Source organism: Triturus cristatus, chromosome 9, assembly GCF_964204655.1.
Source record: "Triturus cristatus chromosome 9, aTriCri1.1, whole genome shotgun sequence".
Taxonomy (NCBI): Eukaryota; Metazoa; Chordata; class Amphibia; order Caudata; family Salamandridae; genus Triturus; species Triturus cristatus.
The window spans coordinates 1,030,528,481-1,030,816,838 of NC_140592.1; the positions used below are offsets into that span (position 1 = coordinate 1,030,528,481).

A 288,358-nucleotide genomic window follows, 5' to 3' on the forward strand; every position below is an offset into this window, starting at 1 on the left:
TTTGGGACAAAAAATCCCAGACATGCTGTGAAATGTAATGTCAGGCCCAAATAACAGACACCACAAGAAAGAGAATTTTTGAATTCGCTCTTTTTGATCTAACCCTGTTAACCTGAGTGTGCCTCGAGCCCTGTTAACCTCAGAGTGTGATTTTTAACCTGTTAATCAATGCGTGTCTTGAGCCCTGTTAACCCAAGTGTGCCTTGAGCTCTGTTAACCTCTGAGTGTGCCTTGAGCCCTATTAACCCGAGTGTACTTCGAGCCCCGTTAACCTAAGAGTGTGCCTCGGGCCCTGTTAACCTTATTGTGTGCCTCGGGCCCTCTTAACCTAAGAGTGTGCCTCAGGCCCTCTTAACCTAAGACTGTGTCTCAGGCCCTGTTAACCTAAGAGTGTGCCGAGAGCCCTGTCAACCTCAGTGTTCCAAGAGCCCTGTTAACCTCAATGTGCCAAGAGCCCTGTTAACCTCAGAGTGTGCCTCAAGCCCTGTTAACCTCAGAATGTGCCTCTGGCCTTCTTAATCTCAGAGTGTGCCTCTGCCCTGTTAACCTCAGAGTGTGCCTCGAGCCCTGTTAACCTAAGAGTGTGCCACGTACCATGTTAACCTAAGAGTGTGCCTCGGGCCCTGTTAACCTCAGAATGTGCCTCTGGCCTTCTTAATCTCAGAGTGTGCCTCTGCCCTGTTAACCTCAGAGTGTGCCTCGAGCCCTGTTAACCTAAGAGTGTGCCACGGACCATGTTAACCTAAGATTGTGCCTCGGGCACTGTTAACATCATTGTGTGTCTCTGGCCCTATTAACCTAAGAGTCTGCCTCAGACCCTGTTAACCTAAGACTGTGTCGGGCCGTGTTAAATTAAGAGTGTGCCAAGAGCCCTGTTAACCTCAGTGTGCCAAGAACCCTTTTAACCTCAGTGTGCCAAGAGCCCTGTTAACCTCAGAGTGTGCCTCGAGCCCTGTTAACCTCAGAATGTGCCTCTGGCCTGCTTAATCTCAGAGTGTGCCTCTACCCTGTGTAACCTTAGAGTATGCCTTGAGCCCTGCTAACCTCAGAGTGTGCCTCGAGCCCTGCTAACCTCAGAATGTGCCTCTAGCCCTGCTAACCCAAGTGTGCCTCTAGCCCTGTTAACCTCAGACTGTGTCTTGAGCCCTGTTAACCTCAGAGTGTGCTTCGAGGCCTGTTAACCTCTGAGTGTGCCTCAAGCCCTGTTAACCTCCGAGTGTGCCTATAGTCGTGTTAACCTCCCTACCCTCTAGGCCTGCTAACCCGAGTGTGCCTCAAGCCCTGTTAACCTCAGAGTGTGTCCCTAGTCATGTTAACTTCAGTACCCTTTAGCCCTGCTCACCCGAGTGTGCCTCTAGCCCTGTTAACCTCAGTGTGCCTCAAGCCCTGTTAGCCTCAGAGTGTGTCCCTAGTCATGTTAACTTCAGTGCCCTTTAGCCCTGCTCACCCGAGTGTGCCTCTAGCTCTGTTAACCTCAGTGTGCCTCAAGCCCTGTTAACCTCAGAGTGTGTCCCTAGTCATGTTAACTTCAGTGCCCTTTAGCCCTGCTCACCCGAGTGTGCCTCTAGCCCTGTTAACCTCAGTGTGCCTCAAGCCCTGTTAGCCTCAGAGTGTGTCCCTAGTCATGTTAACTTCAGTACCCTTTAGCCCTGCTCACCCGAGTGTGCCTCTAGCCCTGTTAACCTCAGTGTGCCTCAAGCCGTGTTAACCTCAGGGTGCTTCTACCCTGCTTAACCTCAGAGTGTGCCTCGAGCCCTATTAACCTCAGAGTGTGCCTCGATGCCCTGCTAACCTCGGAGTGTGCCTCGAGCCCTATTATCCTCAGAGAGTGTTTCAAGCTCTGTTAACCTCGGTGTGCCTCAAGTTCTGTTAATCCAAGTGTGCTTCTAACCCTGTTAACCTGAGTGTACCTGTAGCTCTGTTAAACCCGGAGTGTGACTGTAGCCCCATAACCTGAGCGTACCTAGAGGCCTGCTGACCTCAGGATGCGCTTATAGACTCACTTATACCTGGAGTGTGTCTCTACTTCCCCTTCAGAGTTTAGCTCTATGTGAATAAACCCAGAATGTGCATCCAGTCTTGCTCACTCCTGGGTGTGCCTTGAACCCTACTGGTCCTAGAGTATCATTAGACATGGTGACCTCAGAGTGTGCATCCATAATGTCTACTTTCATCCAATGTGCATCTAGCTCTACTGACGCCTGAGTGCCTTGAACCCTGCTGGTCCTAGAGTATCTTTAGTCATGATGACCTCAGAGTGTGCATCCATCATGTCTACTTTCATCCAATGTGCATCTAGCTCTACTGACGCATGAGTGCCTTGAACCCTACTGGTCCTAGAGTATCTTTAGGCATGATGACCTCAGAGTGTGCGTCTATCATGTCATCACTCCTCCAATGTGCATCTAGCTCTACTGACGCCTGAGTGCCTTGAACCCTACTGGTCCTAGAGTATCTTTAGGCATGATGACCTCAGAGTGTGCGCCCATCACGTCTACCGTCATACAATGTGCATCTAGACTTGCTCAGTCCGAGTGTGCCGTGAACCCTACTGGTCCTCAGTATCTTTAGGCATGATGACCTCAGAGTGTGCGCCCATCACGTCTACCGTCATACAATGTGCATCTAGACTTGCTCAGTCCGAGTGTGCCGTGAACCCTACTGGTCCTCAGTATCTTTAGACATGATGACCTCAGAGTGTGCGCCCATCACGTCTAGCCTCTTCCAATGTGCATCTAGCTTTGCTCAGTCATAAAGGACTTGATCACCAATCAAACGCAAATTATATTTTAGAAGCACACTCTCAATTGGGCCAAAATGGGGTTACGCTGGGTGTGGAAATCGCAGTTGATGGCTACTACGAATTGCAGCAGGTAAAACCTTGTGTAAACTGCAGGAGCTAACAACTATTATTAGCTGTTTCCATATGCTGGAATGGGGAATGACAATTTGTGTGCTCTTCATTTCTGTGTAACTGGGTGCAAATTGCACACCAGCTAAGCAACCTTCGGCAGTTGGAAATTTGCAGGGGTGTCCAATTTGCACTGGGTTTTTGGCTGGCGATCGTGATTGGGTCCAAAGTGTTCTTTCAGACCTGCTAACCCCACAAAGTGGGCCTTGAGCCCCTTGTGCCCCAGAATGGCCCTCTAGGCACGGTCTTCCTCTTTCGGTACACTCCCCCGGCCCTAGCTCAAACTCAGGGCCGGCCTTTAACATGGGCGAGCTGGGCCCAGGATGAACTTATCTAAGGGGCTGATGGAACTCTGTGCATTAAGGTTATGCCAACAACAGTGCCCTTCTCATCATGCTCCAGCCTTTGTCCGTGTCCCTGCCTATTCGTTTCTGTCTGATTCACCAGTTTATAGTTTATTGTTGTCAACAGCGCTAAAGCCCTTGGTGTCATTGTTGAAAAGGCTCAATCTACACTCCCACACCAAATCTATTGTAAAGAATACACGTTACCAACTGCGCCTTCTCTGGGGGATTCAACATTTCTTTCCGGAGCAAGACCTAAAAAACCTTGGTCCAATCTCTGGTTCTCTCTAGATTGGACTATTGCAATGCTCTGCTTGCTGGCCTCCCCAAATCTCACCTTTCCCCTCTCAAATCCGTACTTGATTCAGCAGCTTGTTTTGTCTTTGGGGCCAAAAGAAGTAACCACACCACGCCCATACTTTTTTCTCTTTGATGGCTTCCTATCGAAGCAAGATCAATCTACAAGACGTCATGTAACACCCACAAAGCCTTGCACACTTCCTCCCCTCGATACCTGGCTAATAAACTTAAAATCTCTGGAAGCTCTAGACCTTTACGTAATGCAGAAAAATTACTGCTTGCGCCCGACCACCTTCAAAAGGGAAGGATCGATGGCTCAATTCTTCTAAGGCAATGTGGTCAGAATCTGGAACTCACTTCCTCTACTACTTCGTACCACCACATCTACCCGGACTTTAAAAACTGACCTCAAATCTCTTCTCTTCCAAAGACACTTCCAGAATGAATACATCACTTTTCATGTTCCTCAAGGAAGTTCATACAATGTTGGAAATATGTCATCTATGCCTGTACGATAATCCTATTGTGTTTTTGATTTTAGTGTGACTGCCATCTTTTTTTTTTTTTTTTACTTCTTCATCTATCTTGTTTGTATTTGTAACGTGTAAGTATGTAAATTTGCTCATGTAACGTACCTGGTTTTATTGTGAAGCGCTCTGACACCTTTGCGTAAAGTCTGCGCTATATAAAATTGCATTAAATACAATAAATAAAATAAATAGTGTTTTTACTCCTTCATTGTCATTCGGCGTGCGATGTTTTTAACACCTCTTCAGCCCTCTTCCTTGCCCTCCCTTCACCCTCTGACCCTGCTGGCACACATCAACAAAAGCATCATTTGTGTGAGGCAGCTGAGCTATCCGTGATTTAGGTGCGTTGGGTTAGGTCCGGGGATGTTTTTGTTCAGGGGCCAGTCCCTGCTCATCGAGGTACTGACAGTGAACCAAAAGAGTCCCCCTGCTGCCTCATTTAATCCACTACCATCAGCAAGGGCGGCAAATTTCTCTCCACCCACCCCCAGGGCGCTTTCTAAGCAAAGGCGGCTCTGCTCATACTTCCACTATTCCTGGAGCTTGGCTGGTGATATATATTATTGGTCTGTGCAGCTACAGTTTTCCGCTCGTACTGAGATATTTCACGTGGCAGGGCCATCGTATAAAGACTTCAACATTTATTTTTACAGCATGATCCAAATGGGTATATTTATAGCTCTTGGCAGCAACACCGTGAAAACAGACCAGCCATCTCCAAAGAAGCTATATAAATGCTGACCTCTGGTGGATATCTGTGGTACTACGGGAACTCACTATAAGCACTTGCTACATAGTGGCAGCCGAGGCCAGCACTTGGGTAATGTTTCATTTGCTTACTGATAATTCAATTCAATTACTCTGAGTCCTTTCTTCCTTGATCTAGTCATTACTGCCTACTTACACACTGTGCCACTGGATTCAAGCTATCCTGGCTGAAGAGGGGTGAAACCCCGAAACCGGTCCTAGGATGCTTGTTTCCGGTCCAGGGAGGACCTGGCTTGGCAGTTCGGGCTGGACTGTTCCCATGAGGCACAGGGTCAAGACTGATTTGCATATGGCCAGGTCTAAACTGGGGTGGCATGGTGAGCAAAAGAATGATGGATTTAACCCAGATCTCTTGACTGGGGGAGAATGTTTTCATTTGTTCTGCATTCCGTCCATCAATTGTGTGTCTTTTACTTACACAGGCACGTTCCCTAATCCAATTTCTATTCCTGAAAACAAACTCTTCCTCCATCCATCCTCTCTTAGATAAGCTGAATAAATGAAAACGTCACTCACGCAGAAGACATCCTGACCACCCTAAGCCCCTCCTGTGAACTTGGCTTAGCTAACCAACCTTTCCTAATTACTGGAGAGTGGGAGAAAGGATTTGGAGTAATGGAATTACCAGCGAGTAATAAAACCACTTCCTTGCGCCAGTCATTAACACTATGATGAATGCCAAAGCCAATGGCTAACACAAGACGACAAGCAGCACATTTTCTGCAGCAAATTAAATCAACTGTATTACAAAATATCACACCACCCATGTGGAAAACTATATATCAAACCATAGTAGTATTGGAAGAGGATATGGCCTTACGGCTAGAGGTTCGACCCCGAAGCTGGGGAACTGGTTCGAGTCTCGGCAACAACACTCAACATCCTGTGATTCTGGGCAAATCACTTAATCTCCCCCTGCCTAACAAAAAAAATAATTAATGTGTCCATCTGTAACGAAACTGGTGCTCATGTAAAGCGCTCTGATACCCGATATCTTCGGGTCGAGTTTGCGGTTTATAAAACTCTAAAGAAAAAAATAGTATCCCCCCCAAAAACATTTCACAGTCGAGTACACCACTGAAAGAAATCCCTGAGCCTGTCAGTTCAGAGAAGAGGTAAAAATGGATAAAATGAGAGGGAGCTGCCCTTGACGTAGACTAACACCTATAGAAGAATTCAGGCCCCACAGCTATCGCCCAGGCTGCCACCAATTGTGGACTGTGGCTGGAGAACGTCTATCCTACAAGCTTCCTTTTTACTAGAAACAAAACAGAGGAGTCCTAGAATTCCCTTGATCTCAAAGAAAAGATATATCCTTGGAGTTCAAAATGTCCCACCAAGTTATCTGAACACCTCCTGGATGTGACCCTAGATCCGGGAATGTGGATCAACAGGCCACTTCTGATCTGCCATCAGCTTGTGTGTCTTCCTGATACGAGGAGCTCTTAGGGAAACCAGATGCTGCTTGGCCCATGAGAAGCTCTTGGCTGCAAGCTTGGGCTAACAGCTGATGGTTGGAGAGACATTGCCATGACTTCAGATGGACTGCATCGTTGGAAGAACTGGAAGGTGGAAGAAAGCAGCATTTTGACAATTTTCTTTTCTGAGGTAAAGCTTCTGAAGTTCATATTTAGAGGATGGTAAAAATATATTCTTAAAGTTGGAAACGTGCTCTTTTGTTTATTTTTAGGGACGGTTCGTTTTCTGTCACTTAACAAATCTTCTCAGAAAACACTTCATAGCAGTGAGCATTCCAGAGGGAAAAAACCCTGAACCTGTCATTCCATAGAAGAGGCAAAAATGGATCAAGAATGTGCTGCCCATAATGCAGACCTACCCCTATCTAAGTAAGAAGTAACTGAAGCTACCCTATGCTCCTGATAGGACCACCCTGCACCGCTTCTAAATTAGGAGCGTGCGCAGCACAGAAGAACTGATGAAAATGACAGAACGAACCCCTCGGCCATAAATCTGTTTGTTTTTTTTACGAAAAATAATAGTGCCCCCCCCCCCCCCTGCAGAATGTGATAATGCACCCCATGCCTCCAATATTTAGCAAATATTCAATAATTTGGGTTGAATAGAGCCCCCTGAAAGGTTGGGGGTCCGCTGAGTGGTTGGGGGCCCCCTGCTCCCCAAAAGCTGCAGGGGCCTGTGTTACACCTCTGGAAAGGATTCAAGCCTTTCCCAGTAGGACCAAAAATCCAAAACAAGTTGTTTGGGTTCCAGTCTGGTCCCCGGCCTTCCCCGCAATGCTCACAGTGCAGGAACACAGACAGACGCCGCAGGCCTTCTGACAATGAAACTAAAAGAAACGACAGACCACACCACCCTCCTTTGTGAGCCTCTCTGGCTGTAAACCTGCAACAGTTGACAGAAATTCACAGAGAACTTCCAAAAATGGCTCTCACTAAGCTGGCAACGCTAAAAAGAAAGAAAAAACGAAATAAAGCTAAAGGACAATAGTAATAGCAATAGCTCTGGCCCCCAGGGCTAAGCATGCCCACCCCACAAAACAGGCTATAAAACGGGGCCCAGATTTACCAAGCCTTTGCGCTGTGCCTGTGTAGCGCCAGGCGACACAAGGCAATTAAAAGGCTCAAGTAAGATTTACAAAGCCACGCAAGGGGAAATATGCGCCGCCATGTGTGACTTTATAAAGACATGTAACGCGATGCAGCAGCTTGCGCTGTGTTTTACATTTCGTAGTGGTAGGCGTTCCGGGGTGGGGCAAGGGCGTTCCCATGCATCCTCCAATTGAATTTGATGCAATCCTAGATTAAGTGAAATCAGTAAACCTCAGATTTTGCAAAAATGGTAGATCAAACATGGCTTAAAGAGAAGAAATGTGGTTATTTGTCCTCGTTGCTTCCTATTTCTATGCATTATGCATCCTGCATCACACATAGAAAGAGGAAATTGTGTCCTATAATTGTTTTTGTGTAGGAAGGTATTCCTCCTCCGACTTGCTGGAATTGGCCTTCAGGCTATTCCGCTGGAACCAGTCGAAGACCATTCCCAAGCACCCCCGAATACTCTCTCCATCAAATGCCTGATCTTTTCCGCAGGTGAAGAGGAGTTGCGTGTCATCTGCGTATGACACGATCTGAGCCCCATAAGCCTCCACCAAGGGCGCCAGAGGGGACATGAAGATGTTAAACAACGTCGGGCTCAACACAGAACCCTGTGGAACTCCGACTCCCAATGGCGGCATCTCAGCGGAGCTCTGGGAAACCCAGATCGTCTGGCGGCGGCCCTCAAGAAAAGATGTAAACCATTTGAGCACCGTCCCCCTAAGACCGATGTCATGGAGCCTGGCGAGGAGCGCCACATGGGGGACGGTGTCAAAGGCCGCCGACAGATCTAACATGACAAGCATGGCCTTGCCTCCAACATCCAAAGTCTCGCGAATGACCTCCGAGACCTCCAGCAGAGCCGTTTCCGTACTTAAATTAGGACGGAATCCGGATTGGGATGGATGAAGTAGATTGTTTGTTTCTAAGAAACCAGACAAGATGCCATGCACATGTTTCTCTGTGATCTTCGCCAGAGCCGGAAGAAGAGAAATTGGCCTGTAGTTGGCCAGAACCTCGGCATCCAAACCGGGCTTTTTCAGGAGGGGGATCACCATCGCCCTTTTCCAGGTGCGTGGGACACTCCCCTCCCTCAAGGAGGCATTGAGAAGGGGTTGACCAGTGGGTTCACTATCGCCGCCATCCTGGCCAAAAATTTGGCAGGGCAGGGGTCTAGCGGCGAGCCTGATTTAAGGCTGGCCAGCAGCAACAGGGACGCATCGCTAGAAACAGATGGAAAGTCCGACAGCACAGCAACAGGCGTGGATGATGGAACGCGTCCCGCCCCGGAGCCGCAACACCCCTCCTCCGACCTCTCCAAGAAGGAGGCCTGAATCGCCTTGATCTTATCTGTAAAGAAGCTGGCAAGATCACACGCCCACGAGTCAGGTGAAACTGGAAGGGGCAAGTTGGAGCTGGGGGTCGTAAACTCCTTCACCACAGTGAAGATCTCCTTACAGGAGTTCACCGACGCCTCGATCCTCCTAGCAAGATATTCCTTCTTTGCACACAGGATGTCCCGGTGATAAGCCTTCACAGCCGACCTATAGGCGAGTTTGGCCTTCCCGTCATACTGAAGGCGCCAGGCCCGCTCAGCAACCTTACATTGGCTGCGAGCCACGCGCAGCGCCTCCGTAAACCACGGCGCAGATCGCCGTATTGCGTGGACCGGGGGGCCGCCCTTGGGGCAAGATCATTCAACCTTTCAGTCAGCCACAGCTGCAGAGCCTCAGTGTCCCGTTCCAAATCGCCCGAGAAGGGGCATGGATGATCCACAAGCGCCTGCTCCAGCATATCGGGCGTCACTCTAGGCAACGCTCTCACAGCTGGTCTGGGCAGTATGGGGGCGCTGCTGTTCGTTCGCCCGTTCTCCAACACGGAGAACCTAATCAGCCTGTGATCCGTCCAGAGCACGGGCAGGGTTTCAATATCAACAATCGGGACCGACGAAAACACTTGGTCCAGGGTATGCCCTTTCTCATGTGTAGGACCCATCACAAAAGGTACAAGGCCCAGCGGGGATGTAATATCCAGCAATTTAGTTGAGTCCGAATCGTCCGCCACGTCCAGATGGAAATTGAAGTCGCCCGCCACCACACAATGCTGTGTGGACAGCGCCAGTTCGGAAATGGCCATCTGCAGGTCATCCAAAAAGGAACCCACAGGGCCAGGCGGCCTGTATACCAGCAGCCCCTTCAGAGCCTGGCACGGGGACAGTCTGAGCGTAAAGGCAAGGGACTAGGAACCCCCGATGGAATTCAGGGGGAGAACTGAGCAGGACACGCTCTTCTTCACCACCAAAGCAACCCCGCCACCCCTTCCCTTCGCTCTGTCCTGCCGGAAGATATTATACGCCGGAGGAATGGCTGAGAAAATGTCCGGATTGGACGCCTCGCCCAACCAGGTTTCAGTCAGTAGAAGACATAATGGATTTTCCCTGACAAGGAGATCATAAATGTACAGGGCATGGCTACCTACTGACCTCGTATTGAGCAGCAGGCACAGATGTTTAACACGAGCCACTGCTGGTCGGTGGAAGGTGACAGGAGTCCACACAGGCGACCAGCCACAGCCCGGGCAACGCCGTTTACCCTTGACACGGCCCGGGAAAACAGAGCGACAAGAACAAGAAACAGTCTGCAGGGCGCGCAGCGTCGCTGAGGTGTAACAGATCATCCTCGTCCGAGGCTTACCGGGCCGCAGTCCACCGCCGCCCCGGCGCCTCCGGGCGCAGACAGGCAGGACTCCGGCATGACTCAGGCTAAGCGAAGGCGTCCACTTGCGCGTCCCGCTGAGCGGGAACAAGCCACTTTAAATAGGCGCTCCAATAAGCCCTTAGCGCGCGAGTCCGCTCCAAGATGGCGGCCGCCGCCAACATAGAGAATATAAGATGGAAGACAGACCTCAAAAGGAACTTTACGTTAAAAAGCCAGGTTGTAAGGTTCTTTCTGAAGGAAGACAAGGTGGACTAGTCTTTAAATGGAGAGGTAAAGCATTCCAACGTTTATTCGTTCCATGAATAAAACTTCTTCCACCCCAGCAGACTCGTTTAAATTTGGGAACCGTGAGATTGAAGGCTGATGTAAACATGCCCCAGGGTGTCTTCAGGGTGAATCACACTTTTATCCCTCTATGAGAGACTGGATGATAGGTTTGCTTTTAGAAGTAGAAGCAGGGCCAGAGAGGGTGACTGTCAGGGGAAGAGGTACTGCCTCATGGCATGTAATCAAGCGCTGGAGCAGGGACGTAGACAAATAGGCAATTGCCCTTGTTATATAGCAGAAATTAGCTGAATAAGCATTGACAATGCAGTGGTTCAGATATTTTTTTAGTAGTGAAATTATTTTTTAACCGTACTTCACAGGCTGCACAGGCACAGCAGACAAGCTACAAAGAACAGGTACAAGGCATGTGCCAGCAGTGCAAGGTACCCTCACGCATATGCAACAGATACAGCATGTGCAGCAGGAGAGTAAGCGACATACATAGAACAGGCAATAGCAAAGCATGCTTCCTCCTGGTCTTTTTCTCTCACACAGACACACAGAGAAAATGCAGCAGTGTAAACGATTACTACATACACAGAAATGCAGAAGCAATGTATGCTTCCTCTCTTTATATTTCTCTCTCCTTTTCTCTGTCTGAGAGACACACATACACAAACACACACACACACACACACACACACAGAACAGGGGCGGCCTTTGCAGCAAACGTGCAAGCTACATTCGCATACACACACCAGGTGCAGCATGGGGGCGCCTGACATAAGTAGACCACTAATGTCAGAGGCAAGAACACTGCATAGTGAACAGGGGCGCCATGTGCAGTAGCAGTGTAAACTACCCTCACATACACACAACAGTAGAAACACAAGCAGAAGCAATGTATGGTGTCTCGCACACACGATACAGCTTGGGGCATCTGACATACGTAGACCACTAATGCCGCAGGCAATAATAATGCAAGCTTACTCATACACACAGGCATACAAATACACACGCTGACAAATACACACCCTGACGGGGGCTGCATTTGCAGCGGCAGTCCACTTTCAACCACAAACAAAGCAGAAATAGTCCCCAGAGTAGAGAGTGATGCCAGGCCACTGTCTACAGAAGGCTTCTCTTGCACATCAGCTTTGCAGCTTCCTCCACCGATTCAGCTGGTGGAGGTACAGCTCCCAGGCCCAGGCCCAGTCAGCTTCAACCAGCACCCTACCCTGAGATCAGAAATATTACCTTTGTTCATTGACTGTCAAGGTGACATTTAGGCACTACAAAGGACATTGGCCAGAGGAGGAGGACGAAGGTGCTGGGATGGAGGCTCATGGGAGGTGGAGCACGAAACAAAGCGGCTCTACGTCCCAGTCGCAGTCCAGAAATATGCAGCATCACTACCGAAGAGTTTACTGACCCATCTAGCACTCATATCAGACACTGGAGCCACTATTGTCTCCAGTTGACCTGCCAGCCGTTGCATCCCTTCAGGCAGCACAATAATGGAGGGACTATCTTGCAACAGGAGGATGGGTTTCACAGGAGACAGGAAGTGGACGAGAAAGGATACAGTGATTCAGCTCGTTTCTGTTCCCAAAGCCCATCCTAACCTCGCTGCAACTTCTTGCACTATCTAGTAGCGCCGCCAATACACATGAAAAACATGCTTTTCCAGTTTGTGAAAAAACATTGGCACTCCCCTGGCCACATTAAGTGAGCCCTTGCATCCTTTAGATCCCAGGGCTTCTCACAATTCTGACACTTCTAGTCAATAAAAAGTGAGGAGGAACTTGTGTATCACGAGGGCCACTAATTTAGCACACTGAGTCCTTGACATCACCACAAATAAATCCTTATATCTACCAGTAATATAAATAGCTTTCGGACCGCATAACCTTAAACACAAATCATTGGGCACTAGCTAACTCTAATAATATATTTAAAATGCCATGCCCAAGAATCCCTCAGCATATCTGAACCACACACTTTGAAAAACACCTCAGTACTCCCCCTTCTCTAAAAACCTCAGCAGGTCCGGAGGTGCTAGCCAACTAAGGGCCTACCTTCCTGCTACCCTATCTGGAAAAACAGATGGACAAGATGATAAACAAGTGCCTAGCCACCTACCTCAACAACCACCACCTCCTCAACACCACTCAATCTGGATTTAGGCCCAACCACAGTACAGAGAATGCCCTCATCGCTGCCACAGACGACATCTGGATGATTATGGACAGAGGTGACATTGTGGCCCTCATCTCACTGGACCTTTCTACAGCCTTCAACACCGTCTCTCACCTCATCCTAATCCAACACCTGCATGAAGACTGCATCAAAGGACCTGCACTTCGCTGGATTTGTTCCTTCTTGACAAGCCTCACCCAGTTGGTCAGCCTGGCCCCCTTCACCTCGGATGCTGTCAACTTCATCTGCGTAGTACCACAGTCCCCTCTACTTAGCTGTCCACACTGCTCTCTGCACTATGTTTTGAGCACTCCTCTGTCTGTCCCATCACACACATAAATCACCTCCCAAATCCACACTAAGCAGCTACTAGTGTTCACAGCACTAAATCATACTCCCTTCCAAACACATATCACAGCATTACCTTCGCAAGCATCTGCCATGCTATTAGGCAATATTCATTCTACAGTTGAACTGGAGCACCTTTGCAGTAACTAAAAACATGCTCCTTCTGCATAGAAGGCCACACCAAGCAACACCCTTCTCATTCACTCATTCGTGCCCTTTCTTGCCTCCGAGGATGAGATGAGTGCTATGGGGACACAATTGTGGCAGCAAGGTGCAATTAAGTGACAATGACGTTCCTTTAAATCGTCCTCAATGTTTAAGCTAATTCCTGTTGAGCTTTTTCAGGACCAGAAAAAGCCCCAGAATAGGAGCCAGGAAGCCAAAGACCTCGATGGGATGCAGTATGTTATAAGCATCATTTCCAGTTTTGCAGATCCAGAAGTATCCATAAACTTGCAAAGAAGTAAACATGCCCCCAAGTCCGTCACACCTTCTTTAGCCCCATCAGGGATCTCACAGACCAGCATGACTAATCTCCCTGCCCTTCTGATCTCAGACTTGAAATACAGGAGGCAGGATGAACACTCCTCATGCAACTAGCGACATCCATTTCTGTAATGAATGTCATTTAGTCAGATAAAGGTGCTTCTTGGACTGCTTTGGGGCTACTAAGGTGCTGCCTCGCCTGGCTGTTAACGCTCTGAAAAGTCAATTTGGGCAGGAATGTGAACTAGCAATCTGCTCTTAACAGGCCTGTGGGACAGGTGTGGTTGCTTCATCGTGTACAGAGATGCTTTTTTTCCCTGGTCTACGCAGGTCTAAGGAAGTTCATGCCCTCTGGTGTCATTCTAACTGTAGTCATTGGAGCCTGGAACTGTCTAAGACAGCTCCATGGGCAGCCTAGAATCAAGGAGCAGCCTGGGACGTTCAAGCTTCACCTTAACTGTACATGGACAGGAAACAGCTTCCTATTGAAGCTTGGACCATATACATGCCTGCTTGTATCACATATAGAGGTATTGCCACTTCCACCCCTCACTACCTAGCAAACAAACTCAAGATATCAAGTGGGTCTAGACCTTCATGAAATGCTGAAAATCCACTGCTCGGACCTCCAACTTTCAAAAGGCAAAGACTTATGGAGCAATCGTTCTCAGCCAATTCAACTAGAATTTGGAACTCGCTACCTCCAAACCTTTGCACAACCACTTCTTTCCGGATCTTCAAAACGGACCTTGAAACGCTTCTCTTCCAAAGACATTTTTCTCAATAACACTCCTTGTCAGGCTCTCTACCAGGCATACGCCTTCACGTTTAATAACGTGACCCTGACTGTTACATGAAACTCTTGAGAGTTATAACGACCTTTCCACATTAACTCTGTAAATATGTAATATGTATTTGTGTCAGCGGCATTCAATAGCGTCTCACACTCCAGCTTGATTCAACAACTCTACAAGATAGGTATCCAGGGAATAGTCCTAAACTGGTAAAGACTTTCTGAACAACAGGACCCAAATGGTCTCTTTTGGCACCTTTCATTCAAAGAACCTTCCTCTAAGCAAGGGGGCCCCCCAAGGATTTTCCTTGAGCCTCACTCTTTTTAACATCTATGTGGCACCCCTTGCTCAATAGTCAAGTTCTGTGGTTTTCAAATACGTTCCTATGCAGATGATACCCAACTAGTCATCTCTATTAGGCATGACATAGAAAATGTCAAACATAGATTCTTCGTCTGTATGAGAAAAATTGCCACATGAATGACCTATAATTCTCTTCAGTTAAATTGAGACAAAACAGAGATCCTGCTGTTTGGAAAAACTCAGACATATTGGTCAGATGACTGGTGGCCTTCTGAGCTAGGTCCTGTGTCATCTCTCAGCATGAAGGCAAGAACTATAGGTGTCCTTCTTGATGAAAAATTGTCTATGAAGGATCAAGTTATGTCCACATGCAGTACCTGCTTTGGTACCATGCTCCTACTCAGGAAAGTATTTCAGTGGCTCCCATTAAGATCTAGGAGACCTCTTACTCGGGCTTTAATAATTATTTACCTTGACTATGGAAATGCCTTACTAATAGCGGCCAATGAGTCCCTTCTTTATAAAATACAGGTCGTTCAAAACATTGCTAGAACATTAGATTTACTAACGTTTGTGTAGAGGCTTGTGACGCGTAACCCAATTTGCAATGTGCTCATGATCCTTTATAAACAGTAGTAAAAAGGTGCTCTTTGCATTGCAGTATGCGAGTTCTGGCAAAAATCTTTAGTAAATGCACCCCTTTGCACAATTAGGTGAGCTTACAATGAATTCTACAACATGTGCACAGTCTGTACTTTCTCCCTTTGTGTCTTTACCTTGATTTCCCTCTGGGTTCCATCCAGTTTCTTGGAAAAGAAGTGCAGGATGAGCTGGAAAGAGAGGACGGGAAGAGAGGCAGGAAGAAAGCTTGCAGGAGAGTGGATGGCCCTAAACAGAGGGTGCAGGAGAAAGAAAGGGGTGCACTATGGTAACACCACGTGTAGGGCAGACATACACCTCTTCTTTGTCTTTATTTAGCATGGTTGAGATATTTGTACAGATAGTGCACAGAAATCACAGGTCACTACAAGTCATGACAGATACAGGCTTTAGCAATGTCTTTCCTGACGTCATTTATTTACAATGTGTACAAAAATTACCCTTTTTAAACAGTCCACAACGATAACACCACAATAGACCTCCACAGCCTTACAAAAAGTACAGGGAGAGTGCTTCCAGCGGTTGCAAACGAAGAGCTGTGCAAACCATGGCTCTTCAGTAAAATAGCCCCAGCGTGGTCAGGCCGAGCTAGGAGATGGCCGGAGTAATAGTGAGAACTGCAAATGTAGACAATGAGGAGCCGGGTCCACAGACAGCATGAACAGGCATGGGTGATCATCCCATTATTCAGACTGAGAAATACAAACTGAAGGAACCACCTTTGTAAGGGAGGGAATATCTGGGCATACAAATAGACATTTGTGTGTCACCGGAGCCCTGTGAAGAGTTGTGTGTGTGAATCTTTAAAACATTGTGGGGATCGGACCTGTCCTCAAAGTGGTAATAAACCCTGACACAATCAATCAATCAGGTGTCTTGTAAAGCACGACTACTCACCCAAAATGGCCTAAAGTTTCACATCCCCACAAACAACATCGCTGTGTGGACCACAAACAACATCGCTGTGTGGAACATCACGCTTCAGGGACTGGTGCCTGTAGTGTGTTTAGGTACTTTCGAGTCCATCAAACATCTTAAAGTGCAGTTATATTTGCCTTTGTCCACTGTATAACCACACCAGTATCAAGACACGTGTGGAGTTAGAACAGTAAACACATACCCCGTTAGAGTCTATGGCTGGTTCTCATATATTTAGGTATGTCATGTGTGTATGATGTGTGTGTGCATGCGTATGTGGCTTCAGTATTTGTTTGAGTGAGGCATCTGTATTGTTGAGGAACCATCTTGGTATGGGAGGGAACATCTGTATGCAGAAACAGACATTTGTGTGTCGTGTGTGTATATGCGTCTAGGTCAATCTTTAAATCTGTGAGTAGGAGGTGTGACTGTTCATGTCCATTTGTTGGAGTGATACATCTAGATTTTGGAGGATCTATCTGGGTATGGAAGGGGACATATGAGTTGGGGGCAGTAGTATATAGGATGAGGTGTTTGACAATCTGTGGTAGTCCATCCCTGTGTCTAATAGCCCATCAGTGTGTAGACGGAGCCGTCTGTGTTTGTGAAGGGCAGTGAGAAGAAGATGTGTATGTATCTAAAAGGCCAATTCATTGTTTTCTATGTTGTGATGTAATGAATACCTGTAAAGCATGAAGTATGTTGTGTGGCTTTGGTTTTCCATAAGCAGACTGGCTGTAAGACTGACTATTTACAGGCTGCTGCAACAATATTGGTTAATGTCTTTCTGTACAAACTGTGAAGACACGTCATGTTTACGTAGCCTGTAGAAAATGTAAAGCCATTGTTAATAAGTGCTATTTATGAGGATATATCAGTTTACGTTAGTGTGTGATTCTTCACAAACGGTAAGAAGTTCGCTTTGATAGTCGCAACCTTTCATACTGTAGAGATGTATAATCTATCGTCATGTGTTGACATGTGACTGTACGCTGATTACAGAGGCATGGATGGAGAACAGCATGAACTAAATGCCTACTAAAAGGTATTTAGTAACATCGTGTCACTGCACAGTTGGCACTCAGTATATACAGATATCCGTGAATGGCTACATCTTTTCCAGATATGGTCACCGGAAATGGAAGCCATAAAAGGGAAGATATTGGCATGGACAAGCGCTGGGGGCCTTGGAAGTCTGCATGTGGTGTAAAGAAGTGTTTCGCCTGCCCCAGGTCACAGCTGATGTACATGCCTACTGTATTCCAGAGAGCTTACCACGGCCATTCTGCCACAAAAACACCAGATCCTACTTTTCTGCAATTCGTGAACGGGCAAGGCTGGTGTTGCATCGTCTGTTATTTAACAGAAATGAAATCTCTTCCAACCTTGAGGAGAGCCTGGCTTGTAAACATCATACAGATTATAAACGCTTGGAGTGCTTTGGGCTGTCTAATGTCAGCTACAGGATGTTGCCCTGGTGCTCACTGTCTTCATGAACATGACCTGATAAGGAGGTTTGGGAGTGTCTGAAATCTCAGCCATGGAAAGTGATTGACTGGAAGCTGCTGCCTGCCCTGTAAAGCGGATGAGGCCTGCCGGTCTGCCTTTTGGGGAAGTGCTTTGCCAAATAGGGCTGCAGGCTTTCTCTGTTAATACTTGTCTCTGCCCTGAAGGTCTTTGTAGATGAAAAGTAAGAGAACCCGCTCAAAGGGGACAGTAGGGGAGAGGCGCTCTCGCCCTTGGAGGGCTGCACGGAAGTTCTGTCTCCCACTGTAGTCTCACCCAGGGTGGGGCACAGATGTGGAGAGTGGTCTCTCACTGTAGAGGTGTGGTGGATGCAGCGCACTCTCCTTTGAGAGGGGTTGGAATCCCCTGAGTTACTCATGTCCTATCACCCTACAGGAGGTAGCGCCTCAGACAGTTTCAGGGAAGGCGCTTCCCCTCGACTATGACCATGAGTCTGGGTTCTTCCTTCTACATCATCGCTTCCTCCTCCATTGATGAGTGCGAGCTCTCAGGCGGCCTCTCTGCCTTCTCCTCTTCGTCCTTTTCCACCATCCTGCTGGGCAGGTCACTGGGCACCGTCCCCAGCACTTTGGCGCTGTGCTCCTGGGCCTTGGCCCGCAGGGCGGCGATGCTGTGCTCCCTCATCTCCTCCTTGGAGATGGGAGCTGTGGTGTTGGACGTCCTCTCCTCCTGCTCGTCTTTGTTGGGTTTGGTGAGGGAAGGGTGCTCTGTCTCGGGTTTTCTTCCCGTCTCCACTGCCGCCTCCAGAGACTTTTTGTGCATCCCTGAAAAGAATTGTTGGTATTCTGGTTTAGAAAAGCGCCTGGTCATTGGAAAGCCATCCTGAACTGAAAATAGCAAAGATAAAGAGAGGCCGGCATTAAGGGAGAGCAGAAACACTCACACAGCAGTCAGAGCGAGAGGAGAGCTGGATAGTATGGATTCAGAGAAGGATCAAAACAGAGAAAGGACACTGAGAGAAGAGGCAGTTCAAGCTTAGGCTGAACTTTACACACAACATGGTGTCAGAGAAGGAGCGAAACATAGAGAGGACAATAAAAGAGAGGAGGCAGTTAAAATCCAGGCTGAACTTTACGCACACGATGGAGTCAGAGAAGGCACGAAAGAGAGAAGGGACACTGAGAGAAGAGGCAGTTCAAGACTAAGTTAAACTCTGCACACAGCATGGAGCTAGAGAAGGCGCGAAACAGAGAAGGGACATTGATAGAGGAGGCAGATGAAGCCTAAGCTAAACTTCACACACAACATGGAGTCAGAGAAAGAGCACGACAGAGAAAGGACACTGAGAGAAGAGGAAGTTGAAACCTAGGATAAACTTTACACACAACATGGAGTCGAAGAAGGTGCGAAATACAGAAAGGGCAATGAGAAAATAGGTTATTTAAAGCTAGCATAAACTTTGCACACAGCATGGTAGCAGAGAAGGTACGAAAAAGAGAAAGGACACTGAGAAAAGAGACAATTCAAACCTATGCTAAACTTTACACACAGCATGGGGTCAGAGAATGCGCAACACAGAGTAAGGGCACACAAAGGCATGTCAAAATCAAATCTTGGCAAATCAGCACATACAGCATGGAGTCAGAGAATGCACAAAACAGAGAAAGGACATTGAGATAAGAGGAACTTCAAACCTAGGTTAAACATTACACACAGCGTGGAGTGGAAAGGGATTAGAGTGCAGACATAATATACAGAACAGAGCAACATAAAGGGGAGGGAGAACTAAGGGGTGGGAACAAGAAAAGAAATATGGAAAGAAGAGATGAAATGGCAGATAAATAAGAGTTCAGAGAAAAATAAAAGGAGACAAATACAGTAAGGGAAGGGGCAATGTAAATGCAGAGATAGTTGGCAAACCGTGGGAAAGAGCACACATATAAAGGGAAAAGGGAAAATTGGGAAACGGGGAGAGCAGGAAAATTGTGAGAGAAAGAAATCTAGGTGGGTCATTTGGAGAGGTAGTGTGGTTTATAGAGCCGGAGCATGTGGATAGGTGGGGTAGTCTGGAAAGATGGTGAGATTTGGAGAGGTAGCAATGTTTGGAAAGGCAGGGCATGGGAGAAATCGATTATTTGAGAACTAGGACATTTAGGGATGTAGGCTATTTTGAGAGGTAGATTAACTGGAGAAGTGAGATATTTGGAGCAGTGAGGTATTCAGTGAGAAGTGACATTTGTTGAGGCAGAGCTTTGAAGAAGTGGGGTGGTTTGGAATGGTAGCTATGTTTAGGGAGCTGAGGCATTTGTATGAGGTAGGCTATCAGAGAGGAGCATTTAGAGACATGAAGCATTTGAAGATGTTGCTATTTAGGGAGGTGGGGCAATTACAGAATTAGGGTATTTGTAAAGGAGTTGTTGCTTAGGCAGATGAGGCATTTGTATGAGGTAGGATGTTTGTTAGGTGGACCTCTGGAGGCAAGGGCTATTTGGAGTGCTGGGGTAATTGGAAAGGTGGATCTAAAGGGGGGGTCACTTGGTGAGATAGGATATCTGGAGATATAGGATGTTTTGAGATGTGGGCATTTAGAGAACATAAGTATTTGAAGAAGTTAGAGTATCTAGAATGGTGAGTTATTAAGAGGGTGAAATATTTGAATAGATGGGATATTTAAAGAAGTGTGAATGTGGAGAGCTGGGTATTTTTGAGACGTGAAAAGGTGAGAGGTCTAGAGGAGAACGTGAAACATAAATTAGTGAAGAAAAATACAGAAATGAGAGAATCTACAGACAATGGAAGGAAAAAGAATAGAAAAACATCCTAGATTGCAATATAGTGGGAGATGTTTGGGGAAGATCAAGAGAGAACTGAGAGCTAAAGAATGGTACAGATTTAGTAGGGCTTCACAGGATGGGAAATGGTAGATAGGTGAAAACAAAGGCTAAGATAGGCAAATGGGTTGAGCAAACACCACATAGATCTTTATGTAACCTGCAGGTCACATGTTTGAATCCCCATAGCTTTGTTTCAGCCTATTTTGCTTCTTTGACCAAAGAATAAGCACCATTACAGTTGGGTAATTGTAACACACATTAGTACAGAGTCAAGACAAGTCAGTGTGTGGAGTGTACAACTAAGCAAAAGATGAATCTCTTTAACACTACAGATTATGCATGTATGAATATGGCATTTTGCAGAGTGCTGTACATCATCAAAGACACACATGAAGTCAACAAGAAAGAGAAGAGAAAGTTGGGTTGTGGATGGTTAATGCAATGTGATGCAGTGATCTTTAAAGAGGTGAGCTTTCATCTCTTTCTTAAATTGAAGCAGCAGCTGGTGCGATCCTGAAAGATACTGGGATGTTGTACCAGATCCTAGGTGCATGGATGGAAAAGGCCTGCCCTTTGTTTCTTCTTTTTTACACTTCTTAGTCTGCAGTTTGGTGTTGTTCTGGCTGCAGGTGAACCATTATCGACAGAGAAGGTAAGCTTGTCTGCAATGATAAGTTGGAGTGCTGGTCATGACAGCTTTGTAAATGATGCAGCTGTTTTTGAAGATGGTGCGGGCCGGAAAGGGGAGTCCATGGAGTTCTATCAAGATGGGGGTGATGTAATCACATTTCTTCAGGCCCTGGATAAGACAAGCTGTCGTGTGTAAGATGCCCCTTAAGGGTGCCAGTGTGTGGTCTGGAGGTCATGGAATAGATCATTACCACCCTCCAGATGTGAGAATGAAGGGCTTGAACAGCAGTTCCGAAGTCGCTTTCTGGAAGAAATCATCTGACTTTCTTTAGAAGAGAAAGCTGGTACGAGGCAATCTTTGATTTTTTGGCAATGTGTTGCTTTATGGTGAGGTTTGTGTCTAGGGTGAATCAAAGTGACTTGGCATTCAGTGAAAGGTAGAGTTTGAAGGCATCAAGATATATATCATTGAGTCAGGTTTGTACAGTATATTGTTTATAGTTCTTAGCAAATAATTGGGATTCTGTCTTGGTTGTGTTGAGCTTCAGGTTGGTGCTGGACATCCAAGTATGGATTATATGCAAGCAGTGTGTGAGGCACGGAGTGTCTCAATCAATCAATCAATCCATTAATCAGTCATTTATAGTGTGCAGAAAATCACCCATGAGGTTCTCGAGGCGCTGGATCTGTTCGCTGCAGCGAGGAAGTTGTTTATTCAAACAGCCAGGTCTTTAGATCTCTTCTGAATTGTTGAAGTGACGGTGCTGTCCTGAGGTGCAGGGGGGGATTGTTCCAAGCCTTGGCTGCCAGGTGCGAGAAGGAGTTTCCTCCGCTGTTGGCTCACCGGGTCCGTGGGGTGTTTGCAATCGAGAGGGAGGCTGAACGGAGACGTCTGACGGTTAGTGGAAGGTTTGTTGATGTCAGCTGATCCTTCATTTTGCAGAGCCTTGTAGGCATGGGTCGGCATCTTGAACTGGCATCTCTTCTGTATCATGAGCCAGTTTAGTGTATTGGGAGCCAGTGTCTGAAGTAGAGGAGACCTTAAAGTAAAGTTGTGTATCATCTACATATTTGTGAGTCTTGACGCTATCTGTGAGTAGAGCACCAAGCGGCTCCATGTATAGGTTAAAGATGAGAGGAGACAGTATGGACCCATGGGGGACTCCATAAGTGATAGGGATCTTTGTGACCTTGAGGTGCCCATGCGAACAAACTGGTGTCGGTTGGAAAAGTAGAAGGAGAATCCTTGAAGGACACAGATTGGGGAACACAAAGAATAGGGTGATGAGAGAAATATATAGAGACCTGCGTGTGAGTTCAGTATGCAGAACCTATTGAAAAGGAATGCAACAACACTGCCAAATGGGATCGCATGCTGGACCAAGGTCCAGAGGGTACCAGGTCTAGGGATGGAAAGGAGGCGAAAAGTGTCACTGGATAAAGCAAATGATGAGCAAACATCCGAAGTACTCTGGGCTTTGCTGAAGATGTCCTCTTACTGCCCCTGTTCTATGAGATATAGTTATGCAACTAAGGGAATAGACAAAATCAACAGAAAGCACCCAGATAAAGCATACAGCTACCCTTGAGTAATCAAAATAAACACATGGCAACAAAACAAGAACCAGTAATAACAACAGGGTAAGGGGAAAACGAACCAGTCAACACCCAGAAATAAGAGGCACTAACACCAGCAAACACCTCAAGGGAAGATACAAAGCCACCAGTTACTACTAATGAAAACACCAACACCATCATGTATCACTGGATAACAAGAACAAGTAAGAACTGCCAGGAAAGAGACTAAAACACAGTAAGCACTGACATTGTAGCGCTGCAAGCACCATGTAATGCCGCCAGGGAAAAATAACCTCCAGCAAGCACCTCCATAGAAGAAAGAGAAGCAACTACAACATCACAGGAAATAACGGAGGCAGTACCAAACAGCCACGAGGCAGAGACACAAGGACCACTGAGGTATCCCAGGAAACTTATACAAGTTTTAGTAAGCATCTCTAAGTTAGAAAAATAACCATGAGCAGGTACCATCAGTGAATATCATAAACAACCCTAGGTAACAAGATAAATTCAGGCAACCTCTTACAGAGTAGAAAAGCATCAACAATCATTAACAGAGAGGCACAATAATTACAGCACACAAGCTCAGAGAAGAAACTCAAGCACTCTCTATAATGCCAGGCAAAGCCCACAGGACCATCCAACAACAACAGGTAAGAGCCGGAAAACCAGCAAGCACTCCCAGGGAACATTATATACTCTAATAGGCATCCCAAGTGAAGAATGCAAGCACCGTCTTTAGCAAACATTCCCAGGAGAAAACTCAAGCTCCAGCCACCACTGTAAGGGAAAAAACACAAGATCCGGCAATGTAACTAGTTTGGAGACACAGTCCCTAACCTGCATCACCAGGAAAGAGCATTAGCTCTATCAACAGTTTAGGGATAAAAAGCATGCTTCATCATGCTTCCACAGGCAAAAGGTGCAAGTTTCAGTATGCACCAAAAGCTCTAACAAATGTCCCCAGGCCAAAAAAGCAAGCTCCCAGATACAGAACGGAAGTTCCAACACACAATAACAATGAAAACAAACACTGCAACAAATATTATCACAGAAAAATACGTGCTACAGCAACACTAAAAGCGGTGAAGAGCTTCCTCCCTCCCCGCGAGCACCATATGGAAGAATACAAACTCCATAAAAAACAACCCCAGTGAAAAGACCACAAGCTTCAGAAAACATTACACAAGTAAGAGACACAGGTCTCGGAAATGACCGATTCTAGCCAACAACCACAGTGAAGAACACAAGCTGCAGCTGGCACTTATAAGGGGGAACAGAATTTAATAAACACCTGTTGGGAAAACAGAAGCTCAGCAAGTACCCCAGTGAAAAAGTACAACTCCGAGAAAACACAAGCGGCAGTAGCCACTTCCCCCACAATACTGCAATCAGACACAAAAAACAGAACTCGGTCTGCAGAAAAATCCCTTGAGATAAACCTGTGAGCTCCAGCTCACATCTTTATTAAAAAAAAATCAAGCTCCAGCATAAAAACACAGAGGAAACCACAAGCCACATCACGTACCCACAGACGAGGACACAAGCCCCAGCAAAAATCATCACTGGAAAAAAGGTTCAACAAGCGAAATCTCCACAAAAGAGCACAATCTCCTGAGACTACTGAGGGAAGAGAAACACACCCCAGCAAGCACCTCCATTGAAAAATACTATCTCTAGCGAGCACCCCAGCAAAAAAAAACAATTCTGAAAATAAGATCACCGGTGAAAGGCAATTAACAGTTACTAATCTCAGATTTAAAAAAAAAAAACAAGATCAAGCAAGAACCCACAGGGATGAACATACAGATCTACAAACAACCCCTGGGGAAAACATAATCTCTATCAAGCACTCCAGCAAAGAGCCAAAAGACCAGCAAAGCCTCAATGAATGAACACTGCACTCTTTGCACACTCCCTGGGTGACTAGAAATCCATTTAAACAAATGCCCCACAGAGGAGTATGAGTGTCAGCAAGCTAATCCTTGCATCCAGGAGAAGGGTAAGTCCGGTATTAGGCTGAGAGAATTATGACTAAGAAAGGAAGACCCAACACCAACGACCACTGAGCAGTGCTTGTTACTGTTAATGTGGAGCGAATGCTTCGGCCATTTCCGCTACAGCGTGCACGATGGGCCACTAATGCCTTTGCCCTTGTGTGGCTGTGAATGAATTAAAAAACATAAAGGAGAAAGAAAGACCCTAAGTGGTGTCTTGTCAGGCGAGAAAGGAAGACCGAGAGTGCAGAGTGAGTGGTAGGAGTGGGGATCTTCCGGTGGATCCCCACCGAGACCAGGAAGACGGTCACCCAGGCCCTCGTCACCAGCCGTCTGGACTACGGCAACTCCCTCTACGCCGGAACCACCGCCAAACTCCAGAAAAGACTTCAGCGGATCCAGAACGCCTCAGCACGACTCATCCTGGACATCCCCCGTCGCAGCCACATCTCCGGACACCTGAGAGACCTGCACTGGCTCCCGGTCACCAAGAGAATCACCTTCCGCCTCCTCACCCACGCACACAAAGCCCTACACAACCAAGGCCCAGGATACCTCAACAGCCGCCTCAACTTCTACGCTCCCAAATGCCAGCTTCGATCGACCGGCCACGCCCTCGCCACCGTCCCCCGCATCCGAAGAGCCACCACAGGGGGACGGTCCTTCTCCTTCCTCACCGCCAGGACGTGGAACTCCCTCCCGACCCACCTCCGCCTGACCCAGGACCACCTCGCCTTCAGGAAGCAACTCAAGACCTGGCTGTTCGAGCAGTAGCGGACCCCTCTCCCCTAGCGCCTTGAGACCCTCTGGGTGAGTAGTGCGCTATATAAATGCTTTGATTGATTGATTGATTAGGAGGTAGTGGGAGGGGGAGTAAGCAAAAAGAAAAAGACTGGAAGGAACAAAGGAAGATAAACTGAGGTGGGAAACAGAAGAAGGCAGATCTGAAGGTGAGGTGTGAAAGACAATATGTTGGTTAAAGAGCCACAGAGAGGCAGACTAAAGGGGCAGGAATGAGAGAAAATGTAGGCAATACGGAGACAGTATCAAAGGGATGTATGTGATGATGGGGCATGTAATTATGTGGAAATGATGCTGAATGTTATTTTTATTGTTTGCACAAAGATATAACTTTTATCATTCTGTTTTTCTTAATATTTGCAGTTTACTATAAAACATTTGTGGTTTTTGCCGGCGTTTGTATCAAAGGGGACCAATTAAATGAATGGCTGAAAGGACGATGATAAAAGCACCAGCAAACACTCCAGGCAAGAGAACAAGCTCAAGCAAGAAACTCTAGAGAAGAACACAAGTGGCAGCAAACAACCCGGAGAAAACATGAGCTCAAGCATGCTCCCCCAGAGAAGAACACAAACTGCAGCAAACATACATGGGAAAACTATTATCTCCAGCACACACCCCTAGAGAAGAACACAAGCTGCAGCAAATATACCTGGGTAAAATGTTAGCTCCAGCACACGTCCCCAGAGAAGAACACAAGCTGCAGCAAACAAACCTGGGAGAAACATTAGCTCCAGCATACACCCCCAGAGAAGAACACAAACTGCAGCAAACATACCTGGGAGAAACATTATCTCCAGTACACACCCCTAGAGAAGAACACAAGCTGCAGCAAACATACCTGGGAAAAACATTAGCTCCAGCATACACCCACAGAGAAGAACACAAGTTGCAGGAAACAAACCTGGGGAAAACATTAGCTCCAGCATAAACACCCAGAGAAGAACACTAGCTGCAGCAGACATACCTGGGGAAAAACTTTAGCTCCAGCATACACCCCAGAAAAAAACATAAGCTGCAGCAAACATACCTGGGAGAAACATTAGCTCCAGTATACACACCCATAGAAGAGCACAAGCTACAGCAAACATACCTGAGAGAAACATTAGCTCCAGCATACACCCCAGAAAATAGCAAAAGCTGCAGCAAACACGTGGGAGAAACATTAGCTCCAGCATACACCCCAGAAAACAGCACAAGCTGCAGCAAACATACCTGAGAGAAACATTAGCTCCAGCACACACTCCCGGAGAAATGCAAAGGCTGCAGCAAACCTACCTGGGAGAAGCATTAGCTCCAGCATACACCTCCAGAGAAGAACCCAAGCTGCAGCAAACATACCTGGGAGAAACATTATCTCCACCATACATCAACAGAGAAGAGCACAAGCTGCAGCAAACATGCCTGGGAGAAACATTAGATCAAAAATACACTCCCAGAGAAGAACACAAGCTGAAGCAAACATACCTGAGAGAAACATTTGCTCCGACATACACCCCCAGAGAAGAATACAAGCTGAAGAACATATACCTGGGAGAAACATTAGCCTCATTCTACAACCCCAGAGAAGAATTCAAGCTATAGCCCCTATCTCTATACCCCACCACCATTCCTTGGAAAAATCGTAAGCTCCTGAAAACATTCTGGGGAAAACATAAGCTATAGCTAAGACACCCAAAGAAGAACAGAGAATCCACCAGATTTACCCTACGAAAAATAAATGATCAACATATCCATGGAGAAAAACATACGCTCCAGCAAGCATTCTCAGAAAAGAACACAAGCAGGGCTAGGCTGGAAATCCAAATAAGCCCCAGAAAAAATGGTCTAACCAGTACCACACTGTGGGAGGCCACATTTCGAAAGGGGGCATGCATGTGTCATGGCAATCTATCCAGCAGCCCCTATCATACAATGTGCCGGTGTTGCAAATAGTCAGCCCAAGCCCTGAAAACAAACTTCAGAATACATCCCAGGGAAAACACAAGCTCCAGCAAATATCCCTAGGAAAAAAACATAAGTTCCAGCAAACATCAATGGGAAAAATAGAACCATAACCACGAAAACAAACTCCAGAAAACATCCCCAAAGAAAAGCACATATTTAAGGAAACACCACAGGGAAACCCACCTACTCCAGGAAACAAGAAATATAAGCTCCAGCTAACATCTAATGGCAAGAATAGAATACACATTAGGAACACCACAGGGTGAACTCAAGCTCAAAAAATCACCGCTGGAGAAGAACACTAAGTGTTGCAAGCTCCCACAGTGATGAGAAAAATGTCCATCAAACACCCTGGGGAAATAACACAAGCTTTAGCAAACACCCCATAGAGAAACACGGGATCGGGCAACCTCAGCCAGGGAAGAATACATGATTTAGCGGGAACCTCTAGTTCTAAGAATCAGAAAAGCTCCAACATGCACGAAAGAATACAGCCTCTAGCAAGAATTTCCGTGGAAGATATAGGCTACAAGAATCACCCCAGGAAAGTTAAAACCTTCACAAAAAGACACACCCAGAAAAGAGACGAATAAGCTTCCAGGGAAGAGGAAACACTGCTGACAGAACCAGTCAGAAAACATGTAAAATCAGGTAAGAATACATGCTCCAGGTAACTCCACGTAGTGGAAAAGTTCAAACAAACAACCTCAAGAAAGATCAGACATGCCAACTCCAGAAATCACTCATGTGACGACATACACAAAAAAAATTCAAGGAAGAATGAAAAATTCCAGCAATCGCTGTGATGAATCCCAGAAATATGGGCTAGAAGGACAACTATCCGGCTTTTAGGGAAATTAGCTGAGAAAAGAAATTGGTTCCTACAGTGTTCGTTTGACTCACCATCGCGTTCGTCTTTCGCTTTACCTGTGTAAGGCACCTCACAGCTGCCTTAAATTAAAGAAGCGCTCACCTTTTCTTTTTAAGCGACACGCTGTATGGTTGTAAATTCGATGTATAAGTACATAAGTGCAACGCAACTCTTAATTTGGCCTCTAGGTGGCACTCATGTTCCGCCATTAGAATTTAGAAGAACGAATGGCAAGTTGTTCGAGTGACCACCTATGGTGAGAAGAGGGACGCAGAGCCCTAGTTAATCCTGCCCGGGGCTGACGCTCCAAACCTATTTCTCCCTGGTGGTGGGCCCGGCTTTATGGCTGCAACTGTAAGAGCCGCATTGCGGAGTTAACGAGGGAGCGTCCAGTCTTCGAGGTCCATCGAGGCCTATCGCCACAGCAGACACGAAAAGCGCCATATCCTGAAAAGAAACGGTCAGCGAAGACTCTTACCGAGTAGCCAGGGGGCGCAGGACTCCATGATGCCGTCCTTGGCGGACTTGAGGATGGATTCCGGCAGCGGGATGGAGTGGCGCACCATCGCCCCGTACAGGCCGTACTCCGCCATGACGCTACTCCGGCCCCAGCACTTTTCCCGCTTCCTCCACTTGGCACGGCGGTTCTGGAACCAGACCTGTAGGAACAGCAAAAGAGGCGCGGGGTTACACTAGGGGGGAATAGGGGTGTCCGAGCGCGAGGCAGGGAGATCCGAAGGGATGAAAAGGAGACACGGTGACGATAGGAGTCTGAAAGACGCAGAGAGCGAAGAGGGCTGGGGGAGGCAGGGAGCTGTGAGGTCCTTACAGAGATATGAAGAAGAGACGAAATGGCGCAGAGGTAGAGAGAGAAGAGGCCCAGATTGGAGGTACCCTGGACAGAAGAGGAAGCGTTTGGAGAGAGAAGGGAGAGATGAGGGATTTTGGGAAGGATGATGACATGCATGCGGCACCAGAATGGGTGTGTAAATGAGTACTCGAATGTCATAGTCCTTGTGTGATCCCGAGTAACACGGGGAGACACAATGTCAAGTGCTTACTAAGGTTCTGTAGAGGGACAGCACCTCTCCTCTTCCAAGAACCTGCAAGGGTGAGATTCCACCTCTCGGGTAGAGCACCCTTCTCAAACGTGGAAGGTTTTTTAGGGTGCAAGCAGGGAGACACCTAAGGTTACCCCCATTTACTCTCTTGTAGAGAAAGACTTGCTTTTCATCCCCTCTAGGCATCCGTAATCCGTCTTCGCAGCTGGTGTAGGTGTTACGCCACCCAGCCCAGAACACTGATCATTGGACCCTGACTACCCATAATATTTAATGTCAAAATGTGGGGCAGAGTGAGGACGCTGAACAGGAAGGAGGTGAAGGAGGAAGTTCTAAAGGCACTGATGTCACCCCTGGCGCCATAGCCACGTTTCTATCATATGTAACAAGAGGCCAATCAGATAGGCAGGAACTAGACCCTTCCCAACTACAGTAACGACAAGCCGCCACTAGTTCATGTTCATTTATGAGTTGGAGCACCCCAACAGGACTCTGACAGGCCTTCTGGCCCTGAAAAATTAGCCTGTCAGACATTATTGTGCATTACATCTAGAACTCCAACTGACAGCCCAAGGCATCATTTCTGAGCTTTTTCAACCGCTGTTAGTGTCCGCCGGCCATATCCATGAAGCCCATCCCCATCCACGTGCCTTCTTTACGGCCGACGCAAGTAGGACCACTCGAACACTTGACCCCATCTCAAGAATCTTCACTGGATCCCTATTCTGGCGCACAATAGTCTCAAATAAGTTTTATTATTTACAAGACGAGCCCTTCCTGCAAAACACACTTCCTAGCTGAATACGGTCTCACTATCTGGCCAACCACCGCGCTGCACCACATGCAGCACAAACTTACTGAACATGGAGATACTGAGAACAAAGTAAGAATAAAATGAGAAAATACGCTTCCATCTACTTTATCCCTGAAATATGGAACCACCTGTCTCTGTACCTGAAAATGGTCTCCATGCTTCTGTCCATAAGGGAAGATATAGAAACCTCCCGCTTCTCCCAGTACCTCTACTAACCTGCAGTGCTTCCTCCAAGTTCCAGCCATCCTTTTGCTTCTTCTGGCTCTAGTTTCCTGTGTGAAGATGTGAGCACCTTCTCCCTGTATACTTGTCCACGGGGGTTATTTACTTAGCATTTCATTTGGAGGAGTTAAACGCAGTACCCCTGCCATCAAACTGATGGAGCATCTGCAGGGCCGAGATATAGCGCTGGTGGTGCCTGGTGTGACAGTCTATTTTGGCGCCACTCCTCCCATGAACACCTCCTCGGATTCCCTCACTACCACCCGGCAAAAGTGCTACTCATCTCTTCATAGCCCCTCTCTTAAATACATTTCATTATTTTTAAAGCGCTGGTAAAGGCTAGCTTTACTAATCCACACAGCTATCCACATAAAATACAGATCTGTTCTTTGCAGCAGGCATATTAATCTTCTGGGCTACTTTATGGTGAGTCGAAAAACACGGCCTCTTGAAAAAACTCTAGCACTAACATTAATCATAAGAGTTATCTTGACATTTTTATTGCTGCCTGAAAGCTGGTCCCACAAGTAACTGCAGCAGGTGCTTTCAAAGCCTGGCAGTCCTGAACAGAACACATTTTTTTTAATTTTAAATGACCCACAAGCACCCGGAGAGAACACTTTCAGGGTGTCAGGGTTATCAATTTTTTGCTTTTCAAAACAAACACCCACTTTGATACTAGGTTTATGATTTACAAGCTCAAATATTAATTTGTCACCTATTTCTCCACTTTGTCTGTCTCTTCTCAGTTTGTAGACTCCTGCATGGCGTTCACGTTATCTCTGGCTTATTTACAACGCTGCCTTAGGACATTTCACATGCCATCCAGATGTTACATACTAATACCAGGTTAGATCAGGATACCTCCTCTGCTATGTTGTACTCATTTTAACTCATCTCATTTAGCAGGTGTTACCCTCTTAGTAATTATAATTGCTCTCTTTAATCTCATTAAAATCTTTGATTCCATCATACTTCAGAATTAGAAAAAAAGACTTCATTAGTGGTTTCCTAATTTCTGATATATTCTAAAACACATGTACAGTTAATTTACAGGTATTTCAATGTTGTTATTTTATGAAAAATTACACTCTACAGCCTTTCCTTTCACACTCCATGTAACTAACCAAGATTGTCACATCAGGCCTCAAAAAATCATTAAAATGTGACTAGACCTGCAGGTCTAGTAACTTGAATAATCTACTCGACCTAACTGTAATATACTTGACCCATAAACTGGTGTCAGATGTCATCCTAGGCAAGTATTTTATTTTGCCGAGCCACCTTTTTCTTCATTAGCACATATTAAAGCACCTTCCTATATGTGAGTTCAACATTCCTGCAGTATAAAAACCCTACTTGGGTGGATTTAATGGACTGCATGCATAATAAGAATCTAGCCCACATATAAGGAACCCATGACCCCTGACTTGCCTCTCAGTTCAATAATAGCATTGCCTTCTTGGCAGGGGCAGGAATGTTTTTCAGTTCATCTTTAAAAACTCACTTTTAATAAATATATTACTAAAGCATGAGGTGGTAGTGCACTGTCATTTACAGACAGCACATTTTCCATTGAAATGGCCAAAATGTTCCCACTGACATGCAGTTTTACTTATAAAACTATAGAGTAAAAACAATAATCTGTGGAAATTGGGCTGAGCAAACATATTTTAATTTGCTCATCACCAAGTAAAGTGTTCCGATTTATTTTCATCCTATTAAAAATTATTTTTTCATCACAAAACAAGGGCTTTCATAACTACTGAAATGTATTTTGAAATGTTTGTACAGTTTACGTTTTAGCTATTTAAATGTGTGTTAGAATAAAACATGACAGCCTTTCATTTTACACTTTTTGTATAGCACGTTTGTCAGACAGCTCAATTTACAAAATCCTCGAACTTTGCAGGAAGAGAAAGAAAAGTAACTGTAGATGTAAACTGACTTTTGACATCTGTCTCTGAACACAGAATAAACGTGATAAAAACAAGATGTTAACCTATTTTTAATGCTCTTTCACTTTGTGAGTTAACAGAACACCAGTTGGTTTTCAGCTCTCCAGAAAGGGTGAGTAGGTTCTAAATATAGCTCGCCCTGAAAAAAAGCTGACTCGCCATAGCGAGTGGTAGATTTCTCCAGGCCTGCACATAGTTCACTTTGAAAACTTCACTCACTTTGCTGTCAGAGAATGAAGCGTAAACATCAATCCTCATGTTATGAAAAAAATGCAGTAATTTATCAGAAGACACAGCCTGTCATTAGACCTCTGTCTTTTAAGCACAGCAAATGTGACAAGATAAATGCAAAATGTGAAGGCACCTTTATTGCGCTTTCTTGACCCACCACAAATCTGCTGGGGGCCCACCAGTGGATCGTGACCCACAGTTTGGGAAACACTGAGCTGGGAGAAATTTTTTTTGGGTGTAAATTCAGCAAATTATGCATCAGGTTATGGAACATGTGTCAAATGTGTCAAATCCATAATTATGCGGCAAATGCCATGGCAGCAAAAAAACATCATTCTAGTGGCCCTGTCATAAAATAACAGTTTGCAATTTGCAGTAGACATAGCACATTATCGAATCACACAGCCAATAACTGCACCTTACGAGTAGGCGGAGCCATTGTCCTGGCGATAAGGAAGTGTGGCTCTAGGAGTGTAATAGTTTGCATGATTTGGCATTTGGGGGCTAAGTAACTACACTGAAAATATTTCTTGTATACATTTTGGGGGAAACCTTATGAACAGTTTGCCCAATATGAAATGTATACTCTGTTGCTTACTGTATCTCTACCGAAAGTAGGTAAAATCGCTACACGAACACGTATACAAATTGATAAATGACTGCAGTATCGGCTCTTGTATCCATAGGGAAAAGAGTGAGGCGGGCTCCACGCTTTTCAGTTACCTTCACATTGACTCCGTTTAAGAATTGATTGCTATCTGATAATTCCTGCATCTTTTGTCATAGTGGCCTACATGTGTGGTGCCAAAGACAAACACCAGGTGACATTCTTACAAAAGAAATAATAAACAGTACGGTAGGCAGCAGTGACACACACATTCCTTTTTGTCTGTTAAAGGAACTTGTTCAGAGATCAGTTACTCTACCTCTGACAGAGATAGGTACATACTGTGCAGAGTAGTGCAGCCACATATATAGTCGGGGGTCAAAGTGAAGGGTTGAGAGCACACACCAAACGAGAGAGCACGAAGTACAGAACAAGAGAAACGAGATGGGCAGGGGTCGAGCTTGAGGACTGTAGTACATAGTTCTGTAGTACCAGAGACTGAGCAGTCACGCAGGGTGGACAGTCTACAGTGCAGGAGAGAGGAGGTCTGCAGTAAAGCAGGAACGAGATAAATAGTACAGATGAGAGGTCAGCACAAGAGGGAGAGATCACAAAGTACAGCAGAGAAGGGGTGCATAGTACAGGCAAGATAGTGCCTATAGATCTATAGCACAGGAGGGAGCAGGTTGTACAATATTAGGTGAGGGTATCTCTAAGCAGAGGCAACAGAGAAAGGGAGTCTGGCATAGGAATTAAGAAACCTTAAGTACAGTTCCTATGGAATCTACTAAGTTAGCTATAGCATAGGACAGAGAGGCGACTATGTTACAGGGAAGAGAAGATTTATGGTACAGGAGGGAGACTTCAACAACACAAGGGAGGTTATAACAATAATATAGGAGAGAATATACTGTAAATGAGCGGTCTGGGCTATGGCACCTGAGATAGAGGGCTACAGAATAAGGATGCCGGCAGCTCGAGACGCAGAGGGTTCACAGTACAGGCCAGAGGGGCAGACACAGCAGAAATTATTACAGTGTCTAGCAGAGAGGGAATTGATTCTATTGCAGCGGTGAGATGGGTATGCGGTACAAGAGAGTAGAGGTTACGTAGCGCAGGAGAGAAACCTCTATCGTACAGGATGGTGGAGGGGATAGCAGCGTTTAAGTGAGAAAAGTCTAAGGTACATGATAAATATGGTCTACTGTGCAGGAGAAGGGGACCGTCAGTACAGGAGAGGAGCTTTAGTACAGACTAATGGCCACAGTTCATGAGAAAGGGTATATCCGAGTAGGTCTGCAGCACGGGCGAGACTGGTTTAGAGCCTGTGGGGGGTGTAGTGCCCAAAAGAGTACTGCCTATACTACTGGACAGAGGAGTGTGTAGCACTGACAGTAGAAGGTGTTTAATAAGAAATGAGTGGGATCTGTAGTTCAGAAGAGAGAGGGGAGTGTATGGTAGTCTGTAGTACAGGAGCGGGGCCATGTATGTAACAAGAGAGAGTGGGGTTATCAATGGTGCAAGGGGATGTATAGTAAGGGAGAGAGGAGTGCACACTTTAGACGAGATGGAGTTGAGTACACGAGGAAGAGTTTTAGTAGCGGCACTGTACAGTATAGGACAGGGATCTTCCATAGCACACGAGAGAGGAGTCTGTAGCACAGAAAGATGGGCAATATACAGAGGGAGCGATGCGACATATAGAATAGAGAGACTAGGGGACAGGGGTCCAGCAAAGAAAAGGGATGTTTATTGTATGAACAAAGGAGACAGAGTACACTACTTGGGAGGATGTATGTTATAGTAGAGGGAGGGGATAAGATACACGCGAAAGGTAGTAATGGTACAGGAAATGTGGTTGTTTAATGTACAGTAGGCAGATGTCTATAGTATAAAAGGGGTTCTATAGCACATATAAAGATGTGTATAATAGAAAAGTATAGTGTAGGAAAGAGGATGTTTTACAGGAGAAAGGTTATAATACAGTAGAGATTGGGTCTACATTTCAAGAATGATGTATTATATTGCAGGACATCATTTCTTTACAGTACAAAAGGTTGTTCTTTAGTATGGAAGGATAGTGTGTGTTACAGTTGCGTAAGGAGGATTATAGTTAAGGCTTCCAGTTTTTCATTTTTACAGATAAATACAGACAGAAAACAATATGTTTTCTATGTGTTTTTATTTTTAAAAGTGGAAAAACACATAAAATTTGGCCTTTTGTGAGTGACTCTCCATGCTGTCCTTCATGGATTTTAGGCCAACAGCTGAGCAGATAGAAAACATGGAGAGTTCAAAAACAGGATGAGATTTCCTTAGATACCGGCATTAGTTAACAAATATTTTAATATACTGCTTTATATACACATGTGGGTGTAGTGTTGTGTTATATTAGGCTGCTTAATTTGATAAAACTTGACAGGCAGCAAAGTATGAGTGCATGTTTATCAGTTAAATAATGTGGAAATATATAGTTTTACAACTCTGTTTAGTCTCAAAACACAAAATATGGATGAATACCATTAAGATTGCCAGAAAATAAATATGGATGAATACAGATGGCAATGTTAATAAACACCATAAAACCAGGAACCATAATTATAGTACATAGGGATTGGTATGGTACAAAGGAGTGGGTGGTAGTACAAGAGAGGTGGTTGACGGTGTAGGCAGAAAAAAAGAGGTTATAGTCCAACAGAAAAAGGCTATATTACACTAGAGAATGGGTCGAAGGTATAGTAGTTAGTAAATGCCAGAGAGAGCGGGCATGGTAGGAAAGAGTGAAGGTATAAAAGAGAGGGGTACTGTTCAGGAGAGTTGGTGTTTGTACAGCAGTGAGGCTCTTACTACAGGAGAGAGGAGACTTAGTACAACAGAGAAAGTGTTAGTGTAGGAGAGAGGGGGTTAGCACAGGAGAGAGGGTGTACTGTATTACAAGACTGAATGTGTTCATAGTATAGGAGAAAAGTATACCACACCAAAAAGAAGGCACAGTAGAACACTTGGGAGGTATAATAGTGGGGGGATGGATATAAGTACAGGGAAAGCAGAGAGGAGGTACAGTACAAAAGAGAGATGTTTAACACAGGAGATAGATTGTTTACGAGATATGGTGTTAGTACAGGAGAGGGAAGGGACACTGCAGGAGAGATATGGTATCAGTACATGAGAAACAGTGTTGTATGGACATATTATATTAGCACCAGAAATTGTGTTAGCAGGAGAGAGTAGGTACACTATAGGAGAGATGGGGGTATTAGTACAGGAGAGAGGGTATTGTTATAAAATATATGGTGTTCATACAAGAGTGAGTGTTAGCAAGTGTAAGAGGGGAGGTACAGTACAGTAGAGATGGAGGGTATTGATACAGAAGAGAGGGTGTTAGTGTAGAAGAGATGGTGTTAGTACAGGAGATGCTGTTAGTACAGAAGAGGAAGTTAGTACAGGAGAGGGAGTTAGTACAGGAGAGGGAGTTTGCATGGAGAGAAGAGGTAGGTACAGTACAGTAGAGATGGAGGGTACTGATACAGAAGAGATGGTGTTAGTGTAGAAGAGATGGTGTTTGTACCAGAGAGGGTGTAAGGACAGGAGAGGGAGTTAGTACAGGAGAGGGAGTTAGTACAGGAGAGGGTGTTCGCACGGAGAGAGGAGGTAGGTACGGTACAGTAGAGATGGAGGGTGATGGTACAGAAGAGAGGGTGTTAGTGCAGAAGAGATGGTGTTAGTAAAGGAAAGGGTATTAGTACAGGGGAGGGTGTTTGCATGAAAAGAGGAGGTTGGTACAGTACAGTAGAGATGGAGGGTGCTGGTGCAGAAAAGAGTGTTAGTACAGGAAAGGGTGTTAATGCGGGAAGAGGAGGTAGGTTCAGTACAGTAGAGATGGAGAATGCCGGTAGAGAAGAGAGGGTGTTAGTGTAGAAGAGATGGTGTTAGTACAGGAGAGGGTGTAGGCACGGAGTGAGGAGGTAGGTACAGTACAGTAAAGATGGAGGAGGCTGGTACAGAAGAGAGGGTGCTAGTGTAGAAGCAATGGTGTTAGTACAGGGGAGGGTGTAGGCACGGAGTGAGGAGGTAGTTACAGTACAGTAGAGATGGAGGAGGCTGGTACAGAAGAGAGGGTGTTAGTGTAGAAAAGATGGTGTTAGTACAGGAGAGGGTGTTAGTGCAGGGGAGGGTGTTAGTACAGGATAGGGTGTTAGCATGGAGAGACAAGGTAGGTACGGTACAGTAGAGATGGAGGGTATTGATACAGAAGAGAGGGTGTTAGTGCAGAAGAGATGGTGTTAGTACAGGAAAGGGTGTTAGTACAGGGGAGGGTGTTAGCATGGAGAGACAAGGTAGGTACAGTACAGTAGTGTAATGTTAATGCCTTGCTGATCACTTTCTCATCCGTCCCAGTGATTACCCCTTGACCCTTTGAGAGATCCTGACATCTCCTTGGCAAGTGCCAATCTGATGACCCGAACCCCCACTCAGCTTAGCAGCTCTCGTGCCCCCTGTCGGTGCGGGGTAGATTGCAAAAACAATCACTGACAGCCTCTTTCCTCAAAGGAACCCACTTCTGTTACACCAAAATTACCCTGACACGTTCTTCCTTTTGCTCTCCCCCCGTTGCTTTTCCCATAAAGATCTACTCCACTCCCCCCAACTGTTCTCCCCTTTCACTCTTCTCCTTTGTGCTCTTCATCGCCTTATGTTGCTGTCCCCTGTTGCTCTCCTGTTGTTGCTCTAGCCTTGTTGTCATCCTCTTGCAGCTTTTTCCTGATTGTTCTAACCTGTTTCTCATCCATCGAGCTCTCCCACATGAATCCTCCCCCCTTTCGCTCCTGTCACTACTTATTTTGTAAACAAATAAGTGACGGGCCCCAAGGTTTGCCTAGAAGTCTGTGGCCGGCACATCTTTCTCGTCCTCCTTTCTTCCCCCTGTGTTTCTCTTGTTTGCATTGGATCAAGATATGAGGAAAAATAAGTGCAGATCCCCAGAAAGGAAAATGAGTGAGGGTGGGCCCCACCTGCAACCACTGGCTCAAATTAAGTAATGTCCCCGGTACCCTCTCCCGCTTTCTTTTAATATGTTGCTTTCCTCTGTTGCTCTTGTCTTGATGCTTTCCTCTTAGGTTCTCCCTTTGTTACTTTCCTCCTCTTGCTCTTCCGTTATTGATTTCCTCTGTTGCGCACCCCTTGTTAATCAATCAATCAATCAGGGGTTTATACAGTGCGCTACACACCCGTGAGGGACTCAAGGCGCTGGGGGGTGGGGGAGGGGGCGGGGTGCGGCTCCGGACCAGTTGAAGAGCCAGGTCTTGAGGTCCTTCCTGAACGTGTGTAGGGCCAGGGAGCGTCTGATGTTCATAGGGAGCTCGTTCCAGGTTTTGGCTGCGATGTAGGAGAAAGCTCTCCCGCCGGTTCTGTTTCTGCGGATGCGGGGGACCTCTGCCAGGGCGAGGTCGGCGGAGCGGAGGTTCCTCCTGGGTACGTGGAAGGATACTCTCTCGTTGAGGTATTTGGGTCTGATGTTGTGGAGGGATTTGTAGGCGTGGGTGAGGAGCTTGAAGGTGACCCTCTTCTCGACGGGGAGCCAGTAGAGGCCTCTTAGGTGTTGGGTCATGTGTTCAAGGCGTGGTGTTCCAAGGATGAGTCTGGCTGCGGCGTTCTGGATGGTCTGGAGTCTGTGCAGAAGAGGTTTGTTGATTCCGGCGTAGAGGGCGTTGCTGTGGTCCAGTCTGCTGGTAATGAGTGCGTGGGTGACGGTCCTTCTGCAGGTGGGGGGATCCACTTGAAAGTCTTACCGAGGATGCAAAGGCAGTTGAAACTAGTGGAGGCGACGGCGTTGATCTGGCGGTTCTTGGAGAGGGAGGAGTCAAGGATGATGCAGAGGTTCTGAGCGTGGTCTGTAGGGGTGGGTGGGGTCCCGAGGGCGGAGGGCCACCAGGTGTTGTCCCAGGCGGAGGTGCAGGGACCCAGGATGAGGACCTCGGTCTTCTCTGATTTTAGCTTTGGCAGCAGTCCTTCATCCAGGCTGCCACGTTCTTCATACCTTCCTGGAAACAGAGTTTGGTGTCTTCTGGATTCTTCATGAGCGAGAGGATGAGCTGGGTGTCGTCGGCGTAGGATACGATGCTGAGCCCATGCTGTCTGACGATGGCGGCGAGGGGGGCCTTGTAGATGTTGAAAAGCGTGGGGATGAGTGATGATCCCTGGGGTACTCCACAGTTGATCTCTGTGGGTTTGGAGAGGAAGGGAGTTGGATCCTCTGGGTTCTGCCAGAGAGGAAGGATTGGATCCAGCCGAGGGTGGCTCCTTGTATTCCCGCATCGTGCTGTCTGGCTGCGAGAGTGTGATGTGAAGCGGTGTCGAAGGCTGCGGAGGGGTCTAGAAGGATAGGGGCTGCGGTGTGTCCCTGGTCAAGTAGCATGCAGATGTCGTCAGTGGAGGCGAGGAGGGCGGTCTCGGTGCAGTGGTTGCTGCGGAATCCAGACTGGGAGGTGTCCAGGATGGAGTTCTCTTCTATGAAGGCGATCAGCTAGGCGTTCATGAGCCTCTCTGTGACTTTGGCCGCGATAGGGAGGAGAGAGAGGGGCCGCTAGTTTTTCAGGTCCATTGGGTCGGCAAATGGTTTCTTGAGGAGGGGTTTTACCTGCTCCCGTTACCAGTCGTCTGGGCAGATGCCTGATCTGAGGGAGGCGTTGATGGTGTGTCCTAGTTTGGGTGCGGTGGCGGCCCTGTGGAAGATGTGCAGGGGTCCGCTGGGGCTCCTGAGTGGGTTTTCTTCATGGTCGCTGTGATGAGTTTGACGGTAGCGGGATCCCATGATGTGATGGTCAGCTTATCAAGGCGGTGGGTAGGGTGGTGGTGCTCGAAGTTGGTTCGCATAAGTTGTCATAGAGGGCCTTGATCTTCAGATGGAAGTAGGAGCTGAGCTTGTAGCAGAGTTCCTGGGAAGGTGTGACGTTCGTGGCTTCGCAGGTGGGTTTTGCAACCTGCTGTATGACGTTGAACAGTTCCTTGGCGTTGGTCGCGTTGCTCTGGACTTTGTCTCTTATGAAGGTCCGTTTGGTGTCTCTTATGCGCTGGTGGTATTCCTTCAGGGCGCTCGTGGTCGTTCCGTGCTTCCGTGGTTTTCAGGTTTCGCCAGGTTTTCTCTAGGCGTCTGCAGGATCGTCTGGCTTCTTGAAGTTCTGTGGTGAACCAGGCGGCTTTCAGCTGGCGTTGTTTGGCAGGGGGCGGAGGGGTGCGAGTTTGTCGGTGCAGCGGGAGACCCAGCGGTGAAATTCCCTGGCTGCGGCATTGGTGTTGATTGCGGCGATGGGGGGCTATTGCCAGAGGGTGGTGTTTAGGTGCTCCTCTGTGTCATTGCTCCAGTTCCATTGTGGCGGGCATAGAGCGGGTTTGGGAGCGGTGGTGGTGTTGAAGGTGAAGTGGACGCAGTGTTGGTCAGTCCAGAGGGGCTGGGTGGTGTGGCAGAAGCAGATGTTTTTTCCTCCCGCGAAGATGGGGTCGAGGGTGTTACCCGCTCTGTGGGTTGGCTTGGTGACGAGCTGCTTCAACCCTAGGTTGGCGAGGTTGGCGAGGAGAGTGGTGAAGTCGGGGTCGCTGCCATTGTCGAGATGGAAGTTCAGGTCACCGAGTAGAATGTAGTCTGTGGAGGTGATGGCGTGGGGTGCAGCGAGCTCGGCGATGGTAGTTGCGTGGTGGGTGCGAGGTCCTTGTGGTCTGAAGATGAGGGTGCTGCGTAGCGTGGTCTTGGGGCTTGTCTGGATCTGGAAGTGGAGGTGTTCTGTGTTGGAGTGGGGGTCACTCGTGCTGGATGTGGAGAGGTGGGTCTTGTGTGTGATGGCGAGTCCTCCTCCTGGGCAGTGTGGACGGTCCTTTCTCTGGATCTTGTAGCCATCAGGGATGGCGGTGGCGAGGTCAGGACCGGAGGTGGCGTTGGTCCAGGTTTCCGTGAAGAAGGCGACGTCGGGCGAGAGGGTGTCGAGCAGGTCCCAGATCTCAATGGCGTGTCGGTGCAGGGAGCGCACGTTGAGCAGGATGAAAGTCAGGGTTTCGGTGGTGTGAGCGTCGGGCGTTCCTTCGGTGCTCGCGGGGGCTCTGTCGATGGTGAAGGATTTGCGGCACGGTCTGCACGAGAACTGCCCTTGGGTGGTGTTCGGCGAGGATCTTGCACAGTCGGCATGTGTTCCGGGGTTGAGTGCATGGAGGGTGGTTGAGTCGTAACGGTGAGGCCTCTGAGAAGGTCGGGTCGCAGCCAGGCGCAGACGGGCTTGCGTTAGGCACGCCAGCGGCACCCCCACGTGCGCGACCGCGCAACGGCCACCATTATGTAGGGGAGAGGGCAGGGACGTGAAGCTGGGAGGCGGGAGCGGGGTGGTCAGGGGGAGGGGTCACGAGAGAAAGCGGTGGCGGGAATGGGGGAAACGGCAGGAAAATGAGTGGGAGAAAAAAACGGGACACCAGTGAGGCACAATATCACAGATTAACAGCAGTCAGGCACAAAACGTAAGGAGAACAGTGAGGCACAATACAAGTATAACAGCAGTCAGGCACAAAGTAGTAGAATTAGGGCACAGAGCGGAAAAAAACAAGTTTAACAGCAGTGAGGCACAATTAAGAGGCACAGTGCGGGAAAAGAAAAACCAGACCAGAATCAGGGTAGATTCGAACCCTGCAACGGCGGGCTGGCAGGCGACGCAAAGCACAGCGGAGAGTGCAATCCTGGGACCGACGTCGGAGGTCTCACCTTGCTTCCTCCTTTGATGCTCTCCTCCTGTTGCTCTCGCCTTGTTGCCACCATTTATTACTCTACCTCCATTCTCTGTTGCACCGTCATTCTCTTGTTGCTCTCCATTTTGCTCTCCCCTATTGTTCTAAACTTATCATGTTTCCCCGCTGTTCTCTTATTTCCCAATAGTTTGCTACACTACGACTCTCTCTTTGCAGCAGTTCTCTTCCCTTTTTGACCTTGCTCATGGAACCTCCCTTGTTGCTACCCTTGATTCTCTCCCCGTAGGTGGGTCTCTAACTCTCTGTCTGCTCTTCTACCCTCCCACAGCCTCGGACTCCTAGTTGACTCCGGTCCCCTCTTTCGGAGAAGCCCTTTCTCCTGTTCTTCCCCTTGTTACTCCTCGTTTCTCTCGCCTTGTTGCTCCTCTGGTTTCTCCCCCTTGTGTGTCTGTCTCGGCTTTTAAATCCACCCATAAGCCACTGACTTGGTTCCCACCTCCTATCTCGGAGAAGCCCTTTCTCGAGCTCCTCTTGTTGCTCCTCCGGGTTCTCTCCCCTTTTGTGCGTGCTGTTTCTCTCTCTACTCTCCTCACCCAATGGTTTTAAGTAAAATTATGGCGCATGTGTTGAGGGGCCTCTGAGGTAAGTCCTGAGGCTGACTGAGCCCGGGAGGGCCCTCCCCCCTGCAGTGCAGGGGCTGGGTTACGTTACGCTTCTGCCCAACACCCCCAGTTGACGTCCCGCCCCCCTCCCGCGGAGAAGCCTTTGCTTTGATGAGAGATTGCCTGGCCTGCTCGCTGCAGCCGCCAAAGGAAGCGCGTCCCCCGGGGGCCTCCGGAGCCTGATTGAAAAATAAGTTAATTTTCGGCTGAATCGATGAGGTTGAGGCACTTGAAATATCTCGGGAAATTAAAGCAGCCACTCCCGGGGGGGCGCCACCATTGACCTGCGCTAATTAATACCGCGCCGCTGTCCACGGGCTCGCGACACCCCCTCCCCGGGGACCCTGAAAACGCTTCACATTTAACTAATTATGGGCAGTGCTGGAAGGGAGGGGTGCGTGCACCCGCAGGTGGCGTGCTTTCACGCCCCTCCGCCGCGTGCCGTGTGGGCGGGGGTGCGGGCTCCGTGCCCGACAGATGCATCCCGGGGTCACTGTGCAATCTTCTCAGGCGCCATCGCCTGATTAGGTCGTTAGCACATTAAAAAAAAATAAAAAATTGCTTTTGGTCTGGCGCGAGTGTGATGAGTGCGGCGAGGCCCCGGTGTCGGCCATCCATCTCTTTTACACGGCAGAGGGTCGTATTTCAATCTGAGCATCACTGGTTGAGGCGCCCTCGACACCTGCCGGCGTCGCGGCGCTGCAGGTTAACCCCTGGGCTGCGGGCACGGAATATACACATTTACAATTCATCTGGGTCCATCACTCCTCGATTATTGGTTTTTAGCACTATTCCACACCATGCACTAAAGGACCTACCTACCCACAGAGCGAAGCAAGAAGCGCATCTGCACACGTGAGTCATAATTCCCCGCTTTTTTATTTTTATCACTATTTTACACCACCCACTCAAAGGACCGACCCGTGGCTAAATGCAAAACAAATGGGGCGAAAGAAAACAGAAAACAGGAAAAATGCCACCAGAGAGGAATAATAATAAAACATATGGTCAAAAAACGTAAATTTTTTCAGACGACTGCAAAATGTCAGGATTGTTTTTAATCATTTGATCGCATAGTAATTATACACATATATATAATTACTAAGTCATCCAATTACGATTTTATATATATATATATATATATATATATATATATATATATATATATATATATATATATATATATATATATATATATAGCCTACATATCCTATAAGATCTATAAAGCTTTTTTCAGAGAAATTTTTATCTTCGGAACAAGAATACAATCCACAGCACTGTCATAAAAACGTACACACTTTGCCCACATTTCCGGTTTCATTCAGTTCTCGCAACATGCTCTCGACCAACCCTTTTGTAAAATAAAAGAGAATGATTTTTGTCAAAAACGAATGAACTTGAAACAAAAAACTAACCGACATGTCACAAAAACAAATCGAAATTTCACAAAATAAATCAATTCCGGCCAAAAACTAACTAGAGTGATGAAAACTGACACAAACTAACCAACAAGACACAATTAACCACTTCGTGACAAAAATAAACCGACATAAAAGAAAAATGAACCTCTCAATACCCAAAACAAACCAATCAACTGAAAACGAACCAAATTCGTGGAAAACACTAACCAGCATATTGGTAAAATAAGGCAATATTTTTTTAAAAACGACCGATATTTGCCAACCTCGAATACGTGGTCAAATGACTGACTGATTTGTGCAAGAAACGACATGGAGTAGGTTGGTGTCATCGACATGTAATATAAACAAGGGGCCTCTGTGTTATACAAGGAATCGATAAGTGATAAAACCGAATCTTTAGTTCAAGAATAAAACCGTGCTGATATGTGAGTGAAATAACTCGGTTTGTACAATGGACCGTCTCTAAAAAACACACCCTGGTGCGAGCACACCAGCGCCTCTGTGGGCCGCGGCTCTGATTCGCAGGGTGCTCTGCCAATCAACTCATAACTCTGCCCTGGGTTCGGGCCAAGCAAGCCGGTGATCGCACAACGCATCAGTGTGACTTGTGTGACGAGGCGCTTTCGTCCGCACCCTCAGACACGGTGGATTCACTCGTTTGTTTTCTGAACGGGGAAGTCAGAGGCAGTGATTAAGGCAAAGTTTTGACCGCGCTTTGCATTCCACAGTTCTAGCGATGCACAAATGCAACACAAAAACGTAGCGGCCTGGGGTGGCATAAGGGAGCCCAGCGCTCTCGAGTTTCCTAAATTCATGCGTGAGTAATTCCGCCACTCCAGGTTTTACTTAGCATTCTGGGACTTGTAGTACAGATTGTATAATGGGTCCACAAAAACTACAAACCTCAGATGGCAAAGAAAAAAAAATTGCTGTGCATGAGTTACTCACACATAGCACTGGGACTGTTCACAGCTCACAGTTTAGCCTACCACTTAGCAAGTGGACTTTGCTGCTGGTGTCAAACGTAGTAAGACATGGGCGCTGGAAGTAGGAATGTGGGGGTGCTGCAGCCCCCCAAAAATAACAATGTTGGAGTTCGGAAGGTGAATGAGCAATGAAGATGCCTTTAAAAATGTTGGTTTTATCCTGTCACATCTGTCGTGTGTTCAGCAACAGAGTTCAAATGTCAGACCGTCTTCTGACAATTTTGTTGCATATTGTTTTAGCATGGGAATTGGTGTTTTCTTTCTCTAACTGCAGAGTGAGAGGATTTTGTCAAATGAACTTCGTAAGGCTGAAGAATGCCATTCCAACACATAGCAAAATGTAAACACCTGCAAATGAACTGTGCATATATTTCAAAATATATATCAGCAATTAGGAAAACACAAAGGAAGTACTTTTCGATATTCTTGAAGTGTGATGTAAACAAACATGTAATAGGATCAAATCAAATATTTGCTGAAACAGGATTTCCACAAACGATTCCTTTGCGCTATATAGTTTTATCCTTGAAACTGTATGCCTTTGTACATTTAGTGGCATTCCAAGGGAGAACATGCTGTCTGTAAATGACAGCGCACTACCCTGCCATGCTTTAGTAACAGGGAAGGGGATGTGGCATTACGGCCAGAGCCTGCCGACTTAGGGATTGGAGAATCAGGGTCGAATCTCGGCGTTAACTCAACATCCTGTTATTTCGGGGTAATCACTGATCTACAGTGACTACTAAAGAAAAAAATATGAATACGAGCTTGTGTAATGTATCTGGTGCTCGTGTAAAGCACTCCAATACTTTTGGGTCAAGTTTGCGCTATATAACAATGCAAAAAATACAATTAAAAAATAAATATATTTGCAATTGTGTGCTCCAAAATGCACCGCCAGTTATACACTACACCCATACAACTATTGTTCTGAATGTGTGTGGATTATTTGCTACACTTGTTCTTTGTGCAGGGGCGGCTCCTCCGTAATGGCGGAGGAGCGTCGTCCCACTGGTCAGAGTTAGGCAGCGATAAATAAAATGATATTAAAAAAATATTATAATGTTATTTTCCTCTGACCGACTGAGCCAAAGAGTCTTGGGCCGGGCCGGGCCATGGCAGGGAGGAGGAGAGATGGGCGCTGCAAAGTGCACATCATGGTTTGGCCGGCCAAACAGATACGCGCACTTAGGTTTCTCCAACCCAGCTGTGTTGACAGCCGGGCTCCCTGTGCCTGAGCGAGCATCAGACCAGCCCGCTCAGGCCAATTCCCATGAGAGCAGTGCCTGGATTGGGTGGGGAGCCTGTGCTTTGTGCCCCAGAGTCTGCCAGAAGAAGAGAAGCACCGAGGCACGTCGGCAGCAGGACAGGTACTTTTTAAAAATTATTATTCCCCTAATCCCCCGTCCCCCTCTCCACTTTAGTTTTGCGACAGCCACCACTGTTTTTGTGTGACATGGATTCTTCACAATCTCTATGAATTCAGTAATGTAACACTGATGTCCGCAACCCCACTCTGAAAATTGTTCCAGCACTATTGTGGGAAATTGGAGAGCAACAGAATGTGGGCGTCTCTTCATATGCAGAAAGGCATCAGTGAGCTTTGACGCCCCCTACAGGCTTGGGATGTAACTGCAGCATTATAACCTGCTGCCTTACGAGAGAGACACAAGATTCCCCCGGCAGGAGGCGCTGCAGAGAATAACGCAACCGCGCTGTGCGAGGCAGAGATCACTACGGATGTGTTCCATCTCTTTGACATCTGGGGCACCTGTGCAATTCCTGCACTGTGTAAACTATTCTCTCTCCAGAAAAGGGCGCTTTAGGAACTGGCAAAGTAGCACTGCCAAAGAAGAGCACTCCCCTGCAACAGCTGTCAACAGTCGAGAACTCCAGCTGAAGATCAAGTGAAATGCCAGATCTGTCCAGCAGGAAGTGCTACAGAGACGGGGGCAGAGGGTATTTTTATATTATGTGCAGAGGTGCTGCTCGCATGAGCATTACATGTGTCGGGGGCGCCGGCCTGCGGGGTTCGGCCCTGGCCTGGCTCTCTTTCTTAACCGGCCGCACTCAGGCTGTTCGCCTGGAGGGTTTTCTTGCTCCCACTAACCCAGTCATCTGCGGAGTACCCCAGGGCTCTTCACTATCTCCCCTTTTGTTTAATCTCTACATTCACCCCCTTATTGTTGCTTTACAGAATATGGAGGTCACGGCGTTTAACTACGCCGATGACCTCCAGCTCATTTTCAATCTCTCTCCCTCCCCTGATTCTATCTTTAAGGTACACTCCACTCTTACGTTCATCTTCAATTGGATGAACTTCAACCAATTGAAATTGAACCCCGATAAGACCGAGTTGGTCCTCTTTGGAGGTCTCTCCAACCCCTGGTCTTCTGCGTTCTGGCCCCCCATCCTTGGCTCTCCCCCATCACCCTCAGTTGCTGTGAAAACCCTGGGCATTAAAGTTAGTCAAGACCTCTCCTTGCGTCCTCAGATTAGTTCTGTAGTCTCCTCGTGTTTCAGGGCCCTTAGAACTATTCGCAAAATCTCACGTTTTTTCTCTGTCGAAGCTCTTAAACTCATCATTTTAGCACTCATCTTGTCCCGTTTGGATTATGGCAATGCCATTTACGTCGGCATTCCCGCATATGAATGTCGTCGTCTGCAGCTTATCCAGAACCAAGCGGCCCGCCTTATCTACAGGCTTCCTAAAACTAGTCACATTACTCCTGTACTACAGACTCTACACTGGCTTCCCATCAGGGAACGCTCACTCTTCAAGATAGGCTGCCTGACTTTCATGTCCCTTACTGGTACTGCCCCTGCTTTTGTTAGATCTAAAATAACTCCATATGTTCCTCTCAGAGACCTTCGTTCTTCCACCCAGTCTCTTCTTGAGGTTCCCCGTTTTCGCAAGAAGAGATCTGGCAGCACCAGATTTTCTATTCTTGCCCCTCTCTTTTGGAACTCACTCCCTCTTGTGATCCGATCCACCCCCTCTTACTTGGACTTTCGAGCCAAACTCAAAACTCACTTGTTCTCTTTAGCCTATCCCTCTTAAATTTTCTCCTCTCTCAGGTTTCAGTTTCCTGTCTACAGCGCCAAGAAACCGTTCGGTGATAGAGCGCTAAATAAATTCCTTTCAACTTCAACTTCAACAGAACCTTCATCCGCTTTTGTTTCATGAAACTGAGGCGCAGCCCAGAGGGCTTTAACAGCTCACCCTTCCCAGACACATGGCATGGTTGATATCCCACTGGGCAATATCTCTCTTATTAGTAGCTGGTATCTGCATGACAATGACTGATAAAGGCCTTTGGATACAAACATCAGATTGTATGTGCTTGTGTGGTGTATTTTTAGAAAAGCATTTTATAAGCCCTGGTATGTGTCCAGACTAATATCAACTGTTAAAAGAGCAGTCATGACATCACAACTGTGTGCTGATCACAGGCAAGGCCTCGATTCACAAAGAACAAAGTCATTGTAAGGGACTGGAAATACATCTGCTCCGATCATAGACTTACAACCTTTTGGGTATTTACAGAAGAAAACAAGCATTGGCAAAGTCGACAGGTTAGGGTTAGTGTGCTAATGCTTGAAGCGTTAGAACATTAGAGCACCTGACAGAAGGCAGTCAGCAGCAGCAGGCAGAGAGAACTATTGCTGTGATGTAGTCATTCATATATTTTAATGCAAGCGCTCAAGTGGTGGCAGAGGGATACACCTGGACCGCCAATAGTAGTAGGTGAGAGAGGAATACTTTATGGGGCTGAGCCAAGACATCACCAATGAAGTCTCAAATCAATAGGTGAAAGAGGCTGCTCAAAGAAAGTCAGCAGCTGAGATAGGAATATGGGAAGCCATATCTCGGTGTATTGTTAGTAGTGGGTATTTTTGAGAGCAGTGCTGTCAAACCCTAGATCTGGACAGTTCTGAAAAATAGAATTTTAGTGATTTGCACCAGATAGGAAGATTCTCAACACCTAACACCTGGCGGTTTGTCCTGTGGTACACATCCCACAAAGTTTAGGGTCTTTCCAAAAGTGTGTTTTACAAATGTTTCCCATTTGGTTTAGTCATAAGTTAAATATGTTCCCTTCTGTAAGCCCCTTCCCTATATCCTCAAAAAGTCTGAGTGTTCCCTTATCTCTTCCCAAGTGTAAACACATTTGCATTAGTATTTTGCTAGTATACATACAGGTGTTTGCAGAGTGCATTTCGTAAGAAAGTTTAATGAAATCCCACCAGGTTCTAACTAGGGCTACAAAGTGACAATCTGTCACAAGCCAGCACTTTATAAACAAATAACATAAATAAATACATTTTGTGCGGTTGTTTGATGGCTCATAACTCAGTGCTTAATTTGCAATAAATAAATACATTAATACAATAAATTAAATGTTGTGGCCCAAAGTTTTTCTTAGGAGAATAGTGTCAGCGCTGCCAAAATCCAGAGTTGACAAACACCAAGGCTTCCTAATGGTAACCCTACCTCATGTTATGTTTTGTGTGTTTGTGTAGTGCACTATCACCCAGAAGGTTATCCGGGCACTGCCGTAGGTGCAAGTCTATCCTCTTTCTTCTACCACCCTACACTTATTGCCTCTTTAGCTCACTCTTGCAGGAGCTTTTTCACCCCTGCCTGCTACTTTAGTCACATTTTTCTCATCTTTCTCTTCCATCTTCTTTTTTCTTCCTTTCTCTCTTGCTTTGGGACAAACCCCGATGATGAAAAATAAGTCTCGGTCCCCAAAAGTGAGTACCGGTGCCAAACACCTACAACCACCGATACAAACTAAGTGTTACCTCACATACAATTACCTACCCTCAAGCCTTTTTTAAGACTGGGCAAAATCATGTAATTTTTTCCTGCTAAATTTAGCTAAATTCCTGGAACAAAATAGTGAAATTAAGCTTTTAGCTTAAAATATAATTAAAGGTTCCTCGCATAACTTTTTTTCACACAAGTGCAAGCTTTGGGTAAAAAAGTATCACAAGATAGGAGCAGGAGACTGGTTTGGGCAAAAAATGTCTCTTAGCAAGATACTTTTCTGTGCTAGCAAGTCTCTTGAATGAAAAAAATGATGCAAAATTGCTCAAGGGAAAACACCAAGTAACTTTAGGAATTTTACTTATTGGAAAATTTGACAGTCACACAAATTTCTCCAGCATAATGAAAACATTTCCCAAATGTTTTTTCAAGAGATAGGACTCCACACTTGTTAAGATACTACTCGTAAATCCCTTTGTGAATAGTAAACTATCGTAAACTTACACAAAGATGTAAGTTTACCTTTGTGAATCCGGTCCACAGTGATGAGATGGGACACTAAATGGCTTTTCTGCTGATTTTTCAGATTCATTTCTTTCCAGAAGATTTCAACATTTTCCTAATTTCCTCTAGATTTTAAATATTCTGGAAATTTCCAGCAGATTTTCCTATCTCTGCCTCAGGCAGATAGTGTGCAGAACTATCAGAAAGAAATAACTGGGGCAAATGAACGGGGCAGCTATAGCCGGCAGCAATGCAAGCTTCCAACAAGATTGGCACTAACTGAGGTCATGATTCATTTTAGTGGCAGGTCAGCTGAGTTGCAGGTGGGGCTGAGTGGTGGACCCCTGCACAGTGAGTTCAGTTTGATTCACTCAGTGGCCCAGTGGAGGCTTTCATCTACCCACTATAACCGAATCTGAGACTGCATGTGTGCTCTTAGAGGCACAAATACACAGCATGGGGCAGAGACGTACTGTGTAAGGCAACACAGAACATGCCGTCAGCTCACCGAGAAGTTACTGAGATTCGTTTGTGAGTGATTGGTAGGAAATGTGGGAGGAAGAAGAGGGAATGGTCTGGAAAATGGGGATTACTTAGTTCTAAATGGGAAGGGCTTAGGGAAATTTAAGGTGGGTTTGGGAAGGACATGCTAATACATAACACACAAGCACAAAAGAGTAAGACAATAAATTAGTACTAAATGGGAGGGGCTCAAGGAAATTTAACGAGGGGTTTGGAGGGACATGTCAATACCACAAAAGAGTAAGACCATTGCAATTCGCAAAATACACTTCTAAGTTTACCAATGCCCTAAAGGAATCAAAACAGAAGTAAATATACTCCAGTCCAAGAGCAGAGTACTCCAAGCACCACACATGGCCAAACACTGGTACTGCAACACGCTCCCACAGAAATCAGTGAGGCAGGGAATTAAAATAACACACCACAGTAACTAATAGTACATTATTTAAGTTAGTTCCACATTTAAATTAATGTATTTTTTAATTGATTACAAATAATAAAATATCTTCTTTATATTTTTTATTTACTAATAAGCTTAATATACAAACTACATTAAACGTTAAAAATAAATAAATATATCTATATAACATTTTGCCAAGTTACAGACTCTTAAATCAAAATGTTAGTGAGGGTGGGTATTTTTTAATACACATTTATTTTGATGAGTTAATGTGTTGTAACATTATTTTTTATTAGTTCCAGGTTAGGAATAAATATTCCAAATGAATTTACATTTATATTATACAACTGGAGATCTCCACCTAGGTGGAGGAGGTCTCCATCTCCATGGTGGTGATCTACAACATGGATATGTGGCGGATATGTCTGCCCACTAAGCGGAACGTAAGGTATAGTTGTTAAGTTATTTACCGTAACTTTACCTTCATACATAGATTTTTATGAGGTTCCATCTCCTCACTAAATCTGGTGGAGACATGCAGTCCTACACTGAGCAGTAAACCTCCACTCAGAAATGGAGAATAGCAAAAAAGTGAAGTTTGCAACAATTCAGCCGATTGTAAAGAGTACAAAACGTGTTAAGTCACAGGATATGAAGGGAGTCCTTGGTGGTTACCTATTGGGTTTTGCAGGATTTTAATGTTGCTCATATATGGTGCTTACATTGAGCTGGTGTTTGCCAGGACTCAGCACTGGAACTCATTTTGGAGCATTGGCACTTAACTGAGGTGCTTGCATTCATGACTCCATTGATTATGCAAGGTCAGAATCACTGCTGCTGGCAGCATTTTTATACATTAAGAGGCATGAACACATTTTTATTTTACAGATTTTCATTGCTACCATGGCAAATGGGAAGTAGTTCCAGTAGCACACACAGCCTCTCCCAGGCATTTTCACGCCCCAAACAGAAAGAGACACAGGTTTGCTCACCATTGGTTGATTCAAGTTAGTCTGGACTAGGCCAGAGCTCCCAGTGAGCATCTCAAAGAACCATTCAGTCTCATGGGACTGCCTAGCTGGTCTGGCATCGGTGTGACGGATACAGTAGCCCCGGATTGGAAACCGAAAGCAGCCCTAGCAAAAATGTTCAAACCTGCCCTACTCTCTTCCTCCCCTCTTTCTCATCCCACCCAAACATTTTCTATCTCTCTCGTTTTCCCCTCTCTCTTTCTCCTCTTATGACAGCTGCTGTGCCTGCTGCAATAAACTAGGAACTGCTGAGGCTTTTTAAGGGCCCTAAAAATCAGCCCTCAGTGGCTCCAGCCCCCTGGGGGAGAGCCAGTTACGTTAAGTGGCCAGTCCAGCCCTAGAGTTCAGATTTAGAACCAACCAAAACAAGTAGGAGCTCTAGAGCTGACCTATGAGTCCCTAAGGAAAAGTAAAAGTGCATGTAAAAATTTAGGACGCCGATGGAGGAAGAGTTTTGATCCTACAAATAAACTTACATACAAAATGGCCTTGAAAGCCCATTATGTAAAAGTTCGAGCTGAAAAGAAAAAGTTTTATGGCTGAAAAAATTGAACAAGCGGACAACTGCGCTAAAGAATTGTTCAAGAATGTTAAGGATTTCACCACTCCTAGGGCCTCATGTAGGAAGCCAAATACCGGTCGGTAACGGCCGAAATTCGGTAAATATCCCGTTACCGACCGGTATTTAGGCATTTGCTATGTAGGGGGCTGATTTCTGGATTCGGTATTTACCGAATCGGAAATTAAGAAATCGGTAAAATACCGATTCGGTAAATACCGAATCCTGAAATCAGATGTAGGGAGCACTTGAAAGAGTGACAATTAGTAATAGAAATTCGTTATTTACCACCAAATACAGGTTGGTGATAAATAACGAATACCTTGCAAAAAGCAATATTTTGCTGATTTAAGAGTGCCATGTAGCAGACATACATGCCCTTAGGGCATGTATGTGCGCCACATGTGCACACATGCAAGATTCAGGGGTGCAACAGGGTGTCAATGTGACACCCTGCCACCCTTGTATATGCTCCCCCCATTACCGAATCGGTATTTACCGAATCGGTAATGAGGCATACCTTCCCATTGATTCCTATGGGCCTCCAGGCCCATAGGAATCAATGAGAAGGTATGCCTCATTACCGAATCGGTAAATACCGATTCATAATTTCCGAATTTTTCCGATTCGGTAAACTTTACCGAATCATTACCTACATCACATTTACCGATTCATAAATACCGAATCGGTAAAATTCGGTATTTATGAATCGGTAAATGTGAGGCTACCTACATATGGCCCCTAATGCTTCCAAAAACTCTTTTCCCCCTACTGATGCATGGACAAATGAAATTGCACAATACTTTTATAGGAAAATCCAAACCATACAGGACTCTTTCAGTAGCCCCTGCCAGGACGAGGTTAGTGGTACGGTCAGGCTTCTCCCCACAGGCCCCTCTACAGAGAATACCCTTCTGGAGTTCTTGACTATGCCCATGGCCACCTCACTTAAAATCATGAAGGCACTAAAATCCGTATCCCCTTCCGACCCTTGCCCAGCAAAAACGTTGGTATCAATTGCCGAAGCTAATAATCCAGCGGTAAATCGGACATTGAATCTCTCTCTGTCCGAAGGAAGGATGCCAATAAATTGAAAGCATGGGAAAATTCTTCCACTTTTAAAAAAAACCCACTAGCAGATCCCTTGGTAGCTAGCAATTACCGACCCATATCACTTCTACCTTTTTTCCCCAAGGTTTTGGAGAAATATGTGAATACTATCATCACTGATTTTATTGAGGTCAACCAGGTACTTCACCCAAGTCAGTCTGGTTTTAGAGCAAACTACAGTACAGAAACTGCTCTATTAGAAATTTCAGAGAGGGTCAAAATCACCCTAGACAGAGGAGAAAAGGCGGTGCTGATATTATTAGATCTGTCGGAGGCCTTTGACACTGTGCCACATGAACGCCTCCTTCATAGATTGAGGGAGAACGGCATTGGGGGCACGGTGCTCAGATGGTTTACTCCCTTTTTGGACAACCGCCAGCAAACAGTTTGGGCTCCTCCTTTCTCAAGCCCCATTCAACCACTGGATGTAGGGGTCCCACATGGTTCAGTTTTAAGTCCGACCCTGTTTAATATATATATGGCCCCTCTTGCTCCTTTAGCTGAACAATACGGGGCAAAAATGATATCATACGCAGACGATACACAATTACTATTCACCTGTGAGAAGGATGAGGTGTTTAATGGTAATGAAGTTAATGTCTGCCTAACTAAGGTGTTTGACTGGTTTAGGCAAAATCAGTTGCTCTGCCACTCCAACAAGTCGTAAATTATCTTTTTTGGTCATACTCCTGATGACGAGTGGTGCCAATGGTGGCCTAAAAATGTATCTCCACCAGAGAAACCAGTCTCCACCGCAAAAAATCTAGGAGTAAAGATGGACTCCAACATGACCATGAAGTCCCAGGTTCAATCGACTAATGGCACCTGTTTCGGGCTTTTAAAAATGATGAGGAATTTCCTCCCTCTGATCCCTATTCTGTACAGGAAAATCGTGGTCCAGGCCCTGATTATATCAAGATTGGACTACGTAAATGTGTTGTACTACCTACTGAACCGCTTGCAGGTAGTACAAAATGCGGCAGCAAGGTCCGTGCTTTTGGTCGGACCCAGGTCACACACGTCTCCTCATCTCAGAATCTTGCACTGGTTACCAGTAAAACAAAGGATCTGTTTTAAATCTTTGGTCCTAACTTTTAAGGCCCTCAACAACATTGGAGCCCCGTATATTAGGAATAAAATTCATCCCTACAAACCACCCAGAACACTGCGATCATCGTCTCAGCAGTTGACAATTGTGCCTAAATTGTGCCGCTCTTACAAAGGAGGAGTAGCAGCAACGTTATGGAATAGTCTCCCTTTTTCCCTCGGATAAGAATGTGAGCTCCTCAGCTTTAGGCGAAGCTTAAAGACCTGGCTTTTCCAGCAGTAGTGCAGTCTTGTTGGCTGTTAACAGGCTGGTCTTCATCTTTTCTGTCTGGGGTCTGGATAGCGCCGGGACACTCCATGGAGTAGCCGCACGCTTAACAAATACGCCTAAAACATAACATAACATAACATGTAACTGATCTGGTATTCGGCTGGTGAGAATGCTCGGTGCTGTCTGAGATTCAGGAAAGATGAGGAAGAATGGTTGATATAAGTGATTTGGATAGGCAGATAGTTGTCGGAGATGTTCCAGGAGCAAACTACCCTTTCCTGGGTGACTGTGGATCCTGTATTTTATAGCTTGGAGACCTTCCTTCTGCTGCTTGCACTGAAGGTGTGATATTACTTTGCATGACAGAAAGCAGCAGTTATAAGGGGCGGGGTGGTGGGATAGGGGATCACAATAAAAAAAGAAACACTTACCTCCTGGCCGGCCATCTGGCCAGCTGCACCTGCACTCTCCTGCGTCCTCTTCCTGGCTTCTTGTAAGAAACAGAGAGCACCAGGGCTCCCACACTCCCTGCAGTTTATTACAACACTGCTATGCAGCGTTGTGATTGGTCTGAGCGCCGTGACAGGGTGCACAGCTAGGGGCTCTAGGGGTGGGCATGTTCTCCATGCAGGATGTAATGCGGCCTGCATGGAGAAGGGGGAAGTGCACATGACTGTTTTGGGCAGCCCGAGAGGGTTGACCAAACAGTCATTGCGCACTTTGCTCTTCAGCCCCGCCCCCTAACGCAAGCTGCCGCTGCAGGATGGCAAAATACAATGATAATAACATTAGTTATTATCATTTTATTTTTTCCTTTCTTTTGCTGCTCCGAGGCAGTGGGGTGGTGCTCCTTCATTTTAGCGGAGGAGCCACCACTGTTTGGAGGAACCATAAGAGACGACTGATTACATACTTCAACGGCTTTTTTGATGAATGCTGCACAAGTATGGCTCAGTCGCAGTGTGGTAGCACTGCACCAAGATCTTTGAAAACTTAGCCTGTGTGCCATCATCGATAGAAAAAGTGCATGATGGACTGTTCCCATCCATCCAGAATCAAACTGGCTACCATTTTAGCAGTGACATAGTGGCACAGTTCAATCTTGTCACCGACATAGACATGAACTGCTAGGCGCACCAGTTGGTCATCGAAGGTTATAAATGACATTTCAATGAGACTGTGCTGACTGTGGGCGGCACACTGCTACAGATGGGGCAATTTGGCAGCCATTCTAGACGCGGAAGAACACCTCCAGAACAAGTGCAACATCCAGACCAGAGGTATTCCCTCTGAGAAGCCAGCGGCGGATTACTTCCTGTGACCTCTGTAGGGTGTCTTCTGCTCTTACCGCCTTTCCTTTCCCAATCAGCAGGAAGAGTGTCAAAAATACCCCACACTCCTTCCGTGCCGAGCTTGCAGTCCCGTCCTCCGATTCACCACACACTTGGCTGCCCAGAACTCACTTTTTTGGTTTAAAAAAAAAAAATAGTTTTTTCCCCAACTGGAGGGAGTGTATGCACTTCAAACATTAGCCATTCACAACAGGATTGCCTGTAATTTGGGTCCCCAACTGCCACGAACTGTTTTAACTGTAGACTTTTCAACCCCAAACTTAGTTGGGGGACGTGGGGCGGAGAAAGCAGCCACAGCCGATGCCCGCCCTGCCCTCTCCACCCTTAGAAGAACCCTCATATTATCCAAGCATAATATGGACTGCAAGAATGAACAACTGATTCCGTGGGGTCTGTGCAGCAATAGATTTGAGATGGAACCTATGCTAAAGAAAGGAACAGAACTATAGGGGCGGCACCAGCAGGTAGTGCCAGGAGTGGGCAGCAGCTGGTACAGAAAATGTTTGGGCCCAGGAACTTTTTTCGCAAACTGAGCAATGATTATGCCATCATTGCAACAGATTAAAATGCCAAGTTTGTCCCAGTCGTGGACCGGGAGAGCGGTATTACCCTTGGGGAGAAAATCGCTGATCTGCAGGCCTGAAAGAGTGGGAAATGCTAAGAGTCTGTTCTGAGGGCGTGGGTTTACCTTTGCACATGTTCCCACAGTCAGGCAAGTTGGAGGCAGTGGCTGGCTGATAATGCTGTAGCGCAATTCATGTTGCGAAATGCTGTCAGTAAGAATGTACAGTTATACTATGAGCTTTGAGATGGTGGACAAGTCAACAATAACTCCATTCTCTATTCCAACAAACATTATATTTATTACATTTTGTAATAAGTTGAGAACTTGAACCACAAATAACTTTGAATTTGTTCTTGTGTTAGGGAGAGAGGGAATGCACGCAGCATCCTGGCCTACACTCATCTTTATCCTTATAGCCCCAAGAGCATTGTTCTGGCCAGTATGTTCATCATAACAGCCCATCTCAGGATTCTACAGTCTGCACTGTGACCAGAGAAGTGATGATTAAGAAGGTGGTCGTGGCGATTGCCTTCTATGGTGGTGAGTGCGGTGGTGAAGGAGGAAGTAGTGACCATGATGGCTCTAAGTGCTGGTGTGACTATGACCATGCCAGCCATGGTTGTTGTGGTGGTGACTGTGATGGTGAGAATGGTGAGTCTCACAGTTATGGTAACAATGACAGTGAGGACTATGACCACAGTGGTTGTTTTGGGGACTAAGAAGGTGAAGACCCAAGTTTGTTGTGGCGGTTGAGGTGGTGAAGACTGTGAAAGCATGCATGTTGTTTTGGTGGCCGTGAAGATGGTAAGGTTGTTGTGGCGACTGAAATAGTGAGGATGGTGGCTGCCATGGCTGTTGTGTTGATGACTGTGACGGGGAGGACGATGACAACAAGGCTATTGTTGTGGTATCTATGAGAATGATGTAACCCATGGTTGCAGTGGTTGCTGTGACAGTGAGAATGGTGACAACATGACTTTTCTGTAGATGCCTTTGATCCAAGGCTGATCATAAAGAAGATGGTTACCCTAATGGTTGTTTAATCAGGGACTATGATGTTGAGGACCATAAGAGTAATGGTTAATGTGGTAATAGTGATGGTGAGGATGGTGGCTGCCATGCATAATGTGTTGGTGACTGTGAAGGTGAGGTATTGTGGTGGGTATTCGGATGTTGAAGGCAGTTGTTGTGGTATGGGTGATGGTGAAGATGGTGACAGCAATAGTTATTGAAGTGGCGACATTGAGGACAGTGGCAGTTATGGTTGCTATGTAGGCGAGGACGATGATGAGGACAGTGTGACCGATGGTTGTTGTGCTGGGATCGTGAGGACAGTGACCAATGGTTGCAGTATTGGTGGCTGCAATGGATAATACAGTGAAGCCCATGGTGATTGTGAAGACTATAAAGATGAGGATGCTGAGACCCATGTTTGTTGAGGTGACTGTGAAAATGGTTACAGTATTAGTCAATGTAGCAGCAAAATGGAGGATGGTGACACTCAGAGTTGTGTTGATGACTAGGATGAGGACAGTGTGATCGCTAGTTGATGTGCTGCGATAGCGAGGACGGTAACCACAATGGTTATTGTGTTGGTAGTTGTCATGGAGAGTATGGTGAAGCCCATAGTGATTGTGTTGACTATGAAGGTGAGGACGTTGAGATCCATGGCGGTTACAATGACTGTGAGGATGGTAACAGCGGCAGTCGTGGTAGAGGTGACATTGAGGATGCTAACAATCATCATCGTTGCTATATGGGTGAACGTGTTGCAGATGAATGGGACAACAACAGTTGTGGTGATGATAAGAGATGATGAGAAAGGTGACGGAAACAACGGCAATGGTGGTAAAGGTGGGATAATTAATGACCTCCTACCTGTATCCTGTCCTCCGGAAGCTCAGTTTTCATGGCTAGCATCTCCCTAGCGTACACATCAGGGTAATGCGCATCGTTGAAGGCCTTCTCCAGCTCCTCCAGTTGGTACGAGGTGAAGATGGTTCTGAGGACACCAAAATTAATTACTGTAAACATAAGCCTTTTGGAAACACAAAGAGATCCTCTAACAAGGAGTACACACAAGACTTCAAAGAACCCCTAGAGGAAGCAAATACCGCCTGTAGGGCCCACGTTTAATCACAGACAAGAACCTGATGAGGGGGCACAAGACAAGGAGGTGTTAAATACACACTCAAGGGAGCACAGCAGGGAGACGGGAGATTGTACTGGGAAAGGAAATCCCGCAACCCCAGCAGTTATTGAGCAAAATAGGGTGAATAGGTAGTTACTGCAAACGTAATCTGCTCTTGGTCACTCCCCCTCTCTACGATTGTCGATTTAGGTGGATTCCAACTCTCCCTCTGAGGCGTTCTCTCTTTTCTGCCCTTTTTCTCTCTCGCTCTTTGTCTCTCTTTTTCTTGTCCCTCTTTTTGTCTCCCACTGTCTTCCTCACACTCGTTCTCTCTGTCTCTTTGCCTGCCACTTCACTTCCTTTCTTACTTTCTCTCTCACTTCCTATTGTTCTCTCTTTCTTTGCCTCACACTTTACTAATCTTCCTCTCTTACTGTCTCCCTCACTTCCTATTTCTCTTTATATCTCGATTCTGTCTCAAATACCTTTCTTCTAATCTTTCCTTTTCTATCTTCCTGCTGGACGCTGACACACACACGGGTACAGTAGGGCCACAAAAAGAGTACCACAGGGTATTCTGACGACGAGGCCAACAAGCTAGGTACAATTGTGTACACTGACTGAGTGCTAGTTAGCTGGCACATCAGGATACACTACACGAGAATGCCAAGGAAACGGGTACAATAGGTCATGCAGCTACAGGATGCCAAAGTAAAGATAACAAGCACTTTCAAAGCCATTAGTTCATGCTTTGTGGCCTTCTGGATTTGCCAATGGTTTTTAGGCACATCCCTGATGCTGTGCAACGTGTCTAAAGTTATTTTTTTTTAAAGCCTTTGATGTGGGTGCTTTTTTTAACATTGTAATTATTGATCCGATTTGGATTAGTAACAAAAAGAAAATGAATTGTGCAACAGCCTTTTTAAAGTGAGGCACGGGGTGGGGAGTGTTGGGGGGAGGAAGAACATGGGTGACAACGAGGGAAGACAGCAGCAACATGGGGAGGAAGCGCAATATGGTGGGAGGGAGGTACAAGCGACAAGGGGGGGGGGGGCAGGTGGATGGTGAAAGCAACCGAAAGCAACATGGAAGACATGGGGGGAACAGCTATGAAAGGGTGACGCAGGTGGGGAAGGAACATGGAGGACATGTGGAGGCAATGGGGAGAAGCAATCGAGGGAGCACAAAAGGGAGGAGCACTCAGGCGACAGAGAGCCACATGAACGCCGGGGGTGAGAAGTGCATGAGGGAGACAGCTCGTATACACATGTACTCTCATTGAGTGCTTTACACAAAAGAACAAAGTAGTGCTTGAAAAGCAAGCAGAGTTGCTTTCCAAAGCAATGATAAGGAGGCAGTGCTCCATACTGAGACAACACGTAACACCACAGCCCAACAGTATCTCCAACGTCGGTGGTAGAATCCCCGTAGCTCATGATGACACACGATGAAGCAGTTTCCTTAGTCCCCAAAGAACAAAGCAGACAAACTAGATCCCCCGACCGAACCCCCTAAGTTTTAACCCCCAGTTAGGCACCTGTGCCGGTTGATTCTTTCCTTTAACAAACCGGCCTTCCATCTCACGATGTAGCATACTGACAGGCAGGCACTGCAATTTAACAGGACCTACACCATGCCGCAAAACACGCACGATACAATTGTAATGTCCCCTTGGTTTTACTTGTGCCCCAGGGCCTTATCGGACTAATGTGCCGTATCGCATAGCTGTCAAATTTTGCTTACTTGTCGTATTTGTATGCCTAACAACTGTGATACAATGAAATGGAAATTAAAATTGTTTAAAAAATAATATTAATAAAAAAGGAGGCAGTGCTCCATGGGAGGGACAAACAAGATTGATACACTGGGACACGAATAAGAAGCAGGCAAATGAGAGTGACAGGAAACTAAACCAATGGTAAGCAATGGGCAGGTTCTTAGCCCCACTATGTTCTTGGTAAGCCACACAATGCCTCCATTGTCTAGTAGGCTCAACCTAAAAACAGGACACACTAATGGACTGTATCAACAAGTAGATAACAATAAGGCATGCTGATGAAATATGTTCATGTGCTAAATTCATTAGGTTACTTCGAATGGATCAATGACAAATGCAACAACAGTGAACAGTGACAGAGTATGCAATGACCAGATAATAATAGGGTACACTGGTGGAGTAAGCCAATGAGCAACTACAGATGGACCCACAAAGGGAATATGTCAATGAATAGAATCTAATGAGATCTCTGCCATGGCAGGCCAAAGAAAAGAATGAAATAGGGCACACAAATGAAGTATGCCAGTGTCTGTGTCTGAGAAGGGTGTAATAGGACACAGTGACAACGTATGTCAATGCCAGGGCTCACTGATGGAGCTTGCCTTCGAGTAAACTACAGATCACAGTGGTGGAGTAATACAGTAAATAGATCTCTGCCAGATTATGCCGTGAGTAGAGTACAACAAAAGTTCACCAGTGACTGCCTATGTCAGGTGTAATAGGACACACAATAGTTTGGTCTTTTATGAACTCTAAGCATAAATTAGAGTGGAAGAACGTGGTCAAAATAACACTTTGTCTTTGACGTTTATACATCTTGGTTATTTTCTTTTGGGATGAGCTGAGAAGTCGGTTCATATAAAGAAGAAAAAGTGCACAAATTGTTGCATTTTTTTGTGGATTAACAATGGACGAGGTAGGTTTTTGTTTGAGGGTTCTAATTGAAAGGAAGTCATCAAAGATGAGTATATAGTGGATCCGTAAATGTGTCAGTGTCTGTTAAATAATGTACAGTTGCCCCTGAAAACACAGGATATTTGGTTTTCTTTTTATATGTATGCACAACAGTGAGAGATTATTCTACCTACACACATAGCATGGGTGTGTGAAGAAGTTGGTTGATCATCCATAGAAGGGATGTGTGTAGATGCTGGATGGCCGTCCATAGCAGGGGCTTGTGAAGATGCTGGCTGGTCGTCTATAGTAGGGGTGGGCGAAGAGGAAGGCTGGTCGTCCATACCAGGGGTTTGTGAAGAGGCTGGCTGGTCATCTGTAGCACGGGTAGGTGTAGAGGCAGGCTGGTCAACCATAGAATGGATATGTGAAGAGGGTGGCTGGTCATCCGAAGCATGGGTGTGTGAAGACGCTGGCTAGTCGTACATAGCAGGGTTGTGTAAAGAGGCTGGCTGGTCAGCAATAGCTGGGGTATGTGAAGAGGCTAGCTGGTCGTCCATTGAAGGGGTTGTGAAGTCGCTGACTGGTAGGTCTTAGCTGGGGTATGTGAAGAGGCTGGCTGGTCATCCGAATCAGGGTGTGTGAAGAGGCTGGCTTGTTGTACATAGCTGGGGTGTGTGAAGAGGCTTGTTGGTTATCTGTACCAGGGGTGTATGAAGACGATGGCTGGTCTACCATATCAGGGGTGTGTGAAGAGGCTGGCTGGTTGGCAGTAGCTGGGGTATGTAAAGCATCTGGCTGGCCTTCTATAGCAGGAGTATGTGAAGAGGTTGGCTGGTTGCCCATAGCATGGGTCAAATGTGTGGTCGTCCATGGTGGTGGAGTGTGACACGGCTACCTGGTCCCTAATGTACAACATCAGAACATCAACGTTAGGGAATGTCTTTCTTGTTTCTAGCGAATTAACTCAGTGCTGCACCTGAATTCATTTATTTTACTCTTAGATAATCGACTGAAAGCCCCAGCCTTACAAGTGCCTTTTCCCTTCTTTCTCTGAAACAAAATAACTCATGAACCAGAATTGTGGGATTTCAGGTGGACTCTGAGGTACATGGTTTAAATTACAGGAGCACTGAAAAGTGAAGACTAGAGACTTGAAAGGGGTTGGGTGGAGAGGCCAACCTATGGAGGAGTGTAGACCTTGTGTGTGAAACGGGAGAGATTCTTCGGCAGAGCAGTGGAGACCTGCAGATGAAGTGGATGAGACGTGTGCCTAAAGTCTGCAGAGGTAGTAAGAAACTGGTGGCAAGAGAGGAACATACATCTGGATAGGACCGACTTGTGGAGAGGTTGTGGAGACTTGTGGATAGAGCAGCAGAGGCTTACAGGTAGAGATTCAAATACTTCTGAATAGAGCAAGGCAGACTTGTGAGCTTATCACTCAGATTTGTGTATAAACCAGTGAGAGTCGCAGGTCTATCATAGAGACTCGGGGGTAAACCAGGGAGGTTGTGGGTTGAGCCGATAGATGTGTGGGTCGATATTGGAGACTTGTGGACCGAACATGGACCAACAATGGAAATAATGCAAGTAGAGCAGGGAGAGACTATGGATAAAACATGTTAATGAAAATTGGAGGCTAGTGGGTAGAATGATAGACCTTGTGTGATCTGAGGGTACAGCAGGAGCCTTGGAGCTAAGGGGGAGCTTATAGGTAGAAAAAGGGAACTTCTGGATAGAGCAAGTCATTTCGGGCAAGAGATGGGAGATTACAGAGTCTGTCTATAGTGTGTAGCACCACAATATCCACCAATCTAACTATGAATGTTTGAGTTTCTAAGACTAATATACTGTTGTAGAGCATAGCACACTTATATTCCTGCTGAGAAGGAACAGTGTGTGGATCAGCATTCCCATTTCGTGATGAATTCTTTTGTGTTAAGGCGATTTAAGACATTAATCCTTCAAACCTATACTGATAACAGTAAGTATGTCAAAAACAGATAATATTTATTTACAGTAGAAGAGAGGAAAAAACAGTGCTGCATTCTGTAAGGTTTTGAAGTTCACATCTCCACGTTTGTTAGTTCAAGTCTGTGATCTCTCCAGCAAACTAACAGTGTTGCAAAGTACAGCTGCAGCTTTAATGAGCCTAGAGAAAACATCTCCAGACTTGCCAACACACAAGGTCCCCAAGTGTCACATGACAGTGGTTCTGCTCAAACAGTCCCCCAGCAAGAAGCAGATGTCACACAGTGGTAGATACCATGAGCTGGAAACTAGGTGTGGGCGGAATGTTTCATTTCGTCCATGGAATTGGCAGAATTTTGGTCACTCCTCATTACTCTTTAACGCGGAGTCCCTGACAAATTCTGCCAATCGCAGTGTGGTGGAATTTTTCTCCTGTGAGGCTGCACAAAATTCGAGCAAGATTTGATGTCCCCCAGCGTGATTTTCTAACACGAGTGGTCACAGTCGGAGGGCTGCCACTCGAGTACATTTGCTGATGCTCAAGTATATTTTATGTCCGAGTGGCAGCAAACTCAACTAAAAAAGGCAGAAAAATCTTGCGCAACTCATAGTGCTGATTGCACAGATTTTTCAGCGCTGTTCGAGCTACCGGTGCTAAATTTCTGCGAAAGCTGCATATTTTCCGCCCATTTGCAAAACTCGGATTCTCGCAGAGTTTTTATTTATCTCCGTGAAATTCTGTGGAGTGAAACTCAGCAAGTTCTGCTCAACCCTACTAGAAACCCCTGTGCAGTGTGCATTTTCAGGTCATGGTTGAAGGTGGGCACTTCTGATGCTCATGGGGGGTTTGCAAGCCCCCCAGGATATTTTTAGATGCCTCTTTAGCTTCTGTTTTGGGGAGGGGATGAGGAGTAAGTTGCCAGCACCAAGACCCGTCCCACGCCTCGTAAATTCAATGGAAATACGACCACGCCCTCCCCTTATGCCCCACCTCTTTAAGCTCCCCCACCTACTCACACATGGTGAACGTTATTTGAAAGCTGGCAAGCCTACATTGATTTATTTATGCATTTTTATATAGCGTGGACAATACCCAAAGGTGCTTTAGAAATAGATCTTTACATAAGGTACAAATTAACATAATCCAAACATGTTGATACATTACGGTATATAAGCAGATCATTACATAAGGCACAAATTACATTATCCGAAGACGCAGCAGACACACAATTGCATAATTCCAATGGCCCTGAGTATAGTGCATGTTGCAACAGTCATAAAATGTGCGTAACAGAATGCTGACTGTTGCCACGTTCAAGATGGAGTCTAATGAAATGGAGGTAGGGCTGTAAATCCCAACGCACCAATCAGTGTGGAGACTACCAGAGAGGTCATACTGGGGAGGAGAGGTAAGCTAAAATGTCTTTGAAGGAGAAGGGCTTTCACCTCTGATTTAAAGATAACCTTCAAAGTGGTGTGCATAAGTTCGGAGATGAGGAGTTCTATATTATGGTCAACTTCTTGATCAGGATTAAACCATAAGTCATTCCCCTTTAAAGGACATGGATTCTAGCAGCAGTGTTTCAGCATTTTGCAATGGTTTAGTGCCCCCAGTGCAAGCTTGTCAGTCAGGTAACATGGATCAGATGCGTGTAGAGCCTTATGAGAGATACAAGCCATTGTGTATAAGACCTGGGCTTCAATGGGCAGCAAGAAGAGTGTAACCAGCATCTGTGAAATTTGGTCGCTCCTTTCGGCCCCACAGACAAAACATTCTGCTGAACGCGGGACTGATTTAAGAGAAGTGAGAGGAGATTTGAAAGGACCAGCAAGAGAGAGTTACAGTAGTAGATTCTAGAAAACAGCAGTGAGTGAACAAGAGTTTTCAGATCTTGCTCTTGAATGTAGCAGTGAATTCGAAAGAGAAGACAACACTTATATTGTGCAATTCTGGCAATGGCGTTGATTTGCGATTAAGTTGCAAGTTGAGCCTTTTATCTAGGATGACTCCTGATTTGGCACTGTTCACATTAGTAGGTTTGCTGTTAAGGATGCTGAGTATGTCCATACAGGATTGGACAGGAAGCGGTGATTTCGATGAGGCTATGAGGAGCAATTCAGTTTTGGGTGGGATCAGTTTTACATGATGTGAAGTCATCAAGTCTTGAACTGTGTTGAGGTTGATGGCATTGAGAGGAGACCTTTAAGCATATAATTGGGTATCATCCACATATTGATAAAACAAGAAATGCGATTTTCTTAGTAAGACTCCAAGAGGTTCGGTATAAAGGTTGAATAAGGTCGGAGTGAGGACAGAATCCAGAGGGACCCCTTGATCTAAGGCCATCAGTCTTGACAAACATTCATCAGTTCCTTTCCTTTGCAACCTGCCCATGAAGAATGATTCAAACCATCTGAGAACCACACCATCACTACGCATTCGATTTTTAAGTGTGTCAAGGAGTGCACAGAGGTTTACTGATTAATAAGCTATTCAAAGGTCAAGTGTGTGTTAAGGGCTTTGGCAATGTTACCCAGGATAGGGTCCAAAAATTGGTTTGAGCTTCATGACGGTGTTAAGTAACTCTTCCTTCCTAATTATGTCAAATAGTAGTCAGATTAGGATGATCATCTCGACACAAAAACTATTTTACTTTGCAGTCAAACAACTATGCAAATACATCTGCTTTCAAGGATGGTAATCAGATATGGAAGGGCTGTTAACAGTTTTGACCGAATCAAAGAGTTGCTAAGTCAGTTTTGAATGAGCCAAGAAGGGATCTAAAGTGAATTGATTTCTCATAGAAAAGATTTTCATTTGCATAGTGATCGTGCATTTTGGAGAGATGTGAGGGTAGTGGTGGAGAGGAATTGCCTCTCTTTCTTCTCCAGAATTATTAGGGCTCTTCTTTCCCCATATGCTGCTTTTCTGAACTAGGGAGCTGCTGGTTTAGGACTTTTCTTTTTGCTCTGGAGTGGAGCTAGCTCATCCAGCTGATCTGAAAGATATCAAAACAATTGGCAGTCGAGTTATTGATATCTGTGACGTAGCTGATGGGCAGTAGAACCTTCTGTTGCTAAGTATGTTGATGATAATGTTCATGGTGTCAGGAAACCAGGCTACCGCTCTTTTAGGTTGGCACAGGGTCATGGAATGCGAAACCCACAGAGAAAAGGGAATACAAAAATGATTGGATCAGTCTTCTGGAATGTGTTCATCCACTGAGAGCAGGTCTTCTTTGGAAGGCATTCAGCAAAGTATGGATGGCCTTTTGTGTACTGGTCTACGGTTATGTTGGATCAGATAATTTCCAGAAAGACAAGAAGCAGAATGGTTGACTGCTGAGTCTTCTGTGGTGCTCCAATAAATATTGAAGTCTCCTAGAAAGATCACTTTGTATTGATTGCTAATTTGCACGATCCATGTATTCCCCGATAAAAGCTGTATTATTACCCAGTTGGTCATAAATGGCATTCATTCTGAATGGGCAAATGTGCTGTACGTTTAGATACAGTTAGGCATTGAAATGTCAAAAATAGGAAATTGGGTATTGCTCTGCATTATAAGGAGATTGAAGATAGCTGCGTTGCCTCCTCCGACTCTCCCCACACAGTTTTTTCTGATGATGGAGTAGTGTGGAAGAAGTAGAAGGTCCATTATGTTATGGGATATAGCATTAAACCAGATTTCTGTAAGGACTAATAAGCCACGGTTATATTGTACGACATTGTCCGCAATGTCCATACGGCAGTTTGGGGGTAGCATAGGTTGAGATGACGACGTCAAATGCTTGACAAATGCCAAATGAAAATTCTATAATATCCTATGGAACTTGTAATACAGCGGACAGGATATCCTTCAAATTTGTAATGGAGTATCCCATCAGCCAAGATCGTAATCAGGTCAACTGTCTCAATTTATCTGCATATAATGCATGTGCAATATAGATAAGAAGTCTTTTACTCTGACGAAGACATTTTGATCAATTTACTGCACTAAGTGTAGGTCGAAACATGTTGGTATTATTTAGTGGTCAGGTGAACCATTACATTCTACATTTTGACAACTTCGATTTTAACCTATATCAGGGGTACCCTAAAATAAAGGAACATTCTGTGCGTATACCCCTAGTTATTTTTCATCTTGAATCTGGACCGACGAATTTGTCCTGTAAGGTAATATCTAAGAACTCCCAATTGTATTTGGTTAAGTAAGCTGAAGTGGCATCGTCCTACTCCAGAGGGAGAGGTTGCCTATGATGAAGCATGCCATGATAAGTTATGGGTGACACAACCTCTCAAATATCTCTTTGTGACCCAGTAGGCTATTACTTTCACATACAAGACAAGAGTGACTTGCTGCATATTATACTCAAGTACCTTAGGTATGATAATTGGAGTGAGGGGGGTCAAGAGGTTTAGTCACGCTAGGAATAATGTTCCTGTTGCTCCGTGTCTGCTTTGAGTGCAACACATATTCAGACCTCATCAATCAAATAGTCAGTGTTTAGTATTGATTTGGATTGAGTTAAGAGAGTAGAGGAGCCTGAGGAGATAGTGTCAAATTGTAAATAAGTTGACAATATCAGCCTGGGAGAGACTGGGTAGGAATCTTTTGGAATGTGGTAGATAACTGCTTCTTGGAACTGAGCACCAGGAATGCTGGGACTTTAGATGGGAGAGTGGAGAGCCTAAGATAGCAGAGCATGTCCCTGGGCATGCCAAAACAAGTTAAAGGAGTCTGTGTGTAATCCTGTGAATGGTGGTTTGTCCCGCTCCTCCTACAGGCGGCTGCCCGCTTCCTTAAAGGAATCTCGGGTTAGTCCTTCTGTGGCACCATCTAAAGTGGTGTCATAAACCATTTCCATATTATGCCACTCCGTTCTGACCAGGTCATACCTAGAAACAAGTACTAAACATAGAGACAGATGCCTGCTTACACACACACCTCTACAACAAATTACTCCAAAACATCTGAAGATCCATGCCCTCTGGAGCTCCAAGGCAAGAATACAACCCACGTGTTCTTGCTCTATCTCGGATAGGGACGTGGGATACATCTAGCTAATTACCTCCAACCCATACCCAACTTTAAAACTCTGAGGCCATCATTATGAGTCGGGCAGAGCAGTACCTTGGGGGTGGATCTTGAGGAGGAGAGGGGACAATACCCTTCCCGAATCCGAGATTTATTTGGTGTGAAATGCAACTGTTAAAAACAGTGTTTTTACCATTTTCCACCTACCTACTGACAATGGTCTGATGTATGCTGTAGTCAGGAAAATGCATTCAAAAAAAGGCCTAGTATTTCCAGGGGCTGCTTGCTTTCCTTAATTCTGGACCCAGACACTAATAACAGCAAGTAACTGAGTGGCATTATCAGTTACAAGGGTAATGGATGCCCTTGCACCCATGCTGCATGAAAATGGCATGGAACAGGTGTGCAAAGCTTACACATGGTGCTCTATGATCGCTGCCATGCAATGGAAACATTAAAGAGACCGGAAGTGTAGGCCAGTGGAAGAAAGAAGCATGCAATGGAATCAAATCTAGACAACCTTGGTATTCAGAAACACTTTGGCCATCTGCGCTTCATTTCTTCCACAATTTAAGCAGTGGGCTACGTTCTACACAGCGTGCTACACAAATTATATAAACATACAGTGCCAGTAATTGATTTTGCATGTTTGACTAATAATATTTAAAGCTTCTGTCAACCAAAGGAGTGAAGGGGAAATGAACACCTAAAGAGAGGGGGACCTATAGCTATTTCTCACCACTCATAATTGTGCACAATTTACTGAGGTCACAAAATGGGCCACTGCTCCATATTATAGGCATTAGGAGGGGCTTGTATGCATGGGTACCTAATGTTACCAAATAGCTCATTCATCATGTACCATCTTCTTGGCTTTCTTTTAACAACCTAATGCACTGTGGGAGTGCTAGTCTCTGCTTGTGTACAGATCAGGGAGTTTATGGGCAAAATAAGGAGTTTGTAGGTAGAGTCAGGGTGCTGGTGAGTGTGGCTGGGGAATTTGCGGGCAAAGCAAGGAGTTTTAGGTAGACCTGGGTGCTGGTGGGTGGTACAGGGAATTTTTGGTGGGGGTGCTTGTGGGTAAAGCAGTGAGCTTGTCAGAAGAGTAGGGATATTGTTTGGTGGAGCAGGGAGTTCCTAGGTTTAGTGGGGTTGCTTGTGATCACATCAAGGATTTTGGGGGTACAGTGAGGGAGCTGCTGTGTAGAACAAGGAGTGTATGGATACAGTGGGGTGCTCCTGGGTACAGCATGGACTTTGCAAAATAGAGTGAGGGTTCCTGTGGGAAGAACAGGGAGCAACTTGTAGGGTTGTCAAGATTTGTGAGGAGAGCGCAGAGGATTTGCTGGCAGAGCAGGGAAACCATTCTGGCCAGGGCACAAGTCAAGGGTACACGCGGGCAGACAGAATCCACCAACCTGATAATAAGTTGGGACCCACTAAAATATGCTGAATGTGTCCAGGTGTAGGTTTCAGACTACGGGACTCTTTCAGCAGTGCCTGCACATTGTCTGTTTTTATTCAGAGCAGCAGGAGGGGGCTTTCTTCTTTTAAATTCCAGCAGGCCCAAAACAGAGGTCGAAGTTAAGAGGCCACCAGGCCTCCTTTTGTTTGCGTATCCTGATTAGGAGCCTCACACCTAAATGAAATGAATGTGAAACAAAGGCGCACAGTTTATCACTTCACAGGTACCTAAGAGAGGCATGCTTTTGACTTTGTCCTTTCCCTATATGTAAGAGGTATGCATGCACTGTAAGAATGTCAGATGTGTTGGTCTGTCCCAGTATTTACTCAAATAATTTTAATACCACTATTTTGTTTTATTTCTTTTATAAGGCTACTCGTCCCAATGTAGGGTGTCAGAGCACTTTGCATCACATGTAAACATTATACACTGACAATAAATCATACGTGTGTAAATCAATGTACAGGATGTTTACATAAGGCAGTGAGGGTTACAGGGTGTAGGAGTCATGTCCTTCATAGCTCACTGTGCTATATTAGAAGGACTGCAATTTATGAACTGGAAGTAACAAAATGATATTTGTGTTTAAAGCAGTAACTCACTTACCCATCTACATAAAATAAAAATCTATAATCTGCATGTTATATGATGTTCTTTGCAGGAGACACAATAACCCACTGTGCTAATTTGATTAAAAACTGGAGCTAGGTAAAACATAGATCTCTCCACAAAATGCGTTAACCTCCAGAGATATCTTCCTATTATTATTATTCTCTGAGATTTCCTGGGCGCACAAAGATCTCGTAGCAGGTCCCTTTACCCCATAAGCTATTTCAAAACGTACCCTTAACCAATTAAGCAGAACTGATTTACTTCCACATTTCTCTTTGCTGCCGAAGTCTTTTTGGTAGAGTTAAAAAAAAATGTATAAATTGAGGATCAGATTTTGTGTTGAGGTTGCGTCACTTTTTTGGGCACAACTGAAACGCAAAATCTCACTTGTTAAACATTGTAATGCGCTCAAATGTACTCATGATGGAACTGCTAAACATATGCCTGAGATTTTAAGATCTGATGTCACTTCCTGTGATGTCACTTCCTGTGAGGTCACAGGTTGGAATGCCACTTCCTGTGATGACACGCCCCAATGTCATTTGCATGGTGCCTAACTTTGTTAGTCCCCCCCACTTTTTTTATCGGACTTGTGCTGGCCTTGGATCTGACTTTCAGGGTCACACACAGCCTCTGCCCCGGTTTCTCGCCCACAGATTACTCAGTGATTTGATTCTGGAGAGAGTATAATTCCTGCCTTTGAAATAGCACAAAAAGGATTTGGATAAAGGCATTACAGAAAAATCTCTGTAGACAAATACTCTGCAAAGAAGCTACAGAAAAATGGAATTGTAAATCCTTGGGGGATTTAAAATACACGTAAATGCAGTTAGTAGCGGAACCGCCGCGGACATTAATCCCCGCGTCTTTCACGCAATGAACGTGCAGGCACCAAGACTAACGGGCTGGGTCCCGGGGGAGAGGCTCGAAGCCACCCGGGAGTCAAAGGGAGAGGCTCACAGTGGTCCGGGCTCATTGTTGAGGCTCTCAGCTACTACAGGCCGCAGGATAAAGGCTCATCATTGCCCTCCCGGGCACCGGGGAGGTACTCTGCCTCTACGGGGCTCGGACGGAGCTGCTTCTCCACGCCATCAGGGCTCAGAGGGAGAGGCTCATGTCCCTCCTACACTAATGGGGAAAGGCTCACACCCTTTCAGGGCTCAATGGGAAGAGGCTCCTTGCCCCCAGTGAGGCTCAGTGGGATAGGCTACCGTCCCTCCTACACTAATGGGGAAAGGCTCACCCCCTTTCAGGGCTCAATGGGAAGAGGCTCCTTGCCCCCAGTGAGGCTCAGTGGGATAGGCTACCGTCCCTCCTACACTAATGGGGAAAGGCTCACCCCCTTTCAGGGCTCAATGGGAAGAGGCTCCTTGCCCCCAATGAGGCTCAGAGGGAGAGGCTCACGTCCCTCCTACACTAATGGGGAAAGGCTCACACCCTTTCAGGGCTCAATGGGAAGAGGCTCCTTGCCCACAATGAGGCTCAGTGGGAGAGGCTCACGTCCCTCCTACACTAATGGGGAAAGGCTCACACCCTTTCAGGGCTCAATGGGAAGAGGCTCGTTGCCCCCAATGAGGCTCAGTGGGAGAGGCTCCCCTCCCTCCTACACTAATGGGGAAAGGCACACCCCCCTTCAGGGCTCAATGGGAAGAGGCTCATTGCCCCCAATGAGGCTCAGAGGGAGAGGCTCACCTCGCTCCTGCACTAATGGGGAAAGGCTCATACCCTTTCATGGCTCAATGGGAAGAGGCACCTTGCCCCCAATGTGGCAAACAAGAGGGCTTCAACTCTGAGTCACCACATTCTCTATTTTTCTGTGACACAACTTCCAGCAAGATAATCCTATAAATCCATCAACAATCTCTTACTTCTTTCAACACTCTATTGGAAAAGGAATTCTGTGGCCTTTTCAAAGCAAGCAAACCCTTAGTTTCTGGCCCTACCAAAAATCTCCAAAAACATTCCTTCTGGAAACTTGTGTCGGATCGGGATCCAGCAACAACCTGAACAAATCCCTGGATCAGCAGTGCTTCCCATTAGAGCTGAAGACCTCATACATCAAATCGCCACCCCAAAAACTAAAGAGTCATTTTAAATGGCTTATTCCTGGATGAGCTGAATGTGAGAGGGCTCTCTGTCAAACTGACTGACTTCATTGAGGAAAATATCCTCATCTCAGGTCAACAAATGGGTTTCTCTCCTGACAGAGGCAAAGAATCGGTCCGATTTCTATCTGGGACGAACTATAACTTACTGTGCACTAAACAGCATAGACGTTCACCTGCTTCTGGACTTACTAGCAGCCTTCAACACAGACCACCATCAATCAATACTACTCATACTGGAAAGTCTTGGCATTTTTGGAAATGTCCTAAAATGATTTCTCTCCTATCTCAAAGACAGACAAAACTGGGTGCCATAAGCTGTTCACATCTTTTCCCCACAGCCAGCCACACTGTAGGATCCCACAGGGATCAATCATCTTCTCTTCCATATAATGTTCCCCTGAAGCTTTTACCGACCCAATCACATCCTTCCATCTTATAAGCAGCAGTTATACTGAGCTGCACAAATCATTCTAAAAAATAACAATTACAAGGACCTTACCTTCCTGAGATTTGGTAACTGCCTCCATGCCGCCGTCTTCTTTCTGGATGAGAACTAAGTAACTTTAACTCAAAAGCACTAAAACTGAGATCATGACCGGCAAACAACCTCCAGCCTACAGCTATGTGGTCAAACTTACCAAGTCCACAAGCGACATCAGGGGAAGAGAGGAACCTCAACATGACAATAAATTCAAACTCCTCGTTAATCCCACATGCCACTGGAATCACGAAGAGCACCTTCTACAAAATGAGACCGCAGAGGCCTATCCTCCCCTTCCTCGAATACCATCAGAAGTTACAAGCCATTCTCACCCTTGTTATTTTTAAGATCAACCAAGCCATTAATCCATACCTTGGTGCCCCATGCTTCCCAATAAGAAAACTACAATGGATTCAGACCACTGCTGCAAGACTGTGAATTCACCTACATCCAAGGGAGAATATGAAAACAGCCTTGCAAGCTCTCCACTGGCTACCCATAGCTAGATGATCAATGTTCTGAATCATTCGCTTCACAGAGCTTCCCATGTAAAAACACACTTTTACTACAATAACAGTTTAGCACCATCGCAAATACATTGATGTACATGCACTCAACAACTCATTTTACAAGAATGTATCATAACTCAGCATAATACCGAGCTCATTAAGCATGAGTTGTGGCATTGCATGCTTCACTCAAACACTGCTAGTACAGCATGCGTAGCACAACGGAGGCTCAACCTATAGACAAAGCTCAAGAGAACTGTGCATAGCAGGAGCAACAGAGCAGGCTTCCCTCACAAGCAATGCACAAGTGCAGTTTGGCACAGGCAGGTGCAGTGTACGTTTCTATCATGGATACATTAGGCATACTGCAGACAGAAAGGGGACAAGTTCTCATCACACACACAGCAAAACTAGGTTAAGGCAATGCACTATGCTGGCATGAAGTCAAAAATTCGAAAGTAGGATTTAACAAAACAGCTTTGATCGCCAGATCTGTAAATCCATGTGGAGGTAACTCAGCACAGTGTATAACAGTCCACAAAGTCCAAATCACACACACACTTGTATTCAGTCCCATCAACAAATGGAAGGCTGGAGTTTTTTAGCTGACAAAAAGACGTCTATATAATTACTGCTGTTAAAATAAAAACTACCAATAGGATCAGGCTTACATGTGTTTACAGGCTTAAACATTGTAAAGGTATATGTTGCTGTCTAAAAGTTGCTATTGCCTGTATAGATGGTCAGTATACTGAATTAAAGACCAGTAGGCTGGGCCTGTGTGTTGAGATAAGTGAAACACCATTCCCGCACTCCACACATCTGTCCCAATGAAAAAACCCTCCCCATCAGAATACTACAACAGATATCTACCCTATATAGCATCCTGAATTCGAGGTCATTGAACAGGAACACCAAAGACATCAACAGTGCAAGCTTTCTTCACGAACACCCACAGGAAATGTTGCATCAGTGAAAAATGTCTTTAGGCAGAAAACCGGCACAACACTAATGTCAGCAATGCACATTTCACGTTGAAACATAGAATGAGTATTACATGAGCAGACATGCAGAAACGGGTAATGTCTCTCTCACACACACACTTACTCTCACACACCAACCTAATGCACTGAACGATTAGTTTGATCCTTTTTTTGGCTCAGCCTTTCCCTTGCCGCTGTTCGCCTTCTTTACCTGCATAGCTTTGGTAATGCCACCTGGCTTTGTGCACTAGGTGAGCCCCTCTGTCCTACTGGTCCTGCCTACCTCCTAACCTTAACTGACATCTATAACTCCAATTAATCTCTCCTTTCAGACCATCCAGGTAACAGGTGGAGAGGTTAATGGTGTATTCCTGTAGCATCATTCCTATTAGTGGCTGCAGGGGCATAGGATGGGAAGAGCCTTAGCCCAAACCCCCTGCCTTACTCCATATTGCCACCATGCCTCACCTTCGCCCCCTTAAATCTAAGCACCATTTCCTTCCGCAGCACTACTTCCACACACTCCTGGTTCCAGTACTGTGGTGCATGTGGCACTCATTTGGAATCAGCCTCTGCCACCTCTGGGTGGACCTACAGTCCCTCTTCTGAGGTATCTCCAATGTGCCTTGGGTTGCACCATTACAACTCCTGGATTTCCCCATAGATCCACTACTGTGCTGCCTCTAGTCATCCATGTGATGTTTGGCCTGGAGACCCACTTCTGTGGTGTCTGTTGTCATATTTGGATTGCACTGCTGCACCTTTGCCTTCCTCTTCCCCTCCCCTCCTCACTAGCTTCTCTGAGCCTCCAATGGGACGGGCGAGGCCACATGTTTAGCCTCTTTTTGAAGCGTATCTGTGTCTCACATGTTGGGACGTTCCTGGCCGGACTGTATTTAGTAATCCTGGTGTGGTTTAACAGTGTCTCTCCGCTGGTTAGGAGTTTTGATGCAACTGATTGGACTCCATGTACCCAAAGACGCCAACACTATTAGTAAATGACAAGTTCCCTACTTTGATACTGTTCATACTAAAGTTGGCAAGCCCCTGCATGCCTGGTGGTATTTATTTTCACACTTTCTGCTACACCCCAGGGATTATACACAGTAAAATTAGGCTCCTCATGATCCCACCACATTGTTCAAACCAGACACATCTAACCTAACACGCTCTATACTGGCTAAAGTATAAACAACACCCCTCCAACCACTCCAAAGGAACTCCAGGAACTTGATCCAAATCAGGACACTTCATGACCTTGCCCAAGGTATGAAGTGCTACATAAATAGTGTACCCAAAATGTGCTTCAGGCCTTTAAGGAGTATGGGAAGTGCTATTCAAATCTGAATATAATACACGCAGAAGTGAATCAGGCTTAATTCACAAACAGAAGAGGTACTGCAGTGTCAGAGGAAGTTTACTTAACACACAGGAACACTCACAGTACAGGAAGGAGCAATGTAAGTTTTCCCTCACACCCAGGTACCGCCACATCAGCAGTGCGAGATTTCCTTTGACCCATAGAACAGTTGTTACATAGGCAATAACAGCGCTTGGTTCTGTCATTCACACACATACTGGAATAGCTTTCCAAGATTCCCTCTTCCACATAGGGAAATCCCAGAACAGCAGGTTAGGCTAGAGAACTTCACATCAAAACTTGCACTGGGTTAACTGTGGTAGCCCCAAGGGCTCTGCATGATTGTATACCACAGCATCAAATACCATAAGGTCACCCTGCAGGAAAATCAACTGATTAATGCCGCCTACTAATATATTGTCAAGGTAAGTTAACATAGGTAAGTATAGATTTACTTTTCTTATTTTTATTTCTAAACATTGCACATGTATCAGAAGTCCAACCTTGGGTGCAGCAGAAATCAATAAGCTAAAAACACACTAATGTATTTTACACCCACACTGGGCACGAGTGACGGGAGGGTGCATAATTTGGTAGCCCTCCATCGCATGCACAATATGTATGCATGTACCACGTAAGAGCAAGGGTGACATTTGTCCTGTTTAGAGGGCAGCAAATTAACTAGTCATTCCAGTGACCCCCCCACCGCCCCCCACCCCCGACCTTCCCTTATTAACTGAGGCTCTCATGATGCCCTTCAGCCTCTGCAACGAGGACCTGGGAATGGCAGTCAGGACTTTCTCCGAATATTCCTTCCTCCTCTCATCTTAGCATTCATCTGCTGTCTTGTCTTCATGTCCAAGAACCAGGCCTGGCCAGGTCACATGTGCTAATCTAAGCCTCCGGGTTGCTGTAGGAGAGTTGCATCTGTCAGCTTTCCTCCTCCAGCATCTAGTAATACCGTACAGTGCTGCCCCATGTACCCTAGCCCCACTTACCTGCCTCCTATCCTGGCATGGGTGACATATGGGGAGAAAAGGGCACATTGTGCATGACACGAGGATATTAGGGGCACAGTGTGGCATGGTGATGTGATGTCACTGATGAAGTTACTTATGATGTCATCTGCCAGGTCATGAGGAGGGCTTCCAGTTGGGGAGCTATGGATGCGTAGCTCACTCTAACAGAGAAATTTCAAAAGGTTTTCGGTAGCAACCAAAATGTTCCCTTAACTGAGGGATTTCACAGTAATTTTGGTATTCCGTTTTATAATGTTAGTAATCTTTCTGCATACCCATTAGTTCCTTAGGAGAAAGTTGTTAGTGAATTTTATGGGTTTCTTAATGCTATACATAGTCATATAACTGGAATTTACCTGTATCTTACTGAGCACGGCTTCCAGCCATATCCAGCCAATACCGAGACCATTGCCCGGTCTTTGGTGACACCCTTTACCGAGTACCCTTACGCAATATCCACTGGCCCTAGTCTGCACTCATGCTGACGTGTGCAGTGCATGATGTGCAGCAATGTCTATCCGGCACAGGGCATAGCCTTCAGTCATACTCTGCAATCACCAACCCTACCATTAATTCCATGGGTGCTGCATTACAAACATGCCATGGCCAATGGGAATGAGTGCTTCCAATGATCTGGGGTCCACTCATCGATGTTTGGAGTATGCCTTCCATTTGCTCTAGTAATGGTGGAATCCAAGAATCTACTTTGGGGGATGGAGAAGGCACACAATGGCAGTAGTAGAAAAATTATTAGTTACAAACTGAAAATCTGATCAAAAGTTCAAATAAAAAAATTGAAATCTTGGGGACGTTTCAAGCCCACAGAACTACACATTAAAAGCTGTCAGGACTCGTTGGACTCTGCATGCATGCCAAATATATTGGCATTAGATTATTTTTGTGTCTATAATCACAATTACAACTTCTCAAAGAGAATTAATATTGTAAATGTATGTTTTGCGACCCAAATAACTACTTCCAACAATTTTAAAAGGTAGAACTAAATTTGATAGCTTTTTATATGAAGAGCTTTGTGCAGGTTTCCCACAAAGGAAGGCTATAGCTAGCACTAAAAAAAATCCTAAACGAAACCCGAGATGATCACATATGCGATATTGTGAGCTCTGGTATATTATAGAGTTGGCAATATCACTTTTGTGGTTATGGCTGTGAATATCAGTACATTCGAAAATGACCTTTTCAAGCACCAATAATTTTGGCCCATGTTTGAAGGACCTGAACGAAATTTGGCAGGTGAGTACATGAGTGTAACTTTGACCTTGCACGGTTGTGTGCAGCTTTATAATGGGGACACAATATAGTGGGACACTCAAAACTTGTGTTTGCCATTCAAACTCACATACAACAGATGTGACAACTGAAACTCACAAAATAGTTGACGAACTGCCACTAACTTTATCATGCAGAGGGCACTGTTTTTTGGAGGGTTTGTGATTGTGTTTCAATCTGTCAAGCAGCTTCAAGCAGCTTTTAAAATATGGCCAATAGAATATTACAACCCGGTGGTTTTCTTACTTGATAGTTGGGTTTATGACTGAGTTCAAAAGTCACTTTTTTAAAATCTTAACTCATTAAGACATTGCTGTGAAAAATGTTTTGATGGTGTGGTCGAAGGACTCAAGCCCACCGGACTCTGGTAGCACAGAGAAATGTAAAAGGCACAACAAAGTCCATACCCTATGCCCAGAACTTGCTACGCATAGTATTTGGCTATGTTTTCCTGGATGTTAAGGCCGTATGAGTGGGTACATGGCACTGCCGAAGGTCACGACCTTTGTCCAGATCCCAGTGGACATGACCAATGGCAGTGCCCAGCGTACTCTGGAGACAGAATAAAGAGCCACAGACCATGGTCTAAAGCCATGACCTGAGCTTACTGAGCACAGCGAAAGGCTATGCCCAGTGGGCTCTTACGTTGGCAAGAGTGAGTACCGTCTGTGCATGCCACAGTATATAATTATGTCCCTTTAATGACTTAAAGGGACGTTAGGCTGGCTACTGTGATCAGAAAGTAACGTAAATGATAAAATAAAAAAGATTTCCCCAAAACTCTCTATAATTCCCAGTTATGGTTGGCTATCTAATCCCAACATCACCCCAATGTTGTAAATTAAAGCAGAATGTGATTAAGCATTTACTGAAAACATTAATATTTCCCTTTTATCGTGTTTTCCTCCTTATGTTGGCCGAAGTCCGGACTCCATTTTGTATTGGCATGCTGCCACGTGTTCACCACGAGGAGAGTCCGACCTCTGTGTTAGTTGCTCTTGTAATCTGCCTAGCAACAGTCTATAAATAGCTCTCTTTTGTCCGTCTGGCGCATGCCCAGACTTGACCACATCTGTTGTAATTAGCTTTGCTTGACCATGTGTTTTCGCGGGCCCAAGGAGTGTGTTAGCTCCGCCCATGTATTGATTCGGTATCGAGAATGACCCTAAATGGTAATGTTCTTCAACTCTGTGGTATCCACCCACTCATGAGCCCCTTTACTGTGTATAAAAGGGGACTGTGTATGCAAGTTCTTTGTGCTACTCCTTGCAATACTGAAGAGTGTTGTGTGGATTGTAGGACCACCCTTAAGGGTTAATAAACGTTGTTTTTGTACTTTGCAGTTTCCGTGCCAACTTCCTTATAGATTTTCGTTACAGAAGAGCGAACCCTTGTCTCTTGCGGGCCTAGCTGGGGCTTGTATTCATCAATTGGCGCCCGTCACGTGGGGCTCATCGGCGACTCGGATGCTCGAAGGACTGGTCGCGACGAAGGTGAGGAGTTTGGCCGGGGACGTGATCACTGCCAGCGGCGTCTTAGCCCTGGCATCCCGAGGTTTTTCTTCCTTCCCTTCCGAGCTGACCGTCTGGGTGGCGCCGGTCATCGACTGAGATCTCTTCTGTCGGTCCTGCCGTGAGAGCCGTTTGGGCGATTGTGGAGCTTGGCAGTTGGAACCTGGACTCTTGATTGGTAAGAACCGTTGTACGGTACTTGCTCCGAGTTTTGAAGCCTGGTCTGGCTATTTGAGTTTGATTGATGGTGACTAGTCATATTGTGAATTTGTCTTTGTGAAAATATATGCGTTGCAACACATATAGGCAGGTAATGTGGAGAAATTTCTCCGGAGCTGTGTAGACTTTGAACGGCGCAACGATTAAGTGCCATTTTTCTTGATAATACTGCATATTTTGCATTATTCCTAGCATGCCTGCTTTTAGCGCACTCCGTAAGTGGTGCTGCTGTTTTGGACACCGGTTGAACCTCGAGGAATCTGCTCCAGCTCCCCCAGAGGGGACTCCTAATAGGGATATGTACGTGAAGCATGGTCTTTCTTCCATAATGTACAGCACGTTATGGAGGAAATATACGAGGAAGGATCCTGAGTTGCGATGGCCTTTGTATGGATCGTTTGATATACGTAAGATTGAGTATGTGGAACAGTGTATGTGTAAGCGACGTGCTCGTCAGGATATGTTTGAGTGTGTGCGATTATGGGTGAAGGAAGTGCGTGAGCGAGAGAAACGTGAGAAAGCGCTGTTTGATAAGGAGCAACGAAAGAATGATCATATGCGAGCGCAGGAAGCGAAGCGTCGAGAGGACAAAGAGCAAACGGACAGACAAGAGAAAGAGCGAAGGCTACAAGTTTCGGGTCAATATGTTGTTCGTCAGCCACTTTATCCTGTCCTTAATAATCCTGATGACGATTTTTATTTACTAGATCGCTCTCCGCCCCCTTATGTTGGCGCATCTGCTCCGCGGCCGCAAGATTCTGGCCCGGCTCCGGGTAAGGTCGACACACGGTCCATGTTATCGGCCGAGCATATGGCTGAGCTTCGGAAACTTTCCCTCCGTGCACTTAAGGGCAAGATGTCTAAGGATGAGTTGTTCCATACTTGGGGGTCGTGGCAAGATAGAGAGAGGGTGTATTTTCTGTCTCATTTTTCAGAAGAAGTAATTGCTGCTTTCCGAAAATATTCTAGTGTCCTTGAGCCTGACGAAGTGTCTTTGGATGCCGGAGCATTACGTAATGGTGTTTTTTCTCCCCCTAAGGCTTCTGAGGCGGCTCGGCGGCTGTTCGCTTTGCGGGACGAGGTGCTGGCCCTTAGAGAGAAAGCACGTCAACAAACGGAGGAGGAGAAGCAGTCGGATTCGTCTGCAGCAGGGGGCCACCCATCCGCCTCCCAGTCAGATAAGGATGACATAGTGCATGTTAAACCAATGCGAGAGGCGGCGCCTTTGTATGTTCCTCCCAAGGGAGCAGGGACTAGCTCGGATATTAACTCCGCCGATGCAAGGGGATATTTTGTATATAATTGGGTTTACACTCCATGGCATAGGGCCGATGTTATGGCATTAAAGAATGCGCTGCCTGACCCCCGCAAGAATCCAGCGGCCTTCTATGAAGAAGTCGAGGGGGCCTTGAATTCTTGCATTATGACCTTAGCGGATATAGACTTGTTCTTTGGCCTTATCCTACCGCCGGATACGTGGCGCTCTGTCCGAAAGGTAGATGATGCGGTTGCCTTTAAGGCTCGGTGGTCTGACCTTGAGGATGAGGATAGGGAACGGAAGCCCGCACAGAAACCACCCCAGAATATTTTAGATCTCCCTGCGGCTATTGTGGCTAAGTTGAAGACGATTATCCCCCCTAAAAAGATTGACTGGAATATGTTAGCTGCATGTAAGCAGAAAGTTGACGAGTCAGTCGCGGACTTCTTTACGCGTTTTGAGGAGACGTTTCATGATTTTAGTGGCCAGTCGCTTACTGACGACACGGGTCGCCACCTTTTCGCGGACAAATATGTGGCTAATCTGCTGCCGGCAGTTGCGGCCCGGTTAAAAGCGAGTGAGAGTTCTTGTTCCTCCGCGACACCGACGGCCCTTCTGACCATCGCTCAGTATTATGAGCGTCAGGAGCACGAGGCGAAGGGCCAGGAGGAGAAGAAATCGAAAGATCTCAAAACTAAAGTGATGTTAGCACAAGTATATGGCCCGCCCCGCCGGGGTAATAATAATAGAGGAAGGGGCGGATCTTATGGTCCCCCTTCGGGCCGATCTGATTTGAATAGGAACCAGTGTGCGTATTGCAAGCAGTTGGGCCATTGGGCCAGGGATTGCCCAGCGTTGCGTGCTTCGCGTCAGGGGCACACTCCGGGTGGCCCGAGAGGTAGAGGGGGTTTCTCGAACTTTAGAGGGAATTCCAACGATAATGCCCGTTTCGATACTGCCGGACAGCACCGAGATAGCTCAAATGTTTTCGATCGCCATCACCAGTATCATGTATCGGACATCGATCGATCGGGATATCATGATTCTCAGCATGCATAGGAATGCGTTGGATGGGGGTCTGAATCAGTTGAGGTGCCGGTCGATCAGACGGGTCCTTATGTATCGGCTGAGGTTTTAGGTTCTACCGATCAGTTCCTAGTGGATACAGGAGCGACACGTAGTGCATTGTCTAGGTACTTGGTTCCGGGGGCTCCCCCATCCGGCTCAATAGTTACATCGGTAGGGTTTGACGGTACACTCTCCCGAAGCCCTCTTTCACAGCCCCTTGCATTTAAAGTTGATTGCTTTTCTGCGCCTTGTCCGTTTCTGCTTGCTCCGTACACACCGGATAACATTATGGGCCTTGATATGTTAAAGTACTTTAGGGCTACAATTCGTTGTTCCCCTGAGGGTGTGAGGGTGATTTTAAATGACAACTACCCCCGATCTGGGCGGATGTGTACGATATCAGAGGATGCGCTGTTAGCTACCCTCCCCCGAGCTTTATGGGCGACTTCGGACACAGATGTCGGACAAATGGTGATTCCTCCGGTCCACATTAGTGTCCAGGAGGGGGCGGTACTACCACGCCTCCCACAGTATCGTATTTCCCAGGAGGGCGAGGAGGCTCTCATACAGATTGTGCAAGACCTGATCGCAGTAGGAGTAGTGGAAGAAGTTCCCTATAATATCTGTAACAGTCCGATTCTCCCTATTCTGAAAAAGGACACGGATGCAAAGGTCTATCGGTTCATAATTGATTTGAGGGAGGTAAACAAGATCGTGATACCTCAGTACCCGGTGGTTTCTGATATCACGACGTTGCTTACCTTGGTCCCGCCTACGGCGACCGTGTTCTCAGTGATTGATTTGAAAAATGCCTTCTTTTCTATTCCCATTCACCCGGATAGCCGATTTCTTTTTGGGTTCACATTAAACAATAGATCTTATCGTTTTTGTAGAATTCCCCAGGGCTATACAGAAAGCCCTAGTATTTATAGTCAGGCTTTGAAACGACAGTTGGATTCCTTTGCCTTACTCAAGGGGGTCGCCCTCATTCAATATGTCGATGACATCTTGTTGGCGGCTGACACCCTGGAGTTGTGCGAGAAAAGTACGATAGCCTTACTTTCCTTTTTAGCATCCCACAATCACAAGGTCTCTAGGAAGAAATTGCAATTCTGTAGACCAAAGGTGACTTATTTGGGTCACCTTTTGTCTAAGGAGGGGCGTGCACTCACACCAGATCGTATCCAAGTAATTTTGGACACACCAAGGCCATCCACGCAGAAGGATGTACGTGCATTTTTGGGTCTTGTTTCTTTTTGTAGACAGTGGATATTGGGGTTTTCACACATAGCTAAGCCATTACTAGCTCTCCTGACAAAAGACACGCCCATCCCGATCCCCTGGTCAGATGAGTTTGACGCTGCTTTTCAGCAATTGAGACAGGCCCTTTGTTCAGCACCAGTGTTAGGGACCCCTGATTATGCAAAACCCTTTTCGTTGTATGTGCATGAGAAAGATGGATGTGCATTATCAGTTTTAGTGCAGATGCACGGCGATAAGCAGCGCCCTTGTGCATACTTTTCGGCTGTACTTGATCCTGTCGCCCGAGCATTGCCAGGGTGTTTTCGCTCGGTTGCGGCGACAGCTGTGTCAATACGGCAGAGCGAAGGAATTGTATTGTCCCATAAACTGTTGGTGTTAGTTCCCCATGCTGTTGATGCCCTGCTTAATCAAACAAAGACGCAGCATTTGACCAGTGCCCGTTTAACGGGATATGAGTTGACGCTTTTAGCTCCTCATATTACGTTGAAAAGGTGCGTGACATTAAACCCGGCCACATTGTTGCCATATCCCGAGACCCAGCCTGAGGCACAGAAAGCGCATGATTGTATTCTTGTGACTGAGGAACAAACAAAGGGTCGTATTGATCTCCAGGATACGCCCTTTTCAGAGGTAGATGGAGAATTGTGGGTAGATGGATCTTGCCTGAAGCTACCAGATGGTACGGCTTCAGCAGCGTATGCAATTACCACGTTACAGACGATAGTGGAGACAGCACGCATACCACAGAAATCAGCTCAAGCAGCGGAACTGATAGCGTTAACACGAGCGTGTGAGCTCAGTACAGGATTGTGTGTGAATGTTTACACAGACAGCCGCTATGCCTTCGGAGTAGCGCACGATTTCGGCCTACTCTGGAAGGAGAGAGGGTTTCTAACGTCACATGGGGTGCAGATAATGCATGGGGAGTTAGTCCACAACCTTTTAACTGCATTGACATACCCAAAGAAAATCGCCATTGTTAAGTGTAGCGCCCATAGGAAAGTGGTTGATAAGGTTGGAGAAGGGAATGCGTTAGCGGATCGAGTAGCACGGGAGACTGCGATGCAGCCCGGTACTACTGCCATGTATGTAGTGAAGTCACAGGTGGAGAGATGGCATGATGCGAAGGAGGAAGTGCGAGAAATACAAAAGACCGCTTCTGACAAAGAGCGGGAACAATGGGCTAGCGAAGGAGAACTGGATGACGAGGGTTGCTGGAGAAATAAGCAGATGGATAGATGGAAATTACCCACGGCCTTTGTACAACCTATGGTTCAGATGGCACATGGGCTAGCACATGTTGGAGCTTCCGCAATTGTGAAATTGCTTACCCAAGTCTGGGAGCATCCAGAGATTGCTAGCACGGCAAAGAGGGTGGTGCAGACCTGTATGATCTGTCTGAAGTATAACCCAGGGAAAGGCACGCGAACTCCAGCAGGAGGATTTGCGACGCCCACTGCACCCTTTGAGGTTCTGCAGATGGATTACATTCAGCTTGAGCGCTGTAACAATTTGAAGTATGTTCTAGTAGTGGTTTGCGCCTTCAGTAAATGGGTTGAGGCGTACCCTGCGAAAGACAATACTGCAATGACTACAGCGAAGCTATTGCTGAAAGAGTTTTTCCCCCGATACGGCGTCTGTAGACTTCTGTGGAGTGATAATGGCCCTCACTTTGTAGCGGATGTTATAAAGTATGTCTTGAAGGGCCTAGGCATCACCCAGAAGTTCCACGCCGTATTCCACCCCCAGTCTGCAGGACTAGTCGAGAAGTATAATGGTACGCTGAAGCTTAAGATCGCTAAAATTCAAGCTTCAACATCTTTGACTTGGCCAGACGCCTTGCCACTGGCGTTATTGTCAATTAGGTCGGTGCCACACTCTCGAACCGGCCTTACACCCTATGAGATTGTATTTGGACGCCCAATGAATATCTGGGGTCCACCAAGGCCTAAGGCTGTGTATGATGTACCTTGTGTGATGATGAGTGATTATCTGGCACAGTTAACGGATAACTTGGTTTCTATTCATCAACAGGTCCGAGAGGCGCTCCCTGATCGGTCTACTGGCGAAGGACATGGTCTCCGGCCTGGAGATCATGTGATGATAAAGGTTTTCGACAGATCGAACAGTTTGGAGCCGAGATGGGTCGGACCTGAGCAAGTCCTTCTTGCAACGAGGACGGCTGTGCGAGTCTCGAACAGGAAGAATTGGATCCATTCCTTGCACTGTCGAAAGGTACCGCCCGGATTGGTGGAGTCTGCTGTGCTGACCGATCAACGAGACATCCTAGCAGCAGAGACAGGCCGTGCTGCAGAGCCAAACGACACTGAGGAGCTCTTTTCGGACCACACGACTTCTGGAGGAAGGCGATATCATCTGCGACCAAGGAAGTGAGATTTCCAGTACCGGGACATACTGTCAGAACGGCCCTTGGGTTAGTGAAACGGAGAGCCGATGAGGCAAGGGGGGGGGATCAGCCCTGCATTAGTGTAGCGACACCCGTCTTGGCCCGCTGGTGAAGAAATCAACCGCTGCCCAAGGGGAAGAGTTCTGACAGACTTTGTAGTTACAGGAAGATATCAGGGTATTGTTTCCTTTGACATGGAGAAGAAGAAAATTCTTTGTGCGTTGGGGTTCATGCTAACAGTAGCCATCGTTGGTATAACCACATGGTTTGTGGAGGAGGCAACTCCTGCTCGAGAGACGCTTGTGTTGACGACTCCAGTGCCTGCGGAGCACTACTTTTATACATTGCCATATCAAGAGTTGAAGCATCGACAATCCTATTTGAATAACACTTTCATTCAGATGCTGCATCACACCCACGTTGCTACAAACGCTACGAACTGTTGGATATGTGGGATGATGCCAGCCCATCAGAAGAAAGGAGGAACGCCATTCATACCACTTCCTTTCTCTCACAATGGCTCTTGTAGAGCATGGTACACTTTGTTGTTTGCCACTCGGAAACCGACAGTGGGACGATTGCTTTTCAGACTTAATAAAGAATGCCATCAGGACAAGAATGGATATCCACAAGCGAATGGGACAATTTGGGAGTGGGAAGAGTACCGACCAGACAATGAATCCATTCCCTACATCTTCACGAACACCAGAGACACTGTGGGGAAGGACAAATTCGTAATCCAAGTAGCACAAGCCCAAGCGGACCTGTGTGTCCAGAGTGTGGGTTTTATTCCTGTGGGTGTCAGTGATTGTATAACCGTACTAAACATCGATGGGTTAAACAACAGCACCTTCTTAGCGTCCCATAATACCTACTTTGTATGTGGAAATAAAGGTTATTACCGTTTGCCGGCTGGGTGGTCTGGGGTATGCTATGTATCATTCCTATTACCTCCTGTATTCTTAGCACCTGCGTCATATCATAAGGATTTAAAACTGTTGAATAATGTGACTGTAAATAGATATAAACGTACTCTATCAATTGATGAGGTGGATCAAACAGATACCAGCTTGCAACAGTATATTGATTTTAACTTAGGACTGTTTTTCTTTGTTGGAGCCGCTTTGAATAGTAGGAAGATCCGAAGATTAACAAGAGTGGTAGAAGCTGTGACTAATCAGACTGCTGCTGCTCTTGGGAATCTTACAGAAGAATTACAGATTACCAGATTTGTTGCATTGCAGAACCGTATGGTATTGGATGTAATGCTAGCTGATAGAGGAGGATCCTGTAAAATTATTGGAAGTAGCTGCTGTGTGTTCATTCCTGATCATACGCCATCCGTTTATAACGCCATTAACAAGCTGCATAAAATAGCAGCTGAAATCCACACAGAAACCGGCACTTGGTCCTTTTCTGGATGGTTTTGGGCGTTGGTTACTGCCTGGGGATGGAAGGTCTTAACTGGTCTCTGCATTATTATAGCAATTCTGTTCTTTCTCTGTATGTGTATTCAATGTGGACCATTGTGCTGTTCCGTATGCATTTCATTCTGCATTCCAGATAAGAAAGCTATTGCCGATGTTGCCCGCCAGAAGGGTCTAGCTAAAGAGGTTAAAGGAATGATGATAATTGACATATACGATGATTGTTCTTGGAAACCAGATGTCTTCAGTAAATGCTGAAAGGGTCGTCTGTTGTAAATTAAAGCAGAATGTGATTAAGCATTTACTGAAAACATTAATATTTCCCTTTTATCGTGTTTTCCTCCTTATGTTGGCCGAAGTCCGGACTCCATTTTGTATTGGCATGCTGCCACGTGTTCACCACGAGGAGAGTCCGACCTCTGTGTTAGTTGCTCTTGTAATCTGCCTAGCAACAGTCTATAAATAGCTCTCTTTTGTCCGTCTGGCGCATGCCCAGACTTGACCACATCTGTTGTAATTAGCTTTGCTTGACCATGTGTTTTCGCGGGCCCAAGGAGTGTGTTAGCTCCGCCCATGTATTGATTCGGTATCGAGAATGACCCTAAATGGTAATGTTCTTCAACTCTGTGGTATCCACCCACTCATGAGCCCCTTTACTGTGTATAAAAGGGGACTGTGTATGCAAGTTCTTTGTGCTACTCCTTGCAATACTGAAGAGTGTTGTGTGGATTGTAGGACCACCCTTAAGGGTTAATAAACGTTGTTTTTGTACTTTGCAGTTTCCGTGCCAACTTCCTTATAGATTTTCGTTACAGAAGAGCGAACCCTTGTCTCTTGCGGGCCTAGCTGGGGCTTGTATTCATCACCAATGTACTTATAATGACCACTCACATGACAATAAATGGCATCATCAAGCATGCAACTCGAGTACCAACACGTCTCACATTACATGGCGCTAAAGTCTCCTGCAGCTTCACTCACAAGTAATACTCTGATATATGTTAAAGGCAGCAGTAACATTGCAGTCAACGTTTAGATGTTCTTGCTGATGATCTATATAACATAACATGTGTATGTCTAAAGCACACATGCACCCAAGGGTATTGTGGCGCTGAATAACAGATGTTTATTGTTACCCAACTCAATAGTACTCATTTTATTGACCTCAAAAGGATGAAAGGCTGAGTGGACCCACCGGGATTAGAACCTGTGACCATGAGGTCGAACACAGGCCCTACAGTGAATACATTAGTCCACTAAGCCACCAGACCCTGGCCTAATATAGAGGAGAAAGGAAGCTGCAACTGCGGTCGCAATTCATTGGTATCCGTAGAGACATCAAAGTAATTGTTAGGCTGCACGATCCTGATCAACAAGTAGATATCCTCACTCTAAGCACCTGGATATGAAATACTCCTGTACTTACAATTCAAAGCAATACTGATTTGTTACATATTAAATGCATTGATAAGGCTGTAGTACCACTGTCAACCTCCAGATGTCCTCACAAAGGATGTATTAAGAAGAGAAAGGCAGCTACAGTTCCACTCAACTTTCACAATACCATTCTCATTATCTCGATGTCCCGGTTAATAAAGAGTTGTGCAGGTCCACTCACTCGCTATAACATAATATATTTAATCACTTGCAATGCTTTTGTAAGGTTATTTACTTATACAACTCAATATTTGCCTGTGACCATCTTAGAGCTAAAGGAAGAACTGAGTAGGGCTGCAGTTACACCAAACAATGGCTTTCTTTAATCATAATAAATGCACTTTTAAGGCTCTGTATATATTGTAGAGTGTAACAGTGTTCTACATTTACGTTTACAACCTAACTCCCCAGAGGAGGTGACGCTTCTGATGGCCTGTAGTGTTAGCCCCTCTAACCACTGAACAAGCCTGCACTAAACATTCCCAAAAAACTGGTTTTAGCCACTTTTTCTAGTAAGGTTTTATGAATATGGTGAAGACGATCTTTTTTGTGGATGAGAAACTTTAAAATTGGTGAACAAAAGTTCACCAGATTTGGAAGGTACAACATATCTATCTCCATTCGGTGCCTTTAAAATACTTTGCAATGTGAGATTTAGCAATTAAAAAACATTTGACATAAATGACACTATACAGCACCTATACAAACAGCAAATATCTTGATGCATTGTTAAGTGTAAATGAAACAACTAAGGAAATTTGATGTTGATCATTACGAAAACCTACTTGAAAACGCTGACTGATGAGCATTAGAGCAGCACAAGGCACACAAATTACCAGCTAAGCAAACATATACCCTCCTCCCCATATTTGGCTATCCCACACCCTTCTGACGTCAGCAGCAACCCTCCATTCATCCGCTCGCTATGCTCTTCATGTTGCATGGGCAAGTTTGAGATAAACTCAGCTTGTGTGGTGCAGAGACCTTGAGAAGGGCAAATGCAATGAGTAGGACTGTGTAATTTCTGGAGAGGCTTGTTAATTCATTATGATCTAAAAAAGCGTAGCATATATTCTTTGAGCTCAAGAAAAGAGCAGAGGATTTAAAACAAATTATGAAATTTAGGACTAACTGGAAATCATTTAGCTATGGGCGAGCTTTGGACGAAAGAGGAGAGCTTGCGATAGGATGTATAAATCTGGGGCAAATCAGAAAAGTGTACTATAAACTGTACATTTTGGGTAGGACAGGTGTATCTGGGATGGCATAAACTAATCTGGGATAAGATGAGTTAGGACAGGTGAAGTTTGAAATGATCAGTGAGTATAAAATATGTAAGGTTAGGTTGGAATAAGATGGATGGATGTTTAGCAGGATGGGTGATTTTACGACTCACTGGCTGAGTAGAGGTGTGAGAGGCACCGAAAGCTCGAGACTGGCTCTGGGTCAGCTCGAGGTCCTGCTGGAACCCCGAGCCCATAATGAACCAAGCTTTCATGTGGCTTCTGTCTGCATCCCTCACTCTACCCATGATGTGGCGTTACAGTCAGAGCTCCCGACTGTGGAACCAGGTTCGATTCTTGGCATCAGCTCAAAATCCTTTGATTCTGGGCAAATCACTTAATCGCCTTGTGCTTATGAACAATGCCTGTGACCTTGTATAATGTACCTGGTGCTCATGTAAAATGCTAGAATACCTTAAGTTCAGTGAGCGCTATGTTTTGAAAAATGGAGGTGTAAACAAAAGCTTTGAATAAGGAAAGACAAATAGATACCCATTTACTGGCTCGCATTAAGCACTGACCATTTAGTGACTGACTTGTACTAAGTGAAACCAGAGAACCTGGGTAAATTGCAGCTTTCTCACTTAAATTGTGTGATATTAGGCAAACATTTTATTTCACCAAAACTCTTTTTTTCTTCATTATCGTGCATGAAAGCACTTACAATTATGTGAGTTCAGAATTTCAGATGTACAAAACTATTAATTTAAAAAAGTACTTCAGTGCTATTGGGTGCCCTATTAATGTTAAAGCATCCACATGTTAAAAAAAATACACTTTTGTGAACTTTGAAGTGACTTCATCATATTTTACGTGATGTTTGTTTTAAGATTTACATAGCAAATATGTTCAGGGCATGGCTCATGTATGGGCACTAAGATCCGATTCAGACCCTTGGCTCGACTCTGGCTTGACTCTCCTTGTTAATTGCTTGGCTTACCCAACTCTGTGGCTGAGTTTGGTTTAGTGTGGGTAGGTTTAGCATAATCAGTGAATGGAATTGGATGGGTGGGTTTGTGGTAAGGAGGGCTGGTTTGAAATACAGGTGGTGTTTTAAATTACAGGGAGTGTGGGATAAAATGGCTCAAGTCTGGATTGGGTGTGTGTGAGCTTCAACAAGGTTAAGGGAGTTTGGACTAAAATGGCTGCGTTTCAAACACCTTGGACGAATCTGAGGTAGGATGGGAGAGTTTGGAATTGGTTGGGTGTGTTTTGGATGATTAAGGTGGGGATGAAATGATACATTAACTGCTTGGTGTAGGTGCATAGTAAAAGTTGGAGGATTTTGGAATAAAATGATTTTGTTTTGGATATCATTGTGATGTAGGTTAGGAAGGGCGAGTGGTTTGGTATAGTGTGGCTGTATTTGGGATTGAGAAAGTAATTTTGGGATTAGAAAGGTGAGTTGGAGCACGGTGAATGAGTTTGATGACGGATGCGTGTGTTTAGGGTTAGACAGGTGGTTTTAGGATAGAATGTGTTAGTTTGATAGAGGATGGGCAAGTCTGGAACGGAATGGGAGGTATGGGAATAAACAGGTGAGCAGGTTTGGTGAATTCGAGAGACATTGAGAATAGGGCGGGTGGGATGAGTAATGAGGGTTGGAGACGTTACTTTAGGAAAGGATGGGTCCTTTGAATAGTGGCTGATCGAGCTGTGGTTGGGTTTCAAGGGATGGGGACCTTACCTGTGACGCCTCTTTTTCCGTTTCTTGCTTTGATTTAAGGAGGATTTTGACATTTTTCTGTCGCTGGAAGAAACATCCTCTGAATCTGGAGGGATTAGAAGAGGCAGATATTGTTTGTGAAACTGAAGATCTATTACATGAGACATTTAGCATTACTCACTCCTTTACTCAAACTCTCCCAGAGAATGACTCCTGCCACCCTAACACCACCAACCCGCCTTTCGCCAGTGTAGAGGGCAAGGTGGCACTAAATAAAGAAGCCGCAACAAACTCAGTGGCCAAGACCACATGAAGCGCAAGTGCATCTACGGCCCTCCTTTATTAACCCCCTGATGCTGCGTTCAGAGGCAGGATGCGTGGATGCGTGTGCTACATGTGTCATATGACACAACACACCACACAACTAAAAATGAGCTTTTGCAGCTTCTAATTTTTGCAGACTTTTTGATGGATTGTAATTGAAGTTGTTTTCAAAGCCGGCATTGTGGTTTACAATGTGCAGTAACATACAGATGTATTCATGCACAGTTCTAATAAATTCCAGCAGTGCAATAAATAAAGTGCCATTAATCACTCCAGAATAGTCAATGACTCTTCAGAAGTAGGAGTTACTGTTCTTCCTCTTGTTTGAGTGGCAGGTGTTGCTTAATGAGCTGCTTGGCTCTCACAGAGACACAGTGATGTCATAACTCAGCTGTAATAACTGATTACACATCATCAGTGATGTCACTTCATGCAGGTGACTAGTGACGCCATATCTAGGCTAATAATGAGATATGAGACATCGTTTTATAGAAGGGCTGCAGGCTGTGTGTTCCCCAATAACGCTATCCACGTGTGAGAGGTGGGAGCCTTACGCCCTAGTAACTGCGGTTATGTCAAAAGTATTTGTCAATGCCATCTATTGTTGCCTGAATGAATGTCTGGTGTTACTGTCAGCCTTTCTTATCAGTGGATGCCTGTTGTTCTTCTACATCTTTACTGAGTTTCCCATTACTATAACAACAGTGGTACATTAAACAATACATAGTCAAATTGCCACACAGGGCGAGGAACTCAACAAGATAGAATGCAAACCCATAATCCATCTGTAGACCAGGCCTCCATGGAGGACCCACATATAATGAGCAGAAATATCAAGAACAGCTGAATATAAATCTCCAAGAACATACATAGGAAATGGGCAAGTAGGCAATAAATACTATTTAACAGCTTACACAGAGGGAAAAGAACAACACAATCAATAAGAAGGGAAAGGAAAAAGAAACATGATGGTAAAACATAGGAAACACGCTCCCGCAATGAGGGGAAAGAGGGGAGGGGAACACCTACACAGGAGGAAATAAAATAAGATGGCCTACTGCCCCAATGAACTGTCCCTACAGGATGAAAATCAAGGAACGCCCATTAACAATAACAATAGGGATCAAAGTCTGGGGAACCTCAGAAGGTAGGTGCCTGGGAATGGAACATAGGAGTTTGCATGGAACATGAAGCAGGACAAGGTATACAGTAGACACCTTAAGTGTATGGGTGTGTTTGGCTCTCAAATTTTAAGAAATGTGCCCCAAACCTCCTAAAAATATCTGCAATTTGTCATTTAACTTATAAATAAGGTGCCCAAACATGCCAGGACGTACAAGTTATCCAAACAGGTCTGTAATGTGGGAAATAAAGTTGATATCTAGAGTTGCAGAATTGCTAATTTAGCCACAACTAGAGCAGTGGCGAGTCATATATTAACATGTTAAGTCACAAAAGGAAAGTCAGAAAAATCATGCAGGAGCGCTAGCCGGGCAGTCAAAGGCCTGTCTACACCAAGATCTTTCCTCATGTGGTCCCAAACGTATGACCAGAAGGCTCTCAGCCGGTCACATTCACATAAAATATGGATTATATATCGCAGTCTGTTAAGCCACATCTCCAAAACAGTGAATCCACACTAATACGGGCATTATGTAATGTTGCTGGTGACCAGTGCCAACAGTGTAAGATCTTAAAAAAACTATTCTTAAGGCTCTCTTCCCGCAATCCTTTATCAAACTCTGCCAGTAGAGTAACCCAATTATTGTCAAAGAATTGATTGTAGCTCCATAGTTGGGAGGATGGAATCGCTAATTCCCGTCTTAAATCGGGGAATGATTTGCGTGAGTCGTTAGAGACACGGTCTTCAACGTGGTGAATACCATAAGTGGACCAGTGAACTTCCTCCCCACTGACCGCGACGGCCGCACTGCGCTGAAGTGGGGCTTTAGGAGGAATACAACTTAGTGCATGCACCAGCCTATGAGCCTTATGCCACAAGAACTGGGAAGTATGAATAATAAGGTTCAGGAGAGGAGTAATCAAAGGCCTTGAAGTGTGGTAAATGGTGCTGTCCCCAGACATCTGCAATATGTTACGCTCCAGCAACACCCATAAGGGTATAGACCTTTGAGAGACGGTTTGAGAGACGTAAGCCGCCTTTCTCTGATACGGAGGAGTGGAGCTTATCAACCTTGATTCTCAGTCTATCCGAACCCCAAATTAATCGGGAGATGGAGCACTGGATGCTCTGCAGACGGTGGACCAATATAATGAGGACCACCATTTCAAAGATGTAGTTCCATTTGTGAAGGACATTCATCTTGATGATCTGAACCCTACTCCACAGGAACAGGTTCAGGGCAGACCACCTGTTAAAATAGTGCTCCATCCAATCCACAATGGGTTGCACATTGTCTAGAACCATGCTTCCGGACCCCGATTAATATGCACCTTTGGGACTGAAGCCACTTGAATGGTAGAGGTTCTCATGGTGGATGGCTTTAAAGGCATGGCCTCACATTTCGACCAGTTTATCTTATAGCCAGAAAACTGGGAAATATAGTCCAGTTGAGAAATCAGAGCAGCTGCTGAGGCCGAGGGGTTTGATAATGTCAAGAGAATGACATCTGTGTAGTAAAAGGCCTTAACCTCACCTGCTATCGTGTGAATACCCTAATGTTTTCAGTAGATAAAATTGCAATCACCAGAGGCTCCAGAGCCAACAGGAACAACGGAGACAAGGGACACCACTGTCTGATGCTGCGCTGGATGTCAAAATATGGGGAGGAGAGACCCCCACATGTGACAGTTGCAGTGGGATCACAGTACATGCCCCTGGTTAGTGTGAGAAAGTCGTGACCTATGCTCATCCTCTCCATAGTCCCAAAGAGGTTACCCCAATCGACATGGTTGAAAGCCTTTTCAGCATCTAAGGAGAAGAGGACCTTCTCTTCCACCTCGTTCATCACCTGCCAAATAGTATGCAAGAGAGTACGCCAATGATTGGTCAAGGTCCGTCTGGGGACACAGCCTACCTGACAGGATCGAATAAGAGTCATGATAACGTTATTCCAATGTGTTGCCAAAATCTTCACCAAAATCGTAACACCTGCATTTATCAAAGAAATTGGGCGACAGCTTGAGCATTCAAGGGGGTGCTTTTTCGGTTTCGAAGCACCAATATTCGTGCCCTGAGGAACTCAGCAGAGAGGTGCCCAGCCTAAGATGGGGATGGTCTGGGCTTTGGTAGCTTTATAAGATTCAGTTGGAAGGTCTTCCTCACCAGGAGGCATGACATCAATTTCTTCCGCCATCACTGCTCTCTCCAGATGAGCAGATTGGGTGGGTGTTCAAAAAAGGGGATTTTATGTCTGGGGCCTTGGGCATTCAAGCCGTGTATAGACATACAACTAATTATGATTGCATCGAGTGATTGTTACTAATACGGATAGGAGCACTAGAGGAACTGCATTTAGACAACGCATTCTACGCCTAAGTCCCCTTTCAGCCGTGCACCTGCTTCTGCGCATGCTCCTTCCCTTTCTCTGTCCATGCAAAGCTCGTCAGGGATTCTCTTCTTGCAGGGTCCCTGTTCCTGCAAACTGAAAGTGCTCCAAAGCAAGTCAGTCTATCTGTGTCCAAGTAGTGCCAGTAACAGGCTCCACATTCCTGGAGCATTCCTGTTCCTGGAGATTGCCTGTGCTCCTGCAGAGCCAGTCTATCTCTGTCCATGCAGTGTCAGTCATAGGCTCCGTCTTCCTGCAGCGTTTCTGTTCCTGCATGTAACACAAGCTGCAGAGAGGCCTGGGCAGACACATGGCAGCAGCACAGAACCACACAGTGCACAGAAGTACTCGGTAGGGTAAAGACCTCAAGCGGCCATTACCTCTTTATTTAGATCCTCGGGCCACGCTCGGCTAGAGGGTGAGGTGAGGTACACCCAGGCAGGCGGGCGTCGGGGTATGGTGTCCGGGTGGCTCAATACATCATTACCCATTTTACTCTGAGTTCCAGGACTGGATCCTGCACACAAAGTCATTAAGTCTCTGGCTAGGTTGAAGATTTGGGTGTAGATTGTAATGCTGGCTCTTGGAACTATTAGCCGGTTCATCTTGGTGCGCTTCGCCTTGGGGGCCTGTTGTTAAACTCTCACACCTGTCTTCTTCCAGAGACTGGTCTTCCCCAATTGCTGGTTGTGGGGCCTATCCTTTATGGATATGTCGCCTTCCTTTGGTCCGCTCCTGCATTCTCCTTATTTCTCTCTGGGGAATCTACCTTCTTAAATTAGGATATGTTCTGAATCACTGTCTCCACACTGCAGCAGGCGGTTACATCGTGCCTGCCGCAATTATCGCCCATGGTCCGGGTTTGTAAGGTGTGCGGAACTTCCACCCTAGTCATTACATGATTTCCAGGTCCCAGACAGTGGTGGGTCACTCTCCTCTTAAAGCTTGCCCTTGTGTCGTTCTGCACCTGCCTGTTTTGGGTACCGTCTGAATCATACTGAGACGGAGACCACACAGGGTTTACTGGTATCATGTTCCACCTGTACCCTTTCAGTATGAGTTATCAGAGAGGACAGCAGGTTGTGTAATGAGGGGTGCCTCGGTATTTGGGTATGAACCACTGTAGGGATGTTCACATTAAGCACTCGATATCGCCGTTGGCCTGCGGCCACTGCGGTATGCTCCTTTGAAGTTGTATGCCCAGGTGTTGGAGGAAAGCCTAGAATTCGAGCCCATGAAATGGTGGGCCATTATCTGTCCTGATGTCTTCCAGGAGGCCGAACATGGCCAAGACTTACTCCAGTGCAGGGGAGATGTTGGAGAATGCAGTCGATTCAATGAGTTCCACTATGGGATATTTAGAATGGCTGTCAACTTGTAGCATGGTGGTTCTCCCATCTGTGGAGCTGCCAAAATCAAGTCTGACCTTCTTCCACGGGGTGTCGCATGGCTCTTCCATGATTATCGGAGCTGGGGTCTCCAGACTGCCGGTGACTTACCATGCTACACACTATCGCACAAGAACATCAACTACGGCTTCCAACCCAGGGAACAACAGTTTCCCTTGTAGCCAGTTCTTCGTCTTGTAGGTCCCCTGGTGACATCCATGAGCAACCTCTGCCACCCGCCTTGTCAGACTTGCGGGAATGACTATACGGTGCCCTCTTAGTACAAGATTGTCCAGGATAGAACTCAGCTCATGCCTGACTTTTCCAAAGTTTGATCAGAAGTTCTTTGTCAGGGTCACTCTACTGGTTGGTGTTCTTCAGGAACATATTCTAGGACCCCTATTGTAATATCACTATGACCTTCATAAGCACAGTATCCTCAGCAGTCACCTGTCCGACCTCTGTAAGGCTCAAAGCCCTCGGGCATGCTCCCCGGCTCACAAAGCATATGTATTCCTCCATCCAGCCTGCATCGTGCTCTGGTCTGCAGTCTGCCTGGAGGGGTGTCGGGATAAAAAGATGGCTGGGTTCCCGGAGACTTGTCAGTATATCACCTCGAACTGGAGTGCTCAATCCTGGGAGGAGGATGGGGTGCTGTGCCCTTGAAGAGTGGGCCCAGCGGCTGATGTTCAGTGATTACACAGAAGGGCCGCCCACACAAATGAAGGTGGAAATGTCCACAGGTCCACTTGATGGAAAGAGCTTCAACCTTAATTTGATGTATCTGGTTTCCGTCTGGAAGAGAGCTATGCTTGCAAAGGCCAGAGGTTCCCATCATCCTGGATTGACCTATTGCGACAGCACCGCCCCAAGCCCCAACGGGCTGGTATCCATAATGAGTTCTGTCCTTTTCTTGGAGTCAAAATAGGACATTGTTGCTTTGCTGAGGAGCGCCAACTTAACACACAGGAACACGTCCACTTCCTGGGGGCCCCAGGTCGACCTGGCATCGCCCTTTGTCAGTGCCCTGAGTGATTCTATGATAGCCACCTGGTTGGGGATAAACCAGCCGCAATAGGTGGCCATCCCCAAAAAGATGAGAACTTCTGTGGCAATACATGGCGCTGGGGCCTGTTGGATTGCTTGCGACTTCTTTGAGTCAACCTAGATGCCGTGCTAGGTGAAAATGTATCTGAAGAACTTGATGCTTATCTCAAAGAAGGAGCACTTCTTGCGGTGGAGAGTGAGGCCGTGATCACATAGTCACTCCAGAGTGGCTCTTAGCTGTTGATGAAGTTTTTTAGCTGTAGTGGAGTATTTCAGAATATCATCGCTGACGTTCATTACCCCTTGCAGGCTGGAAAGCAGCTCCCTGATGGCATTTTTGGCACACCTCAGCTGCCGATGATATCCCAAAGCTCAGGCGCTTGTACCTCCGCAGGCCTAGGTGTGTGGAGAATGCTGATGTACCTGCTGCTTTGATCTAGCTGTAGGTACCAAGCATGGAAATTAAGCTTTGAAAACCACTGGGCCTTGCTGAGGTCCGCGATTATATCGTCCATCTTGGGCGTGAAGTGTCTCTCCCGTCTAATGGCTTTGTTCCAAAGGCGGATATAAATGCACAGGCGTATTTGGCCTGGCTGCTTGTTTTTTTTCTGCAATGAACAACAGAACATCCATGGCGTGGCCCTGGAGACCTTCTCAATTACACCCAATTTCTACAACTTGACTTGTTCCTGCTTGACCAGTGGCTGTAGGTGAAAGGGGACGCTGGTTTGACTGTTTTGTCTATGTAGAGCTTGATCCGAGGGGCTTGGAGGCACCCTAGCCCCTGGAAGAGGCTGGGAAACTGGTTTAACAGTTCATCAATCTGGAAAGCCTCAACTTTCCTAGCAAAGGATACCAGGCCCAGGTCCTCCGCCGTATGTCACCAACTGAGAGTTTCAACTTATTTTTGAAGAGGTGGAACATAGCTCGAGTCTCCTGGGTATTGGACTGTACCCATATGCTAATTTTCCCTTTCAACGATCAGGAAAACTGCCCTCCATAGGTATAGATCTTGGTCGTTGATGGTGAGAGAATTGGCAGAGGGCAGAGTCGTTGATATTGGTGAAAGCTCATCATGTTGACGGATGCCCCTGTGTTAATGAGTGCCTTGATGGTTGTGCCAGCCACCTCGACCACACATGTGGGTTGGGGTTTTCCTGTGTTGTTTGAGGTGCTCAGTGAATGAGATGAGGAATACATCTTCGTCTTCGGAGGGTGTATCGAGTGTCACACAGCGACGTGCTCTGGCTTTCTGGGTCTGCTAGCGAGAGTTGATGAATGGCCTCTCCTGTCGGCCTTCTAGCACATGCCCCACAGCCCTCCTCTGCATACTTTGTCAAGGGGGACTTACCACAGTCGGAGCACATCTTTCCTTGGGCTCGGCAGTTTTCTAGGGGATGTTCCTCTCCCCGCAGTTCCTGCAGTGTGCAACAGCCAGCCTGGGTGAGGGCAACTTGGGGCGGATGCCTTTCATTCTGGTGGATACTGCATCTATTGTTTCCACTTTAACCACAGGCGACTTGCAGCTGCTGGTATCATGTGTCAGGGTTATGTCCATCTCTGCGGCCCACATCGCTGATCAGTCGTGGGCCCATGCCAGGATGGGCATGTCACCGACACTGATGTTAGGCTGTCTCAAGATCAGACCCCAGAGGGACTTTGACTGGCAACCTCAGGTGATCTTTGCTTGAATCTCCTTTGGCTGGTCGTCAGCAGTACAGGTGCTAGCCAATTTGGGGAGGCGGGCTTAAAAGTTGCCAAACAACTCCCCTTTGCCTTGGCATGCTTGGCGTAGCTTGAAGTGCGCAAAGTCCACGTTCAGTTAGGGGTTTGAAATGAGCGTTGAGGGCCTGCACAGTGGCATCGTAGTCATCATCCACACCCGGGTTAAGGAGGTATTCAAACTGTTTGTAGACCTCCTCCCCTGAGTAATGAAGTAGAAGGAAGTGCTGGGGCCCAAAGGGTGGAGTCATAGAGAGATGCAGTGAAAATGAGGCAGAGTTGATGCAGCTGCAGGCGTCGGGTGAGTCCTCGTCTCCAATGTAGCAAAGCACGCAGAAAAGCCTGGATGAAGATGTAGCAGCTGCACAGAACTACACAGCACACGCAAGTAATCAGCCGTGGTCAAAGACCTCAAGCAGTCTTTGCCCTTTATTTATATCTTACAAGCGCACCTGGCTAGACAGTAAGGTGCAGTACATCTGGTTCAGTGGGGGTCGGAGTATAGTGGCCGCTTCCTCTAGTCAATCTCCCTCTTCCTGCAGTCTGCCCCTCTTCCTTTGGTCTGTCTTCCTCTCTTCTTCCATCTGTCTTCCTCCAGTCTGTCTACTTCTTTCTCATCCTGTCTTCTTCCAGCCTTTTTTGTCCGTCCCTGCAGTCACGTCTGTCCATGCAGTCCTCTCCTCCGACACATACCTGCGCCTTTGCTCCCTGCGATCTAGTTTTGGGATCTCAGGCATGCGAAGATGTACCATTCCTAGGGCAATCTGTGCCACGGCTGTTTCTACTTTCGGGGTCAGTGAGGGGTGTCTTGTACTATGGTTTCCACCACGGCCAGGCTTCAGGCTAAGCCCCGGTCAGTCGCTCCTCCTGCCCGGTCACCTTGGTGCTCCTAGCAGGATGCCACAACATAGGGTTTAGAAGTGAGCACACTGCAGACATGTTTGAAGCGCTCACACATCCATACTTGTGCTTTGTTCCAATGGTAAAATTTCTGCTATGAAACGAACGAGCAAACCCACCCTTTAAGGCAAGCTGTATAATTATAAACCCTCTGTTTACTTCCATCTACTAGTAAACACTCTTGTGCAGGTGTAGCATTTGATTCGACTACATCATGTATTTTAATACTGTTTTTTATTTGCGTCCCGTTTTCGTAAGCCTATTACACGTTTCATGTTAATGCCTTGCATTGATAGAGCATATATATATCTCAAATAAAGCAATGTGCCTCTATTATAAATGTATTTGTGACCTTCGGGGACCTTGGAGCTACTCAAAATAGATTCACACACGGTGACGAACACGTACAGACCTTAATTTAAGTGTCAATTCACCGGCTAAACAAAATATGCACTGCTCCCTGACCAGCACCTGCCCTGGTCACTGACTCCAGAGCATCGACTGCGGAGGGCAGAAACTGTTGCATGCTGGGTATTGTCATAGCACTTTCTCATCGACCACCAGTTTTACCAGCCTCAATCTCAGTACTGTTCAATGTCCACATTGTTTGTGACCACTATCACCTGCAACCACCAAACATTCTCAACGCCATTCCACGTCCCTGGTTCTGACCACCAACCATTCTCAAACCCATGCTATGTCCCTGTATCTGACCACCCACAATTCTCAACACATTCTATGTCCCCGGCTCAGAACTCCAACCATTCTCAACACCATTCTATGTTCCTGTTCTATATAACTGGCTCCGACCACCAACTATTTCAAACACCATTATATGTCCCTGGCTCAGAACATCAACCATTCTCAACACCATTGTATGTCCCCAGTTTGGAACGCCAACCATTTGCAGCCAAATACTATTTCCCCGTGTCAGACCACCAACCATTCTACGTTCCCCAACTCACCACCGACCATTTCAAACACCATTCTGTGTCCCCAGCTCAGACAACCAACCATTCTCAGCACCACTCCATTTCTCCAGCTCAGACAACCAACCATTCTCAACACCTTCCTATATCCCATTCACTGCCTTTGACCATGTCATCCTTATCATCTTAATGTTGCCCCGTTCACCAGCTCTCACATATTTAATTTGAAATTAATTCAACATCTCCAAATCATCACCTCTGCCCATCATTTTCACCATGAAATAGCCACATATCCCACCTCTAACCATCAATATTTTGACCATGATTCTAGTTCCATACCACTCACTCTGACCATCTGTCATTTTTACCACCACCTTATGTCTCCATGTCCGATCTCTGAAGATAAATCATCCTCACAGCACTTTATGTGGCTGTCCGATGAAAAGTAAACCACAAAAATATCATAGTACAAAAATATTGTAATAAAAACATCAACAACAAAAATATCAACTTAACATACTAATATTGTAAAGTACAAAAATATTTTGGTCAAAAATACTGCACTCCATAATAACAACAATATGATTATAAGTATATGTATTTAATTGCATTTAACATTATTTTATTTTAAAATAAAAGTTAAATTATGGTTCTTAAATTAATCTAAGGGTATATAATGAAAAATAATAAATATTACTTTATTAACTTTTTCAAATAGTTATAAGTGTATAAGACATTTATGATTAAAAAATAAATATTAATATTGACCTATAAATTACAGTAAATGTATTAAACACTTAAACGAATTATTAAATTAAAATATGTATCTGTAATTCAGACTAAATAATAAAACATCACATACATGTTTAATTATGAATCAATAGTCAAACAATATTAACATATATTTTAAACGCATTCAACCATTAAAAATAATATTTCAACAAAAATAACAAAATGAAGATTTAGAAAATGAAATGTTTAAAAAAAAGCATTTTTAATAAATATGCATAAATATATCAAACAAAATAACCAGGACAACGTAATATGCAGCAAACTAACTATAATCAAAAATAATTAAAATTAAAAAACAAATCCAAATAAACCAAAATAACTAAAAACCTATACCAATAGAAGGAAATGCACCAGGGGTTGAAATCTACAATTCTAACTTCAAGTTAACAAACATTGGGGAAAGTGCATTCAGAGGGGATATTGTTGGACAGATTTACAATTCTAACGCCAGTCTAACAAACACTGGGATAATTTCATAAATTGAAAGATCAGGTTCAAACGCAAATCCAACCAACATGGAAAGTTCATACAGTGGGAGGGTCAGATTTATTAATCCAACTCCATTCTAACAAACACTGGGGAAAATGCATTTATTTGCGATTCAGGTTCACTATTGTACCTCCAGTCTAACAAACACTGGAGAAAGTAAATACACAGGGGTGTTGATTTCTTTTTCTAACTCCACTCTACCAAACATTGGGCAGAGTACATATATTAGGTGTTCAAATGCAACACAAACGAATAAAATACATCAAGATTAATCACGATTTCATAAATGTAAACAATTGTAAAATCTTTAATCTAGTAAAGATTAAATAAAATAGAAAATAAAGCAGAATTCCATATTATTTTCTGTCATATATAAATAATAATTAAAATAATATTCCTCAACCAACCATCCCCAACTTGACATACAAACCTAACAAGAAAAGTAACAAAATCGTTTATGATAAAAAATATTATAGGTTTTTTAATTTATACTTTAAGTATTTTTTTGACAAAAAGTCTTTTTTCTCCTTTCCCCATATACGCCACATATAAAAATATAAAACAATAAAAATATTTTTAAAATTAAACATGAAAATGTGGAAATATTAAAAATGTAACCATAATGCATCTACCTTTAAAAATAACAACACCCATCCAATGCACCATAGATAAAATGCCTAAAATTAGAGTTTACGAAAAAATATACAAACATTTTTATAAATTAGACAGTTAAACATATAGATAAAGAAATTGCATTACCAATATATTAAACTATTTTATGAATTGAAATATATTTTAATTAAGCACTACCCACCTATTCCCCCAATAAACCCCACATCCAGAAGTTTGAATTGATTAAATAATATAAAACATTATTAAACATGTAAGCAAATAAATGATTAAAATAATAATTAACATTAATACTGTGTTTTAAATAACACTAGTCAACCAAACTCCCAAAACCGACAATCTGACATTAAAATTGAATAATTCAAAAATGTATTAAACATGTAAACAAATTAATAGCAAATAAGAAAATTTCAAATCAATCAATTAAAAATAATATATATATATAATTGTTTAAAAACTACTCATCTATATTAGTTAAAATAATTAAAGATAAATGTCATAAGAAATAATGAAATAAAAGCATAACAGTAGAATAAAACAACATAGTAATAAACAATATTATGTTAAACTATATTTTAAACGTCAATATTTTTTTAAATAAGTAAATAAAAATGAACTTATCTTCAATATTTCTGGCCACAATATTTTGTAGCCATGATAGTTGGTCTCAGTGCTTAATTTGACCTGGTGGTTTCCAGGGCTCGGCACTGGCACTTTATTGTCAACATGGGCTATGGGGTGCTGTTTGTCTTATTGGTTTGATGAGCTGATGTTTAATAATTAAATATACATTAAGATTACTAATACCTGACACCCAGAGCTATAAGAATAGCAGGTGGCAGGTATTAGTCATTTTAATGTATATTTAAATTCTAAATTGTCACCCTTGTGCAACTATAACGGCTTGTAGTGACTGTACTGTCATTGGCTGTGCTAATGGGAGCATTGGGTGGTGCAGGCTGCAGTGGCCTCCAGACACATGCCCTGGCACGTCTTTCTTTTCAAATTAAGCACTAGTTGGTCTACAATATTGTGGTCAAACAATATTTTTGAATCGATAAATGGGGGGAAACCCTTTACATCATCATACCCCAACTCCAAGCAGCAATCATTTTCTTCAACTTTATATGTGCCCATACCCCTGTTACCATCAATAACTGTCACCACCATTTTTGACCCCATTTTAATACCTATGACCAAAGTTTTCACCACCACTCTATGTCCCCCAAACACCCCCTCTGACCATGAATATTTCCACCATCATTCTATGTCACCATATAACTGCTTCTGACCATCAGTTATTCTCCTCATCTTTATGTTCCCATACAATACCTCTATCCATCAAGTACATCACTAATCTATGTCCTAAACTCCTCCTCTGACTATCAATATTTCCACCACCATTCTGTCTCCTATTAACTTCCTACTCTGTCTATCAAATTCACTACCATTATGTCACACTGCCCAGCAATGATCCTCACCAGTAGTATGCGTCCCCATAGCCCTCCTCCAACCATCAATCATGCTTGCCACGATTCTGTGGCCCATATCACACCTCTGATGCTCAATTATTCTCACCACCATTCTATGTCCCCATGTTATCTCCTCTGCCCATCATTCTCATCACTTTCTTTGTCCTCACACTCCACTTCTAACCTCATTCATTCTCACCACCATTCTATGTCACCATATTATCTCTTCTGACCATCAATCATTCTCATCACTTTCTTCGTCCTCCTTCTCCACCTCTGACCATCATTCATTCTCTCCACCAACCTATGTTCTCATAATGCACATATGACCATGAATTCTCATCCGCTCAGTCCCCGTCCCCTACCTCTGACCATTAATCACTGCCATTGCCTTTATATGTTCTCATTCCACATCTCTGACAATCGATTTTCACCAACATTCTATGTCCTCATTTCACTGAATCTGGACATCAGTTTCACCACTGTTATATGTCCCCATACCCCCTCATCTGACCATTTCTATTTTTCATACCCCACTGTTGACCATCAATCATGTTCGCCGCCATTCTGTGCCCCATTCCAATGCCTCATTCCACTGTTCTCACCAGTCATCATATGTCCACAAATCAGGCTCCTCTACCAATCATTCTCATCACTTTCTCTGCCTTCATTGCCCACCTTGAACCATCTACCATTTTAATCACTTTCTATATCTTCATACCTCCACCTCTCAGCAGCTATCATTCTCACCACCAGGTCGTTTTCATCAACTTTCTACATCTCAGTGGTGCACCTCTGACCATCAATCATTCCCACCACCATTCTTTTGCCCTCATTCCATCTCTATCAGCAATTTCCACCACGACTCTGTGGCCTCAAACTCCTACATTGACTCGTAAATTTTTGAATAATCCCTTAAATAGAAGTGAGAAAGTGTCTGGTGACAAACTTCTAAGTATTAATATGTTTTATCCTTATCTTCCCCTCCCCGAAAGGAGTTGCTGGACCGGCGCGCGTCACTGGGACACAAACCCTGTCTCATAACCAAAGACTGACCATCGACCAGAGGAACTATCACCCATGGAAGAGGAGAAAATAAAATAATGCCTGTGGTAACGTGCATAGATTCAGTTCTTAGAAAAGACGAGGAGAACAAGCAGGACGTAGAGAGACTAAAAGAGAACGAAACAGAGAGACATAGAGGAACTTCACTAATCAAAAAAAATCAAATGTAAGGGGGAAGAGGAAATGACTAAACAGAAAAAAGCAAAGAAGAAAGACAAACGAGCAGGAGGAAGTAAAAAAGAATGTTAAACATGGGAAGTCAAAAACAGAATATAGAGAAAAAAAGAAAAGCGAAAGCGAACAGTGTAAGCTGTCAATATGAAGGGAAGAAAAAATAAATAAAGGAAGAGAGACAGAGAGAAATGGAGGGAGGGAATCACAAAAGACATGCAGAAATTAACTGAAAAATAAACCTAAAATAAAGCTGAGTAATTGCAAAATAGAAAGGAGACAAAAAGTGAGAAATATACAAATCGAAAAAGGAGAAGGGAAATAATTATGAAAGAGAGTGGGCAAGATAGCAATTAAAAAATAAGTGGAACAAAGACCAACTGAAAGAAATGGACTACAACTGAGTAAATATAAAAGGTAGAAAGAAATACAGAACCACGGAAAGAAATTAAGAAACATCTGGAAAAATACATGGGTAAAAAAAGATTTAAGTATAGAGCAGAAGAGGAAAGGAAAGAAAGAACATCTCTAAGATACTAATTGAAAAACAGAAAGAGGGAAATAAAATAAGAAAGAAAGAAATCTATAAACAAACTAACAAAGAACTAAAGGGAAGAAGAAATTAAGGAAAAAGAAAGAACAAAGGAATATTCGAAAGAAAACGAAATGAAGAAAAACACAAATGAAAGAAGCGGGTTAATGTACAAAAGAATATCAATGAGACAAATAAAAAGAAAAAATAAATAAGATGAGCAAAGATGGAGAAGACAGACAAAATATGTTGCGACAAATGGGAAAAATTGAACGACAAAGAGTTACGTACAGTAAATTAAAAGAACGAATGAATTTTAAAAAAAATGTCATATGGGGAAAATCACAATGGGAGGAGGATCAAACAGGGCATGCCGATGGTGTGTTGAGGGAATAATCTTATCTGGGATGAAGTCGTCCGAAAATGACTCAGAAAAGGGGATTAGTGAAAATTACGTGCGTCTTTTATCACCCTACAAAATAGAAATCCTCATTCTCTCCAAAAGGCAGCCAGTTACGGAAAGGAAAAGCTGTCACCCGGTCTGTGGTTACCGTGTCACTTTGAGGCTGTGATCAAGAACTCGGACAGGTGCCTAAGAGAGGTCGGATTCTGTCAAAATATACTGTCCGGGTCCTGTGTGCGTACAGATGAGGGGTGCGAGTGTTCCCGAGTGCCTCGTGCGTCATGCCTCTTGTGAGCAAGAAACACAGGGCTCCCTAAAGAGACAGGCTGTGGCCTGGGAGAAACAAGGAAGGGGCGGAGCTCGCGGGACTGAAAGGCGGGTTTAGAGACAGGAAACACACACCTTGTTTCTGTTTCCCTGGTGTGTACGCGTTGAACTCTTCCTCCCGCCCGGAGGAGCGGCGGGTCGGGGCAGAGCATGAGCAGGGTGGGAAGCGAAGGAATCATAGGGATGAAGGGGACGAGTTCTGCCACGGAGAGTACAGGAGAAAAGGACAACGCTGGAGGCCAGGAGGGTTGGGCGACCATGGATAGAGAATTGGTGGTGACGAGGGTGGAGGCTGCCTCTAGCGATAGAGAGGAGAGTGGTTGAAGTGGAAATTAGATCGTGTTTAGAGAGGGGTAGAGGCTGCTAGGGAAATTTATTTATTTATTTATTTAATGCGTTTTTATATAGCGCGGAGTTTACCCGAAGGTATCAGAGCGCTTCACAATAGGAGCAGTAATGATACATAAGGAGAACAATTACAAGTGAGCATGTTACAAAATCAAACGGTACGTTACATGAGGCAATAGTGACAATTGTGCAAGTATCAAGAGCAAACAAAATACAAGAGGTAGCAAACGATACGTTACAAAAGGAAAACGTGACGTGTGCAGGTTAAAAGAGCATACAAAGTACACGTAGAGGTAAAAAAAAAAGAAAAATTGCAATAAATGGCAGACACTCAAAACACTAAAACAAAGGTTACGTTACATGAGGCAGTGGTGGCCGTTGTGCATGTATCAAAAGCACACAAAATACAAGCAAACGATACGTTACAAAATGAAAGGGACGTGGGGTGGAGGCTGGATAGAGAGAGAGAAAGGGGTTGAAGAGGGAGGTGAGGGTGAAGAAGGGTACAGGCTGCTAGAGACAGAAAAAGAGAGAGGAGAGGAGTCCACGCAGGGACACAAGAGTGCACATCAGCATATGGTGTCCTCGCAGGGACACAAGTATAAACATAACAGAGAGGTGGAAGGGGGATCCGGCTGAGAGAGGTGTGAGGGTGGAAGACAGACCATAGTGCAATATATATTTCGAGGGTGAGGCAGAAAACCAGAGGTCAAGAGTTACGACCACCTTTACAAGAGAAAAATACCGGCCATTTGTTGTCGTTTTAGGAGTCTGCAAAAGCATGATACAATAGGACTTTAAACAAAATCTTATCTATTCGTTTTCAACATGACGGTTCTGCCTTTCTTTACTCTACTTATTGGTCAGCGGTACTTGACACACACAGCTCTAGCACCGTGTAAACGCGCTTGTTATTTACATTTGCTGTTTGAAGTATGTACAAATGAGGGCTACAAAAAGCGGCGTTAGGTGATTCGTCCAGGGGGCAACCCTAGTCAGAGGGGATACAGGCAGGCGGCAGTGGAGAGGAAAAGAGGGGCAGGTGCCAGGAGATAAATGCAAGGATGGGTGGGTGGACGATGTCTGGGGATACAGAGGGGTGAGGGCGGAGAGACCTGGGAAGAGACAGAGGATGCTGAAAGGAGCGACAGAGAGAGGTGAGGCTGGAAAGGAGAGGGGGCAATCCACGCTAGAGAGAGTGTTAAAGAGGAAGATACAGTGTGGGGAGTAAATAAGCATATAAAACAGAGGGAGAGATACATGGTGGCCTGTGGGGAGAGAGTGGGAGTGGAAACGTACAGAGGAGGGCGGGGAGCGAAGAGAGAGTTGGGAATGAGGTAGAAAGACTAAAGTTAGGAGGACAGCCGGAAAATGAAACAGGGTGACTAGATAGATAGATATCCTCCTTTTATGGTCTCCCTTTTCTACCGAAGCCTCCGAGCTCCAATCTCCGGGGTCTGCAGATCCGACCCTGACAGCCCGCCTTGAAAACGAGCATTCATTCGTTGAAAGCAGTCACTGGCGTTTTATATTCACATACATCGAAAGGATACTTCGAATGTTCCCCGTTCATCGAAAAATCCCTCCTTTACTCATTACTTAACGAATGATTGTCCGTAAATAATTATTCGATTTACCTGGAATGGCAAATAATTGTTTTTTTCTCCACAGTTAACGCAATGTAGAAAAGACGCATCTTTTCGGAAAGGGCCGCGCTTCCCTTCCCCTCCCCTCCAACTCCATTTCCCTAACCCCTCTCCCCCACAAGTTCGGCTCTCTTTGACAAAGAAAAGGCAGAAACGAATAAAAACGGAAAGTTCGTTGGCAAAAGACTTTCTTTTGGATTCGAAAGATTTAAAAATGGAAGCGACGGACACGCGTACCCGGACCACTAAAGCTCATAAGAGAGCAGGGGACGCCGGGTCTCTGTCGGGCCGTCTCGCAGACAGGAGGCCTGGGCGACGGGCGCACCTCACAGCATGCAGAGCGGGTGGGAATCCGAGCTTCAGGCGAAAAATACGAGCCGTCCTTTCCCTCAGCATCGGGATCCTGCCTGTGGTGGGACGGGCCCCCGGGGGCTGCAGGGCCAGCCTGTGAGGACAAGCCAAACTAGAATGGAGTCCATATCCGTCTTCCAAGGTGCATCGGTGTACTATTATCATGATCGTCGTCACTAATAATGATAACCACTATTATGAATAGAATTGTATTACTATTTTTCATCATGCCGCCTTTCCATATTATTATTTTTAATACACGCGTCGTCATATCATTTGTATCATACAAATACTATCCTATTTGTCATTACTATCGTTTTATTCACGCACAACCCTCTACCATCTCTTTACTTCATACGTCTAGCCAGAATCTCAGCCCTACTCTGCCTTTCACAATAGGACAGGGTCCCCCGTGATAATAATAGTGAGCCGCCCTTCACAATAGAGCAGGCTCCCTTAATGCCTTTCACAATATGACAGGGTCCCTCAGTAATAATAATAGTGAGCTGCCTTTCACAATATGACAAGCTGCTTCAGTGATAATAATAGTGAGCTGCCTTTCACAATACGACAAGCTGCTTCAGTGATAATAATAGTGAGCTGCCTTTCACAATAGGACAAGCTGCTTCAGTGATAATAATAGTGAGCTGCCTTTCACAATAGAGCAGGCTCCCTCAATGCCTTTCACAATATGACAGGGTCCCTCAGTAATAATAATAGTGAGCTGCCTTTCACAATATGACAAGCTGCTTCAGTGATAATAATAGTGAGCTGCCTTTCACAATACGACAAGCTGCTTCAGTGATAATAATAGTGAGCTGCCTTTCACAATATGACAAGTTGCTTCAGTGATAATAATAGTGAGCTGCCTTTCACAATATGACAAGTTGCTTCAGTGATAATAATAGTGAGCTGCCTTTCACAATATGACAAGTTGCTTCAGTGATAATAATAGTGAGCTGCCTTTCACAATAGGACAAGCTGCTTCAGTGATAATAATAGTGAGCTGCCTTTCACAATAGAGCAGGCTCCCTCAATGCCTTTCACAATATGACAGGGTCCCTCAGTAATAATAAAAGTGAGCTGCCTTTCACAATATGACAAGCTGCTTCAGTGATAATAATAGTGAGCTGCCTTTCACAATATGACAAGCTGCTTCAGTGATAATATTAGTGAGCTGCCTTTCACAATATGACAGGGTCCCTCAGTAATAATAATAGTGAGCTGCCTTTCACAATATGACAAGCTGCTTCAGTGATAATAATAGTGAGCTGCCTTTCACAATACGACAAGCTGCTTCAGTGATAATAATAGTGAGCTGCCTTTCACAATATGACAAGTTGCTTCAGTGATAATAATAGTGAGCTGCCTTTCACAATATGACAAGTTGCTTCAGTGATAATAATAGTGAGCTGCCTTTCACAATATGACAAGTTGCTTCAGTGATAATAATAGTGAGCTGCCTTTCACAATAGGACAAGCTGCTTCAGTGATAATAATAGTGAGCTGCCTTTCACAATAGAGCAGGCTCCCTCAATGCCTTTCACAATATGACAGGGTCCCTCAGTAATAATAATAGTGAGCTGCCTTTCACAATATGACAAGCTGCTTCAGTGATAATAATAGTGAGCTGCCTTTCACAATATGACAAGCTGCTTCAGTGATAATATTAGTGAGCTGCCTTTCACAATATGACAGGGTCCCTCAGTAATAATAATAGTGAGCTGCCTTTCACAATATGACAAGCTGCTTCAGTGATAATAATAGTGAGCTGCCTTTCACAATACGACAAGCTGCTTCAGTGATAATAATAGTGAGCTGCCTTTCACAATATGACAAGTTGCTTCAGTGATAATAATAGTGAGCTGCCTTTCACAATATGACAAGTTGCTTCAGTGATAATAATAGTGAGCTGCCTTTCACAATATGACAAGTTGCTTCAGTGATAATAATAGTGAGCTGCCTTTCACAATAGGACAAGCTGCTTCAGTGATAATAATAGTGAGCTGCCTTTCACAATAGAGCAGGCTCCCTCAATGCCTTTCACAATATGACAGGGTCCCTCAGTAATAATAATAGTGAGCTGCCTTTCACAATATGACAAGCTGCTTCAGTGATAATAATAGTGAGCTGCCTTTCACAATATGACAAGCTGCTTCAGTGATAATATTAGTGAGCTGCCTTTCACAATATGACAGGGTCCCTCAGTAATAATAATAGGGAGCTGCCTTTCACAACATGACAAGCTGCTTCAGTGATAATAATAGGGAGCTGCCTTTCACAATATGACAAGCTGCTTCAGTGATAATATTAGTGAGCCACCTTTCACAATAGAGCAGGCTCCCTCAATGCCTTTCACAATATGACAGGGTCCCTGAGTAATATTCATTGTGAGTTGTCTTTCACGATGACAGGCACTCTCAGCAACAATTGTGATCTGCCTTCTACATCATGACAGGCTCCCTCAATAAAAATAATAGTGTTCTGCCATTCACAATGTGAGAGACTCCCTCAACATTACTCCTTCAATAGTAATAGTGCTTTATCTTTCACAACATTACAGACCATGCCAATAGTGCTCTGCCTTTCAGTGTGCCAGAACCCTCCATAACGAGTGTTTTGAATTAACAATATGGTACACTCCCTCAAAAACAGTGCGTATTATAGTGATCCCACTATTACTAATTAGGGTTGGTGTGTTATAAAAGCCGAGCACTATAGCTGTGTGTGTGGCCAGTGCACTGTACATTCTGGGGTTCTTGTTGCGAGTGTTGTTGGGGCCTGCGTGCATTTGCGGAGTGCAGGAGAGGTGCAATATGGATTCTGAGGACTTGCTATATTTGTGAGGGGTTTGTACTACATATTCTGAGCGTGTGGCCACGTGTTATTGGCACAGATGGGGTTCTATAGATTCAGGGGAGGGGAGTTGTATGTGCGGGTGCCAGAGCTGTGCGCCAATTTCTGGGAGTGCGGCTTCGTGTCGTTTGCACGAAGCATGTTCTATACATTCGAGGAGAGGGGGTTACTGGATGTGTGGGGTGCACTGTAAATTCTGCTGGGAGTGTGGCCGCATATGTTATTTGCACGGAGGTGCTTGAAATGGAAATACGGAGGTGCTTGAAATGGAAATACGAAGGTGTAGTTACTTATTATACCAGAGTACCTGTTTGCTGCTGAGAAACCCTATTACTCCCCCATTAGTCTTGCACCCGTGGTAAGGGGTGGAGGCATTCTCCCTTTCGATTTAAAGAAGTGTAGATACTGGGTACCTGCCCATTTAAAGAACTGTGTGTACTGTACATTCTGTGAGTGTGTTGTTAACAGGAAAGGTGGTCTATAAATTCGGGGGGACGAGTTACTGTATAAGAGGGGTTCGAGGGGGTGTACTGTAAATTCTGGGCGTGGGGTCTCGTGTGGTTTGCACTGAGGGTGTGCTATAGATTCGTGGGGAGGAGTGACTTAATGCGGGCGCAAGGGGGCTGTGTACATTCTATGAGTGTGGCCTCGTGTAGTCTGCACGGAGGGTGTGTCATACATTTGGGGGGGAGAGGAGTATATGCGGAGTGCAAGGGGGCGCACTGTGCGGCCGCATGCGTCGTTTGCACGGGAGGGCGTTCTATAAATTCGAGAGGGTGGTGACTTTATATGAAGGGTGTGCACTCTAAATTCTTCGCGTGTCCTCGTGTGGTTTGCACGCAGGGGTTCTTCTATACATTTCGGCAGAGAGGAGTTCCGGTATATGCGGGCGTTTTATAGATTTCTGGGGCCACCACATGATTGCCCCCCACCACTCTTTCAGTCTGACGTTACCTGAGCTGGCAGTCTCCCTGCTGTCTCTCTGTCCAGGGCCTCTCCCCAGGGTGGGCAGGTGAACACTCTGGGGGTCCTGCAGCACCTCCAAGAAGCCGGGCTGGCTGTAGAAAGCAGGGATGCCCCCGGGCCCCAGCAGTCCCATGCCCATCCCGGCCGGGCTCAGCACGCTGCGGGCCGCCAGCAGGTGCGCCCCAGGGGTCAGGGCGTCTAGGCCGGGCCTGGGCGGCGCGGGGGGGTCCTTGTTCAAGCCCAGGATTTCCTGGATGCCGAAGCTTGTGCAGCGGGGCGGGTGGGGCACGGCTGGGGGCGTCCGGGCCTTGGTCAGGGGCTCCGGCAGCAGCTGCCCCTCTTTGCCCGTCATTCTACAGTTGGGTGCGTCCTGTGCCACCTGCGCCTCTCGCTCCACCCGGGTCCTGGCCTCCTCTTTCTGCTGTGCCGCCTGCCCCTCCTGAAGTATGTCCCAGGTGTCCCCTCAGCATCAATGCTCAAGAGCCCCCAACAAACCCCCCTTTTATCCAGAGAAGCCACCCGAACGGGGTCAGAGCTGGCAGCCAATCAGCAGCCCCCGAGCGATTAGGGATGCCAAAAAGCATGAATCCATCAGTGCAGTCATCGGAGGGATGGCATCCAGGCGGGGAGGAGCGGAGGGCGGGAGCAGGGACGTCGAGGAGGGACATCATAGGGAGGAGAAAGGGAGAGGTGGAAGCGTAGAGAGTGGAGGAGGGAGGGACGGGGGACAGGGAAAGAGAGGGACCGGACTAGGAAGGGGCGCGCATCAGCCACACACCAGAGCTCAGCCAACAGCACCACCACAGCTCCCTGCTGGTCTCCCACAGGTGGGCACTGGCAGGGAAACAAGGCAGCTGGTGCAGCACCAACGGCGGAATCTGCACCCTGGAGGTGGCTGTAAATAGCGCCTGGGTACCAGGGTGGAACTACAGCGCTGCGAACGTCCACCGCTCTCCTCCTCGGGTCCCCTCACACTGGGATACCTACAGGAGCCCTGTGCTGACACTTAGCAGCTGATACTGACCAGGTGACGCACTCATGCAATAGGAGAGGCGCCCAGAAGCACCAAAGCTCCCTGCCAATGTGACACGTGTACGAGCAGGATCGGAGGCAATCAGGCCGTGCCCGGTGGGCTGGCCTGACAGAGCAGTGAGTGGGCCGTATTTTAGAGGCATGTGGGCCTGTTCGATGGTCAGGTGGGCTGTTTTGTGGCTGTTGTTTTTTTTAATTACCACAGACAATGCCTGCATTAAACCAAAGTAAGTCCATACAGTCTCCCGTACCTTGCACCATATCCATACCGCGCGTCTTTACAAGTTCTAATCTGCCGTGATTTGTAAATGTGGGCTGCTTTTATTTTGATGCCCTGGCCTATTTTTTTGTTCCAGCCTGACCCCGTCTACAAGGGCACGAGAAGACCTACGTAGCGCTCACCTACGAACTGCATCGTCACTATGCGCTTCCCGGCAGAGAAAGTGCTGGTACCAAGACTACAAGAACGTGCCTTTTCATTTTTCGAAAAGTCTGGCTATTTGCCTGGCGCATGGGGAGGCGGTTTAAGTGTAGTATATACTGCCGAGCGTCAGCGTACTTTCCCTTCAGGCTGGTACCACGTTCAGGGGTCGCATGGCTGATGCACTGACACAGGGCGATATAGTTTGATGTTAATCCCGATCTCTACATTTCATTTAATCAAATAGAAGTACAACCCCCAGCGATTGAATCGGGCTTTCATAAATTCTGGTACTTGGTGCAAACCCCGGATGGCTAACGCCCCCCCCCCACCCCCCCCACACCCTGTACATTTCAGCAGGTCAAACGTATCGACATTTACCAGACAAATAAGCCACGTCAATCAGGAACATGCACATTTTAATGACGTAAACACCCAAATCGGCATGGTGTGTTTACCATGTTCACAGGGAAGTTTACAGTCGAGTTATTCATCGCATCGCATAAACAGCGGTCGCCGCAGTGGCATCATCTATGGGGTTCGACATGTAACGCACCCACACGAGGACGCTCGTAATCCAGGCCGAAGTACTTCTTTAGTATTCCCACAGAGTTTAAAAAAATATATATTATTGGGAGTTTTATGTAGCGCGAACTCGACCCGAATGTATCAGAGCACTTACATGAGCACCAGTTGCGTCGCAGACTGATACATTCAATACAAAATAACTTTATTCCGTCCAAATAAAAAAGACCATAAAAGTACATATAAATATTGCACGTAGACACAATCACACACGAAGATTTAAAAAAAATCTTGCATTAAAAACTGTAAAAAAGGAAACCAGTGCATACACAACTTTAAAAGTTTCTCAAAACATCAAACAACCATGTTTAGGATGAGCAAAGAGGTGCGAGTCAAAGTCACATTTCTGTGCTCCATTACACTCGTACAGGGTGTGGTTGAGGTTTAAAAAACAAGGGAATGGAGAGAGAAAAAAGACCTCAAATACGGTCCGCTATGCGCTCCCCCTATCCCCTAAAATTGAACCAAATCATTTCACCAAACTCCGTATGCTAAACCACGCTGCACATATAATTCTAACGAGTTAATACAACATGGTTCGTCTAGCCCTAATAGCTGCTTTCAAAAAGGCGCAGGTGCTAAAAATAGTTTCGGGTGAACTCAGGGATTGTAGATGAAGGAGAGCTGGGCTACAACGTGGAAACCTAGCTTCCGCAACAAAGGAATCAAAAAGTGCTTTAGTGCTGGGCTGTACAACTTGCCAAAAACGAAGTGCAGTAATGATCGTGGGGATTGATCGTCACAGGGGCAGGTGGAAAATTTGTTCTCCTCTGGATCAAAAAAATGTTTAAAAAATAGGGACTAATGGATTGACCCTGCTCTGAAGCGAAAGAGAATTGCCTGGTCCCATCTTGAAAAAATCCAGAGATAAATATAAAGAAACTTCATAAATATATGAAAGACTATAATTAAGCGGCGCCAAAGGTTTGGATGGCTCTTTTTCCAGCCTAGTATTTACACAGTAGTTCTTAAATGGTGTGTTCACCTTCATCTTGGCATTTTTGGGAATCCAGCTGGGTTCGGTAAACTAACAGGATATGCCAAGGGATCCAAAAGAAACTCCTATATAATTCAACCAGGATATGAACTAAGCCTTGTCTAGCATCAGTACATACGGAGAATGGTCCCAGTGTATGAATTACTGTGCTTTAAAGAACCAAAAAGTCATACACAGTTATACACAGAATCATAGTATTCTTAATGAACAGTGTTGTTTAATCCCACTGAGCAACCTGTATTTTATAACATTTGTTAACACAATATTCAAAGCAGTGCCCCAGGAGGGAAGGGTGAGGGTGTAGTGAATGAAGTGAGGATAAGGTAGTGAATGGAACAGTGTACAATTCACAAACTCAGTTATTTCTCAGGAAGGGGCTCATACAAGAGCCAGGTAAATCACATTACATCCAGATGTTTAAATAGCCATAGCTCTAGATAAAGCCACAGTGATGAATCGCTGTTGATCAGACTGGCTAGTGTGGTAGATGTCGACGTTTCGACCCCTGGAAAGTGGTAGGTAAGTATGTCCCTTACGATGGGGTCTTCCTCAGGGCAGAAGTGTGGGGAGGGGAGACTGGGGGCGAGTTACCATCAGTAGCCCAAACGATGGGCCTGAGGAGAAAACAGGGCACGTAGGCTCCAAATCGGTGTGAGCGAGCAAAACACTCTATTGGTGCTGATTAAGGAAGGAAGGATCCAGTCAGGATTAATCTGCTGGGCCTGGGAAGTGAATTAAAACATTCGCATCATCGGACAAAATGGCTGGGTATTCAGATATTTCGTAGGTAAAGGAAACGTCTCAGTCCGTGTAGGTTTACCCTTCTAGGTAACTATCCTTATCTAGCATCAGGCAATCAGATATAATGTCAAAGAAACAATTCCCCTTTTGGAACAGCAAAATTCGTCAACACATTCACACCTATATACAATCAATCACCAGGACAAGACACCAAAAATCATCCCCAAAACAAACTACATGTGAGAAATTCAATATATTTTTTTTATTGTTAAAAATAATTAATCATATAGGATTACACAAAAATTCATGATATACACAATAAAAACAGTAAAAAGTTTTTTGTTTAAAAACAATACACAATGTTGTACCTGTACATAGACCACACTACACATACATTAATGCAAAACAAAGGGAGACTCGGTAAGAAACATTTTTTGTTCTCTTATCAACAGGAGTAAGGAGACATATGATCATGATCTGCTATTTTTCTAGTTGATTGTGTCAACATTCAAGTAATTCGGAAACAAGGAGTCACAACAATCTATACTCTCCCTCCTATGATTGCGTCAACGCGTTTCGGTGGAATCTGAAGACCACCTTCTTCAGGACAAGTAATAATATTCTCCCATGTCGTCAGAAAACAGTCTAAATCAAATCACAGAATATACATATTAAAACACTTCTTGCAATAATCAATTAAAACAGAACAGTAAATTTGAGACTTAAACTATATCCGGGTACTCAATCCTATAAACATCCCCTTCTAGATATATAGAGTATATGCACATGACATTCTGTCAAACAAAGGGATGGATCAAGCCAATACTGGCGGAGTGTTATTCTCCTGGTGATCATCCATACGGTTATTCATGCACACAATACACAAAAATAGTTTCACACTCAACCTAGTTATAGTAGAGTCCCATCGAACTTCATATTTGTACCTTATAGACACGAGATGTTTAAACGACGGCTATTGAAGGGATCCTAACCTCTTCCTTGTGCCTCATCCAGATTGCTTAATGGAGTCGAATAACGATCAATAGGCCCAATAGTCTGAAAAATGATCATTTCAGGCATTAGGATTGCCTCAACGCTAGAGTTTATTCTCTAATCTAACTTTTAAGACAGCACAAAAGGTTACCTGATATCATCTTTCGTAACAGTATTCTTTCGATGCAAGTATAGGCAATTGATCTAAAGAAAAAACAAAGATTCTACCTCATATTATTCTATTATAAAATAAATTCATTCTAAATGTTTCTCAGGAGGAATCTGACTCAATAGTATATAGGAATTACCTTAGAAGATTTGATGAATCAAAAACCTCAAAATGATTTCAGTTAAGACGAAATGGATGGGAGTTTCTATTCTTCCCTCACAGATTAAAACACGGTGGATACACTCCTATGGCCTACGAACAAAACAAATATATTATATATATATCAGCTAACTCATCATGTTTGGTCAAACACAATTTTAAAGTCCATAAATAAGCCTAATAGAACAAAACACTTAGGTTAACATTCTATGGTCTGAAGACAAAATAGTTTACATATTAGCCGACCCCTTGTTTATGGTCAACCTCAATATTAGGGACCAGATTATCCGCAAAAAGTGTGACAATCTTATACTATCACGAAACTGTTCAGGTACGTTGTGGCCACTTACGTAGAACCCTATAAAAAATCATTGTCTATCCTGTAGCTATCCAAACCCTAAAAGAGACCCAGACCTCAGGATTCTAAATCCAGACCCAGTACACATTTTTTAGAGTACAATAATAGAGTACCTATATCCTCTCAACATGTTTACAAACGAACGTGATTGAAAACGAACGAACGATCCTCGTCTGCCTCACCGTGAATAAGCGCGTACGCGTCATGAAATTTTCTCCAGGTCCTACCAGCTCGACTTCATGGAACCGAATGGCTCATCATTTATACTCGGTATACACGAGTTGATTAAAATCAGCTGTAGTCAGGTTTAGCTAAGGAAGCCTAGACCGCTCAAAATATGGCGGCCATGATAGATGCCCATAAGCATTCGACAAAGGAACTAACATGCTGGTATTAAGCACCATATATTTACGAGTAAAGACGGCCAACAAGGCGGCCATCTTAGACTGCTGGTCCATTCATGTGCGTAGTAACTGAATAACTTAGTAAGTAGATACAAGTCAACATGTACTACTGTAAGAGTTCGTATTTGGTTTCTGTGCACGTACTAGGACAAGGAAAAAGAAAAACTCGTCCCCAGAAAAAACATTTTTTGTATATTAAATATTCCACCTCGCATCAAAAACAGCCTGTTCCATATACAGTTGAAAAACGTGCAGATTTGGGAGCGAAACGATAACTTCTCATACACAAGATTGATGAGATTGGAACCATTCTGTCCCACATCCACATGAAGAAAATATACAATACACATAATCAGATAACTGCCAGAAATTGCTCATCTGTTTACTCCCTAGTTAAATAGCAAAACATCCTATGGTTTCGTATCCTACAGATTGGTGCTGTATAGAATATGCCTTTTTTTAATACTCTAGTAACCAAAAAGGGTGCTAAATAAAGTATATCATTAGGATATCCTGATATTACAACAATCACGGGTTTGTTAGTTAATAAGACGCTCCCATTCCTCCTTCGAATTGAGGCCATTACGCACTGTATTGAACAAGGAAATGTACCACTGTTCTCTTGCCTTCCTTTTTTGTTCCATATTGCCACCACGGCGACCCATCCAGATTTTCTCTAAAATAAACCACTGTATATCAGAGTCACTGTGGCCCGCTTCAATGTAATGAGCAACTAAGGGGGCATTCAATTTTCTCGTACGGATCGCTGAGCGATGCTCCTGTAGTCTGATCCGTAACTCTCTCCCCGTTTCACCAACGTATCCTTTCCCACAAGGACACCTAAGGAAGTACACAATATTCTTGCTCCTACAGTTATTTAGAGATCTAGAGGAGACCTTACGACCATTATGTTCCAGGGCATGGGTACTCACAAACTTTCTCTCGGGGGCCAAATTTACAGTGTGGTTTCTGGCTGAGGGCCGCACCGGTGGGGGCGGGGCCAGTGGGGGAGGGGGCGGGGCTAGAGCAAAAAAAAAACTATGACCATGAGGTTGAACACAGGCCACTGCAGCAGACGCCTTCATCTACTGAGCCACCAGACCCGGTATGCACACCTATCTATCTATCTATCTATCTATCTATCTATCTATCTATCTATCTATCTATCTATCTATCTATCTATCTCTCTGTCTCCCGCCCTATCTATCTATCTATCTATCTCTCTGTCTCCCGCCCTATCTATCTATCACTCTGTCTCCCGCTCTATCTATCTATCTATCTATCTATCTATCTATCACTCTGTCTCCCGCTCTATCTATCTATCTATCTATCTATCTATCACTCTGTCTCCCGCTCTATCTATCTATCTATCTATCCATCACTCTGTCTCCCGCCCTATCTATCTATCTATCTATCTATCTATCTATCTATCTATCTATCTATCACTTTGTCTCCCGCCCTCTCTATCTATCTATCTATCTATCTATCTATCTATCTATCTATCTATCTCTCTCACTCTGTCTCCCGCCTTATCTATCTATCTATCTATCTATCTATCTATCTATCTATCTATCTATCTATCTATCTATCTATCTCTCACTCTGTCTCCCGCCTCTCTATCTATCTATCTATCTATCTATCTATCTATCTATCTATCTATCTATCTCTCACTCTGTCTCCCTCCCTCCCTCCTCCGTTCTCCCTCCGTCTCCCTCCTTCTCCCTCCCCCTCCCTCTGTCTCCCTCTCTGTCTCCCTGTCTTCCCCCTCTCCCTGTCTTCCTCCTCTCCCTGTCTTCCTCCTCTCCCTCCCTCTCTCTCCCTCCCTCTTCCTCCCTCTGTTGCACTCTGTCTTCCTCCCGCTGTCACCTCCCCCCCTGCTCTCACTCCCTGCTGCCCTCCATCACCTCACCCTGCTGTCCTCTGTCACCTCACCCCGCGCTGAGACGGCTTCCAGGGAACGCACACGGCCGCCGCACCCAAGTACTTCACAGGTCTTTTAAAGACCATTCACTTGTTAATGAGACTTTGTTGTATTTCACCTCTTCTTAGCGCCCCTGCATCTCCACTCAATGAGAGGGGAGATGCAGGGGTGCTAAGAAGAGGTGAAATACAACAAAGCCTCATTAACAAGTAAATGGTCTTTAAAAGAATCGCCCGGCCTCACAGCTCCGCGCTGCTGTAACCCGCGGTGTTCGCTGACAAGCACAGGGCACAGGCACTGTCTGCAAGGTCCGCGGGCCGCCAAGGAAGGCTTGCCGGGCCGCCAACGGCCCGCGGGCCGTACTATGAGTACCCGTGTTCCAGGGCGTTAGATTCCAAGGATAATGGGCAAACGTTGCAGGAACCACATCTCACATTCCTGAGAGCATGAGTTCCCTCCAGCGTGCACTGAACTTTACCCTGATTCTCTCTATACGTATGGACTAACTCATTCCTAAGGTTCCTATTTCTGTTAAATGCAAAAATGGGTTTATCCAACTTCTTGTCCTCATCATTATTGATGATGTGCCAATTACTGTTGATCACATTTTTGATTCGATTGCTTATGTGTGAGAACAGGCTCACAAACACAAGCTTCTCAAATTCTTTTTTATCTTTCTTTGTCTTTGTCAGCATAGCTTCTCTATTGTAGAATCTTGCTCGCTTGAGTGAGTGAGTTATCAATTTCCTGGGATATCCTCTCTCTTGGAATCTCTTTTTCAGTGTCTCAGCATGTTTGTAGAAATCATCCAAATCTGAACAATTTCTCCGCAACCGGAGAAACTGACTAAAAGGTATATTATCTCGTTGTGATTTAGGGTGAAAGCTTGAGTAATGCAGTAGGGTATTTTTTGCAGTTGGCTTAGTGAAAAGTTCCACTGCCAAACACCCCTCTACATCTTTAATAACAATGTCAAGAAACTCAATCTTGTTCCTACTCCAGTGAGATGTAAACTTAAGGTTGGGATCTCCAAGATTGAGTCAAATTAAAAATTCCTCTAGAGCTTGAAGTGCACCGTCCCAAATAAAAAAGATATCATCTATATAACGATACCAACCCACCACGTTCTCAAAAAAGGGGGCTAGTTCGTTAAAGATGTGTTTCCTTTCAAATTCACCAACATAGAGGCAAGCCAAGCTCGGCGCACAGGTAGCCCCCATGCTGGTGCCTTTCTTTTGTTTGTACAATTGATCCTTAAATAGAAAGATGTTATTCATTAAAACCATCCTGGCGCATTCAACAATGAAGTTCATTTCAGCCCCTTCCAAATCAGTATTATCAATGGCTCTACGTACCACCTCAACCGTTTCACTCTGGGGGATATTCGTGTAGAGAGACTCAATGTCAAGGGTAACAAGACACTGAGTCTCCCCACAGAATGGTTTACCCTCAAGTAGAGATATCATGTGAGCCGAATCCCTAATATAGGACTTCAGACCCATGACAACAGGACGAAGAAAGTGATCAACATATTTACTAAGTGGCTCTGTGAGAGAATTGATGCTACTTACTATAGGTCTCATCGGAGGGTTAACTTGGTCCTTATGAATTTTAGGGAGACCATACAGCGCGGGAATCCTAGGTTCTTCGTTATTTAAAAAATTATATTCTTCATCACAAATCCATTCATTGGCTTTTGCTTCATTTAAAAGAGAACTGCAGTCTTTAGTCAGATTAGCTAGTTGATTTCTCGATACAGGCTCATAGTGTTCTCTATTGGCTAGCATGTTTAGCATTTTCTGGTCATAGTCAGAGGTATTGAACACCACTACCCCTCCTCCCTTATCGGCAGGTTTTATAGTCAAAGTGACATCATCCTTGAGGATTTTTAGTGCATCTCTTTCACCTTTACTAAAGTTACTATCAAATTGCTTGGGGTTCTCTTGCAGAATGTGTTGTATTCCACTTTCTACTGATTTTTCAAAAATCTCATGATTTTTATTTACCATCGCCAAGGTAGGAGTAAATTTGGATTTGGGTTTAAGACCAGAGACATTAATATAATCCCTAGCCGGGCGATCTTGAAAGAATCTTTTCAATCTAATCTTTCTAAAGAAGGCACGTAGGTCCTTTTCCAGTTGGAATTTATTAATATTAGAGGATGGAATAAAACTAAGCCCTTTGCTAAGCACCCTGATTTCTGTCTCCGTCAAATTTCTGTCGGATAAATTAATTACCGGTGTTCCGACTGACGCCAGTACCGTTGGTTCCTCGTTCTCAGATATTCCTGTTGTGGAGGAGGAGGGCCCCGAAATTGTTGTCCCCTCCCCTGATTCGAATTGAATCTTTGGCCCCTCCTTGATCTTTGTCCTAAAAAAGCAGGAGGACCCGAGTCACTAAAATTGCCTCTACTGTTCTCATCCTCTTTACGGACATTCTCATCCTCGCTGCTGGAGCCAGACGTATCTGAGAAAGTAACCTGTTTTCTACCCCCTCTTTTGTAGATCGGTCTATTGTAGGGTCTTTCCCACCCCTGTTCCTGTTTCTGTTGATACTATTTTTCATTCAGGTATGGATAGGCCAATTCTGCACCAAATCTTTCAATGTCTTTTTTCAATTTATTTGTCTTTTTATTGAACAAATAATCACTATACCCTTCAATATCTTTATTGATCTCATCTAATTTTTTCTTGGCATCTTCGACCCCTGTACTTTCTTTAAGCTCTCTCTCTAGCTTCTCAATGGATTCTTTTTCAATAATGATCAATTCCTGCGCTGTCTCAATGATAAGAAGCATCCAATCCCTACTGCATCTATTTGCAATCTGTGTCCATACTTCTAAAAACTTTTTATTTTCAATAAAAAGACCAGGTTCATTACGAACCTGTAAGCCAATAGGGATTGTGCCTGCCTTAACGTATTCTATAAGAAAATCAGCATGCGCTTCTGTTCGTATCAACTTCTTTCTTAAATTAACAAGCCTTCCCCAATTTTCTCCTCTACCAGATACCACAGTGATTTTATTGCCATTTTTTGTATTCATGATTTTGTTAAATTGATCATCACTAAAGCCAAAAGTCTTAAAGTGATCCATGGCTGGTAAGCTCGTGGAAACTGCCTATAAAGGCAAACTCTCCAGCCCAAGGGCTGTACTGCAGAAATAACAAAACAAAGGAGAGGGGCCCCGTACCACAAAAGGGGTGGAGCACCAGCAGACAAAAGTCAAAGAAACAATTCCCCTTTTGGAACAGCAAAATTCGTCAACACATTCACACCTATATACAATCAGTCACCAGGACAAGACACCAAAAATCATCCCCAAAACAAACTACATGTGAGAAATTCAATATATTTTTTTATTGTTCAAAATAATTAATCATATAGGATTACACAAAAATTCATGATATACACAATAAAAACAGTAAAAAGTTTTTTGTTTAAAAACAATACACAATGTCGTACCTGTACATAGACCACACTACACATACATTAATGCAAAACAAAGGGAGACTCGGTAAGAAACATTTTTTGTTCTCTTATCAACAGGAGTAAGGAGACATATGATCATGATCTGCTATTTTCCTAGTTGATTGTGTCAACATTCAAGTAATTCGGAAACAAGGAGTCACAACAATCTATACTCTCCCTCCTATGATTGCGTCGACGCGTTTCGGTGGAAATCTGAAGATAAGCAACCACCTTCTTCAGGACAGGTAATAATATTCTCCCATGTCGTCAGAAAACAGTCTAAATCAAATCACAGAATATACATATTAAAACACTTCTTGCAATAATCAATTAAAACAGAACAGTAAATTTGAGACTTAAACTATATCCGGGTACTCAATCCTATAAACATCCCCTTCTAGATATATAGAGTATATGCACATGACATTCTGTCAAACAAAGGGATGGATCAAGCCAATACTGGCGTAGTGTTATTCTCCTGGTGATCATCCATACGGTTATTCATGCACACAATACACAAAAATAGTTTCACACTCAACCTAGTTATAGTAGAGTCCCATCGAACTTCATATTTGTACCTTATAGACACAAGATGTTTAAACGACGGCTATTGAAGGGATCCTAACCTCTTCCTTGTGCCTCATCCAGATTGCTTAATGGAGTCGAATAACGATCAATAGGCCCAATAGTCTGAAAAATGATCATTTCAGGCATTAGGATTGCCTCAACGCTAGAGTTTATTCTCTAATCTAACTTTTAAAACAGCACAAAAGGTTACCTGATATCATCTTTCGTAACAGTATTCTTTCGATGCAAGTATAGGCAATTGATCTAAAGAAAAAACAAAGATTCTACCTCATATTATTCTATTATAAAATAAATTCATTCTAAATGTTTCTCAGGAGGAATCTGACTCAATAGTATATAGGAATTACCTTAGAAGATTTGATGAATCAAAAACCTCAAAATGATTTCAGTTAAGACGAAATGGATGGGAGTTTCTATTCTTCCCTCACAGATTAAAACACGGTGGATACACTCCTATGGCCTGAGAACAAAACAAATATTGTATATATATATCAGCTAACTCATCATGTTTGGTCAAACACAATATTAAAGTCCATAAATAAGCCTAATAGAACAAAACACTTAGGTTAACCATAAACAAGGGGTCGGCTAATATGTAAACAATTTTGTCTTCAGACCATAGAATGTTAACCTAAGTGTTTTGTTCTATTAGGCTTATTTATGGACTTTAATATTGTGTTTGACCAAACATGATGAGTTAGCTGATATATATATAAAATATTTGTTTTGTTCTCAGGCCATAGGAGTGTATCCACCGTGTTTTAATCTGTGAGGGAAGAATAGAAACTCCCATCCATTTCGTCTTAACTGAAATCATTTTGAGGTTTTTGATTCATCAAATCTTCTAAGGTAATTCCTATATACTATTGAGTCAGATTCCTCCTGAGAAACATTTAGAATGAATTTATTTTATAATAGAATAATATGAGGTAGAATCTTTGTTTTTTCTTTAGATCAATTGCCTATACTTGCATCGAAAGAATACTGTTACGAAAGATGATATCAGGTAACCTTTTGTGCTGTCTTAAAAGTTAGATTAGAGAATAAACTCTAGCGTTGAGGCAATCCTAATGCCTGAAATGATCATTTTTCAGACTATTGGGCCTATTGATCGTTATTCGACTCCATTAAGCAATCTGGATGAGGCACAAGGAAGAGGTTAGGATCCCTTCAATAGCCGTCGTTTAAACATCTCGTGTCTATAAGGTACAAATATGAAGTTCGATGGGACTCTACTATAACTAGGTTGAGTGTGAAACTATTTTTGTGTATTGTGTGCATGAATAACCGTATGGATGATCACCAGGAGAATAACACTACGCCAGTATTGGCTTGATCCATCCCTTTGTTTGACAGAATGTCATGTGCATATACTCTATATATCTAGAAGGGGATGTTTATAGGATTGAGTACCCGGATATAGTTTAAGTCTCAAATTTACTGTTCTGTTTTAATTGATTATTGCAAGAAGTGTTTTAATATGTATATTCTGTGATTTGATTTAGACTGTTTTCTGACGACATGGGAGAATATTATTACTTGTCCTGAAGAAGGTGGTTGCTTATCTTCAGATTTCCACCGAAACGCGTCGACGCAATCATAGGAGGGAGAGTATAGATTGTTGTGACTCCTTGTTTCCGAATTACTTGAATGTTGACACAATCAACTAGGAAAATAGCAGATCATGATCATATGTCTCCTTACTCCTGTTGATAAGAGAACAAAAAATGTTTCTTACCGAGTCTCCCTTTGTTTTGCATTAATGTATGTGTAGTGTGGTCTATGTACAGGTACGACATTGTGTATTGTTTTTAAACAAAAAACTTTTTACTGTTTTTATTGTGTATATCATGAATTTTTGTGTAATCCTATATGATTAATTATTTTTAACAATAAAAAAAGATATTGAATTTCTCACATGTAGTTTGTTTTGGGGATGATTTTTGGTGTCTTGTCCTGGTGACTGATTGTATATAGGTGTGAATGTGTTGACGAATTTTGCTGTTCCAAAAGGGGAATTGTTTCTTTGACTTTTGTCTGCTGGTGCTCCACCCCTTTTGTGGTACGGGGCCCCTCTCCTTTGTTTTGTTAAATCAGATATAATGTCCTTATATTGCTTAGCAGCTGGGTTCGACCAGACACTAACCCATAATAAAAGTGGTGCCAGCTGAATCTTATCTTCTAAGAATCCCTGATTTAACTCGTAGTGGGTAATAAGATTAGAGGTGGATGGCGGTAAACTCAGGAAACGTCGCAAAAATCAGTTTTCCTCAGACTCTAAATAACAGCATTTACTAAAACCCTAAACTCCTGCACCATAGGTGCCTACACAAATGGACTGCGAGTTATAAACTTTCAGTGGTGGGAACACAGTCTCCCTAATATCCGGTCTAATAAGGTTACAGACAGTGCCGGAATTTTTTTTTAATTCAACAATGACCTGAGCAAAATGGGGGTTCCACGATCCAGATGAACTGAAAGTTAGCTCATATAATAAAAGTTATCAACAGTCGTCAGAGTATGCCCATTAATATTGCATTTATTTAACCTTAATTTGCCCGGGCCACAAGACATAATGTGTGACTTTGTATAATTAGTTTTTAAGTTCAAATTGTGCATAAAAGAAGCAAAACGGTCCACCTGATGCCACAATGCATTTGGAGTGAAGGCTAGCAATACCGCATTATCAGCATACAGTAAAGTAGGGATTGGGGAACCTGCGATTCTGGATTTGTCTGGGTGGGATGTGGATAAGTGAGTTGTTAAGCCATTGATGTCTAAAATAAATAATAAAGGTGCAAAAATACACCCCAGCCTCCCACCACTCTTCTATGTGAAAGCAGAGGAAAGCTCCCCATAAGAATTTAAATAGACCTGAGCTGAAAGGACTGAGTGTAGGCAGCACAAAAAATTCACAAGAGAAGAGTCCACGCCTTGATCCAGGAACATTAACCAACGTTTGGTTCTGTTTACTGAATCAAAGGCAGTGGATAAGTCCATGAAAGCTAAGTAAATCGGGAAGTGCTTGGCCTTAGTATATTTGGAAATGATCAGAGCCAGATTCAAACATCGTTCGTTGGTTTCTAGTTTAGCCGGAAACCACATTCAAAGGGGGGGGATGGGGGGAAGTATATACTTATCAGCTGCCAATTCTACCAAGTGGTCATAGTTGATTCTTCCAATGATTTTAATAGTGGTATCGATGAGTGAAATAGGTGGATAGCAATTGGGCAACATACGATCTCCCTTTTTTAATATGGGCACAATCGTTGCAGTAGTCCATGAGGGAGGAATGGTAGTTGATAGACAGCTGTTAAATGTATTTGTAATAAGAGGTCCCCATATTTCGGGCATGGCTTTCAACAGGTCCTTAGGTACCCCACCTGTCCCTGGAGCTTTCCCACGTTTACTGTAATCGATAGCTGACTCCACTTCCTGCAGTGTTAATGAGAGTGGAGGGGAGTTCTGTGATCTGTTATGGAGGATAGCTGACAAAACTGGTGCGTCCTCAATATGGTAAATAGAAGCGAAGTGAGTGACCCAGTCTGCGCCAGAGATGTTATTTTGCAGAAGTGGGTTAATGGGAGAATTCCTAGTTCTAATTAGCTTTACTAAGTCCCAAAAGGATTTACTGTCCTTACCCCAGGAAGCATGTTCCAAAAGCTCCCAATCCTGTTTATATATTTCCCTCTCCCTGTTTGTGAGTGCGATTTTGTACTCAGAACTTGCCAGGGAGATTTCGCTCCTAATCCTGGGCCGTGCGTTTAGAAGTATCCTCAGCTTTCTATTTACCAGGGAACAAGACTGACACATTCAGTTTGTTAGTCATGGGTAGATTAAGCGATTTGAACAGAATCACAAGATGTTGAGCGTCCCTGCTGAAACTCGAACCTGCTTCCCCAGCTTCGAGGTCGACCGCTCTAGCCGTTAGGCCACATCCTCTCCCATCTGAACAGGCACTACAAGATCTGCAGTAACTTCTTGGACTTGTGGTGCTTCACCCAGAAATTCCACCAACTGAAAACACGGGGAGTCACCGGGTGAAACGCCATGAGGAATTATTGGGGCAGTACCAATTCCTTCTTAATTCCGCATTTCTATTGGACCCTTGTCAGTGAGGCATTTATTCTTTCATTGCACTTAAAAGTATTTGAGGTATTTTGCATGGAGGCATTTGTGGGTGAGACAAAGGGTCTTGATGATGATAATGAAAGTGGTTTGTAATTGTGCTATTACATGACGGCCTTTATAATGAAGACACAAGGGATTTATAATTAGATTCCAGTTTTTATGTGGGGTACTTCCATCTGTATTTATCAAACTTTATTTTCTGCTCACTTTATCTCTATTTATTCACACATATTGGGTTTTGAGGAAAAATGAAGCTATAACTGGCATACAGCTGCATATACTGAACTGATAGCCCAAAATGTACCCACATTTGAAACATCAATAAATTCATATGAAAACACGAGCACTGTAGCTCACGCACATTCTTATAGGCAGCTGTTATAAGTTCACCAGAAATCTCTCTCTTTTTTTTTAAAACCCCTAGTTGTCAGTCTATATATATATATATTCACTGAAAAAAACATAGGTTTCACACACGTTATAGTTAGGAATTAGCATTTAAAAAACCTTGCAAATTCACTTAAAAAACCATAGGTTTCACACATGTTATAGTTAGGTGGACATTTCACTCGTAAAAAACCAATGAAATTCCCCCGTTATAGTTAGTTCAGATAACTATAACTCGCGCGCCCGCAATCCACTGCTCATGACGTCACATATTACATCACTCATGACATGGTCAGTGGCATCACTCATTACATCACTGATGACATCATCCTTTTGATAGAGTGGCGGTCGCGCGAGTTATAGTTATCTGAACTAACTATAACGGGGGAATTTCATTGTTTTTTTACGAGTGAAATGTCCACCTAACTATAATATGTGTGAAACCTATGGTTTTTTAAGTGAATTTGCAAGGTTTTTTAAATGCTAATTCCTAACTATAACGTGTGTGAAACCTATGGTTATTTCAGTGAATTTGTACGGTTTTTTAAATGCTAAGTTATGTATTTATTATTATATTTTTTATATATTTATTTTACAATAAAGTACATATTAAACATTTTTTTAATGGTTTTTCACCATGCGCGCACGGTGCGCGCACCCAGCGATTTTTTAAAAAAAAATTAAAATGTTTTTTTTTGCCTTCGGGGTCCTTCAGGGACCCCCTGACAAAGGCTAGGGGGTCAGGAACTCTCTACCCTACCCCCTTTTCACGTTCGCCACCTTCCTTTTTCACTCTCGCACTCAAAACAAACAAAATGGCGGCCGACACTTCCTGATTTCGACCGATTCGAACGTTGACTGACATGTAACCACCAATCAGAATTACGCTCGCGCATGTTAGGGTGCGCGCACGGTGCGCGCACGGCTATAGATATTTATGTACTTTAACTGCAATTTTCTCAGGAACTACTGAACAGATTGACTCCATATATGCAAAAGGCACATGCCTGACCTGAGGACTACCTCTTTGCCAAATTTCAAGTAATTCTGTTCAGCCGTTCGGGCTGTACCTTCGACTAAAGGTCCTATGGGAAAATGCATGGGGAAAATGCGTTTTGGGACCCCCCTTTTTTCTCGGCCACCGCTTGACGAATCCCCCCCGAGACTTTCAGGGTAGGAGCTGAGCGGAGCGCCCCATTAGTTTTGAAAATTTCGCGAGGATTCGTCAACCGGCGCCAAAGTTATTCAAAATAGAATTTTGAGATTTCCTATGGAAACACGGTCCTAACTATAACTATCTACTGGCGACCGCCAGAAGATTATATATATATATATATATATATATATATATATATATGTAACCAAAGTCCTGATCCTCCAACTATAAGGAGGGGATAAGCCACAGGTCCAGACCACAGACAGGCACACCTTCCAACAAAATCCAAGTAAGCGGGCTCACGGATGCATAGCAGACTTTATTGTTCCATGATTAATGCAGACAAGTGTCCGCCCCAGATGCGTTTCGATCGCCTCCGCTGTAGGAGCACACCTTCTGCACTGCTTTGCACAGTGAGGTGTCTTCTCCCATCAAGGCAGACACAGTTCTTCAAGCAGGATTAGCAGTAGTGCTGGAACAATTTTCAGAGTCGGGGTGCTGGCACATTGACAAAGTTCTGAAAGTCAGCTGATGTAAAAAATCGAGGTGCTACTTAAAGATCAATTGTACTAAATCAGCTAAACCCAATCAGTCGGAGTAGATGAAGTCCAGTGTTGTATTCTGCAGGGTAATGGACACAAATAGATTAAAAAATATTGTGTGACAAGAATATCATGTAAAAATATTGTCACCACAAAAATATTGTGGAACTGAAAAAGATAACAAAGTCATTTTTTATGTAGATAATTTCTTTTGTAAGACTATTGTATATATTATTATTTACTTTAATGTAGTTGTGATAAACCTCATTTATATCAGGTAGTAAATTAATTTTAGGTATTAGTATTTCTGTTTTCATTTTGTTTTTACTAGATTGTCATCTTAAATGCATAATTTAAATTTAAAAAAATTTAATTAGTAATTTATAATTTAGCAGTGGGTTGCTGGGTTTGTACGGGGACAGGATGGGAAGTTGATTAAATTATAATTTATTACTCTTCAATGTTAATTATTTTTGTAATGTAAATTAATATGTTATTACTTATGTAAATTGTTTAACTGGCTGATTGTTCCTTAAGTTTAATTTGTGCTTTTTTTAATGTATATTTTATTTGCATAATTAATAAGTTATGTTTTAGTAGCAGGTTGTTGGGTTTGCAGGGGAATAGGGGAGGAAGTTAAATAAGTTATACATTATTGCTGTTAATGCTAATTACATTCTAAAGTAGCTTACATGTTTAGCTAGTTAATAATTATGGAAATAGTTTATTTTATCAATTGTTATTTGTGTACTTTCTGATTTTTTTATTGCATTTTATTTTGTTTAGTTTAATTAGTAATTTATATTTTAGTAGCAGGTTGATGGGTTTGTAGTGGAATGGGGTGGAAAGTTATTCAAACTAAACTTATTTTCTATGGGTCAATTTTATTAGTTTTCAAAAAAAGGAAATAGAAAAGAAGTAGTTGCACGTGATAGCTAATCCAAGAGATACAGTGAAATTACATATAATCATGAAATATGGTCCGTCAAGAAGTATTGCAAGATCGAAGTTGTGTTTATCGTCCTTTACTCTTTCAACAATTACATTCCTTGCATCAAACGTAATATCCAATACACAGGCAGCTGACAAGTGTTTCATCATGGAGACTTTTTCAAGGCTGAAGTGTATGAAAAAAAGCCATTATTCTGAGTTTGTGCGCGACAAAGTAGTGTCTCACCAAATGGCATCCTTTGTTGCCAAGGTGATTGAATTAGTGTCAACAGTAAACGTGCCTGTGTGGGACTGGGTAGAGTATCAATAAGAAAGGGGACAACTACGGATGCGTGTAGAGTCGAAGCGGATGAAGAGGTGTCACATGTTAATGCATATTGCAATCTGTGAAATGTCAGCTTAACAAACACAAAATGGTTTGCAGGTGAAAGAAAAGGATTGTTTGTGAAGCCTTTATAAGTCTTAAAAAATTAGCAGAGTGGAAAGAATAAATCATGAAAAACACAACTTCGATCTCGCAATACTTCTTTACTGATCATATTTCATGATTTTTGGACTTCTTTGTGTACTTTGGTATCTCTTTGATTATTTGTCTGTCAAACTGGGGTTTCTCCGGTTCTGGCTACTGCACCCCAGGTGGCAGGGTTTACATACCAGGAGAACACCAACCCTAACTTTGTGTTATGCTTTTTTATATTGATTTCCCTAAATTTGTGCGCAGCCTAGGATGTGCAAACATTTTGGCATAGCCATCATCACCTTGCGTATTGTAACCTAGGTGATCGTGTCTGAAAGCTAAAAACGGTATACTCCCTCCCTAACCACCTCCCAAACATAACAGAAATAGGAATTGCCAAGCTCATTTGCCACTGCGGAAGTGTGCACTCAGTCTACAGTAGTACTTGTGTGACATGAGTAAGGCCATTTGTTCATAATCAGGGGGAAGGCTGAGGGGAAACTATATTCCAGAGTGTTACATGTTGTTGGCGGTCGTGTTAGCCTGTAAAATGTGCAAGAACAGTAAGTACAGAGGGCATGTCAGTTCTCAATATTCCGAGGGGAGGAGTCTAATGAAAGGAGCTCATAACACAGAAACTTCTTTGCTGAGGTACTGATATGGTGGGGGTGTTATCTACAGGGAAATTGGCGCCTGTCCTATTTAGCGTATTGTAAGCTACTTCTTAGAGTCATGCGGTGCAAAAGGTGAGGGAAAACACCCTAGGACCCCCAATAGCACAGGGCCAAAAGACCTGTCAAGAAAACAATAAAATGCCCTATGCACACGCTTAAGGGTCCAAATGAGGGGGGGTGGGGCGCTAGAGAGCCCGGAGAATGATGGCCGCACTTTAGTGCTGCTCTGCTGGTCGGGATTACAATCCGTCTAATATCCGTTAAATTTGGCACCATCCACGGCTAAAAACGATCAGTCATCGCTCCTGACGCTAAGAGGAATGCTCTGTAGTCTTCGTACTGGCAATCGGACGCCCCTAACAGCTCAAACTCCGTTAGACTTTGCTGGAGTCAAGATGGCGGCCCCGGAGACCGCTGGTTGCTGACCTTCTCTCTTCGGCATGGTGATTTACTTGCACGGAGCCCACCCAGTGATATTGACCCGCCTAGTAACTGCTCGCCCTGCGGCACATTGCGGGAAGATACTATACTGCTGACCGGCGACCCTGTGACACACTGGGCGGCCGCCATTTCGCGACTCTGACTGGCTGTGCGCCCCAATCTGCTGTGGGGCTGTGGTCCGTGTTGGCGGCTTGGGGAGCGGAGGCCCTGCGAGTAACGCGCCCCGGTGCGCGGACTAATCTGCAACTTCTCGGGGCTCTGTGCCACTTCTCTGCGCGACCTGCAGCTACTAGATAGCAGTGGGTGGCTACCCCCGCATTGCGGCATCAGCGTGGTCGTCCATCGCGCCCTGTATCAGCGGTGCGGCCTCCCGGGGGACTCCACGTGGATCTCTGTTTCCACAGTGGCCGGCGGCAGCTTTCACAATGGCACAAGCGTGACACCATCGCTGACCACGAAACTGGGGGAGTACCATTATTGCTCTGGCAGGAATATTGGCACAATGTCTGCCGTCAGCTGCGGGCCTCACTGCACATTGGCACCGCGTGGTACATTTCCGCGCTGCGCCTGTTGGAGGTCTGAGGGCACTACTGGACGGACTTCTGCTGCTGTGGGGGCTAAGACCTGTATCGTGTTGTTGGCGGCAGTGTGTGGTGCTCGTCCCACCTCATGAGCGAACTACGGGTTGTACCTCACTGCAGTGCCAAATCCTAGTATCTCTACTACCTATCCGCCACTGCTACAGCCACAACTAACACGCTGCCAGCTCCTGCGGCCCACATCTCATTCACCTACTGGCGCTAGGAGTGAACAGGGCACTAGGCCACAGCGGCACGCACTACTTTCAATCCGCATTGCGACGGGCCTGTCTCCTGTGCTCTGCTTCCTACGTGACGCCCCCAGTCCCCCATATTGGCGAGTGAAAGCGGCTAACCATGGGGCGGACAGACAAGCAGCAGTGTAAGTTGAACTTTGAAGCCAAGAAGCTCACTAAATCTCAGACCCCGAACGCTTCGGACACTGACCCTCATCCAGAACCCGGAACGATTATGAAGCTGGAGCGTATGATGCTGACCATGCAACAGAGCCTGCAGTCTATCGATGCCAAAATCGATCACCTCAACTTACGTATGGACACCATGGCAACTAGGATCGACAAGCATGTGTCACAGATCGCGGAAGCAGAACAGCGCATCTCGACCACGGAGGATCGCGTGGAGGTCGTCAGCACATCATGTACCAACATGGAGAAACTACTGGAGGTAATAAGAGCAAAGAATGAGGACATTGAAGCCCGCTCTCGCAGGAATAACCTTCGCATAACTGGTATTTCGGAATCCACATACCCTGGGCCCATGGAGTTGTATGTCGAAACGCTGCTTACTACCTTGCTGGGAGCCGAACATTTCTCAAAGGTGCTCATTGTTGAAAGGGCTCATCGTTCATTAGCTGCTCGACCAGTCCCTGGTGCCCCGCCTCGTCCCATATTTGCCAGACTTCTGAACTACCGGGACCGAGACACAGCACTCCATCTGGCTAGGGAAAAAGGCAAACTCGACTACCAAGGCATGAAGGTGGAACTCTTTCCCGACTTCACCGTCGCCGTGCAACAGGCTCGCCGAGAATTCCATGCAGTCAAGAAGAAACTGCAGGAGCTACACATTCAATAAGCAATGCTTTACCCTGCCCGACTATGGATTCAGCATGCCGGGAAGGCGCGTATCTTCACGACATCCAAAGAAACGCTTCAATATGTACGTCGGATCGAGCGACAGGAGACGCTGCGAGAGAGGGGTGTGGACTCGGAGGGATGAACGCGTGAGACTTCTGCTGTGCATTGTATTTTGTTGTTATGCCGTTCCTGCTTTGTAGGGCTATTGCAATTATTATGTTGGGTTTATCTCTGAAATTGGGGTGGCTCCTAAACTATGATGGACATTTGCAGGACTTCTCAGTTTAATGTGAACATTTTCCTGCATGGTAACGGTATGTACGTTGTGTTCCTGGCTAGAGGGGAACTTCAGGATTGATACCTCAATGTGGGCTCTATGCTATGTATCTTTGCTAATTGACGCTAGGTCGTGGGCGTGTTAGCCTATATATACTTATCCCGACCCACCCTGTTATTCGGGGGGCCGAGGGCTGCTAGCGACCTACAGTAAGGGAATTCCCCAAAAGGTTTGTTTTTTCGGTAGGGCCCATTCTGGAGCCCCCGTAGGGTTCTGTTTTTCTTTCTTCCTTTTCATGAAATGCGATTCATGGATGTTAATGGCCATTTATTGTTCTGTTTCAGGAGGGGTTTACTTACGGCATGATTTTAATGCTGAAGTGGGTGGGGGGTCTGTTGGGAGGCACTTTTTTCCTATGATAGCATTGATCATGGTATGCTGGCAGGATCAGAATTGTATTGCATGTGTTCCCTAGACAATGATGCAGACTTTTCTTAACAGAATTTACAGACATGGCTGACTCCAAGCGGTCCATAATCTCTTGGATGAGTTGGAATGTGAGAGGGCTTAATAATGCTAAAAAAGTGCGGCACCATATCCACATTGCCTTGTTGCAGGAGACACATCTTACCAAACGGGCAGTCTCGCATGTGGCCACTAGGTGGGCCGGGGTACGGTTGGCTGCCTCATATTCCTCATATGCGCAAGAAGTAATGATTCTGGTAAAGAAAGGTATTCCCTTTGAGCCGACGCATGTAGACGAAGATGAGGTTGGGCGATAAATTATTGTACAGGGTACTCTTTATAACACGTGGCTGACTATAGTGAACCTAATGTTGACGACCCTGCCTTTTTTGATACACTATGGAGCAAGCTCTGTAAGTTGTCCTCCTCAGCTATTATATGTGGGGGCGATTTTAATGTGGTTTTAGATCCTACAGTGGATCGGGTGACTGCGCAGATCCCCCACCCCGGAAAGCTGCTGTATCAGTATGCAATGGCATGTGGTCCTTGGGCCTCACAGATATCTGGAGATTGATACACCCACACACTAGAGAGGGTACCTGTCATTCATATGCACGGCAGTCCTGGTCGTGCATTGACTACTGGCTGGGCACACAGGAAGTTTGCACATGGACTACACAGGTTAAACACTTGCCCATAACATTGTCGGATCATTCCCCAGTGGTTCTTAACATGTTACTACCATCTCACACCCCCCCTCCCTTTCAATGGCGACTGTAGTCGTCCTCGTTGTTAGATCAGGTCTTTCGGGAGGGAATTCGTGAGGCTATAACTGACTACTTTTCACTTAACACTGGGTCTGTACAAACTATGGAAACGCTATGGGAGGTCTTCAAAGTCACGATTAGGGGGGCATGTATAGGTCTTCAAGCCGGGGTGCTAAAATCTCTGCGTCGCACCATGGCGGCCCTTGAGCACAAACTTCAGGACTTAGAACGCAAATATGACGATCAGGCAGATCCTGCTACGCTGGCGCTTATCAAAGGGAAAATCACAGAATATAACGAAACGGCTGATCAAGAGATCAACCATCTATCGTGCAGGTGCAAAGCGCGCTATTATGGGAAAGGTGGCCGACCGGGGAGAATGTTAGCTAGCCGCATACTGGAACCTCATTCTAAAGCGTATACGGTTCAGGCGATCGTCGCAGATGATGGCACACATTATGACACGCCCACTATCCTGAAAACGTTTGCGGATTATTACACCGAGATGTATCCTCGACGGCCGACTGCAGATGTGGCAGAGCTCGAACAATATCTGGACGATATAGCCTTGGTATGGCTATCGAGAGGGCAACAAGAGTTTTTGATGCATCCGCTCACATTGGGCGAAGTGCGGGATGCCATTACGGCTTTGCCTAATGGGAAGGCTGCGGGCACTGATGGGTTGCCAGCTGAGTTTTACAAAGAATATATTGACCAACTGGCCCCATGCCTCCTTCAATTATACAAGGAGGCATACGAGACTCAATGTTTGCCACCAACCCTGCGCGAGGTTCTAGTCATCATGCTCTTGAAACCTGGGAAACCGCCGGATAGTTGCGATTCTTATAGATCCTTTTCCCTAATCAACACAGACTTAAAAATATTAGCGAAGGTCTTGGCAACCAGGCTGCAACTCCTTCTTCCCGTTATGGTGCTTCCTGACCAATCGGGGTTCGTCCCAATCCGATCTACATCGCACAACGCTGTTTGCTGTGATGCAGGGGTTGGAGCCCACTCTACCGGCGGTGGCGGTGCTCCTCGACGCCGCCAAAGCTTTCGACTCAAACTCCTGGTCATATATGTTTACCATTTTACATCGCATGGGTGTCCCCTTTATCTTTACTAATTGGATAAAATTGTTATATACCAATCCTGTAGCACGGGTCAGAATCAATGGGCAATTAACCGGAGGAAATTCATATACAGCGTGGCACACGACAGGGGTGCCCGCTGTCGCCTTTGTTATTCACTCTCGTCCTTGAACCGTTAGCTTTTATTCTCAGGCAGCGTCATGCTCAAACTGTGTTGCGATTTTTACAGCGTCCTCTTGCAGTCTCCATGTATGTGGATGACATGGTGCTGTACGTTTGCGAACCTGCACGATATCTTGCACAGCTTATACAGGAGTATATCCGGTTTGAACGATTCTCAGGACTGGGCATCAACTGGTCTAAGTCAATTGTGTTGCCCCTCACGGATTGTACTCATCAATTTGACATGGACTACCCCTTATCCTGGTGTACAGACACTGTAAAATACTTGGGAATATGGCTCCACAGGGATCCGCAGGTTGACATACAATCCAACTTTGGCACTGCCATCACGCTACTTGAGGGGCAAGTAAGTCGTTGGATCAAGCTACCACTGTCATTTGCAGACCGAATAGAGCTGATGAAGATGGTGATCTTTCCGCGCTTTTTGTATCTTTTTCTAAATGTTCCTGTATATTTAACACAACACTTTTTTGACCGGCTGCGTTCCCTTTTGATCCTGGGGAGGCAAAAAATCTCTGCTTCAGTGGGAGCTCCTCACCCTTCCTTATGAACAGTGGGGGTTCGCTGCGCCTGACTTTCATCTTTACTATCTTTGCGTGCAGGCGCATTACACTTACTATTGGCAGCATGACCCAGCATACATCCCGCATGTGGCGGTGGAGGCGGGTGCTGTGCACCAAATACCGCTTAAAGCCATGATTGTCAACAGGCACACGGTCTTCAAAAAAGGGGAGTTTGACACTGTACAAACCACATCTAGGGCTTGGCATGAACTAGGCAAGTGAGCGCAGAAGTTACCATTGTACGCACCCAGCATGCCGCTGCTGCATCACTCAGAACTCTCTGTCACTGGGGAAACTGGCACATTAAAGACCCTCAAATACATGGAGATGTCCACAATGGAGAATGTATTCCCTGGAGGTCAATTTATCACTTCAGATAATATAAACGCCCAGGGTACTGTTACCGCCATGCACCTCTTTGTCTACACAAGGCTGCGCTCTGCTATGCGTGCACATTATCCACAATTTCCTACAGAGCCTCCAGCACTAGAAGCGCTACAACTTATATATACCACCACATCCAGAGCCAAGCTGGTCACCAGACTCTACCAGGCATCACAGAGGGAGGTAACTGCTGGGAATGCATCTGCGTTAGCTAAGTGGAATGCCATGCTACCCACACCGCTATCTGAAGCTGATTGGTTCGCTTGTTGCCGCTTAACGGGTCAGCGATGGCGAATGGTAATTTACGGTTGGTGCACTTTAAATATTTGCATCAGCTGCACTACACTCCCACTCAACTTCATAAATATGGATTGCGGGACGCTGACAATTGTAAACGCTGTGGTGCACCTGGTGCTAATTTCTGTCATCTAGCTTGGGATTGCCCCAAAGTGCATGAGTATTGGAGTTCAGTCACGCGAATTTTATGCCTGATGGTAGAGGAACCGGTTGAGTGTAGCCTACAAGTATGCCTGTTGGGTATTGTCTCTAAGATTAAGGCATCTAATAGGAAGTTTGTATCTATAGCACTGTTACTGGTGAAGTGCAGGGTCTCCATATGCTGGGGAGGCAGGCCGGTCCCCTCCACCAAACTATGGTTACAGGATCTGGCTTACTGTTGGGATCAGCTCACTTGTTATGCGGAGGAGTTGCCTACAAAGTCCAAGCCCCGAAATATCTGGGGGCCACTCACGTCTTAGCTACTATCGATAACTGACATTTGATGCCTGGTATGATTTGTACGATTGCTTTGACTGCTGCGACTGTATAATGCGCTTTTAATAACTGCCATGTCTGTGTATACCTGCAATACTGTATTTTGTAACACCGAGATCTGTATGAGGGATTTTTCTGATCTATCCATGCTGTACCAATGCTCTAATCTGGATAACTGTATGTTGTTCTTTACTTTTGAAAATGCATAAATAAAATAAAAAATAAAAAGTGTCCAAATGAGAGTTTATTATAGAATCAGGCTGGATGCTTTTTGTTTGAATAAAAGACGAAGAAAAGACTACAAGGGACAATATTCAAAACATTTCTTTTCTTGTGTTCTGATTCTAGAATGAACTTTCATTTGGACACCGTAGCGTGTGCATAGGACATGTTATTGTTAACTTCTTTGCTGATGATTGGGGTCAGTTTTTCCACACCCATCAGGTGAAGCCAGGCTTTGTGTTCAGGGGAGGCTGTCTGTACCCCAGTTAACTAGGATGGTTTGGGTAGCCCCGCACAGTGACAGCACAATTTGTCTTCCCTGAGCGAGCATAGCGGGTATGTTAGGCAGTTTGGGAGATCCAGTACTATGTAGGCGGGCAAACCGGATCTATTGTCCATTATCACATCTAAATCGTCCAGCACTTCACCCCAATATCTAAACAGTTTGGAACAGTGCCACCGCAGGTGAACTAGTGTCCCCATGTTGCCACAATCCCTCCAGCATTTATATATGGGATACCTTTTGTGAAGCAGTGTGGGGGTATGATATTAGAAAGATGTCAGCCCATTTCTTATCTTAATTGCCCCTGAGAGTTGGGCTGTGGTATAGTCGATTGCAAAAGGGAATACAGTTCTTGCAGAGTATGTTTGTTACTCCTTTACGGAGCAACTATTTTTGAAATGTTGTCAAAGGCTGACTAGCTGCTTTTAAACTGTCTTGTTTGTAACTCAGTGCCTTGCCTGTGCTTAAAGTAGTCTCTCTGTTTCGAGAAGTCCCCATTCTATTTCGAGTTGGTCAAAGATAAGCATGCCCTCTTGGCTAATCATGTCTCTTATGTGTTTGCAGCCCACTTGTTGCCACGCTCTAAATTTGTCTTAATGAATGGCTGGACTGAACTCCGGGTTGGAGATAATGGGTGTAGGCAGTGGGGATATGGAGGCAGTGGGGGATATGGTCCAGCCGGCTTTCACTGCTACCGAAGCCCATACTGATAGTGTGCTTTTGGTCACTGGGACGAATATAGGCCCCAGGGTCTATGGCCTCTATTCAGCCACAGTAACTTCCAAATGTGTATCCCTGCTACCTGTTGGTACATAAAGCACCAGTGGTTCTCTGTCCATCCTTTGGACCATTTTACCATAGGACAGAGCTGCACTGCTTTGTAGTATCATATTACAAAGGGGGCTCACAATCCTTTCTCCTGGGTATGAGAGTGTGACATGCAAGGTTTCTAGCCCCCTACACCCTCATATAAAGGAATTTATTTTGTATTAGAGTGCTGAGAGAAAGACCGGGGGTGGGGGCAGGGTTTGGTGGAGTTTTCAATAGAATTTATTGAAATGTAAATATTATTGTGGGAAGAGCCGACATTATTACGGCAGCTATTCAACTTGTACAAGATAGTCCATATTTTGACTAAACCCTTAGGTCCTCTTGGGTCTGTGGAAGTAGATTTTGATAACTGCCTTTCGCTGTGGCAGTCAGCTAGGATGCCAGCGGAATCCCCAGATATGTGGTATACTTAGGGACCAATGGTATCGGAGTGAGTCAAAAAAGGGTCTCTTGTTGCGGAATAGGACTCTAGAGATTAGGAATTAGGGACCTCTGTAAATTTAGTACCTATACATCTCCCCGAAAGTGTAAATTTTGTCCACCAGTACTTGGAGCGATTAATCTGGGTTGTTCAAGTGTGAGGATCATATTGTCAACATACATACTAAATGTGGATGTCTCCTTTCCAAACAGGATAGCTCGATTAAGGAGAAGTGCCCTGATTATTTGTGCAAGAGAATCCATGTATAGGGCAAACAGAAGTGGGGAAAGGGTGCAACCATGTCTTGTTCCCGATTAGATGGGAAAGAGTGGAGACAGAATCAAAATGTATGTTTATTTGGGCCTCAAGGGAAGAGTAACCACAGCTCCAAAATCTCTCCCCAAAGCCAAACCCCTTGAGGACATTCACCAACTATGGCCAGTGTACTCAGTTGAATGCCTTCTCAGCACCAACAGCTACAAATAAGGCACTGGTATGTAATTTGTGCTAATTCATTGAGTGGAGGAGTCTTTGTGTGTCACCGGAGCATCGTCTTTTGGTGATCAATCCTGATTCGTCTGGGCCTGTCTGTCCCTGGATGCATGGGCTAAGTCTTGCCGTCAACATACTGGTAAAAAGCTTAGCATCCACGTTAATGAATGCTATGTGCCTATATGATACACAGTGTGATGGATCCTTACCAGGTTTGGGTAGGACTATGATGGTTGCTCTGAGCATGGAGGCAGTGAGTGCACCTCTCTCTGTAAAGGAGTTCAACAGGTCTGCGAGAAGGGGAGACAGTTCATGAGAGTACAATTTGTTAAAAAAAGGCCATCTAGACCAGAGGCCTTGTTGGGTTTTAACCTGCTCCTAGCCATTATGACTTCTTTTTTCCTAGGTTCCTCTAGACCTTCTATTTGAGACTCAGATTGTTTAGGTAGAGTAGCCCTAGATAGGTAATGGCTATATACTTTCCATATTCAAAATCTTGTGCTGCATATAGGAGCTTGTAAAAGTCCCTAAATATTGCTGCTATGTGTTCTCCCCACAATTCATTTTCATAAGCATCTGTTAGGTATTCTATCATGTGCAAAAACAACAGTTGATGGACAGAATGCAGAACAATGTCATACATTCACCCCAGTACAGAGATCTGGGCCTAAATCCATCGTTTTTTTGCTCACCATGCCGTTCCAGTTTGAACCCAGCCATATGCAAATCAGTCTTGACCCTGTGCCTCATGGGAACAGTCCAGCCCGAACTGCCAAGCCAGGTCCTCCCTGGACTGAAAACAACCATCCTAGGACCGGTTTCGGGGTTTCACCCCTCTTCAGCCAGGATAGCTTGATTCCAGTGGCATGGAGAGCAGGGGACTCACGTCTGAGAATACCCTTCCCACTCGGGGTGACAAATGCAAAAACAACAGTTGATGGACAGAATGCAGAACAATGTCATACTTTCACCCCAGTACAGAGATCTGGGCCTAAATCCATCGTTTTTTTGCTTACCAGGTATTCGATCATGTCTTTGCTAACTTTCTGGTTTTGTTTCCCCCTACGTTGTATCCATGTTTCAGTCTTAATAGGGCATATCCCGCTCTCCCTTGATCGGTAAGTTGAAGTCATGAGCAGGCAGCTGCAAAAGATCGTGAGATTCGGGGAGCCCTGGTGCATTTATGAACCGTTTCTAACTCTGCTGTTGCCTTTCTTATTCTACTCTTTTTTTCATTACCTATCCTATTCCATTTACAACTATCAATATTAACTGACCTTGTATTACAGCTTTTAGCATATCCCATAGCGTGTTATGGGTGACAATGGCTTTTTTAATTGCCGTCTTGTGCTGCTCATCTTGCGACAATGCGTCTCTTAGTCTCCGCGGTCCTGGGGTTCGAGGAGTATATAAGAAGTGTAATGTGACTGACGTGTGCATGATCTGATAGCACACCGGGTGTATTTCCATGTCCACCTACCGCTTCAGTACTGGGGGCTCTAAGAAATAGTCGAGGCAAGCATATGTTTTGTGTGATGCTGAGCAGGGGGTGTCCTCTGTGCGGGCAGGGTATTGGTTTCTCCAGATGTCTGCTAGGCACACTTCCTCTAGCCATTCCAGTGCCCCTTCCCTACGAATACCCCTGTCTGCCCATATCTTTTCCCTGATCTATCTAGTTTGTTGCTCATAGTCCCACCGATCAGTATGTTTTGGTCTTGTGTCAGTAATATCTCTGCTATTGTTTTATTAGGAAGCTTTCTCGGTTTGAATGTGGGGCATAAATGCTCTCCCCCCATTTCAAAATCTAAGGGCCAGTAGACTCTCTTTGAGCTCTGTCACCTTTGTGCCAACTGTGCCTGTGAATCATTTTAATACTAATATGCCCACTGCGTCCCTTTTAGGTGGTCCCAACTAGAAATATTGCTTTGGGAAACGTTTAAATTTGAGTCTATGCCAATCTAGAGAGAGGAGATGATTTTCCTGTATTAAGCTGATGTTGCACTCAGTTTTATCCTACATTGTGAGTACAGCCCACCTCGTTCCCGGGCCGTTTAGACCTCTAGCATTGAAACAGACAATCTCAATGTATGCCATGGCTTATTGAGTTCGGTGACAATCCCAGATATCTCCATTGAGGTTATCAGGCGTCAAGTGGGGCGTGAGTGCTTTTTATTAATAGAGAGTGTAGTAATGAGGTGCATGTCAGAGCAATCAAGTTAAGTAAAGCCCAAAGAAACATTACGTAACTTAACAACTACAAACACACGCTTTAGGACATATGTCTTTTTAAAGTCTTATAATAGTCTAGAATCACTAAAGTAAAGCCTTCTCTTTGAAAGTAAGACTTTATATGAAGCGTAACGACCAATCATACAATTTGTGTTACCCAAACTCCCCCTCCCCCTGACTATACCATCTGGCCTTCTAAATAAGCAGGCACTGGATCCATTTAAACTGGTAAATGGAAAAGTCATTGAAGGGATATAGTTCAAGTCTCTTGGGCATCCTCTTCTTGCTGTAGTCTTTCCAATACTGATTTTCTCTCTGTTGGTGGGTCAAGTTTTACGGCCTTGAACGACCAAATCACTCTTCGCCAACTTTGGCAAGAATGTCAGGGGGACTCTCTTCATTGATGTATGCTCTGTGTTGCATCTTCAGTCTCAAGGCCCAGCAGCACGCACGCTTCAGTGTATGATTGCATTTGATGAACGTGATCTTGCCATTTGAAGATAAGTCCAAGGGGGTGATCCAAGCTATATTTGAAGTCTTGTTTGAAGAGAAAGTCGGTGACCAGTTTGAAGTCTCTATGCCTTTGCAGAGGAACTGTTGAAAGTTCTTGCTATAGGGATACCCTATGGCCTTGGAATTCCTCAGTACCTTCGTCCCAAGTGGCTTTAGGAATGTCCTCGTTAGTAGTGAAGTGGTGGATGCATACAAGTATATCTGTTGCCCTAGGACTTGATGCATCTGTGCATCTGACTCTGTGCACTCAGTTGATTTCAATGTTACCAGTACATTCGTTGTTGAGGATGTGGCAGAAGCCTTTTCGTACATATTGGTTGAGATTCGGGCCCTCTGAGCTGTGTGGGACCCCACTTATGCAGATGTCTTGTCTCCTGTGGTGGTTTTCCAAATCTGCATACAACTGGAGAGCTTTATGCTGCTCTTTTAGTAGCAAAATGTCTTGTTTCAGCATCTCCTTCTCACCTTCTCTTGCGCCACCGACTTCTTCCATTGCAGAGATGCAAGAGACCCTATTACATATGTCTGTCAGGTCCTATTTAACGTTTCTGAGTTATTTTGTCTGATCTAGTTTAACCGCATGAATGTCCGCCCAAAGCGTGCCAAATAGATTTTCCATAAATGGTTTGGTCCAGGGTTCCACTTCTGGCATTGGCTGTTGGGGTGGAGAATACCCTTGTACTTTAAGTAAGGGCCCATCTTAGAGGGTTGTTTCTGGTTTTGGTTGTGTTGACCTTGTCCACATGTCTAGGACGTTAGCATATTTTTGGAATTCCCTGCCTCCATGACAAAGATATGTAGTGAAGAGTGTTACCTGCTATGGAGGAGAAGAAGGTCTAGGTTTGCCAGTGTGTGTTTGGGGAGACCCGGGTTCTTCTCTCAGCCATAGTGTCTGTGCGTTAATTGCGGAAGGGCTTACCTCTCCCAGGTCCGTTCCTACTGGTGCGTGTCCCCAGGTGCACCGATTCTCTCTCCACCCAGGTGGTGATGAAATCAGAAGTCGAGTCGGACCTGCTCCATACTGCTTTTAGTACAGGACGAACTTAGCAACATTTATAGGGCAGAGATTTGCTGCTTTGTGTCTTCTCCCAGGAGGCTCAGTTTTCTACCAGATGGATTATCCTCTCTCCCCTTCCAGGTCTGTCGGTCGGCGATGACTGCCATTTTATTTGTACATGTCGATTTGTGAGCTGCTCTGTGCATGCTGCGGTTGGGCTCTGAGCTCGGTTTTGGAGCTATTGTATCCCCTATCCCACTTCCCCTATGGTTTGGCTTAATTTTGAAAGTCACTCAACCCCTGTTTGTTGCTTTTGAACACTTATTTGGCCTGTGGAGTGCGGGAGGAAGTGTCCAACCCATCAACCATATTGGGCACATCCTTATAATTTGTCATACTTGTTTTTCTTTTTTTATTAATTGTTTGCTATTTAAATACTTATTTGATAATTATGTCACTTTTTAATTTTTTTTTATGTAATTCTTTGTTTTATTTAAAGTATGTATCAATTTATTGATCAGTCTATTAATATTGATCTTTATAAAATGTATTTCATATTTATTATTGTTTTTAATTTTATTGGTTTTTTAAGTAGTATTTTAGTTTTATTATTGTATTAACATTTTCATTTTTTGGTGTTTGTGTGTTTTTTTGGTTGTGGGAAGGGAAAATATTTAAACATTTTAAAATATTTAATTTATTTGATCTTTTGTTATGTATATTTCCAATACATATTTTTTATTTACTTTGTATCTATTTTGTATTTTAAATGTGTTCATAATTTTAAATTATTGGTTAGTGAAATGTTTTTTGACAAAATGACTAGTATATGTAACCTCTATGAAGTCCAGCATTTTCCCTGCTTTTGTTTACATTGGAGTGGAAAAAGTTAATTCAACCAACTCCTTTCGTACTATTGCTTAAACTGGAATGGGAATAGTAAATCTAACCCCTTGGATGTCCAAAACCTTCCATACTGTTGCTCAGACTGGAGTATAAATAGTAAATCTAACCCCTTCGAGGTCCAACACTTTCCCTATTGTCAATTAAATTGTAGTGGGAATAGTAAATGTAACCCCTCCAAAGTCCAACACTTTCCTACGGTTGCTTATACTGGAGTGAGAATACAAAATCCTAACCCTTTGGTATCCAACACTTTCCCTACTGTTGCTTAGGTTGGAGTGGGAATAGTAAATCTAACCCCTTTTAAGTACAATACTTTCCCTGCTGTTGTTTAGATTGGTGTGTGAATACCAAATTTAACTTATCAGAATTCCTACACCTTCCATACTGTTGCTTAAATTGGAGTGGGAATAGTAAATCTAATCTCTTTGAAATTCAACACTTTCCCTTGTTTTGGTTATGTTTGACTGGGAATAGTAAATACAATCTCTGCAAGGTGGAACACTTTTAATATATATATTTTTTAATTGGAGTTACATTACGTATTTTTGCTACTATGGTTTACATTTATTTTTTATTTTTTAAACGTTTTAAAATGTTTATATGATTTTTTTAAACATGTATTTTTTATTTTTTTAATATTATTTAATGTATTATATGTTTTCGTTAATGTTTTTAATTTAAATTGTTTGTTACTGTTATTAATGTATTTTTAGAAATTGTTTATTGTGTTTGTATTTTTTAAAATATATATATTTATATAAAGTATTAATTAAAACTATTTCTATGTTAATTTTTGATAAGCAAATTTTTATTTTTGCAAATAAACAAACAAAAATACATGGACAACTGTCCAAACAAACTGGCATCAAAAGACATTGGATACATTCAGTGACCATCAGCAGCACAACCCCCTGCCCCCTCCCCAACCACGCCGCTCCCCCCACCCGCGTTGACACCCTTAAATTATACCCCCCAGCCACTTCCCCCACACTCTGCGAAACTTCTTGGGGCAGCCCCGCGCCGAGTACATCGTGCGTTCCTGCGTCGCGCACCAGTCCACCCCCCTCTGCCACGCAGCACATAGGGGGGGGTCAGACCGCTTCCAGGCGGCAGCAATATCACGCTTCGCTACCACTAAAGCCGTAGTGAGGAAAAATTTCTCATGACGGGAACCGTCCAGATCATCCGTTATCCCCAGCAGAACCATTCGGGGGTCATGGGGAACCTCCCACCCCAGTATTTCAGTGAGTTCAGCCTCAATCTCGCCCCAATAGCGTCCCAGGCGCGGGCAGGTCCACACCATGTGGAAGAAGTCCACCGGGTTCGTCCCGCATCGCGCGCATGAAGCGTCTGGGGAGAGACCCGAACGGTGAAGGCGTTCCGGGGTCAGATAGGCAGTGTGCAAATAGTACAGTTGGATGAGCCGCAATTTGGCCGAGGAGGTGATCAACCGAGGTGCCATAAGGGCGTCCCTCCAGTCGGCCTCATCCAGTGGCCCCACCCAGGCCTCCCAGCGCGCCTTTGTGGCCTCGCAGTCCGTTGGGGTGTTGTTGACCAGGGTCCGATAAATGCGGGAGATACCCCCTCTACCCAGAAACCCCAACATCACCTGCGCTTCCGGCGGGCTGTGGTCAGGGATCCGCGTATCCAGCGGGACATGGGACCGAACCGCGTGGCGCAGCTGAAGATATTTGTAAAACTGTGAGGGGCACAACGAGAAGCGAGCCTGAAAATTTTAATATTTAAATTAGATTACATATTTGTTGGTTATATATGTTTGTTACATTTTATTTTTATGTTATTGGTAATGTTGTAAAGTTAATGTCTTTAAAATATTGTTTAATTATTCTTTCTATATTGTTTATAAGAATATATCAATATATATAGACATTTTTACTGTAAATTATTAAAACTTTATTTTGGATAATATTATGATTTACTAGTTTAATATGTAAATACACTATATATAATTCCATATTTAATAACAAAAAAATTGGGAAAGACTGAGGCTTTAAATGCTTTTCACCACATACCAAGGTCTGTTTTAAAAATACCCCAGTGTGCTATGAGCTTTTCCAGTTCATATATTTTTTTTATCACAACCTCAACCAGTAACTGGTGTGACCCCTGGTTGGTGTACTTTGACAGGGTATAGTGCATCCTTTCATAAATACCTAATCACCAGTTTAGTACATCCCGAAAACTAGTAAACTGTGCCTTAGCCACGTTGCTAGGGATTAAAGGAGCTGGTAAAGGAATGTCCCCTCTCTCTCTGCTGTACAGTACTCAATCCATTCATCGGTCTTTGAGGTAAAGAATGTGCAGGAAAGAGAAGTTAGGCCACTTGCTATTGCACCACAGTTATAAGAATAAGATTTGTATAATTCTGTTGGTAGAGGTGCAATAGTTGTCATATATTCCAATCTATGTATTCCCCAGTCCACACACAAAAATTTGAAAAAAGCATATCTGATAGTGAAAGTAATACGGTATCTTATACTTAACAGTTTCCCATTTTTTCCCTGGATGCTTTAGATCATTTGATGCCAAATTTGGGTATTTTTCAAAAACGGCCTCATTCTGAAATACTGAACCATAGCAGAAGTGATGCTAACAGTAAATACTATATTATCAAAAATAGTAATTGTAAAATAAACAGCACAAAACGACCTATCTTGCCAGTCAAGTACTGTCATCAGACAGACAGGGAGTCCAGCAATAATAAGAGCGAATGAATGTTGAGCTTCACTGAAATACTATGCCATGGTACTGGCTCACAGACTGTGCTTGTTGGAATACAGGCCTAGACTAAATATATACAATACTGTGTCAGAGGCTGGATCGAGCACAGCAGAAACCTGTGGCAAATTCTATCTCATTCTCTCTACATAGAGTTGCCCGATTATGCCCTGGTGGCAAGATACCGTTGCCCCCATCATGAAAAGGCACACCAGCAAGTGATCCCTGTATATATTTGTGCCTGTATATATTTTCGGGCCTATGCACAAATCCATACCATACATGGTTGTTTTGGAACCTATCATTTAGTGTTCTATTGGTGCATTTCTTTGTGCTTTGCTAGCACATATTACTTGCTCCAGGGCATACTGCATATGGGCAGTGTTGCTGCTTATTAATCATGCAATCAAAAAGTGTCTTTCAAGCGCTGCCTCACATAGGGCCCAATTATGATGTCGTCGGCGGTTCGACTGACATCCATCACAGCGGTCCGACCGCCGCATTACGATGTGGTCAGTCGGACCGTAGCATGAGGAGGAACTGACCAATGCCTCAGACACGCTCAAGGAGCCAATCGGAGCGATGGTCCAACTATAATCCCTACAATGGGGCGATGCCTGTGGAGGCACTGCCGTAGGGATTATGATGGCCCTCTCCGACCGCCTTTTCATGGCGGTCCCGGAATGGGGCTTTGGGAGACCCTAGCAAGGCCTCTGTTCCCTGTGGGCCTCCGCTATGGGCCCATGGGGACACATGTGGTGCCCCCCAAACATCCATGCACTGTGTGCCAGGCACCATATGCACACGTGCCAGGCACACAGTGCATGGGTGTTTGCAAAAGGCCTTTTACCAATGCAGCTTGTGCTGTGGCCTTTTTCCAGGATGCAGCACAAGCCGCAATGCTAAAAGGCATTTCTATGACCGCCTACACAGAGGGCGCATTGTAATCACACAGGTGGAACCACCGACATATAGTCAGTCGGACAACTGCCCCAAACTATGGCGGTCTAACGATCGTCTGGCCGCCATTGTAATCTGGCCCAAAGTGATTAATATATCAGACTGCAGATGATCGAAAGTACTTCCACAGTGTACAATTGTGTGCTATTTTTGATGCAGATGCCTTAAATTGGGGGTGCGCATATGTTGACAGTCTGGTTACTGCATAAACGTAATTCATTTGTCCTCACATTAAAAAAGGCACATGCACACATACACATGCTCTAAGATCTCCCTAAACTAAATATAGAACGTGAACACACACTCTCCACCCATCTTTTCATGGATAGAGCAAAAGACAAGCTAAAGGAGACTAAAAGATTTTTTTAAGAGGTGAGGCCACCAAACATCTTTCACTTGAAGGGAACAGGCAAAAAAGATATGTCCCTTCGATTGTAACTTATTCTGCCAACACTGACAGCCTGGTTGCAGGAGAGTAGTAGCTCTCAAAATGATGGATGCATTTGAGTACCTCTCCTGACGCCAAAATTCCCATGTGGAGTACCAACGCATTCACAGTGGGGGGCCTCGGTGAACACGTGTGATTGTTGTGTTCAGTAGGTGAGAAATCAAAAACCTGTAGTGATAGCCCATGATGTTACTAGCAGTCTAACATGGGGCATGGATTTACACTGTCAGCGGTCATCCCAACAATGTTCATGTATGTCATACAGATAGCATGATCAATGCAAGATTCAGAAGTTTCACTTTCATGTGGTATTGCCATATGTTGAACTGCGAGATAAGGGGCAAAGGTGTAATGGAGATCACCTATGGCCAAGAGGGGATGTATGATGAGGGACAAGTCAACTAGGGCCAGAAGGGGTAGTGTGGAACGTTGTGAGCTGTCAGGAGGTCCAGGACTGTTGCATGGAATAAACTACTCTGACCCAAATGATGTCAGTACCGGTGTAAAAGTATTGAGCTAAAGATGTGCACAACATCATAGTAGAAAATGCTACCTCGAGAAAGTGGAGGCCACATCGAGATGTCAGTGATCTCACCCTATGTGTGACAGGTTATGCACCAACGTCAACATATAATGGCGTGTTAACTCTTAAGGACAAAGTGCATATTTCAAAACAATGTACCATGACACGCTTGCTGTGGACTATTACTGCAGGATAACATTTAACTAAGCAACCCCCCCACTTGCAGATGACACCATACAGAAGAATGTGGAGCAACCATTCGCCAGTCATGCACCACCCCCTACCTGAAGTACCAAGAGCAAGCAATCCGTCTAGGCGCACACTACTACACCTGAAACTGCTCTGAACCCTTCTACTCATGCCACCTTAGCCCCTTAGTGGTAGTTGCAGTGGTGCTGGTGTTAGCAGTGGCAGTGATAGTGGGATGATGACGATAACAGTGGTGAAAGCGGTTAAAATAGAGGCGATGGCAGCAGTAGTGGTTATAGTGGTGGTAGAGGTGACAGTGGTGGTATCTCTGGTGGTGATATTTGAAATAGTGATTGTGGTGGTAATTGTTATGGGGCAGTGATGTAGTAATTGTAATGGTTCTAGTATTAATGGTGTTGGTGATGTGGTATTGTAACAGTGGTCTTGGTGGTAAATGTGGTCATAATGTAGGTGATAATGGTGGTGGCGGAGGTGATAATGGTGATGGTAATGATGGTCACAGTACTAGTGTTGTTAATAGTGGTATGTGTGATAGTGATGGTACTAATGGGAATGGTGGTGTTGAAGGTAAAAGTGGTGGCACGGGTGATTTTGGCAGTGACGGTGGTGGTAGTTATGGCAGTAGAGATAATGGGGATGATGTTAATAGTACTTGTGGTAGTGAGGGTGGCAAGGAAAAAGATGACGGTAGTGGTAATGGTAGTGATGTTGTGGTGGTAGTATTGGTGGTGGACTAGGAGACAGGAGCTTCAAGTATCACCTGATGGTATTTCTCTCTCTGTCAGTGCCCATTTCTTCCAAGCAAGGCCACTGGGATTATGTGATTCTGTGGCCACTGCATTTTTCACATAATTATACACCTACCACATAATCCTGTTTCTGCTGCATAATTTGCAGATTTTACCAAAAAATAGTTTCAAGCTCAAATGAATCCAAAGTTGCTAAAGCATGGCTACATGTTTTCCTGCGCATTGGAAGGAACTTTGTAAAGGATGACTGGTCATCTTTCAGTTGCTTATTGCTGTATTTGGGTATAATAATACTATAAAAAATTGCGTTGCATTATGCTGCATAACTTGCATTTCTGCCTCATAATTCAGTCAACCCTACAGCGTTCTTTGGTCCTCCTCTGCCACATAATTCCAGTGGTCTTGACCATAAGCAGGTAAAATAACACTACTGTCACTGCCTGAAGAACCTAAACACAATTTGCTGTCCTTCTAGGCTGATACAAACGGTGGCAAACACTACCAAGATGCCAAAGGGTGAAGAGGGCTGAATCTGTTCCCTACTCTATGTATGCAGTGGTGTAGGTTAAACCAAAGTATTATTTATGCTGCATGTATCAAAATGAAATAAGCTCTTCTGGGTTCATTTAAACAGGGTGATTATTTGGGGAGCCTTAAAAAGGGTTATAAATACCCCCTCATTAAAGTAAATGGACAGTATACACTGTGCTGTTATTTTATTGGAATTAGGTATATTTATAATACCTATAAATGCTCTATAAACAATCAGTTAGCCTAAATGAATCCAAAGGAACATAATCCATGTTGATATTTGTAATTATCCTGATTCCTAAGAATACAGGGTTGCACCCTGGTCTATTTTTGTGTATGATGTCTGTGGGCAGAGCCAACGTGTCACTCACACCAACAGAGCAGTGGCAGAAGGAGGTAGCCCAAAAGCTCCCTTTCTGTATGCTATATTAATAATGCATATTAATGTTCTGCTTTACTAGAGACTGCAAAAGAAATAAAACTGTCTCTTAGTCAGACCTAAAATATTTGTGTGAATTTCTCTCCTTAGTCACACAGATTTAATAAATGATTAATACTCTTTCACATAGGGGGGCATTTTAGCCTACATACATATACATTTCTGCGCCATAACTCCTGTGTCTCCCGAACTCATTAAGGTTCTCAACAAAGTGCTGAGGAATGATTCACACTTTCAGAGTTCAGCAAAGTCACTTCAATAAATTGAGCACACAGTACCCATCATCCATCTCAGATTGGGATAGTAATCCCTCCAGCAAAAGAAACAAGCACTGGCAAAGGCACTAGGTCTGGCGTTGGCTGCCAGTGTCTTGGTTTTGTGAATGTTTGTTTTATTTTGTCATGGTTTTTCTAAAAATGTATTGTTGGAGGAGCCGTTTGGCCCTGAAAAATATTTTTTAAATGGCTAAAAGTAAAAATGTGTTAGGTTTCTAAAAGCTCACATTGCATAGCAGTCCTTGGCACAGAATGGGATGTGCAGACGGCGTCCATGAGAAAGAGCAGATCACTTTGCAGCACAGGGACCTCATAAAAAGAAAAAAAGTTTAACACGCGGAGTTGGAAGAGGTGCAGAGTGGGGAGTATCGGAAAGGGAGCAAAAAGAGAGTGAGAGGGAGGCAAACATGAAGCAAGTGGCCTAGTAAGCATTTTGCAACTGCTTGCCCCTCATAAAATGAATACATAATATTAACACAGTGACCAAGATGGGGAGCAGGCATGTAGTAGTGGGGGAGGCAAAAGAGAGGGAGACGTGAAGAAAACAAATGGGAGTACGAGCAAGGAAGCACATGCACTCCTCATGGAGTGCTCAGTGCAAAACAGAAAGAGTTCCCTCAAGGATGCAGTGGAAGGATACAACTCTTCCAATCAGGGCATAACGATATTGTAACGCCCCTTGATCACAGAATAGGGAGGAAAGCCAGTGAATCGTGAGCAGACAAGTGGGATACTACAGGGTCATTCAATCATGAGCAAGGACCTGGCCTAAAACCCTTTCTAAGAAATGTTATGTATTGAACACAAGAGATCTGCCTACAGACAACTGAAGCTATATGTGGCCGCTACAAAAAAACGGTCCTGTTCGTCAGGGTTTCAACTCGGAATAGCAGATTTTGCTCCTTCGTGGGATTTTTTTCCGACTTCTAAAGCCGCATCACTTTTATCCAAATTCTTTTTTCAATTTGTTGTTGTTGATCAATGAATACATCTCAATATGGAGTAATACACCAAGCTTTCAACCTTGCACTGGGATTACATCCGGGTTTCAATGAACCAGAAATGAAATGTGAGAAAACGAGGCCGCGGCTGTATCTGCTGAACACTAAAATATCCACTTTCTCCTCTGATTGGAAACGTGCCCACATATAACTGAATAAGAGCAATAAAAACCACAGAAAAAACGCAGACAGCTCCAACCAGGTACTGCTGCTGCACAAAAAAAGAATGGCAATGAAATGACAATTTGTTTAGTGTAATTTCGACAGCATATTTAACTAAAGCGCATTACAGCAACTAATGAAATGATACAATAGTGACGAAAATAGCAAAAAAAACAGCAGAAAGAAGAAAAAAGAATCCAAGAGTAAACGCAAGGGGGAAAGAAGAGAGACGATTGAATAAGTAAATGTCCAACATGACATAAAACTAGAGTTAACAGCCTGAAACCCCTCCTCCACGACTATATACTAACGACTGAAAAACTTGTATTTGGTCAGTCTTTTGCCTTGTCACCACAGTGGCCTGAAAACCCGGGTTCAGCTCCCTCGCGTGCTGCCTCAACGCACAATCTCAGGGTCTTATTTGATTCTTAACTCCCAATTTCATATCCAAATGTGCTTATGCTTCAGGTAACATTCTTTACGAATATTCTTATAAGATTCTTATTAAAATACTTACTGTTTGCCGCGTGGATTATTGTAACTCCTTGTACTTCAGTCTTTAACTCTACTTTATTGGATAAACTCCAAATAAGGCAGTGTAGGAAGGTGGATATCTGACTATGGTTACCCCCAAATTTTTGCCTAGTGTCTAGCTGGTTTTTCGACTTAGTTGGCCTGAGATCCTGCCATTCAGGCTCTCAGGCTATCTGCTCTCTCTGTAAAATGGACTCCATGTACCCTAGGTACATACCCAATTGGTTGGATCACCCTGTCAGCCCCTGTACCAGTGTACACTAGGTACCCAGGGCATTGGTGTACCCAAGGCCTGCCAAGGGCTGAAGCATGTATTATGCCACCCCAGGCTTGGCCTAACAATCTGACACAACTGGCTGATCACTCAGCTGGGGTAAGTTGGTGTAATCACCTCTTACTTAGGTGTAGTATACCTATACCTAACCTTAAATGGGACACCTGGTAACCTATAAGTCACTCCTATGGCAGGCCTTAACAATCCTGAAGGCAGAGTGCTTGGTTCCATGTGAGATGGTGCTCTGGCATGAGCTGAGCCTGTCTGCAGTGGTCGGAACAACTTCCTTCTACTGTTTCCAGATATCGTCATACCATATACCCTTAAGTGCATTATGAACCTCGCGGTTAAATGCTATCTTTGGTTTGGCTTTATCAAAACATGTCGAGTAAGGTGTCATACGAATTGGAATACTAACCCCTCGCCAATTCTGGCGACGGGGTTAGCATTCCACCCTTCTAGAGGGACACGACATGTACAGTACCTGAAACCCGGGTAAAATCAGACATAGCCTCAGCTCCACAAAATGGATGCTGCCACCACAGACACAAGTCTGCCCTCCTGCTGCTGGGAGTCCTTCCAGCTTGGGAGGTGTGGACAAAGGGTTTCCTGCCAGGGGAGGTGCATGCACCACCCCAGACAGGATTTTGTGTATTGGTCAGGTAGGGCTTGAAAGAAACCAGACATGCCTGTGGCTCACAAGGAGCCTCGGTGCATATGCCAGTTCAAACCGGTCCTGGGGCACACCAGTCCCGGGCCTGGGGCGAGCTGGACAAAGGATTGGGGGTGTAACCACCCCCCTTCCTGGTCCCACCCATAGGGAGGGACCTAGCAGGTAGTCCGGCCCCTAGAATCCGCTTAAAGGTAGGAGCTGTGTCCTAAGACTTCAGACATCCTGGAATCAACTTGAAAACTAAGAAGAAGACGGGAACTTCGACATTCTGCTGCACAGAAGACTGAAGAAAATCTCCCCTGTGGTCAGGGAGTGACCACCTTGCTAACGCAAGCACCATCCAGCGAATCAACGTCTGCTTTGCCGCCGCCTCCCGCCGGAGCCCGAGCCCAGAGACTGACAAGACCTGGACCTCCAGACCTCTCACCGCCCGATCCACAGTCCCTGCAAAGAGGAGACCCGTGGAGGCACCGAGACACGTGGAGCCAGCCATCTTGGAACGACTACGACAAGCTGACCAGTGCAACAACCGAGGCTCCCTCCAAGTTGTGCTTTGGGTCCTGAGAAGCCCAACCCTCGAGCAGCATCTGCACCAAAGGTGAGCCCTCCAGCATCTCCACGATCTGCGTGGGGCCCTTCTGCATTTTGCCACTCGACGCGCCTAACCGGTTGCTGGCCCGCTGGCTAGTGGCCATCTTGGCGACGAAATCTACGACAACCACCGCTGGTCTGGTTGCTCCAGACTGGCCCTTGCTCCCCTCCAAAGGAGCAATCCCTCTGACCTTGCTGGTCAGAACCAACAGCTGATTTCCGAATCCTCCTGCAATTGCTTTTGCCAAGGCTTGTTTGCTTCGATCAAGTCGCCGACACCGCCGACAGCGAGAGCCTGCGTGGGACAGCTCGTGAGCCGACTCCTGGACGTCGTCGACCTTCAGGGACCACGTGGCTGCGGAGACAAGCTACCCCTCATCACCTGTTTGCACCCGACATCGCCTGGTACCCACCTGGTGCCACGCTGGTCACTGGCTAGTGACTGTGAACACTGTCCCCTCTGCTTACAGGTCTTCAACATCTCCGATCCACTCTTGGATCCACTGCATCTCTTCCCGACCGACCGCCTGCAGCATCTTTGTCCCAGGCTCAACGGAACAGATAGAAGAAACCCGACGCACTTTGAGGCCTATGCACCCGCTTCCTGTGGGTGAGGTAAAGCTGGTACTCCGGTGCCCATGTGTAGTATTACATCTCTAGTGCCTGTGTTCCAAATCTTAAGTTCCGAGGTCATCCGGAAGATTCCTTTTGCAGTAACCTTGTACTTTTTACGCACCCATTGAAACCTATGGGAGCACGCGTGTGACTATTTGCTCTGCACACGCCACCCGTGGACCTCCTGGTCACTAACTGACGTTAGCTCCTTGTAGGCCCAGCGATTCTAGAGGCCCTAGGCCTTTTCCCTTTTCTGTTCGTGGTACTTATACCACTATTTTAGTATATGGTTCGAGTGGCCACCAGGGCCTATCCATATAAAGTGCAACTTCTGTGTATTCTGTGATAATCTTGTTTGACGATTTGTGCTCCTGTGCTCATAAAGAGACTAGGGGTTACTTTGAGAAATAAATACATATATATTTTGAATATATATCTGTGTGGTGTCCTTTCATTGGTATAAAAGGGGGTTACTATTGGTAAAACAGCTTGCTTAACACGCTTCACGAGTTTAGCCTCAAAGACTGCTTAGCCTACGCTACCACTAGGGCAGCTAGTCCGAAAAGGTTGACTTACAACCACACCATAAGGGTTGCTTGGCATGGTACAAGGTGGTCACTAGAACTAGTGAACAGCATATACCAGGCCAACTTCTCACATTGGTGAGCAGCGGTTGGATTTGAGCTTGCTGTGTTTTACCATTGTAATCTCTTGGTTACCAATTGAAAGATCACATAGGTACCTGTAGGTACATATAAAACAAGATTAGATATACTTAAGTTCTACTGAACTTAGTTGTTGTAGAGCAAAGGGAGTAGCACACCCTGACTACAACTACTAGATAGGTTTAGTAGGTAAACCCAAGTGTAGGTAGATTGCAACACATCCACCCACACTTAAGAGCAATGGCCGGGGCAGAGGGGTCCACTGTACCCATCTCTGTTGAGAGTGACCCCCAGAGGGCACCATCCAGCTTTGCTACCCTTAATCAGAATGAGCTCAGGCATTTGGCAACTCTTAGAGGCCTTAAACAGCCCAAGAACCCAAACTCTGCTGAGCTCAGAGAGCTCTTACAGAATGATGAGAATCAGAGAGCACTCAAGAAAGCTTCCCAGTTAGCCCCCTTAGGGACAGGAACAGGAGGCCCCCCTTCTAAAGATGCCACTGAAGTACCCCTTCCCAATAGTCACCCCTTAGATGGGATGCCTACCACAGAGGATGAGAGTGAAAAGGATACTGACAGTAGTGAGGATGAAGGGAGAACTAGCCCAGTGCCAAGTATTATACTTGGCCCAGCTAAACCAAGGCTATTGGGGACTGACAGTGGGTTCAACCCACTGGATCTCCCCAGTGGACTTAACACAGGGCTTGGAAGGCAAAGGAATCGCTCAGGTGACTCCAATGCTTCCCATGGCTCTAGAGGCTCTCAAGGTCACTCCAGGAGAAGGATGACCACCCCTCAGAGGAGGGAACATGAGGCCAAGATGCAAGAAGCCCAGCTGAGGATCAGGAAGCAGGAGCTAGAAGTAGCCCTGATGGAAGAAAAACTGAGCAAGGCTAGGCAGCATAGAGAGAGTGGGTCTATACCCACTGGTGGCAGCAATGTCCCTAGGGACAAAGATAGGGTCTTTGACGATAGGAACCTGTCCAAGATTGTGCCCCCCTACAAAAGTGGGGATGACATCCACAAATGGATGACTGCTCTTGAGAGAGCCTGCAAAGTGCAGCAGGTTCCTGAAGACCAGTGGGCAGCAATCTTATGGCTCTCCTTTGAGGGGAGAGGCAGAGATAGACTCCTCACTGTTAGAGAAGAGGATGTCAGAAATTACAGAGTCCTGAAGAGTGTCCTAGTTGATGGGTTAGGCTTAACCACTGAACAGTACAGGTTAATGTTCAGAGACACCCAGAAGACACAGACTCAGGACTGGTCTGAATATGTGGAATGTGCCACTAAGGCTTTGGAGGGTTGGTTGCTGGGAAGTAAGGTGTCTGATTATACAGGATTGTACAATTTGATGATGAGAGAGCAGATTTTAAGTAATTGTCAAAACCAGCTTCTCCATCAACACCTGGTAGACTCAGATTTGACCTCTCCCCAAGAATTGGGAAAGAGGGCAGATAAATGGGTCAGGACCAGGATCAGGCCTAAAAACCAGGGTGGTGACCAAAAGAAAGATACCACCAAGCCTCAAGAGAAGGGTGGGGATAAAGAAAAAGAGAAACCTTCCTCAGGGCCCCAAAACTCCACACAGGGTGGTGGGTCCCAAGCTCCCTCCTCTACCACAGCTAAAAAGCCCTACTGCCATGAGTGTAAAACTCCTGGGCATTGGAAAACTGACAGCGGTTGCCCAAGGGCTAAAAACAAAACTGTTCCTCCAATTACTCCTGTCACACCACCTATTACTGTCAGCAGTAATCCCCCAGGTGGTGGGAGTGCCCCCAGAAATCTGGGTGGGTTTACTTGGGGAACACAGGGGGACCCTGGCTTAGCCAATTCCCCTACAGCAACCACTCTTGTCTGTGATGGTGGCATGGGGTTTGCCAACTTCACTGCCTGTCCCAACACTTTGGGTAGGTACAGACAGGAGCCCTACATCAATGGTACAAAAGCTGAGGCCTACAGAGACACTGGGGCTAGCATCACAATGGTGGCCCATTGGCTAGTTCCCTCTGAGCAGCTTTTGCCCGGTTTCTCCTACCAGGTGACTAACATTGATGGCAAACAGAACAGTCATCCCATGGCAGAGGTATGTCTCAGCTGGGGAGGGGTCACTGGCCCTAAAAGGGTAGCAGTGTCCCCAACCTTGCCTGTAGACTGCTTACTGGGGAATGACTTAGAACTCTCAGCTTGGGCTGGAGTTGAACAAGACACCCATTCTAAAATGGTAGGCCTTTCACAAAAGGGTAGGGGGGTTGTGCCATTCACAACCCCTGTCCAAATAGATTTCCTCCCTGAAAAGGTTGGAAGGGCAGTGGTAGCCACAGCCCAGGCACAGACAGACTTCCCTGTAGGGACTGGCAGAGCTGTGACAGTCACAGCTCAAACACAAACTGAGTGCCCCCCTGAAAAGGTTGGCAAGGCTGTAATGGTCTCAGCCTATACTCAGACTGACATAGGTGTAGTGAAGCCTGAAACAATGGATCACTCCACACAAACTGAGAGTAGTGGGGAGGAAGAAAAGTCTCCCTCTCCCCAGACATTAGGAAAAGGTCAGCCTCCTCAGGGATATGACCTCACCCCTTGTGAAGGAACTGCCCCAGAGGTAGCCAGGCCTGGCCTGGCAGAGCCTCTGATGTCAGTGGCCCCTTCCAAGGTGGGATCCAGTCTGGTGCAGGTAGCCTGCCTCTCTCTACCCTGCCTCAGTCATCCCAGGGCTGCAGAGGTCAGGGAGGCCAGTGGACCCCCAGAGGGCCCCTGTCCACAAGAACCCCCCCATCAAAAGAATGAGGATTGCCTGGCTAGTAGTCCTAGCCAGGTGATGGGTAAAAACATTCCTGAGGGATCTCCTTTACAGGTAGTTAGGGACCTCCCCCAGAGGGATTCTGTTGGGCACAGGCAAACATGGGACCTTAGGGCCCCAGACCTGACCTGTCCCTCCAGTAAGCCCACAAAAGGGACCCAGCCTCCAGCTTTAGGTAGCCAGAGGCTGACCCTGAGAGCACAGTGCAACTCAGTTAAGGAAAGAAAGGCATCCATGGTGGAGGATGATTGGAGGAAGCTGAGGCCTCACTTTGAGGACACTCACTTCAGTACTCCATCTCAACACCAGCCTTTTACTTTGCCAAGACACACCAAAGGTAGAGATTCCCTATGGTGGAGACCCTCTGATACCCTTAGGGTGAGGGATTGCTTAGTGGACCATGAGACAGGGGGTAACCATGCCAGTGCTGGTTCCTCCTTATATGGCCACTTGGGCAATATAGGCTTACCTGGTCAAGGTCAGCCTTATCTCCCTTCGTTTGGGGGGGGGTTGTGTAGGAAGGTGGATATCTGACTATGGTTACCCCCAAATTTTTGCCTAGTGTCTAGCTGGTTTTTCGACTTAGTTGGCCTGAGATCCTGCCATTCAGGCTCTCAGGCTATCTGCTCTCTCTGTAAAATGGACTCCATGTACCCTAGGTACATACCCAATTGGTTGGATCACCCTGTCAGCCCCTGTACCAGTGTACACTAGGTACCCAGGGCATTGGTGTACCCAAGGCCTGCCAAGGGCTGAAGCATGTATTATGCCACCCCAGGCTTGGCCTAACAATCTGACACAACTGGCTGATCACTCAGCTGGGGTAAGTTGGTGTAATCACCTCTTACTTAGGTGTAGTATACCTATACCTAACCTTAAATGGGACACCTGGTAACCTATAAGTCACTCCTATGGCAGGCCTTAACAATCCTGAAGGCAGAGTGCTTGGTTCCATGTGAGATGGTGCTCTGGCATGAGCTGAGCCTGTCTGCAGTGGTCGGAACAACTTCCTTCTACTGTTTCCAGATATCGTCATACCATATACCCTTAAGTGCATTATGAACCTCGCGGTTAAATGCTATCTTTGGTTTGGCTTTATCAAAACATGTCGAGTAAGGTGTCATACGAATTGGAATACTAACCCCTCGCCAATTCTGGCGACGGGGTTAGCATTCCACCCTTCTAGAGGGACACGACATGTACAGTACCTGAAACCCGGGTAAAATCAGACATAGCCTCAGCTCCACAAAATGGATGCTGCCACCACAGACACAAGTCTGCCCTCCTGCTGCTGGGAGTCCTTCCAGCTTGGGAGGTGTGGACAAAGGGTTTCCTGCCAGGGGAGGTGCATGCACCACCCCAGACAGGATTTTGTGTATTGGTCAGGTAGGGCTTGAAAGAAACCAGACATGCCTGTGGCTCACAAGGAGCCTCGGTGCATATGCCAGTTCAAACCGGTCCTGGGGCACACCAGTCCCGGGCCTGGGGCGAGCTGGACAAAGGATTGGGGGTGTAACCACCCCCCTTCCTGGTCCCACCCATAGGGAGGGACCTAGCAGGTAGTCCGGCCCCTAGAATCCGCTTAAAGGTAGGAGCTGTGTCCTAAGACTTCAGACATCCTGGAATCAACTTGAAAACTAAGAAGAAGACGGGAACTTCGACATTCTGCTGCACAGAAGACTGAAGAAAATCTCCCCTGTGGTCAGGGAGTGACCACCTTGCTAACGCAAGCACCATCCAGCGAATCAACGTCTGCTTTGCCGCCGCCTCCCGCCGGAGCCCGAGCCCAGAGACTGACAAGACCTGGACCTCCAGACCTCTCACCGCCCGATCCACAGTCCCTGCAAAGAGGAGACCCGTGGAGGCACCGAGACACGTGGAGCCAGCCATCTTGGAACGACTACGACAAGCTGACCAGTGCAACAACCGAGGCTCCCTCCAAGTTGTGCTTTGGGTCCTGAGAAGCCCAACCCTCGAGCAGCATCTGCACCAAAGGTGAGCCCTCCAGCATCTCCACGATCTGCGTGGGGCCCTTCTGCATTTTGCCACTCGACGCGCCTAACCGGTTGCTGGCCCGCTGGCTAGTGGCCATCTTGGCGACGAAATCTACGACAACCACCGCTGGTCTGGTTGCTCCAGACTGGCCCTTGCTCCCCTCCAAAGGAGCAATCCCTCTGACCTTGCTGGTCAGAACCAACAGCTGATTTCCGAATCCTCCTGCAATTGCTTTTGCCAAGGCTTGTTTGCTTCGATCAAGTCGCCGACACCGCCGACAGCGAGAGCCTGCGTGGGACAGCTCGTGAGCCGACTCCTGGACGTCGTCGACCTTCAGGGACCACGTGGCTGCGGAGACAAGCTACCCCTCATCACCTGTTTGCACCCGACATCGCCTGGTACCCACCTGGTGCCACGCTGGTCACTGGCTAGTGACTGTGAACACTGTCCCCTCTGCTTACAGGTCTTCAACATCTCCGATCCACTCTTGGATCCACTGCATCTCTTCCCGACCGACCGCCTGCAGCATCTTTGTCCCAGGCTCAACGGAACAGATAGAAGAAACCCGACGCACTTTGAGGCCTATGCACCCGCTTCCTGTGGGTGAGGTAAAGCTGGTACTCCGGTGCCCATGTGTAGTATTACATCTCTAGTGCCTGTGTTCCAAATCTTAAGTTCCGAGGTCATCCGGAAGATTCCTTTTGCAGTAACCTTGTACTTTTTACGCACCCATTGAAACCTATGGGAGCACGCGTGTGACTATTTGCTCTGCACACGCCACCCGTGGACCTCCTGGTCACTAACTGACGTTAGCTCCTTGTAGGCCCAGCGATTCTAGAGGCCCTAGGCCTTTTCCCTTTTCTGTTCGTGGTACTTATACCACTATTTTAGTATATGGTTCGAGTGGCCACCAGGGCCTATCCATATAAAGTGCAACTTCTGTGTATTCTGTGATAATCTTGTTTGACGATTTGTGCTCCTGTGCTCATAAAGAGACTAGGGGTTACTTTGAGAAATAAATACATATATATTTTGAATATATATCTGTGTGGTGTCCTTTCATTGGTATAAAAGGGGGTTACTATTGGTAAAACAGCTTGCTTAACACGCTTCACGAGTTTAGCCTCAAAGACTGCTTAGCCTACGCTACCACTAGGGCAGCTAGTCCGAAAAGGTTGACTTACAACCACACCATAAGGGTTGCTTGGCATGGTACAAGGTGGTCACTAGAACTAGTGAACAGCATATACCAGGCCAACTTCTCACAGGCAGGAAATCTTGTCCAAGGTTTAGACTTCAACTCTAGAATATCTGGTCATCTTAAATTGCTCCACTGGCTTCCACTTCACAAGTGTTGTACTTTCAAGGTGCAATATATTCCATGAAGCTCTTTTCTCCCCTTCATCTTCAAACATGAACACCATGTTTACATGGTACCGACTCTCTGGGACTCTTCGCTTCATCTCTTCCTGTCTGTTACTTATTCCCAAATTCTGCTTGGCACCTACGGACAGAAGAACCATCTCTATAACTATGTAAAACATGGCACACCCTTCCTCTCTATCTGCGCTCGGACTCCGTTTATAACACTTCATAATGATTTAAAAATGTATTATTCAACTTGTAACTTGTTTCATTCTCTGTTTCATGAGCCTTGTCAGCTTATTCTGGTAAGCACCAGGAGACACTTATCCTGGGTATCTCTGTGCTTTACAAGGTAATATTTATTCATTCTTAGTCATAAAGGGGGGAACCACAATCCAGTGACATACATAAGGCCATGGTAGATGAAAATAAGCCAGAAGAAACAGCCCGACCAAACTGTAGTGTAGTAAGAACACTAGATGACAACCCAGAGGACACCCTGATGGGTACAATGCTAAAGAGGTACCGATGACATAAAATTCATCAAAAGACTAGGTAAAGCGGTACCTATGTAGGTGGTATCTGATAGTATAAGTGTAGCAAAAAGGCTGCAGAGCACTGTGCAGCCTCAAAGGCAAGGTATTTGGGTTCTGGAAACAGGTGTATTGCTACTGCATTGTGACGTAGGGTGTTTTAGAGAGGTAGGACGCAAAGTCTGTCTTAAATGGAGTAGAACTGTGAAGCTCCTGATGGATACTGGGATGTTGTTTCACATCCCAGGTGCATAGATGGAAAAGGCTTACTGCCTTGATTTTTCTTTTTTGCACTTCTTAGTCGCTCGTCTCATTGTGTTCTGGCTGTGCAGAGAACTACCGGAGAAAGTGAGCTTATCTGTCAGATAAGGACTGTGGTCGTGATTGCTTTGCAAAGGATGCAGCTACTTTTGAAGATGGTACAGGCCGGCAAGGGAAGACAATGGAGTTCTGTTAGGATGGAGGTGATGTGATCATATTTCTTTAGGCCCAGGATGAGCCAACCTGTAGTATGCCTTTAAGCAGGGCCAATTTTAAATCTGGGAGGCCATGAAGCAGGGTGTTACCATTTTAGAGATGCAATACTTTGAGGATTTGAATAGCAGTTCTGAAGTCGCTTTCTGGAAGAAACAGATTCACTTTTATTGGAAATGACAGCTGGAACCTGGCCATCTTTATTTCTTTGGCAATGTGTTCTTTCAGAGTGAAGTTGGTGACTGTTCTGATCTCATTTTTGCTAACCTTAAGGACTCTGCGCACTTTATCACTGCTAACTAGAGCTAAAGTGCATGGACTATCTCCTTAAAACATGGCAACATTGGGTTATCCTCAATTGGCATATTATATTTACCTAAAAGTCCAGAGTAAAATGGCATTACATGTGCCCAGGAATTGTAAATTAAATGCTACTAGTGGGTCTGCAGCAATGATTGACGACCACCCGCCTAAGTTGCCCTTTTAAAACATGTCTCAGGCCTGACATTGCAGCCTGTGTGTGAAGTTTGTAACTGCCATTTCGACCTGACAAAATACACCTCTTGCCAGGCTCAAACCTTCCTTTTTAATACATATAAGTCACCCCTAGGGTAGGCCCTGGACAGTCCAGCTGGTAGGGTGCAATGTATTTAAAAAGTAGAACATGTACTTTTAGGTTTTACATGTTCTGGGAAAGAAAAACTCTTAAATTCTTACACTCTTGCAAGGTTTATCTCTCCCATAGGATAACATTAGAGTTACTCTATTACATTTTATAAGTGTAATTGCCAAATAGTAAAAATAACCAGTTCACAATTTGCATTTCTGGAATCACAATTGAAAATCCTAACTTATGATAAAGTTGGATTTTAAATTACAATTCTGAAAATGCCACTTTTAGAAAGTTGCTGCGACAACAATTGATGGACGGAATGCTGAACAAAGTCAAACATTCATCCCCAGTCAAGAGATCTGGGTTAAATCCATCGTTCTTTTGCTCACTACACCATTTCAGTTTGTCCCCAGCCACATGCAAATCAGTTTTGACCCTGCTCCTCATGGGAACAGTCCAGCTCCTGGATGCTTGTTTACGGTCCAGGGAGGACCTTGCCTGGCAGTTGGGGCTGGACTGTTTCCATAGGGAGTAGGGTCAAGACTGATTTGCATATATATGGCTGAGAACAAACTGGAATGGCATGGTGAGCAAAATAAATTATGGAATTAGGCCCAGATCTCTGTACTGGAGGTGAATGTTTGAAATTGATCAGCATTCCTTCCATCAATTGTTATTTTTACTTTTAGAAAGTTGGCATTTTCCTGCATGAGGTATTTAGTGCCTGTAGCCAGTCTCTGGTCACATGACTGGGTGTAGCCGATTGCTGGGTTTTGTGCATTACTCCTAGACAGCCACTCAAAATAAGGAGCAAAGGTGTGGCTGGATGGGCCAACACAGGCAGGATGGGAGGGAGAAGCTGGTACAGCCCCACTTACACCTGAGTGGGCTGTGTCTGCCTCCACACAAAGGGCTGTATACCCCGTAGTTAGTCTGGAACCAGGACTGAGAAGGCAGGATGCCCGAGGGCTTCAAAGGGAACCCTCTAAAGGTTTCTCCCTACTTCAAAGACACAACTGGATATAAATACTGGACCTCAGACACCACCACTACAGTACAGGTCTTGATCTCTGGATACTCTGCCAGGAAGAACTGCTGTGCTGTTACAAGGTCTGCCACTCTGTTGAACTGCTGCTCTAAAAAAAACTGCTGCCCTGCTGTGCTGACTTGCTGTCCTCATGCCTGGGTGAGAAGAACTGGACTTGCATCTCTTAAACCCAGACTCCATAGTGACTCCTAGGGCTAGTTGGCTGGCCTCCTGATCTGAAACATCAGGGACATAACAGGTTCTCAACAACCTTGCATCTGCACTTGGACTCTGCCATCTGTGAGTCTACCCTGACAAGTGGTGCCTGTCAGCCATGGACCTTCGGAAGTGAGCTTAAGGTGCTCTGTCAGCCTCTGTGCATCCAGCGGAACCTACCAATCTCCTCTGCTGTGCAGCACAATCACAAGCAGAACCCATGCGTCACCCCTGCTGTGTGGATGAGACCAGTCGCAAAGATCCGTACTGCCATATCACTCCACACTGCAATCCAATCTCAGCGCAGACCTTCGCATCCCTTGTGGACTGCAGTCTTCACAACGATGCCAGACTCCACATCGGTGCCTTGCAGCAACTCGGAACCAACGCATCGCCCTGACTGCATGCTGCATCCTTGATGTCGGACTGCGCATCGCAAGCTCAGTCGATTAGATCCTTGACGACAATGCAGGACCTCAGATTGCAGCCTCTCCACATCTCAGAACCGATGCATCACTCCGGCTGCATGACACATCTGCGACACGTGTCCTCACAATACTCCGCAAACCAGGATTTAAGGTATTTTGTTAAGTGCGCCTAACTGGGTCCCTGTAGACAGCCAGCTCTCCATCGCAGTCAGCATGAACTTGTGAATTTGTCCCTTTCTGGCACCTCCAGATATCCACAGTTGGCACTTTATAGTTTTTGGAGCTATTTTGATCTAAATCTTTAAAACTAAATATCTTCAGTTCTATTAATTGGATTTTTGCCATTTTCGTCTTTTTTTATTTATTGAAGAAAGCTGTATATTTGCAAAATTGTATGGGATCTTTTTTTGTGTGGTGTTTTCATTATATTACTGTTTGAAGCGTTGCACAAATACTTTACACATTGCTTTCAAGTTAAGCTTGACTGCTCTGTACCACGCTACAAGAAGGTTGTGAGGTTTGCTTGTGCCTTACCCTGACAAGGATTGTGGTTGCTGCTTGACCAAATGGGGTTGAATGTTTGATTTCTTCAGCATTCCGTCCATCATTTGTTCTTTTTGCATCTGTCGCATTAAGTGGCAAGGGTATGCCCAGGCGTGGATTCCGTGCTTGCTACGCCACCAGATTCAGGCTACCCTGGCCTATGAGGGGTGATACCCTGAAACTGGTCCCAGGATGCTTGATTCTGGCCCACAAGAAGGACCTGGTCTGGCAGTTCGGGCTGGACTGTTCCCTTGGGGAGCAGAAGCAAGACTGATTTGCATATGGCTGGGTCTAAACTGGAATGGCGTGGCGTGCAAAAAACGTACAGTATTTCTTTTATTACATTTGGCCTTGGGGGTCCCCATACATTCATAGGGCTGCCAAAAACTATTTCGTAGGGAGAAAGTCCAATCCTACTATGTGGGATGGAACGAACAGATAACAGTGCTAAAGGCAAGGCATTTGGCCCATTAAGGCCAGTTGTTGCTTGTATCTTCGCAAGTTTCAACTTCAATGTGGCGTTGTACTTCTCTACTAGACCCGCTACCTGGGGATGATTAGCTGCATGAAACTTCTGGTTTACCCCTAAACCCTTCATTAGGTATTCTATTATCTGGTCAGTGAAGTGGGGGTCATTGTCACTCCATAGAACTCTACAAACTCCAAAACGGGGAAAGAACTCCTTTAGCAGAATTTTAGCTGTTGTCAAGGCTGTGTTGTCTTTGGTTGGATAAGCCTCCACCCACTTGCTAAAGGAACAAACCACTACTAATGCATACTTCAAATTATTACAGCGCTCTAACTGAATATAATCCATTTGAAGTGCTTCGAAGGGTACCTAGGGTGGAGAAAATCCACCAGTAAGCTTTAATACTCCCTTCCCGGATTATGCTGTAGACATATCATGCAATGTCTAACTAGATGCTCAGCTGTTTTCCGAATGTGATGATTATCCCAGACCTGTTCTAGTTGGGAGACGGTGTTTTAGCACTAATGTGAGCAGGTCCATGAGCCATGGTTACAAAGGGCAGTAAATAGGCATAAGGCAATTTCCATTTCGACATATCTTTGGACCTCCAACATCCTTCATCATCTAACTCCCCTTCCTTTTTCCATTCTGCTCTTTCTTGTTCAGTTGCTGACTGCTGTATTTCCTTGATCTCCGTATACATATTTTCCCATCTTTCAGCTTGGGATCGTGGTACATACATCCTACTCGTGTGTGTATTCGCAGTATTTCGTGCAACTTCACCTATGAAAGCACTTCCTTGTCCCACCTTGTCTGTAACTTTCTTGTGGGCACTACATTTGATAATGGCCACACTTTTTGGCAATGTCAAGGCAGTAAGGAGACTATTTACCAATTCGCCGTGCTGTATTTTAAAACCATGGGAGGTTTGGAAACCCCGTTCCTTCCAAAGCTTGCCAAAGTTGTGAGCCACACCAAATGCATACTGACTATACGTGTAAATGTTTACTGATAACCCTTGACTAAATTCACAAGCCCTCAAAAGCGCAATGAGTTCAGCAGCTTGGGCAGATTTTTGCAAAATACTGGCTGTTTCTACAACTGTTTGTAATGTGGTTATGGCATAGGATGCAGAGGTGGTGCCATCAGATAAGCTCAAACAGGAACCATCCACGAACAATTCTCCCTCAGGATCTAGCAAAGGTGTATCTTTAAGATCTACTCTTCCCTTGGTTTGTTCTTCTGTCAGGAAAACACAATCATGCAAATCATGAGATTGTTCAGCTGGTAAAGGTAACAATGTAGCTGGGTTCAATGTCAAACATCTCTTGAGTATAATATGGGGTGCCAAGAGCATAAGTTTGAATCCTGTGAGTCTAGCGCTAGTTAAATGTTGTGTCTTGGTCTGGTTAAGGAGTGCGTCTATAAACATAAGCTTGCTACTCAACACTATCCCTTCAGATTGTCGTATAGAGATGGCAGTGGCGGCAACCACCCTAAGACAGCCCGGAAGTCCTCTGGCCACTGGATCTAATACAGCCGAGTATGTTACCAGGGAGATCCAGTATGAGCTGACTAGATTTCTTACCAGCCTTCCTATCGAAGTCGGCTGCTATTATGGCAGCCCAGTCTCCTCCCAAATCAACAGCATGATCCTGTTTTCGAGTAAGTCGCCACATATCTGGTGGTCGGATCATACCAAAAAACATATTAATATCAGCTAAGGTCATGACGCAGGAATTAATAGCTGCCTGAACGTCATCATAAAATCCTCTAGGATTTTTCCGTATGTCCGGTAAGGAGGCCTTTAAAGTGAGTACATACGTCCTTTTCCAGGGTGTATATATCCAATTATACATAAAGTGGGCTCTAGCATCGGGACTATTGCGGTCATCATTATCTGCATTCCCTCTTGCGGCACCAAACTGGGGTGCGGCTTCCCTCATGGGTCTTATCCGTGGAGAGGAAAAAAGTTCATTACGATATCCAATTATCGTTGTTATGGCAGTGTTAACTCTACTTACAGGGAAGGCTCCTACCTGACACTGTCGACTACTGGCTCTAACATCATTGGGACAATTTTGTCCTGTAGTCATCTCCCATTGGACCATGAGTTGGTGAGAAAGCTTATTTAAGAGACAAAGAAGCTCGCCCTCAGAAAAATCCTGTATCTGATCTATCATTTCTTCTACCTCCATTTCTAGATCACACAACCAATTCAATACTATCAGCCTTATTGCATCCTGTCGTGACTGAGGTACAGCAGAACGAAGAATTCGAGGGCCGCGACAAGTACTGGAGGTACAGGATCATCGGCCATTTCGGGCGCAGTGGCTTGGGATGGAGGGGATAAAGGATGGATCTGTACTGGTTGGAAAATAGGGAGTTGGACAACCGCGGGTAGAGGAGGTGGAGCCGGAGGTACAGGGGGTGCGACATTTGGTGGTCCAGGGGGAAGAGGTGTCAAAGGTACATATGGGGATGGGGGTCGTTCAATCAATAATCCATCAATATCTGAATCTACATCTTCTTGGTGGACCTGAGCTGCTACTGTCGTCTGACTATATATTCCTTAGATATTAGCAATCTATGCTCTCGATCGAAACATTCCTTTTTCTCCTGAACTTCCTTATCCTTCAATCCCCTATACTTCTGATACTCTGTCTTCCCTTCCTGTTTCCTTTGTACCTTCTCTGCCTTGAGCTGCCGCTCCTTCACTTCTTTCCTCCACATACACAAACGGTCAAACATAGCTGGCGTAACTTCCTTTACAAACAATCGTTTTTCTAAGTGCTCAAGTTTATGAGGGTCCATGGATCCCCTTTTGTATATTTGTTCCACAATGTATTATACATGATGGGACAAATACCATATTTGATGTACATCTCAAAATTCGGCGTACCTTCCGGTGGCGCCGGCTGACTTGCTTCCAAAATGATCTGCTTATCGCAGCAACAAAAATTCTAAAGTGTGCTAATTAGAGGCATGTTATATAAGATATAAAAACTTATAAACAGAGAGAGAAAAAATGTTCTCACATTACCTGTAAGAAAAAATGTTAATCAATACAAATAGCAAATTCCAAAAAAGTTCCAAACAGATTTCAAACAAATGGCAAACAAATTCCAAATAACCATAAGAACTGGTTCAATACAAATCTACCTTATTCGTAGTCTTCAACTCCCACCTGTCGATCCTCCATGATCCAAAAGAATGACCGTCCGAGGGCCCCAGTCGAGGTTAGCAGCCGCCGGGAAGATCAGAGTCGGAGAGCTGAAAAATCACCTTGGACACGAGAACTAGTCTCTTGAAGTGGTGCGCTCCTCAGTGAAGTTCATCTTACCTACACGATCTCCTTCCTCGGTCTGACTGCAGGCCTTCGATGGGGTCCCACATTGGGCGCCAATTTGTGGAAGCAAAATTTATTAAAAAACCCACTGGTGCAGGGTCAACCTTCGTCCACGGATTCTAAACAAGTGAGGCGGATTCGACACTGGAGTGAAGTACAAACCAAAGTTCATTTATTAGCATTCATGAATGGGGCCTTGTCCGACAAACACCATAGAGATACTCAAGGAGGAAGCACACTGAATGATGGTTACATGCAGTGCTTAATTTGTAAAGAATGAAGTACAGGTGCTCAAATGTTTGTCAAAGGCCGCACTCACTTTCCTCGGCTCCACCCACTTCCTCCACTGGCTCCATCCACTTCCTCTGGGCCACTGGAATTTTGTGTCAAGGAAGGGCCAAATTATGCAGCAGGGTTGAGTAAATAATGCGGGAAGAAAAGGCAAATTATATAGCACAATGAGGGACCTTTTATGATACTTCATTATTTTGTCAGTTTTACACTTGTTAATACTTCCTGGGCATTGACTGCACCTTATTAGTATCAGTTTAACACAAAAATATAGCAATAAGCAAAAGAAAGGTGGTTAGTCAACCTTTGCAAAGTGCCTTCAACTACTCAGCAACATCTGTTGCTTGCATGTTCAATAACTTTTTAACCAATTGAGCGAGAACATTTTTTTGTTGAAAAAGGCAACCCATGAAGCATATAATACATTATGTGGCAAATGCATCTGCACCAGGAGGCCCTAGCCGAGTCAATAAAACAACAGAAAGAATTTGATCCTCTGAATTTGCCATATATGCTTGCAATATTCCGTCACATCGTATTCTGTGAGGGGATATGTCACAGGATCTCTCTATTTAATGCTGTACCATCGGCAAAAGTAAAGACAGGTAAAATAATATTATCACCTTTGCAGTGTCCCTTGGCAATACACAGGTATGCCAGCTATCAATCATGCTAATCGCACTCTAGTCTGGAACCCCCTGTCAACATGCTGAGAAACAAAGGGGCAGTGACAGGGTTACAATACTCAGAGGGTCACACAGATCACCTGCTTTATTTTAGGAGACAATTGCGAGCAGGCTTAGTCTCAATGTTTGACTCTCTTCATGGAACAGTCATGCCTCTTTGTCTAGTGGAAACAACGAGAAACCATGCATTTTCCAATCCACCCAGCCGTTGATGATGATGAACCACTGAGGCATTAACTGTGAAACATACACATTTAGGTATCTGTGTGTATGCACACATTTACCATAACATCGAGCGAAGAGTACTAACCGAGAATCTGTGGGCAACACTGCACTCACTGAAAGACTGTGTAGAGTGCTGGAATTAAACAAAAGGGTGACGTAAGATTCCCACCTTCCGGAGTGCTTTGCCAGAATGAACCTATGGCTTAGATGACTTGCTGGCATATCTGAACTCGGAAAGTGGGAAGACATCGAATCCCACTTGATAAACTGACATTTTTGGTCACACAAGGGCCCAGGGGGATTTAATCAAGATTTTGAACACTATTAGGCAGCAGCACTGTAACACTCATTTTGTTACAGTGGGCCGATTTTGGTAAAAAACATAAATAAATAGGCCCCAGTAACAAAACCAGCCCATTTTAAAGCTAGCCCAGCTCCCGCCCTTCCAGGCTCCCGGCGTTGATTACTACTTACTCTGTTACATAACACTGCTGCAGTTACAGACCGTCCCTGCCTTATTAGGAGGCCTGCTGTTCTGCTGCACACTGCATACTACACACTGCTTCAAATAATAGTGCATTCTCTCCGAACTGCAGTGTGGTCATGATGATAAGGCGGGCGGGAGTGGACTCTAAAAAGGTTACGCTTGGTTACGCTTTACGCACGCTGTCACAGCAGCTCCAAAGGACCAAATCCACCCAAATCACTGTACCGCTCACCGGCAACACTGACTGAAGGCATGGATTTGTTATGGGCGAAGCACACTTCACTGGAAAGACAGAGTGTGAGTAAACAACAGTAGATTATATTCGTGTGTCACAGTGACACACATGCAGTCATTCAGGGTTGATGTGAGTTGGCAGTGGCAGGCACTCAGGTCTAGACCCGGCCTGATAAATAAGTGCCAGTGCTAAGCACCGGAAAGCCCCAGCACAAATTAAGCACTGGTTACATGGGTTTTTATAGCAAAAGATCACAAACAAGGGACGCCCAGGGGGTAAATAGAGCTTTGGGAAGAACACACAAATGAAGAAACGGTAAGAATTAACAGCCTTAGTGTCTTGCGCAATCGTCACATCCTGAGGCTGCACAACAAGATATGCTATCTGGGTTAACTTTATTTAAGGCCTCCTACCTCTCCTTCTGAGATTCCGCACTCTTCTACTAGGAGAGGCACCCTCAGAACTCAAAACTGTCAGAATGCTGGAATCCGCCCTCCCACACAATTCTCCCACCAGTTAAGGACCGCTCTCCTGCAACTGGTCTCCCAACCTAGGATCTAAACCCTCAGGTTGAACCGGGGTCAGAGGCAAGGACTCCCTCCCTCTGCACCCCCTTCCAGAGTTCTGCACCCTCCCACCTGGAGTGTAACCCCCAGAAGACAAAACGGTAGGGACACTGGTTACAGATATCCTTTCCTCCAGGTCAGGCAGAACCTGAACCTGGCCTCCCAAGCCAGGGACTACACCCTGCGGTTGAGCACTTGCCTGGCACACCAGGACTTCCGGGGGAGCACACAGCCCGCCCCAAGGGTAACACATACCTCGTGTGTTGCGTGACAGTCTGCCTGACGCTGATCTTCTGACCCCTGTCCATCTAACAGTGCACGAAGGCCCCCCCAAATCAGGAGTGGTGTCACCATGGTCACTCCTAGGAGGCTCAACCCTTATGGCGGGCCCCTGACCCACTGGTTCTCCCACTGGTGATTCTCTCCCCCTCTCACCCCTCCATCTGGACTCCTGCACCCTCCATTTAGGAGTGGCGCCGCCAGACACCAGAATTGGTGAAGCTCTGCTTACAGTTCTCCTGACACTAGGAGATCCCCCTCAACGGCTGGCCTACCAGAACAGCCTAGGCTCCCCACCTGGTGTTCCCTTAGGGGACCCTCCAGGCCCAGAGACTGGGTTTCGGGCAAATTGAGATGCATCCCATTCTCACTCCTTCTCTGCGGAGACATCATGTGAGCCCCTACACCCCTCCCACTACACCGGGACCTATCTGGGCTACTAAGAACCTTTCCCACCACTCTTGGTTGGGAAATACCTGAGCCACTCCCCTTAGGGTCCCTCCCAAATGCCTTCTCAGACCCTCGGGCACTCAACCAGAGCTCTGCCTCTCGTGCAAGCTCCCTGGGATCAGAAAACTTGCAGGTGTTGGTGTAACCTTGGAAACCAACAATGAAACATGTTTTTCCAGTTATACACTGTGTGAGGGCAGTGGTAAGGAGGGTCAGGGGGGAAATATCCTTATTTCCTTAGGGATTAGGATAGGTTTGGGCTTTGGGAAGGGTATGTGGTTGTGTCTGAGGAGAAGGAAGGGCGCGAAGGGGGATGCGGTCCTGGGCCTGGGGAGGGCAGATTTGTATATTGATACAGGGATGAAAGGACTCACGTGGGAGTTGCACATGTTTCAAAATGGGAAAGTATCAATTATGGCTGTTAAATATATTTTCATATGCAGAGATCTAACTCTTTTTGATGACTGAGAATGATGGTCGGGGTAGCCAGGGTATTCATTTTCACAGTGGGAACGTGGACAGTTTGAGAGCAGCCGCCAAGTTCCGTTATGTTAAGGAAGAGATTAACTTCCTTAAACCACAGCTGGTATGCTTACAGGTGACCCATTTAATCTTACAGGAGGTTATTAAAGTTGAGAAGTTAGGCTACAAGATTTTGGCCGCTGCTGGCAGTGAAAGGTCAGTGGCCGGGGGTTGGACTACTCGCAAGTAACAGTGAGTGGTCCGCCACTCAGGTTATCACTGACATGAGGGTCGCTGGCTGATCGCTTAAATAATGAAAGCTAATTTTCAACTCACGTTCTGTGGGTCTTATGCTCCCAAACATGGATGATCCCTCTATTTTTAACTTCCTGCTTTTGGAACTGAGTTTGTGGAATGGGCCGATTATAATATGCAGGGACTTTAGTATTGGAACCTCGTTTAGAATCAACTTCTGAGAGCAAGGTAGCTACCAGACGGATGTCTGCTTTTAACCAGCTGATGGATTCACATGCCCCTCAGGACGTGTGGCAGGCTTGTTGGGAGGTTGAGCCAGCCTTTACATTCTATTGAGCCCCACATGATATGATGTCACAGATTGATCTGATTTTAGCTAGTCGTTGTATCATCTCGACTCTCGGGATTAAGAGACACCTGTGAATTGTTTCAGACCATTGCGCTTTTTTCGCAGTTTGTTAGACATAACTCCACCTTGGGCGGGATCCTTCCCTCATGTTGGACATTTGAAATTATTAAGGCATACAGCTCATATTAAGTTCATGGTTCTTGCTTTAAAATAATATTCGTATTCAATAAAGGTTAAGCTTTACTCACTATTGTTTGGGATGCATTGAAAGCTATGATTGGGGGACAGATGCACCGAATTTTTGTGATAGAAGAGTATTGTTTAGATCCAGTCTTATTTTGTTATAATATGATTGTGCATTATGCTGAAAGGTGGGTGGAGGTCATATGATGGATGGGATATGTCATGTGTAAAGCTTAGACATGCAAACTTAACAGATGTAACTATGCTAATGTACAGCTAATTTGTGATTCATACATATTATTTACCTACTGTTTTGAATGGTGTTTTCTAAGATGATGTACCACTTTCTATCTATGTTCACAATTACGAAATCTTTAATAAACAGATCAAACAAAAAAAAACAATGAAACATGTGCTCTCTGACAATCAGATTGAACAGCCCTTTAAAATTGTTTGCCGTGCTACCCATCACCCAACCATCTAGTGCATTACAACACTCATCCACAAACTCCCCCAAGACTGGTGAGACAGTTTCCTACTGCCCCTGAACCTCAACCTATACCGCTCAGGTGTGACACCCTCTTCCAGGAAACTAGGTACCATGGTCTGGGATTGGGACTTCCTACAGTGGAATCTCTTTTTCTGCCACCACTGGACCCCACCCTCACTGATGAATCCAGACCACTAAAACTACACTCACAGGACGTATCCTCAAGAGCTAGCTTTCTCTGGCAAAGGCACTCTCTGCCCCCGCCATCCTCACGTGAACTAAGGCTCTCTCAACCTCAGCCTTTTTCTCCTCCACACCCAGCTGCGCTATCTCGTTGGCATTCTCCAGTCTGAGCCTTTCCAAAGCCAGCTGATGCTCCCTTTCTTCCCTCCTATCCACCCACTCCTCTGGGGACAGGGAAAGGGATGGGGCACTGCCCCCGGCACTGAACCCAGCAAGCGACTCCCTCTCTACGGGGTCCTCACTACCTACTGGCGTACCTGCCCTGTCATTTTCTCCCTCCTGCTCAGATTCTCCAGGGCCACTGCCCTCTAGGGGTGCTGGTCGGGGACCCTCTCTCTCAGAGACCTCACTGCTCTCGGGGTCCTCCTTCCCAGTCTCCTTCCTCACCCGGTTTTTGGATATCCAACAAGCCAACACGACCTCCCGCAGTTACACCTTCCTGGCAGAGCTAACCACCTGTCACCCAAGATCCCTACAGAACCTCTTTAGGTCCTTCACCATATACTTATGCAACATGTTTACATTAAATGCACTTTCTGTCACAACAACTGCTGGATCACTGAGGTGAGACATGACTGACACTTAAAGGGTGACCAAAAATTTAGAAGAGCAGGAAAACAGTATTAAAATGACACTTTCAGGAGAAATAAAAATCAGGAGAAAAAAATCCCAAACATGTGATTTATCTAAACTGTAGAGTTCGTAGTGCAACCAGGTGTCGCTGTGGTACTGCGCAAACGCAAGTCCTATCCTCACCACTGACAACCAATGTTAGAAATGGAATTTCTGGTTGGATAGGGCATGTGCCTAAGCCAGGCAGAGACCACTACTCTAGTCAGGGCAAGGGAGTTACACGCTGAAGATAACCTCTGCTCACCCCCTTGGTAGCTTGGCAGAGCAGTCAGGCTTATCCCAGAGGCAATGTGCAAAGCGTTTGCGCAACACACACTCACAGCAGCGACACACTAGGCACTTCACAAAAGAAACTCCACACAAGGTTATATCAAAAATAGCCTTTGTATTACTCATAAAACACATTAGAACACAATCACATATATACCTGCGCCACCTGGCACTAGGTATGACTTTACAGGGAATATATACATGACAGGGCCAATCGGGCCATTGTCATAACCATTAGAACTCACAAGTAACGAAATAGAAACAACCAGTAATTACTGGCAATAGTGCACTTAGCATAAACACATTAGGCAAAAAACATCATCAGCAATGCTTCATTTCCATAACACCTCATGCCCCTCTTAGGCATACATCCTAATCAGCGCCAGTGCACCGTAATCATTGATAAGGTGCACATATCACCCAGGGGCTGTACACCCACCCAAAACACAAAGCAAGCACAAGGCCGACTAGCCTGCTCCTCGAGAGCCCATCTTGGGCTTCCCCACAATGCCCTCTGTCCCCAAAGTCATGGCTCTCCTAACACAAGGCCTCCAAACTGCCCCCCTGGCTGCAGATGCAGCCACCACAATGACAAAGACAAAAGGGGGCGGGGGTGCAACTCACCCTCGGTTCCAAACAGGAGTGCCCCCACGTTGCAGCTGCCTGCAATCCGGCGGTGCAGCTGTGACGATAATCAAAACACACAAGATGATGGACGGAATGTTGCACATTGGCAAAACATTCACCCCCAGTCACAGATCTGGGTTTAATCCATCGTTACTTTGCTCATCACGCCACCCCAGTTCAGACATGGCCATATGCAAATCAGTCTTGACCCTGTGCCTCATAGGAACAGTCCAGCCCGAACTGCCAAGCCATGTCTTCCCTGGACCAGAAACAAGCATCCTTGACCAGTTTCGGGGTTTTACCCCTCTTCAGCCAGGATAGCTTGACTCCAGTGGCGTAGTGAGCACGGGACCCACGTCTGGGCATACCCTTCCCACATAGGGCGAACAGCAAAATACACAAGATGATGGACGGAATGTTGCACATTGGCAAAATATTCACCCCCAGTCACAGATCTGGGTTTAATCCATCATTATTTTGCCCACCACGCCACCCCAGTTCAGACATGGCCATATGCAAATCAGTCTTGACCCTGTGCCTCATATGAACAGTCCAGCCCGAACTGCCAAGCCATGTCTTCCCTGGACCAGAACCAAGCATCCTAGGACCGGTTTCGGGGTTTCACCCCTCTTCAGCCAGGATAGCTTGACTCCGGTGGCGTAGTGAGCACGTGACCCACGTCTGGGCATACCCTTCCCACATAGGGCGAACAGCAAAACACACAAGATGATGGACGGAATGTTGCACATTGGCATAACATTTACCCCCAGTGACAGATCTGGGTTTAATCCATCGTTATTTTGCTCACCACGCCACCCCAGTTCAGACATGGCCATATGCAAATCAGTCTTGACACTGTGCCTCATAGGAACAGTCCAGCCCGAACTGCCAAGCCTTGTCTTCCCTGGACCAGAACCAAGCATCCTAGGACCGGTTTCGGGGTTTCACCCCTCTTCAGCCAGGATAGCTTGACTCCAATGGCGTTATGAGCATGGGAACCACGTCTGGGCATACCCTTCCCACATAGGGCGAAAAGCAAAACACACAAGATGATGGACGGAATGTTGCACATTGGCAAAACATTCACCCCCAGTCACAGATCTGGATTTTATCCATCGTTATTTTGCTCACCACGCCACCCCAGTTCAGACATAGTGATATGCAAATCAGTCTTGACCCTGTGCCTCATAGGAACAGTCCAGCCCGAACTGCCAAGCCATGTCTTCCCTGGACCAGAACCAAGCATCCTAGGACCGGTTTCGGGGTTTCACCCCTCTTCAGCTAGGATAGCTTGACTCCAGTGGCGTAGATGCTTGTTTTCAGTCCAGGGAGGACCTGGCCTGGCAGTTCAGGCTGGACTGCTCCCATTGGGCACAGGGTCAAGACTGATTTGCATATGGCTGGGTCCAAACTGGAATGGCATGGTGAGCAAAAAAACGATGGATTTAGGCCCAGATCTCTGTACTGAGGCGAATGTATGACATTGTTCTGCATTCTGTCCATCAATAGTCCTTTTTTGCATTTGTCACCCCGTGTGGGACAGGTATGCTCAGACGTGAGTCCCGTGCTCTCCATGCCACTGGAATCAAGCTATCCCGGCTGAAGATTGGTAAAACCCCGAAACTGGTCCTAGGATGCTTGTTTTCAGTCCAGGGAGGACCTTGCCTGGCAGTTCGGGATGGACTGTTCCCATTGGGCACAGGGTCAAGACTGATTTGCATATGGCTGGGTCCAAACTGGAATGGCATGGTGAGCAAAAAAACGATGGATTTAGGCCCAGATCTCTGTACTGGGGTGAATGTATGACATTGTTCTGCATTCTGTCCATCAATAGTTCTTTTTTGCATTTTTCACCCCGAGTGGGACGGGTATGCTCAGACATGAGTGAGTCCCGTGCTCTCCATGCCAGTGGAATCAAGCTATCCTGGCTGATGAGGGGTGAAACCCCGAAACCGGTCCTAGGCTGCTTGTTTTCAGTCCAGGGAGGACCTGGCCTGGCAGTTCAGGCTGGTCTGTTCCCATTGGGCACAGGATCAAGACTGATTTGCATATGGCTGGGTCCAAACTGGAATGGCATGGTGAGCAAAAAGACGATGGATTTAGGCCCAGATCTCTGTACTGGGGTGAATGTATGACATTGTTCTGCATTCTGTCCATCAATAGTTCTTTTTTGCACGTGACGATAATCAGGCACCAACAGTGTGCCTCACAAGCCCCACTCAACGGGGCCTTTCCTCTCCTCGGCCTCCTCCACGGGAGGCTCTCTGCTCCAGGCGAAACAACGGGAAGAGGCAGGGGGAGAAACCTAGCAGGCTACGGATCTTCCTCCGGCTGTACCCAGAGCCCGTCCACAGACAGGCTCAGCAGCACGCGAAGCTCTAAGCGGCAACACGGGAGCCCTGCCCACCCTCAGGCACAGGCTTGCCTGACTTCCAGCACTGGCTCTGTTCCCTCTGGCTTTCCCCGCCCAAGGTCTGGCGCTCCTCGCCTGGCTTTTGGTTTTCACAGAGCGAAGCCTCCGCGACCTCTTGGCCCCAGCAAGGCAGCTCAACACGCTGCACGGCCACGTGCTCAATGCGCAGATTGCAACCTCCACAGCAGAGCAGCCTTCCACTCGGGCTGCTAGAAGAATCGGTGGAGGAATACAGCGCTCAGCCGTCCTCCCCCATGGAACACGAAACAGGGAGCTGGCAGCGCTCTTTTTACAGGCTTGAAAGCAGAAGTCCCCTTCTTGGGCTCCAAGGGCAATAAAGATAAAACACTCAGCCCGACGCTACGTCCAAAGTTCCCTAGGGTAGAGCTGAAAACAGGCAGGCCAGCATGTAGGAGCCCCAGAAGGCAGCAGCTGGGTCCCACAGCCGTTCCTCCTAATGCCCAGTAGTACTTCAGCTTCAAGCAGGTAACCACAAACATGGGGTCACAGCCCTAATATTTATACTGCCAATGTCTTTGTTCTCCCCCTGGCACATGACTCTGTACCTGATCTAAACCAGTTCTGGGGGGCACTTGAAAACATATTTACAGTGCACAACAATCTCCGTTATTAGTGTAGGCTCTAGCCCCAGACATACCACAGGGGGCAGAGCCAGCATTGTGTAAGGCAGGCACAGTCCTATTCAGGTCCAGGTGCTACTCCTCCCACTACTCCAAATGCAGATCGGCATATTCAGCCTAGCGCTGACTCGCCCTGCCCCTCTGGAGCTACTGCACCTCCCCGGCCCCTGTCACTTCAGAGCCAGACATGCAATACACAACAGGCAGGCACAAGGACACACAGCACACAGAAACGCCCACTTCTAAAAGCGTTACAACAAACAAATGATGGACGGAATGCTGACAATGCATACATTCTCCCCCAGTCAAGAGATCTGGGTTAAATCCATCGTTCTTTTGCCCACTACACCACCCCAGTTTAGACATGGATTTAGGCCCAGATCTCTGTACTGGGGTGAATGTATGACATTGTTCTGCATTCTGTCCATCACCACCCCCTTTTGTACCACTTCTAAAAGCGGCATTTCTAAAATAGTCAGAATAAATCTGCGAACACCATTACCAGCATTTATTACCACTATTCCAAATATACCAAACTTGATCATGCTACTCCTCTCTTGTGAGGAATTGCCACTGAAACACATATCAGGATACCCCCAATGCATTCCTATGAGAGGGCAGCCTCACAGTACTGAGACACCAAAATGGCTGTTTGTCACTACCAGCACATGACACAAAGCTAAGGCACATCTCCTACCTTTTATCTAAAGCGCACCCTGCCCATAGGGCTAGCTAGGGCCTATCTTAGTCATGCTGACTGATATGTAGTAAAAGGGGAGTCACAGAAGTGGCAACCACTTTATGTGGCACGTCACAGCGGCAGCAAACTGCGTGCGCAGGCCCTGCAATGGCAGAGGCCTGAAACAGGTTTGAAAGGCTACTTTGGTGGGTGGCGCAAGTAGCGCTGCAAGCCTACCAGTAGCATTTAATTTACTGGCCCCGGGTATCTGAGATACCACTTTAAAAGAGACTGATAGGTAAATTAAATACGCCAAACAGGTGTAGACCAATCTTACCACGTTTACCATGGAGAGCACATGCACTTTAGCACTGGACAGCAGTGATAAAGTGCCCAGAGTCCTAAAACCACCAACACCTGGTCAGAAAAAATACCAGGAGGAAGGCAAAAAGTTCAGGGATGACCATGGAGAAGGGGCCTAGTCCAACAATGACTAATAGCTTTCTCCGCTTCAATTAACATCATGCTGCTGACAGAATTAATGCATAAGGTGCTCCTGAACAAGATGTTTTTCTCCCCATTGTGCCACCTAGCATAAGTTCCACCAGCTACCTTCCATTCCCTTGTGATAAGTATAACTGAACTGTTGGTAACTCAAAAGGCCTAGCGCTTTCACAACAACACCATGGGTAACCCCATCAGTAAAAATGTCCTGCAAAGCTGCCAGCCCAGCCCACTTTTTTTTCTCCTGCCCATCAAGTGGCCATAAGCCAAGGCCCCTGTGCTTGTCTCTTTTTACAGAAATGGCACGCACTAACTGCCAAAAGGGAGGATTTACAGTTTTCCTTGTATGGTACATATGACTTGGCTCAATTGTCATACTTAAGGCAGATGTTGATTTTGAAAGGAAAGAAAATAAGACCCACGGAGTGGGAGTCATTTTGGATGTGGGATTTGACTTTGCAGGATTTGCAGACGACTAGTGAAGTGAAGTAAAAAGTGCATAAGGAGTTGTTGGAGTTGAGAAAAGGATTATTAAAAGAGGTGGCAGATAGAAAAACAAGAGAAAACTGGAGAGAACGACAACTAGATGTTACTGGGGGTTTCCCTTGCATTCCCGTGGCAAGTGGGACACAGCCAGAGGGTAGATGAGGACACAGTGCTGGAGGACATAATAATGGGTAGTATGAGGAGCCCACCACCGGCTCCCCTGCCAAACACAGGTTGCATGTCAACATACTCCACCTCAGGATCACAACCAACTAGGTGATCTGCAGCCGAGAAGGCTGAGAGTCGTGCTCTGACCTTTCCCTTGTAACAATAAGAGGGAAAGTGGCCGATGCGGCCACCAAGCTCAGTGAAAAGCCTAACAAGGTGCTAAAAATATGTGACGAGAAAGGCATAGCACCAGCTACGAATTATTAACCATGGGTGGAAACAATAGTTTGACGACAGATCAATGTACCATACGCTAAGGGTCTGCGCACCTTAATATGGGACAATTGTACCTACGCACACCACACAGCTCATGATATTGTAGCTATGGAACAGGAATGTAGCCTACAAGGCCGCAAAAATAGCCTGGTTCGCCAAAGCTCAAACACCGCCACACCGGCATCATCCCCGGTACCACAGAAGAAACATTTGTTAAGAAGCAATGGCTCAGAATGTCCAACACTTCCAGATGAATTGGTGGAGGGAAAAATACAAGTTAATACATTCACAACAGCATATACCAGATCATACCAGGAAGCAGTACTGTCATTGGCACGAGCAGCTATGATGAATAGGGGTCCTGAGGCGCACTGTGCTTATGCACAGCATGCCAATGCCCTAAATACAAAAGGAGCACAGGCACACCCTCCCCTGCCACAAAAATACAAGTGAGATATAAATAAGTTTAGCTTTACGGATTCTGAGCTACCATCTTTGGAGAATGCCATGGTTGAGGACACACTGAGCTACGCAGTAGACAAGCTGCATCAGTGGAAAGGGTTAGCTAGTTCTCTGGCAGTCAGAAAAGTAGTACACACATTGGCACCATCAGAAAACACCTACCAAGTCATTATAAAACCTACCCTAATAATGCCCATACGGGAAGTACCTCCACCGGGGAACAACCTTTACAACGCAACTTTTACAACGCACTACACTTACAACGCATTTTTTACAACGCACAATCCATTACAACGCATGACATTACAACGCATGACACTACAACGCATTTTTAAAAACTACATTTACAACGCATTCCATTACAACGCATACTACCATTACAACGCATACCATTACAATGCATCATATAGTAATTTTTACCCCTATACTATCCAACACTTACCCTACTGTTGCACCCCCTGGAGTTAGAATAGTAATTTTTACCCCTATACTATCCAACACTTACCCTACTGTTGCACCCCCTGGAGTTAGAATAGTAATTTTTACCCCTATACTATCCAACACTTGCCCTACTGTTGCACCCCCTGGAGTTAGAATAGTAATTTTTACCCCTATACTATCCAACACTTACTCTACTGTTGCACCCCCTGGAGTTAGAATAGTAATTTTTACCCCTATACTATCCAACACTTACCCTACTGTTGCACCCCCTGGAGTTAGAATAGTAATTTATACCCCTATACTAGCCAACACTTACCCTACTGTTGCACCCCCTGGAGTTAGATTAGTAATTTTTACCCCTATACTATCCAACACTTCCCCTACTGTTGCACCCCCTGGAGTTAGAATAGTAATTTTTACCCCTATACTATCCAACACTTACCCTACTGTTGCACCCCCTGGAGTTAGAATAGTAATTTTTACCCCTATACTATCCAACACTTTCCCTACTGTTGCACCCCCTGGAGTTAGAATAGTAATTTTTACCCCTACACTATCCAACATTTACCCTACTGTTGCACCCCCTGGAGTTAGAATAGTAATTTTTAACCCTATACTATCCAACACTTACCCTACTGTTGCACCCCGTGGAGTTAGAATAGTAATTTTTACCCCTATACTATCCAACACTTACCCTACTGTTGCACCCCCTGGAGTTAGAATAGTAATTTTTACCCCTATACTATCTAGTACTTACCTTAAATGCAATTTAATATTATGCGTTGTAATGGTATGCGTTGTAAAGGTAGTATGCGTTGTAATGGAAATGCGTTGTAAAGGTAGTTTTTAAAAATGCGTTGTAGTGTCCTGCGTTGTAATGTCATGCGTTGTAATGGATTGTGCGTTGTAAAAAATGCGTTGTAAGTGCATGCGTTGTAAAAGTGTGCGTTGTAACGACATACATCCACCTCCACCACCAGGGGCCAAGCCAAACACAGCAACATACATACATGTCCCGTGGTCATGTCATTTAGGAAGGACTTTCCCAAATTACGGAAAGAACCACAGAAATGGTATGCAGAATTTCATAGAATGGTAGTAATGGGAGGGTTGCTCTGGAGAGACATGGACATATTATTTAACGTCATAGTGCCAAAGGACTTATGGGAGGAATGTAAAAAGACAGGAATGGATGGATGAGAAGCTAGGGAGAGGGGTGGGAGGGATACCAGGAGGCGAAATAGAAGAGAAGTACCTGGTGGTAATAAAGTTTTTAAAAGAGTAGGTTCCAGAGGACAAGGTGGATTGGAACAACATAATACACACCAGGAAGGACAAGGATAAAAGTGTAAATTCATATTTCGACCGCCTTCTGCTGGTCTACTAACAGAACAGCGAGATGAGGAACCTCCTGGTGAGGCCATGCCGGCATTTGTCTCCACCTATGTCCACGGATTACGACAGCCAATTAGGGCACACCAAGAGACATCTTTTGTGTCCTAGTAACAAGAACCAAAAGCAAAAATACTAGTGGCAGGTAAATATTGGGCCAACTACCTGGTGCACCTCCAGACTTTGGAAACAGAAGGTTAAAAAGGAAAAGGTGCACCTCATGGAGGTGCAAGAGAAATTCTACAGTAGACAAAGACTGAGGTGGGGGCAGGGGAAGGACAAGGGGACGAGGTTGGACAAGGAATGATAGGGCAGCCTCACAGCCCCCACCAGGGACAACATGTTTCCACTGTAATGAGCCAGGGAATTGGAATGCTGATTGCCTATTGCTAAACAACAGGTCACAGGCCCAGAGATCAGCACAGCAAAGTCCCCAAAGACAGCACACTTATCAGCGGAATGCTCCACCACCATACATTAACAACACATTTGACACACACATTAATGGACAACAGGACCCCATCACGGCGCAACCTAGGTATGGCCCGACACACGACCCTCCACTTCCACCTACCCCTAGAGGAAATAGGTAGCAAAGGATACCTGAGGACGATGCAACAAGTGGGTACCCGCCATACCACCCGCAACCAGCAGAAACATTTTAGGGATGCCTGAGAGTAGAGGACTGCCTATTAGCTCCAGTGATAACAGTGGACCAGGTCATAGACCCAGCTCCTCGCCCATGATGCTCTGCTGACCCAGCCTCCCTGCTGCTGTTGCCTCCACCCCTGCACCTGTCAGAGGTTCAAGTCCCCCTGCTCCGCAAACTCTAGACCATACAGAACACCGCAGCCAGACTCGTCCTTGGCATCCCTCGACACAAACACCTCACCCAACACATGCGGAACCTCCAGTGGCTCACCGTTGAGAAGAGAGTAACCTTTAAGATACTCACCCACGCCTACAAGTGCCTCCACAACACTGAACCCCAATACCTCAACAAGAGAATCACATTTCACGCACCCAAGAGAAACCTCCGATCCGCCAACCTCCCCCTCGCCGAAACCCCCCGCATCTGCAGAGCCAGAACAGGTGGAAGACCCTTCTCCTACATCGCGGCCAAGACCTGGAACGAGTTCCAGATCGACATCAGACGCGCCCCCTCCCTGAACATCTTCAGGAAGACACTCAAGACCTGGCTCTTTGACTGAGCGGAGCTACTTCATAACCCCCAACCCCAGCACCTTGAGACCCTCACAGGTGAGTAGCGCGCTTACAATTCCCTGATTAATTGACTGATATGTGAAAGGGACACACACAAGTATAAGTACATCTTGGTCATCGTGTGTATGTCCAGTAAGTGGACTGAGGCATGCCCATCAAAGAACTCTGATGCACAAACTGTTACCAGATGTCTTTTGAAAGAACTGTTTCCACGTTTTGGGGTACCAGCACTTCTGAGCTCCGACAATGGACCTGCGCTCTTTTTCACATGTGATCAGGGTAATATGCAGAGGGCTTGAGGTTACACAGAAGTTGCAGTGTGCGTAACCCACCTCCCCAGCAGCAGGAGCAGTGGAGAGGAGGAATGGAGTGCTTAAAAACAAAATAGGGATAATTTGTGCGTCCACTGAACTATCCTGGGTAGATGCACTACCACTAACCCTGTTGGCAATGAAAAGCACTCCTGAGAAAGTGACAAAACTGAGCCCACATGAGATTCTGTTAACATTCCAGGCCACATGTCTATTGCTCCACTGTCAATATCAGATGATTTGCTGTTATACTACTGTAAGAAACTAGACATTGCGTTATCTTCATCGTCCGGTTCTGCAGGCTCTTCAGGAAGCAGACACACCACCAGCCCAAAGGCTCCAGCCGGGAGACTATGTCTGGGTCAAAGCCTACACCAGACAACACAGCCTCCAACCAAGGTGGAAAGGCCCCTACCAGGTGCTCCTGACAACTGTCACCGCCGTCAAATGCGAGGGGCTGACCTCCTGGACCAACAGCTCCCAAACCAAGAAATCATCAGGACCGGAACACGAACATCAAGCACCACGAGCACCACCAGCAGCTCAAGCAGCATCCTGCAGACACAACCTCCGCTCTACCAAAGCAGCAAGTAGGAGCTAAAGAGGGTTGCTTGTGCTGCACACCACCAAAGGATCGAGTATACAAGTGGGCCCTGTTTCTTTAAACAAAGTACCCGGTAGGCATTAAGTGCTGGTCAACCTCTGATGCTGCACAACGGGGGTGCCACTGAAAAAAGATTAACTTATCATCGTATTTTGGCACCAAAGTTGCTGGCGCCCACCTCACTAGGAGTGTGGGACCCACTAGGTAGATGCACAGATTGATCTTCATCACCTAAGGATATTCTCCTTTCCTTATCACAGGTCAACAGAACACAAGGATGATGCCAAAAGGAAAGAAAGAAAGTGGCCATGGGTGTTGGCAGTGATCTGCACCCCTGTTCTAGGGGTCATAATAACTACAGTACTGATAATATTCTCTGTCCAGATTTCCATACCATTCCTTACTGGACCAGGGACTGATGTAAACAATATTGAGATAATGTACGATGCGCCTCAACTTAACTCGACAGAGGTTGATGGAATGGGGGTAGTTGGGGATGGAGGAGGAGAGGAGAAAAAAATATTTGGGAATAGTACAAAGGTAACAAATATGTAGAAATGTTGAAAATGTATGTACGTATAATGAACATATAAGGATGTTATGTCTGTGCACATCTGCCAACAGGTACAGGGGACAAAATGAGCTACAATGCCATACATCATTTAAAATATGTAGGCTACCCCCAAGTAAGGGACATGCTCATCAGACAAGACCACATGTCAATAACAGTAGGACGCACCAGGAAAGATAACAGGGCTTCTGCGGGCCGACCAACTGCAGCCCGTAGGCAAGGAAACAACCCTGCATGAACACGCATGCCAATTAGAAAAGAGCAGATACTTCTAGCAGCGTTTGACAAAAGCCCAAGAAAGGAGGAGGGGGAGTTGGAGGATAGGCAGGATGGGACCCTTGAGGAAAGCAGAAAGGTGAGGAACCAAAAATACCAAGGTTCAGAGTAGAACCGATCACTGCTCCTTCCTGCATACAAAATGCTAAAGATGGGCAGCAGGAAGCCCCAGATACCCTAGACATTATAAACGTCCCATATACAATACAGTAACTTGTGGAGGCAAGGGAAGAAATGTATGTTTGGGTGTACCATCAAGGAACTGGCAGGGGGTGAGGCAGGATGGAAGGAATGTGAGAGATAAAACAACATAGCGCTAGGGATAGGAACAGAGATTGACAGATTAGCTGTTTTCGTGGGTGAGAGTAAGTGCTCACACCATATAAGAATGTCACGAGCGAGAAAGGGCCCCTGCGTGCAACACCACATTTAGAGGGACACAAGGGATTGTTTTTCATATGCGGTCAGTAGGCATATTTCCATTTGCCCCCAGGATGGTACAGCAGTTGCTACCTTAACTCCATCCTGCAGTGGATGGCCCATTTCACTGACCTATTACAAGCACAACACCAAGGTCACCACCTAGTAAGGAGCAAAAAGACGGCAGACTGGGAAGATAATCTGATGACAGGGCTTTGGAGTAATGATGCCCGGTATGGAGGGGTATACACAACCTATAGGATACATCAGTTGGCCAGGATGATTGAAGATTTAGAAAGTTCAACAGCAGCAGCTTTGGGTAACATTACAGAGGAACTTACTACCATGATGGCGGTAGTTATTCAAAACCGGATTGCTTTAGACCTCATTCTTGCCAAGGAAAGAGGGGTGTGCCATGTCATCCATCAGACTTGCTGTTCCTACATTGCGGATACCAGCGGCAACATAAACAGGTCGATCAATAAGATAAAAGAAGTGAACGAAGAAGCACATGGCATACACATATGGAGCATATGGGAACAAGCGCTAACATGGTTCAAGGGCTGGGTGTCATGGATACTGGAAGCAATAATAATAGGAATAGCATTAGTGGTTTTACTATGTATAATGAACCAGGTATGCCCTGCATACCTGTCTACACTAATAAGTAGTTGTGGACATTGCATGGCAAGGAGCACTACATTAAATACAGGCCTCACTAGGAATGACATTGGAGAAGAGGGTACGGAAATTATGATAAAGAATGAGAAAATGTAGAGGTTAGTGATTTGGTAGCTAAAGGTGGGCATGTGGAAGCCATCTTTTAGAGCTCCCTAATGCCAACAGCCTGACTAGCTCTGTGATACTCAATAAGTACCGATGGCCTGTAGAACGTTTGCAGTAAAGAAATGACCCTGAGGAAATTGATCTACTTTACTGTAAGTAAGCTGGCATCGCAATGCAAGGCTTGCTCAAGGACACTATCCACACAGCACATAATGCTAGCTTAGCAATAGGCATTTGGCCACACCATATTTAGAAGTGGCAAAGCTAATGTGTCCCTGATTGAACAACTATTACAAATGTTACAGACAGCAGTTACTGTTTCTAGTGTATGCATTAGCTTGGAAAGTTCCAACAGTCACAATCAAAGGACACGTGGGTAGCAAGAACCCCACCATTTTACACCATGCAGGTGTCATGCAGTGTTGGCCTAACCTGCAGAGTCTGGTGATGGACATGTGACATCTTGGTCCATTATTTCTAAGAAACTTATTCTTGTGTTTTATTGGACATGGACTGCAAAGCCTTTTGTGGTTTTACACAATAAAAGATTGTGCCAGACTTCTCTTTTTCGGACAATTGGCTGATGGCTGACTGTCCCCATGCTGCACATATTATAATACATTTTTCCCTTTCATCATATATGCTTCCGGAGTTTGTATTCATTTTATGTAGGATTCCACAACATTGGCAAGTCAAACAGATTTAGCTTCCGTCGCTCAATCTCCATACATGGAGGCGTAAGTGTAAGACTTCGATGCAGAATCCTGCTTGTTGCTAAGACAAAATGTCCTACAAAGTGGAAATTTGATCAGAGAACAAATGCTCGGGAGCATCGGGTACCACAGTCTCTTGTCCCAGCCCAGAGCAATGAGAATTACTTGGGCCCCGTCTCTCTTGATCTTCCTCATAACCAAAGGCAGGAGAGATGGTCATGGAAATGGATACTGGAATTTGTCTTTCCATTCCTGCCATAATGCAACTCCTAACAAGCACCTTGGAGTAGGCTCCAAGGTGCAGAGTTTTTGACACTGATGGTGGCAGATCTAGTTCAACTGACAGGGAGGGTCCCATTATCTTGGTGTCTCCTGTAAGAACAATCTATTTACATTTGGTAACGTTGCAGTAGTCTCTCTATTCCTTTGGTTGTACCTTTGTGATGTAATGCCATATGTCACTGCCATGGTGATGGAATGTGTATGTTTGAAGACTCGGAGACAGTTACTGTGTTCTATGGAAGCTGTGAAGATGAACAGACATTAAACCTAGTGTTTCCACACTTACCTGCCTCAGTGTGATCACTACAAAATTGGCGACGAGTTGGTCTGTTCCTCTCTCCACCCACGTATGCGGCCGCTCTCCTTGTTGTTTTCTACCTTCTACGTTTCGCAGCTGTTCTCTTTGGGATCTTCATTTTCAAGTTTGGCACCCTGGGTCAAATTTCTGGATTCAACTCTTCTTTGCCACTTTTGACCTCCTAGCGGTGTTGGTGTTGCACTGCTGCCCTGTGTACCATATGAAGGCTCATCTGGATATTGGTCGACTGGTTTATTCAGCGTGTCACTGTCTTTAAGTTGTTTCCAGAGCACTTGCATTGCGTCTCGCCCTCGCAGTGGTGTTCAGAACAGTGAGTTTTCAATATTAACTTTATCCTTTGCGAGTTGGCTGTGCGTATACTCTGATAGCAAGCTTTTGGTGGCTGTGTCTTCCTATGAGTGCCCTGCTGCGCTGTTGTCTGGGCACTGTGAGCTCAGTTCTGCCATCCTGCTGATCAGCTTATGATGACGTACTAGTCTGCTTCAACGGTGTTGGTGATTGCCTGGAATCTTCTCGTCTTTCCAATCTCCAGTGTGTGTGTTGGATGCGTGTCATTCTTGTCTTCCGGAAATACTGTAAGACGTACAGCCGTTCAGCAGAGTGCGTGCCAAGGTGCGTCATTCCTGAAGTTCAGTCAACGCAGGTTACGTTCTTCAGCTAAGCGCTCTAGTGGTGACAGCTCGTTCTGCTGTGATATCTGCCCAAGCGTTGCCATAGCTACTTGTCACACGGAAAGTACAGCCTCAATCAACGTACTCAAGAGGTTTCGGTGATTACTTTTTCTTATTTGTGACAGAGATTATTCTATTGTTTACAGCGCAGCGGATTAACAATATTAAAGTGAAGGGAAGATTTCCACAACGAATTGCACCATTGTTGTTGTTCCTGTACAAAGAAGTAAATCTTCGTAAATTCATTCCAGAGCACATCGGATTCAACATTCCAGAGCACATCGGATTCTGTGTTTCTTCAAGTCTGCAAGTCATGACTGTTATGCAAAGTGTTGTTTATTAATGTTCGTTTTTTGGCTTTACCACAGGGGTGTGTTCTTGTATCACGTAAAAATAGTTTTTCTTTTTTTATAATTTCTGTGGAGGAGTGCGGAAAGGTATTTACTCTGGAAAAGTGTGCTTATTCCAAAATTTCAGTGGTTGCTGTTTCTACACGTTTGTGTGCATTTAAAAAAAGAAATTCTCTTACAGGCACCTGTTTCTAGTCTGAAGGGAATTGTTTATTATTCTCCACATTACTGATACTCATTTAAATCGTTTTTTGGGGTGAAAATGCAAAATGTTCAACCTCTGCCTCCCTTTTTACAGCTTCCAGGTGATCCACCAGTCAGGTGGAAGGTGTGGTATAGGGCATTTATTAAATATTTAGGTGCTATGGGGGGGACAATGTTTAGTGCTGAATGCAAAATATTTATTTTAGAACACAATTTAGGTTTTGAGGGTCAAGCTGTTTTGGAAGCATTTGCCACCCCTTGATCTAGTGGAAGGAGAAGATGAGTTAAATGAATTTGATCAAGCTGTAAAAATGTTGGAGAAACAGTTGGATGTTGAAGGCAGTTTGGTCGTAGCTAGACATACTTTTTCACAAGAGAGCAAGACACTGATGAGAGTACTGTATCTTACGTTGCTGCTTTGCGTATTTTAGCTTCTGAATGTGAATTTGAACATTTTACTTCACATTTCATTTGAGATCAGATTGTTGTTCACTGTAGAGGCAAAACAGTTTAAAAAAAACTTCTGACTCTAAAAAATCGTCTTTGCAAGAAACTATTACAATTGTAAAAAGTCTTGAGCTTTCGCAGAAGGCTTAAAGAGAGCTTAAACCTGAAAAAAATGTTGTTGGTGTGGTCAATGAACGTGAGGATCAGGGGGCTAAGTGGCAATGGGAGAAAGAGAAGTCTTTTGTTGAATCTAAGAGGGCCAGTCATCCAGTCAGATATGATAAGAAAATTCCTTCAAATAAGAATGCATGTAACAAGTTTGGTTTTCCTACCCATTTTACAAATTCTCGTGTTTGTCCAGCTAAGAATGCCTCATGCCGGAAGTGTGGCAAACAAGGACATTTTGCTAAGATGTGTGGTGTACGAGGGAATGTCAATATTGTTTATTCTGAGGAAGATAAGGGTGACTGTGAATTAAGTTGTGCGTTCCTTGACCGATGTCATTGTGGTAGTCTAAGATGGCTCGGAAGAGTGTGTCGATCCTATTGTGGATCCTATTGTTGTTGGCAAGTGTGATCAAATTTTGGTTGATTCTGGAGCACATATGACGATGGTCACTGAAGAATTGTTAGAGTAAATGGGCGAACAACCTGCCCCAACCACCTGATAGGAGTCCTGTTTCATATGAAGGCAGGAAGATTGAGTTGAGAGGGTTTTTTTAGACTACCCTTATTTTCCAGGACAGATCTATTCAGGGAAAGATTTATGTTGCAAGAAAAGGTCTCAACATTTTGGGATGGTACCACCAAGGTCTATTTGGAATTACCCTTAGGCCTGGGACCTCTGTTCAAGTGTCGGTGGTGGGTGATTCTGAACAAAGTGAAGGCTTATCAACTTGGTCTCAAAAGTTTGAGAATGTGTTTTCTGATAAGTTGGGTTGCATCAAAGGGTTCAAACTTTTAATCAAAGTAAAAGAGTGTGCTGTACCTATTAAGCACAAGCTCAGGGAAGATTTGTCTGCAGAGCTGATAAGGCTGTGTGAATGTGGTGTTATTGAACCAATTGAGTCGTCTCTTTGGTTGTCTCCATTGGTGGTTGCACGCAAGAAGGATGGAAAATTGAGTTTGCATTGACTTGCGCAGTTTGAACAAAGAAATTTGGATTGAATCACACCCTCTTCCTCATATTGCTGATATTCTTTCTAAGTTTTCTGGTGCAAAGTTTTTTTCAAAAATTGATCTTGCATCTGCCTACCACCAGGTGGAGTTGGATCCCTCATGCAAACATCTTACTGCTTTTGTATCCCCTGTGGGTACTTTTCAGTTTAAGAGGATGCCATTTGGGTTGGCGTCGGCAGCCTCTGTTTTTCAACATATTATGGAAAAATATTATGGAAGGTGTACAGGATACAGTTGTGTTTCAAGACGACATTTTGGTTGCTGGTAAGTGTAAAATGACACACAACAAGAATCTAAGTGAAGTTTTAAACAGATTGCAAGGAAAAGGGATTGTGGCAAACAAACTTAAGTGTATTTTCGGTGTTGAATCCATTGAATATTTGGGTCATCGCATTTCTGGTGATGGTGTTGAACCTAGGGATGGACTCATTGAGGCCATTGTCAATGCTCCATGTCCTTCCACCAAGGAACAAGTTTCTTCGTTTTTGTGTGTGTGTGAATTCTACACCAAATTTATTTCTAACTTTTCAGCAAAAACTGCGCATTTAAGGAGTTTACTTAAAAGGAAGGTCACCTTTGCTTGGGATCAACAGTGCCAAGATGAGTTTGTGCGCATAAAACAAGAACTGGGTTCCTGTGGGATTCTTACCCCTTTTGATCCTCATTCACAGTGTGTTGTGTCTGTTGATGCAAGTTTGGATTGGTTGGGTGGTATGATCACTCAGTTTAGGCGTGGGAAGGAATACACTGTTGGTTTTGCCACTCGCACTTTACGACAGTATGAAAAATTATTCTGTTACCGAGAGGGAATTGTTGGCGCGTTGTTGGACTGTGGAGAGGTTTAAGTGCTTTTTGTGGGGAAAGACTTTTAAATTGCTCACTTACCACAACCCTCTCATTCCCATTCTCAATGGAAATATTGTCAAGGATCACATTCCTAGAATTGTGAGGTTAAGTTAGAAGCTGTTACAGTACAATTGTGAGGTGGCACACATTCCTGGTGGAAGGCACACAAGAGCAGATTTCCTTTCAAGATCGCCTTCGCCTCTGGAGAAACATGACCTTTCTGTTCAAGATGAGGACGAAGAATGTTTGATTGCGGAGGTTGATGCGTGTTCTGTGGGTTGTTTTACGGAACAAGAGTGGTTTGGTGCAATGGAGTCTGACTCTATTCTTAGAAAGGTGAAGAGTCTTATTGTCTCAGGTTGGCCTAAGGAAAAACACCTGGACGGGGATTTGCAACCTTTCTGTAAGATTGATGATGAGCTTACGTTGGAGGGTGGTTAGATGGTTATGCGTGGATATAAATTTGTTCTTCTTTTGGCCTTGAGATCTCGCATCATTGATTATGGGCATGAAGGTCATCTTGGACAAACCAACACCAAGAGGAGGATTCGCAGTGTCTACTGGTGGCCTTCTATGGCTCGTCAAAATAATGATGTTGTTAGGGGGTGTGTTACTTGTTGTACTAGTGATAAAGTCATTAAGATTGTTAAACCTCCTGTTCAAAATGTAGATCTGCCTGAGGGACCTTGGATGAAATTAGCAGTTGACTTTGTGGGTCTGTTTAATATTCTTCCTAACAAATACAAATTTGCATTGGTTGTAGCTGATTATTTCAGCAAATGGTGGGAGGTTCATTTCATGACTGATCCCAATACTCAAGAAGTCATAAAAATATTTCAGGGTCTCTTTGCAAGGGAAGGCTTTCCCAAAGAGATTGTTTCAGACGTTTACGTCTAAAGAAATGTCAGATTTTTTATCTCAATTGGGTGTTCTGCATCACTGTGTGGATCTTTATCAGCACAGACTAATGGTTTCTTTGAGCGCACTAACCGTATTTTAGTTGAGTGTGTTCAGTGGGCAGTTTTTCCAAGATTGAGATGAAGGAAGCTGTTCAAAGCATGTTGTGGGTGCATCATACCACTCCCAGTCCTTTGACGGGTTCAACTCCTTTTGAGCTCCTTCGGGGAAGGGTTGCTACTTTTCATATGTGCCCTGCTTGGATGAAGAGATGGGGTTTACGATCTAAGAGAGATTTTCCTCATTCTGGGGTGGAACCTATTAACAAGACGCTTGTCTCTGATGTGGATGGGTTTGTTTCTGGTGTCAAAGTAGGAGATTGGGTTAGAATTAAGTCATCCCACAATGCTGCTAAAGGTCTCTCCAAATATGGTCCTCCTGTTAGAGTGGATGCTACCTCACGTTTTGCTGTGCGGGTTAACAGGAGGAGTTGGTGGAATCTTTCTAGGATCTACAAAGTTTCCAGAAGAGTAGTGTTGCAATTGGGGCTTGAGTCTGGTGATTCTGCTGATGTTCTCCAACAATCGCATGGAAGGAGTTCTCAGCAGTCTCCGAAAAGTAGTGATCCTTTGCCTGCTCAGCCTTGCAGTTTGGCTCTTGAGTACGTTCCTCCACGCAGGAGTGGTAGGAGAGTTATTGTACCCAAACGTCTAGATCTGTGATCACTTTGTTTTGTATATGCCATTTTTATGCAATGTTTGTTTAGTAGTTTTGGCTATTATTATCTGATGCTTTCATTTATTGTGCTTTGTTCTTTTCCTTGTTCTGTTTTTAGCAGCATAACATTTTCTTTCCCGTTTTAGGTTTTTACTTCTAGTTTTATTCACTTTTTTCACTAGTTTTTATTTTGTGGAGAGAAAGGAGATGTTGTAGTAGTCTCTCTATTCCTTTGGTTGTATCTTTGTGATGTAATGCCATATGTCACTGCCCTGGTGATGAAATGTGTGTTTGAACACTGGGGGACAGTTACTGTGTTCCCTGGAAGCTTTGGAGATGAACAGACATTAAACCTAGTGTTTCCTTAGGGGCGTGGCCAGGAGCGTCAAGATGGCGGTCGCACTTTAGGAGTGCTCTCGACCCCTCCGTTATCTGCGCCTAATCTGCCAGCATCTGGGTATCCTTAAACCCTTACCTGGTTGCCTGACTGCCCCGGGCTCTGGAGCCCTATTTGGCGGCGACATTAAAGGCTTTTGGGAGCCACAATCAGTCTTTGCAACAGGAGCCCGGCCTCGCGGCAAAACTAAGATGGCGGCCCTGCGGCGGTGAGCTCCTGATCTGTCTGAGCCATAGGCCCCAGAGCTGCCTGCTGTGTGATGCGAGCGGTGGGTCTCTGAGGGGCTGCTGACACCATCCTGGTTGGACCTGTGGTGTCAAATCCCCTTCCCTCCAGTGCCGGTGTGTGCCTGTCTGACTTGGGGAGCTAAAGGCAGCCTGGGAAGGCCCTGCGTGCCACGCATCCGAGGCGGCTCCTGCGGCGTTGGTGATCTGGGCCGCGCGACCGGCCATCGGTTGGGCGGCAGCGCGGAGCGGTGCTTTTGTCCCGGCCCCCGCTAGTGCTCTACTTGAGCGGGGCTTGCCTTGGCCCCTGGCTGGGTGCCAGTCTTGAGCCCTAATCTGAAGGTGGCGGCTCTGGGGACTGGACTTGTGCACCGGCTGGAGGCGGCGAATCTGTGGTGCCCTCGGCTGTCGGTTGGACAGCGGCGGGAGGAGTGTGAGGCCCTTTCCCACCCCGTGACATCTCATCGCGCATCAGTAACGGACTCTGCGGCACTGGCATCTTGAGGCGCGCGACCGGCCGTCGGTCGGACGGCAGCGCGGAGGGTTGCCTCTGCCCGGGGCACCTATGGTGCCCTGATTTCGAGGAGCTCGCTTTGGCCCTGGCTGGGTGCTGTACCCGGGTCCTGGGTCTGGTCTCCCGGCTCGGGGAGTCAGGCCGTGCACCAACTGGGTGCTGTTGAATCTGCAGTGCCTTTGGATATCGACTGGACTGCGGCGACGGGGGTGAGAGGCCCCCTTTTTCCCCCCCCGTGGCATCCCGCAGGGATCAGGTTGGACGTAGGCCCCTCTCCCGGCAACGTGGCCCTTCGGAGGTCTGCCGTACTACTGCGCACAACGGGTATGGAGGTGAGGAGCGGGAACGGCCACTAACTCTGATCTGATGCCGTGGTTGGCCTGCCCTGGGTGGTGGAGGCTCGGCTGTCAATTTAGGCGGCGGGAGGCCCGTCTCCTTCCAGGCCGGGGGCCCCCCTGCCCTCATCACGACCCAGAGCTCTGGAGGTGCGGGGTTCCTTGTGTCCTTCGGCTGGAGACGGTGGGCCGGGACCCCTTGATACTGTGAGTCGCAACTTCGTACCACATGCTCTCCTCCCTGGTGCACGGGTGACGTGCGGAGGGTACCTCGGCCGCTAGTTCAAGCGGTGGTGACGTCCTAGGTGGCTGCTTCCTCTCTTGTGGGCCGCTGTGGATCTGGTGACCAGAGGAGGCCGGAGCACTTTTGGGGAATTCTCGGCCACCATATCGGGTGGCGTCAGTGAGGAGCCTTGTTGGCCCTTCTGTCCCCCGCCCTCCGGCTAGCCCTCTCAACGAACGTCCTGGGATTGTGCCCCGTACCCTCACCTGAGCCATTCTTTGAGACCTGGTCTGGACGTTGACCCCGCTCTGCCATTGGGACCCCTCACACCCGAGCTCTCGAGTGGGGTTTGCGGATGACCCTGCTGGTTGGGAGTAGTGGCTGTTGAGCGGCCAGTGGAGGGATGTGGAGTGGCCCAGCCCTCCTCCCCCCATGTCTGGACCGCCTACCTTGCTGGACGGCGGCCAGGGGTAGAGACAAGCCAACAAAAACCCCCATCACCCAGACTAAAATAGACGAGTTCACTACCACAGACTCCGGGGCGACTGGGGAGCCCACGGACAAAGATGCCCCACCCACTGTGGACCTATCCACCATCCTTCAGGCTATCCATGCCTCACAATCCTCGGTAGAGGGCAAGATTACCGAAGTACGGGTCGACGTGACCCTTATCCAGCAAGACCTTCGAAATGCCACGGCCCGGATTAAAGAAACCGAATCTCGTATATCCACCGTGGAGGATGAGGTCCAGCAGCTCAAAGGTCAAGTCGCACGTCTCCAGTCTCACACCCAGGAACTTCACCGACGGGCTTAGGATGCTGAAAACAGATCCAGTCGCAACAACTTTCGCTTGGTGGGATTTCCAGAGGGTGCAGAACAGGGTCGGACGGCGGACTTCGTGGAGCGCTGGTTGCGTTCATGGATGCCCGAGGGCTCCCTCTCCCCTTGGTTTGCGATCGAACGGGCGCACCACTCACTTGCACCTAAGCCGCCGCCGGGTGCACCTCACAGACCGAGGATAATCCGTTTCCTCAATTTTAAAGACTGCGACTCTGTTCTGGCCGAAGTACGTAAGCAGTAACACCTCAAATATGAAAATCAAACAATAATGATCTTCCCTGACCATACTCGTGAGGTCCAGAGTCAGCACCGCTCGTTTGGGGAAGTCAAGAAGAAGCTGCGAGCTCTCAACATACAATACAGGCTCCTCTTCCCGGATCGCCTGCGAGTTGTGTTTTCGAACAGAAAGAACCCTCTTCATTGACACCACTGAGGAGGCATGGACATGGGCAACGGAGGAGTGCCCCCTGCAGACCGGCGCTTCTGGAGGTGCCCACCGGGAGGTCCGTGTCCACCGGGAGGTCCCTGCCCCCCGGTCACAATGCAACCATTCGTGCAGGCAACTAGGTCAGAGGCAGGCCCGTTCAGACTCACCATTGGGCCCCTCTTGTCAGTCAACACCTGGGGCACTCCCGGGGGCCCCCTAATCGTGCGACGATCTGGTTCCTCCGGCCGCTCGGACACTGGGGGTGCCTCACCTCGGCCATCACTGTTGGACCTGCCTGACACGGATCTCTCTTGCAGCCCGATACTTCTCACAGGTCCTGCTTGAGCCCACCTTTACCTTCTGGTTGCATCACTACTTCAATTTCCCGATGGACACAGCTATGCATATCCTATTATGAGGAGGGGTCCTCCACGATTCCCCATTCTCAAGCGTTCTAGTTTGGTTCTCTCTTAGTTCTCCACTGTTAGGGCGACAGATGCTTCCGTTCCTGAAGTATAGGGTGGGGGATGGGGTTGGGTTGGGGTGGGGACTGTCGTCCCAAATTGCATTGGTTGTTTCCTTTGTTTATTGTACCAGCACTTCTCTTCAGCTGCGAAGCGAGCGCGCAGAGCCCGACACTGTAGACCTACTCCCGCTATCCCGCACGAATACACCACATCGCCCGCACCCACTGCCCAAGCCGGGTGTCCAACCCTCCACTCAGCCTCCCCACGTCTGACAACTATACCGTGATGGCGTTGCTCCACATCATGTCCTGGAATGTTAATGGCCTTTTAGATAAGGTCAAACACATGGCGGTCCTGCAATATGCCCAGCGTCACACTGTGGACATACTGATGCCCCAAGAGACCCACCTGGTAGGCAATCACTGCCCCTTCCTGGCGCAATATGGTTATGGTGGAATCTGGTACTTTAGCTTTACCCGAGGATCACAACAGGTGGCTGTCCTGATGCGCCGTGCTCTCCCATTTGTGGCGCGTAAAGTAACCCATGACCCTGAGGGCTGCTTTGTCATCTTGGAAGGGAACATTGGGGACCGGCCTCTGAACCTAATCAGTGCATACTCACCCCCTCCCTGCTGTCCCGCACACTTCAGCGTCTCACCACACTAGTAGCTCCCTTTCCCCCGGGTACGATTGTCAATGGAGGAGACTTCAACGCAGTTATGGACCCCAACCTTGACACTGCTTCCGCTCCTTCCGTCTCCCGAGCTGCTCAGTCTAACCTCCTGTCGAATTGGGCCGCTACTTTGGGCCTCGGAGATGCCTGGAGACTCTGGCACCCGACAACTAGAATGTACATCCACACTTCGGCTTCCCATCACATACATGCCTGGCTGGACTATGTCTTCCACCATCCTTCCATGGGGATTATCAGATCACTCCCCAGTGGTGATGCAGATGGGCAACCTCCCGGCGTCTTCGAGCCCGATCTGGCGACTAAATGCCTGGTTCCTCCACGACAAAGAATTCAGGAAACAGATAGGGGACGAGCTTCGTCATTACTTCTCCACTAATCAGGGATCGGTTTTCTCTCCTGGCACCCTATTGGGAGGCCTGTAAGGCCACCATTCGGGGCTTTTTCAAAGGCCACCTCAAACTCCAGCGGGCAAAACAGGACTCCCGGCTCACACTTCTGGAGGCCCAGGCTCTCCTGCTTGAAACTCAACCTTCTGTGGATAGAACTGAGGCCCAGGATAGGAGACTGGGGTTTCTGAGGGACGAGCTTAAGCAGACCTCCCTGGAGGCTGCTAAGCTGCTGTGGAGATTCTCTGTAGCGCGAGTCTGGGGGGGACAAAAATGGAAAGCTCTTGCATTGTTTGGCCACCTATCCTATGGCCAACCGCATCATCCCTGAGGTGAGGGACTCAGATGAGGCGATCAAGCAGGCCCCCGTGGCGGTGGCCCAATGCTTCGCCACATATTACGCTACCCTCTACTCTGTACAGCCCCCAATCTCTCGCTCCCGGAACTCCTCCAGCGTGAACAACTCCCCTTCTACGGCTCAGTGAATCCGAGGCGGAAGAGCTAGACCTTCCGATCGCTCCAGAAGAGATCAACAACACCATTTCACGCATGGCCGCAGGGAGGACACCGGGGCCGGACAGGCTCCTGCAGAAGTTCTATGCATCCTATCAAGATACGCTGGTTCCCCACCTTCTAGAGGTTTATCAGGAAGTGGCTGACCGTGGCTCTTTCCATCCCGAGACGGACCTGGCCGCCATCGTGGTGATCCCGAAGTCTCAGCCTCCTACGAAGCATTGCTCTGACTAACGCCCCATCTCGCTCATTAATTCAGAGCTCAGAATATTTGCCTTGGTCCTGGCTAACTGCATACGTCCATATCTGGATAAGCTGGTCCACCCAGACCAGTGCGGATTCATGCCCTCCCGGGGAACCAGACACTGCCTTAGACGTCTCCACCTCGCTCTTGCGAATCAGCAACAGTTGACTCCCTATCTATCTCTTCTTCTGGTGGACTTCGAGAAAGCATTTGATTCAGTAGACTGACGATACCTAGAGGCAGTGTTGACGGAAAAGGGCTTTGGAACCCCCTTCCGCAACCTGGTCAGGACGCTATACTGTACACCACGGGCCCAGGTTCTGGTCAATGGAGCTCTTTCACGCCCCTTCCCCATCAGAAGAGGCACGAGGCAGGGATGCCCCCTTTCACCCCTCCTTTTCACGTTAGCGATGGAGCTCTTTGCATATCTAGTTCGCAATGATCCGATGCTCACGGGATGGAGATGGCCCAGCTTGGAAGAGGACAAGATTGCCCTTTACACCGACGATGTTCTGATATTTTTTATCAGATCCAGCTCGATCGGGACCTCGGTGCCTCCGGGCCCTGCATCTCTGGTCTCCGACTGAGTGTTTTGATTGGCAGTCGTCGATACCCCTTAAGCGACTGTCATTCAAATACCTGGGGATCTGGGTGTCCCTTCTTCCCGACCTTGCCTGGTCCCTCTATGTAACCCCATTAGTGAAACGGGTTCGTGCTGACCGCCTTAAATGGCAAACGCTGCCATTGAATCCCATGGGCAGAATAGCTCTCTTTAAAATGATGATTCTGCCGAGATTTCTTTATATGCTTCAGAACAGGCCCCTCTCCTTCTCACGGTCGTGGTTTTGGGAGATGGACAGCTTAGTCACCAAGTTCTTATGGGGAGGTAGAAGGCCGAGGCTAGCCCTCACCCAGTGCCGGATCCCACCCTTTGATGGCAGCTTGGGAATGACAAATGTATATCTCTATTATTTAGCGACCCGGCTGCTTACCGTACATGATTGGTTCAATGGCGGCTGGTCGGACCCGGCATACCGCTTGGAACTGCACAACTTGGGTTTGTCTACCATTCAGGGGATGCTTACGGGAACACCATCCCCAAAACCTTGCCTGAGCTCACGCGTGGGGTGCTTCTGGCTTGGCGGGCCTCTCTGCGTCACACCCACTGGTCGGATAAACTAACCCGATGCACCCCACTGTGGTGCGGAACATGGCTCCGGGAAGTCGTCAATCTCCCCGGTTTTAGAGCATGGGATCTCATTGGGATTTCACAACTGGGGGACGTCTGGGGCGGGAACCATATGCGCACCTTTCAGGACCTGCAGACTCGATATTCCCTCCACACCTCCCAGTATTACCGCTATCTGCAGTTGCACCATGCCCTCCACTCTCATATTTCAGAGGACACCTCTCTGCCTAAATATAGTCCACCGGAGGCCCAGGTCATGACCGGCAACCTGGGGAAGGGTGAGATCTCCTGCATCTATCGTTCCCTCACGAATAACACCCCCAACTCCCTATCCCACCTTAGGGGCAAATGCGAGGGCTGGCTTGGGTCCCTGGATGACGCTGATTGGCGAGACGCATTGATGGCCCCTAAAACAGCCACAGCCTCAGCAAGGCTCCGACTGGTTCAAATATACTATCTGCATGCTGCCTACATCACGCCGCTGCGTCTCCACCGTGCAGGCCTCCGGCCTGATGCATCCTGTCCCCGCTGTGAATACCCCCAGGCTGATTTTTATTACATGGTATGGCTTTGTCCCGCAATCGCGCGCTATTGGGAGTCAATAACGAAGGAACTCACTGAAGTTCTGGGATTGGAGGTTCCCCTTAGCCCATGGAATGTGCTCCTGGGCATTACTGAGGGAATGGATGGTTCCAGAGTTGAAAAACTCTTTCTAAACACTGCTATGGTGGTTGCCAAAAGAGACATTGCGGCCAACTGGCTGAACTCGACTGCACCCACCATGACTCGTTGGCGCAGGGGGCTAGATTGGTGCTCTGCGCAGGAGCGGCCCATGTATGAGGCCAGAGGCTGCCCGAAGAAGTTTTGTAGAATGTGGGGCAAATGGGACGGGTGGTAGAGGATTGATGTTCTCAGAAGTTCACTTATGGACTGGGGCGAATGTGATGCTATTTTCTTCTTGTCTGTTGGACTCTGTACGCTTGTGCAGTATTCTCCTGTCTTTGTTTTGCACTGATGAATATGCCATTGGCTGGTATTGTTTTTCTTTTGTTAGTTCTTAGAAAGTCAATAAAACTGATTATCAAAAAAAATAAAACTAGTGTTTCCACACTTACCTGCCTCAGTGTCATCACTACAAACGCCTTATCTGGTACAGACTATCTAGCTGCAAAAATCTGCAGTAGTACTCATAGGCACCGGTAGGTCGTTTCAAATGGCCTTAATCTTAGCCTAAATAGTATCCTCCCATGTAAATAACACAGATTGAGGAGAGAGAGACAAATCTATACTCATATATATATATATGCTCACTATAAAGAAAAGGACAAAAAAAACTAAAAAAGAGTGAGGAGCTGTTGTACCCCAATCTAAACAATCTAAACAAAGGGGAGAGGGAAGGGGTGTGGGAAAGAAATCTACTTTCTTAATACTGCCCTCACACACCTTACGGTGTCACGCTTCATCATTGGGCCGCATCTGACGCCCAGGTGCAGACCAACAAACTGGGCGGAGCGCAATTGTTTTGTATAGAAAGTGGTGAGGAAAGAAAATATATAGACAGGTAAAGGAAAAGAGTAGTCCCTTCAAGAAGAGATCAGAAAGTGCAAAACAGAAATAATGATAAAACTATCTGAGGGCAACCTAGGTTACCTTTATTTTTGGTCACCCTTGATAGGGTCAAAATGTACAGGATACACCAGGGGAATCAGTACCCCCATATCCTCTTTGCAGGAACCAACGGATGGCCACCAATGTACCATGCTATGGAACCCCCACACTTCTTCCCCAATGAATATCAGCCTTCTTTAGCGAGAGGCAGAGGAAGGGGTAGACAGAAAGCCAACAGGGTACAATGGGACAATGTGAACCAGCGGGTGACACGCAGTATGTCTCGGGACGGGGAACCAGGCAGCAGCAGAGACCAGGGCTTGTGATAAACCTGAGTAGTAAAACACTGAGGGCTACACAAGAGAGTGTTTTATCCAAAGACCTAGGCTTTGTCCCTACAAACCTAACAGATCCCTTCAAATTGACGTGTGAACTCGCAGGCTTTTTTCGGAATGTCAGGTTGAAGGTTTTTTTTTTTTTTAAGGAAAAGAGTCTACCTCGGAAGAAGATGGGGACACAGGACTAAAAATTAAGTCAACCTTTGTACCCACATTGGGACAATTACCCCCAGAAGTAGGGGTTTTCCAACAGGCCATCCTGAGAGACATCGAAAGGATGGAGACAGAAAAAAGAGGAAGACCACTTTTTAACCTGCCTAACAAAGAGAAAAAAGCACTACAAGAACTCAGAGACGATCCTACTATAATCATTAGGCCCGCCGATAAAGGCGGAGCTATTGTCGTGTTGAACAAAGAAACCTACAATAATGAGTGTCTACATCTGTTAAATGATTTTTTTTTGTTTGAATATCTTTATTAGTATATTTTTATTCTCTTACGATACATCCATTGTCAAACATCAATAAGCATCACTTGCAACATGACAACTCTTTTTCTATGACACTCCGCAAAAAAAGCAGCGCATTTCCTTCTCATAATCTTGGTGCCATCGGTGTCTACGGTGTGTGGATGCCTATCCAGTTGCTTATCGTCTTGGGCACTTACGGCCCGCACATTCTGTCATCTCCAATCTAACGCCAGGATTAACGTGTTCAGTATGCCTACTCCCGACAGTAATCCTTAGTGCGACAGAAGCAAGAATTAGCAAAATAAATAAAAAGGTAAGCAACACTTATGTGAGAATGTTATTCATTGTGGAACTCAACTCTTGAAATATACCTTAGAACTTGCCTAAAATATACAGATCCGCATATATATATATGAATGTCGCATCTATGTACTATATATCTCTTTTCTCTTTTTATATAACATTTCAACCAAATTCGTTTATCAACCAATAATAACTCTAAGCAAACAAAAGATGTCTATCTGCTGGGAGAACATGTGTCCAGTACCTTGTATGCCTTTTTTGGTGTTGCCATGTCTAGAATATTGTGTCGTTATTGAGCGTGGGCTGCTACTTCCATTACCTATACAGGCACGTGGTCGCCAGGGTGCTTCTGCTTCCGTTCAACATCTTCAAGGAATGGAATGCGGGGCCTTGTCTGATCCAACCACTGTGGTTGGGATAGTACACAGGTGCAGCACATCGTCTACTCTCTGGTGATATCTCAGGTGTTAGGCCCCCACCTGCTCTGCGGGCGGTGGCTGCAGTAGGGTATCATAGCGCACGAGCGTTCTGAGCATATCATCCCAGGTCTGCGCAATGGGATGTTTCCTCAACCCTGCCGTTTCTTCCCTGTGTAGGGTGGTGCTCTCTGCTTGTGCCCACACCTCTAGGGACCTTATCCAGTGTAATACCTCTGGCAGATCCTTGTGCTTCCACCTTTTGGTTATGAGTCGTTTCGCCGTTATGAGACCTAAGTCTCGAAATCGGAAGCTCGCTTTATTCACCTTGTTTCTTTTATAGAACCCCAGGACACAGACCTCCCAACTGGCAGATACATCCATGTTAGTGCAGGTAGTTAGTGTTTCCGCTATCGCACACCAGTAAGTGTGGAGCCTAGGGCAAGCCCACAGCATATGTAACAGGTTAGCCCCTATGCGGCGGCACCTTGGGCATTCAGGGGTGTTTTATCCGGTGAAAGATACGCCCTGTGTAAGATATATGTTTGTATTAGTTTGAACGTTGAATTACGCTGTATATGTGTGGCACGGTATAAAGATAGAATATCGACGGGAAAATATCGACTAGCATTAATATCGTGGTAAGAATATAGACTGTGAAAAATATCGTAATAGAAAATATCTTTGTAAAAAATATCGTTTCTTGAGAATGACAAAAATATCGTCAAGAAAAAATATCGATGAACAGAATATCGTTGATCAAAATGTCGTTTCATATAATATCGACAGAAAAATATAAGTTGTTATAAAATTTATAAAAAAATATGTATTATGTTTTTAAAAATTTACAAAACTCCTACTAGTAATAATATGTGTTAAAAAATATTTTCTACAAAAGAATTGTTAAAATTTTAGTAGCGGGTTATTGGTATTATAGGGGATAAGGGTGGGTAGTAATTTAAAATTTGGTTTTTACAAAATTTCTAAAATATAAAAATATTAGAAAATAATTAAGAAATCGAAATTTTAATTAGAAATTTCGATTTGTTCACGAAATTAAATTTGTAATTAAATTTTAAAATTCCCCCAAAAAATTTTAGGAGCGGGTTATTGGTATTATAGGGGATAAGGGTGGGTAGTAATTTAAAATTTGGTTTTTACAAAATTTCTAAAATATAAAAATATTAGAAAATAATTAAGAAATCGAAATTTTAATTAGAAATTTCGAATTGTTCACCAAATTAAATTTGTAATTAAATTTTAAACTTCCCCCAAAAAATTTTAGGAGCGGGTTTTTGGTATTATAGGGGATTAGGGTGGGTAGTAATTTAAAAATGTCGTGTTTTAAAAGTGTAGAAAATATTAATAAATTAGAAATTTATCATGAAATCAAAATTTTACTTCGAAATTTTAAATTTTACATGAAATTTATTTTTTAATATTAATAAAAAATATTAAATTAATATTGAAGAAGCGTTATTTTGGTATTATAGGGTAATAGGGTATAAAAAATAATTTAGATAGAAAAATTTATATTGTTTACTAACCTGCACATTTCCTGACTTATGTTGGATTGGAGTTAGAATAGTAATTTGTTATGGTTTACTATCCAGCACTTTCCCTGACTTATGTTGGATTGGAATTAGAATAGTAATTTATTATGGTTTACTATCCAGCACTCTCCCTGACTTATGTTATGTTTGGAGTTAGAATAGTAATTTATTATGGTTTACTATCCAGCACTCTCCCTGACTTATGTTATGTTTGGAGTTAGAATAGTAATTTTTTATGGTTTACTATCCAGCACTTTCCCTGAGTTATGTTGGATTGGAGTTAGAATAGTAATTTATTATGGTTTACTATCCAGCACTCTCCCTGACTTATGTTATGTTTGGAGTAAGAATAGTAATTTATTATGGTTTACTATCCAGCACTCTCTCTGACTTATGTTATGTTTGGAGTTAGAATAGTAATTTATTATGGTTTACTATCCAGCACTTTCCCTGACTTATGTTGGATTGGAGTTTGAATAGTAATTTATTATGGTTTACTATCCAGCACTCTCTCTGACTTATGTTGGATTGGACTTTGAATAGTAAATTATTATGGTTTACAATCCAGCACTTTCCCTGATTTATGTTGGATTGGAGTTAGAATAGTAAATTATTATGGTTTACAATCCAGCACTTTCCCTGACTTATGTTGGATTGGAGTTAGAATAGTAATTTATTATGGTTTACTATCCAGCACTTTCCCTGACTTATGTTGGATTGGAGTTAGAATAGTAATTTATTATGGTTTACTATCCAGCACTTTCCCTGAGTTATGTTATGTTTGAAGTTAGAATAGTAATTTATTATGGTTTACTATCCAGCATTTTCCCTGACTTATGTTGGATTGGAGTTAGAATAGTAAATTATTATGGTTTACAATCCAGCACTTTCCCTGATTTATGTTGGATTGGAGTTAGATTAGTAAATTATTATGGTTTACAATCCAGCACTTTCCTTGACTTATGTTTTGTTTGGAGTTAGAATAGTCAATTATAATGGTTTACTATCCACCATTTACCCTGACTTACGTAGGATTGGAGTTAGAATAGTTAATTATTATGGTTTATTATCCAGCATTATCTATTTACTATTTTTAATAAGAATAATATATGTCATGTTGTAATATTCATTTCAACAATATAAATTAAAAACATTTATATAACATTTTTACATACATATGACAAGTTTCTAAATTAAGAAATAACAATTTTTAGATCTTTTTTTTTATTCATAGTTTAATTTGTTACTGCAAAGATTTTGAACATTTTATAAAACATTTAACATAATTTTTGTTAACAAATTATATTGCAGTTTTGTACATAAATACAGTTTCAATTATGCATACATTAGTATATTAAATTTTTATATTTTTTATAAAAATTTAATATATTACATATTTTTTATGACATTGATTTTATCACGATATGTACATAACATAAATTTACATTTTTTAACATCTGAGAAAAATATTTAACAATGAAAAACATTTTTTAATATACAATAAACAATTAATATATAATTGTATTGAACATATTAATGTATATTTTACAATATTCATTTGTTTTTTAAGAATAAAAAGTAAATTATTACTAAACATGGTAAATTTATATTTAAAGGATGGTTTTAGCTATTAGGTCTAAGTATGCTAGACCTTCTATATTTGGGTACAGTCTAGTTTTTTGCTGGAGATATTCGTACATATTTAATGTTTGTTTACTTAGTTTAGGGCCAATTTTAGAAAGGGATTGCTCTATTCTGAGTTCTTGGTAGCTTTGTTCTTTTTTAATGCTTTGGATTAGTTTGTGAAGTGTTGGTTGACTTCTTCCTAAAGTGGCTTGGAAGGCATTATGCCATCCTTCAACTGCGTTGTTAGTTTTAGCTTTCTGTGCTATTGTACTAGCATACACATTCCACCATGGAATTTGAAATTTAGGTTGTCTACGGTGGCCTGAACGATGTAATCTTCCAACCCAGGTATCTTCAAAATAGTCCAAGAAGGGAGTTAGTATTTTCTCATTGGTGCGGTGGAAAGGGCTGTCAATTAATAAATTGTAGTAGTTAGCTACTTCTGTTGTTGGTACATATGCCAATGCAATCAACTTTTTTATTTGATAAGCAAAGTGACTGTTTGTACAATATTCAATGCTTAAGGTAGATTTTTGTAAGTGCCTCCATATACTTTGGTTGTAGTGATAATAACAACCTTGTATTGAGGTATGGGGATATATCTTAAGGATAGCTTGAATCATGGCTATTTCAAAGTCAATTATAATTCTTTGAGGATAGTAATTATCTGTTAATTCTTTGATCTTTGTTAAAAGTTCAACGTAGGTAGTATTTGTTTTGTTTGGCAGCAGAGTATAAATTAGAGGGATATTTGTATCTTGGTATTCCCCATGGATGGTGTAAAGTTGATAGAAAGGTTTGGGACAAACTTTAAAAGTCCCGTCCATCATCCATGTTTCACATGATTTAAGTTTTTGCAAATTACTATTAGTAGCAAAAAGTAAAACTCGTTTGTCATGACTCTGGTTGTCATACATTAGGAATTTATCCTCATTATGTGTAATGGTATATTCAGGATATATTTTTATATCCTTAAAACTTTCTGGCGTTGGTGGAGTTGGATCTGAAGCACGTTTAGTTTTTGAAATTAATCTTTTTAAGTTGGGAATAGAAGGTAGTTGTCCTGTCACATGTTCTGGCACTTTGCTTAAAACATTTTTCAAAATACTAGTGCTTGTTTCTTGTGATCCTTTACTAGCATCTTTCAATGTTTCCAGTGCTTCTCTAACTTCCACTTCTGTTACATTTGGTGGGTGGTTATGCTCACGTACATTTACCACATTGTTATCAACAGTTGTTGCTCTACCATAGCATGCACTTGAGTAATATTTGCTACATTTCCAATGGGTCTTATTCGCTTTTACTCTTTCTTGGGTGTAGGTGTAACCCATGTAGTTCAGCATTAGTTTCCCTTTTTGCGAAGTAATGAAAGTAGCTCCAGTTGCCATGTCTAAGGTAGATCTGTGGAAAATATATATATGTATTTTTAAGAACATTGAAGACGATTTACAGAGATGTGTATAAGAGCAGGAAAAAGCGTGAACATATACTTACTATGTGGCTTCACTGGTAATTCTTTTATTCTTATTTCTCTTTCTGAATTTTCTTATTTTTAAGTTCTGTAGTAGTGTTAAAGAATAATTGAAAGACATGATTTAGTGTTATAGGTGTTTGATTTTACTTTCAGAATTGTTATACATACAGTGACTATACTTACTTGATGTAGTAGAAGATGTTGGTAGTGTAGTTGTAGATAGGTAAATAATTTTGTAGAGTCTGTGGAAAAAATAATCATTGTGTTACTTATAGTATTTGGATGATAGTAGTTGTTAACATATGAAGTAAATAGTACATTTACTTAGCAAGTTTAAATAATTTTTATCAGCTATCTAAGTAGACATGGATAAGGTAGTTTATAAATGTTTTTACATCTAATTTTTTGGTCGTTGTTGATAAGTTCAACATGTTTTGTTTTCACTCTAAAGAAGAACAGTTTTTAAATTAGGGAGTTTATCTACTTTTTGCTAAGTTCGAATGAAAAAAGCAATGGGATTTTACTTACTTGAAGTGTAGTATGACGTTTTGTAGTTGTAGTCGTAGGTTTGTATTCTCTTCTCTCAGCAAGGTAACCGTTTTTCTCCAAGTTTGTGCCAAAAATGGTAAATTACGTTAAGTGTATAATTGTTTTTATATTAGTGAGTTAATTAATGGTAGCTTTTGATTGGTTCAATTAGTGAAATTTCAAAATCATTGGTCGAGAACGTAATTTCGAATTAGAAAACCGTTATTTTCGTAAGAGTTTGTTGCATCACTATTTGTTTGTTAAAGTACATTGTAAAAAGTTTTATATGTGCTTTTTTGTTTTATATGTAAATAGTTTATATGTAGAAAATAATGAAATGTGTTTCACATTTAGGCCATCGGAGTGTATGATAGTATCAGTAAATGTAATTTTTTTTAACATATATTATATATTTTTATATCAATAAGTATTAGGAAAACTAAATAATTATATGTGTGAATAGTTTTGTAAAGTAAAATAGTAAAAACAAGTGAGTAAAATAAAAGAATCGTGCATATCGAGTTGGTAATAAAAAGACGATATTTTTTGTATATTTCTATAAGCAGATAGGTCGTCGATGTTAGTGTAGTCGATATAAATGTCTAAGGTAATGATATTTAAAATAAAGTCGATAATGTAGTAGTCGATATTTATGTTGTAGATATTAGTGTGAACGATATTAGGGTTGTCGATAAAAAAAAATCGATATTTGTGTGAATTCTTGTTTAAGTATAGGATGACGATATTAATGTAAGCGATATTTTAGTGACGATATTTATTTCTGACGATATTTATGTTAACGATATTCCATCATGGAACCGTGTGGCACTGGCTAAAACTCGTTCCCAGTCTTTATCTGTCCAAGGACGTCCTCTGTCTTCAGTCCAATCAGCGCGGAGCCTCTGTAGCGGCTGCAGCGAATGACTTAGGAGGGCCTGCACTAGCCAGTGTATTACATGCGACCCCTCCCCCATTACATGTAGGTATTGCAATAATTGATGCGCCGGCGGTTCATTTGTTATGTCCCCCATGCTAGAGTGAACGTCCGTGTAATGGTTGCATATGTGAGGAATTGGCCCCTTGGTAAACCAGTGACTGCTGTTAGTGCCTCAAAAGACAACAAGGTGCCATCTACGTATAGATCTCCAAGTGTCTCCACTCCCGACTCAATCCAAAGCATCAATGTCGTGTCGGTTATAGAATCACTGCCCCTAGGTGTCCCTATAAGTGGTAGTGTCGGCGCATAGGGGAGTGTGTCTTTCGTGAGGTGGAGGCTTCTCCTATAGCATCTGTATGCCAGTTCGATATGTATCTGCATCGGCCGGGGAATTTTTGCTAGTGCGTGAAACAATCCGCATATCTGAGTCTGTGTCCAGATTGTTGTCTCCGTTGCCGTTAGATTTTTCCCGCTTAGCCACTTCGCTACCCACTGTAGTTGTGCGGCTATGTAGTAGAGCTCCAGATTTGGCACTGCCAGCCCGCCACTTTCCGAGGGTGCGTACAGTTTCTGTAATGCAATTCGGGGGCGCCCTGTATTCCAGATCAAACCTCGGATCAACCCCTCCAGGTCTCTAAACAATCGCACTGGGACATATACCGGAAGGTTCGCAAAATAATGCAAGAGTCGGGGTAGAACTATCATTTTAGTTAAGGTGACGCGGCTCATCACATTCAGCGGCAGCGTCTTCCAGAATTGCATCTGTGCCCTTATAGAAGAAATGGCTCGAACCAGATTACCCTCCAGTATATCTCCTGGGGACCTGCATATGTATATTCCGAGGTATCTGAACATAGTCAGATACCAGTTTAGCGCAGTCTCGTTAAGTACTATATTTGCCTCGGCCGCATTCTCAAAGAAAGAATAGGCGCCAGACTTGCCAAGTTTACCCTGAGGCCCGACACCGCTTCAAACCTGCGGAACAATGTTGAAATTGCCAGTGGCACAGCGTGCAAGTCTCTTATGTATAATAACAAATCATCTGCATATAGCGACACTGCATGCAATGCGTCGCTTAAAGGGATGCCCCATCCGCACCACCTTCCCGGAGGAGAGCTGCCAAAGGCTCCATAGCCAGAGAGAAGAGTAGCAGTGACAAGGGGCACCCCTGCCTGGTACCCCGTCTCACTCTTATTTCGTCCGATAGGGGCTTGCCCGTGCGGACTCTCACTGTTGGGCGTTGATACAGCAACTGCACCAAATTGTACGTAGTCATCTCCTAGCTCATACTTGCGCAGAACTGCCGCTAAATATGGCCACTCCAGCGAGTCAAAGGCCTTTTCCAGGTCCAATATCAAGCAGCCAGATCCAGGCTAGGTCTCTGCTGCGTATCTCTGTAGTTTAAACAGCTTGCGGATATTTAAGGAAGTGCTTCTGTTAGGGACAAAGCCATTCTGATCTGCGTGTACCAGAGTCGGCACAAACGGGGCTATACGCCTGGCAAGGGTAGAGGCGAGGATTTTGTAGTCTGTGTTTAACAGAGCTAGCGGACGATAAGAGCCCAAATTCTCAGGGTTTCTGCCAGGTTTCAATAGTGAGACCAATGTGGCCTCATTCTGTGTGGGTGTGAGAGTTGCACGTTCCAGAGCCGCCTCATATACTCGCAGCAATTCTGGTATCAGCACATCCGAGTATGCCTTATAAAATTCAGCCGGCAGTCCGTCAGGGCCCGGCATCTTGCCATTTGAAAGCGAGTAAATGCTATCTCTGATTTCCTCCGATAGCAGAGGGGCACCCAGTTCCTCCCGCTGATGGTCTGTTAACTGCGGCAGCGCTGTGGCGGATAAAAAGTCTTGTATGTCGGTGTCCGTGGCTACTGAGTACGATCTATATATCGTGGTGTAGTGTTCCACAAAAACGCGGTGTATGTCACTCTGGGTGTGTGCCTCAACTCCCTGTTCCGTTTGTATTGTTGTCACGGGCGCAGCGGCCATGTCTTGTCGTATCAGCCACGCCAGCAACCTGTCAGGTTTGTCTCTCATATGATGGGTGCGCGCAGAGTGTGCTGCATACTTTAAATTACGGAGTCGTTCGAGCAAGCCCGAGTGCTCCTCTCTAAGGTTTGCTAGGGGTACAGCATTGCCTTCCAGCGCTGTGCCCTCCTCTCGGAGCAGTGCAGTTTCTAGGCGCGTCAGATCTGCCTCCAGTTGCCTCCGCATACCCGCCTGTGCCCCAAGGCAGTCCCCCCTTGTGAAAACTTTAAATGCATCCCACTCTATCTGAGGGGTCGTGGCCGTGCCAGTGTTGTCCTCAAAATATCGTGTGATGTTGGCACGCCACTAGGTTTCGAAAAGGTGCGTCCAATAGCAAGTCTGGTTGTAATCGCCAGGTCGGAACTGGCGGGTGAGGGTGGTCCCATAACATCTCTAATATATGTGGGTTATGGTCAGAATGTGTCCTGCCAAAATTATAAACTGTTGATATGTGGGGGAGCAATGCGTCTGAGAGCATGTAGCGATCCAATCGCACATACAAGTCGTGTGCCCCTGAGTAATAGGAGTATATCCTGTCCTGGGGATGGCGGTGTCTCCAGGCATCCTTCAGACGCCACTGTGTCGACCAATTGTTTAGCGCCTTCATTGCATGATGTGTGCTTGTGCCCGGGAGGGGCGGAAATGAGCGATCTAGTGAGATGTCAAGTACACTATTGTAATTTCCCCCCAGTAACATTGGAGTATCATGCCACGGTGCCAGGAGATGTGTTATCCTATCAAAGAATGCAGCCTGTTCTGTATTTGGGGCGTATAGTGATGCAAGTATAATATCTCGACCATCCAGCGTACCCTTAATTATCACATATCTCCCCTCCGGGTCCATAAGCGACTGCGCAACCTGAAGCGGAACCCCTGGCCTTACCCATATTAGTGTACCTCGCACAAAAGCAAAAAATCCTGTGGCAAACAGTTGACCTAGCCAGCGTCGATGTTATCGCAGCGTCTCTACTTTGGCCATGTGGGTCTCCTGCAATAGTGCTATTTGTATATGATGCCGTTTAAAGTATGACTAGATCTGATATCTGCGCGATGGTGAATGCATACCCCTCACATTCCATGTACCTATCTTAAATGAAGACATGGGTCCTGTGACACCACCAATTAACTTTTGCCTGTAGCAGCCCCTCTAACACACACATAAAATATGACTTAGTTTGGCATACTCTATAAAGCCCGCTGACTTGCAGCATAAGACATTGCATGGCTCCACTCATTGTATCATGTGAGATGGATTAAGCCACGCCCTATTTACAACACTAAATTAGCATAAACGAGATCATTATTAGCAAGCAAGCTTGTCGTTTCTGCTGCGCTGCACACGACACTGTTGTTATGTGTTATTCATTTTAGAAATGCTGACTCGACTTTGCCTTACAGGATAACAAACTGTTGTTTCACATTCTTAACCGTGAAATGTGCCCTTGGTCTGTACATCATGCAAAGAACGCGTCTGGGTCACTAGAAGGTACAGAGTGTTGTGTTTAGATTGATCGTAGACACTTGTTAGACATATCATGCATACAGCTGCCAATATCTGAAGGACAAGCGTCTTTAATATTGCAGAACAGTTTGGTTTTACATTCATTCGAACAGAAGAGCTGATGCATGCGGTAGCTGATCCATTGATGTGATTCTACTAAGCTGATCTATACGGTATGGGGTCCCCCCGTTAGCCTAAGAGACCTTCTAATAGTCTAATAATAATGTATTAGATTATAGTGAAAGGAGTGTGGCCGTATACCACTGTCATTAATAGTATGATTGCTCCTTTCATTTTATATGGTATTGTAATAATGCTTATGGTTCTGATCTGTACTGTTAGTCTGCTAGTGTTAGCCAAAGTACTGCATCTTAGGACGCGAGGTTTATAAAATAAACTCTTTAAACTTTACCGTGTCTGTATTATTATGTTGTGGACTAACAAATAAGTACGAACAGGTATTTCAGATTCCCACCACTCCTGAGAAATATCTAAGTCGCTTGTTCTGGTTTGTCTATACATTGGGACCACCTAGCTAGATCTAGGTTAACGAATGGGATACTAAGCTAGTCGGATAAGGGGTTCTGGGTTCTGAGGGGAGTTTTCTGGTACACCACAATTCTCTGAGGTCCTGGTCTCCTGCGCATAGTTCTGTGCAAAAGCAGAATCCCTGCAACATGGCGCACCTAACGTTTGGTCTTAAGATCTGAGACGCTTTAGTAGTACTGGTGTTTTAGTCCACAACAACCCTCACTCTCGTTTCCGGAAAACTTGAGTGACGGTTTAACCTACCTAGGTTTAGACTAAAGGTTCTATCAAGCTTGAAAATTAAAAAGGTTATTTTGAGCCCAAGTGCTACTGTAAATATCGTTGTTACTCTTTAAGGTGTCCTTATGGCGGTTAATATTCCCGCTCATAGTAGGGTTCCTCTGCGCGCTCATTTGAGGGCGTATGGGGTACCTGATGACGGGATGTTCATAGTCTTTGTGGTCAGTGCTGATACCACCTACCCATATGAGTTGTTTTACTCATGGGTGACCTTTGCGGAGGTGGATACAGACGATAATTTGTTCCACGAATATACAGCCTCGGCTGTTCCTGCGGCTTATGCCCCATATCGGACTCTGGAAATTCCTATTTCTGCCTGGCAGCATACAATTTGGTTTAATGGCGCCCTCCCCCATGAGGTCGTATCGGCGAGAATGGGCCCGTTGTCAATTGCAGGGGCTACATGGCCGGTACTGGCCGGATATACTCCACACCCACGCTACCTGATGGTGGGAGTGGGTGATTTACGAATGCTACACACAGCCCTGATTTCGGTCCATAGGGCTTTAGTGCAGTATGTGTCACGCACAGTTCAGGTGGGAGCACCTGCGGTTGCTGGACACGGGGCGGATCACCATCACGCGGTGGTGATTAGCCCTGTTATGGTTAACGCGGTTGTCGGCAAGCACCCCCTCAGTAAGGATGAATTTCCTTACTGGCTTGCGGAAAAATTTGATCAATTAGAAGCCGTGTTTCCAAACACTACACCTGTGGATAAACACAGGATACTCACCATTACTTTGCCAAAAGACCTAGTCCCTGAACTTGTTGATTGTGACAATTGGGGCAAGGTTTTTGCTGCGACATATTCGAAGTGCTACGGCACTCCGTCTATGGCTGTACTACCCTCCGTCATCAAGAAAGTTCAAGAAAGTCATGGTGCGGAGGCAGCTATTGAGTTGGGATTACGACTTGTCGACAGTTTCGATGTGGTTTGTTCCATGGTAATGGGCAACCTCAAAGGAGATGCCATGCAGTTCCAAGTTGGTAATATGCTGGAGCTTGTGGCTGATGCCGATAAGCCTAGGGAGTTCGCAAAAATTATTGCGAAAGCCTATAGGATGGTCGGACGTAGTGCCTTAGGTGTGAAACCCACCATCAAAATTCCCGATGTAGTGCAACAAACTAAGGTGAGTTCGTCTACAAAAGACAAAAAGCCCAACTTTCCTAAACAAAGTTGGCGAGCTAAAAAACAAGAGAAGCAGCAACAGAAACAGGTTTCTCGTCCTGCCTCACCCGTTCAGTCGTATAGTGAACGCACTTATGATTTGCGCGATCGTACTCGTATTAAGTCACCTGATAGGTTTCAGGTTTCTGAACAATGCTCTCCTCGTTCTTCACAGGAAACATCGACTTCGCACTCTGGTGGTGGAGAGCGTGGGAGAGGACGGGGCACTCAAGGTCGAGACCAGCCCCGCCAGACTGACGGTAAAGGCAAGCAGGAAGACGCTGCCAGACCACGTCCACCGTTTCAGAAAAAGAAGGTTGCTGCTATCTCAGCGAGATATGCCTCAGATGGTCAGGACACAGCTTCGGAACCTGACATGGGCACTAACGCTGCTAGACAGCGCGGCGGAAGTTACAGTAGTGCGGGAAGCATTGCGTCCATTTCTGGAGGTGACAGCAACTGACATTTATGTGACAGTTGAAACTGCTGATACTCGCGTAGCCCCCCCAGAAAGATTATTTGAAATAGTCCTTAATATTGAGGGTGACATACAACGCAAAATTAAAGTGGTTTTTTGGGATAATCTTACCACCACATATGATATTCTTTTGGCGGAGAAAGATTGGCCCCGGCTTTCATTTTGGACGCCCCTAGGGGAGAGGAAGTTATACTTCCTTCCTTTGGGCACGCAGTGCCCACGGAGGAGTCTACTAGGTTGGCCGGTGAGTGGACGCAGGTGCTTGCGCCTGCGTTATATCGTAATCAGGTTGGCTGGGACAAATGTTCTCCCAATCACGAGATTCCATTGCGATCCGATCCCCAGCCACAACCCCAATATCCCATGCGTCGCGAGGCTAGACCTCACGTCGCGTCTATCCTTGAACAATTGGAATATCAAGGAGTGATTGAGACATGTGTGTCACCCATGAATAATCCTTTATTCACTGTAACGAAGCCTGACGGGTCGTACCGCCTAGTTTTGGATTACCGGCATTTAAACTCGCATTGCCGGACGTGTGCGGTACAAAATACTCATAGTTCGGCTCTCGTAGATAGTCTTGTGAGAAAACGTTTCAAAACTACGCTCGACTTATCCAATGGCTTTTATTGCCATAACCTGGCCCCTCTTAGTTATGAGTGGACAGCTTTTACCTCGGGTGGCAAACAAAAATTGTTCAAAAGGCTCCCGATGGGTTTTTGCCGCTCGCGTGGTCTCTCTCTTGGAGATGGTAGACCCGGAAGCGTACTCGTATGTTGATGACATCTATCTGACAGACGACGAGTTGCTTCCACACCTTGCTCGTGTGGATAACATAGTCACTATGTTTGCAGACTTCGGTTACAAGTTTAACTTTAAGAAGTCACACATTGCTGAATTTACAGTGTTGTTCTTGGGGTACGAACTCAATAATGAAGGTCGAGGCTTGGCACCGCAGTTCCTTGAGAAATGCGCAAACCTTCGTATCCCTACGACACTGAAAAAACTACAATCCTTGCTGGGTTTTCTGAATTTCGGTCGATCCTACATTCCTGATTATGCCCAGCGTATCAAGACGCTTTATGCCTTGATACAACCAACTTTTACCAGATCTTGCTGGCTGCCAGAGCACTCGTTGGCATTTTATACTTTGCAAACTGATCTTCTTACAGCTAAATATCTAAAAACTCGTGACAACCACACCAACCTGGTCATTAGAATTGTTCCAGGAGCGGAAGGTTTCACGTACTTAACGTTCAATGAGGGTGACACAGTCCCCATTGCTTACAAATCTGATCTGTACACTTCGGCTGAGCTGCGATTTTCCACTGTTGAAAAAGTCTTGACAGCAGTTCAGATGGCGATCCTGAAAGAACGAGCGCTATCACAGGGAAAACGCATGCTGGTGGTAACACCGTTTCTTGCTCTTGAAGCAGTCACTAAAGCTAGTGTACCAAATTCTAAGGCTTTGCATCCGAGGTGGAAACAATGGGCAACCTCCTTAGCTTCGCTTGACGTCGAATACATCTTTGACGCGGCGTTGCAGACTCAAGAGAGTTTGGAGTATGAATTCGTTCATCCTGCTCCACAGTCATTGCGCCCCATCGAGGAATACCATTGTGTCATATACACTGACGGGTCGGCGCAACCCGCAACTGGATCAAGGCACGCTTATTCAGCGGCTTGCGCAATTGTAGTCGGTACTTTCGTGAATGGAGAGTTCAAATCCGATGCAGTGCATACGCAGTCATTGGGTGATTGTACCGCGCAACTGGCGGAGCTTCGTGCTCTGGTGCTTGCACTTGAGTTTGCTGATCACAGAGTCACTACCCTTATAGTGAGTGACTCTTACTATTGTGTTCAATCTTACAACGACAATTTGCTTTTTTGGATTATGAATGGATTTCGTGATTCCAAAGGTAGCGCAGTGAAGCATAAAACGCTTTGGGCTCGAGTGTCGGAACTCAAAGTGAGTCTGCCACTTGTGGATGTAATTCACACTCTTGGTCACCAACGAGTTGGTGTCCATGCTGTCGGTAACAGTTTGGCTGACGAGGCAGCTAAAACAGCAGTGGCGACATATTTAGTAGCAGCAGTTACAAGATCAAAATCTAAGATAGATGCAGACATCTTAGCAGCTATAGCTGCTTCTGAGACAGGGACAAACTACCCTAGAGGTTTCCCTTCTCGATACCATTATCACTTAAGTCCTGATAACGTCCCATTAGTGAGGATTAACGACGTTGGTGATAGATTGATTCCCAACGCGGACTGCAGACCAAATTTGATAACAGCTGCCCACGAAGGTGTTGCGTCTGCGCATGCTGGAGTGTCAGCAACTGTGTCTCTTTTGCAGCAACGTTACTGGTGGTACGGTTTGTATAAACAAGCGTGGGCTTATGTACTTAATTGTGACATTTGCCAGCAGATCAAACCTTCTTCTGTTGCGCGTCCACCTCCTACGCAGCTGCATATATCTAATCAACCACTAGCGTGTGTTTATTTAGATCACTGCGGTCCTTTTACCTCTGATACTGCGTACAAGTACATCTTGGTTGCAGTGGATTCGTGCACACGTTTTCTGTGGGTGTGGCCACAAAGGAGTGCTGATGCCAGGACTGTCATCAAAGCATTGCGTGTCTTTATAGGGAGTTTTGCGTGTGGTACCCTTCACTCTGATCAGGGCCCGGCGTTCGCCTCTAAGGCTTACAAAGAGGCAATGAGAAGTTTGGGGGTCCAAGTCAAATTTTCGTCTCCATACCGGCCTGAGGGCAATAGTGTTGTGGAACGGATGAACCGTGACCTAAAGCAATCGTTGACAGCCAAGGTGTTGGGTACAGGCCGGAACTGGCTTGCCCACTTGTATGACGTCCAACGTGCACTTAATAATCTCCCTAGAAGGTCTCTGGGTGGGCGGACCCCGTACATGATGCTCTTTGGAGTGAGAATGTTTGTTCCGGACCTTGATGGTCTAGACATGGCGGCGGCTGCCGCGCCTTTTGACCTCGATGACCACTGTGCTGTATTACAGAATCTACAAGAAGCAAGAGACACTCTAGCGAAGGAACACGTGCCCTCTACATCTGAAGAAGCGCTCCTGATTCCGGTGGTCGGCTGGCTGCCTCGAGTTGGTGACCTGGTCCGTGAGAAGGTGGAGAACAAGAAGGAGTTTGGCCCCTCTTATCGTGCACCAGTCCCGGTGCTTGGAGTATTGGGTACACGTACAGTTGTTTTACCACCACTTCCTGGTCGCGAGGAAAACAGGTACATTTCAATTGAAAATGTCAAGCTACACAGGGTGGCCGATTCTCCATAGTATGACACCTTCAGTTTCCTGCCCTTCAATGCTGAGAAACTCTGTTGTGTTGCCACCCTCTATCATCATACCTGAAGTTTCCATTGAGATGCATACAGTTTCAGACCTGCCTGTGCCTCCTTCTGCTGGTGGTTTGCCTGGTGATCCGGAGTATGCTTATCCTACAGAAGTCGCTTTGCCCCTATTAAATACAACAACACTTACACAGTCACATTCTTCCTTTGAAACTGAATCATTGACTTCCACTGTCCCTTCCAAAATCTCTATATTTTTTGCCTGGTTCAAGAGACATTTTTTGGTTGCACCTTGGACTTACATCTGGTTGGTGCTAATTTGTATTTTTTTATTCATGACAATTGGCTTTGTGGTAGTGTTTTTTAGACTTATCAATGGACACTACCTGAATGAGCGTTCTACAATTCAATTAATTGATGGAACTTTGGCCCCCCATTCCTCATCACACATCATGAAAAGGGACCAGACGTTTGTGAACATCACCGCCTGGCCTGTACGTGATGGGATTGCTTGGGATGCGGTGAACTTTCAAATTCATGGTCCCACCGAAGTTATTAATGTGCCAACTGTTTTTCGTGTTTCTATGGGTGATGTAGTTAAACAAAACATCCGCTCAGATGATTGGGATGTACAAGCAATAGAAGCACTGTTTTCTGATTTAAAATATTATGCTGCATTTGATGCTGAAGATCTGTATTTAAATACTGCAAACTATGATGAGCAATTTTGTTTTCAACATTATGGCACACATTTCCTACACAGAGCAAATACTTTTTGAAATTTTGTTAATTTCACTCAATGGGAACATTGTCCTGTCCCTATGCCCGGCAGCTCGGATTTTAGTGTGTCAAACCCTGATTCTTTTTATTTCAAGGTGGCGGTAGAACCCACTTCTAAGGTCAGACTGACACACACAAAATTATTATATTCCAAATCATTTATGGATGAATTGGCTATTGGAGGTTATGACGTATGGAAAGCTACTATCGATCTTAAATCGGTTTGGGGAACTAAAACGTGGCAGGTACAAGGAACAGAAGCTTTGCATCGTGCCTGTCTTATCCCTAACCATATTTTATTTTTAAATTCATCTATTTTTCAGACCACCTGTTTTGGATTGGCTATATCTAAAAAATTAATTTCCCCCTCGATCCCTGATCTGGGTGCTTATCCTGGTTGGGAAAATCACTCAGATCTGTCCCTTACTATGTTGCAGTCGCTTGTTTCCAATGACACCTTCAATATTTCAACATTGAATCCTGAGGGTTGGTTGGTATGGCAAACGAGCTCAGATTCCTGTCAACGTCGGTTTCTGGATTTGGCTCCAGGGTATACACAACTTAGGGTTGACCCTCGTTTTACATCTTCACACACGGTGACTACCTACTCTGTAGGTAAATTATGTCAGTCATGGCTGCAACATTCCACGTTAACTTCAGTTAAGCTTCATTTATCACGCTTAAATGATAAAATAGATTTGAATGATTTTATTAAGGGTCCTACAAATGGCAGGTCTAAACGATGGGCTTATGCTATTTACAATGAAATCTGGAAATTGTCGCAAATTGAAGCTGCTTCTAGATTACGTGCTATTGATCAGGCCAATATGGAAAAAGTATTGGCTGTGATAGATAATAGTATTAATACGTTGTCTTCTAGAATCTATACATTAGATAATATTGTTTCTTCTGTCGTAGACATTGTGCAAGATGATGTATCTGTGTTGTATCATGGTCAAAATCAGTTGCGTTCAATTATGCAGTTTGCATGGACATTGCAAACGTTAAAGGCAGGGAAAGTCCCTTGGGATTACATGAATATTTCGTCATTGTTCCTTCCATTTAATTTGACTGAAAAACAGCAGTTCATGTCCATGAAAGATGCAACTTATGCATTGCTGCACATTGAAAAATTAGAACCTTTACCTTTTTCTGTAGCTGAGTTAAATTCAGCCGTGTGGCTTATTCACGGATTAGTCACTCTACCGTTCAGTTTGTTCAAGTTTAGTTCGTGCATGAAACATTATGCCATCGGCAGATATGAGCAACTTGGTGATGCGTTCCTGCACGAAGTTTGGTCGCTTCCGTTCACTTACAGATGCGTAAGGGATGGCAAGGAGGTATACTTAAAGGGTGAAGAATGCACTTCCGCTCCTGATCACTCTGTAGTTTGTAGACATATACAATTACATGGCGCTTGCAATATACACGCTCCTAATTTAGCTTGTGTCCTAAAGGGAATTCCAATGCCAGTTATAACGTCTTCTTTTAAACTGCTTGCCAACGGTAGTTATTTGCTTTTAAATAGTGAAGCTTGCTGTGGGATGCTAGTGGGTATTCCTTACACAGTAACTGTTTCACGAAAAGTAGTTTGCTGTAATAACGTCCTTTTCCCACCCCCGCAAGGCCGACTCGATATATCCATCTGGCCGGAGATTCCAACCTTGAACGCAGAGTTCAATAGGATGAGCAGAATAAGGGCTCTTTTGTCTAAAAAGGAGGTTGCGTTGACTTCGTCCCGTGAAACATTTCTTCTTAATGTGGCGAACACACGCACTGAGGTACAAGCTCTTTTAAATACCGACCTCCCCCTCCATTTTGGAACCTTGATTCAAACTATCTTTAATGCTTCGTCTACGACTGGCCTTGTTAATTTTTTTAAAATTGTGGGCTCGGGCCTCGTGACATCTTTCCAGACTGTTTTTGGTGTGATCCCCGCATTTTTACATTCTATTTTTTCGAGTGTCTTCGGAGGGTTCCCTTTGCTCCTCGCTTTGGTGGCTGGGATCCTCTTGTTGATTTGCGCACTTCGGTATGGCTGCACACCGAGAGTTGCAAGACAGAATGCTGCGCTTGCTCCATCTTCGTAGCCGGATGCTTGATTTCTACGGCACCTTACCACTGGCGGTTTTAAGCGTCAAGTATGGATTGTCTTTCCGGTTTCCCTTTTTTACGTGTGTGCAACCTGTTTTTCATTGCCTAGATTGTCCCTTCCAATGGGCTCTGGACTTGTGCCTGTCAAACTTGGCGTCACCTGACCCGGATTTTGATGAACTAATGTGTCCCTTAGTGACTCATGAATTTGATTGTTCTGGTGTCGGGTTTATGGCTTTGGGTGCTGCACACGGAGTCCTTGGAAACTGGGATATCGGAGAGGCAGCTATTGAATTCCTTGAAAGGAGTTATATGGAGGAGACTGACAGTTGTCCTATCATGGTGCTGGATGCTCCGATACTTGATGAACATGTATGTTCCTTTCCCTTGCTAAAGTGGATGGCAGATACTTTTGCGGAACGCTCCAATGATTTCCTCTTGGAAGCAGTTGCAACTTACGGTGCATATACCTTCATGGATTAACTGATTGACATTATCACTCCAGGGTGCATCCAGGATTGTTAATTTTCTACGAAAGTTTTGCTTATTTTTTAACACATCATTTTTCATTTTTTAAACGAACTTTTTTTATTCTCGGACTTTACACTTACCTTATATGGACTTATAGTTCATGCCCTTGGTTCCGTTCTGAATCACTTGAACTCTGCGTTCTTGATAAGTGTATCCCTATTGGTTAGTGCTCCGATCATGGGGGGGTGTGAGATGGATTAAGCCACGCCCTATTTACAACACTAAGTTAGCATAAACGAGATCATTATTAGCAAGCAAGCTTGTCGTTTCTGCTGCGCTGCACACGACACTGTTGTTATGTGTTATTCATTTTAGAAATGCTGACTCGACTTTGCCTTACAGGATAACAAACTGTTGTTTCACATTCTTAACCGTGAAATGTGCCCTTGGTCTGTACATCATGCAAAGAACGCGTCTGGGTCACTAGAAGGTACAGAGTGTTGTGTTTAGATTGATCGTAGACACTTGTTAGACATATCATGCATACAGCTGCCAATATCTGAAGGACAAGCGTCTTTAATATTGCAGAACAGTTTGGTTTTACATTCATTCGAACAGAAGAGCTGATGCATGCGGTAGCTGATCCTTTGATGTGATTCTACTAAGCTGATCTATACGGTATGGGGTCCCCCCTGTTAGCCTAAGAGACCTTCTAATAGTCTAATAATAATGTATTAGATTATAGTGAAAGGAGTGTGGCCGTATACCACTGTCATTAATAGTATGATTGCTCCTTTCATTTTATATGGTATTGTAATAATGCTTATGGTTCTGATCTGTACTGTTAGTCTGCTAGTGTTAGCCAAAGTACTGCATCTTAGGACGCGAGGTTTATAAAATAAACTCTTTAAACTTTACCGTCTCTGTATTATTATGTTGTGGACTAACAAATAAGTACGAACAGGTATTTCGGATTCCCACCACTCCTGAGAAATATCTAAGTCGCTTGTTCTGGTTTGTCTATACATTGGGACCACCTAGCTAGATCTAGGTTAACGAATGGGATACTAAGCTAGTCGGATAAGGGGTTCTGGGTTCTGAGGGGAGTTTTCTGGTACACCACAATTCTCTGAGGTCCTGGTCTCCTGCGCATAGTTCTGTGCAAAAGCAGAATCCCTGCAACAATCAGACATCGCATAGAAAAAACAATAATACAAAAAAATGAACATAGCTAATACCAAAAGGGCAAAAGTGCAAACAGCAATCGTCCAAACTTCCAAGTGGAGATAACAGTCAAAATAATCCAGGGGCGTGTACTGCGTGCTGTTCTTCTTTGTTACCTACAGTACGCACGCCTGGCCCCCCAGAGGCTCCCCAAAAGCAGGCAGTCTTACTATACAAATGGGGCAGACAGTCCACAGTAGGGCAGGGATTCTTTCCAATGGGAATGCGTATGTTTAAACCCACAACTTCAACTGTACACTATCAAAACCCCTTGCTCCCCTGTATAACACTCTGCCAATTGTTTCTGTAAATGGACCAATGAATGTGCCAGCGTCACGCCTCACGAACATTTACATTGCTGCCTTTAGCATGCCCCCATACAGCCACCCCATACCTCAGTTCGGGTTTCATTCAAATGCAGGAGCCTACAGCGGTCACATTAGGAGGTCTGCCGTCTGTGGAGTGACATCTGGGTGTTCAGTTGAGTTTTGCGATTCCGGCAGGCCATATATCTGTTCATCATCACTAGGCAGGTCCCGCTGACTGGATCCAGACGCGCTGCCCGTTGCCAGTGAGCCGCTGATCTCTGCTGCCGCCTGCAGGGCGTCTCGCTGGCCGCTCAGGGTCAGCTCCGGGCGGGGGCCCACCGGTGGAGAAGGCGGCGCCCTCCGCCCTGTAGATCTACGTTCTTTCCGGCGGCGACGAAAGGGGTCTCTCCTCCTAGGCAGTGCCACCGCCGCAGCAGCATCCCGAGGCCTCTCACCTATGAATATGTCCAGCCAGTCCTCCGCTCCCTCCTGTGTATCAAAAAAGTGTGTCTCTTCATAGGAGGAGCCTAGCGCGCAACCAAGATGGCCGCGTAGGTGCGAGGCTCCCGAGGACCTCCGCAACCTCCTACGATTATCCTGAAATTATCCTGCCCTGGATGAGGGGACTATGTTGGTGAACCTGAGCTGAGGTGGCACCCGTTTCCCGCTTCCGAATCGGACCTCGGACACCGGAGTGAGCACCGATTGAGGTTTGCGGCCTTCCCCTCGCCGGACCCCGGATTTGCGCTGTGGGGTGATCCAGTGACAAAGTGAACAACAGCGGCAGGCAGGGCCTGGCGACTCGCGTACCCCGCACTTTCGCTTTCACTTTCGCACCCCCTTGCCGTCTCTGCGAGGTTGGGTTGCGGAGCCCTTGGTGTTGGTGTGGCCTTGCTGGGAGGCCCTGCCTGCCTGCAGGCTGTGATCCACCCCGCTGCTCTGAGGTGGCCCCCCCGAGCTCGTGGCCCTGCTTTCCTGCCTTACACGACGTGGCTGGTGCGACTGAGAGATTGGAGGCCATGGCCACGAAACAAGATGGAGACCGGGCAAAGACCAAATCGACCCGGCGTGGCGCCGTCCATCAGGCTAATAGTATGGACCGCTATACCCTCCAGAAGGGATCTCCCGATGGATCGCGCAAGTCCCCTGAGAGCCCTCCTGATGCCCCAGACCTGCCCGCAGATCTGACTCTGCGAGATGTCATGGGCGCCATTGCCGAGATGAAGGCCTCGGTGGGCCAGCGGTTTGATACACTGGCGCAGAAGATCGACTCGGTCCTCGTGGATGTTGGCCTGGTGAGGGCCGATCTTTCCAAAACCAACGACCGAGTGGATTCCTTGGCCCACACCGCATCGGGCCTAACGACAGATGTGGCGGCCTTACAAACAGAGGTGCGCCGGCTTAGTCAGGCGAGTGCGCTTATGGATCGCCGCCTGGAGGACTCTGAGAGTCAGGCACGGAGGAACAACATCCGCATCATCGGGTGCCTGAGGGACGCGAGGAGGCGGCGGCGGATCTCTTTGTGGAGGACCTGATTGCTACCCATCTCCAGCCACGGGGGCTGAGTAAATTCTTCGCTGTGGAGAGGGCCCACAGGGTTCCCGGGGGAAGGCCGAAGGTCGGAGCCCCTCCGAGACCTCTCATTGCCCGGATTTTCAATTTTCGGGACAGAGACGCTATCCTGCAAACATCCAGACTGCATGGACCGGTCAAGTTTGACAATATGGAGGTAAATTTTTACCCTGATTTCACCCCAGCGGTCCAGAAGCAGAGACTGAGCTTCCTAGGCGTCAAACGCCGTCTTCGGGACCTAAACCTCAAATACGCCATGCTCTTCCCAGCTAAGCTGCGAGTGGAGGTGGATGGTCGCACGCACTTCTTTGATCATCCCGAAGCGGCCGGGGACTGGCTCGATACTCTGTCCGGGGATCGTGATCGGGCGGGGGGGGGGGGCGGCGGGGGGAGACGGCACGCTGGATCAGGGCTGAGGGTTTAACATTGGGCCTCACTCTGGACGAAAATGATGCCACTTTCGATTCTGCGTCAGTCTTTGTAAGTTCCCCTCCTATGGAGGTTGTGTTGGGTCTGTTGGGGGTTCTCCCTCCTCCTCTAGGGGGTTTAGTTAGTTTAACTATATATGGGGCGACAGGCACACTGCACGTTGGGGGGGCTGTTCGGGCTCATGCAGGGGTGCAGGGAGGGGGGAGTTCTGTTGGGGTGGGTGGGTAGGGATGGGGTGTTGTTCGTTTTTATCACAAGGCAAACGTACTTTTGTGTTAGTTCTAAAGTGCTCTCCGGGGGACGAATGATGGCTTCTGTGTATGATGGGGGGTAGGGAATTAACTTTGTTGTCTTGGAATGTGAATGGACTGGGGGACAGGATCAAACGAGGTGTGGTCCTGCAGTTTTTGAAGCGAATCTCGCCCGATGTAGTCTTTCTGCAGGAGACACACCTCATTGGCAACTCCTTCTGCGCCATGAATCGGCGTGGCTATCGCCTAGTGGCTCACTCGGGCTTCACGTCTGGCTCAAGGGGTGTGGGCATCAGGATGAGGAATTCGCTCCCGTTGGAGATTTATGAGGTGCTCCACGATGACAGGGGACGTTACACGGTCTTGGTGGGAAGACTGGAGGGCAAAGTGGTTGTCTTTGTGTCAGTATACATCCCACCGGGGCTGCAGTCGACCACCTTTGCAGACCTGGGGCGCCTTCTCCTTGGCCTTCCGGGGGGGCTTTTAGTTGTGGGGGGGGATTTCAATGCGGTGGTATCTGGGACTGTGGATCGTCACCCCCCTAGGGACCTCCCCCGGGCACAGGCGTGGCTGCCCGGCCTCTTGGATACATTTGGGTTAGTGGACTGCTGGCGTTTAAAAAACCCCACGCAGCTGCAGTACACTTTCCACTCGGGAGCCCATGGTAGTCTCTCACGACTAGACTATGTCCTTGTCCCGGCAGCCTATGTTGGAAGGGTGGGAGAGGTGCGTCATTTGCCACGGGGTATTTCGGACCACTCCCCGCTCCTACTGCACTTTGACGTCTTTCCGAGGGGTGAGGGTAGGGTTGTCCCAATCAATCCTTGGTACCTGCGCGACCCCACCATTCGCGCTGAATTGATTAAATCCCTTCAGCGATATTTTGATGAGAATGTGGGGTCCGTGCCTTCGGCTGTACCGCTGTGGGAGGCCTTCAAGGCAGTACTCCGAGGGGAAGCCCTATCCCTTATTTCCCACGCCCGGAGGCGCGAGCGGGAGGAGGTGACCCGGATGGAGGCTGAAATAGCCGAGTTGGAGGGTAATTTAGAATGTGGGGTGACGGATGCCGCATTACATGTCCTCCAACTCAAGCAAGCGGCCTATAGGGCCCTCGTCACGGAGGCGGCCAGGGGCCTCAGTAGAGAGCAACAGGGGCGACTGTATGATGTGGGTGATAAGGCTGGTAAACTGATAGCGTGGTTGGACAAAAAAGAGAGAGCGAATCGTGTGGTCCCGCTGATTGAGAAAACGGATGGTGTGTGTGTAACGGAGCCAGAAGAAATCGTCTCCTGTTTCGCGGATTATTTCCGTGAGGTGTATTCCCCGGTGTCTCCCTGCTCGGAAGAGGATTCCCGTGCCCTCCTCAGGGATATCGCGCTGCCGTCCCTTTCCGGGGATGACAGGGTGTTGCTGGACGCCGCTCCCACCTCCGACGAAATCGCCCTCGCCATACGCTCGGTCGCTTCCGGCAAGGCCATGGGTCCGAATGGTCTCCCTATCGAGTTGTACAAGTTGCGACCGGATACGCTGGCACCCCACCTCCGGGCTATGTTCCTGGCGGCACACTCGGTGGGCTCCCTCCCGCTGGACCAGCGTCTGGCTACAATCGTGGTCATCCACAAGGAGGGGAGACCTCGGGACCGGGTTACATCCTATCGGCCCATTTCACTACTGAATGCGGAGCCCAAGATTCTCGCCAAGGTACTGGCCAATCGGCTGGTCGGCGTGGTGGGCGATTTGGTTCATCAGGACCAGTCCGGCTTTATTCCTCATCGCAACACAGCCCTTAATCTGCGGCGCTTGCACGGTGTGCTCGCACGTGTCCCGTTTATACGTGAGCCGGCCATTTTGGCGTCCTTAGACGCCACCATGGCGTTTGACACGCTTGAGTGGCCATACATCTGGGCGATGCTTGCGAAATTTGGATTTGGCCCAGGGTTCATCAGTTGGGTCAAATTGCTGTATTCGGGCCCATTGGCGCAGGTGGTGGTGAACGGAAGAGTATCGGCTCCGTTCGAGCTGGGCCGGGGCACGCGGCAGGGCTGCCCCTTATCGCCGCTCCTCTTTGCACTTGCCATGGAGCCCCTGGCGGAGTGGCTGCGGTGGGAGCCTTCCATCCGTGGTCTCCGCTGGACCCCCGAGTATGAGGACCGCGTATCCCTATACGCTGATGACATCCTTTTGTACCTAGCTTCCCCACGTAAATCACTCATAGTACTGGTTGATGTTTTGCATTCATTCGGTCGTAACTCCGGTCTTGTCATCAACTGGGCTAAATCGTGTGTGTATGTTCTCTCCGGGGAGGCTCCTATCCTCCCGCGGGGCTGTCCGATCCAGGTCGCCCCGCAGGGATTTAGGTACCTGGGTGTCTTCATTACTCTGGACCCGGAGGCTCGGTATGATCGGAACTTGCTTCCCCCCCTCCAGCGTCTGAAAGAGGATGTCGCGCGCTGGCGGCGTTTGCCGCTTTCGCCGCTCGGCATTGTTTAAAATGATGTCGCTGCCGCGTTTCCTGTACCTGTTGCAGAACACTATGGACCTCGTCCCAGCGCGCTACTTCCGCGAAGTGGAGAGTTTGCAGCGCCGCCTGTTCTGGGACGGGAGGCCACGTATTGCCCTGGCGAAGCTGACGCTCCCATGGTATGACGGGGGGATTGCCCTTCCGGATATCAAACGGTACTATTGGGCCTCCCAGCTAGCTGCGATTAATCAGGGCCTATATGGGCCCGCCTTAAACCCGGCATTTGAAATGGATAAGATGCTCCTTCCAGGTGGTGATCATAATCGAGCGCTCTATTCTAGCGCGCCCGACGCTCGCCTAACGGGCCCCACGCGTGTCATGGTGCGAGTGTGGCATGCGGCCAATGCAGTTATGGGGTGGAAGGACCGTTTGACCCGGGCGTCACCACTATACGCGTCTGAGCGGTTGGGCTCCTTGTGGACCTCGAAGGGCTTTGAGAAGTGGGACATAATAGGCATTAGCAAAGTGGGGGATCTCTGGACGAGGGGAGGATTTAAAACGTTCGAGATGCTGCAGACGGAATTTCAGTTGCAGGGCAGCGAGTACTTTCGGTACTTGCAGGTCCGTCATGCGCTGGGCTCCGTCTTTCCGGACGTTGCCTCCATCCCGGAGTGTTCCCCCCTGGAGGATAGAGTGCTGGATGGACACATCCCGGACAGCACGATCTCACTGATCTACAAAAAACTGATGAACGACCGCTCAGACTTGTTGACTGCCCTTCATGGGGCTTGGGTAGCCGACGGGCTGGAGCTGGACGACGAGGACTGGACCTCCGCGGTGGCCTCCCCGAAAGAGGTGGCCATACCGGCTCGCCTTCGTTTCGTCCAGCTCAAGATACTCCACAGGGTCTACATGACGGGGCCAAAGCTCCTGCGTATGGGCTATGCTGAGGACGGTTTGTGTAAGCGTGGGTGTGGTGCGTTGGGGACTTTTCTGCATATCCTGTGGGAGTGCCCGGAGGTGGAGGGGTTCTGGCGTGGTGTGCATGAGGTGCTGCGAGTGGTTACGCATGTGGCGCTGTTGCCCGAAGCGAGGAGATGCCTGTTGAATGTGTGGGAGCCTACCGACTATTCGGTGCCGTAGACGTGGTGGGTGACTCTGGGGTATATGGTTGCCAAGCGTGATATTGCCCAATTGTGGGGATCCCAGAGGCCCCCGACTGTCTCAGCCTGGAAGGAACATATGGATTGGTGCATGTTTCGGGAAAAGGTGGTGTATGTGGCGAGAGGTAAGCCTGGGACATGGGTGAAAGTGTGGGGCCCCTGGAACGCCTACCGCGGGGGAATCTGTGCTCCGCCGTTATTGCCTGATCCGTCGCCGGCCCCGTCCCCTTAGCCAACTCATCCCCCTGGCACCTGGGCGTTGGGTTTCCCCAGCCCTAGTTCTGATCTCTCCCCCCTCTTGAGACTTCTATGGATGGCTAGGAGTTCCCCTTTAGGGGAGCACGTGTTTGCTATTTCCGATTGAGGATTGCCTTGTGGGTTTGTTTGTACTTGTTGTTCTTTAAGTTTAAAATGGAACCGTATAGTGGGGTCTGGATGGTGTGGCTCGTAACGATGTTAACTCCTATGCATGCTCTGCCGCAGCACCATGTGTTTTATAAATGTATATCGTATGCTCCTTTCATTGCTAGCGGCCGGCCGGAAGGTTGTAGGCCCATATTTGTATATCTTTGAGTCTTGTAATAAACGGTTTAAAAAAAAAAAAAAAAAGTGTGTCTTGTCGTTAGCGACCACCCGCAGGCGGGCAGGGAATAACAGAGAGTAGTTCAAGCCATTTTGCCGGAGGCATTTCTTCACTGCCATGAATGAGAGTCTCTGTCGCTGAACCTGAATGGTATAATCCGTAAAGAACATTATTTTGTGATTGTCGATTTGGATATCTTGGAGTTTCCTGGTTTCCTGCAATATAGAGTCGCGGTCTCAATAGTTAAGGATCCGGAGGAGCAGGGGCGTGGGTTTGATCCCGCAGCGGGGGGCCTCGTCGGAACCCTATGAGCGCGTTCTATGACAGAGTGTGGTGAGAGGGATCCCTCCGGCAGTAGATCTCTGAGCCATGTTTCCACGTGCGAGGCAGGCTCTCTCCCGTCCCAGCGTTCCGGAACACCTACCACACGTACATTATTACGTCGCGCCCGGCCTTCGGAATCATCAGCTCTGCCTTCCAGGAATTCCACACGTTTCAGCAAGTCTTGTACAAGTTTATCTGTTTGCACCACCTGCAGCTTGACGTCAGTAAGTGCTGATTCCAAAGCAGCAGTGCGGTCCGTCAATTTCCGATGGTCTGCATGTAAGTGAGTAAGGTCGATAGCTACCTTATCGATTTTAGATTCCAGGGAGGTGCGGGTCTGATTCATAGTTTCTTCCAGCCGCTCCACCACTGTGAGCACCGCATCCAGCTTGTTTGCCGTCTGATCCGGATTCCCCTGCTTTGCCATCTTGGGCTTAGTTGGCTGCGGTAGGGTCTGCGCACCCCCCACTCCAGTCCGCATCCGGGTGTCCCCGACATCAGATGTAATGACAATGCTCCCATGCAGCTTCATATCTCGGATGGTCCCACCATTGTGCCGCCAGGACTCACTCACGTGGTGCTGCAGTCTTTGGCTTATTAATAGCAGGTCGTGTCCCTCAATCAGCCAACGGGCCCCGTTCGTCCCCCGCCAGGGACCTCGCTACAGTTCTTACTTAGGGTTCCCAGGCAGTCGTGCACAGTCCAGAGATCTCAGGCAGGGCTCATCATCCCGTTCGGCCACAGACACTGCCCATCATAGTAACACAGTCCTCATTGCCACTCACATGGGCCGCCTTCTGACACCCAGGATTAGAAATTCTAATCAGCAATGTACAGCAGGTAGTCTCATGAAAACAGAGGGGACACTGTTGATTAGTCCGATTAACTTTTCTCCACCTTTGTCGCCCCGAGTGACAGACAGGCCACGGGTCCACCAGGTGGTCACATAATGCTGACAATTCATTTGGGTCCCAGTCGCGTTCCTCCTGCCATCAGCAAGTACATGTATGGGCAACAAGGCGCAAACAGACGTCTCCTTCTTGTTTCCAGTGGAGGGGGCTCACTATCTTCCAGCACCGCATGTGAGCTCTGTTCGTTCAAGCCGTATTCCGCCACATCCCCGCAGCAGGGGAGCCCTCCACCTCAAGGGCATCGGGCTCCAGCAGCGCATTCAACGCAGGTGGCGCCCACCCTTGCCGCGCCTCCTCGCTTCCCGTATCAATAAGTGGCACACCAGAGGGGAACCAGAGCCACGGATAACACAAGCAGCACCGCCTAACCCCGGTCTCTCCCCGTCACCTATACTTAGACAGTCTAGCGGCAGGGAAGCAGGCACTTACTATGTCCCAGGAGGTAGTTCGGACGTCGCTGCCACACTCAGTCACCGCACTCTATGTATCTGGCAGCAGGTATTCCAAGTATTCAAAAGAAGGGGGGTCCCTAAAGGAAGGATGGGTAGACAGGAGGAATAGGGAACAAAATGGGTCAAAAAGAAAAACAAAGCCAACTGTCTACACTAGACTGATTTCAATATGCCCAATCATGGGTCAGGATTATAGGAAAAGACCAAGGACCAAAACAGACTCTGGAAGATAAAGAGACAAAAAGAAAAATATAACAGAACGTAATTTATTTAGATAACAAAGATCAGGATGATAATCTTCGCACAAAGGATAAACAATATAAAATACACTCCAATATACAAATATGTGGAAGTCCTACACATAAACCAAACATACACACACTCATTCATACATCATACTCGTGTATAGGACGAAACAAACATAAATGCAAAAAATATACATGTTACTTTCCAGTTAAGTTTAAAAATGACATCAACAATGTGTGCATTTAACTGGATGGCAGTTCAGACAGGCTCGTGTGCTCCCAGTTCTTGGGGACAGATGGAGTCTTCTGGTGGGCACGAGAAAATAAGAGCCAACGCACGTTTCGGTGTTTGCCCATACAAGGCTACACCTTCATCAGGGCAACGGTAGTAGAAGGCGTGTGGGACAACACAAAAGACACCTGTTGTTGTGTCATAAAAAAAAAGGGGAAAGAACATAAGATCAAGAATTTTGAAAAAAAACATTTTATTCACGATGCATTGACAGCACAGTATCTCCTTCAACAGTCTCAATAATACAAAAAAGCAATTTACGTCACATAGGGGCTAAGGAATAAAGATCTAAAATACGAGTCAGTTAGGCCCAGGTTCAAAAAGATATATATATAACATATGGATAACATAAAACCAAAATGCTAGGTTGCTTTAGATAAATAGGACCGAGGTGCACCCAGTGAAAAAGGATCGGAACAGAGAAATAGTGATCAGAAATGAGTATTCGAGCCCCAGTAGTCAGTGAAAGATAGAATCGATGAAAGGCAGAAGTAACCGAGGAATGACCAAATAATAAAAAGAATAGAAAGAATAAAAGGTAAAAAGAATAAAAAGAGGGGGGCGGGAAGAAACTACGAAAGATATTCGCAAACCGATGACAAAACACCAGCGCTACAAATGAAGACGATATCAGGAAAATGCAGATATAGCCAACCAGCCACCAACGGATAAACGAAACAACAAATACTGAGATGATAGAAAGAGGATAATATAAACAAGAATCAGACAGATAGGACAATACCTTTGAATCAAGTCAGCTAAAGAGGATCAGCTCTTCTAGATGAAATTCGGGGAGCAATAAAAATTCATCAAATGGGACAGCCCATCTGTTCTATGTAAGGAAAGAAAAAATAAAGTGAGATGACCATACGAACGATCTAGACAATCCAAGAAGGGTATAAATATGGGTAAGAAACATAATGCGGCTTACCCACAGCTCGGTATGATTGATTACGATATTCCAGAGTGACAAGTAAGAGGCTCCTCAAGAAAAGTTTAACGCGTCAAGGATGGATTCTCCTAGACATAGGAGATATGCGAATCAAGAGGGCCAAAACCACACTAGAAAATGTTCCTGCAAAAAGATGGGGGGGTGATGGAAATTAGACTCAACTGGCAAAAATTCCAGACGCTACTACAAGTCGAACTGACTCCCATAGGTTAAAACGCTTACCAAACATGGAGAGCCACCATCAGGCGGAACAGTAAGCTTAAACGCACCGCACACGAATCTCCGCGGTCGTTGCTAGGCAGGTGAGGATAGGGAGTATCTCAACTCCGGACATGTGAGGCAGGGCCTAGAGGAGAGACAAACACTAGGTTCACGGGACACAAAGTGCTAGTAACAGGGAAGCCCATGCAACAAGCTCAAAGGGTGGGAAAAGGGGGCTGAGACTGTTCCTGGTGAGGTACCTTTTAAGAGGTAGACTCAGGGATTTAAAGGCAAGATCTTTACAAGTACACGCAACTAAACAATAATACAAGATTACAGAGGCAAGGAACTGCGCTAGTTGTGCAGATAGATTAAGGCGCCCAAAACAGAATGCAAAGACACGGGGACGATTAAACGAGGGGGCTAAACACGGGAGATCTTACCGTTGATGAACACGTCACTCTAGCGAAAGGGTAACAGCAATGATGTGCCGGGATAACACGTAAAGTCTAGGCTGAATGGCCCGGAATTTAAATAAAGTGGGACCAATAACAAAACCGAGAGTAACTAATCTCGCGTGGATACCCAAAATTCAAAAACAAAAGAAGGACTCTGGACACAAGGCAATGGGAGCTGACAATATAGGCGGCCATGTTAGAACGGGACTGAAAGGAATGAAAACGAAGCACAGTCCCGACCATACTAGGCACAATTTGCTCAAAGTCTCAAAAAATACAAATGAAAAAGTGAAAAACATAAGAAGTTTTGTGTGCCTAATAAGATTCACCCAGTACGCCCCTCAAATCGGAAAAATGATAAAAAAAATTATAAAACAAGTAGAAGCAAAATCCCCATCAGTGTAAACGTCATAAAGGTATGAATAAAGCAAGAAAGTGTCCCAAAGAGGGTCAGATAAGGCTAAATACGAAAAATAATTTTTTGAACCCAAATGAGCAAAAATAGACAGAAAATCGAATAGATACAGACGAATTTCAGTTAATGTTAGAAACTCTCGCTAATCGTACAGGGGATACAAGGTGAGAAAAGAACTCAATCCTTCATCTTCCTAAAATTTAGCCAAAGTTGTAACCGGGTAGGAACTAAATAGATTAAAATAAACAAGAGAAAAAGCCATAGGGTTAATAGGGTCTAGTGGTTTAAATTCAAATTCGGAGGAGAGAGACACAAAACACCATGGAGGAAAACCTCTCAGAAAACAGTAAGGGGCAGAGTGGCAAATGGAGAGAGAACTGATAAGTCACGCGAGGACAGTTTATGTTATAGCATTTTCCCAGGGACAGATCTCATTAAGGCCCTGGGCAACAGAATTCACATAATATATCCAGAAAACTTCCCTCTTCCTTCTAATGGTCGTGGAGTCCTTACCCGCAGGAGTATGTATTTTTTCCACAATGATCCATTTAAGATCTTGGTCAGAATGGCCAAGTTCAGTCCAATGGGAGACCAAGGGGGCCCCTGATTTTTTTAGACGGATGTTAGATTTATGTTCACCCATCCTAAATCGACATTCCCTGCCAGTCTCACCGATATAGGTCAAGTCACAGGGGCAAAAGATCGCGTAGATGACATTCGAAGTTCGACAGTTTGTAATTTCCCTCAACTTAATGGTACGTTTATTGATGTTAATATTTTGTCTGACCAAGGCGTTGGGACATGCTTGACACGAGCCGCATTGATGGTTGCCTGTAATGGGGGAGAGGCAGGGCGCGGAATTAGGGTCTCATACAAGGCATTCAACAGCCAGCGACGAGGCAGCGGCCACATCCGATGTCCACCGCCGTCCGTCTACCTCAGTCACGCCATCTTCTGCGGCCTCGTGGGCGGGGCCCATCCCCGGGCTCACGTAGTTCCAGTCCTCTCCAACACCACATGGGTCCCCGAGTCGAGAACCGCACAGCGGGGCCCAGGCAGGCGAAAACCCCCAGCGCCTCACCGGGACAGCTGCCAGAGGCCAGTCTCCCCCTTGGCATCAGCAGCATGTATCACATAGGGGGCTTCCTGGGTAATGGCAGGGGCCCCTCCTTATGTTTTCCCCCGTAGCTTGCGTTTCAAAATATATGGCTCCGTGAATGAAGTGGAGCTCCGGTGCGTCCAGGTGGTCCCACTCACACCCCCGCCTGCAACGAGAGGTCTCACCCACTAGGAGTGTCCAGCGTCCCCAGCCGGGATCCAGGCAGAACCAGCACTCCGGTCAGCGCAGTAGGTGTTCCAGGAGAGCCGAGGCTGCAACGGATCAGCAGCACCTCGACACTCCAGTCAATGCAGAGGCAATGTCAGTCCAGGCGAGTTACTTTCACTTTCGCCCGACGATGCCAGGCATCCCGCCCGGGTGGAGAAGGATAGCGGGGAGAAGCGGGCGGCTCCACACCGACCACACGAATGTCTCGCAGCCTCTCCGAGCCCACCGGCCGAGCTATCACTAAGGGGGGCCTTGTGGGTGACTCCGGCCTGGTTCGGCACGAGCAACGCCATTTTCCGCAGCCTTGTGGGCGGGGACCAGCCACGGGCTCCCGCAGTCGATCTAGTCCGCCGGGCAGCCCACAGATGTGAGAGTCCCGATGCGGCGTGCGGGGTCCTAACAGGGCAAGATCCCCAGCGGAGCCTCAGGTCATGCCCCTGCAGGCTTAGACTTATTCTGGAGCTCTCCGGATGTCCATAAGCGGAGTTCTCTGCCTGACGAGGGGAGCCTCCGGCGGAGCTCTACCCAGGCACGTCTGCGGCCATTGCTGTTGTAGCCACGCCCCCTACGTCTGTTAAATGATGAGAGGAATTATAAAATCTTGAGGGAAGATCCAACTGAGGCCCTTCGAGTATCAATTGCCACCCACATAGAGGAGGCATTGGGTAATGGCTTGATTAGTTGCAAAGAGGCAGCTTTCCTGACAAAAGAGAAACCTACAGTGCCTTACTTTTACGTATTGCCAAAGGTGCATAAGATTACACGACCGCCCCCTGGAAGACCCATTGTTTCAGGGATAAATTCCATTTAAGAGCCATTGTCCAAAAATTTGTGACACCTATCTGCGTCCTTTACTACAGAAAATACCAGCATATCTAAAGGATACCCGTAAGGTATTGAATCTCATTCAAGAGATCGAGTTTGACTCTACCAGGGATTTATTAATTGGACTCAATATAGAGTCCTTGTACACAAATATTACCCAACAAGAGACGCTCAGAGTGATAGAAAACATACTCTTCTCTGAGGAACGGGAATATTAGACACCGAGAACATTCATTCTCAGCTTGCTGGAACTTCCCCTTACCAAAAAGTTCTTTAAATACGAAGATACTTTTTACCTACAAGTCCACGGAACATCCATGGGCAGTGCCTGTGCGCCCAGCCTGGCCTGTTTATATGTGTCTTACTTCGAAGGAAGGAACAATCTATTCCCAGACCAATCCCTATCGAGATCAAATAAGGGTATGGCGTTGATATATCGACGATGTTTTCATTGTCTGAAGAGGGAATAAAACCACAGCTGAGGCTTTTTTGAGATGGCTCAATGGAATCAATCAATTCATTTTCTTTACTGGGAATATGTCGAGTGAATCGTTGGCATTCTTGGATCTGGACATCAGAGCGGTAGACAATGGCCTTCGGAGTAGCAGCTACCATAAGCCCACCGATAGAAATAGCCTTTTGTCTTTTAAAAGCTTCCATCCCCAAGCCCTTAGGGAAAATCTGCCCTATGGGCAGTTCCTGCGGTTGCGCAGGAACTGCTCTTCAATCACAGATTTCAAAAGGGAGTTGGATCTCCTGACCAATAAATTGATGGAAAAAGACTATCCCAATTGGGCTATTCAGAGGGCTAAGAAAAGAGCCAGGAATAATAGTAGAGAAGTTCGACTAGAAACACATGTGTGTGTGTTACCACATATAATACCACCTCAAATATCATGAATAAAGTGGTGACAAAGAACTGGCATATACTTAGCTCTAATGGCCTTAACCAACCACTTCCTCTCTTTTCATTTAAGAAGAGTAGCAGTATTAAGGACATTATTGTCAATACACGTCCCAGAATCCCACGACATCAGGAAAACAGAGAAGAGTTGAGACAGGGTCTACCTGCGGCTACAGGCCATTATGCCTTAGGGTATTGTAAGGCTTGTTCCACCTCTATAAATGGCAAAAGTATATATATTGGCCTGCGATACCCATGGGAGCATAGAATTTTAACAACTTGTAACACAGACAGAGTCATTTACCTTTTGAAGTGCGTGTGTGCTCTCCAATATGTGGGTATGACGACCCATCAGGTCAAAACCCGCATATTGGAACATATGAGTACGATACAGTGCGGTAAAATCAATACAGAATTAACCGCACATTTTAAGGATTTGGGCCACATAGAAAAAGAACTAAGCTGGACAGTATTTGACAGACCCTTTATCCCACCGAACATAATTGACATTTCCAACTTTTTATTGGTTAGGGAACAATGATGGGTAGATAGATTGAGAAGCAGCCACAGGGGTCTGAACAATGGTATTCCATGGTTCCAACTGTTTGGGATTATGAATAAATGATGGAATACTCAACAGAGTACATATATACAGCATTGCATGTTTCAGTCTGAAGATTACGAATACTACAAATAAAGAAAGACAGTGAACACTTTGAGCTTTCCCACAAGAAATTCAGAAATTAACTGAGCAGTGTGTCAAAACAATAATGAGCTGATGTGTGTCAAAACAACTAATGAGAGATAAGATATAATGAGCTGATTACGAGAGGTGAACAGCTCGTTCGTTTGAATACTGTTGAAAGAATAAACATCACAGTATTCAAAGATGGCCGCCATAGAGAATAGTGACGGCGGATGTAGCAATAGGGAAGCTGCGAGAGTAACATCCAATGGGTATATTGTAGTCACTGAGAATAGAGCAGTACTTCAAGATGGTCGCAGTGGATTACGGCGGCGTGTAAGACTAGTAGTAGTCTAGTGGTTAGAGTGACATCCCACACGTGAGCGTGCCCATGCGATAGACGCGTTAGGACGTTTAAAAAGCAAAGAGAGAAGCTCACTCTCACTCTGGCAGGCAGAGGGTCTGAGTTCCCGGAGCTTTGGCGTCCCTTCCTCACCCTCCTCATAACTGACTTCAGGGAACTGACGTGCCCACGCTATCTCAGATTATTGCGTCTGGCTGAAACGCAAATCCCACAGAAGGCCCTCCCGCGTAGACCTACTAGACTGAGATGATCCTTTGCGGGTCCTTTAATCCTTTCCTTCCCTATCCCGTGGGTTTTTAGTTGATGGACGAGAGAGGGGGGGTGGAGGGCGGAGGGTGGACATGTTTGGGGAGCTTTTGGGAATATTGCCTTTGGAGGGTTCCCCCTCTTTTTTCCTTTTTTCCTATGTTCTTCCTTTTATTATGTTCTCTCTTGTAGCCTCGCTCCATGCTTCTTACCTGGGTAATGCTATTAGTCGCGACACTTGTGTCTGTTATACGCTTATTCAGGAGTCGGGTCTGGTTTCCTTTTTCTCTATTTGTATGAAAATTAATAAAAGATTTAAACCATAAAAAGCAAAGAGAACACAGCATCAGGTATCCTCGGTGGATTCAGAGTGGGACAAGAACTACACGTCGATCCTGGAGTAGTAAGTGGGGTATTAAGCATTGAAAAGTAAACACTTTTGGGCTACTGGACCTTGGGTGGCATATAATGGAGGTATGAGTAATCTTGTATAACTACTGATATAACAGGTGTGTATATGCTCTTATAGAGATATATGCACTGAGCAGTGCACAGGCGTATCTCGATTGCAAGATACGAGTGTCCGGTTCACTGTTATTGGAGCTAGCTGTCGTTTTCTGAGCAGTATAAATGAGGGGCAGAGAGCTTTTTAATGGACATTTAATAATCGTCAGAAGTATGAAGGCAGTCCTTCCTAATTATGTGTTCCCATAGAGTGTGACGACTGGACCACGGTCCCACGACGGTCCCGGGTTCAGCCAATAGCTGTGTAACTCGGGTAAGAAATGAGTGCATGCAAGATTCTTTATGCACAGATGTGGTGACATGATGGCAAGATCTAATGCAGATAATAAGTTTTTAGGTTTACACTGACCTAAATGTAATTAATGTGTGTTAGTCACGACCAAAAATGGGGAGGCTATTACATTTTTTTAAAATTCATTTGTCCTTTATCCTAACCACACAAGTGTGATAGCAATAAATTAATGATTAGGTTGGTGGTGGCTACCTTTTCTATAGCACATGAGGGGTACTTAGGGTGTAGGTAAGATAACAAGGGAACTTGAATATTAGCTTGTTATTTGTTTTTATTTTACAGTTATTCTGTTCCTCTGCGCTATTGCATAAGAGTGAGATATGGAGATTATCCAGTGACTAAGACCTGAATGTGGGTCTAGACCAAGAACGTTTTTAAGGGATCAATACCCTAACGAAGGCCGCTGTGACCCATGGGGGCATACATTAAAGGCCGAAACATGTTGGTTCCTGCAAAGAGGATATAGGGGTACTGATTCCCCCGATGTATCCTATACATTTTGAACCCTATCGACGGTGACCAGAAATAAAGGTAACCTAGGTTCCCCTCAAATAGTTTTATCATTATTTCTGTTTTGCACTTTGATCCCTACTTGAAGGAACTACTCTTTTCCTTCTTCTGTCTATATATTTTCTTTCCTCACCACTTTCTATACTAAACAATGGCGCTCCGCCCAGTGTGTTGGTCTGCACCTGTGCGTCAGAAGCGGCCCAATGATGAAGCATGACACCGTAAGGTATGTGAGGGAAGTATTAAGAAAGTAGATTTCTTTTCCATGCCCCTACCCCCTCCACTTTGTTTAGATTGGGGTACAACACCTCCCAACTCTTTTTTAGTTTTTTTGTCCTTTTCTTTATAGTGAGTATATAGTTATGGATCGGGAGTTAGAAAATGTTCATTCCCTAGCCTCTCGTTTTTGTGATTTTCTCTACAAATCTATACTCCACAGCTCTCATGGTGGGAAGAGGAGAAAGCCTCTTTTTTATATATAACCCTCACCCACTCTAGAAGTGGCATGCTTCCTCCTCGAGTTCATCCTGACACCTACAAGTCAGGGTTAGCTTAACCGTGTTCTAGTGTGCTCTGTAGAGTAGTCTTGTTTTTTAGGGGGTTTTACATATAATACAACGTACTCGCTCTCCCGAAGGTATCCCTTCATTGTTGGGGTTAGTGGGAATTATTAAAAACTATGGGAAGGGGCAAGCAGGATGTTGTGGTCCTAAGACCCTAGTTAAAAAGCTCAAACATGTTTCTGCCCTACTCTAATGGCCTACATAGGTCCTGGGCATTCTTCATGGCGATACTTCACATAATCAATCCCCCAGTGACGCAACCCTGTAAACTATACAGGTGTCTGCGTAATGTGCTAAAGGTCAGCTTCAGCAAGCAAACAAAAGAAATGTACATGCTGTGTTAAGGAAATACCCGCGGACAGAACTCACTGGTTGAAATTGCAGTGGAATCTCATTTATAGGTTGCTCCTAACTCCTTAATCATGAAAAATATTCGTCATATGTAGCGCACTGTTGGAAATGTTCTCTACAGGCTAAGAGTTTCAAAATTTATTCTGTACTTTTTGCATGTGTGTCTCCGAACTTTGGACTAATATCATATGTAGGCACCAAAAGATGCCATAAAAGCAAGCAAATTTTAATTGTAATGGTGTTAAATGTAAACATTAAACAGAGACATTGATAAAACACAATTGTTGGAGGCCATATGTCAGTGACATGCATTATTACCACAACACCCACATGAAGACATTGACACAAACATTTACTTGTGTTCCATTGTTGGATTTTCCCAGTTATAAATACATTGTACTTATCAGGGGGCGCATGGTGTAAGCCCTGTAGTCAGACACTTGAGTGCAGGTATTTTACACAAAGAGGAAGAGAAAAAGACCTGCTTAGAAAGCATGAAGTGTCAACCACGTATCAGTTTTTATCTCAGTCAGTAGCCAATCTGTCAATAATACTCAGAGCATCAAGGGTCCCCACCCGCAGCAAACCTAAACTACCTGACCTCTTTCCCTGGCTGGTGCTTAGCTCTGTGAGGTGTGCACGTTAAATCACCTAGGCGCTCGGCTGTTTCAACTCCATTTCTGGTCATGTGACCTGACCTGAGTGATTACGTATGCTGATCTCATCCGATGTTCTTTTCAAAGACGGGGTATACAGGTCGTATATTTGTTAGACGATAGAAACAGAGTGGGTGATCCTTTGTGCAGAGGGAGTCTAGGGCTTATCTTTATGTCTGATAAGTTTTGGAAGGTATTCCTTATTGGTTGTAATTCTTCAACATCATTTATGACTGCTTCTTCAGAGGCTAGTACTGCCGGGGGGGGGGGGGGGGGGCATCGTATAGGGTGGAATCCTGAATTTTTCCTCAAATTTGTGTGGCCTTCCTCTGTTTCTGTGTGTGGGGACTTGTCAAAGAATGGTTTAACGCAAATCTTGTGAAGAAATTCTGCCAGCTCCCATCTCATTTTGAATTTGTCCATCTGTGTCATGGGGACAAATCCCACAAATTTCCTACCACCCAGCGTTCCCCCGGGTCTCCCGAAAAAAACGGTGCCTCACTCGTGTGGGAGGCCCAAGTCCCCGCGACAGGCAAGGTCCCAAAACGTATTGAGGCGACATGAAAATTGCCTACCTCAAAACGACCTGGTTTTGCAAGGGGGGTCACCTGGGTTTTTGGCCCGGTGCTCGGCGGCCACCTAGGGGAACCTACCAAACCCACACATTTCTGAAAACTAGACACCCGGGGGATTCCTGGGAGGTATGGCTTGCGTGGATCCCCCAACGTTTCCTTACCCAGAATGCCCTGCAAACCTCAAATTTAGCTGAAAAAAATCACATTTTTCACACATTTTTGTGTGGGAAAGTTGTGGCATCACCGGGCTGACACAAATTTCCTACCACCCAGCGTTCCCCCGGGTCTCCCGATAAAAACGGTGCCTCACTCGTGTGGGAGGTCCAAGTACCCGCGACAGGCAAGGCCCAAAAACGTATTGAGGCGACATGAAAATTGCCTACCTCAAAACTACCTGGTTTTGCAAGGGGGGTCACCTGGGTTTTTGGCCCGGTGCTCAGCAGCCACCTAGGGGAACCTACCAAACCCATACATTTCTGAAACCTAGACACCCGGGGGATTCCAGGGAGGTATGGCTTGCGTGGATACCCCAACGTTTCCTTACCCAGAATGCCCTGCAAACCTCAAATTTAGCTGAAAACATCACCTTTTTCACACATTTTTGTATGGGCAGTTGAGGCATCACCGGGCTGACACAAATTTCCTACCACCCAGCGTTCCCCCGGGTCTCCCGATAAAAACGGTGCCTCACTTGTGTGGGAGGCCCAAGTACCCGCAACAGGCAAGGGCCCAAAACGTATTGAGGCGACATGAAAATTGCCTACCTCAAAACGACCTGGTTTTGCAAGGGGGGTCACCTGGGTTTTTGGCCCGGTGCTCAGCGGCCACCTAGGGGAACCTACCAAACCCACACATTTCTGAAAACTAGACACCCAGGGGATTCCAGGGAGGTATGGCTTGCGTGGATCCCCCAACGTTTCCTTACCCAGAATGCCCTGCAAACCTCAAATTTAGCTGAAAACATCACCTTTTTCATACATTTTTGTGTGGGAAAGTTGAGGCATCACCGGGCTGACACAAATTTCCTACCACCCAGCGTTCCCCCGGGTCTCCCGATAAAAACGGTGCCTCACTCGTGTGGGAGGCCCAAGTACCCGCGACAGGCAAGGGCCCAAAACGTATTGAGGCGACATGAAAATTGCCTACCTCAAAACGACCTGGTTTTGCAAGGGGGGTCACCTGGGTTTTTGGCCCGGTGCTCAGCGGCCACCTAGGGGAACCTACCAAACCCACACATTTCTGAAAACTAGACACCCAGGGGATTCCAGGGAGGTATGGCTTGTGAGGATCCCCCAACGTTTCCTTCCCCAGAATGCCCTGCAAACCTCAAATTCAGCTGAAAAAATCACCTTTTTCACACATTTTTGTGTGGGAAAGTTGTGGCATCACCGGGCTGACACAAATGTCCTACCACCCAGCGTTCCCCCGGGTCTCCCGATAAAAACGGTGCCTCACTCGTGTGGGAGGCCCAAGTACCCGCGACAGGCAAGGCCCCAAAACGTATTGAGGCGACATGAAAATTGCCTACCACAAAACGACCTGGTTTTGCAAGGGGGGTCACCTGGGTTTTTGGCCCGGTGCTCGGCGGCCACCTAGGGGAACCTACCAAACCCACACATTTCTGAAAACTAGACACCCGGGGGATTCAAGGGAGGTATGGCTTGCGTGGATCCCCCAACGTTTCCTTACCCAGAATGCCCTGCAAACCTCAAATTTAGCTGAAAACATCACCTTTTTCATACATTTTTGTGTGGGAAAGTTGAGGCATCACCGGGCTGACACAAATTTCCTACCACCCAGCGTTCCCCCGGGTCTCCCGATAAAAACGGTGCCTCACTCGTGTGGGAGGCCCAAGTACCCGCGACAGGCAAGGGCCCAAAACGTATTGAGGCGACATGAAAATTGCCTACCTCAAAACGACCTGGTTTTGCAAGGGGGGTCACCTGGGTTTTTGGCCCGGTGCTCAGCGGCCACCTAGGGGAACCTACCAAACCCACACATTTCTGAAAACTAGACACCCAGGGGATTCCAGGGAGGTATGGCTTGTGAGGATCCCCCAACGTTTCCTTCCCCAGAATGCCCTGCAAACCTCAAATTCAGCTGAAAAAATCACCTTTTTCACACATTTTTGTGTGGGAAAGTTGTGGCATCACCGGGCTGACACAAATGTCCTACCACCCAGCGTTCCCCCGGGTCTCCCGATAAAAACGGTGCCTCACTCGTGTGGGAGGCCCAAGTACCCGCGACAGGCAAGGCCCCAAAACGTATTGAGGCGACATGAAAATTGCCTACCACAAAACGACCTGGTTTTGCAAGGGGGGTCACCTGGGTTTTTGGCCCGGTGCTCGGCGGCCACCTAGGGGAACCTACCAAACCCACACATTTCTGAAAACTAGACACCCGGGGGATTCAAGGGAGGTATGGCTTGCGTGGATCCCCCAACGTTTCCTTACCCAGAATGCCCTGCAAACCTCAAATTTAGCTGAAAAAATCACCTTTTTCACACATTTTTGTGTGGGAAAGTTGAGGCATCACCGGGCTGACACAAATTTCCTACCACCCAGCGTTCCCCCGGGTCTCCCGATAAAAACGGTGCCTCACTCGTGTGGGAGGCCCAAGTACCCGCGACAGGCAAGGCCCCAAAACGTATTGAGGCGACATGAAAATTGCCTACCACAAAACGACCTGGTTTTGCAAGGGGGGTCACCTGGGTTTTTGGCCCGGTGCTCGGCGGCCACCTAGGGGAACCTACCAAACCCACACATTTCTGAAAACTAGACACCCGGGGGATTCCTGGGAGGTATGGCTTGCGTGGATCCCCCAACGTTTCCTTACCCAGAATGCCCTGCAAACCTCAAATTTAGCTGAAAAGATCACCTTTTTCACACATTTTTGTGTGGGAAAGTTGTGGCATCCCCGGGCTGACACAAATTTCCTACCATCCAGCGTTCCCCCGGGTCTCTCAAAAAACCGTGCCTCACTCGTGTCGGAGGTCCAAGTACCCGCGACAGGCAAGGCCCCAAAACGTATTGAGGCGACATGAAAATTGCCTACCTCAAAACTACCTGGTTTTGCAAGGGGGGTCACCTGGGTTTTTGGCCCGGTGCTCAGCAGCCACCTAGGAGAACCTACCAAACCCACACATTTCTGAAAACTAGACACCCGGGGGATTCCAGGGAGGTATGGCTTGCGTGGATCCCCCAACGTTTCCTTACCCAGAATGCCCTGCAAACCTCAAATTTAGCTGAAAAGATCACCTTTTTCACACATTTTTGTGTGGGAAAGTTGAGGCATCACAGGGCTGACACAAATTTCCTACCACCCAGCGTTCCCCCGGGTCTCCCGATAAAAACGGTGCCTCACTCGTGTGTGAGGCCCAAGTACCCGCAACAGGCAAGGGCCCAAAACGTATTGAGGCGACATGAAAATTGCCTACCTCAAACCGACCTGGTTTTACAAGGGGGTCACCTGGGTTTTTGGCCCGGTGCTCAGCGGCCGCCTAGGGGAACCTACCAAACCCACATATTTCTGAAAACTAGACACCCGGGGGATTCCAGGGAGGTATGGCTTGCGTGGATCCCCCAACGTTTCCTTACCCAGAATGCCCTGCAAACCTCAAATTTAGCTGAAAACATCACCTTTTTCACACATTTTTGTGTGGGAAAGTTGAGGCATCACCGGGCTGACACAAATTTCCTACCACCCAGCGTTCCCCCGGGTCTCCCGATAAAAACGGTGCCTCACTCGTGTGGGAGGCCCAAGTACCCGCGACAGGCAAGGGCCCAAAACGTATTGAGGCGACATGAAAATTGCCTACCTCAAAACGACCTGGTTTTGCAAGGGGGGTCACCTGGGTTTTTGGCCCGGTGCTCAGCGGCCACCTAGGGGAACCTACCAAACCCACACATTTGTGAAAACTAGACACCCGGGGGATTCCAGGGAGGTATGGCTTGCGTGGATCCCCCAACGTTTCCTTACCCAGAATGCCCTGCAACCCTCAAATTTACCTGAAAACATCACCTTTTTCACACATTTTTGTGTGGGAAAGTTGAGGCATCACCGGGCTGACACAAATTTCCTACCACCCAGCGTTCCCCCGGGTCTCCCGATAAAAACGGTGCCTCACTCGTGTGGGAGGCCCAAGTACCCGCGACAGGCAAGGGCCCAAAACGTATTGAGGCGACATGAAAATTGCCTACCTCAAAACGACCTGGTTTTGCAAGGGGGGTCACCTGGGTTTTTGGCCCGGTGCTCAGCGGCCACCTAGGGGAACCTACCAAACCCACACATTTCTGAAAACTAGACACCAGGGGAATTCAAGGGAGGTATGGCTTGCGTGGATCCCCCAACGTTTCCTTACCCAGAATGCCCTGCAAACCTCAAATTTAGCTGAAAAAATCACCTTTTTCACACATTTTTGTGTGGGAAAGTTGAGGCATCACCGGGCTGACACAAATTTCCTACCACCCAGCGTTCCCCCGGGTCTCCCGATAAAAACGGTGCCTCACTCGTGTGGGAGGCCCAAGTACCCGCGACAGGCAAGGGTCCAAACCGTAGTGCGCCTCAACAGGCAAGGGTCCTAAACATAGTGCGCCTCACTACGTTTCAGGCCCTTTCCTGTTGTGGGCACTAGGCCGACCCACACAAGTGAGGTACCGTTTTTCTCGTAAGACTTTGGGGAACGCGGGGTGGGTGGAAATTTGTGGATCCACGCAGATTCCAGAACTTTCCACCACAGAAATGTGGGGAAAATGTTTTTTATTTGTCAATTTTTTAGGTTTGCAAGGGATTCTGGGTAACAGACCCTGGTGCGAGGCAGTCAAGTCACCCCATCCTGGATTCCCCTGGGTGTCTAGTTTTCAAAAATGTATAGGTTTGCTAGGTTTCCCAAGGTGCCCGTAGAGCTAGGGTTCAAAAACTAGAGCTAGGCACTTTGCCAAAAAAGGGTAAATTTTCACTGCGATATTGAGTTGTGACCACGTTGCGTTTTGCGCCGTTTCCTGTCGCGGGCACTAGGCCGACCCACACAAGTGAGGTACCGTTTTTCTCGTAAGACTTTGGGGAACGCAAGGTGGGTGGAAATTTGTGGATCCACGCAGATTCCGGAACTTTCCACCACAGAAATGTGTGGAAAATGTGTTTTTTTTTACAATTGTTTAGGTTTGCAAGGGATTCTGGGTAACAGACCCTGGTGGGAGGCAGTCAAGTCACCCCATCCTGGATTCCCCTGGGTGTCTAGTTTTCAAAAATGTATAGGTTTGCTAGGTTTCCCAAGGTGCCCGCAGAGCTACGGTTCAAAAACTAGAGCTAGGCACTTTGCCAAAAAAGGGTAAATTTTCACTGCGATATTGAGTTGTGACCACGTTGCGTTTTGCGCCGTTTCCTGTCGCGGGCACTAGGCCGACCCACACAAGTGAGGTACCGTTTTTCTCGTAAGACTTTGGGGAACGCAAGGTGGGTGGAAATTTGTGGATCCACGCAGATTCCGGAACTTTCCACCACAGAAATGTGTGGAAAATGTGGTTTTTTTTACAATTGTTTAGGTTTGCAAGGGATTCTGGGTAACAGACCCTGGTGGGGGGCAGTCAAGTCACCCCATCCTGGATTCCCCTGGGTGTCTAGTTTTCAAAAATGTATAGGTTTTCTAGGTTTCCCAAGGTGCCCGCAGAGCTAGGGTTCAAAAACTAGAGCTAGGCACTTTGCCAAAAAAGGGTAAATTTTCACTGCGATATTGAGTTGTGACCACGTTGCGTTTTGCGCCGTTTCCTGTCGCGGGCACTAGGCGGACCCACACAAGTGAGGTACCGTTTTTCTTGTAAGACTTTGGGGAACGCAAGGTGGGTGGAAATTTGTGGATCCACGCAGATTCCGGAACTTTCCACCACAGAAATGTGTGGAAAATGTGTTTTTTTTGACAATTGTTTAGGTTTGCAAGGGATTCTGGGTAACAGACCCTGGTGGGAGGCAGTCAAGTCACCCCATCCTGGATTCCCCTGGGTGTCTAGTTTTCAAAAATGAATAGGTTTGCTAGGTTTCCCAAGGTGCCCGCAGAGCTAGGGTTCAAAAACTAGAGCTAGGCACTTTGCCAAAAAAGGGTAAATTTTCACTGCGATATTGAGTTGTGACCACGTTGCGTTTTGCGCCGTTTCCTGTCGCGGGCACTAGGCCGACCCACACAAGTGAGGTACCATTTTTATCGGGAGACTTAGGGTAATTCAGTTTTGTAAAGGAACTGTTATTATCTATTGACTATCGATGCATTTCTGCCTTCCAAATGAAAGATATTGTGTAAAAAAGAAGTCATTATAAAAAATGACTGATAATTCTCATGCTAGTATGAGTATTCCCAATTTCAGAAATGTGCAAATATCTACTGTTTCTAAACTCTATATTTTGTTCCCATTTCAGAAATACATAGGTGTCTTTCATACCGATTTTTCCATGTACACATTTTTACAGAATAATTACTATATACCCGGTACATAATAAAAAACCATTGCAAGTTGCTGCTCAGTTTTTGGCTCTGGGTTCGTCGGGTTCTTGGTGAACCTACAAGTCCTATATATCCCCACAACCAGTAATGTCCAGCGGATGTAATGGTATATTGCTTTCAAAGAGCTGTCATAATTAGAAGAAGTTACAGGTGAAAACGTTGACACGAAAGGCTTTTTTAACTAATTTTCAATTTATCCTATATTTAACTGTTAGTTTCTATAAAAAAAACTTTGATGGATCTACACAAATGACCCCTTGCTGAATTCAGAATTTTGTCTTCTTCTCGAAAATGTATAGCTTTCCAGGATCCATTATTGCTTTTGTACCCATTTCTGCCATTAACTGGAAGGAGGTCAAAAGCACAAAAAATAGCAAAATTAGGCTATGTCCCAGAAAAATACCAAAACTGTGTAAAAAATGTTGGGTTTCTGACAAAAGTCTGGTATCCCCGAAAAGCTGGGAAAATGGTGATTTAAACCCCACAAACCCTTTTATGATAACATTTGCAGGGAAAGACCCAGATGCTTTCATTTGCAGTCCGTTTTACCAATTTTTACGAAAAACCCCCAAAGTTTGCTGTATTTTGGCTCATTTCTGTGACCCCTCTAGGAGAATCTTCAAACCCTGAGTACCTTTAGAATCCCCATGATGTTGGAAGAAAAGGATGCAAATTTGGCGTGGATACCTTATGTGGTCAAAAAGTTACAGGGGCCTCAGCGCGCACTACACCAAATAGCCAAAAAAGGGCGTGGCACAGGAGGGGAAAAGGCCTGGCAGCGAAGGGGTTAAGGAAGTAGGCAGGATAGACACTGGATAAACAGTTCACCTAGTACTAAAACAATTTCAAATATACATAAATGATCAATAGTAATACAGGAAGAATTATAATTCTACAATCAGCTTAAAACCATGGGCATTTAGTCAAAAACAGACACTAAATTTGTATATACTATGACTAATCTTTTATCAATGTGCAAGAATTCTGTTACATATGTGCAAAATAATGCAAAAAGGTGCGAAATTCCTGGCCACTGCAATTCTCACTTACTCAGTAGTATTATAAATATAAATGTTAACTTTTTTGAGGAAATAGGCAGGATAGACACTGAATAAACAGTTCAGCATGTACTAAAACCATTCCATATATTCATAAATAATGAATACAGGAATAATTAAAATTCTACAATCATCTTAAGACCAAGGGCATTTATTCAAAATAGACCCTAAAATTGTCTGTACTAAGAATAATCCATTATTTATGTACAAATATGCTAATACCCATGTGCAAAATAATGCAAAGAAAAGGTGCAAGATTCATGTGCTATTTTACAAAGTACTGGTGAATTCCCTTTAATACATTAAGGGTATAGCTAAAACCTAGCACCATCAATATACCCGTTCCATATCCCTAATGCAGCGAACCTTTCTGCTAGATTAGTTGATCATAAACAACAGACAAGAATTTCCCAACTGTATAACACAAAGGTATATTATTGTATCCTAAAATGTATTGCGTTAGACCCTTTGTGTAGTGGATCCGAGTCATTCTGAAGGTTGGTAACAACAATGTTCCTTTACTAGCTGCAAATCAAGAATAAGTTATAAGTAGGTGCAAAAAAATAAATGGTCCCCATAAACAGAAGGGACACTTATCTATAGCCAAACTAGATTGCCAAACCAGCTTCGATCGTATAAAAGCTGGTACCTGCCCCAATCTGACAGTCAAGGAAATGTTCTGAATAATCAATCATTTCCATATTTGTTGGGCTTGCATAGCCAAAATAATCAATGTCGTTCCTCCCCGTTTGATGAGACAGAACAAGGTTGTGGTATTGTCTGTTCAGACCAATGCAGTGGAATTGCATATTCTGGAAACAATGGATTGGGGACCTAAGAAATCTGCCTTCAACCCTAGGAGGTTGATGTGCATTCTTGCTTCTCGAGAAGACAATTTGGCATGAATCTCCAGTCTTGAAGATGAGTTGCCCAACCCTCCAAGGAAGTATCCATCGTAATTATAAAGTGGGGATGCACTGAGATGAAGGACAGGCCCACAGAGATATTATCTTTTCTTCACCAGCATGTCATTTCTAGCCTCATAGTTGCAGTAATGTTGATTGTGTCTTCAAATGTTTCCTGCATCTGAATCCATTGCGCATCCAATTGTTCCTGCAACAGTCTCAACCGGAGTCAGAAATTCGGAATTAACAAAATGCAAGAAGACATCATTCTTAACATTGATTTAACCCCTTCGCTGCGGCGCGAATTCCGCCGCAGCGCTGGGGGGGTTTGGGGGGTTTGCGGCGCCGCTATGCTCATGACGGAACCATGCCGTCATGAGTCACGGGCGAGCTGTGCTCATGACGGCGTGGTTCCGACTCCACCCACTTGCGCTAATCGCCCGCACAGGCGGGGAATTAGCGCCGCGTGGGCGGAGCGGCCGCCAACGGCCGCAGCATGACGGAACCACTCCGTCATGAGCACACGGCGCCCGTGGCTCATGACGGAGTGGTTCCGTCAAGGGCATGCAAGGGGTTAAACATCTGAACAGACATTCATTTTATTTTTTAAAGGTAAGTTGTTAATGTCATTATGCGTTGAATTCTTTATAACACTGGATAAGCTTTCGTAGCTTTTGTATACATAATTACTCCCAGGAAAACTTACAATCTAGGTTGCATTAGTGATGGCTTTTCTCTGTTTTATTTTAGACCTAATGCTTTGAACAATTGAAGACGGGCTAAAGTAGATCTTTTTGCTGAGCTGAATGAGGGGCCTTAGATAAATCAGTCGTCAAGTATGGAAACACCTGGTGATCATTTCTTCTCAAGAACACAGCCACTGGGGTCATGCATGTTGTGAAAACTCTGGGAGTCAATCGTAGCCCAAAGTGAAGAACTTTTAATCGGTAATGACACCCTCCCACCTCGAACCTTAGGTACTTCTAATACTTTACATGTATAAGGATGTGGAAGTATGCATCGAGGAGATTTAGTGATGTAATGTAATCTACCGAGCTTAGTAGCTGTCAAATCTCCTGTAAAGACTGAATTCTAAAAGACTGTTTCCTTACGTATTTGTTCACAAGTCTCATTTTTTTTGTAAACATATTTTTGGGGGGTTTCAGGTAAGACACGTAGTGTCCATTCTACAATTATGATCTTCACAGATTACTGGTGCTAATACACTTCCCCTTATCTATCTTAGAACCCAACTCCCCTTCTCCCTCCCCCCTTGCATATCTCCAGCAGCCATCCTTTACAAAAAGAGTTGTAAGACTATAGGTTGATTTTAGCTCTCATGGACTTTCCCCCTCACCCTGCCTAGCAATCTCCCCCTTCCGTATTACCTCAAGGGTGCAGTATGTCCTTATACCCTCACTAGAGCCCTATTTCCTCCTCTCTCCCCGCTCGAGGTCTTTTGGGGCTGTACCCACATAATGCTGTGAGCGGGTGTGTGTAGGATCAGGGGCTCTATTACCCCACCCCCCCAATGGTGGCAGCTACTGTTGCCCAATAGTTCTGCAGCTCAGGGCATGACTACATCATGTGTAGTAGTTCTGCCCCTATCTCTCCGCATCTCGGGCATTTCACTTCATCCCTCTGAAAAACGTATTAATCTGCCATGGGGTGAGGTAGGCCCTGTGCAATATGAAGAATTAATTAGCCGAAAAAAAGGCATTTCTCGAGGATTTGGGTATCCACATCAATACATTCTTCGTCGTCTAGACGGATACTCAGGTCCTCCGTCCAGCTATTACGATGCTTAGTCAGTGGCTGTGTCGTATCCCTACTTAGGGAACCGTATAGGCATGTGACTGCTTTAATTCTACCACCCCCAGTGCCCAAGTACCCACAAGTAGCGTGCAGTGGGGGCTCAGTAGTGCCCAATGTGCTCTAATAGCCGCAACCATGCCTGCATGCAGTAAAGAATGTCCATGGGGCAGATCATACCCCTCCTTAAAGTCCTCTAATGGCATGAGTCCCCCCCCCCACTATACAGGTCTCCTCTTCTTGTCACCCATGCCACTTCCCAGTCCTCAAGGTCCACCCAAGCTGCTCCACGTGGAAGCACCCAGAGTATGGTTATGGGTAGGTCAGGCGAGTATGGGAATCTGGTCTGCGTCTTAGGGAGAGCTCGTCTCCAACAGCGTCTGGCCAGTAGTATCGCATCAGAGTCCTCAGGTGTATCTCTATCCCTACCCAATAGTAGCTTCCATGGAAGTGTCGTAAAGAAGTATAATAGTCTTGGTAACGCCACCATCTTCAGGGCCACTCTCCCCGCAGAGATAGTGGGAGTCCCTTCCAAAACTCCATGCTGGCCTTCAAGGACCTCAGGGCTGTACCTAGGTTTCCCTCAAATATGTCAGCTTGGGCATGGTATTGTTTAACCCCTAAATATTCTAGAAAGTGGGGTTCCCATGTAAGAGCACCCAGCTCCTCCACGGGGGCCCCAGCTGCCGTCAATGGAAACAATTTGGACTTTCGCCAATTCATTTTCAACCCAGACATTTCTCCGAACTCTCCCATCAAAGTTTTAGCCTCTAGTAAGTCCTCCTCCGCGTTCACAAGGAAGAGTAGTAGATCATCTGCGTAGAGGGCATTGTTAGAAACAGGGTAGCTTGGCGCGGAGCGGGTAGGCTAAACTCCGGAGCATCGTGTAAAGCATCTGCGCAGCACACACTCACAAGTGACACACTCGGCACACTACAAAAGAGACTCCACACCAGGTTAGATGAAAACAGCATGTGTATTAGGAAAACACATTGGAATCATACCCACAGACGCATATAACACTGTGCCAGCCGGCACTAGGAAGCAATTTACAGTGGGATTATGTACAAGGCTGCACCAATCGGGCCGCTGCCAGAACCATCATAGAGTACAAACAGTGAATGTAACCATCAGTAGTAAATGTATAACAGTCAGTACCTACTGGCAAGTCCATAAACTTAGCAATGTCACTTTAGCATAAAGCAGGGACCTAAAGCATCATAACTTGAAGTTAGGCAAGAACCTGTGGGCATAACCTCATTAGCATGGATCACACTATACATAAACATGTGAGCATCAAGGCATCATCAGCAAAAACATTAGGCGTACCCACCTTAGCTCAGGCGTGGGATGAAAACATCATTGCATGGCATTAGGCCTCACCTTAGGTCTAAATGCAACACCATCAGCATGGGCCTTACACATGAGGCATTTCAATAGGCATAAAGACATATGAGGTATAAAAATAAGCATAACCCTCAGTAACAGGGGGTATCGGGTACATTATGCACACAAAACCATCAAGGTAAGCGTTAGCCCTAAACCACCTTAGGTCAGACAGGAACCAGGAGCATGGGCATAAAACATAATCAGCAGAGCCCACCGGAAGCAATAACCCCTTCCTTAGTTGTACATATCAACGAGCCGTGGTGAGAACATTATACCGAACACCAATAATGTGCATAGGGGCCATCCGGGGACACATCAATACCTCTGGGCATCCGAAGGAGCAAGCAGATAGACATTATGCATAACATGAGCATAGTAGTGCACCCATTGTAATACCTAAAATCCTTTCCCCCTACGCTGCAGATTAGTCTCTGGCGCCACTGCGCCTGGGGGAGCCCCTACACAGGGACTCTGAAAGTAGAACTCTGCCCTGGTCGTCCGTTGGAGTCCCCTTGCGGGACTCTGAAGGTAAAAATGCCCCCAAAAGTGTACTGGCACCACGGTTTATGTAGGAGCCCACTCAGGAGCTCTGAAGTAAAGAATGGCCCCCAAAACGTTGCAAAAACGCTGGCACGTTGGGGTCTTCCTTTTTGGGGACTCTGAAATTACTGCTGCCCCACGTTGCAGCTGCCGCCACTGCGGTACAGCTGTGAGGCAACACAGATCAGTCCGGGGGAAAGTTGGAGCCCTCCCTCCTCGGGGCTCTAAAGTGAAACTTATGCCCAACAGAAAAGAAAACATTGCAGCGGCCCGCAACTGCGGCGCCGCTGTGTAGCCCCCGGGGCACTGTGGCCCGGTTCGTACTGGAGCCCCACAGGGACTCCCAGAACAAATGTGGCCCCCCAACGATGGAGCGACCAGCTGCTCCTGCGGGGAAGATCAGGCATTCAGGCACCGGTCTTGTGCCTCGATCTCGCCCTCCAGCTCAGCCCCACTTACCGGGACTCTTCGCGCTGCTCCGGGCTCTTCTCTCGGCATGCGGGGCTCTGGACGGCTTCCTGTTTCTCTGGATCCTCTCCCGGCAGCAGGCTCAGCATGCGGGGCTCTCCTCCGCTCACGGGAGCCCCGCCAACGCCAGTACCTGGCCTGACTTCACCCGGGCCCCCTCCTGGTACCCGGGACTTCGGTGTGGAGCCCGCCGGCTCCGGACTTCCCGCTCCCTCCTTACGGCCGGGGCGTCCAGCGCTCTCTCCGGGCCCGCCCACAACCAGGCTTGGGCTTCAGGGTCGCCGCAGGCAGCGTGGTGGCCCGTCTCAGTAATCTGCGCGTTTCTCGGTGGCAATGCGGGGTGGGCACCCACAGCAAAGGTGCGAAACGTGCGGTGGGCACCCGCTATCCAAAATATCGCCAATGCAGGGTGGGCATCCGTTAAAGTCGGCAAAGTGCGGGGTAGGCTCCCGCAGTCTTTTCAAAGAGGCGGCTCTCCCTGGGCAGCACAAAAGCGGGGTAGGCTCCCGCTGTTTTAAAGCAGGCAATTGCGGGGTGGGCACCCGCGAAGGAGGGCAATACGGGGTAGGCTCCCGTTCTTCGATCAGCAGCCCGGGGGGGATCCCACACACTGGGATTCCCTCTTATCAAAGCTGGCAGCACAGCGCTGCAGGAACTACTCTCTCCTCTTCTGTGCAGGCAAAGTGCTCACAAGGCGCTAGGAAGCAGGCAGAGCTGAAATAAAGTTATAGCGCTCACCAGGTGCTGGGTTTAGGCAAGCAGGAGAGCACAGTCAATGCTGGGCAAGATCAACATGCAGTGGGCAGCTCATCATAACAGGACAGCAGTTCCTTTGAGCAGTCAACCCCAATAATGTGGCACTCTTCCTGGCACAGCAGTCTTCACTCCAGTAAAGGTTTCTCCCTGGCCCTGTGGACAGCAGAGGGGTACAGGTGGGCTCAGGGGCCAGCACGCAGGCCCTTGCGGCAGTACCTACTGGCAGAGTGTCCCCTCCAAGTCAAAGTCCAAGTACAGCCCACCACATGGAGTCTCAGCCCCTCTATATATACACCCCACCTACTGGAAACGGCCAGAAGCTTCTGGAAGGCATCCCTGCTGAGACCCGCGCTCAACACTGCAGCTCTTCGAAATCGTCCATCCTGTTTGAATTCTTGCCGTTGATCTCGTGTATAGTAGCGTTTCCCAATCAGAGAAGCCCTGTCCCATTCCCATTGTGTCTGGGATGCTGTATAAAAATCCCCACTCAGTGGTATCAAAGGCCTTTTCCATGTTTACCGCAAAGACCACCTCTTCGTCCCTCTCTTCACCTCCTCTTGTCATAAGTGCCATGAGTCGTCTGATGTTGAAAGCCGTGTTGCGCCCTGGGATAAATCATGCCTGGTCTTGATGCAACAGGGTAGACATGAACGGTTAGAGTCTCATCGCCAGTATTTTACTTAATATTTTAAAATCTAAATTTAGCATTGATAATGGCCTATAAGCTTCACATTCCATAGCGGTCTTCCCTGGCTTAAGAAGTGGGACAATCAGCGCTTCCCGGGTAGAGCCTGGGAGTTGGCCTCCCTCTAGGGCTGCCCCATAGACTTCCACTAATCTGGGTGCCAATTTCTCAACATATACAGAGTAAAGCTCTATGGGAATCCCATCTGTTCCGTGCATTTTACTTTAGCCAATCCCTTAATTGCTGCTCTTATTTCCCGTACATTAATGGAGGCTTCTAAGGCCTCTGTCTCCTCGGTATCTAGGGCGGGAAGCAGAATTGCATTCAAGTACTCCCCGATCATGTCACCCCCCTGCCTAGACCATGACCCTATATAAGGTGGTGTAGATCTCTAGGAATCTTCTGTTTATGTCCTCCTGCCTATATAGTATATGCCCTCCTGTGTCCTCAACAGCCAAGATCGGGGTACCTCTCCGGGCTGGATTGGTCAATTCTATCACTCTACGCATGTGTGCGCTCCATGTACCACTTGTAATCGGAACTGTGCAGCCTCTGTTTGTTTGGCCACCTCCTCCTTGGAGTCTTATAGGACTGTACCCAGCTTTGGGTGACCCAGTTGTTGCTTCTCTAGCACGCGTAATGCTCTATCCGCGGTCTCAAGGTCAGCCTCCATAGAGCGCCTCACTCCTATAGAGGTCGCCATGCATTTGCCCCTCAGCACCACCTTGAAGGCGTCCCACTCTGTCAGTCGGGAGTTAGTCATGTTCGCATTTGCAGTGTAATAACTCCCTATGCACTTCCTGATCTCCTCCCGGAACACCTGATCCTCAAGTGCCTCAGGCTTGAGTCTCCACGTTGGTATTCTCTGACGCATTTGTGCCCACTTCAGATGGAGTAGGGTTGGATTGTGGTCAGACAGAGTGCGAGTTAAGTATTCCACTGCCTGAATCTGGGTGTCTATATCTGGGGAACACAAAAAGGTATCAAGCCTAATGTGCAGGCCGTGCACCAAAGAGTAAAAAGAATAATCCCTGCCCTCTGGATTCAGGCACTTCCAGGAGTCAATTCAGTCCCATCTGTCCTGCCAGCCTTGAAATGTCCTGGCCACTCTAGTTATAGGGGCGTCTCTCAGAGGTGGGTGTGAGCAATCCTTCTAGGGATCCGATATACAATTAAAGTCCCCTTCTATGATAACTGACCCAGGTAGGTAGGTCGCAAGAGCGCCTGTGATCCTGGACAAGAACATCCCCTGTTCTGTATTAGGGTCATATATACTCACAATCGCTATAACACGACCATCCAGCCTGCCCCTTACCACCACATACCTGCCTTCTGGGTCTATCATCTCCCCAGTGCATTGAAGCGGGACACCGTCACTGACCCAGATCAAAACCCCCCTAGCAAAGGCGGAGTACGATCTGTAATGCAAATGATCTCGCCATCTTTGTCAGAGAGCCTCCCCCACCCTCACATCAGATAGGACTCCTGTAATAGTGCAATATGGACTCCCCTTCTATTAAAATAGGTCAGAATTTTATACCGCTTGGATATAGTATGCATCCCTCTAATGTTCCAGGAAATTATCTTGTATGATTGGTGATTAGCCAACTGTGTATATCATATGTGTTCTCCACTGGGCTCTGTCGGCCCACCACCTCCGATATCTGCTGGTGGGGATGCGGTGTAGGCCCCTGCTTTATCAGTGTCTGGTCTGCGAGATCCGCAACCCCCTTAAACATAAATGCATAACAATCCCAACTCCCACTCCCCAGGACAAGCAAGCAAACCCTCCTCATCCAAACATTTGCAAACCATATCCAACTATGGAACATATGAGGAGGAGGAGGAGGAACTCCTCTCATCTGGTGTATCTGACGGTATATCCCCGCCACCCTCTGCATTGGTCAGTCTGTAAGTTTTTCCCCTACCGGGTGGAGGGCTGCCCCCTCTTTCCTCCAACTAAGAATGATTATCCATGTGAACTTTTCCCCCTCTAATCCCCATACTCTGTTAATACTTGCGGCCTTTGTGATAGTTAAATTATTTTGTCTGCTGTGGCGGGAGTGACCACCGGCAGTTCCTGGCTAGCGCCCTCCATCATGCTGGTACTGAGATCTGAGTCCCTCGCGCCGTCCCTCGCAGGGGTAGCGGCACTACTGGGGCTGGGCACGCTCAGCTCTGGAAGGAGCAACCAAGGATTTACTACGACCTCTTCGTGGTTGGGTGTCCCCTCTATTCCGCTGCTCCTGAGGGGCTCTCCCAGTTGCATGGCCTTCAATCCAATCCCATGCCTACTGCGGGGAATTAAAAAAGACAGTGCCCGATGGGGCCAAAACTCGCAATGGGGCCACAACTCGCAATTGGGCCGGGAAGATCCTAGCATACGGGACCTCCGTCTTTTGCAGCTTCTTCTTGCCTGCCATGTAGGACGACCTTTGTCGATGGACCTCTCTGGAAAAATCCTAAAAGAGTCTGACTGTGCTGTTGTCTACCACCAGTGGTTCCTTCTTCCGGGCCTGTGCAAGTATATGGTCTCTGTTCTTGTTGAATAACAATCGTACCACTACAGGACGCAGTGTTCCCCCAGGAAGAGGGGGCCTCGCACGCACCCTATGTGCTCTCTAAAGCGCAAAAAAGCGGGATAGGCCCTCTGTTGCCACCTCCTCCCTGAAACATTTCTGCAGGAAGGCCACCATGTCCCATCCCTCAATTTTATCCGGCAGACCCGTAAAACGCACATTGTTGTGACTGATTCTCAGCGTCTTCGGCTCTCATTGTCAGGATCTTCAACTGGCCCTCCACCGCTTTCAACCTGTCTGTACTCGTATGTACAACTAGTTTCAAGTCCTCAATATCTGTCTCGGTCGTAGTCACTCTCTCAGTCAACCGCCGATGATCAGCTCTTATTAGGCCCATTTCTTCTCGGACACTCTATTTTATTCACCACTGCCAGTCTCGAGGCTGTTATGGCCTGGAGAATATCCTGGAGCGTTGGAACTGCTGGTTCGTCTTCCTGTGTCACATGGGTGGAGGCCAGTGCCGAGTTATCCTCCGAGTCTGTCAGACTTTGGAATGGGGGGGTCTGCCTCCCTCTGTCTGCTCGTTTTCCCCATCATTATCTCCCGATGTGGAGAACCGGTTTCTCTGAAATATCAAGCTGGGCAGCTTTCTCTCTTTCGGTAGCAAGAATAGCAACCACAACCTACTTATGATGCCGGCACACTCTCTCTATCTCTGGATCCTTTGGCTGAAAGAGCCTGCACTTCCTGGAGAAACAAGTAAAGGTGGTCTTCCATCAGCCGATCTGAGGATGGTAGCATAGTAGGTGGGGTCTCTAAAAGTAAAGGAGCGTAACCCCACCGGACAATCTGGAGCACCCCCTTGTCTGAAGTAATGGCTTGCCACCGGGGCATGGGGTGCATGATCCTGCCTCCAACAGGGTACCTGCGTTGTTGTGAGGGTATACTAAAGGGGTTTTGAGGCTGCAGCTGCCAGGGGAGGGTGGATTGGACAGATCAATAGCCTTGATTCCCACTAGACTTGTGGAAGTCATATCTGTGGCCACCAAAAGAAGGGAAGCCTCGTTTTATACATGGAGGCTCTTTTGGAAAGGACACTGCAAGTAGTCTCTCTACAGTAGGCATCATAAGAATGAAAGGAAGGGTGCAGCTGGCATGGGGCCATGATGAGCTGTTTACCAGGCGGTGATACTACTCTCTTTGAAGTGCTCAAGCAGCGCATCTGTTGCAGAACAAGTGAATGCCATCGAAGAGCATGTCCATGAGGAATGCCTGGGCGTCCCCTAAGAAGGCAGTCGATCTCCGCCAGGGGTGCTCAGCCTAGTCCGTCATGTCCAGTGCGCATCGCATTTTGAACTTTGCTGCGTCCCTGCCATCGACAATAGCCTGGGTCAGATTGTCTCGGACCTCTCCAAGACCATGGGCAGCACGTGTGCAACTGAATCCCACACCATGTGGCTGTTTCGGCCCAAGAGGCATGCGGTGTTCACCAAACACAGTGCAAGGCTGAGGAAAAAATACTCTTCGAGAAGGTATCCAGCTTCACTTCGAGAAGGTATCCAGCCTCACGGTAGAGTGGAAGGGAAAGCGCTAGGATTGACCTTGGAGGTTTATGCCTTGCCTACCACTCTCAGGAGTGGGATGCTAGGTGAGGAAAGCAGGGTCCTCAGGAGTGGGAAGGAGGCGAAGTGTAATTATCCTGTGAAGGACTTGGCCCAAGCCCCAAGCAACCATAACAAAGGAGGCCTCTTCCTCCTTAGCCATACTGGGAGTACAGACCAGACCAGTGTTTGGTGAGGTGTACAGATCACTGGCATCAGCCAAGTCCTCATACCAGTTATCTTTGGCCAAAGGTTCTTTAAGGGAATCAGGGTAGCCATTTAGGGATCCTCAGATCTACCCCAGTCATACTTCCCATAGGACCTATCAAAGCTAGGAGGCGCTGTCTCTGACCTGGAGGATCTGGCTCTGGTCAGCGCCACTGTCGACGTCAAGCAACGTTCATCTGGCTCCGTATCGAAGTCGGGAAGGACTATGGGGATACTGCCACCGAAAGGCATCAGTGGCACTGGGAATGGCACCACAGGACTGAACCCCAGTGAAGGTTGTCAATTTGTGACCGGGGTCAGTCCAGATCCAGGGACGATCCAGGGGGGGCCTACTGGTCCCATAAAACTCTGACTTCAGTGGGATCACTCTGGCTATGGGAAGTTCAGGGAGGCGTGGAATGGAATGGACTCAGACTCCACAAGGGAAGTGCAGAGAGGGACTCAGATTTGTGGTATGGGTCCTATGTCTCATCCATTCACTTGGACCGGTGCTGTGAAGTCGAAGAGCAGTTCGACTTCTTGGCCTCTAATGTTCAGATGCACTGAACATTAGAGAGGTGTGATCCGGAATAAACAAAAATCTCACCCGCAAGCTACAAAACATCTAGAACGCCACTGCAAGACTGGTCCTCAACCTGCCAAGACACTGCCACATCTCCCAGCATCTGCGCACACTCCACTGGCTCCCCATCGAGGCTAGAATCACCTTCAAGATTCTCACCCACGCACACAAGGCCCTCCACGACACAGGACCAGCATACCTGAACAGCCGACTCAAATTCCAAGCACCCCAAAGGACACTACGATCAGCCCAGCTCTCCTACGCCGTGGCACCCCGCACCAGAAAGACCAGATCGGGAGGCCGCTCCTTCTCCTTCCTCGCGGCCAGTGCCTGGAACACCCTTCCGCTCCACCTCAGACAGACAACATCGTTCTCCATCTTCGCGAGAAACCTCAAGACCTGGCTCTTCGACAGACCCCCTCCTTGATGGACTGGAAGCTGCACCCTTCTCTCCCCCCCAGCACCTTGAGACCCTTACGGGTGAGTAGCCGCGCTTAACAAACACCTAAATGATTGATTGATTGATCTGTATTTTGACACCCTTATTCCTTCTTGCTGAACTTCGAGTGGTGGAATGGGATCAACTCCGGTTTGGCTTTTTACGCTTCTAGCTAGACTTTGACTTGGACTTACCAGAAGACTTTGACCAGAAGTGATTTTTTCACAGAAGTGGCCTCAAACCAGGATTGCAAATGGGCCCGCAACTCGGTGCAGGAGCAGGACCTATGCTCCAACTCTTCTTCTGCTCAGCAGCATAGGGTTTTGCCTCTTGGTCCCAAATCGCCTTTGGGTGCATGAGGGTACACCTGTTGCACGACTTACAGTTCTGCTTGGAGGCCAACACCACAGACACAAACTGTGCAGGTCAGTGACTGTTAGAAATGGGATTTTTGGTAAGCTAGGGCATGTGCCAAAGCCAGGCAGAAACCACCACTCTAGTCAGGATAAGGGAGTTACACTCCTAAAATAACCCCTGCTCACCCCCTTGGTAGCTTGGCACGAGCAGTCAGGCTTATCTTAGAGGCAGAGTGTAAAGCATTTGCACGTAACCAACAGTAATACAGTGTAAGCACTACAAAAGGACACCACACCAGTTTAGAAAAATATCCAATATTTTGATATACTTAAGACAAGACCAAAAACGATAAAAATCCACAATACAGTACTTTAAATTCTTTGGTTATCAAAATATGCTTGAAAACTAGTTCCATGATGTCGATAGCTCCGTCCGGGGCTATCACGGCGTCGTGACAAAACAAATCCAAACAGTTCTGGCTGACCGCGGCGTCGCGGGACAGCTACGGTGTCAGGAAGACCCTCAAACAGTACCTTTTAGAAATGCAGGGCGTCGGCGACCTCTCATTGAGCTTCCGAAAGCACGGCGTACACAGGCGTCGGTTCCGGAGGTCTGTGCAGGAGTGGTCGGGGGCCTCAAAGTCACACGCGTTGCAGATTGATCTCCTCTCTGTTGAAGTCAGGAGTGCTGGCGTCGGCAGGCGTCAGGTGCTGCGGTGCGAAGTGCAGTGGTGCGGTACCCACAGGTGCGGTGCGAGCAGCGGCTCGGTGGCGGTGTCAGATGGCGTCGTTGGTGAGACCAGGATCATGGTGCGAAGTGAATGTGGTGCTCGTCGCGGTGCTGGCAGGTCGCGGTGCAAGCAGCGGCGTCGTCGTTGCTGAAGCGCTGTCATCGGCTGACGAACTGGAGTCGATGGCGCCGGCGTCGGAAGGCCAAGGCTGTGGTGCAGTATGAGGGCAGTCCGTTGTGTAACTTTACAAGCAGGGCCCTCGAACCATGGTGCAAGCAGCGGTGTAGATTTCGGCGTGGAGCGTCGTCGCCAGGGAGGCCAAGGCGTCGTCATGAAGCGAGGCGGTGCGGAGTGCGGTGCCCACAGGTCGCGATGCGAGCCACGGCTCGGTGGCGGCATCAGCAGGCGTCGTCGGTGAGACCAGGTTCGCTTTGCGGCGTTGCGGTGGTGCCCTCTGCGGTGCCTTCAGGACATGGAGCCGGCTGCGGCGTCGTAGACGGCGTCGGGTTGCTTTCTCTTCTGTTGCAGTACAAAACACACAGCCCCCAGTGCTGAGGACAGAAGAGTTGGAAGTCTTTGTTGTTCCTGAGACTTTGTGACCAGGGGGCAAGCTCTACCTCAAGCCCTTGAAGAAACTCCCAAAAGTAGATTGCAGAAAGTTCAGTCCAGTCCTTTCACTGCCCAAGACAGAAGCAGCCACTGCTGGCCAACACAGCAAAGCACACAGCAAAGTGGTAGTTCCTCCTCACAGCTTCTCCGGCTCTTCTTCTTCGCAGTCTTCTTGGTCCAAAAGAGTTCCAAAGTTCAGGGGTCTGGGCCCCGCTATTTATATTCCAAAGTCCTTTGATCTCTTAGGCAGGGAGTGTCTGTGCCAAGCCAGAACCAGTTCTACCTTTTCTGGTGTGACTTCCTGGCAGGAGGTGGAGACAGCATTGTCAGAGCAGACCAGGCCCTTTGAGGTGCAAGGAAATCTCCTCCCCCTTCCCCAATTGCAGCCGTGGTCTATTCAGCCCGTTCCTGACCCACCTTGACTATCCGGAGCCACTCCTGCTCCCCAGCTTTCTGTCATAAAAAAAACCACCCATGCAATCCACATTCCAGCAGAGGCACACAGGATGACTGAGCAAGAAAATAGCAACTTTCTAAGAGTGGTATTTTCAAACAGAATGTTAAAATCACCTTCACTAAAAGATGCATCTTTAGATTCTGAGTTCAGGCATATTAAACTTTATTTTCTTACCTAATTACCCAAGCCAGTTATGTTTCTAAGATGTTATAAACAAACTTCCCATTCTGTCCTATGGGGAACAGGTAGCCTTGCAATAGCGAAAAACGAAATGGGTCGTAATTCGCTGCCAGGACACGTCACACACACCAGGGCATGCCATACCTTTCACATACACTGCACCCGGCCCACAGGGGTACCTTGGGCTACCTTAGGGGTGGAAGACATGTAAGAAAAGGGAAGGTTAGGGACTGGCAAGTGTGTGCACTGGCCAAGTCGACACGGCAGTTACAAACTGCGCGCAGACTCTGCAATGGCAGGTCTGAGTTACCTTTTCAGGGCTACTCACGTGGGTCGCACAATCAGTGCTGCAGGCCCACTAGTAGCAAGCATTTGGTTGACAGGCCCTGGCACGCTCAGTGCACTTTACTAGGGACTAACAAGTAAATCAAATATCCAATCATGGAAACACCAATCTATAACACAATTTTTAGAGAGCATATGCTCCTTAGCGCTGATTAGCAGTGGTAAAGTGCCCAGCGTCCTAAAACCAACACAAACAGGTCAGGAAAAAATAGGGGCCATGTCCAACAGTGACCGACATCTGCTTCCTGCAATCTTGGCATAATTTGTACACTGTAGTTTTTTGGTGGGTGCATCATTCCCGAGTACACTGACTGCAAGTTTTACAGTTATAAAAAATAAAAAAAATTGGTAGCAGAGTTACAGATCCATGTTGAAGGCAATGGAACGAAAGGAACTGACATAAGGGAGCATATATCTAGATCAGCACTGGGGCTGGATAGTCTCCTTGGAGCAATATGCCGTTCTCTACTGGCATGAGGAAGCATTGCTTGAAGATTTCTTTGAGCCAATCTGACACCTAGAGAGATTCTAAATGTGGGGAATCTGTGGTTAGAAGAATCCATCAAAATATTGGCTCTACATTCTACCAGTTTAAAAATTCACCAGCAACTACTGACATGGACCCAGCGCTGAAGAAAACTCATGTGACCCCACCATTGAAGACTTGCAATGTTCCTTGGGTTTGAAGACACATCACATGGTTTCAAGCTTAGGGACTTCTTGCATGGCCTGTCCTAAATTAGAGTCACATTACGCCACCAGCAAAGTGGCATCCCAAGGCTTCAAGAATATGCACTCCTCTCATGGTCTCTAGGCTAGGAATGCCTCGAGTTGGACCCAATTGAATGTGCCATTTTATTTCTGTAGAAATGGACAGGCCTAAACCACATGACATTGACTACGCGCGGTTGCAGGTTTATTGGTCTGATGTGTTACGGGTGATGCAGGATGTCATGAGGGTCTGAATTCAGGCGTCTGTTAAGCACTGCTTATTGGGGATTCTATCGACCCAAAAAGCCAGGTCCAAAACGCAATACAGGTTCGCCCTCCTGGGACTTGCATTGGCTAAATGCCATACTGCAATACACTAGATGCGCCCCGCCCCCTATCCGTTTGGATAAATGGAGGGCTGACTTGAGTGAATGGGGTGTGGCTGAGGAGCGGAAACTACACCTAATTCACACTGACGAGATTGCGGTACAGGATCTGGAGATATGGGGGAGTTTGCTGGAAACTCTGATGTCAGTCATGGTGCCCTTTCCCAGGTTGCAGAATTCGCCTCACCTCCAGTGACACCTGAGAACCCTCCTTTGATTTATAAATGCTAATACATTTGCTCTGCAGGTGTGGGGTGTTTGTGGAGAGGGAAGATATCTGTGACACCCTGCTGGAGGGAACAGCTGTGTTTTCCACGTGTAGGGATGGGGGCTTACATGGGAGGCTCCCTAGCGGCTACAGTATGGTACTGGAGTCTAGTTAGCCGATAATTCCTTTTTTCTTGGATTGGGCCTTGCATCGCCAGACGCCCTGTCTTTTCCCTCCTGATGTCCCGCTCGAGGGGAGCAGTTGTCATCCCAATTCCCCTCCTTGTGCATAGCTCCAGTTGGTGATTATACCCCCTGACGCTTGATGCTGCCACATTGATGTCTCTTATCTTGTTGTCCTTGGACAGTTTTTCATTCCTAAAAAATTGTGCTGTAGGTTTGATGCTATAATGTGGGGTTGTGCACTTTATCATGTTTTCCTTGAAGAGATGGTGTTGGCATCGTACTACATTTCACTGTAAAGGCTGTTTTAACTGTATTTTAGATTGTGTGATTCTACGTGCCCCTCCCATATTCCTCATTGCTATCTGTCTCCATGTGCAATAATGTGTGATGTACCGCATTGTGCACTACTGACTAAAAACAAGTTTGACTAAGAGAGACGGAGAGGCCTCGTGTGGCCATCTAGGTGCGGAGCCCTTGTAGCCACAAGGTTGAGGAGACATGGTTGCTGCAAGATTAGAGAGACCATTCATGGGCACCGGGCTGTGGGAGGCCTCTAATTGCACCAGTGTGGCAGAGGCCTTTCATGGCCCCAGGCAGCGCTCCCACTTTACTGGAGTTGCAGAATTACCTGTTGGTCCTAAAGTGTGAAAGGTCTCTCAAGGCCCAAGAGTTGTCAAAGCCTCTCTTTACCAGCTTCCACAGGTGGCTTCAGGGGTACAGAGTGCTCTAACAGCCCCACCTTTGGAAAGCCCTCCCATTATCCCATACGTTCAGAGCTGGGAAGCTTATCGTAGGCATAACATCTAAGAGACCTCTCACAGTGCCAGAAATGTAAAGGCAGTGCTTGGCACAATTATAGGGCGGTCTCTGTACAGATATGACTCATGACAGTGGCCAACGTAAGAGCATGGTCACTTTAAACCAACATGACTTCACAGGGTTTCACCCCTGGCCCCATCTTAGCGCCTTCAGTACCATTCTATTTGCTCCCGAGGGGCTCGGAGAAGGACAATACCTTGAAAACAGCCAACGAAGGGGGGCTTTCTAGTCCTGTATGGCCCTGCAATCATACAAGCGCCAGGGCGGGAGGCCCCGGGGGCGCCACAGAACAAGCCGGGTAGAGCGGCTGCACCCTCTGGCTCCCGCTCATTGAAGTCCATGTCACGCCGCGGTGGCCTTGCTGAGCCCAGTGCATAAAGCGCGCGAGAGCGGGTGGTGCAGGCGGCACATCCGGAGGGAGCCGAGTGTCTGAGGCAGAGATTTATCGCCCTGTCCGCTGGGCCAGGGGTGTTTATTCCTCACATCTCATTTCGGTTTTATGTATTACAATAAAACACTTCAGCAAAGGATGGGGTTTCGGTGGGAAGTAAGAAGGAGGATGCTTTTTAGAAGCTGTGGCTCTGCTGGGGGTCCTCAGAGGGTCTGTGTTAAGGATGGGGGGCAAAGATTTGAGAAGGGGGTGTTTGCAGGGGCGTTTGTCCTCAGGGTTATGGTAAATCTTGAGAAGGCCTAGCAAGTAATGAAGGGTCACCGGGCACATACCTTACCGTGTGGCGCATACTAGACAGAGCTGGTGAACATTAGAATATGAAGTGGTCTTAATCGGTGGTACCGCCTCATTTTCCACCGCTCCTTCACGTTCCTTCATTGGACCCGGTCACTCTCTCGCCCTCTCTTTCTGCCTCCCATATTGCTCTCCTTCTAACCTTCTCTCCACACTTTAATAATGTCCGTTTCTTCTTCCCTCTGTATTCCCTTACCTCTCTCTACCTCTCTCCACCCTCTATCTTCTCATTGCTTCGCCTTCATTTTCTCCTTGAATTATCTACCTCCTTCACTCCAAACCCGCTGTACTCCTGCTTTCCATTCTTGCTCTCCCCTCTCGTTGTCTTCCCTTTTTCCTTTCATCACGCTGGGTTCCCAATCGTCTCTCATTTTCATCCCCTCACCCCGGCCTCTCACTTTCTTCTTCTCGTTCTCTCTGGTAACTATCATTCTGTCCCTTCTCTACCTCTCATGTCCGTCTCTCCTTTCTCCTGCTCTCGCTCTCGTCCCTCCATCTTCATTGTTCTTCTTTCCTCATTGCACACTCTAACCCTCGCCTCCTTTACCTCTCATCCCCACACCTGTCCGTTGCCTCAGGCGGTCTCCTCCCTTCAGAGGAAAGAGCGAGATGCTTTGTCGCCAGGTGCTTCCTGGATCAGGTCCTCCAAAAGGTTTAAACTCTATGGTGTCCCTTGGCCACCTGGACTCCCGCCTTCCGGTCCTTTAGTCTCGCTTGTGCCTCTTTATCAGCCAATACCAATGCCCATATTGGCACACGCAGCGCCAGGCTACTAAAGGAAAGAGTTCAACTACAAGTTACAGCATGTTAACCGAATACACAGGACTAACTGCAAGTCACCCCATGACGTAGCACGTGACAGCTGTGCATGACTTTCTCTCTAGGCTGTCACACCCTCATCACTTTTTTCACGACGTTTTCGTTGCTTTTTTATTCTTTTCCAGAATGTGAATGCTCGATAGGTCTGGCGTTAGCCAAGACCTTTTAATTTTACGAAAATGATTTATTTAATATACTTAAATATGGGGGCATTTAGCTAGCCCACATGATTCATTGGTTTGTTGTGTCATTCACATATTCACCCCCCATACTACAGCATGGTCCGCCTACTTAAGGAATTGGCTAACTTTCCTGTGAGTGACAGCATTCTTCTCTTTCGGCCGGAGCACATCTGGACATGATGGAGCAGGTAAAGCAAAATTTTGTGTACCTCCTCTATTTTGCATGAAATTTAATTACGTAATCATTCCAAATTTTAACTTGTACTAATTTGTGTAAAGTGGTATTACTAATCAACATTTGCACCTTAATAAACACGAGATACACGTGGGACTAAAATGCTAATTGCATGGCAAATAATTAAATGATTCACTATGATACGCAAACTAACTTTAGAATGTGGTGAAATGGAGAATTGCATGATTCATGTTGCTTTTGTGATGGTTTTTGCTTCCAGTGCTGCAGAATGATGAGTATTATTGCTTTAAATGTTGCTACAAGCTAGGAAAATATTAATATATATTGGGATTAGTGCGGGTTTAAACATTAGAATCTTCATTTCTATATATTAATTATTGTTATGTTTGTTTTTGTTTAAGTTGACATTCGGGCTTACTAGGCCGCAGTACTTAAGATGGTGTTCTGAAGTTGCCACCGTAATGTGAGCGCGATGTCTACTGTGCAGACTCGGATGGCTCTGGAGATCTCCAAGCGACCTCCAACGAGAACCGAAGTGTTCCTTGTCAAGGATAGGAACATGGAGGACTGCAAAGATGAAGACTTGTGTGAATAACTGAGGGGACAATGAAGCACCTGTACAAGAAGGCTTGCATGTTGTTACTTCGGAACTTGTGCCTGTGAAATTACCAAAAAGAATACAATTGAGAAATGTCATGCCCGGTCTCATGGGAAACAGGCAAACCTGGGAACATTCAGGAGACTTACAAATTGCAGAGAGTTTAGCCAATCAGAACACTTTCTACCCCTAAATTGTTGCACATTGACCTAAAAGTAAGGAGAAAAAGAGTATAAAAAGCTCGGGGATTTGGAAGAGGGTGGCTGGTTGTTGTGGAGGGTTGATTTGCTGGGTTGCTGGTTCGTTGGTTCAATCACCCGGTCATTTGGCTGATTCGTGGGGACTGCGTCGAGCTGAAGGAGATTTCCTGGATTTACCTGGTTTTTCTTTGATTTCAAGAGGACGATTCCATCTGAAGGGGTTTTGATTATTGCTGTGGGTTGACTGGTTCTTCTGGAGATGGTCTCAGAGACTGGATTAATATTCGGGGTGGTCGGAAGGTCGCCAATGTTCAAAATTTAGGTAAATATAAACGTTATGTCAATTTATGTTAAGGATCAAAGATTGGAAGTCACTCAATAGAGAAATTATTTGAACTGTAATCCTGAATATGCCAACCAAGAGTGAACTAAATTAGATAAATTAAAATTTGATTAATAAGAAATGAGTTTGCGATTCTTTAATAAGGTATTGAAAGTTAACCGAATGGTTCCATAGCTTTAAATGTGTTTTAGCTGGTTCTAAATCACCATCAACCACTCCAACTAATTGGTCCATCGACCAAGTGATGGAGTGCCTTGATGTTAAAGTTAGGATTCTATAGGTACAGATGTATATAATGTATGTAATGTAAAGAAATTACTCCTGATAGGTAACAAGGTACCCCCACATGTCCAGCGCTTCTTTCCCTCCTGTGTGCAGACTAGAGTGAGACGTGTGAGTTTTGGTGTTATGGGGCCCACCAATGAATGAATGTATGAATGAGTTAATGTGGTGATGAGTCTGTGACATAGGGAGGATATGTTAATTTGCCCTTTTCCGCTGGAGCACACAGAAAGGGACCTATCCACAAATTGCACCTCGTAGTACGTTTTGTAGTACAACAATAGTACTACGAAATGCTTTTCATAAACCACGGACGGAGGTTCACGCCTCTGCCTGTCCTATATCTTTCTGAGTGGAGATTTCCCCCCCAACTGCAGAGACTCAAAATGTAGGTATACATTTTAGTACTAAATGGGGGTGGTGGGTGAATGGCTTGGTTGGAAAATGGGAAATATGAGTGACTAAAAGCGAAGGGTTAGGGAGGAGAAAGGAGGAGTTAAGGGGCGGCAAGAGAGGAGTATAGGAAGACATGCACTCACCCACAAAAGAGTAAGCCCACCCCTTTTCAAAAACTGCCCATTCCGAGTTGTTTGTGTTGCCGCGTGGGGCTGCGGGGTACCAGACCACAAGCCCCGCCTGCAAAGTGGCTCGCACACCGCCAACGTTTGTTTCCAATGCGCCAGGAGGCGCATACAGATAGTCCAGGGCTCCTGCAGCACGGGAGCCCATTGCGAGTTGTTTGTGATGCCGCGTGGGGCCGCGGGGGACCAGACCACAAGCCCCACCATGCAAAGCAGCTTGCACACCACCAACGTTGTTTCCAACGTGCCAGGAGGCGCATAAATATCATCCAGGGCTCCCGCAGCGCGTGACAAGCTCGGGCCGTGCCTGGGCAAAACCCGGGCCAAGGGCAGGCCCATCTGCCCGGAAGAGGCTAGCCTTCAGCGCCCGTCAGAGCCTGGGCAGGGCCAACCCCCCTAAATTCGTGGATTCAAGGACATTCCAAGGTACTGTGCCCTGCTGTTTGCATCACATATAGTACCTATTGAACTTTTTGTGGCATTTGCCCTATCTGTGTGGGTACTTACGCACGCCTAGGCACTGGGCTGTACTGCTCTGGGACAAAGCTCAACAGTTTCATAGTTGTGAGCATTCCTCTTTGCCACCCCCCTAACTATCCACCCCAGGAACTGTTAGAACATGATGGGGAAACGCCCCGGCCAATCATCACCCGCTCGCCCCTCCACCACCTCGGACAATATGCTGGAGAGGGTGGTTAACATCGTGTCTTCCGAAATTGCACTGACAGAACGCAGAGTGTCCCTGGGGAACAAGATTATATATACCACTCTCACACCTGGTATGCCAGCGGGGGGAGCATCAGATAACCTAGGACCTAACATAACATCTTGTGACCCCGCGCACCAGGTAGCTGGTTTTAATAATGCCCTCCTTCCTTAGTGAAGGCATTTCTGATGAACAAGCACCCACCTCGCCTAGGATATCGCCACCCATGGGCACTTCACAAGCCGCAGCCACAGTCATAGCTGCTGCGACGTAACTGGTGGGAAACAGGTCAGCTCCAAGAGGAAAAAGCCCCCACGTGCCAACTCTTCCCGCAGCTGCTTGTTACAACATCTGGTGCTAGTACCCAGGGCCGGGGGCTGAGTAGTAACACTACTTATTGCATCTGCACACAAACGGAAGCGGGCCCGGCCGCACTAGACATTGGGGACGTTTTTATCAACTCTGTCTGCTCATGGATTGCTAACGCAATAGATTTGAAATAGAAATCTCTATGGGAGCGACTAGATCGTCTGGACACTGCAGTAAATAAGCTTTCTTTGCAGGAGGGGAGAGCCTCAATCAACATCATACCCGGTGGGGAACCTACCCCCTGCTCAAGAGCACCTCAACTAAAGCCAGTCCATCTACTGCAACTGCGTGCCCACCTGTCGGGCCTCTAGGCGAATCCCCCTGCAACACTTGTAACATCAGCACCCAACTAAGGGAATACTTTCTCCCGAAGACTAACACAGTGCCAAAATTCTGCCTTCCCGATCATGGTCGCCCTGCCCTGTTTGGATCTGCCACACCCACGCCACTCACCCCCACGCTTGCACCCATCAACAGCCCAATTGGTGAGCGAACAAGCCTAAAAACACCTTCCAGTACCATCATTGATCCTCCAAGTGGAATTCACCACAGGCCGAACAAAGATGTGCTGGGTCTACCGCCAGCAGCATGCCCTACGTTTTGGTATTGGCAGGGGTGCCACCTCTTAAGAGGGATCAGAGGGAAACTTGCAATCAATTGTGCAATAAATACACAGACTGGTTGGCTAAAAACAAGAGGTTCAGGGCGTCAAATATGCAAGAGATCATAATGGTACGAAGAGTGGGCTGGGTGGGCAACTCACCCAAGAACATTGAATGGCATTGTATCGTCATCAACTTTCACAGACCGTCTATGGTCAAGTCACTGTTGAGCTGTCAGGAGATCACAACTTCCAACTCGCCAATCGTCTGGTCATTACCACTGGGCTATTTCTATAAACCAACCCCCAGCAGTCTTTTAAACAAACCCGCTTTTTCAGCCGCAGAAAATAAATTCTGGGCACTGCCCGACATGGACTCTCAGGATTGACTACCAACATCTCCAGCAATCGCTGGTGTCGATCATACATCTATACACGTTTTAAACCCACCTGAACAACCACAGCCACAGGACCATGTTGCAATACTAACCCCCAAGGCCTGCGCAAACATCGATCTAAATATACTCCGCTGGAATGTCGCCAGCCTACAATCAAAAATAGACCTAGTGGACTGGCTGGAACTGGTTAGACAGCAGGACGTCCTGATGTTTCAAGAAACCTGGGCTTCCAAAGACATTCACCTTGAAGGGTTTGCTTGTTTTAATGTTCTGGCCCCAACCCCCAAATTGGGTCGCCCATCTGGCGGCCTCTCTTTCTGGGTAAACATTGCTGCCGGGGGCAGCATAAAGGTTTTACATACCCATAGCAACACATTTCAAGTATTTTTATATAAAAGGGGGTCTCTTTATATATATATATATATATACTTAATTTATATAATAATGATTTTTATAACTCACCTAATATACATTTTTCCAAGCTATTTGATTTCGTCATCCCTCTAGAGAATAGTAATGGTCTGGACACAAAAGTTGGCATCTGCTTGGGCGGTGATTTTAAAGCTTAACTCCCTATTGAAGACTTTGTAGCTCCAAGGTCAGGGAGCAGAGGCCAAACTTGTCATAGGGGCACGGAACTAAAGGAATACTTGCAGAACCACGTTTTACGTAATGTCATGGACATAGCTCTCATAACCAATGACAACTCACCCGAGCCAACATTTAGAGGGAGGGGTTGCGCAAGTACTATTGACTATATTTTTATTTCTCCTGCCCTTGAAGATTTTCTAGTGAAAGCAGTAGTTGTCCCCACACATCATGGTGACCATAACCTGATCCAAGTTGTGTTTAAATTGTCCCCGAGGCCGACACCTTAATCAGAATGTGGCGCTAGGGATTTGGCACCCTCAAGTGACAACTTAAGACTAGTGTGGCGAGAGGTTAACAATGCGGACCTGTTCCATACGGAACTCAAACTCTTGCTTGTCTGAACAGGAACCCAATTCCTAGGTGATTAGCGCATTCATCAAACTTTGCGAGTCCGTAAAGTCTGCGCTATCAAAACCTCCCTCCGCCTTGCAGCAAGGCCCTAGCTGGTTCCATGGTGAGTGCTCACCGATTAATAGACAACTACGAAAGGCCCTATCAACCACCCAAGGTGCCCTCTTCTAATTAGGACACTTAGACAGAAGTATAAGCTGGCCTAATCGTGCTGGAAGGAGGAAGTACTATCAGATCGATGGGCTGCTCTTGCTAATGCCACCACACTAAGGAATGAGAAATCTTTCTGGGCTGCCATTAAAGATATGAGATCCATAGGGCTATCACTAACACCAATCAGCTGCAATATAAGTAGTAAGGCCTGGGAAGCTCATTTCTCTAACATATACACCGCCACCTCCCATAAGGAAGGCCTGCCCGGGCCCCAAGCCCCTATAGGGACCTCAATATCCTTATTCGAAGTTGAGGAAGCCATACATCAGAGTCTGGGTAATAAGGCCCCTGGTCCTGATGAGTTACCAATCGACCTCATTAAATATAAACCCGAATTCTAAGGCCCTCTGCTCCTGAATGTTTTTAATCCCGGATCCCGCAACGCTCTGCCTGGAACCTGCTCAACTAGCACCATCATCCCAATTTGTTAAAAGGGTGACCGCTCCCAACCCAGCTTTTACAGAGCATTCTCCCATAACGACAACAGACTCAAAATCTTAGTGAGGGTCTTATATAACAAGATCAAAACTTGGTCTATAGACAATCTTATTTTACAACCATGTCAAATGGGTTTTAGGAGCAGGGTAGGCACGATCAAGCAATGCCTTAACCTTAATTTAATAATAGGGAAATACACCATTGCACAGAAGTCACCCATTTACCTGGCCTTTATGGATTTGACCTCAGCCTTCGACTATGTAAATCGGTCATGGCTGTGGTCAACCTTGTTATACTATGGGTTAGACAAGGCCCTGGTACACATTTTAGCACTATAACAACAAAGACTCCGCGGGTCTACACCAGCCGAACTGAGACAAAAAGACAAAAGACCAGCAAATTCAAACACAAAAAGTCCTCAAAGAAAGGACAAAGTCCCATCACCCACCGAAGTGGCATGCTTCATCATCTGGGACCTTCTTTAACCGCACCTGGTGCAGTTAAGGAGCTACAACTCCCTTACTTATTATAAAAAGGAGGAGCTCGCGGATGTTTTAAGTTATAACACGGAGGATAAAATATCTCCTAGTGACAGAAGCTGCCAATGGTGTGGTGAACCTAACTGCACCAGGTGCGGTTAAAGGAGTTCCCAGATGATGAAGCATGCCACTTCGGTGGGTGATGGGACTTTTTCGTTTCTTTGAGGACTTTTTGTGTTTGAATTTGCTGGTCTTTTGTCTTTTTGTCTCAGTTCGGCTGGTGTAGACCTGCAGATTCTTTGTTGTTATAGTCGGAGTGATTTGGGGATTTGTCCGCACAGGTCTTAAAATTTCCCTTTGACCCCCTCACCTACCGTTTTTTTCAAAAAACACATTTTAGCACACCTTCATAAGGATCTGAGAGCCCGAGTCAGGATTAACACTGGGGCGAGGTCTCTAATGACATCAAGGTTGGCAGATGGGTCAGGCAGGGATGTGTCTTGGCCCCCTTACTTTTTATCATATATATATCAACAACTTACACAAAACATTGATTCAGTTAACCAACGATGTCCCCAGAATTAACGGTAATGTACTACCCGTACTACTATACGCCGATGTTGCAGTTTTAATGGGCCGCACACCCAATGCCCTACGCCTTTTAGTACTGGGTTTTGTTGATTTTATGGCCACTGTAAATTTATGTACCAATTAAAAAAAATCTTTTATAATGGCTTGTGGACCAAGAAAGTGCCTTTTAAATTCAATCTCTGTAGGCAACCAGAGTTTACAACGCTCTAGCACTTTCCCCTATTTGGGGCTTGTTTTTGCTGCCAATTGTTCCTGGTCCGACCACATGGCCTTCTGTAGGAACAAGTTTACCAAAGCCATTAACTTGTTTCTCAGCCTTCCCCAACCAAGAATGACAGGGGCCGTTCTAGCTATTTAATTTTTTTTAAAACTTCAGTGCAATCCTACAGCTACTTATGGCGCGGAGGTTTGAGGAATCTTTGGGGGCTGCAGTATCCAGCACGAGGAAAACAGGTTTTGTCAGAGACTTTTCGGTGCTCCAATCTCCACGTCACAATATGTTTGCCATAGTATAGTGAACTGAATCTTCATTACGTCGAAGATTACTTACAGGCAGGCAATGCCCTATTTTGGCTAGCTATCTGGAAAAATCAAGCGCAACCCTCACACAAGAGATTAGAAGAAACTGCCTTCAATGGGAAAAGGGAATGGACATTCCATGGCTAGCAGAGGTGTGCTCAAGTCTAAGCAGGGTTAATTATGAACATATTTTCACAAATCCAACCGAGGCAGACACTGTTAGCAAAAGAGACGTATGCATAGCACTTTACACGCACTACAGCAAGGTAAGACTAGACAGGGAGTTGAAGAGACCAACTGTAGCTGCTTTTTTGTCAATTGAGAACACCTCTTACCAGATTACTAGTTACCGTACAAAACCTATTGGCCGGTGGGAGAAGGGATTCCTCTTTTGCTTAAGAGCGGGCACCGTGACATTTTTACACGGTTTCCTTCTCAGCTTCAATGTCAACCTTGATCTCTTGCCATGCCCGTTTGACGGCCAGAGTGGGCAATTTATATTACAGTTCCTATTTTTCTGTAAGCTGTATAATAAATATGCTAAATGGCTCCTAATCCCTTATTTTAAAAATAATTCACCTATCACCTTGAAACTGCAAACAGATCTATTCTCCTTATGGAAGATGATGAATTGGCCTTTCGAGTAGGTTACTTTCTGAAAACTGCTGGGCGAGCCCGCAAAACTATGTGCACTTAATGAATAAGGTTTTAACGTACCTGATTGCATACATTATATCACAATGTAATTGTTTGTTTTTATGTGCTGAAATGTGATTTGTGCTTTTATGGATATGTATTTATCCGAATAAAGAATTGAATTTAACTGCACATATATAATCACTATTGCCAAAAAAGACCCACAACAGTAGTAAATGTACCCCAGCTCAGAACTGAAATAAGTAAAGCAGCGCCACACAAAGCACTTCAATGCCTCATCAGGTGTAGTAAGTGCTATAAACATGCAATTTTAATGCAATACACATGGCCACTCACAGGTACTGCAACACCCTCTCTTAGAATATAATGGAGGTAGGGACTTTAAATAGACCCCCCTCCACCAGAACACAATTTTAAATCAAATAAAAGTAATTAAATTGTTAAAAATATAAATTATTTTAATTGAATATAAAAAGAATCTAAAAATAAAACTAGGGTCTGGGCACTTTATGTGGGTAGGGAAGAGGAGAGCGAAATTATAAACCCCAGCATGATTAGCGCCTTCGACTAAAAACCAAGACCGGTTAAAGGACAGCCTCATAACATGGGGCAGTCAACATGCGTGCACTTGCTACTCCTCTTCCCTATTGTTCTGTTATTCCAGATCATCCTTGTCACAGTCATTACTTTGGAAATGGAGCCCACCGCATGACAAGAAAAGCCTTCTCCATTCTTCCTGAACTATGAAGCTTCTTTACGAAAAGAGCAGAAGTCTGGCGGGTGTGGGGGGGTGATAATGACTGTGACGAGGACAATCTGAACTAAGTATAAACAAGTTTATTCTGAGTAACCAGAACATTATCTGTACGTCCATTATTCTCACCCCAGTCATTGGTTTAGAGGAATACCAAAGTACTGCTGGCTGAACAAAAATTATTCTAATCATCACACCATATCACCAATAATACACCAATCCTTTATTAAATAAGAAAACATTAACTACAGGAAGGACATATCTAACTTCAAAATATTCTGCTCAAAAGTATCACTCTCCATTCCCAATCCCCAGTCCCTGAATCCTATAGTGATTCATAAACATATGTGGAAAAGCCCAATTGGCTTTTCTGCAAAACTCTGTCAGTAAAGCAAACCGAACTTCCGAAGACACAGAAGGAGCTCCACCTGCAAGGAAGTGGGTGGGAAAAACTGGAAGAATAATTTTGCAAGAACTCGTAGGTAAACATTCAGGATGTAGCTTCAAACTTATGCCATCTTCCAACACGTTCATAAATTGAAGTTTACACAGAAGTGCCCCTAATCCTCAAATTGTTTTTGCAGATGTTATAGCTACCAAAACATCATCTTCACAGTCTAAAGAATTATAGTTTCAAAGCAAAACCCTTGCAGAACTGTCAAAAATGATGGTAAATCCCAAGGAAAAAGGAAAGTAATCTAAGCCCCAAAACTTGGCAGTCAAACTTCCCAATGGTTCTCAGAAGGCCTGGCTGCTGCCTATGGAGACTTCAGCGTGGCAACTGCCAGATTCCTCCCAAATCCATCATTTAAGAATTGTAATATTGACAAAATGCGATACTCAGTAGGAGAAAAAGATCTCACAGAACACCATTTCAGAAAATTCTTCCAGTGCTTAGAATATGATGTAAATGTGGAAGAATGTATAGAATGCTAACTAGCTTCCGCTAAAGGTCAGTACTATCCTTGTTCCATAACCCAGTCCTTTTAACTTTCATATCAAAACATCCCTGTGGTCAAAGAGGAGGAGAACTGTGACAGATTCTCTGGGGAGGAGATAGAAATACAAACTGAAGAAGAGGGAACCACCATCTTCGAAGTCAGAACGGCAGAACTACAGCAACCTCTGCTTCTTCTTCCTGAATTATGAAAACAATCGAGGAATGAAAAATGAGGGATTGAATAAAAAGAAGGGAGACTGGCTGTCATGCAGACAACAGCCCTGGTCACGCAGCATTCCTTAGCGTACACTGCTGATCACTCCTTTCCTTGGTCATGAAGAACATGGAACGTTTGACTAAGTGGGGTGGTTTAGATCCCAGTTTTATACTTACTTTTCAGATAGGGGGTTTGTATCCCACTGGCTGATGCTTCAGAACTGTTTTAGATGGGTTCTCTTTCCACCAAGCTGCTCTCCAGACCTAACCTTTGTGTAAAGTGATGCTTCTCACAGAAGGTAGTAACGAGTGTGGCTCCAAGTAAGGAGTACCCAAAACACGGTGTCAATTAAATGTGAGTTATCTGCACTTGGCTTCCTACTGAAGCAATCAGGGACATGCAAAAGGGAAGGTCAGACTTAGAAGCACCTTCACCTGGCTAGAACAAAAGATTAACAAAAGAGCTGCAGTCCCATCCCTCACTCCTACCATCACCCAAATGGCAGTACTCGGGAAGAACTAATCAGCACCCCTGTACTAACAGTCTCATTATGGAATTTCTAAATATTGTATTGTCTCCATCCTCCTCAATTTGGTGTTTGGATTTCCACTCTCTAGTCACAGGAATGCAGGCAATACACTTCCACTTAGCGCCAAGATACCCCAGGGTAGTTGTCAGGCTTTATACATTTTATTTTCATTTCATTTCACTATTTGAGGAAGCTGCCCTAATCTTCCAACTAGTGACAATTAAAATAACCCAACTTGAGTCAGTACTTTAACTTATGCACATTCAGAGTCCTGCTACAACACGTGTATCACATGCTCACTGTCCATGCTCTCGACATGCACACAGGATGTCGGTACAAGGTTAAGAGTCTCACATACCAACAGAATTTTACCTAAGAGTGTCAGGTAGACCATGTTCTTACTGACACAGAGAAAAATATCTGGTTATACTACAAATCATAAAACATGGTTCACTACCACCATTGTTTTACGTGAAACACCCAGGACTGCAACACAATTCTCTTAGCTATCATGAGGGCATCCAGGTTAGCAGGACATGTCCCAGACTTTGCATTGTTAGAAACAGACCTAGGCCTCTCTGCCAGATTGGTGTAACACTGGGCCATAATAAAAGTCTGGATACCAGTTTCACATGCAGTCAGGCACTCACGGCAGGGGTACATGCATATTTACCATGCAGGGGATATTCCCATTCCATCACTGGCTCACACATATGCTGCATCTTGTGTGCCTCAACACGTCCCTCAATCAATGAGGATGCGGCCTAAAGCTAGAGCAGTTGACCTTGAAGCTGGGGAACTGGGTTTGAGTCTCGGCAGGGAAGCTCAATATCAAGTGATTCTGGGCAAATCACCTGGGGGCACATGCATCAAGCCGTTTTCCGTTCACAAACAGGCCGATTAGGAGAATCAGTCCGTTTGCAAATGGAAAAAGGCCTTTTCAGATGCATGTACCTTTTGTCATTCGGAATTGCGATTATCTAATTTGCGGATGAATTTAAGGAATCGTAATTTGCGAATCTAATCGTAGATGGCTAGCTATTCATATATATGCCTCATAATAGTAATATAGCCACCTCAAAATAACCCGCAAATAATTGTTGCAGGAGCGTGTGTATAGCCAACGACCTACTCCCGTATTGGTGGGTCTGGCTTACACGCAACTTGGTCTATAGAACATGATGTGCGTGTACCTATTAGCATGTTGATTTCCAATTTGGCAGCATGCATCAAGAATAGTACGTGGAATATCTATGATGGCACGTCATATAGAGACAAATAAAGAGGTGATAGAGCTTACATGAATACAAATTTCCATTAAAGGTGCTGAGGAGAATTCAGTAATAGTTAAGTACAAGAAGCAAGGTAGAACCAAGTTAGTACGTTATATAAATCAGTGAATCACTCAAAATAACAATCTTATGAAATAATAATCCTATAAACTCAGCGTGCTACATTGGAAGGCATGTTGTCCACCATGCCTTTCAATACCTAAATAATATAAGCAAGTACTCGTACTTGTGCCAATGTGCACTGTAGCAAAAATGTAAATGGCCGCAACGTAATAATTTTTTGAATATTTTTTTGCTTGAACCTTGTTGTATGCTTAAATCATCAACCAGTATTTGCTCTATGCAAAATAACATAACAAATGTATCAAATAATAATTCTTATGCAGCTAACAACCACTGACAAAGTCAATAGTTTATTTATTTAGGAGTTTTTTATAGCGCTAGCCAGACCCAAAGGTATCAGAGCGCTTTACAACATTAGTCAATGATGGACAAGTAAGCAAATAGTGGTACAGTAAACAGTGTTCAAAGGTGGGTATTGGTCGTTATAAGTCATGTAGCATTCAGATGCGGAGTAGTAATGTTCGTGGTAATAGTCGGGCGGAGTACTGTGTGGGTCAGGAGGAAGATGCTGTAAGGAGTTGTCCTTTTCATAGTGACTGGATCCTCTGATTGGTGGCGGAATATTATTGTAGGTCCTTTGTCACTTTGTGAGGGCTCGATTGAGGAAGAGCACTTTGAGCTGGCTCTTGAATTCTTTGAAGGAAGGGTTAGTCCTGATATGTATAGGGATGGCGTGGGTGCATTTCCAGAGAAGGACCGAGATAAGGTCTTTTGTTTGTGGGTTTTTGGGGGGATAAGAAGCAGAGTGTTGGTGCTTTTGAGATTTCTTGTCTGTCCTGGTTTGTTGAGTTTGGCGGCTAGATAGGTGGGTTTACCAGTGTGCAGAGCTTTGTGGGTGAGACAAGCAGTTCTGAAGTTAGCCCGCATTTCAATTGGGAGCCACTTAAGTTCTTTTAGAGCAGGGGAGATGTGGTCGTATTTCTTTACTCCCGTCACCATTCTGGCTGCTGCATTCAGTGTTGATCTAAGAGGGGCAAGGTGTAATTTAGCTGTGCCTGTGAGGGTGGCGATCCCGTAGTCTGATCTGGATAGCACGAGTGATTGCGTGACTTGCTTAAGGTCGTTTGGTGGGATGAAGGGCTTGATATTGTTTAGTAGTTTCAAGTTGAAGAAGGCACATCTTGCGGTGTTCTTGATGTGTTTGATCATGTCCAGGTTGGGGTCCAGAGTGATACCCAATGACTTCACGGAGTCTACCGGGATGAGAGTACAGTCGAGAGGATCAATGTACTTTATCCACTCCGTGATTCGGGGGGTCTGTTCTTTGTTGGCTATGAGGAGGATTTCCGTTTTGGCTTGGTTGAGTTTCAGATGGTTTTGAGACAGCCATTTTTGGACTTCTATTAGGGTGTCATTGAGTCTTTGCATGTCTGCTATGGTGGAGGATTCGAGATAGATCTGGGTGTCATCGGCATAGAGGTGGAAGGGAATATTGGCTTTTTTGAGGATGATGGTGAGTGGCTCCATGTAAATGTTGAACAGTGCGGGGGAGAGAACTGAACCTTGGGGAACGCCTCTGATTATAGGGTGTAGGTCGGACGTGAAGTTACCGATTTTTATTCTTTGAGATCAGTTTTGCAAGAAGGAGGTGAACCATTGTGAGACCACCCCTTCTGCTCCTATCCTATTTTGGAGTACGTTGATGAGTAGTTTGTGGTCGACCGTGTCGAAGGCCGCCGAGAGGTCCATGAGTATGAGTAGACAGCAGCGGTCTTTGTCCAGTGATTTGTGAACGTCGTCAATGACATTTAAGATGGCAGTCTCCGTGCTGCATCCTTTTCTAAAGCCCGATTGGTGAGGGTCGAGGAGGTCGTTGTTGTCCATGTGATGGGTGAGTTGACGGAGTACACACTTTTCTAGTAGTTTTGCTAGGAATGGGAGATTGGAAACAGGCCTGAAGTTGTTGAGATCGCTAGGGTCAGCACCTGTTTTTTTTAGTAATGGTGATACCTGACCGATTTTGAGGCAGTCACGCATGATACCTGTTTCCAGGGAGCTATTTATGATCTCTGACCAGAGTGGGGCTAGGGAGTGTTTAAGTTTTTTTGCCAGTTGGGCAGGGATGGGGTCCTCAATGTGTGATGAAGGCTTGGATCTGGTGGTTAGTTCAATAATGTCAGTTTCAGTGATGGGTTCGAAGGATAGCCAGTTGTTGGTGGATTGCCTGGGTGGGTTCATGTCTTCCTTGTTGAGTAGCAGGTCTTCATTTGGGGGACAGGAGTGGTCCTTAAGTGAGAGCTCAATCTTTAATATTTTTTCGTTGAAGAAATTGGCAAATTTGTTACAGAGGTCTTTGGAGGCCGGAATTGCAGAAGGTGATGGCTTGGATGTTTGCTGTCTGATGATATTGAATAGTTCCTTGGGGCGGTTTTTAGCATTATTAAGTTCATCGCAGAAGAAGGTGGATTTTTCATGAACAATGTGCTTTTTATATTTCCTACGTTCCTTTTTGAGTAGCTCGAGGTGGGTTGACGAAGGGCTGTTGCGCCAAAGTCTTTCTGCCGCTCTTAGTTGTCTTCTTTCCAGATTTAGGTCTGTTTTGAACCACGATCTCGATGGGAGGGTCTTGTTTTTTTTCCGTTTCAGGGGAGCTATTTTGTCCAGCATGTCGGTCAGGGCCGCATTGTACTGTGAGGTAAGTTCTGTTGTGGACCTGTCTCCTGCTTTGGAGGGGACGAGTGTACTTAGCCTTTCTTCTAGTTCTTCGAGGGGGATCTGTCTTAGGTTTCTCGTCCAGTGAAAGTGATCATTTGTGCGAGGCGGTCGATGTGACTTTTGGTTGATATGGAAGAGAATGAGATGATGGTCTGACCAGTTGACAGGGAGGGTACAGTCGATGGTGATTGCTTCTTTGTGAGCTATGATGGCATCCAGGATTGAGCCTTTGTTGTGGGTTTGTTCGGTGCACTGTTGGGTCAAATTGTTATTGTGAAGGAGCTCATTTAAAGTTTGTATCAGAGGGTTGTTAGTCTCGTTCCAGTGAAGTTATAGGTCCCCTAGAATTAGGTTGTTTGCGTTTGAGAGTGAGCAGTACGAGATCAGGTCAGCCAGATGTTCACCAAATGCGGTAGTGTTGCCTGGTGGGCGGTAGATGAGGTGGCAATGAAGCATTTTGTTGTCTGATGTTTTGATGGTGGCGGATAGGTATTCCAGTGTATGGTATTTGAAGGAGTCAGTTTCTGTTATAGAGATGTTCCTTTTATGTATGATTGCGGTCCCCCACCTCGCTTGTTTTTTCTGTCCTTGTTGATGATAGAGAACCACGGGGGTACGAGCAAATCAAAGATGGGGGGTGAGGATTCATTCAACCATGTTTCTGTGATGAACGTGATGTCTATGTCGTGTGTTAGGATGGTTTCTGCCAGTTCGGTTGCGTGTTTGTTCGCAGATCTGCAGTTTATGAGCATGCAAGCCACCCTCTTGTTGTTGAGATCCTTATTAGGGGGAGCCATAGGAATATTATTGAGGTGCGCTGGAGGTCTCGCTGTTTTTGGAACGGTAGGTTCTCTACCAAATCCAGTGATTACTGGGATCACAGAGCTGGGGGCGACTGTTGGAGCTGCTTTATAGGATTCAGCGAGATCCTACGCCTCTTCCATGGACATTGCAGCGCTCGTCCTTTTGGGTCTATGTAGCTGGGTTGTAAGGGGGGTTGCCTTCCATCTGAGTTGTTGGATTTTGTGGTGGTATCTGTGATTATTAGGAGTGCCAGTGGGTGTGAGGGGTGGGCG

General features: G+C 45.8%; 2 protein-coding genes and 1 long non-coding RNA gene across 5 annotated transcripts; all 3 read right to left on the reverse strand.

Moving 5' to 3' along the window:
* Nucleotides 1-15,494: 15,494 nt before the first annotated feature.
* On the reverse strand, nucleotides 15,495-114,569 carry VSX2 (visual system homeobox 2). Of its 2 annotated transcripts, none has more exons than XM_085626774.1 (5): nucleotides 114,097-114,569; nucleotides 92,263-92,347; nucleotides 58,943-59,066; nucleotides 28,722-28,902; nucleotides 15,495-18,409 (listed from the first exon to the last, which is right to left on the reverse strand). In XM_085626774.1, exons 1-5 carry the CDS (start codon nucleotides 114,458-114,460, stop codon nucleotides 18,093-18,095), a joined length of 1,071 nt encoding a protein of 356 aa, XP_085482900.1. In that variant the 5' UTR covers nucleotides 114,461-114,569; the 3' UTR covers nucleotides 15,495-18,092. The 2 variants fall into 2 exon arrangements, with proteins under 2 accessions (XP_085482900.1, XP_085482899.1); XM_085626773.1 differs by having other exon boundaries at nucleotides 15,495-18,472.
* Nucleotides 114,570-125,961: 11,392 nt separating this feature from the next.
* On the reverse strand, nucleotides 125,962-126,389 carry LOC146799280 (uncharacterized). The gene is made up of 3 exons (XR_014969255.1): nucleotides 126,292-126,389; nucleotides 126,135-126,187; nucleotides 125,962-126,046 (listed from the first exon to the last, which is right to left on the reverse strand). It is a non-coding gene; the product is annotated as an uncharacterized LOC146799280 (long non-coding RNA).
* Nucleotides 126,390-165,207: 38,818 nt separating this feature from the next.
* LOC146799281 (uncharacterized) lies at nucleotides 165,208-259,784 on the reverse strand. Of its 2 annotated transcripts, XM_085626772.1 has the most exons (4): nucleotides 259,068-259,174; nucleotides 212,383-212,441; nucleotides 212,220-212,284; nucleotides 210,661-212,126 (listed from the first exon to the last, which is right to left on the reverse strand). In XM_085626772.1, the coding sequence occupies exon 4, from the start codon at nucleotides 212,111-212,113 to the stop codon at nucleotides 210,710-210,712; it is 1,404 nt and encodes a 467-aa protein (XP_085482898.1). In that variant the 5' UTR covers nucleotides 212,114-212,126; nucleotides 212,220-212,284; nucleotides 212,383-212,441; nucleotides 259,068-259,174; the 3' UTR covers nucleotides 210,661-210,709. The 2 variants fall into 2 exon arrangements, 1 of the variants encoding a protein (XP_085482898.1); XR_014968879.1 differs by lacking the exons at nucleotides 210,661-212,126; nucleotides 212,220-212,284; nucleotides 212,383-212,441 and adding an exon at nucleotides 165,208-165,437 and having other exon boundaries at nucleotides 259,068-259,784.
* Between the last annotated feature and the right edge of the window lie 28,574 nt (nucleotides 259,785-288,358).

Coding starts and splice junctions, on each gene's coding strand:
- VSX2 (XM_085626773.1), bottom strand. CDS start 114,460: ATGACGGGCAAAGAGGGGCAGCTGCTGCCGGAGCCCCTGACCAAGGCC. Junction 59,067..92,262: donor CGGAAAAAGAGGCGTCACAG/GTAAGGTCCCCA, acceptor TGGTGTCCTCAG/AACCATCTTCACCTCGTACC. Junction 28,903..58,942: donor TTCCGGAGGACAGGATACAG/GTAGGAGGTCAT, acceptor CTGTTCCTACAG/GTCTGGTTCCAGAACCGCCG.
- LOC146799281 (XM_085626772.1), bottom strand. CDS start 212,113: ATGGCAACTGGAGCTACTTTCATTACTTCGCAAAAAGGGAAACTAATG.